At 37.2% G+C, this 281,196-nt stretch overlaps 2 protein-coding genes across 4 annotated transcripts; one reads left to right on the top strand and one right to left on the bottom strand.

The window, feature by feature from the left end:
* The first annotated feature begins 357 nt into the window (after positions 1 to 357).
* On the top strand, positions 358 to 50,351 carry LOC150085859 (potassium channel, subfamily K, member 16-like). Its single transcript, XM_090374717.1, has 4 exons — positions 358 to 805; positions 25,305 to 25,979; positions 30,501 to 30,535; positions 50,316 to 50,351. The coding sequence occupies exons 1-4, from the start codon at positions 358 to 360 to the stop codon at positions 50,349 to 50,351; spliced, it is 1,194 nt and encodes a 397-aa protein (XP_090230843.1).
* A 34,077-nt stretch (positions 50,352 to 84,428) lies between these two features.
* Positions 84,429 to 238,632, bottom strand: LOC150085858 (uncharacterized). 3 transcript variants are annotated; one of them, XM_090373540.1, is made up of 7 exons: positions 238,396 to 238,632; positions 219,484 to 220,367; positions 196,271 to 196,448; positions 157,118 to 157,250; positions 113,192 to 113,336; positions 95,468 to 95,521; positions 84,429 to 84,751 (listed from the first exon to the last, which is right to left on the bottom strand). In XM_090373540.1, the coding sequence occupies exons 2-7, from the start codon at positions 220,314 to 220,316 to the stop codon at positions 84,505 to 84,507; spliced, it is 1,590 nt and encodes a 529-aa protein (XP_090229666.1). In that variant the 5' UTR covers positions 220,317 to 220,367; positions 238,396 to 238,632; the 3' UTR covers positions 84,429 to 84,504. The 3 variants fall into 3 exon arrangements, with proteins under 3 accessions (XP_090229666.1, XP_090229668.1, XP_090229667.1); XM_090373542.1 differs by having other exon boundaries at positions 113,192 to 113,315; XM_090373541.1 differs by having other exon boundaries at positions 238,514 to 238,530.
* Between the last annotated feature and the right edge of the window lie 42,564 nt (positions 238,633 to 281,196).

The raw sequence follows: 281,196 nt of genomic DNA, 5'->3' as shown, positions 1-281,196 counted from the left end.
ACGAAACACCTATTCATTTTTCGAAGAGTTTCTTCTGTTCTCAACGTTGTTTTTACACGGCATCGCGCATGGATGTCTGGTTTAAATGGAGGGGGAAGTTGTTTGTATTTGTATCTTTGGCAATTTCTCCTTCATCCCAAGCTGTTTTAGCTTCTTATTGATGCTGCGTTAGCTGCTCCCTTTTATTGTATTGCGAATGTTTCAGATAATTTCACCGGAGCAAGATAACTGCATAAAATGTAGTTTTAACGTAAGGTGAAGTCAATAAGTGTCATTTAAATAGATACAGTATGATACAGATCCGATGATGTTCGTAACTTTTCCCATAAGCAGCTGAATAGATGTTTAGATAAAGTGATGCAAGTAGAAAGAAAACGTACATCTCGACAGTGCCGAACTGGACACAAAGGCAAAAAGCGACCATCCGGTGGTAAATGTAGAATTTGTTTTCGAAAATTTATGGCTTTTATATTTTCACACGTGGGCCTGTGTGCATTGGTTGTTGGTTACAGCGTGATGGGCGCCTTTGCGTTTAGAGCTCTCGAAGCTCCGAATGAGGTAAAAAAAGTGACTCAAGTGATCGACATGAGAAGAGAAACAGTACGGAAACTGTGGAATATAACCTATCAGTTTAATGTACTATATCGGGATAATTGGACCCATATGGTAGCAGAAGAGGTTAAAGAATTCCAGGCAAAATTGATATCTGCTGTCAAAGATGGGTATGATGGAAAGGAGGGTGCTAGTCAACAGTGGTCATTTTCAGGTTCTTTTCTGTATTCTTTGACTGTTATAACCACGATAGGTAAGCCTCTGCAATCGTTTTATGTTTTTTTGCATTTGCAATTGTAGTTTAATTCTTATGCTTTAATAATTAAAAAAAAAAACACCAGCCATATTTTATGTGGTGTGAATATTTGTTCCAGTACTGTTGTGCTTGTTAGATATTTCATTTGTAATGGTAGTGAAAAAGTTTGTTTTTCATTACAAATGAAATCAAAATCAGTCATATTTGAATCTAATTCTGATTCCTTTATTCTCCTTATATAACTACTGAAACTAAACCATTCAGGAAGTTCAGTGGCTCAGGTCCCCGTTGCAGGGCAGTAAGGAGGAGGAATACCAGTTCTCTATGAGATTTGCCACCCTTTACAGTCTAGGACTAGGTGTATTGTACCCACTGCATCCTTCTAAAGAGTGATCCTGGTTTAACTAAAGGCAGTTATTAATACTTATTTTAAGAAAAATTGAGAAACAAATAACTTGGTGATAATAATTGGAATGATCAATAATTTTCTAAAAATATTATTTAATGATTGTTATAGCTCCTCAACCTTGTGAAACATAAAATTAGTGTATTCCTATAGGGATACACCAGTTCTGTATGCAATACACTTTATCCATTCATTTCAGAGTCTAAACTCAACCTGTAATGGTATTCAAATACATATTAATATAGATAAATCAAAACATTTATTTTAAATTTAGGACATGCCTACAACCTTTATAACTTAGTTTTAACCATTTCTTTTTTTTTTTTTTTTCTGTTTGCAAAAGGAATTAATTCATATTAAGTATCTGCCTGGGAAAGTCAGAAAGCTCTTATCACATTTGGTGGTACAATGCAAAAAATCAGCCTCATTGCAACAACAGTACCAGCTTGGAGGGCAGAGGCAAAGTGAAAACTAAAAAAATTAATGATCTTTCTAGGCTTCAAGCCTGCCCTGGAATCTTGTATGCCTCACTGCAGTTATAATGATTGCAGTGGCATTATTATGTCCCTGATTACAATACTAAACTATTGAGGCATAACCAGAGGCGGATTTAACGGCGGGCGCACCGGGCGCGCCCTGGGCCCCAACTTCTGAAGGGCCCACGCACCACCCCAACAAATTAGTTGAACATATTAGTTCAAAACTTTGTGATTATTATTATGCTATTATTAATTATATTATACATATATTATATTAAAATTTTATTGAAAATAAAACATTAATAGTACATAATATTTTTTATTTATTTGAAAAAATGGTTAACATGTATTTATTTTTATTTTCCCTGTCTGTCTCTTTTTTTTAAGGGGCCCAATATTTTCTTCAGCGCCCGGGGCCTCAACCGACCTTAATCCGCCCCTGGGCATAACCCAGAAATAGGATGTACAGGTATCATTATTTTACAAGTGCTTCAAAAAGGAAAACAAACTTCATTTTAATTTTGTCTGCAAATAATGAACCAAAGGAACAGTATAAACCAAAATATTAACAAAGGCACCTTGAGATTAAAGTTTTATATATATTGGGTAATCAGTTGTTGATAAATATGCACTTAAATTTAAATTATTCATGTAGTTATCTAAATATTTAGGAAGCTACAGCTCTACTGTTGCCAATGTGAATATCAGAATATCACTGTGCTAGGAAATATAATTCTTGGATAATTTCTTTTGTTAGGTTACTGTGGTCATATAAGTAATATTGTATTTTATAAAATTTATGTACATATATTGCTATAGTAGCTGGGGATAGTATAGTGCTGTTACTATAGCACAAGTATATCACATAGTGCTACTGTAGTTAGTACTGTAAGGCTAAGCAAATCAAGGCTTTATTGAATGTACTGTGGTGTATGGTATATATATATATACCAATATATACTACAGAGAGAGAGAGAGAGAGAGAGCAAGGAATTTAAGTGGAAGTTTAGTGTTTTGTTTGACGAATTTGAGTGCTTGAAGAAAAGGGTTGTTAACCTGGAAAGAATTAAATCGGGGGAATCAATCAATCACTCAGTTGTCCACCTTAGCCTACCCTCATACATCATGCTGCACAGAGGGTCACCACATGGAGAATGTGCTGGTTCCACACACGGCTCTGTAGTCATGGAAGCTGGGAATATTTTATGTAATAAGGAGAGGTGGAATAGGACTAGGTATATGTGCAAGAGTTGGTGATATTGTAGAACAATTATCATTTTTTAAAGGCAGAAAAGGTGATAATGTTGTACATATTAAGTATTACTATTTAAATATTGGTGTAGATACACCATATATAGTTCTTAAACGAAAACTACATTCATAGCGTAAAGCAGTGGTGGGATTCAAATAATTTAACAACCGGTTCGCTACCCTAATGACCGTTCTAAGTATAAAAAAACTATATACCGAAAGGTAGTTTATTATTTCATGCAGTTAATACTTAAATAAGAACAATAAAAGAGGTCCACAAAACTAGATTATGTTATAAGAAAGAGTTTTAAAATATTAATGATAAAATATTAAATAATACCTGACAAAAAACTAAAACTGTTATTTAAGATATTTCCATATTGCTTCTTGATTGGCGTTCTCGCTTGCAATTTTCTTCGCTTTTATCCGAGCATCATCGGCTGAGTGATTTATCCTTAACCACTGTAGGAGTAGGATCCCATTCCATTAGAGTAGGCCGATTAGACTAATAGTCATTGTGTTTGATATATTAGAAACAGTTAGGCAACTTCTCTTCTCTGAACATTATGTTCATCTTTGAAAAACCCCTTTCTGCTTCTGCTGAACTTACAGCAATTGTTCTGACAATATTTTTAGCCCTTTGAACACTTTCAGGAATTGCATAATTCTGGGAATTTTTTAAAACGTTTTCCAAGAAATCTTGATAATCATTAATATCAATTTGGTAATTTAAAATGTCATTAAATACGAGCAATTGTTCTTCAGCTGCTTTCCATGGAACTAGTACTTCTTCAATATTCCAGTAATCTGGCTCCAAAAAATTGAGAAATTGTAATATATTCCTCTCTTGAAATTGGCTACAACTTGCTTTTAAATGTTCACAATCCATTAGTCTTTTTTTTTTTTTTCAAATTCGTTACAATGTTTTCTAAAAGTCTTTCTCGAGGAAGCCCGAGACAAATCAATGATTTTCTACAAATTTTATATTTTTGAAGGTTTCTGAAGTAATTAATTCATCAACTTTTTTTTCGTATGGAACCTTTTCCTTTCCAATCATTTGAAATGCTTTAATAGATCTTATCACGAGTTTTTCAGCCTTTATTATGTCTATATTTCTTGCTTGCAGTGCATTTGAAAGAAGAGAAATTTCGTTTAAAATATCAATCATCAATGCCAAATCAGTTATAAAATATATATTTTCAAGACCGGAGCCATACCTAAGTACTTTTTATTTGAATAAAAATAGTGATGTAGCGCTGGATAAGCGCGCCACACAGCTAGGGTTGACCTTAAACTACAGGCAGCCCATCTTGGTCCCAAAACTCTACCAATCTTTATAATTTCAATTCCAAGTTGTTCGGATATTTTGGAAAGTTCAGTTTGGTTCTTATTGGATTGATGAAAAATAGTATATATCTTATCAATAAATATTTTAAAATGATTTACTTGCTTTGTTTCCTTTATCGAATCATCTAAAACAAGATGGAGGCGATGATTTAAACAGTGCCATATTATTATGTTTGGAAACTCTTTTTGCAATCCTAGTGCTCACTCCAGATTTTCTCCCAAGCATAACGCTGGCACCATTGGAGCAAAATCCTATTCATTTTTTTTCTAGGTAGTTCTTAGTAAGCCCAACATTATTTAAACCTTCCATAACTGAAGAACATATACCCAGGGGCTCACATCTGGTGAGTATGGGCTTGGCACACCCAGGGTCCTGCGCTGGATATCATCATTCTTCTCTTTCTTGGTGATTCCCTTCTACTTTTCTCTCTCTCTTAGGGTAACTCAAGAATTTTTTTTGGCTGGTGCAGCATAAGCCTCAGGCTTCCTTGCACCATATAGCTGCTAATAATAATAATAATAATAATATTGTCTCTGCATCTTGTTTTTCCAATTCAACTAGTTCAACGAAAACAAAAAAAAAAAAAAAAAATTCAACTAGTTCAACGAAAATTGTTGGTGATGTAACTGAATCCAAGGCCAATTCTAATACAATAAATTCTGATTTTGGTTTCTTATTGAAAAAAATCTGTCAAACTCTGTTGCCTTTTCATCATTTTAAACGGCTACTGCAAAAAATTTTAAAAATGTTTTATTTTAATATATTATAGAGCAGGAGCGGATATGTGCCAATATATTTGAATATTTTTACTGGTTCTGTCCACGTGTGATCATATCATAAACTTTTATAAACAAAGCACTATGCTTATACCATTGATAAACATCAGTCAGAACATACATTTTCTTCATTTTATCGATACTAAACGAAAATTTCTTGCTGAATTAATAAATGGTATAGAATACCAGGCGCCCACCTTAGAGAGAACCCTGATCACAAGTGCCATTTTAACAACCGGTTTGCCGAACTCAACAAAAAATTAGGTATCGGTTCTGCCGAACCGGTGCGAACTGGCTGAATCCCACCACTGGTGTAAAGGCATCATTTTAGTTGTATCTCGTGATCATCCTTCATGAGTTACCATGTGTTTGTACTACCTTGAATAAGTAATGCTTCTCTAATAGAGAAGTCTATTGTTACCTATTCTCGGTGGGCACCACCACTCAGATGGCACCGTTTCAAGGCTTGTTTGTATATGTGTGGGTAATAAATCTATTATCCACTTGTCCCCATTAGACTTAAAAAAGGAATAAAGTAGAGGGAAAGTTATAGTAGGAGTGGAAGAAGAAAAGAAATGGTGTAGAAGAATAAAAGCGACGGTAACTCCTTCAACAAACACCACTCAAACTCAAAAATTCCTCGAATAGGCAACGCTTCCCCAGTAGAGAAGATTGTTGTTACCTATTGTCAGAAACTCCGTGAATATCAGGCTCCCCTGGTGACCATTTCAAGGCTTGTTTGTATATGTGTGGGATAATAACTCTACTATCCACTTGTCCCTATTAGACTTAGAAAAGCAAAAAATAGAGGGGAAAGTTATAGTAGGAATGGAAGAAGAAAAGAAACAGTGTAGAAGAATGGAAGGGACAGTAACTCCTTCAACTCGCACCACTCAAAAACTCATAAATTCCTTGAATAGGCATCGTTTCCCCAGTAGAGAAGACTGTTGTTACCTATTCTCAGAAACTCTGTGAATATCAGGCTCCCCCTGGTGACCATTTCAAGGCTAGTTGGCCTTCCATCATCAGTGAGTGGGCAGGTGCCCTGGGTATTGCAGTCATGACAACCCAGTTGTGAAGTTAATTCCACAATATGAGAGATGCCAAGAGGTGTACGTGATAATACTATAATAAATATAAATGCAACAAGGCATATACTATAAGAGATGAAAATTACCTATTAAATATTGGTGTAGATACATCATAGATGCTCTTAAATGAAAACTACATTTGTAGTTTAAAGGCATCGTTTTAGTTGTATCTCATATTGTGATCATCGTTCACAATATGATCACAACGAAGGATGATCACAATGTTGTTACTTGTTCTTGGTGGTGCCCACTGAGAATAATACCAATAGACTTCTCTATTAGAAAAGTGTTACTTATTTGAGGTAGTGCAAACACATAGTAACTCGTTGTGAAGAAAAAGCTGTGAGTTAAGGCTGAATTTGAAAGTGTTTAGAGTTTTGCCAAGACATGATAGGAAAGAGTTTATGATAAGAACCTTGTCAATCAGAGAGATTGAGCAAGGCTCAAAGAGTAGTGTTTTTCTTAGCATGTCCAGTGCTTGTTAACAGATGAGAATGGTTTTATAGAGGTGGGCAGTGGCACATTATACAAAAAGTACCTTCATGGAGCCCAAAGCAAAATGGAATTTGGGGGCCCATCTATACCTTCATGGGGCCCAAGGCAAAATGGAATTTGGGGGCCCTATCTAAAGGAAAATCTAATAAAGAACATTTTCATTTTATTGTGATAACAAAACAAACAAATTATATGACATAAGAATTAAATATAAAATTTATCAAAATCAGTAAAACCATTTTTGAAAAAAACGTAATTTTCAAATTTATCCTAAAGTAAAGCTCATTGACCTTGGCAGGTAGAAAGTGTTGTTTTTTCCAATAAAAATCACTTAAAAATATTAGTAAAAAACAGCAATGAGTTTTGGGGGTCCCACTTATCGGGGTCCTAGGCAGATGTCTTTTTTGCCTATAAGATAATGTGCCACTGGAGGTGGGGTACATTTGAATAGAAGTGCAAGAATATTTGATATCAAGGTGATGTTAGCAGGTTTAAAGAAACTGTTAGTTTGGGATGGGAATACACAGATTGATCAGAGGTAGAATTGATCCTTGCATTGGGGGGATAACAAAGGGGGGATAACAAATAACAGCAGGGGGGATAACAAAGCTTGATGATGGTAAATATGGGACTGACAATGACATGGGCTGTGTAAGAGTTACTAAAAACACAAACAGGAGCACATTTACTTACTTATACACTAATGCTAGAGAATAATAAATAAATTTTATGAGTTTGAGGTATTGATTAAGTCATCAAATTCTGAAATTATAGGAATAACAGAAACACGATGTCACTCTGACAATGAGTATGCAGGATTTGAATATAGTGCTTTTGAGGTGTAGAAAAAACACAGATGAGAGGAAGGGAGGAGTAATGCTTTTGGTTAAGAAGCATATAGATTCATGTGAAAGGAGGGGAGGAGTAATGCTTCTTGGTTAAGCAGCATATAGATTCATGTGCTCCTTTTGGTTATGAAGTGTATAATAAAGAGAGCATTCTTAGATTCAGGGGAAGCACCTGTAGTCGGAGATGTGCAAATGTTATACCCTGTTCACAAGGGTGAAGTAGGTGACTACAAACCTATCAGTTTAAACTCTGTGCCAGTGTAAATAATAAGATCATTGAAAGGAGTTTATTTATGCACGGGGAATGCACACACATCATTTCTACTACCAAGGTAGTTTTAATGCATTGTTTAATTATATCTCATATTGTGAATACCTTCACAATGAGTTGCCACGGTATTGCGCTACCTTGAATAAGTAATGCTTCACCTATGGAGAAGACTACTGCTACTTATTCTTGGCAGATAATACCACCCAGACGGCACTGTTTCAAGACTTTTTGACCCCCTCTTCTTAAAACTACCTTGGTAGTAGAAATGATGTGTGTGCATTATCCATGCATAAACAAACTCCTTCTTACTTTTAGGCATTTAGCCAAGAAATATCTTTTATATTAAACCATGCACACCATCAAGCATTTCTCATATTGTGGAGTTATACTTCATAACTGGGTTGTCACTATTGCAACAACAGGGTACCTACACACCCACCGAAGAGGGACGAGAAAGCCTTGAAATGGTGCCGTCTGGGTGGTGGTATCCACTGAGGATAAGTAAACAATAGTCTTTTCCATAGGTGAAGCATTACTTATTCGAGGTAGTGCAATACCATGGCAACTCGTTGTGAAGGTATTCACAATATGAGATATAATTAAATGATGCATTAAAAGTGCCTTGGTAGTAGAAATGCTGTGTGTGCATTACCCATGCATGAATAAACTCCTTCATACTCTTAGGCATTTAGCCAAGAAATATCTTTTAGATTAAAACCACTGTAAGCATTCGCTTACTAATGCCAGCAAGTTAGGGGGAAAGTTTTAACGTGGGACCGAATTCAGCGGAAGTGACAGAGTCGAGAAATTCCACAAATTAAACCAAGTAGACCCAAACCCTAAAAGAGAGATAATGGAAAACCAGGGATTAACCGAGGGGAGGAGAAGAAAAAAGGAATGGTACATATGCATATAAGGAGAAGGGCATGGAATTAGGTCTTTTGTTGTGTAAAGATGTCATTTGGTACGTAGAGAAGGAGTTGTGTAATCTGTAGGTGTTGAAATGTGTAATGCTGCTCAGAGAGACAATAATTTATATGTATGAGTTGACTGAAGACAGTTTAGGCTTATAAAGGAATATATATATAATGAATGCCTAACGGTTATTAAGAGGCCCCAGCAGAATTGAAATAAAGTAGGACTATAGACATCACACTGTAGCACTTGTGTGATTATTAAAAGTAAACCTAAAAATTGGCTTCAGCCAGTACAAAGGTGACCCTATACTACACACATCATCAAGCATCTCTCATATTGTGCAGTTATACTTCATAACTGGGTTGTCACTATTGCAACAACAGGGTACCTACCCACCCACCATGGGGCCAAAAAAAGCATTCAAACGGTGCCATCTTAGTGGTATTATCTGCCAAGAATATGGCAGATAATACCACTAATCTATCAATAGCCTTCTCCATAGGTGAAGTGTTACTTATTCGAGGTAGTGCAATACAATGGCAACTCGTTGCGAAGGTATTCACAATATGAGATATAATTAAACAATTCATTAAAACAAATTCATTGGTAGTAGAAATGATGTGTGTGTGTGTGCGTTACCCATGCATAAACAAACTCCTTCATGCTCTTAGGCATTTAGCCAAGAAATATCTTTTGTAATAAATTCATTAGTTAAAGAAATAATACAAGTAATGTGAGTAGAGTCATAAAGCAATAATAGCATGGGTTTTTTAAAGAGAGATCATGCCTCACAAATCTGATTAGTTATGATCAGGTTATATTTTACACATCCTATGTCACAAAGGAACTGGATGCAAAGAATAATTTTGACATAATCTACTTGGATTTTATGAAGCCTTTGATACAATTGTATAAATTAGAGCAGTGTGGCATTAGGAGGAAGTTACGACTATGGATAAAGGGATGGTTAAGTGGTATGAAACAAAGGATGGTTATGAATGGTTACTCCTTTTCATGGACTAATATGATAAATGGAGTTCCACCGAGGTTGGTGTTGGGCCTCTCACTGTTTTTAGGTGCATTCACACATATACACTGAGTGATCACCGAATTATGACCAAATACCTAATACTATGTTGGGCCACTGTTCACATGGATAACAGCTGCTATTTGCCTAGGCATTGACTCCATTAGATGTCTGAAGGTGGGATCTGCAGCTATGCTGCCTGAAAGGCTTTCCACATTGTTGGAATAGACAATGGTTGCTTGTCCATATGCTTCACTTCCCATTTCAAAACGTCCCACAGGTGATCAATTGGATTGAGGTCAGGCAAATATGGAGGCCAATCAAGATGGGTGATACCTTCACTGTGTTCCTTGAATGACTTGTGCACAGTGTGGGCCAGGTTCATTATCATCCTGGAAATGCTGTTTCTGTCCAGGAAAACATGCAACATGGCAGTATATGCATGGTTTCCTAACAGCTGCCAGTAGACCTCACCAGTGAAACGTTTGCCCATATGCACTAGGGGTCCTAGCAAGATATGCCCCCATATTAAGCAACCACCACCTGCCAAGATAGTGTGCACCATGCATGTGGGTCTGTGGACTCGCGTTGCTTGCATCACACACAAAGGATCCATCAGTGTGTTGCACCAGGTATTTTGGACTCATCTGACCAGCATACTCATTTCCACTCTTCCAGCATATTGCTGACACCACAGCATTCACCGTCGACAATGATTAGCAGTGAGGTATCTCTTGGTTGTCTGCTGCGAAACCCCATACACCTGAGTGTGCAGTGCATTCATTTGGGATAAATTCATTTGTTCTTGCATTCCTCATATTGTATTGTGATGTCTACTGTCACAGTGACCTGCCATTCAGCCCTTACAACTTGCTGCACCCTTCACTTATGGTGATCATTCACCTTGCATAATCTTTTACAGTTCTGTTGGCAGGAGGTGGTTTGACCCATTCAACCCTATTCTTTGTACTCCTTAACCACAGTGGACCATGAGCAATGGACAAGATGTGCCATTTCCGATACATAAGCACCTGATGCATGAGCTCCCACAGTCATGCCCTCCTGAAACTCCATGGTATTTTTACTACATCCCACAACTGCTACTTTATCACTCTGGATTGCACAACCAGGTGTAAATTACCACTGCTTTAGTGTAGGAAGCTGTTTGGCTTTTTGTATTGTGAGCTATGCAATATAATCCATTATGGATGGGGGTGGTCATAATTCAGTGATTACTGTGTGTGTGTGTGCATGCGTGCACATGCATGCATGCATATGCACTACAGGCTTGTTGTCTTCACCATATCCATCTGACTGCCCACATGTAACAACTCAACTCCCAGAGGATGGATTTTCATGAAATTTTATATTTAATTCTTTTAGAAAGATTTGTCGGGCCATATCAAATTTCATCAAAATTGGACAAATAGAAATTCCCCAATTATTATTTCTTTTTCCCATGTAAATTGTATAGGAAAAAAAATAGAAATTCATAGATTAAATATACTTTTAACGCAGTATTGTTAGCTTTAGACAGTCTTTGCATGCTTCTTGTGTATTTTTATGCAAGACTTACAAACACAGTGTTACTTGTGAACGGATACATGTATAGAGAGTGAGAAGAGACTTAAAAAAAAAAGAGTATATATGAGAGAAGAGTAATAAATATTATATAGTTGTAATTTAACCGAACAGGTAAGTTTAGAGAATGTGAAATTGTGGTGTTTCATTAAGTGTTCTATCAATCTATAATCTTAGTAATTAATTGACAAGGAAATAACTATACATAGTGGCATAGTATTTAGGTTCAGGCGCCACCGGTGGTTTCCCACATCTGCACCATATGTACTCTGTGATGAAATGCAGAACTACTGCACAGCCAGAAAAAAAGTGTAATGTCTGGTTAATGTAGTATTGTGCTTTGTTCTGTTGTTGTGTCTGGCTGCTTGGCCACGGGGCCCCTACTGGGACTCCACGTTGCCCACCACAACCACTGGGAGGTGAGCCAGGCTGCCCATTATACTCTGGCTGCCTCTGCCAGGGTTGCCTAAGCTTCCTGACAGAAGCCATAAAAAAAAAAAAAAATAATGATAAAAAAAAATAAATAAAAATAATAATAAAAATAAAATAAAATAAAAAAATGTAATAAAATAAAAGTAAAAATAAATAAAAATAAATAAAATAAAATAAAAATGAAGAATAAAAAAAAAATGAAGAGTGAGGGGAAAAAAAAAAAAAAAAAAAGTTGAGGCTGTAAAAAAAATAAAATAAAATAAATAAAATAAAATAAAAAGATAAGAGAGCATATGGGATGGGGGGGGGGGGGTAAGAGAAGAAGAAGAGGTCAAAATGTGGTGAACAGTAGTTGGAGTGGACCAAAGAGGGAAGGCAGTCCACTCTAAGGAAGAGGATGGAGAAGGGAGTTGAAAATTACAGGAGCAGGTGCTCCTGTGTGTATCCTGCTAACAGGGTGAATTTCATTATCCTATCCCAGTAGAGGATCGCGGGGGTGGCACGTTATTCTGTTCTGCCCTGAGTTCTGCAAGTCTTGCTCTTCTACAATTGAAAACAGCCTGGGCGTAGCGTGTTAAGTGGCCTCTTCTTGAAGTAAAGTTGACTCCTGATTGCGGGGGTTTCCTTGAATCTCTGTGAGGAATTGAAGTCTGGCGTTGTCGTAAGTGAGACACTCGTACATAACGTATTCCCAGGACTCCTCTTCACCACAGTGGCAATATGGGTTGTTTTCTATACCCATGGCTGTTAATTTTTGCTGGAACGGTCCATGGCCTGTAAGCAGGAAGGTTACTTGCAATCCAGGCGAGTACCAGGGAGGAGGCTTTGGGGAAGTCCTACTTATTGAGAGAATAAACCTTTTCGTGATTGCTCCTTTCGGCGTTGTGTCCCATGTTTCTTGCCAGAGGTTTTGTAGGTGGTCAGCAATTTTTCTTCTTTCCTTCTTAGGGTCATTTGCATGGTTCAATTGCAGGTTTAAGAATTGTGTAGGGATTCCCTTCTTCAGGCGCTGGAAGAGACCCCCTCTTGACAACTTCCAGATAGCGAGGTAAATATCCTGCAATGACTTGTAATGCAGGAGTGCTGACAGTACAGCACGCTCTGGTGACTGATAATAACATAAATCTTTGAATGGAATCAAGCTTGCGCTTGTTCCTTTCCAGGATTGCCTTTTCACACCAGATGGAGGCTCCATAGCACACAATCGGGACATATACTGCCTTATATATTAATGATAGAGCTTTATTCTTTACATACACTAAACCCCCGCTATTCGCGGTGTCTGTATTCGCGGTTGCTGATTTAATATAAAATGAAACCTAAAAAAATTTGAATTTTAAATCGCCGCGAACATTTTCTGCCATAAAAAAACATGGGCGTGGCTAAAATCGTCTTTCTCGGTCAAAACAGCGCTCAGTGGGTGGGGGGGGAGAGGAGTGACAAAATCGCGAGCATGGATGTTTCTCGCTAATCCTTGTTCAGTATATGCTATGCGCTTGTCATGGGTTTCGTCGTTTGCTTTTAATTTATATGCTTATAAATTGAATAAATTTATCAATTTATAAATTGATATGATTACAAAAGTGTTAAATCTACTGTTTTGCAGTGTAAAACAGTCTTTTTCGAGTGTGTTAATGGAAGAAAGTGACTTTATTGTGGACAAGTTCTTTCTAACCCGTACAAAAATATGGCTACGAATAACAAGGGAAATGTGAAAAGATCAAGGAAGGTGATGACATTAGTGAATAAAATTGAGTTATTAGACAAAATTTATAATGGTGAAAGTGTCTCCTCAGTGGCAAAACATTATAAAATCAATGAGTCAACGGTACGATCAATCAAGAAATCGGAAGAAAAAATCCGCCTAGTGTCCGTGAAAACGCGCTAATTGCTTCAAAAATTTGCTCTGTAACTCGTGATGTTAAATTAGAAAAAAATGGAAAAAGCTTTAAATCTGTGGATAGAAGACCGAACTCAAAATAAAATTTCCCTTTTCATCATTCGTGAAAGGGCAAAACACCTTTATCAACACTTTAGCAAAACTGTTGATAAAACTGGCGGGATAAGTTTTTAAGCTGTAGCAAAGGCGCTGGATTGAAAGATTTGTTTGAAATTTCTAATAAATATTACATTTAATATTAAATTGTTTCTTATTTTCATTTCGATGCCTTATGCTTGCATTTCACTATGTATTGTCTATGTACATAGTCATATTATGAAGGTACATATAATACATACATAGACAAAATTTTAGACTAGTTTTTCTTATATATTTCATACTTTGGAATGGAACCCCTTTATTACTACGGGAGCCATTACTCAGTATTCGCGTTTTTGGTATTCGTGGCATTTCTCAGGAACGTAACCCTCGTGAATAGCGGGGGTTTACTGTATTTACTTTTAACTTCTATTGAGCACATGAAAAGAAAAAAAAATTTAAATAATTTAAGAAAAAAAATTGAACATGCCTGAAATGTAATGCCTGTGTACATTAACTAACTTGTTAATAACAGTGATGACAGTATTTCAAATTTGATGTTTTAGTTTGCTGATGATCTAAAGGTGGTGCACACAGTAGTTAATGATAGTTATCAGGGTATGCTACTTCAAGAGAATCTAGATAAATTAAGCAGGTGGGCCAGGCCAGGCCAGGCCATAAACTGGCCATTTAACAGAGATAAATGCAGAGTACTGCATTTGGGTTATCAAGTATTCCCAGAGTAACAATATCAAGTATCCCAAGTAGCAATAATATCATTTGGGTGGTACTGAACTCAGAGTAGTGGAGTATGAAAAAGATCCAGCAATAATTGCACAGATAATGACATGAAATTTTCTCTGAAGTGCAAACAAGCTGCTAGAGCAGTTCATGTATTTCAATGATATACACTAACTTTGCCAACAAGGATAAAGAAGTGATTATCCCATTGTATAAAGCAATGGTTATCACATATAGAAGGCCCGAAGTGCCAAGCGATCTTTATAGTGTGATTATTTAGCGTTTTTCCTAGGGTGAGTACTAGTGCTTTCATAAACCCCTCCACTGCTTGCAATGCTGCTGCTTCCCTCGCTGAGTAACATCACTGCTTCACCATTAGCAATGTTACTGCTTCCCTTGCTGAGCAATGTCACTGCTTCATCGCTAGCAATGTTACTGCTATCACTAGCAATGTACTGCTCTCCTCTTCTGCTGATCGCTTGGTCACTGTTTGGTACCGCTCCTGCCTCCACATGGCAGGGCCGGTAACCTGGGAGAAGCAATTCCCTCTTCCAGGGCAAAAAGGAGCAATGATGGATTGCAATGCATATCCACCGCTAGAGCCCACGGGATCCAGACCTGTTAACACTGCATCTCAGAGCATGACTCCAATCGTCTGAAGAGACTTTGGACAGAAAAACAAACTACAGACATGCCAGCATTTCTCATAATGCACTCTCTATCCACAACCTGTCGGCAAGCTACTGCCTTTTCTAATACAGAAATGTTTAGAATCGGTTGTTGGATACCCTAAAATAGTAGTGAAGCGTCTCCAATCTGGAGACCTAATTGAAACTTCAAAAACATCACATTCCAAAAAATTGTTTAAAATAAACAACATTTAACAATATTTCAGTGTCAGTTACGCCCCATAACACTCTGAACACATCTAAAGGCATTATCAGCGAATGGGACTTACTGTCTTTGTACAAGAAATAGTACAAGAGTTTAGCTAACAAAAGGTGACACATGCTCAGAGAATCATGACCAAAAAAGATGGCAACCTACTACCAACCAGGTTCATTATTTTGACATTCAGTACTCCAAATCTTCCATCTTCTGTTACAGCAGGTTATTTAAACTGCAAGATTCGGCCTTACATCCCGAATCTCATTTGCTGCTTTAAGTGTCAGAAGTACGGCCATGCACAGACAGATGCCGAGGCGATGCTGTGTGTCCTATTTGTGGCTCCAAGGAGCATTCCCAAAGAGATTGTACAGCTTCCAGCCCTACTTGCCCAAACTGTAAAGGAAGCCATCCTGCATTTTCCAAAGCATGTGACCTTTGGAAAACAGAGAAAAAAATCTAGAAATATTAAGTGGAGCACAAAGTCATATACCCTGAAGCAAGAAAGCAAATACTGCTAACCGTGCCTAGTCAATCATATGCATCAGTCACCAAAAACAGCTGCTCAGCTGAAACTCAAACAGATGTCTCATAGAATCCAATATTTCCTTTGCCACCTGGGCCAAAACTGTGCTAACACACAATAAGAAACCTACAGGCAGTGAAACCATCAACACGTCGATCAGTATCCCAACTGATGTTATTTCAACCTTGCCTGAAATAACAAATTCAGCTACTGTTGAAAATCAGAAGAAAGTGAAACCATGAAATATCAACATGGAAATTGAGGTTCAATCAGAGGATGATGACTTAGTACTAGAATTACATGCTAATGATTCCATGAATACAGGCTGCCCAATCTTTCCCAAAATGAAAAATCAAAACTAAATAGACAGAAATCTTCTCAGAAAAAACACTCAGATCAGTCTTCCTCAATTAATCCCAAACAAAATTCTACAGTTCCATTGTAGGAATTTGTTCATACAAATTCCTACAATGGAACTGTAGAAGATTACAAAGTAATATGGATGACCTGAATGATTTACCCATAAAAACTAACACAGTAGGTGTATACTTACAGGAAACCTTTTTATCATCACAAGTTTCTTTCAAATTCAAAAATTATACTATGTTCAGGCATGACAGGAATTCTGGCTCTTGCTCGTGCATGGATAGCTATTCTTGTCAAAAATACCATACCATACCATACCACCAAAACATCTCCAACTACAAACCTCCTTAGAAGTTGTAGCAGTTCAGATGGCAATGGGAATATTGTTAACCCTTGCATCCATTTATATCCCACTGAATTATCCTTGCTCTCAGACTAAACTTGATAATCTTATCACACAACTGCCACCTCCTGTGTTTACTCGGTGATTTAAATGGACACCATCCATTGTGGGGATCTTTCACCAAGCAGAGGCCAATTAATTGAATCATTAATTGAATTCCTGGATAACCATAATCTGACTATTAAACTCTGGCTCTCCAACTCATGTTCAACTACCTTCAGGGACTACATCAGCCATAGACTTATCCATCTGTTCAGCATCTCTTTTTAGAAGCACGGAATGGTTAGTGATGAATGATTCATTCCACAGTGACCATTTTCCTATCATCAATTCAATTCAATTCAAATACAGATCATGTCATGTCCTAAAGGCCGTAATTCCTGGAATTTTCACAAAGCACACTGGGAAAAATATTCCACTTGTGTACTACTCAATAACCAGTATATACAGCAACAACATATTTATGACGTAACTGATCACATTACCAGCCATATATTATCAGCAGCCAAAATTCCCATTCCAAAATCTGACCAGTGCAGGCAGGTACACTAAAACCAGTCAGTGGTGGAATGAAGATTGCTCCAAAGCGAAACAAGAAAAAAACTGTACTTGGACCAGTTTGGCAAATTCCCCGCTGCTGCCAACCTAATTAGTAGTAGTAGTAGTAGTAGTAGTAGTGGCACTTGATGCAAGAAAGCAAGTGTAGGAGCTTATGCAGCATCAGCCAAAAAAAAAAAATCACACCATTCCCTCCAAATGCCTGTCCAGTTCCTCCTTAAATTTATTTAATCTATCAACTTCCGCAACGACAGATGGAAGTTTGTTCCAGCAATTAACCACCCGCTGGCTAAAGGCAAATTTCCGCACATCTATTCTACATCTATCCTTTCTTAATTTGAACTTATGTCCCCGTAGGTTCGTATTCTGAACAAGTGGGAGGATCCCATCAGAATTCAGCGTGCTCAACCCATTCAAGGCCTTATAGACCTCAATCAGATCACCGCGCAGGTGCCTAGTCTCCAGCCACTGCAATTTGCAGAACTTAAGCCTCTCTTGGTAAGAGGATCCCTTCATTCCCCTCACCAATCGTGTTGCTCTTCTCTGTACACGCTCAAGCAAATCTACATCCTTCCTAAAATGAGGCCTCCAGACCTGTACGCAGTACTCAAGGCGTGGCCTGACCATTGCCTTATACAGAGGGACAATCACCTCCTTTTCCCTGCTAGCAAAATTCCTATATATCATTGACAAAACCCCATGACCTGCCCTAGCAGCCTGTCTACATTGCTCAGAAAACTTCATATCTGACTGCACAATTACTCCCAGGTCTTTTTCATTTTCTACCACCTTAAGTGTAGTACCACACAGTTGGTACGTTTCTCTTGGGTTACTTCTACCCATATGCAGTACTTTGCATTTGTCAAGGTTAAACTTCAGTTGCCACTTCTTAGCCCATCTGCCCAAATTATCTAGATCCTGTTGCAGTAGCACACTGCCTGTGCTGTCATTAACAACCCTGCCAACCTTTGTATCATCTGCAAACTTCGACATTAAGCCTGATATACCTTCATCAATATCATTGATAAATATACAAAACAACAGTGGACCCAACACCGAACCCTGTGGGACTCCACTAATAACATTAGTCCACGAAGAGCAGCACCCATTGATTACCACCCTCTGTCTTCTCCCACTTAACCATCCTTTTATCCATTGTAGCAACTTACCCTTAATACCATTCTGCTCCAATTTGTACAGTAGTCTTCCATGCGCAACAGTGTCAAAAGCTTTCCTGAAATCCAAGTATATGATATCAAAATTATTTTTTGCATCCAGTTCCTTTGTGACCACATCATAATAACCAATCAAATTTGTCAGACAAGACTTTCCCTTAACAAACCCATGCTGTGTCTGAATTATTGCTGCAGTCTTGTCTAGATGAACCTGCAATGCATCTTTAACCAGTGACTCCATTATTTTACCCGGAACAGAAGTTAAACTAACTGGTCTGTAATTATTTGTGTCACCCTTCGAACCTCCTTTGTGAATTGGGGATACATTTGCACATCTCCAGTCCGTGGGAACCTCCCCTGAATCCAAGGATGCTCTCATAATTATGGCTAAGGGTTTGCTTAGTTGCTTTGCCGCCTCCTTTAATATAACTGGATAGATCCCATCCGCCCCAGGTGCCTTTCTTATGTTTAACTTCAACAATTTCTCCTCCACTTTGCTCTCAGTTATTACAAAATCATTAAGCACACTGCTACAATTTGATAACCTTCTTCCATTTTCAAACTGTAATGATTCCTCACGTGTGAATGTAGATGCAAAATACTCATTCAGTTTGTTTGCTATCTGAGCAGGATCATCAACAGTCGAACCATCGATGTCAAGTGGACCAATCATATTCAGCCCCTTCCTCTTAGAGTTTATATAAGTAAAGAAATCCTTGCTGTTTTTCTTAGCATCTTTTGCCAAAGATTTCTCGTAATCCGCCTTTGCCTGCCGAACCTCCTTTGTGACCTGATTACAGACTAGCTTATATCTGCTACAGGCTTCTGAGTCGCCTGATAATTTATATGCATCCCATGCATTTTTCTTCTCTGTCACGAGTCTCATTAGTTCATTTGATAACCATTTAGGCCTAAACCTTGAACAATATTTCTTCATCGGTATGAAAAGTCTAGTAGCTTCCACGATTAATTCCTTGAATGCTTCCCACTTAGAATTTACTGTTTGTAACATCGTCAGTCGATCCCACTGTACAGAATTTAAAAACTGTCTGAGACCACTGTACTCCCCTTTACGGAAGCAAAAACCCTTTCCTTTACCCCTGACGGTAGTTACCTCTTTGAGTAAATCCCACTTCAGCACACTGTGATCACTGCCACCTAGTGGTTCCTTTATCTGCAAATTCTTAATACACGAATGATCACTGCTGATAACCAGATCAAGAGTATTACTTTCTCTGGTTGCCTCTCGAACATGCTGCTGCAGAAAACAATCATCCAATAAATCCACAAAAGTCTGACTAGTGTGTGAGTGACCAACCCACAAGTTCCAGTCAATATCTGGGAAGTTAAAATCCCCCATTATAAGACATTCTGATTTACTGGCCCACTCTATTTCTCTGTACAATTGTTCATTGTACTCATTCGAGTCATTAGGCCTATAACACACTCCTACTCTTATTTTTGCTTTTGCAGTGCTTATGTCACACCAAACTGACTCGACAGTGCACTGTCCATCTATATCAACTGGATGCACTTCTTTTAATTTTATGTTTTTCTTAATTAACAGCATAACACCTCCTCCCTTTCTGTCCTGTCTATCCTTTCTGTACACATTGTACTCCCCAAATTCCAGTTCTGCATTCCTTATATCTTTGTGACACCACGTTTCTGCTATCCCAACAATATCCGCCTTTGATGTCTTGACCAACACTTCAAATTCATCAAATTTATTTACTATACTTCTAGCATTGGTATACATGCAAGCATACATGCTCCTATGCCTATTCCTTGTTACCCTAACACATCCCATATACCCAACTATTCCAGGATGACTGCCATCCGTCCCTGAAACCCCCAACACCCCTCGCTCCAGGTCGCTTCTTATTCTAATAGAAGTTGTGCAAGAATCACCTTCACCTCTGCCTGCGGTTACTGTTAAACTATTAGTCTTTGTATCCCCCCAAGCTAGCAGTTTTCCGACCCACCTAACACTGCCTCGATAGCATCAGCAAATATTCTTGCACCCTTTCTATTTAAGTGTATCCCATCCCTGTAGAAGCAATCTCTCCTGTTAACAAGTACAGTCCAGGCTGAAAAAAATTCTACCCCTTGAGCCTTGCACAATCTTTCCAGGGCCGAATTGATCGACAAGGCTCTCATCATATACTCCCTCCTATCGTGTCCGGGCAGAATTGCAGACACTTTCAAATTCAACCCTAATTCTCGGCTTTTTTTCAACAGTGACCTGTACTTGTTGAGTAATTCTGCCGGTCTCCTACTCTTAATATCATTAGTGCCAACGTGTACAACTATATCACCTTTTGTGCCCTTGAAAGATGATATCCGCTCTACAACGTCATCAACCTTTGCCCCTGGCAGACATACCCTGGTCCTGTTCCACCTATCCTTTTTACATAGCATGTTCCCCGTTTCCCTGACGATAGAGTCACCAACAACTAATAGTTCCTGTGGGACCAGCGCATTCTGCCTTGGGGGTTGCCGCTGTGTTGCGTGATGACCAAGTGCAAGCTCTGGCGTTGATGTGGGCAGCTGAGAGCTTGATGGGCCCCTCAATTTATTTCCTTCGAGGGCATCCACCCTGTCCTTCAAACTCTCATATAGGCCCATAACAACGCTGAGTTGTCGCCTGATTTCCTTACACTCCTTACATCGCGCACACACAAAGACATCCCCCATGGCAATATCATGTTCCGTTCCAGAGAGTTCGGCAAACATTTCACAAGTTGCACATTTTTTTAGGCTGTGACGCGTTGGAGAATCGCCCCCCTCAGTTCTCCCCCGAGTCACAACACTCCTGCCACTTTGTGCCCGTTGCTTTGCTGCTCTAGTTCGGGGCATGGTAGTTTAAATTAATAAAATCAATAAATTAAATGTCAGTAGTATTTGAATAGAAACTATGAAATAGAAACAGTGAAGCGTATTACTATATAATTATGCGTTAGAGCTACCTCAATTAAAAAATTTGAATTCCCTACAAAAACTTTGAATTCCCTATATACAAAAACAATGGCTACAAAAATCGAACAAAAATAACGGTTTTACCTATCGTAAGTAAAATCCACAAAAACTCTTTATCTAAATTAAAATAAAAAATAACCAGCGTAACTATAACTATATGACTACGTATTAAGTACAATATAAAACAACAATCATGTAAATAAAAGGCAAACACTTATCGTTTTTGCGGAGCCTGTAACTGTCAGCTGTAACTTTTAAATAGAGTCAGCGCCCTCTCCAATTGTTTTCAAAAACTTAGAGCCAAACCAAGACAAATTAGGAAAAAAGCAAAACATGACTCCTGGGTTAACTGCACCTCAACTATTAACAAAAATACTAATACTCGGATTATCTGGAAAAAAATACAAGCTCTCAATGGAAAATTTCTACCGTTACAGTCTCCAATAATACAGTGGAATGGGCGCAGGACCTATCCTCTCCTACTGACATTGCAAATGCTTTAGCAGAATCTTTCTATATTTCTGCCTCTTCCTCTTATGTGACTTCCTTTCAATGAATTAAAATTAGTGAAGAATGTCAAAAATTTAATTTTTCAACTAATCTCTCACTTCCATATAAACAGCCCTTTACGCTAACTGTGCTCAAGGAATCCTTGTGCAAATTTTCAAATAGTGCAGCAGGATCTGACAGCACCTACAGTATGCTTAAACATCTGTGTAAAACTGATCTATACATACTATTGCTATTTTATAACCGGATCTTCTCAGAAAACACATATCCTCTCTCATGGTGCCATTCCTATATTTGTGCTATACCAAAACTGGGCAAATATACCTCTCTAGTTCAGAATTACAGACCAGTATCATTGACAAGCTGTTTGGGCAAGATCTTCGATAGGATGGTGCATAAGAGGCTCACCTGGATTGACTTCCAAAATCTTCTTTCTGATCACCAATATGGCTTCCATAAAAACAGGTCCACCCTAGGTTTACTTGTCAAAATTGAATACAACATACATAACGCCTTCATCAGGAGACAACATCTAGTAATGGTCAACCTGGATATTCAGAAAGCATTCTACACCACATGGTGTCATGGTATTATCAAAGATATTCATTAGCTAGGGGTGAGAGGCCATCTCCCTCAAATCATTCAGAACTTTTTAAAGTTACGTACCTTTCAAGTCAGATATCAGAACTTCTACCAGCATCTCACATTCAAGAAGAGTGTCCCCCACAGCGTTCCATACTGAGTCCAGCCCTATTTGTGATTAGGGTCAACAATATATTGGAAGATCTTCCAAAACTATTGAAGTATACATGTATGCAGACGACCTCGCCATATCCTGCCAATCACAAAATATGAATACTATTGAAAGACAGTTACAAATTGCTCTAAACAAAATAGAATCCTGGACTTTATGCAATGGATACCATCTTGCTGAACAGAAATCTATAACCACTCATTTCTGCAAACTACAGTCACTTCATCCTGATCCTGAGCTAAAGATAAAAAATGTGCCAGTTCCTCTTGCTAACACTGTCCGTTTTCTTGGCCTGATACTAGATAGAAAACTGAACTTTCAAGCACATGTGGCCTATCTACAAATCATCTGCTTGAAGAAATTGAATATCTATCCTTCAGTGTGTGTCGTCCATGTTATGGGGCCCTGATTGACATACCCTTATTCATCTTTCTAGAGTTCTCATCAGGTCCCTTTTGGACTATGGCTCTCCAGTGTATGACTCTGCGAGGAAGAGTACTTTAGAGCGATTAAATACCATCCAGCACAGTGCTCTGAGAGTTTCTCTAGGGGCTTTCAGAACCTCCCCAGTTCAGAGCCTTTACATTGAAGCCCACAAACCTCCCTTACATCTTTGGAGGAAACATTACCATTGATGTATGCCATAAAAATCCGCAGTCTTCTCTTTCACCCTAGTTGGAGATGCCTGTACAATACTGAATGGGAGTCATTTTACAATAGTAAACCAAATGAAAACAGATCTGCTGCACTTAGACTTAAAGAACTGACTCAAACGTGGAACATAGAAATCGGCAATATATATATATCAGGACACGACACCACCTGATCTACCATGGACAAATATCCCTGCAATTTATGACGACTATTTCCAACAGTGGAGAAAGAACACCTTGTCTCCCTTCAATATTGCACAATTACATGAAACTCACCCTGCTTCTAATTCACAGGCCTGTAAGATCTATACAGACTAAACAAAAACTGAGACCCAAGTAGGCGCTGCGGCAATCTTCTCGTCATTCACCACTTCTGTCTCATTACCTGTAGAATGCAGGATCTTCACTGCTAAGCTTTATGCTATAAACTTGACTCTAGATAATATATGAATTTTAAGCCTTCTAAACTTGAAGAGTTAGAAGGAACAATTTTTCAGAACATATTAATTTTTTCATACAAATACATTTTATCCAAATCTGATTCTAAATGTAAATACTGTATAATTTTTCATTGTGCTTTTGAGGTTCTTCTGCAGGTACATCTTTTAATTTATTAAAATCATACAAAAACCCAAAAATGCTTTCATGTTTTACATACAATTCAAAACACTTTTTAAAAGATTGAATTGGAGTATCAATAATTTGGAGAAAATAATTTATTTTAAAATTTTCCTCATCATCTAAAAATTGAGCATCACAAGATTCAAAAAATTCTACGAGTTCTCTTAAGTGCTTAATTGCTATGTCCATATACACAGATTTTTCTTGTAGTAATTTGCTGTTTACTTTTGATAGAAGATAATACCATATGATTAGACTATGTCCAAATTCAATGGAAAACATTCCAAATTCATGTATGGAATTTATATCAGACTTAACTTTAGTATCAGAAACTGTTTCAACCATTTTCTTTAGGAATGTCATGTAGTGCTTCTATAAATTGTGGTATTTGAAAATGTATTGCTTTCACGCTGTCTATTCTACATTCCCATGTTGTATCAGACAAAGATTTTGGTGTTAAATCTCTTACATGTTTTTGTAATATATGCCAGTGTGACATCAATGCAGCAAATATAGTGTAAATATTTTGCAAAATGGCAAAGAAAGTAACTGCTATTATTGACAAGTTTGTTATATCACCAAGCAATAAACTGATGTTATGATATGCACAAGGAGTATACATTGCTTTGGGATTTTCTTTTGAAATATATGCCTGGACACCTTGATAAGTACCCTTCATGTTAGCTGTTGTTTTTGGTGTTTAGGAGCATTAGCAACTAAGGCCATATTGTTCCACGGGGATATGCAGTAGTCATTCCCTGACCTTTCCGCATCCTCCGTATTTGGTGGGCACAGGCTCGAACCCCGGTCTAATCAAGAAGTGTGTGCTATACACACTGCTGCTCCTGCCCAATTGGCTATGGAGGCGCCTCATGTTAGCACCACGAGAGTGCCACTAACATGAAGGATATTTATCAAGGCCTTGGCCTCGACAATTGGACAGTTCTATTCCTAATTCATCGAAAAGTAATTTAACCCTTTCTGACAATTATCTTCCAGCTGTGTCATGTACTACCAAAAAAGTAATATGAAGCTCCCGAATATCAATGTTGCTACTGTTTGATCAGTGACAGATTAAGGTATGGGCTAACAGGGCTCTTGCCCAGGGCACCATTCTTTAAGGGGCACTAAAAACAGGAAAACAATGAGGCAAATTTATATTTATCCTTAGTAAAGGGTGCCTAAAAATCTTTCTGCCCGGAGTGCAGAAATACTTTGGTCCAGCGCTGTGTTACTTTCATTTCATATGTTATTATGAAATGAAATTTCAAATTAACATATGAAATTCATATTTTATGTTACTTCATAAATAAAATTATAAAAGAAACATTTTCTTTCATAATGTTATTTCATTATTCATAATATTATTCTCTTTATATGAAAACAAAATAAAATTAATTAGTCTGTTTTTTCTTTAAATGCAGGTTATGGAAATATTGCTCCAAAAACAGAATGGGGTAAATTAGTAACCATACTATATGCTATCATTGGAATACCCCTTATGTTCCTTTATCTGACCAACATTGGTAATATACTTGCCAAAGCATTCAGATATGTATATGGACGATTATGCTTCAGAGAAACTAAGGAATCACATCAGTGTCATTTACATCTTGAAAACTATCAAGTCCATCACATTATGTTGCAAGATCCAGCTTCAGCAATGCCAAGCATGGATGCCACCTTAAGGAACAAATTTAACACATGTAGTGAGCTGGATACAAAATGTAGCTCCTTGCATGGTGACTCAGTAGACGAGGGTGAGCAGAGCAAACCAAGAGTGTCGGTGCCTATCACATTGTGTCTAATCATTATTGCTGGCTATATATGTGGAGGTGCTGCTTTATTTTCTATGTGGGAAGGATGGAATTATTTGGATGGTTCCTACTTTTGTTTTGTTACATTAAGCACTATAGGATTTGGTGATTTGGTGCCTGGTGATTCTGTAGTGTCTGACAGTTCTCAAGAGAAACTGGTTATTTGCTCGATTTATTTGTTAACAGGAATGGCACTGATTGCCATGTGTTTCAATCTGGTACAGGAAGAAGTTGTTTACAAAATGAGAAATTTATGTCAAATGATTGGCATGGCAAGTGACAGTTACCCTGAATAAGACTGTGCCTTATTAGAACTGTCTTTCTTAAAATCAGACTGACTTCAGAATGCAGCTTTTTTATCAGAGAAAATATGTGACTTGCTGGGTTAATATCCCCCCTCTTTGTATATTATTACACAAGCTACAGATGGGAAGAAGATCCTTTCTGATTCCTCTTGAATTCATTTGTATGTTGCTATAAAGGAATATATCAAGATTCATGAATTTACTTAAGAACATTGTACACAAAAACTGTTTTGTTTATACTGGTTTAGTAAAAATAAGAGAAAAAGAAATTAATAATATATGTTGATATTTAAACTTTTCCTATGATATTGATTGCTGTGAATGTGTGTCATATTCATTACAAAGTTTAGTATATCTTTCATAATACTAATCTTTGTTTGTAGTTATTATTCCAGGTTAGTGATGAAACGTAAATTGACTTTGTGGAGAAACTTTGATATGAAATCCTGACTTCAATCATTTTTATTATTCTTCTATTAAGTATGTCGTATATTTACATCCTGTTATATTTGCTCAATTCTCTACATGGATACTCAATTATGTGTAATGTTAAATCAGATGTTCAACAACTCTTATGCTTTCTGCCTTAAGTGAGGTTATGCCTTTTCCTGACATTTATTCTTCATGATACCCTGATTGATTAATAGCTTCTCATGCCTATTGCAGAGGAAAACTAGTTCTGTCACAGTAAATGTATTCTATCTCTCTTATAAAATCAGTTATAACACTTCATTACGCTAATATAATTTAAATAGTTTTAACAGAATTGATGCAGTGTTATAAATATGTAAATCCACTTGATGATGGGAAAAGGGAAATGACAGTGTTTAGATTATATTTAACAGGGCTGGCTTTAGGGTAAGGCCAAGTAGGCACTGGCCTAGGGGCACCAATGCCACCCCCTCCTCCTGAAAACAAAGCCTGCCAGAAAAATTGTGTATTTCATGTGTTAACATGTTAAAAACAAACAATATTAAATTCAAAATTAAAACTTTTAGGAATTAGTTTTACATATTTTTAAACAATATTTCAAAATGGAATATTGAAAAAAGACAGCAACTTGGTAAGCTTCCTCATCTGTTTGAGTAGATTCTATTAAATTTGTAAAAAGCATTAATTCTAAAATTATTTAAATATTTATAAATTTTTAATAAATGCTTTTAATATTATTTCTTGTTTCCTTTTATATTGATTTTTGTTTTTTCATTATTATTTTCATTTAATTTTTAGTTCATTTAAAAATTAACAAGATTAAAAAAAATTGGATGGGAATTGAATCTGCCGTTCAAAAAGCGAGTCTTACCATTGATTTTATTTTTTTCTAGTGTTGATTAATAAAATTGGAAGTGAAAAGTGGGAAAAAATGCATTTATGGATAAATACAAAGGCAATCTCACAGAGTTTTTTAAAAACTCAAGTGAGCCGTCAACAAATCAAGCAGAATTCAACCACGATGTTGCAGTTTCTAAAGTTAATGAAGGTCATAAAGATTCTGTAGAAACTGTAAATCTAGAAAGTGAGAAAATGAATGAAAGTAGTGAGAGCTACCAAATAAGTCCAAGTTCAAATATTGAAAGTGCAGATAAATTTAAACAAACTTCTATTCAGCAAGCTACACAGGATTATGAAGATATTGGAAAATGGCCTGAAAATACAAAATCCACAATAGACTTGCTAATAAGAATTGACCGTCAAAAATGGTAGAAACAGAAAATTCAATTCAACTTTCCATTCGTGAAATCGTGATTGGTTGGTATATTCCAAATCTAAGGATGCAGTTTATTGCTTTTGCTGCAAATTGTTTTCTGAAATAAAAGTTGCACTAACATATGAAGGTGTGAATGACGGGAAAAATATAAACTATAGGCTAAATACACATGAAACTGAAAAAGAACACTTGAGTGCTTTTAACACCTGGAAAGAATTCATAAAAATAATTGATGGCTCTGCAACAATTGATAGCACTCTACAGGAAAAGATTGATAAAAAAATCAAACACTGGAGGAACATTTTAGAACGGATTATTTCAATCATAAAATTGCATGGAACACAAAATTTATCTTTACAAAGAACATCCGATAAGTTGTATGAAGATAATTATGGAAATTTTTTAAAGATTGTCAAATTGTTAGCGGAATATGACCCAGTAATGAAAGAACACTTAAGAAAGATTATAAGTAAAGAAACTCATCAACATTATTTGGGTAAAAAATTCAAAATGAAATTATAGATCCCTTAAACATTGCTATTAAGGAAAGTAGTGTAAAGAAGTTGAAAAAAATGCATATATTATTCTATAATTGTTGGCTGCACTTCAGATCTTTTGCACACTGAGCAAATGACAATAGTAGTGTGCTTTGTACATATACTACCTGCTCCAACTCATGAGGGAAGCTATGTAGAGATCTATGAGCATTTTTTTAGGATTCATAAATATTAACGATAGCACTGGTAAAGAAATGATGGACAAAATATTTGAAGTTTTACAAAAGTCTTTCATTGAGTGACTTAAGAGGCCAAGTATACGACAACAGCTCAAACATGCATGGAAAGCATAACGGTGTACAGAGTCACATACTGTCCTCATACCCAAGAGCATTCTTTGTACCATGCTCTTTGCATTTCTTGAAATTGGTAATAAATGATGCAGCAAGTTGTAAAAAGGATAGGTGGAACAGGACCAGGGTATGTCTGCCAGGAGCAAAGGTTGATGACATTGTAGAGCGGATATCATCTTATAAGGGCACAAAAGGTGATATAGTTGTACACGTTGGCACTAATGATATTAAGAGTAGGAGACTGGCAGAATTACTTAACAAGTACAGGTCACTGTTGAAAAAAAGCCGTGAATTAGGGTTGAATTTGAAAGTGTCTGCAATTCTGCCCAGACACAATAGGAGGGAGTATATGATGAAAGCCTTGTCGATCAGTTCGGCCCTGGAAAGATTGTGCAAGGCTTAAGAGGTAGAATTTTTTTTTCAGCCTGGTCTGTACTTGTTAACAGAAGGGACTGCTTCTACAGGGATGGGATACACTTAAATAGAAAGGGTGCAAGAATATTTGCTGATGCTATCGAGGCAGTATTAGGTGGGTCGGAAAACTGCTAGCTTGGGGGGGATACAAGGACTAATAGATTAACAGTAGCTACTGGTAGAGGTGAAAGTGATTCTTGCACTGCTTCTATTAGAATGAACAGAAGCCTGGAAAACAAGATGCAGGATATTTCAGACTGCTGGGAGTCATTGAAGTACAAGTAAACATATGGGTTGTGTTAGGGTAGCTAAGAAAAAGAACAGGTGCATGTATACTTCCGTGTACACCAATGCTAGGAGTTTGGTAAATAAATTTGATGAATTTGAGGTATTGCTCAAAGCATCAAAGGCGGATATTGTTGGGATATCAGAGACGTAGTGTCACACAGATATAAGTAATGCAGAACTGGAATTTGGGGAGTACAACGTCTACAGAAAGGATAGACAGGATAGGAAGGGTTATGCTATTAGTTAAGAAACACATAAAATCCAAGGAAGTGAAGCCAGTCGACATCGCTGGACAGTGCAGTGTCGAGTCAGTTTGGTGTGACATAAGCATTAGGAGATCAAAATTGAGAGTAGGTGTGTGGTATAGGCCTAATTACTCTGATGAGTATAATAAGAAACTGTACAGGGAAATAAAGTGGCCAGTAAATCAGAGAGTCTTATAATGGGGGATTTTAATTTCCCAGATATTGACTGGAATTTGTGAGTTGGTCACTCACACACTAGCAAGGCTTTTGTGGATTTATTGGATGATTGTTTTCTATATCAGCATGTTCGGGAGGCAACTAGAGGGAGTAATACTCTTGATCTGATTATCAGTAGTGATTCTTCATGCATTAAGAATCTGCAGATAAAGGAACCACTAGGTGGCAATGATCACAGTGTGCTGAAGTGAGATTTACTCAAAGAGGTAACTACTCTCAGGGGTAAAGGGAAGGGTTTTGCTTTCATAAAGGTGACTACAATGGTCTGAGACAATATTTAAATTCTATACAGTGGGACCAAGTGAAGATGTTACCAACAGCAAATTCAAAATGGGAAGCATTCAAAGAATTTTTCTTGGAAGCTAGTAGGCTTTACATACCAACTAAGAAATATTGTTCAAAGTTTAAGCCTAAATGGATGTCATATGAACTAATGAGACATATGGTAGAGAAGAAAAATGCATGGGATACATACAAATTAACACGTGACACAGAAGCCTATGATAGATATAAGTCGATCTGTAACCAAGTTACAAAGGAGGTTAGGCAGACGAAGTCAGATTATGAGAAATCTTTGGCAAGGGATGCAAATAAAAACAGCAAAGAGTTCTTTACTTATGTAAACTCTAGAAGGAAGGGGATGAATCAGATTGGTCCACTTGATATCGATGGTTCAACTGTTGCTGATCCAGCTAACAAACTAAACGAGTATTTTCCATCTACATTCACACGTGAGGAGGAAGGGGAATGCCAGAGGTGAAGTAAACTCTGGCAGTGAGCTAGATGATTTTGTAATAACTGAGAGGAAAGTGGAGGAGAAATTGTTGAGGATAAACATAAAAAAGGCACCCGGGGTGGATGGGATCTGTCCAGTTATATTAAAGGAGGCAGCAAAGGAAGTAAGCAAACCCTTAGCCATAATTATGAGAGCTTCTTTGGACTCAGGGGAGGTACCCATAGACTGGAGATGTGCAAATGTGACCCCAATTCACAAAGGAGGATCAACGGCTGACAAAAGTAATTATAGACCTGTGAGTTTAACTTCTGTTCCAGGAAACTTAATGGAGGCACTGGTTAAAGAAGCACTGCAGGATCATCTAGACAAGACTTCAGTTATAGCTTGGACACAGCATGGTTTTGTCAAGGGGAAGTCTTGCCTGACCAATTTGATTGGATACTATGATGCAGTCACAAAATAACCGGATGCAGGGAATAACTTTGATATTATATATTTGGATCTTAGAAAGGCTTTTGATACTGTTGCACATGGAAGACTGCTGCACAAATTGGAGCAGTGTGGCATTGGAGGCAAATTGCTGCTCTGGATAAAGGGGTGTTTGAGGGGGAGAAGACAGAGAATGGTAATCAGTGGACACTGCTCATCGTGGACTAATGTTATTAGTGGAGTCCCTCAGGGTTCAGTGTTGGGTCCATTATTATTTTCTGTATTTATAAATGATATTGATGATGGTATATCAAGCTTAATGTCCAAGTTTGCAGACGATACGAAGGTTGGCAGGGTTGTTAAGGACACTACTGATGCTATGCTGCTGCAACAAGATCTGGAAAGGTTGAGCAGATGGGCTGAGAGGTGGCAAATGAAGTTTAACATTGACAAATGTAAAGTACTACATATGGGAAACAGCAACCCCAGAGCAACGTATCAACTCCTTGGTACTACACTGACAGTGGTAGAGAATGAAAAGGACCTGGGGGTAATTGTGCAGGCAGGTATGAAGTTATCTGACAGTGCAGACGGGCTGCAAGAGTAGCTCATGGTGTCTTATCAATGATATACAGTAATTTTTCTAGCAGGGATAAGGAGGTGATTATTCCCTTGTATAAGGCAATGGTCAGGCCACACCTTGAGTACTGTATACAGGTCTGGAGGCCTCATTTCAAGAATGATGTAGAGCTGCTGGAACGAGTACAGAGAAGGGCAACAAGATTAGTGAATGGAACAAAGGGTTGCTCCTACGAAGAAAGGCTTAAGTTTTCAAATTACAGTGTCTGGAGACTAGGCACCGGCGAGGTGATCTGATAGAGGTGTATAAAGCCTTGAATGGCTTGAGCATGCTCAATGCTGATGGGATTCTGCCTCTTGCTCAGAATAATCACCTGAGAGGGCATAAATTCAAATCGAGGAAAGACAGATGTAGGATAGATGTACGGAAATTTGCCTTTAGCCAGTGGGTAGTTGGTTGGTGGAACAGACTTCCATCCCTTGTGTGAAAGTTGATAGTCTAAATAAATTTAAGGCTCAGCTGGACAGGTATTTCGAACGAACGGAGGGGTGAAGTGGAAGTGTTTTTTTTTGGCTGATGCTGCATAAGCTTGCTTTCTTGCATCATATGCCTCTACTAATGCTAATGTCCTTGTGTTGAAGCCGTGTTGTTTTTTGATATTGTACAGCATCTTTACACTTTTTTCTCGTCATCTCCACAAAAGTGGAATGTTTTAAAGCAATATGTTCAATTGTTAATCTTAAAAGCACTTACTGATTCCAGATGGGCCAGTCTTCTGGAAGCACTGAAACCAACTGGAAGAAATAATTGAAGCTTTAGAAAGTTTTTTGAATGTGCAATAGCAAAAAATAAATCGGAATCAAGCATTTTATTAAAGAATTTTGCAAATTTTAAATTTATTTGTTCATTAATTATTTGGTATGACGTGTTAGGCAATGTGAATATAAAAAGTAAAGTTTTACAAGAAATAGATTTAGATTTGACAAATGCAAATTTTCATGTTACTAACTCGTTGAAGTATCTTCAAGATTTAATTTGAAGTGACAGAAGTGACAGCAAGTTTGAATGTAAAATTGTAACCAAATTAGAGATTGAAAAAACCAGAACTCAAAGGTGAAAGGCAATGCTTACATACGAAAGTAATGATGAAATTATACCTAATGAAAAATAAAATTTTAAATTAATTTTATAACATTCTAAACAATGCAATAAATGTTTTAAAGGATCATTTTGATGAAACATAATGATAATTTCAGTATATTATGTAATATAAATAAATGCAATAAGATAGATGACAATGAACTTTTAAAAAATTGCATGGACTTGGAAATGCTTTTAACAGATGAAAATGAAAAAGATATATCGGGAAGAGATTTAGTTCATGAAATAAGATACTTACAATGTTCTTATCCTTTTGAAGAAATATCACCCATGAAAATCTTTGAATTTTTTTGTGAAAAAAATTTTACATCTTCACTACCTAACTTGTTCATAGCCCTACATATTTTGTTGATGTGTGGCCAGCTTGGAAAGTTTCTGTTGCCAGCATGGAAAGGAATTTTTCTAAGTTAAAATTAATAAACCTCATTTAAGGACAACAATGACTGGATTATCAACGCTATCAATTGAACAGGTTTTGTTGAAAGAGCTTGATTTGGAAGATATAATAATAAATTTTGCAGCCATAAAAGCTCCAAGTTTTGCTTGGAATGTCTAATTGTCAAAAGTTTTAATAAATTTTGTCAAATTTTGTTATCTGTCGAAACGTTCTACTTTAACATTATTTGTTTTGTATACTGTGTGCTTGGGAGTGTGATTTTTCTTTTTTATTTGAATTAAAAGTTTTTATGAAGATTTTTATTTAAAATTTAGTGTTGCATTGCATATAATTACTTTTTGTAAGTAAATAAAATGTAAAATTAATCATTCTAAAAAATTAAAATCTTTGCATCAGCGGGAGGGAGCATCAACAGTCAATGTGGCCTAGGGGCACCATATACCCTTAAGCCAGCCAGCCCTGATATTTAAATGATGCTTATGATTTCATTTCATATTTCAGCACATTGTTAACTATTTTTTTTTTTTTTTTTTTGGATGGCATACATGTACTGTATTGGGATTTGTTTATTATCCTTTATTGTTTGCTTATACCTGAAATTGGCACTGTCTTTTGTATTGTTATTTAATATGTCCAGGAGAAAAGGTTAGTCAGGGATGATACACCATTCTTGCTGTGGTATATCATCCCTGACTAATCATATTTGTTTTTAGGGCTGGCTGATTTTGATGGAAGTTATAATATGTGCCACACTGAAAAGATATACAGTGTGCAATGATTTTGGGACATAGCTAATTACAGCTAACAGTATGTATGCCATGTCCAGAAATAACATATATTTTTCTCCATCACATTAAAGATTTTTCACAAAACATCATTATTTATTTATTTATTTATTTTTTTGAATAAAATATGCAAAACTGGTATTACCTTTCTTATTATTATATAGTTGGTACCACTAGTTACTGACTTTTATAATCTGATCACAAACAAAGAACCTTTCAGAAGTGTTAAGAATGCACTGCACAAGATGCCATTATTCTATGAGTGTTGTACAGCAGACAGCCAGAAATCATCATTCCTTATACTGTTTTAGTTGAACAGGACAATCCAAGTAAACTAGTGTTTGTTTCTGTATTTATAAGTTTCATAGTACAGTGTGTCAAAAAGAGGCTGTATAAATAAATCTGATATTTTGCTTTATTTGTGATCATTTTGTTATAAAAAAAAGTAAAGGAAAAACGTTAAAGAATATATTAAACAGGCAACTGGTGTATTTCAGGATGAAACTTGGCAACCAAGATAAACCATGGGCTCCACACAAAGTTTGTCACAGTGGTGATGAACAGGTGAGAAATGGAATTAAGGTAAGAAAAAAAGTCTAAGTCTTTGCTATTCCAATGGTCATGAACAGAGAAGCCACGGGTATGACTAATATTTTTGTTTATCTAAAGTGTAATAAACCCTTTGAAAGCACCCTCCATCTGGGAAAAAGTTGAGCATGTGCCACCCAAGAACATCAGTGCATCTGCTGTAGCTCTTTCTTACATTTGTACAGATTTTTTTTTCTTTTTCTACCCTCAATCAGATTAAAATGTTTAATTTGGATCACTCTCTTTCTCAACTACATGAAGAAGTAAAAGCAGAAAGAAAATTTTTGCTTCTTAGTGTAAACATTAAGTTACAATATTTTATTTTAAATGGTATACTCTAGTCTAGGATATGTTTCTCAACTTCTCATTTCTTTATAATTGTTAATATCAAGTATGAAAGGCTATATTGCACTCTTGCTTTTATGTCATTGCAACCCCTCTGACTTCAGTTACAGGTTTGGTTCTCAGAAAGGAACATTTTGTATCTGAATCTGACATCTGTTATAAGACTCATCCTGCATGGACCTAATCTGCTTTTCCTCCACCTACTAGAAATTCATACAATTTAATTATCAGACTCTGTATGTGGTGATAGTGATTGTTTCTGGCTGAAAATTAACATGTAACAGAAATGATCAGGCCTTCCAAATTCTTAAGCTGAAATATTGTGATCAGAACTTCAAACTAAATCTCTCTCTCTCTCTCTCTCTCTCTCTCTCTCTCTCTCTCTCTCTCTCTCTCTCTCTCTCTCTCTCTCTATATATATATATATATATATATATATATATATATATATATATCATTTTCTTAGTAGTATATATAGACACCTTGGGAAATTCAGTCCATACTTTACTCAGGACGATTCACTTGTACTCCATTGCAGTGGTATTCTCGGGTTAATGTCTGACTTAGGAGCTCCAACATATGAACCAAGTGAGTAGGAATAGTTCATTGATTTCCCCAAAACTAGCCTGAAAAGTATTCTCTTACATAAGGGAAACATTTATGCTTCCATTCCACTTTCACATTCATTTCATCTAAAGGAGACATAAAAAACTTCAACAAAGTTAAATAGGTTTGTGTATTTATTGAGTTAGCATTCAAGTTACACTAAAATGCAATTTTTCAAATATGAATAGCCCGTGACCACCAAATATGGAGGATGCGGAAAGGTCAGGGAATGACCACCGCATATCCCTGGAGTTGTTAGTTATTTGTTATTTTGGTTTTTAGGAGCATTAGCAACTAAGGCCATATTGCTCCGGGATATGCGGTGGTCATTTCGTGACCTTTCCGCATCCTCCGTATTTGGTGGTGACGGGCTCGAACCCCGGTCTAATCAAGAAGCGTGTGCTACGCACTGCTGCTCCTTCCCACCTGGCTACGGAGGCGCCTCCCTGGAGTAATATGGCCTTAGTTGCTAATGCTTCTTAAAACCAAATAACAAACAACAATATATGAAAGGACAGCAGAGCAAGAACTAGGCATTGGATAAGGAAATAGTAGTAGTCACAAAGAGACTACTGTTTCTTTCAGATGTTCTGTTAGCTCCATTTCATATCAAAGTAGGGTTAATGAAGCAGTTTGTAAAGGCTTTAGACAAGATGATGATTGCTTTAAGTGTCTTTGCAATCACTTTCCTATATTATTTAATACAAAAGTCAGAGAAGGCCACAGATAAGAAAGTTAACTTCAGTCAAGTAATTTTGAACAAATGAGGACCACAGTTGAAAAAAACAAGTGAATTGGTTCATTAACATTGTTCATAATTTCTTAGGCCACAAGAAAGATGCCAATTATGACAATATCATTCAAAATGTGCTGACTAAATTTCAAAAATTAGGGTATACAGTGAGCTTGAAGATTCATTTCTTATGATTCCACATAGTGGGTTTTTTTTTTTTTTACCCTGGAAATTTTTGGTTCTGTCAGCAAGGAATAAGTATGATGACAGATAACCACTGGTCTTTGAAAAAGCATGCATATAGCATATAGCATACTGCATTAAAGAAAAACAGAATATTTATTTGAGATAACTGTGACAGCCAAATCCTCTGCTTGCACCTTCACGATAGTGGGACTGTAGTAATCCTGGGAATAACCTCCATGCACAAGTACATGGTGCATGTATTTGTGCATGTACTTGTACATGTTCACCCAGGTGTGAACCAACGTATGCAGGGGTCGAATTGTGGCACCCACACCACATTGAGGAATGCCGCCCCTCTATGTTACCAGGCAGTACTTACTAGGTGGTAGATGACTCTCATCAACCGGTGCAATACCACCACTTTGCTTATTGGAGGCTTGAAGTGGTGGAACCCATGTTTAGTCTCTAGAGCTAAGTTCCGGTCAACCCTTTCCTATCTCTTCCATTAGGCAGTATGATTGATGACTTTTGAGGTTATGATGAACATCGTGGCGAGATCCAATATTCCTTACATTTCGAGGGTACAGGTCTAAAACAGTGTTCGCAGGCTGGCCGCTAGTTAGTACACCGGACCGAACCTATTGGTGACTCTCTAGGAGTCTTCCGGATCAGCTAGCATATAATCTTGTTACCTCTACTCTGCCAGATAGTGACTGGAGGGAGTCAGAGTAGTGTGTATGCGGGGAGCATTGTCGAGGCCACGTTATGTCAAGGATCTGGGTATATTCTTACCAAGTGTACGCCATATCCAAAAATTTCATTACTTCATACAGCATATCCCACCCACTTTTTCTTATTATTGAGTACACCATGAATTGTCAAACTAATAGAGCAAGCTTATCTGTGAAAAGATCTGAACCTCCCAAGCACTTCCTAATTCATTTCACAAATATACATGGTCTCAATTCTAATCTCAACAATGTCCATTCTCACTTGCAGTCTGCCAAACCCCATGTACTTTTTCTGGCAGAATCTCAGTTATCGGTTGATTCAACTACTGCTCATCTCAGATGTAGTTAGAAGGATTGTTTGTGAGAAAAAGATCAATGTTGGCTGTATGATTAGGATTGTCCGGTATTCTTGTAGGTAAATGAACAATCTGTGCAAGGTCATTAGTAATTGCAAAAGCCTCAGCATCTCGACCAGCTGGGTCAGTGTGACTAGAAAACGGAAGCCAGCTGGAGTTGTGAACATTAAAATCACCAAGAAAAATTACCTCACTGTTAGGAAAGTTGGACTGGAGAAAGTCAAGTTGCAAAGAGTGCCAAGTGATTAGTGGAGTTGGGAGAGATTTTAAGCCAGAGAAGATCAAAGAGAGGAGATTCCAAATTGCCAAGTCTCTGACAGGGAATATCAGAATGGACACATGCACAAGTACCACTTTGAGGCTAAAGGAATCATATAGCGAATAATTTGGGCATCTGAGATGAGCAGTAGTTGAATCAACTGATAACTGAGATTCTGTCAGAAAAAGTACACGGGGTTTGGCAGACTGCAAGTGGAAATGGACATTGTTGAGATTAGAATTGAGACCATGTATATTTGTGAAATGAATTAGGAAGTGCTTGGGAGGTTTAGATCTTTTCACAGATAAGCTTGCTCTATTAGTTTGACAATTCATGGTGTATTCAATAGTAAGAAAAAGTGGGTGGGACATGCTGTATGAAGTAGTGAAATTTTTGGATATGGCGTACACATGGTAAGAATATACCCAGATCCTTGACATAACGTGGCCTCGACAATGCTCCCCGCATACACACTACTCGGACTCCCTCCAGTCAACTACCTGGCAGAGTAGAGGTAACAAGATTATACACTAGCTGATCCGGAAGCCTCCTAGAGAGTTACCAGTAGGTTCAGTCCGGTGTACTAACTAGCGGCCAGCCTGCGAACACCGTTTTAGAGCTGTACCCTCGAAATGTAAGGAATATTGGATCTCGCCACAATGTTCATCATAACCTCAGAAGTCATCAATCATACTGCCTAATGGAAGAGATAGGGAAGGGTTGACCGGAACTTAGCTCTAGAGACTAAACATGGGTTCCACCACTTCAAGCCTCCAATAAGCAAAGTGGTGGTATTGCACCGGTTGATGAGAGTCATCTTCCACCTAATACTGCCTGGTAACATAGAGGGGCGGCATTCCTCCATGTGGTGTGGGCGCCACACTTCGACCCCTGCTTATGTTGGTTCACACCTGGGTGGTCACCCACCATGTACTTGTGCATGGAGGTTTTCCCCAGGATTACTACCAGTCCCACCATCGTGAAGGTGCAAGCAGAACAATTGGGTGCACTTGAGTTGAGTGTTACCCGAATATCAGTTCCGTCAGCGTTTTAGACTCTCAGGTAGCAAGTACAGCTTGTTTGGCATATCTGAGAGAATGTCTGTGACAACCTCAATGACCATAGTGCACCTGCTCATTTAAAATTTTTGATGCAGCCACTGGAGGGTTAAAATCAAGACCAGTTATATAAATTACAAGGGTGAGGCAAATGAAAATGACTATTTTTCTATCCATAACTGAAACTTTAAACCCTGTATATCCTTGCTCATAAGTCTTTTGGTTGCTTTCAGCATTATTGCTTGACTGGTTCCTTCATTCCATATGGAATTTACATCCTGCAAGTAATTTCTGAGTTCTTTCAAAAACATGAAAATCACAGATGATCTGTTTTCATTTTGATATACTGTGAATTATGAGAAATTTATTTTATTATTATTATTTTTTCATATTTTTCATATTCGAGTTGGTTCACCCAGGTGTGAACCAACGTATGCAGGGGTCGAATTGTGGCACCCACACCACATTGAGGAATGCCGCCCCTCTATGTTACCAGGCAGTACTTACTAGGTGGTAGATGACTCTCATCAACCGGTGCAATACCACCACTTTGCTTATTGTAGGCTTGAAGTGGTGGAACCCATGTTTAGTCTCTAGAGCTAAGTTCCGGTCTACATTAACTCTACATTCTCTTGGAATCATATTTAACAGATTCCAAGTGAGCAAAAGCATCTGTCTTTCTTCTGGGCAATTCCCATTTCCCTATGGTATCTATGAGACACCAGCAAGAGGTGTGTAAGCAACCTCTTTAATTGTAACGTCCGCTTTTCTCCCTTGTTCCGGCATGCCAATTGTATGCGACCGCTTTTCTTATTTAGACGTTAATTTTAAGTAGAATGCCTAGAAACAATAATACAAAACAGCACTTACAATAAGTTTTACTTCTCAGTGTTATTGGATCAGCTCCTTGACCTTCCCGCACTATCTGTGACGGCTTCCACATCTAATATCTGGCTTTTAATTCCGAACTTCCCTTCGACCCAACTCGACTCCTCTTGGCTGCTTTTAACCTAGTTGACTCTGAATAATCCTTTTCCTTTAGCTGGCAAATTCTCCGTTCTGAAATCCAGCAAAATCTCGCCGCTTCCCGACTAACTTCTATCTCCAATAATTCCACAACTACGCTTACTAAGACAAGACTACCTCTCCAGAACTACCCCCCTCCTTTAACACCACCTATAACACTAACTCCACCTGTATCACTCTCACTTCCCGACATACTCTATCACAACATAACTTCCACTTCCCGACATACTTAATACTACTGAAACCTGTCCTTATATATCCGCTATGTTTCCCGGCATACCCTGAAATTGACTGACCTCCCCTCTGTTAAGTTGAAATGTTCACCGTAATTTCGCGTATCATGGACTCGCCTGTAAATTTCCATAGTAACTTATAACTACTGTTACTGCATTGTGTGTTTGTTTGTTAGTTATTTGGTTTTTAGGAGCATTAGCAACTAAGGCCATATTGCTCCAGGGATATGTGGTGGTCATTCCCTGTCCTTTCTGTATCCTCCATATTTGGTGGGCATGGGCTCGAACCCCGGTCTAATCAAGAAGTGTGTGCTACGCACTACTGCTCCTGCCCACCTGGCTACGGAGTCGCCTCTTACTGTGTGTATAAGCATTCGTTCCCAGAGTGTTTTTTTTTTTTTTTTTTAAAGTAAGCCTTAAGCTTACACTCCCTCCTCCTTATCTGTAGAAAATTCCTTCTAAAGAATTTTCTAGAAAAACTACTAGTCTTTTTCTGGAATACAATTTTTAACAGTTTCAAGTGTCCTTTCCCAGATTCAGAGTAGATTAAAATATCGTCAAGAAAACAAATTACTCCCTTTCCCAGTAACTCTGACAGTATATTACTCATCATACTCTGGAATGATGTCACCGAGTTTTTCGCCCCCTGAGGCATTCTGGTCAAATTGAACTTTCCAAATGGGGTGCTAAATGCAATATTTACTTTTGCTCTGGTTTTAGGGGAATTTGGTAGTACCCTGCATTCAGATCTAATTTAGAAAATACCTTAGCCCCTCGGAGGATGTTCATTATCTCCGCTATGTGAAGTAACGGAAAGTCAATTGGCCTAGTGATCTTATTTATTTTTCGGCAGTCCAATACTATTCGTACCCCACCATCTGGTTTATTTACAACTAATACGGGACTATTCCAGTAGGAAGTTGACCTCTCTATTATCCCATTAGCCTCCATGTCTTTCAGTTCCTGCCCTAATCTTTCTAGCTGAGCCTGCGGTATGCGATATTGCCTGGTATAAATCGGGTGCAGTGAGTGAGGTGCACAGTATGCTCCATTACCTTGGTCACGCCTACTTCTGTTATTTTCTCGGCAAAAATGTGGTTATACTGCCCCAACAACCCTTGTATTCCTAGCCTAAGAGTTTTATCTTCTGGATTTCGGCTATCCATTAAATTTATCCCCCCCTTCTGCTAACCCTTCCTTTTGCCTATCTTCTGTGTTTTTCTTTTCCACACTGTGCCGTGTCTACAATCAATGCAGAAGCCTGCTTCTCGCCAAAAATCTAATCCTAATATGGCATCATACCTCTTCCTCTTTATTTGCTTGGATACCAAGAAATTGTGTACTATGGAGGTTGTTTCCATTTCCAGTGTCACTGAGGCTGTGACCTCATAATAGGAAACTATTTCAGTTCCCCCTATCCCTTGTAAAATATAGTTGCCGCAGGGCTTTATTCCCGAAGTTTCCTTATTCTTGAATTTTTCGCAATATTCCCAGGTTAAGATTGACTTTGTGGCCCCGGTATCTACTAAATATTTTCCCTGTAAATTGCCTATTTTTCCCTTCACATACATTAAGTTTATCACTACCTTATCTAAGGTTACTAACTCAATGTTGTTATTGCTAATGCAGTTCAGTCTGAAATTTTTAGGGGTTCCTCCCATTTCTGGTTTATTAATTGCATTCTTTGCTTCCCCTTTGTAGAAAGTTTTGGGAATGGTTGCGTTTCTGTCTACTAGCGTTGTGGACACCCCCTGCCTATAGTTGGGCCCCTGTCACCATTGTCTCGCTGTATCTCCTCTATCTTCAAGGTTTCCCTGTGTGTTCCTAGGACAGAATCTGGCCCAATGGTTAGGGCTATTGCATATGTAACAACCCCTGTTACTTCCCTTTTTCCATATCTCATAGTGTGTTGCACCTTCACCTTCCCCCTTACATTCCCCTTCAGCCACTTCGGTTCTTCCCTGTTTCATTTCACTAATTTGATTTATTAACCAATCCACTTTTCTCTCTAGTTTGCTTAACAAGAATTCCTCTTCGGTGCTTAGTTCCTCCCCTTTTCGTGTTTCCTTTCCCCTTTTTTCAATTCCTGTGTTCACATTTATCGAGTAAGTTTCTCATTTTGTGTCGGATTTTAATTTTATTTCTAGACTCTCCTCTTCTTCAGCATATAAAAATGCTCATTCCAAAGTTTCTGGCTTTTTTCGCATAACCTCCCTTCTAAAATTTTCATTTAACCCATTTATAAATTGCCCCGTTAGAAATTTTTCGAAAACCCCTCCTTCTGTAGCATCAGTTTGTGTGCTCATTCTAACAGCCTTTAACCTCTGTAGGAACTCGTCGACCGATTCCCCTTTTGCCTGCGTATACCCCCCCCTAATTTGCCTACTGCCGTAAGAAATGATTCTTTCTTAGCAAATAATTTTCTTAAAATTCTACAATTAGCGAATTTACTTCTTCATAGAAAGTTTCCTGTTGATACTTAATTAGTGCTGTGCCTTCTAATTTAAATTCTGCAAAGAGTACAATTTCTTTGTCCCTTAAACCGTCTGCTCTTTTTATCTGGGTTCATTTATTTAAAAATAACTCTACATTCTCTTGCTTCCCCCCCTGTAAACGCCCTTAAGTAGTCTCTGCCCATACAGAGAGCATTTCGTCCCTCCCCACGGTAAATTTCTCTAGACCTTTCTGCCATTTCACCTCCGGGACTTGTGAACGGTTGGTCTAGTAGAGCTGGCCCTTCCTGGTCCCCTTTTATGTTCCTTTTACTTCCCACAGGCATTCTGTTTTCCTTTACAATATTTCTCTACTTTTAATAATTCCAAATATACTACACTCTTTAAATTATTTTTCTGGCTTGCCAGCTGGTTTATAAGTCCAGCAACTATGGCAAAATTTAATTTACAATTACTCTTAACAATTCCTTTTCTAATTGTTTCACCTTTTGCTTCCTTATCCCGATACCTAATAACTATATTCATTCAATACTACTCAAACTTTATCGTACATAACATCAATGCCAAATATGACTTCTTTTTATCGTTGTCTCACTCAGTTTTTTTTTTTTTTTTTACTAGCAATCCTAGCTGGCTTGCCAATTGTAAGCAACCTCTTTAATTGTAACATCCGCTCTTCTCCCTTGTTCCGGCACGTTAATTTTTAATAGGTAACTCTTGTTATCCTTTTGGGCCACTGACTGCTTCAGAAAATTTCAGGATTACTATTATTCTTAGCTAGAATCTGAGTGAGGCAATGAACAATGAACAACACACAGGATAAATTTAACATGTTTAATTATAGAAACTGACTTAGATACATACAAAGATTTATCAACAAAACTTTTCATATTACGGAAGTTTCCCTCTGGAAAAACAATTACAACAAATCCATTCAGTATATCTCCTTACTAAACGGAATAAGAGCTCCTTTACAGAAGTTTCCCTCTGGGAAAAACAATTACAATAATTCTATACAGTATATATCTTTTCTGATCTAACTAAAAGTTCCTTTACAACCTTCAACTTGTTATTCCAGCTATTTCTTAGGCTAGACAAATTAATCTTACTTAGGATTTCAGAATGCCTTTCCTTTCCATTCCATTTAGGATGACTGGAAACAATAATACAAAACAGTACTTACAATAAGTTTTACTTCTCAGTGTTTTAGGATCAGCTCCTTAACCTTCCCGCCTCGCTATCTGTGACAGCTTCCATATCTAATATCCGGCTTTTAATTCCGAACTTCCCTTCGACCCAACTCGACTCCTCTTGGCTGCTTTTAACCTAGTTGACTCTGAATAACCCTTTTCCTTTAGCTGGCAAATTCTCCGTTCCGAAATCCAGCAAAATCTCGCCGCTTCCCGACTAACTTCTATCTCCAATAATTCAGCGACTACACTTACTAAGACAAGACTACCTCTCCAGAACTTCCCCCCTCCTTTAACACCACCTATAACACTAACTCCACCAGTATCACTCTCACTTTCCAACTAACTTTTACTTCCCGACACTCTATCACGACATAACTTCCACTTCCCGACATAACTTAACGCTACTGAAACCCGTCCTTATATATCCGCTATGTTTCCTGGCATACCCTGAAATTGACTGACCTCCCCTCTGTTAAGTTGAAATGTTCACCGTAATTTCACGTATCATGGACTCGCCTGTAAATTTTCATAGTAACTTTAACTACTCTTACTGCGTGTATAAGCGTTTGTTCCCAGAGTTGGTTTTTTTTTTTTTTTTTTTTTTTTTTGTTTTTTTTTTAAGTAAATCTTGCTGTAAAGCTTTGGTTTCAATAGCTAAATGCAAACTGTCAATAACTACAGACATTCACACTACATCTACCAGAATCCACATAAGCACCTGGTTCAACTGGGGGATGAGTGATCTTGAAAATTGTAAAAAATATAAAAACTTTATTATTATTGGTTTTTCTTGTTTAATTTCATTTCCTAATTTTTTTATTGAATTTAGCAAATCCTAATTAATTAAAGATCATTTTTTCAATTCAGTAAAAAAGCAAAAAATTAATCTTTTATAATTAAAACAAAAAGAGGTGTCTCACAGATGTGAGACACCTTGTTTTGTTTGAGGGTGAGTGATGGAAGGTTAAAATAGTTATCACAAAAATGTGTCCAATTAAAAATAAAATATACTACTTTAATTTTACAGTTCTATACTGTACTTTAATTGGCCAAATTTTTCAAAAATATTTGTATATAATTGTAAGATTGAGGGATCATGATGCATGAGAGATTGTTTCTTAAAGTGATTTTTTTTCTGATGGCTGTAATGCTGAAAACCCTTACTTATCCTTTAACTGCATTGTTCACATAAAAAATATTCCTGGTAATGCTTTGTTTTTATATGTTGTTTATATCCTTTACTTTTCCAATGACTAAGTGTGTTATTCATTGGAAAAAAAATTGTAAAATTTCTGAAGTTTATTTTTTAAATTTTGAATAGCTATGAATTCTCTGCTTTAGTTATCTATACCTGCTACCTAAATTTTATTCTTTGCTACACAACTTGCACAATTTTTTTTTTTCAAAATGTTTCAGGGGATATTCTCAAAATTATCTTGATACCATGTGAACTGTGATGCAGTAGTGAATTAAGATTTTGTCACTGGATAGCTCCTTAAGTAATGCTGCTTATCATTTTCTTTGAATATTTTAGCTTACTTGAATGTGACAACTTGTACATGTCACTTGATGGATGTCGATCTTCTGCTAGCTATAGGGAAAAGAAAAAAATTCTTAGGGTATTGTCTTATTTTTTTTTATTTTTTTAAATAACTGTATATACATGACTGGCAAAGATAAATTTCTTAAGATAAATGCTATCTTGAAACATATACAGCTTGAACTATTACCCTCTAAGAGTGCCAACTGAAATTTGTACAAAATAGTTTTATATCAGCCATACAATGAATGTATGCCACATTATGCACATAAATAATAAAGGCTGAGAAGTATACTTTAATGGTCCCCCCCCCCCCGTACAATGATAATGGTAACTAGTTTCTGACTTCCAAATGTATAAATTATCCAGATCATAAGAATTGCTACCAGTCCTATAGTCAGAATGGCTTTAATGCTATCTTTGCTATACTAAAATGTTTTGCATAATAGAAAGATCATTTGAGAATATATTCCTTCAGACATCCACAGGATGAACATCATGTTTTTAACAGACAGTTTTTCAAATACTGTAGTTAGGTTTGTACTTGTTAAATTATAGAAGTGCTATTGATGGTTTATACTATGATTTGAACAAATCAATTTTTTAAACTTGAAAAGCATGATAACTTTGTGTTACTGTTAGAAGATATAAATCAGTTGCTTTTATAAAATGTTAACATAGAATGACTTTGATACACATTTTGGTAATGTGGCAAAACTAGTTTCCTTTAGTAAGGTATTTATCTACACAAAGTGTTATACATCTGCACAAAGTATTACAAATCTGCACAACAGTGAAAGCAACTGTCACATTCTCATAACAGAAATAACTGTTACTGTTGTTCAACTTGTAAGCATTTCTCCTTGGTGCTTAAATTATTAACACAGGCATTTTAAATTTTAAAATATGGTGAAGAAAATTTCAATTCAAAGGAAATTATCCCTTCATCTTTTTAATATATGTTCTGTAAAAGAAATTGTGGTAAACCTCAATTTTCAGATAACTGCCACTGTGTGTTTGTGTACACACACACACACACACACACACACACACACACACACACACACACACAAAAAGTAGTGTTTTGTACTGTCAAATATTGTTATAATCTTGAGGATTGTATGTACTGTGTATTTTATTGAGATAATAAAACTAGTCTGTTGCTTTGGTGATTGCCTTCAGTTATTTTAAAGCAAAGTATATTTACACCATATTAATTTGTGTTACTGTTCTTTAAATTTTAAAGTACAGTATTTTAAGTTTTTTTTTCATTAAAACCCCAAGCATGAAAGGTATTAGAACCTATAGTACTTAGTACTTTGTGTGAGTTGAAGGTTTGTAAAGTAGACAGATACTGAATTTCTATAGCCTATGCGCCTCCGTAGCCAGGTGGGAAGGAGCAGCAGTGCGTAGCACACACTTCTTGATTAGACCGGGGTTCGAGCCCGTTACCACCAAATACGGAGGATGCGGAAAGGTCAGGGAATGACCACCGCATATTCCCGGAGAAATATGGCCTTAGTTGCTAATGCTCCTAAAAAACCAAATAACAAACATCTATAGCCTATAATTTTCAGGAAATATGAATGAAGGGAGGTTGTTCCAGAAAACAGAAATTGAAAGAACACAAAGGATGCTGACTGGTTGCGGCACATGTTTGGAAGAGAAAGCGGGAATTATAGAAGCCACTTCAGAAGAACAGAGCCTATGAAAGTATCTATAGAAGAGGCATGCAACCAATGTTGAATCCAGGGGGGGGGGTGACAGGGAATGAGTTTCACCACAGTGGAATAAAATCTCCCCCCCCTCCTGGCAAAAAATAGTAATTTTTATTTTAATATTCATTACAAGACCTCAGACTGAATTTTTTGCTACATTTTTGTTTAATTTTAATTGAAATTTTCTTCTTACTGTGCTCTTTAGTGGCCTATTATAGTTTACACAATGTTATAATTATAAAACACAAATTCAATAAATTTGTCAAATAAACACAACACAAAAAATCACATCAACTAAAGCAGTGTTTCCCAAAGTGTCGTACGACCAGTAGTACAAGGAAGGTTTTAGGTGGTATGCGATTAAAATATATCACTAAAATTCAAAAGAGATGAAATTTTTAAAATAAATGGGCAATATATCTGACTGCACAAATTGTAACTAAAAGCTAATATTCAAGTGTTGGCATTTTTGTTTTATGGTTTTCAGGTTCCCTTTTTTTCACACAAATGGTCTACTTGCGACTAATTCTTTGTTTGTATATTGCAAACAAAACGACTGGATTGCAGACCATGAATAGGTTCACCTGAATTGATTCCTCAGTGACAGATGCTACTTGTAATTAGAAAGTGTCCTGCAGCTTTCAGGGGAAGGGCTAAACAATGTCTGGGCAGAGAGAGAGGAGTCTACTGTAGCCACTATTTCGATCATCGGCAGTTTTGCTTTATGGTTTTCAGGTGCTCTTTGTTTTTTTTTTTCACAGCAAGTAGAGTCTACTTGTGGCTAATTCTTCATTTTTATACCACAAACAAAACAACGACTTGGTTGAAGCCTATAAACAATACATTTTATAACCTTTTTATTATATATATGTATCTGTACTATATGTAGTTTGTGGTGGGATCATCTGTTGCCAGGTTACCTTAATGAATGCCCTTCAAAGGACAAAGAAATAATAAAGCTATATACATGTATGGAAAACTGAAACAAGAAAAATTCAGCTGATCACAGGGATTTACAATCTTTGATTCTTTTATCCTTGCCACTTTTTACAAATAATATCAAAGTCACACAAACATTGCAATTGGGATAGAATACTCTTTCGGTGGAGTTAGGATTTGGTTGTCAGTGAAGTGGCCATTTCATGAAGTGAGAGAAATTATGAGTGCAAAAAACCATTAAAATGTACTACGCTTTTACTGTTTATCAGAAACGTTTGTTTGGTTATGGGAATCAATTTTGAACACCTTTGTGATATTTTTCTGAAACACATTTCTGGAGGTCACAACCATAACTCACATCTGGTGAGTATGGGCTTGGCACACCCAGGGTCCTGAGCTGGATATCATCATTTTTCTTTTTCTTGGTGATTCCCTTCTACTTCTGACTCTCTCTCTCGGGGTAACTTGGAAATTTTTTTTGGCTGGTGCAGCTTAAGCCTCAGGCTTCCTTGCACTATGTGGCTAGTAATAATAAAATAGTAAAATAATAAAATAATAATAGTAATAATAAAAACAATTTGCAGTTTCCAGTTTATTGGGCTTTTTTTGTTACTTATTATAAATGAGTAGTAAACTATCTTATTGCATTTGTGATAATACCAATAGTTGGAATTGTGTGGATTTTTGATAAAATAAAAACTTTTTACATTATGATGAAATGTGTTTCTGTTTCCATGAAATCTTCAATCATACAAAAAACAAATTTTCAGAATCTTCTCTTGTTCAATCCTATGTCTAAACTTTGTGAACTTTTTACTCTGTCTCACTTGTGCATATTTAACCTCAGAGGCTCACATCTGGAGATTATGCACTTGGCACACCCAGGGTCCTGAGCTGGATATCATCATTCTTTTCTTTCTTGATGATTCCCTTCTGTTTCTTGTTTTCTCTCTCTCCCTCTCTCAGGGTCACTCAGATTTTCTTTTGGCTGGTGCAGCATAAACCTTAGGCTTGCACTATATGGCTAATAATAATAATAAAAAATAATATCATGTTGGAATTTATGCATGCCATGTTCTTTGCTATCAATTGACGTTCATCTTGTTTACTGTTTTAAATTTTACAACCCAAAAAAAGTGTCAGTTTTTGGGTTTTACAACCCAAAAACCTAAGAAATATCAGATTACAAATTGATGTTTAGTTTGTATTTATATTAATTAAGCTATATAAGTATGTAAATTTATTTTTATTTTGCTAACCTGTGGATAATATAGTAGTAGAATGGCCTGTGATGCAAGAAAGCAAGTGTATGAGATGCAGCATCAGCCAAAAAAAAAAAATGACTCCAGTTCCTCGTTAAATTTATTTAACCTATCAACTTCCACAACAACAGATGGAAGTTTGTTCCAGCGATTAACCACCCGCTGGCTAAAGGCAAATTCCGCATATCTATTCTACACCTGTCTTTTCTTGATTTGAATTTTTGCCCCCTAAGGTTTGTAATCTCAACAAGTGGAAGGATCCCATCAGAATTCAGTGTGCTCAACCCATTCAAGGCCTTATACACCTCAATCAGATCACCGCGCAGGTGCCTAGTCTCCAGCCACTGCAATTTGTAGAACTTAAGCCTCTCTTGGTAAGAGGATCCCTTCATTCCCTTCACCAATCTTGTTACCCTTCTCTGTACACGCTCAAGCAAATCTACATCCTTCCTAAAATGAGGCCTCCAGACCTGTACGCAGTACTCAAGGTGTGGCCTGACCATTTGCTTTATACAGAGGGACGATCACCTCCTTTTCCCTGCTAGCAAAATTCCTATATATCATTGACAAAACCCCATGACCAGCCTTGGCAGCCTGTCTGCATTGCTCAGAAAACTTCATATCTGACTGCACAATTACTCCCAGGTCTTTTTCATTTTCTACCACCTTAAGTGTAGTACCTCACAGTTGGTACATTTCTCTGGGGTTACTTCTACCAATATGCAGTACTTTGCATTTGTCAAGGTTAAACTTCAGTTGCCACTTCTTAGCCCATCTGCCCAAACTATCTAGATCCTGTTGCAGTAGCACACTGCCATTACTGTCATTAACAACCCTGCCAACCTTTGTATCATCTGCAAACTTCGACACTAAGCCTGATATACCTTCATCAATATCATTGATAAATATACAAACCAACAGAGGACCCAACGCCGAACCCTGTGGGACTCCACTAATAACATTAGTCCACGAAGAGCAGCACCGATTAATTACCACCCTCTGTCTTCTCCCACACAACCATCCTTTTATCCATTGTAGCAACCTACCCTTAACACCATCCTGCTCCAATTTGTACAATAGTCTTCCAGGCACAACAGTGTCAAAAGCATTCCTGAAATCCAAATATATGATATCAAAATTATTTTTTGCATCCAGTTCCTTTGTAACCACATCATTTTTCCTATTTTCTCATATCATTTACTTTTGTTAATTGATAAGGTAAGTGTAAATTTGTATTTTATATCTTTATTTTTATAGCCTGTAGATAATATTAATCCTGTTGTCGCTTATTAGAATTGCCAATTAATAGAATCAAAATTTAATCTGCAAATGTGATCACAATAACCAGCGCTTACTTACTACATATCACATAGTGAACCATATTTTATTACGGAGAGTCCATTGTAAAGTGATTCGATCATGAACCAATCATAAAGTGGGTGCCCATTGTAGCTCATCAGGGCGAACGTCAACTTTGTGTAAGTTAGAGAATGCAGAAGTGGAGTTGACTTTTCGTCTTGTGCACGGTGTTCCATAGATTTTTTAGGTATGAAGTTTAAATTTTTTAATGGTGTTCGTTTTGTATCACTTAGCATTTTTTGTGGATGACTGTACTTTAACAGGTTTCATTTATAATAACAAACAGAGTTAATCCTTCGATTGTGGCTGGAAAACTAAGTTTTTTTTTTTTTTTTTTTTTGAAAACTTTGTTCTGTAGTAGAAACAGAAAATAAAGCCATAATTACTATCAAGGAAAAAGAAGAGAATGAAGAAACATGGCAACAGAAAACAAACAATAGTAACAGAGAGAATTCCCAATGCAGACGAAGTGGAAATTGTTGCAGCAAGAGGTAGGCAATTAGATAACGTGAAGAAAAATAAAGTATAACAAAAATTGGGAAACCAAGTACAACTGGCTATACTTTGATGAATATTGCAGTGGAGCATCTGGTAAGTTTTGCTAGTTTTCTAAAAAATGACTTGAACATGCTCCAAAAAAACCGGAGGCATATTTATTACCATGCCTTTCAATAATTTCTGGCAGGCAAATGGAAAAACTGGTAAGCTTGAAAAAATAATTCTGAGAAGCATGCAAAATTCATTTACAAAGATTGCATAAACCAATTCATTCTATGCTAATTAATGAAAGCAAAAAACAGAAAAGTGATAATCGAAAATCTGTGTGCTTATATTTTTTTTGGCTAAAGAGATACTTCACTCAATAAAATATGAACCGTTAATTAAAAAAATAATACTTAAATGCGATGAAACCCTAAGCACCTGGTTAGAAGAGCAAAGTAGCCATTCAACACATATCAGTAAAGCAACTTGATCCAACTTTCTTTCATGAATTGCCGAAATACTTGAAAAGCATGATGTAAAGAAAATGAAAGGTAAATACTTCTTTAATGGCCAATGAATTCAACAAGGGGATCACATCTGGTGAGTATGGGCTTAGTACACCCAGGGTCCTGAGCTGGATATCATCATTCTTCTCTTTTTTGGTGATTCCCTTGTGTCTCTCTCTCTATCTCTCTTAGGGTAACTTGGGAATTTTTTTTTTTTTGGCTGGTGCAGCATAAGCCTCAGGCTTCCTTGCACCATACAGCTAATAATAATAATAATATAACTGAAATTATCATCTTAATACGTTTTGTGGATGACAGAAATAATATCAGGGAAATGTTTCTATGTTTGGTCAAATTTGACAGTATACAGATGCAGAAATGATAACTCAAACTACTGTGAGAGAATTTAAACAGAGAGACTGACTTAAAATATTTGGTAGCCTGTGCCTTTGATGGTGCCGAAAATTTTTCTGGGAATATTGCATGACATAGCCAAGTAGTCAGGAGTGTGAGTGCCAGAGGCAGATTTAGCGGCGGGTGCACCGGGCGTGCGCCCTGGGCCCCGACTTCTGAAGGGCCCATGCAAAACCCCAACAAATTAGTTGAACTAATATGTTCAACTATTAGTTCAAAACTTTGTGATTATTATTATGCTATTATTAATTATATTATACATGTATTATATTCAAATTTTATTGGAAATAAAACATTAATAGTACATAATATTTTTTATTTATTTAAAAAAATGGTTAAAATGTATTTTTATTTTCCCTCTCTCTCTTTTTTTTAAGGGGCGCAATATTTTCTTCTGCGCCCGGGGCCTCAACCGACCTTAATCCACTACTGGTGAGTGCAGTAGCACACATTCTTTGAGTGGACTAGGGTTCAAGCCTGTGACTGCTAAATATGATTAACATTTGTACTGATTGATTTATTGTAAACTCCATTGACCTAGTGGTCATGCCGGAGTATAAACAAGGCATTTATTTTTTTTAATGGAGTTCGGAGGAAAATTTCTGAAATGACACAAAGAGAAATACTGTACATTCACTGTCGAGCACACATACTTTCATTGGCATTAACTAGTGCAAAAAATAGAAATGTCCAACCATAAAACACGTGCGACACATTATGAAAAACATCTACAACTTGTTTCACAAATCATCAAAACTTGAGAGAATATTACATGATGTACAACCTATCCTTTAAGAGCCACTGTTAAAAATTCCCCAAAATGATTGAAGTTTGTCGACTGAGCAATTTCCTATCGATTAATACAGTGAAGTTGTGTTATAATAGCATCATGATGATATGAACATATTCACAAAGACAGACATTGCATCACTGGCAGATGGAATTAGAAAAATTTGGCTTTTTAATTAATCTCTGCATCTTGCACGAAGCTTTATTCACTGTTTCAAATTTGAGTACAGTTTTACAAACGGAAGAGCTCCACTTGTCTTCACTGCCGATGCTTATCAACTCGACAATACAACATTTAAAAAATATATTGTCAGATTGTATCGAACAAAACCCAGAAAGTACAATTTGTAAAAATTATCATAAAATGCTTCAAACTATTCATCATATTTGACCAATTGTACTAAACAAAGATTATTACAAGTCACAAAATGGCAAAAAAAATTCAATACCATGTCAGTCAAATGAAGAAGGATCGTTTTATGGACAAAGCAAAGTCGATCAACATTACCACAAAGTTTGAATCATCGAAATCTTTCTGCAAACTAACACAAGATGACATAAAGATAATCTCATCTTGTCTAAACTTGAATTTTGATCCTTTGTGGATGACATTCATTCATTTATATATGTGACAATAACAGAAAACCAATTCAACAACAATCTTATACATTCAATTTTGGAGTCAAATATTAGATATGTTGAGCTAAAGACATTATGAATCAAGCTATGCTGTATTCCTCTTTCAGTTGCTAGTACTGGTTGTCTTTCAGCAGAATGAATCGATTGATGACAAAATTAAGAAACCAAATGGGACGGGAAACATTGAAAAATTGCATGAAAATAAGCGTAGAAGCCCCAAATGAGTTATCGGAAAAATTAATAAATGAAGTGATTGATACATACGCAAATAAAAAGCAAAGATTATTTTTTTGAAGAATGATTTTTTTTTGCAAATTTTAATCTGTAATTTTCATATTATTAAACTCTGATTACTCTCATTAATGTGGTTTTTTGAATGGACTATTAGTAATTAGATGATAAATAATAAATATTTCCTTTTTCTCATATTCTCTTATTATAACATTCATAAATATACAGATTTGTTTGTAACATATGCACATGTCGTAAATATTAAATAATAATAAAAAATATACACATATACTACATGTACCCTCGAAGTTTACATTCTCACTTCCCTCCCAGAAGCAAACACTCTGGATTCAACACTGCATGCAACAGAAACAGCACATCTGTAAGAAAGAAAGAGTGGAGAGATTTTGTTAGAGATGGGTCATTAATTAATCTGACTGTTGCCTCTTTTGAATGGAGTCTAGAAGCTTGAGAGAGGTTTTGGGAGCACCACCCCAGATATTCCATGGTAGGGCAGATTTAAAATTTGTACAGAGTAACTGAGTAACTGTTTCGAAGAAAAGTAACGCTGAGATTGAAAGAGAAAACCCAGTTTTTTAGATGTAGAGGAAGCAATATTTGTGATATGCTTATGCCAAGAGAGATTAGAAGTCAGGATAATCTCTCATACAGATATGTGATCTGGTCTACAAATCTGAGTGTCAAAGATAAGCACAGGAGCAGAAGTATCCTTTTTGTGAGATATAAGACAAGACTGCATTTTAGAAAGATTAAAATCAAATTTTGCTTTCCCCCACTGAAGAATTAACCAGAGATCAGCATGTAAGGAATTGGTAATGGATATTCAAGAAGTTAAAGCTGTTTGTGCAGTAAAAGGTTCCCAAACTAGAAGGTGGAATGCAATGTGTTATCATCAGCAAAACTATGGATAGGATTTCCCATCAGTTGAAGAAGGTCATTAATATAATAGAGGAAAAGAGTGGGAGAAAGAACTGAATCTTGGGGAATACCAGCATTAGTGGAGAACTTAGAAGACTCAGCCATCTACCACCTCCCACAGTGAGCAGTCAGAAAGAGAAAACTTGATACTCAATTACAAAAGTGAGCTGGACACAATCAGAAAGCCTTTGAAATGTTAAGAGAAACTGCTATAGTTTCACCAGACTTTTCCATTAAATTTGTCCATAAATGGGTAACATAAGCCAGAATATCACCAGTGGATCAACACTGACGGAATCCATACTGGCGATCGTTGATCAGATGGATGGTTTCCAGATAGTTTAAGAGTTGACGATTGAAGGATTTCTTCATTATCTTAGAAAGAGTAGAAGTAATTGCAATGGGATGATAATTTGATGGGAGGGATTTGTCACCCTTTTGATGTGAAAACATCTATGGCAGCACTAGAGTAAAATTGATTGGTAACGAATTTTCTTTTAACGGAAATGATGCAATTGATTGGTAACGAAGAAAGCTGACCGTTTAGATTTTAAATGATGGAAATGATGCCACTTCCTAAATGCCAATAACAATGCTAATTCAGTCACTAATGTCAATTCGGTAGGGTAAATAGTTGATTCAGTAGAGTAAGTTCATACTAAGATATGGAAATTATGTCGCTAATAAAATCTGCAGATTTTATTAAAGAATATTCTTCCACACAAGACCATTTTATTGCTTAAAATTTAAACAACTTTGATTCAAGAATGCAAGTGATTGTTAAATAAAACAATCACTTCTTGCAGTAATTTCTGCAAGAAATTATGGGCAGTGGGGCCTCGTACAGTGAACGCCCCATACAATGAACTTTTTGTACCCCGAACCCAGGTTTTAACCTCTTCCCTTACTATTTTTCTGTTTTCATGTCAAAAAAATACTAATTTTTTTACATAACGATTTTTATTGTTTTATGCTGTGTAATACAGTGCTTGATTATGGAACAAATTGAAGTATTCAATGAGATATTCAATGTTGTATATACCTAGAATTATTATCCCTATCAGAACTGCAATATTCTTCAGTCATTATCTATAATTAATTCTTGAAAACGAAACAGACAACCTCATGCAGCACAGTACTCAGGAAAGAAGACCACGTGACAACAATATGCAAGGTATCAGCAGGCGACATCAGATGCTTGTCTCAGATAAAAATATTCCAAGAAACACGCCCACCTGCGAATGGCCACAAGAGCCATATTGCGATGAATGCACTACTTTACCACACACCGACAGCTTCACTCGGGTGACCCTTCACTGCTTCTGACAGCTTCACTTGGGTAAGTATTGAAAGAACACAAATTTGTACGCGACCACGAGATATCTCAGGATAATAATTTATGACATTAAAATGCTAACCCGAGTTAACTCGGGATATCAGGGAAGTGGTTAATACAAACACAACACGCATTCTGTTTTATTCATCATGTCTTTCTTTTGTTTCAGGAAAGTTCCAAATTTGTTTTTTGAAAGTTTCTTTTGAAAAGAGTATAAAAAATATTTTGAAAAGATTCAAAAAATGGGTCCTAAGAAAAGTGTCAGTGTAAGTTGGCCCAAGAAAATCACCATTGAAACCAAGAAAGACATCATTGCCAAACATGAAAAAGGAGCTAGGATAGTTGATCTGGCAATTGAATATTGAATGTGGAGTCAACAAATCCACCATTGGAACCATCTTGAAGAACAAGGAGACCATCAAGAATGTTGAGGTTGCAAAGGGAATGACCAGATTATAAGTATCCTAAGAAACCCTATCATTGAAGAACTTGCTGCTACTGTGGATCCACCAAAGGCAAATGGCAGGAGATACCATCAGCAAAAAAAGTCATCTGTCTGAAAGCCAAGCACATCTATGCTGACCTGAATAAAAAACTCCAGGGCCAAGCTCTGAAGAATCTGAATTTAAGGCAAGCAGAGGGTGGTTTGAGAAGTTTAAGGGGAGGACTAGCATTCACAGTGTCATAAGGCATGTGGAGGCAGCAAGTGCTGATAAATTTGGCAAGAAATTTAGAAGCTCATGAAAGATGAAGGATATCTACCGCAACAGGTCTTCAACTGTGATGAAACTGGGCTTTTCTGGAAAAAAATGCCCAGTAAAACCTACATCACAAAGGAAGAATAAGCTCTGCCAGGCCACAAGCCTAGGAAGGACAGGCTGACCCTCCTCTTTGCTGTCAATGCTAGTGGAGATCTGAAGATCAAGCCTCTCTTGGTGTATCATTCAGAAACACCAAGAGCATTTAAGAAGCACTCAATTGTCAAAGGTAAACTTGGAGTCTACTCGAAATCTAACCCAAAAGCTTGGGTTACTAAGCTTCTTTTTAAGGACTGGGTGCTTGAAGTCTTTGCACCTACAGTGAAGAAATACCTGGAGGAAAAGAACTTGCCACTGAAGGCTGTCCTCACCATGGATAATGCACCTGGCCACCACTTGATTTAGAAGATGCCCTGGAATTGGAGTTCAGCTTCCTGAAGATTGTTTTCTTACCTCCCAACCCTACACCTCTAATTCAGCCCATGGACCAGAATGTCATAGCAAACTTCAAGCTCTACACCAAAGCACTTTTCACCAGGTGCTTTGAAGTTTACCATGCTTCCAGCTTCATGACATTGAGAAAATTTTGGAAGGAAGAATTTAACATTGTGCACGCTGTTAGACTCAGAAAAAGCTTGGCGTGAAGTGTCAGTCAGGAACGTGAATTCTTCCCTGGAGAAACCTGATAATGGAGCCCAAGTCATGAAGGGCATTGTGGTAGCAGCTAAGGACTTGGAAGTGGAAGATGCATGAAGTGCAGTTGACCGTGGAAGAACTGGAGCAGCTGCATAAACATCAAGTTGTGGAAACGGAAAAAATGTTTCCTCAGAGGAGGAAAACATCACCAACGGTCCAATGCCTTCAGCTACTATCAAGGAGATTCTTCAGGACTGGAAGAAGCTTCACAGCAGGGTGTTGGGGTGGCACTCCAACACAGCTGAAGTGAACAGTGGGGACCTCTACAATGGCATAGCGCTTCACTACTTCAGGAGCCTCCTTAAAAAAAAGAGTTATTTGGTTTTTAGGAGCATTAGCAACTAAGACCATTTTGCTCCGGGGATATGCCGGTGGTCATTCCCTGACCTTTCTGCATCCTCCATATTTGGTGGTCACAGGCTCGAACCCCGGTCTAATCAAGAAGTGTGTGCTACGTACTGCTGCTCCTGCCCACGAAGGTGCCTTAAAAAGAGAGAAAAGCAATCAACATTGGATAGATTCTTCAATGCTAAAAAGCAGAAACAGGCAGAACTTGAACCTGAAGCTTCTGAACATGAAGAACCTGTAACCGTTTTTTTTTTTTTTTTTTGTAGTTGTTGGCGCATCGGCTTCTGTGGCCATAATGCACCTCCCAAGGTTTTTTCAGTACTTTGATCCAAGCCCTCGGCGGGATTCGAACCCGCGACCTTTGGGTTGTCAGGCAGGCACTTTACCCACCCAACTAGCCCGGTCGGCCCTGTAACCGTGAAGAAGAATAAATAGTGTATGTAAATGGTGGCCTTTTTTTTTGTGGAGGGTCTGGTACCAATTAATTTATTTCCCATAGGATACTATGGGAAATCACGTTTCGTACCACGAATATTGAATTGTAAAAATACCTATAAAAGTATTTTTAAGATGGCTGAAGTATTTCTCATATACCATTCATGCAAATTAGAAGACCAACACATGATTTCGGCCAATGTAGAATTTCAGGGCAAATTATAAATGTTCCTGTACATGTTAATTCAATGGTCAATCATTTGTTGTTGTTATGTTTGTTTGTTATTTGGTTTTTAGGAGCATTAGCAACTAAGGCCATATTGCTCCGGTGATATGCGGTGGTCATTCCCTGACCTTTCCGCATCCTTCGTATTTGGTGGTCACGGGCTCGAATCCCGGTATAATCAAGAAGCGTGTGCTACGCACTGCTGCTCCTGCCCACCTGGCTACGGAGGTGCCCGTCAATCATTTGCCTTGGAGAATAGATAACAATTACTGCAATCATATCAAATGAAAAAAAAATACGCAAATCAAGTTATTTAATGGGCTTGGTTCATAAAGGAGACGTAACGGTTTGGTTAAAGTATCTACTTACAACTCCTTTGTATTGTCTGTATGATATCGACGAAGCATTCTTCAATGAAAACATGGAACACAATGCTCCTCCTACACATGATGAAATGAGTGAAGCTATATCTATTGAAGAAAGTTTAGTCACTCAACAACAAACTTTTATGGAGTGAATGAATAGCTCCTGGTGAACGAAATGTTCCACAAAGTTTGCTTTTTGATGAATAGGCCGAAGAATTGTCCTTTCTTATACTGACCTTGGTCAGTATCGAGAGTTTAAAGATAATTTAAAAGTTATACCATTTATGATTGCATTGAGTTAACTTTTTCGTTCAGATCAGCATGTAGTGATGCTTTATCTTTATATGGCCATGAAAATAATGAGACCAAGAACTCAAGGTTTATTAATAGTTGCTTTTAAATATGTTGTCAATAACTGCATTGAAAACAATTTGGCGTTTTTGAAATCGATTCCTAATTCAATTTATTACTGGACACAATGTAAAAGAGATCTGTTTGTGATGATCAGACAATTGGGTAAACCTATGTTCTTCTTAACTTTGAGTGCAAACGAAATTGGTTGGCCCAAATTGCTAAAAAAATTTATAGAAATTAAACATGACGGTTTGGATATCCTTGACAAGTAAGCAGAAGCCTCTTCATTTTATGGAAAAGGCAACATTAGTTAATGAAGATGCTGTAATGTGTGAGATTCATTTAATAAACATGTGGGCTGTATTTTAACTTTACTTCAGTCCATTTAGACAATATTACATCAACTATTTTAAACGGATCGAATTTCAACATTGTGGCAGTCCACATGCTCACATTCTTTTGTGGCTTAATAAAGTTCCAAAAGAACCTATGGGAAATGGTATGAATGTAATGATAGCTATGTTAAATCTCCTCATCTCCGTTTCGATTGCAAAAGCCTCTGGTAATATCAAACTCACAAACATACTTTTACCTGTTACAAAATGATCCAAATTACCAAAAAACAGGTTTGTCATTTTGAAGCTCCATTTATGCCATCACGATTTACAATGACAAATATGGACAGAACCAGCAAAGAAAAAGACAGTGTTACCTTGACCTTAGTGCACTTTTATAACTGATATCTCAACCTAGCAGCAGTTTTGCTCTTTCTACAAATGAAAATTTTTGTTCAAAAAGTGTTAGACAAAGGTGAACAAGTACAGCAGCTTCAATCCTTAACCATTTATACTGATACATCAAAACTAATTTTTACAGTACTCAAAATTTTAAGTTAAATAAGTACTTTGTTTTCTTTCAGATAATTCTAAATCAAAAACAAAGTGACTTGCATAAAGGTCTGATGAAGATATATTTCTCTCAAGGCTCTTGCTGACAATTTTGATAGCTTAATAGCTGACAGTTTAAATAAATTCAATGAAGAGCTAAACTTTTTGAGTGAATAGATAGATGAAATGGGGTGTTTTTTTTTTTGACTGATGCTTTCATCACATGCCATTGCTTCTGTGTTGCATGACAATCTATATGCATCCCATGCATTTTTCTTCTCTGCCATGAGTCGCATTGGTTCATCTGATATCTATATAAACCTTGAACAGTATTTCTTAGTTGGTATGAAAAGCCTAGTAGCTTCCAAGATTACTTCCTCGAATGCTTCCCATTTAGAATTTGCTGTTGGTAACATCATCAGCTGGTCCCACTGTATAGAATTTAAAAACTGCCTGAGACTACTGTAGTCACCTTTACGAAAGCATTCTGTTCACATTATACTCTCCAAATTAAAATTCTGAATTCCTTATGTGATACCAGTCTCTGATATCCTATCAATATTCACCTTTGATGTCTTGACCGGCACTTCAAATTCATTGAATTTATTTATTATACTCCTAGCATTGGTGTACATGGACCTGTTCTTACTCTTATTAGTTACTTGAACATAGCCCATGCATTTACTTGTTTCATGATGACTCCCAGCAGTCCTTGTAATCCTCAGCACCTTGCTTTCCAGGCTGCTGGTCATTCCAATAGCACTGTAAGAATCACTTTCACCTCTGCTGCAGCTATTGTTAATCTATTAATCAGTGTATCCACCTAAGCTATCAGTTTTCCAACCCACCTAACGCTGCCTCGATAGCATCAGCAAATATTCTTGCATCTTTTCTATTTAAGTGTATCCTATCCCTGTAGAAACAGTCTGTTCTGTTGACAAGCAGACCACACTGAGAAAAATTCTACCCCGTGAGTGAGCCTTGCATAATCTGACCAGGGGCAAATTGATTGACAATGCTCTCATCATATACTCCCTCATGTCTGGGAAGAATTGCAAACACTTTCAAATTTAATCCTAAATCACTTTTTTTCAACATTGACCTATACTTGTTAAGTAGTAAGCAGATCTCCTACTGTTAATATCATCAGTGCCATGTACAATATTATCACCTTTTGTGCCTTTAAAAGATATCTGCTGTACATCATCAACTTTTCCTCCTGGCAGATATACCCTGGTTCTATTCCAGTTATTGTTTTTGTGTAATGTATTTCCCTGACAATAGAGTCGCTAACAACAACTAGCTCCTGTAGGACCAGCAGCAATCCCCAGGGCACATTCTGGCTTGAGGATTGCCACTGTGTTGCCTGCCAATCAGGTGCAAGCTACTTGATGGGTCCCCCAATTTAAATTTTTCGAGGGCATCTACCCTGTTCTTGAAACTCTCATAAAGGTCCATAACAACACTGAGTTGCTGCCTAACATCGTCACAATCTTTACATTGAACATATACACAAAGACATCTCCCTTGGCAATATCATGTCCTGTTCCTGATAATCCATATACATCAAACAAGCAGTACATTTCACAAGGCTATTATTCAGAGGACAACCGCCCCCCCCCTCATTAGTTCTCCCCTGAGCCACATACTCCCACTAACTTGATACTTTTGCCTTCCTGCTCTGGGGCATGATTTTGATTCAAATACAATATAATTAAAAATATTATACTAAATTTATATCCTAATGCAGCAATAACACTATGCACTAGTTATGTTATGAAGTTTACATTACTGAATATATTTGTAAAATAATAAGAGGAGTTTACCTCAATATAGTACGTAGAACACTTCCGTATGATACTCTCCAGAAATTAATACGAAAAAATCAAAACCTTACATTAGAGTAAGAAATAAATAATTAAAAACAAATTTAACACAATTCAAATCAATTTAACACAACTAAAAATCAATTTAAAGCAATTAAAAATTAAAAAGAATCTAACGAAAATATTCAAAACGATTTTCCTTCTTGAAGCTGACAACGCTTTTTGACCGTATGACGTGATCACAGGAATGAAAATTACCAAATAGGGTTGAACCTGAAACTTAAATAGTGATTATTTGTCTTCGCGCATGCAAGTAAAGGCCAACGCATCGGAGATCAAATATGGGCGCCGAACATTAACAGAATTCTCGTGTAATTTAATTTCTACGGTTTCCGAAATTAAGTTTCGCATATAATTACGTTGAACATTAAGTATTTTGGCCTCGTTAAATAAAAAAGTATGTTTTTCGTTAATGGCATGAAACGCTAATTCTGACGCTGCTGAACGAGAAGCATGAACTGAGGCTTCATGTTGATTTACACGAATATTCAGAGAAAATTGTGTCGAACCTTGGTAAGACGAGTCGCAATCATTGCAAGAAATGTTGTATACCAGATCATTAATTTGTGTTGCAAACGCGCAAAGAACCGAGCAATTGTTCAGTATAGTGTGTAATTTCCTTATTGGCCTGGTCACAATTTTAAATTCGGTATCTTTAAAGAATCTATTAAGCTGTTTGTGCCACTGTTCAACATATGGGACAGAAATCAAGTATTTTTTGATATTGCTGGTGTAGTGTTTTGTATCCTATCCTTAGCTTGTACCCTATCTTGGTTTATTGTGGCAAGGGGATAACCCCTGTTTAAGAAACTGCTAGTTAATATTTGTATTTCTGAGCCCAAAGCAGATTCCGTCGTTGAATATTTATAGGCATTTAGAAATTGATTAAAGATAATCGATCTTTTGTAGGTGAACGGGTGATAACTATTATAATATAGAAGCATACCGGTGTTTGTACGTTTTCAATAGATGTTAAATTGAATTTTATTCGAGTCCCGAGTGTGAAATTTGGAAAGTTTAATGACTTTGTATCCGTATCCTCCCTTTCCAATGTAAATTTGAGTCTAGAATGAATATTATTAAACGAATGTAAAATGTCTTGGATAGTACTACTATCAGTAATAACTAGAACATCGTCTAAATACCTTCCATAGTATGTGATACGGGGTCGAAAAGGTGTCAAATGTATATGCTCAATCATTGAGAGATAGATCTCTGACATTAAGCCGCTCAGGCTCAAACCCATTGGTAATCCAAAAATTTGTTTGTACACTTTGTCTTGAAAGGTGATATAGTTGGCCTCAACTAACAGTTTAATTAAGTGAAAAATTTCCTCAATAGGTAGCTTCGTACAATTAATCGGTGTCGAGTTTTTATTTAACATATCCCAAATAATATCTAATATGTATTCAATGGTTACATTCGTATATAACGAGGTAACATCCAGTGAGAATAAATTGCAATTGTCGCCAAGTCTACAGTCTTTAAGATTTTTAAGTAATGTATCGTAGTTCTTAATCCCAAATTGTATTACTTGTCTAAAGGGTTTTATAATGCTATACTGTATACATGTGTGGCTAAGGATGAAAATGCCGAGTTCCTGTCGAAAACAATAATTTTACCTGACCGAAAAGTGCAGGAATATTGTATGTTCTGCCCTTCAATTCCTTTAACTGGGCCATAGTAATGTAGTCGTTTTTTCGATACGTGGTTAAAGTTTTATTGTATTGATTTACCAAATTGGTAAACAGTGCCGGGTCTACTTCAAGATAAGTGGAGGTATCTGAAATAACTGTATCTAACTTATTATTATAATCAGGTTTATCTAGTATTACCACTGTATCTCCTTTATCTGCCCTCTGTATAATAATGTCCTTATTTCCCCGAAGTTCTCGTAAAGCTGAACTGTCATGTGTATTCAATTTCGCAAGTCGCGTTTCTTTTATGTTATTCACTACTTGGTTAACTTGTTGAATAAATAAATCTTTTTGTGGAACATTACAAAGTCCAAATTCAATATCAGTTACACATTGTTTTTTAGGTAGTTTTCATACTATCTAATTACTGAATATATATATATATATTTCAATGTCGAACTTGTGGTATATGTAATTCATGTCTCCTATCCAATTTGTTATATGTATTATGCTATAATATTATGTTTGTAAATTCTACATAGTTATAATAGACAATAAATTTAACTATCTATTGGCAAACTACATGATTCAAACTATCAAGTGACCTATTTGTGTTATTATATCTATGCCAAATCACCAATTCTAAAAGCTCTACAAATATTATGGGCCTATATGAGAGCTTGAAGGACAGGGTGGATACCCTCGAAGGATTAAAAATCAGGGGCCCATCAAGCTCTCAGCTGCCCACACCAATGCCAGAGCTTGCACTTGGTCATCGCGCAACACAGCAGCAGCCCCCAAGGCAAAATACGCTGGTCCCAAAAGAACTAGTAGTTGTTGGTGACTCTATTGTCAGGGAAACGGGAAACATGCTTTGTAAAAAGGATAGGTGGAACAGGACCAGGGTATGTCTGCCAGGGGCAAAGGTTGATGACATTGTAGAGCGGATATCATCTTTTAAGGGCACAAAAGGTGATATAGTTGTACACGTTGGCACTAATGATATTAAGAGTAGGAGACTGGCGGAATTACTTAACAAGTACAGGTCACTGTTGAAAAAAAGCCGTGAATTAGGGTTGAATTTGAAAGTGTCTGCAATTCTGCCTAGACATGATAGGAGGGAGTATATGATGAGAGCCCTGTCAATCAATTCGGCCCTGGAAGGATTGTGCAAGGCTCAAGGGGTAGAATTTTTTTCAGCCTGGTCTGTACTTGTTAACAGGAGAGACTGCTTCTACAGCGATGGGATACACTTAAATAGAAAGAGTGCAAGAATGTTTACTGATGCTATCGAGGCAGTGTTAGGTGGGCCAGAAAACTGCTAGATTGGAGGGGGGGGGATACAGGGACTAATAGATTAACAGTAGCCAATGGCAGAGGCGAAAGTGATTCTTGCACTGCTTCTATTGGAATGAGCCGCAGCCTGGAAAATAAGATGCAGGATATTTCGCAGACTGCTGGGAATCATTGGGGTACAAATAAACACATAGGTTGTGTTAGGGTAGCTAAGAAAAAGAACAGGTGCATGTATACTTGAGTGTACACCAATGCTAGGAGTTTAGTAAATAAATTTGATGAATTTGAGGTATTGCTCAAAACATCAAAGGCAGATATTGTGGGGATTTCAGAGACGTGGTGTCACACAAATATAAGGAATGCAGAACTGGAATTTGGGGAGTACAATGTCAACAGAAAGGATAGGGTAGGAAGGGAGGAGGGGTTATGCTATTAGTTAAGAAATACATAAAATCCAAGGAAGTGAAGCCAGTCGACATTGCAGTGTCGAGTCAGTTTGGTGTGACATAAGCATTGGGAGATCAAAATTGAGAGTAGGAGTGTGCTATAGGCCTAATGATTCTGATGAGTATAATAAGAAACTGTACGGGGAAATAGAGTGGGCCAGTAAATCAGAGAGTCTTATAATGGGGGATTTTAATTTCCCAGATATTGACTGGAATTTGGGGGCTGGTCACTCACACACTAGCAAGGCTTTTGTGGATTTATTGGATGATTGTTTTCTACATCAGCATGTTCGGGAGGCAACTAGAGGGAGTAATACTCTTGATTTATCAGCAGTGATTCTTCATGCACTAAGAATCTGCAGGTAAATGAACCACTAGGTGGCAGTGATCACAGTGTGCTGAAGTGGGATTTACTCAAAGAGGTAACTACCATCAGGGGTAAAGGGAAGGGTTATTGCTTTCGTAAAGGCGACTACGATGGACTGAGACAGTATTTAAATTCTATACAGTGGGACCAACTGATGATGTTACCAACAGCAAATTCAAAATGGGAAGCATTCAAAGACCTTATCTTGGAAGCTACTAGGCTTTACATACCAACTAAGAAATATTGTTCAGGGTTTAGGCCTAAGTGGATGTCAGATGAACTAATGAGACATGGCAGAGAAGAAAAATGCATAGGATACATAAAAATTAACACGTGACACAGAAGCCTATGATAGATAAAAGTTGATCTGTAACCAAGTTACAAAGGAGGTTAGGCAGGCGAAGGCAGATTATGAGAAATCTTTGGCAAGGGATGCAAAGAAAAACAGCAAAGCGTTCTTTACTTATGTAAACACTAGCAGGAAGGGGATGAATCAGATTGGTAAACTTGATATCGATGCGTCAACTGTTGATGATCCTGCTCAGGTAGCTAACACACTGAATGAATATTTTGCATCGCCATTCACACGAGGAGTTATTCAGCGAGGGGAATGCCAGAGGAGTATTCAACTCTGGCAGTAAGCTAGAGAATCTTGTAATAACTGAGAGTAAACTGGAGGAGAAATTGTTGAAGATAAATACAAGAAAGGCACCTAGGGTGGATGGGATCTATCCAGTTATATTAAAGGAGGCAGCAAAGGAAGTAAGCAAACCCTTAGCCAAAATTATGAGAGCTTCCTTGGACTCAGGGGAAGTACCCATGGACTGCAGAAGTGCAAATGTGACCCCAATTCACAAAGGAGGATCAAAGGGCGACACAAGTAATTATAGACCTGTTAGTTTAACTTCTGTTCCTGGAAAATTAATGGAGGCACTGGTTAAAGAAGCACTGCAGGATCATCTTGACAAGACTTCAGTTATAGCTCAGACACAGCATGGTTTTGTTAAGGGGAAGTCTTGCCTGACCAATTTGATTGGATACTATGATGCAGTCACAAAAGAACTGGATGCAGGGAATAACTTTGATATTATATACTTGGATCTTAGAAAGGCTTTTGATACTGTTGCACATGGAAGACTGCTGCACAAATTGGAGCAGTGTAGCATTGGAGGCAAATTGCTGCTATGGATAAAGGGGGTGGTTGAGGAGGAGAAGACAGAGAGTGGTAATCAATGGACACTGCTCATCGTGGACTAATGTTATTAGTGGAGTCCCTCAGGGTTCAGTATTGGGTCCATTATTGTTTTCTGTATTTATAAATGATATTGATGATGGTATATCAAGCTTAATGTCCAAGTTTGCAGACGATACAAAGGTTGGCAGGGTTGTCAAGGACACTACACTACTGCAACAGGATCTGGAAAGGTTGAGAAGATGGGCTGAGAGGTGGCAAATGAAGTTTAACATTGACAAATGTAAAGTACTACATATGGGAAACAGCAACCCCAGAGCAACATATCAACTCTGTGGTACTACACTGACAGTGGTAGAGAATGAAAGGGACCTGGGGGTGGTTTTGCAAACGGGCTGCAAGAGTAGCTCATGGTGTATTGTCAATGATATATAGGAATTTTTCTAGCAGGGATAAGGAGGTGATTATTCCCTTGTATAAGGCAATGGTCAGACCACACCTAGGGTACTGTATACAGGTCTGGAATCCTCATTTCAAGAAGGATGTAGAGATGCTGGAACGAGTACAGAGAAGGGCAACAAGATTAGTGAATGGAACAAAGGGGTGCTCTTAGAAGAAAGGCTTAAGTTTTGCAAATTACAGTGTCTGGAGACTAGGCACCGGCGAGGTGATCTGATAGAGGTGTATAAAGCCTTGAATGGTTTGAGCATGCTCAATGCTGATGGGATTCTTCCTCTTGCTGAGAATAATCACCTGAGAGGGCATAAATTCAAATTGAGAAAAGACAGATGTAGGATAGACGCGAGGAAATTTGCCTTTAGCCAGCAGGTGGTTGGTTGGTGGAACAGACTTCCATCCCTTGTCGTGGAGGTTGATAGCCTGAATAAGTTTAAGGCTCAGCTGGACAGGTATTTCGAACAAACAGAGGGGTGAAGTGGAAGTGGTTATTTTTTTATTTATTTGGTTTTTTTTTTTTTTTTTTTTTTGGCTGATGCTGCATAAGCTTGCTTTCTTGCATCAAATGCCTCTACTAATGCCAATGTGTTATGGACTACGTGATAAAGTTAAGTTCAACACGTATGTAGTGCATGTCAGTGAAGTAGTCAAATGTAGTGCTATAAATTATAGTATATCAGCCTCTTCTGGTGCTGATTACCCTGCTACAAAGATATGTAGAAACCTCCAATATCTGATATATCAATACAAAAGAATGGCAGCAAAATTCTAATGTTCTTATCAATATAACACAATGCTGGCAGAAGTCGACTGTGGTTTTTTAGCAATTACAAGGGCCAAGTAAAGAACAAATACTACACTACTAAATTTAAATCAAAAGTTAGAGAAAACAATAATTCCCATCATCAGAACACGAATTTGTGCTCAACTGCCTCATGCTCTTTACAATGAACACACACACGAGTCATCTTCTTTGGCTGTATCATGTCTGGCTAAAGGCAGCTTTGCAAAGAGGCAACAAGCAGAGCACATTATAAAACATTATTATTAGTTATAAGGTGCAAGGAAGCCTAAGGCTTATGCTAGGCCAGCTAAAAAAAAAAAACTGAATTACCCTGAGAGAGAGACTGAATTACCCTGAGAGATGATGATATCCAGCTCAGGACCCTGGGTGTGCTAAGCCCATACTCACCAGATGTGAGCCCCTGGGGTTACTCATTTGTTCTCTCAGCACTTCTCTCCTGAGCCAAAGCATTCCCACTGTTCTAGTTCAAGTATTTTTCTAGCCTAAATTTAATTTCAGAATATGGCACAAAATTAAGAGATACTAATATAAATAACACTACATTATTGAAATTGTTCAGCAGCAGTACTACTTATGTTATTTTATCCTAGTACAAGTTACACTATTGTACTATGATACATAGTACGTAGTTTAGCCAAGTGGACAGGAGCAGCAGTGCGTAGCACACGCTTCTTGATTAGACCGGGGTTGGAGCCCGTGACCACCAAATATGGAGGATGTGGAAAGGTCAGGGAATGACCACCACATATCCCCAGAGCAATATGGCCTTAGTTGCTAATGCTCCTAAAAACCAAACAACAACGTAGTTTTACTATGTAATAAAGTTATGTTATGATCAAACAAAGCAACATCGAAATATTAAAAAAAACAATTATTTATAATTTTTATTTTCAATTACGTTTCAAAAACCAAAGTTTTCATAATCAATAAATATCGATTTATTGCGGATCATTTTGCGCACCCCACTTTGGAGACCACTGGTTTAAGATGCTGTATGGTTTCAATCAACTAGACTGATTGCAGAGGGAGGTGAGTACATTAGAAGTATGGAATACCTTTAGGGCAATAGTCACAGAAGCTATAAACATATAGCATGAGGATATCAAGATGGATGAATAGAGAACTTGTCAGTCTAATAGAGCAGAAAATGTTCTCATGCCTAGGACAGCTACAAGTTGATCTGTAATAGTACCACAGAAAATGTTAGGGCACCAAAGGCCGAGTATGAAAAAGCACTGGCAAAGAAAGCAAATAACAGGGACAAACTGTTTTTCATGTTACATGAATACAAAGAAGAAAATAAATCAGAATGGACCCATGTGTAATGGATGTGTGAAAGTTTAGATAACCCAGCTGATGTTAATGAGAAATTGAATGTGTGCTTCGCATCACTCTTTACTGAACAAAGATCCATCATGGTGAGAAAATGCTGTGCAAGTGAGGCTAAGATATATGAAATTAGCAATTTCAAAATTACAGACTATTGTTTATTGGCAAAAATTTGAAGCCTAAAGGCAAGTAAGACTCTGGGAGTTGATGGCATGTACCCAGTAATTTGGAAAGAGATGGCCATGCACTGAATCACTGAGGTTAATTATGAGGGCATTACTGAGAATCAGGAGACTTTCCTCTGGACTGGAGAAGTGCCAATGTATCACCAATACATAAAGGTAGTTCTAAGAACAAAGTGGGTAACTACAGACCAGTTAGTCAGTTCAGTGGTTGTTAAAAATTTGTGGAAGAAAGTAATTAAGATGGCAATTCAGGAACATTTAGATAGAAATGGTATTCTGAAGGACAGACAACACGGTTTTGTTAAGGGAAAATCTTGTTCAACTAACTGTTTGATAAAATCACTCATCAGCTGGATGCAGGAAATAATTTTGACATTGTTCTCTTGAATTTCAGAACAGCATTTGATGACTCAATCCTTCACAAGAGGTTACTGTTCAAGCTGGAATCGCAGGAAAAATTCTTAGTTGGATCACAGGATGGCCACATAGCAGAACAAAGAGGGATGTAATTAATGGATATTCTTCAGACTGGTGATTAGCAGAAGAAGGCTTTCCCAGAGTTGTTTCTGATGACAAAGGGATAGGAGGAGTCATATCAAAATTTGCAGATGATGTAATGATTGGTTAATTTCAAAGGCAAGCATCGCTTCAGGATGCTTACTTTACTACTTGTGACCATTCTTTTCTGGTCAGAAAAGTAGCAGCTAAGTTTTAATGCATCAAAATGCAAGGTAAAATAACTTATACATTTGCCTAGGTTGAATTAAAAGCAGCAGAGGAAGAAAGACATCTGAAAGTTGTGATATGGGTGGATATGAAATTCTCTGAGCAGCATAGATAGGCGGCCAGGAAAGCCAACGGTGGCCTATCTATGATTTACAAACAATAGACTGTAAAGATAGGGAGGCTATAATCCCATTCTATAAAGCAAATGTAATACAACACTTAGAATACTGTGTCCAGTTATGGAGACCTCATCTTCAAAAAAGACATTAGGCTTCTTGACAGGGTCCAAAGATGGGCAAACCACATGGTGAGATCTGCAAAAGGGCAACCTTATTAGGAAAGACATACAGAGCTTGTTACACAGGCACCTTAGAGGGGATCCCTGATTGAGGTCTAAGTTTCTCAGAGAGCACAGTAAAATAAATGAAGACAAAACTTCAAATGGTTAGTTACCTATGTGAGGTGGAAATGAGATGTCTATATTTCATTTTTTTTTGTCTTTCTTTATATTTTTGTTATTTTAGATTTTTATTGTGTTTATTATTATTTATTTATTCTATTTTATATAGATAATTTATTTTATTATTTATTTTTTCAGACAGTACAGCAAAAGCCTGCAGCTTCCTTGCATTATATAACTAATACTAAAGAATTCTTTGCTATGTTAATAAAATATGGAAAGGATGAACAAAAATAACTCACTGTAAATAGCATAAATATTGATGATCTTCTGGGTTGTTGACATGCTAAATAAATATTTAGCATTTACATTCAGCCACAAAGAAGTTTTTAGGGATAGTGTATACCAGTTGTAAACTGGTGTACTTCTGGTATATTTTTCTCAGTCATTGAGATTTTTCAGTTATAACCAAGAAAAAAGTGAAGAGCTAGATGATTTTGTGATAACTGAGAAAAAAAGTGAAACTGATAGGATCTATTCTGTTATATTAAAAGAATCAGCAAAAGTAAGCAAAACCTTTAGCCATAATTATGAGAGCATTCTCGGGAGTAAGGGAGACCCTTATCGATGGAAATATAAAATTTTTCACCATTATCTACAGTTTGTAAAAGCTTAATTTTGTCTGTGATTGGCAAAGCTACTAGCTTCACAGGAGCCATATCAATAAACATAATCTATACACACTGTAATGAAATGAACTTTTAGTCATAGTTAATCTTGTTACACCAACAAGAGTGAGAAATTGCCAATGAGCATGGGAAATCACTTTTCACTTGATTGGTGATTACTAACAAGTGATAACATGCACCTGCAAGCTCATCATTAGCTTCAATAAATTAGCACTCTTTCATTTTGAAATGTAAATATTTTAATAATAAAAAAAAATAATAATAAATAAAATAAAAAGTGGAAATTTTTGTCTTTATTAGAAATTGACCAGGACATACCACATAGGTCATTATGTACCAAGAAAAAGAGGATTGCTATAAAGCACTTTGACTGTATAATCAAATCAACTGCCATAATTTATTTTCCATAATCAATTATACCAATCATTAGTGTTTGACCATTTCACTTCTGTTTTGTTTTGGTTTTTTTTTATTTATTTGGGTCAAGGATTTTAGTTTTGTGATTTTAATAAGAGAATGACAATTGTATATCCTAAAGCAGTTTTAATTTTCAGTTTAAGTTTCTCTTTTTTGAGATCACTTGTCTTAACGTGTGTCTATCTTACATATTAGTTGACATGGCAAAAAGAGGTTCTCACAATAAGTGATTTTAATTTTCTTGCAGAACTTGCAGCATTATTCTGCCTATTTTGAATTACAGAGAGGTTAACTGTCTGTGTTCTATCAAGATGTTTGAAGTTCCAAGAATAAACTTACCTTTTTGAGTAGTTTTGCTATTGATGGAAAATTTTAATATCACAGTTTGTTCTGAGACTTGACTGACATTTCAACTTTAAACAAGTTGTTTAGTTTAGTGTTCCCTTTTTCTTCCAGAAATCAGATGGTCGGCCTCTTTCCAAATTATTTCAGTGAGAATGTGGAAAAAACAGATCATTTTGGATTGTTTAACATAGCTATTTTTGAATGTTTTCGTTCCAAGTTCAACAACAGCACAAACCCACAAGACCTTTTCTAAGTTTTGAATACCCAGGCATTTATTACATAGTAAAACCCATTCTTTGTGTAGTTTTATCAAGAAATAAGAAAAGTGCTATCTTTTTTTCTTAGTTCTGCCTTTAAGCTTTTCAACTTGTGGGAACTGATCCTGATTTGTGGAGAATCAAGCTAACCCAACAGATCCTGCTGAAGAAAAGAATGCTTGCATATAGTTATATAGAGGAATATAGGTAAAGAGACTTTACGGTCTTTTTTCTGAGTGAAGAGTTTAGTAACTTTTAGTGAGTTTTTTTGGAACTACGGTGTGATTCTCTGTGATTAGGATTTAGTACATGTCAAGATGAATTCAGATTTGGTTTGGTCTCATTTAAAGGCATGAATTTTTTGCCAAACTCCTCTGTGTAAATGTACCTGGGTATAGTGCAGTGTTTACTGTCTTGTGACACCAGGGGCTCCCCAACTCTGCATAATATACTTTTGTTGCAGTACTAACTGTAAAGGCCAGAGATAGTGTGAGTTACCATTTAGTCTGCATAGTGTGGGTATATGATCAAGAAAGGTTAGTTCCCTATCAAAAAACAAACCTAGATGGGCTGGGCTGTAGAGTGTAAAATTCTCTCGCTAGGTCAAACCCTGGCATTACCAAAGCTTACCAGAGAGAGCACCCTTAAAAAAAAAAAAAAAAAAAATTGTTGGAAAGGAGTGCCATGAAGACGGTTTGATTAGGGGAGTACAGATGTAGGTAAAGAAGGTGAATGGTAGGGGGGGGCCTTCCACCTCGAAACAGAAGCTAAAGGGATAGAAGGGCACCCCTGTGGTGGGAGCCCATCCTTCACAGGAGGGCTGTTAAAAACAGAGAAAGATTTGGGATACTAGGGTCCACTAGGCAAAATGTTTGGATGGGAGGTGGGGGAAGTGAGTTTCAGAAGGGAAGTAAAGTGTGCCCTATGTTGGGGGAGGGAGATCATGCTGTGGGCGCACATTGCAATGTGGTAGTAAATCTCACACTGCCAGACCAGCTTCAGCCAGTGTCAGTAGATCCCAGGCCGTGCCTCTGAAGAGGGGAGGTCTCATTTAAATGCATGATGTCAGCTAGGCACAGGGTTTCAACCAGTCACCAGATATACCACCTAAATATAAACAAACATAATAAACATATAAAATAATAAAGACAAACTTTTTTTTTTGTCTTTTTAACTGGTCACAGCCATTCATTCAGCCATTGCACAGTTTACACATATTACTTAGTATTCATACACATTTTAACAACTTAACTTGCCGGGCTAAGAATTTTTATATATGGATATAACCTCCATGCACAAGCACACTATGGGTGACTACCCAGGTATCAACCAAGGTAAGCAGGGGTCGAGGTGTGGTGCCCACACCACATGGAGGAATGCCACCCCCACTGTGTTACCAGGCAATACTAGGTGGAAGATGACCCTCATCAACCGGTGCAATACCACCACTTTGCTTATTGGAGGCATGAAGCGGTGGAACCCATGTTTAGTCTAAAGAGCTAAGTTCCAGTCAACTCTTCTCCATCCCTTCCATCATGCAGTATGACTGATAACTTTTGAGGATAGGATGAACATCATGGCAAGATCCAAACTTCTTTACATTTCAAGGGTACAGCTCTAAAACGGTGTTCGCAGGCCGGCTGCTAGTTAGTACACCAGACCGAACCTATTGGTAACTCTTTAGGAGGCTTCCGGATCACCTAGTGTATAATATTGCTACCTCTACTCTGCCAGATAGTGACTGGAGGGAGTCCGAGTAGTGTGTATGCGGGGGCATTGTCAAGGCCACGTTATGTCAAGGATCTGGGTATATTCTTACCATGTATATGCCATATTCAAAAATTTCATTACTTCATACAGCATTCCCCCCCCCCCCCACACACACTTTCAATTGAATACACCATGAATTGTCAAACTAATAGAATAAGCTTATCTGCAAAAAGATCCAAACCTCCCAAACACTTCCTAGTTAATTTCACAAATATACATGGTCTCAATTGTAATCTCAACGATGTCAATTTCCACTTGCAGTCTGCCAAACCCCATGTACTTTTTCTGACAGAATCTCAGTTATCGGTTGATTCAAATACTACTCATCTCAGTTGCCCAAATTATTCGCTGTATGATTCCTTTTGCCTCAAAGGTGGTACTTGTACACATGTCCAATCCGATATTCCCTGTCAGAGAATTGGTAATTTGGAATCTCCTCTCTTTGATCTTCTCTGGCTTAAAACCTCTCTACCTCATTGTGTCAAATTCATCTGCTGTCTCTACTGTTCTCCCAACTCCACTAATCACTTGGAGCTCTTTGACTTCCTCTCTTTGCAACTTGACTTTCTCCAGTCCAACTTTCCTAACAGTAAGGTAATTTTCCTTGGTGATTTTAATGTTCACAACTCCATCTGGCTTCCGTTTTCTAGTCACACCGATCCAGCTGGTCGAGATACTGAGGCTTTTGCAATTACTAATAACCTTGCACAGATTGTACATTTACCTACAAGAATACCGGACAATTCTAACCATACAGCCAACACACTTGATCTTTATCTTACAAACAACCCTTCTAAGTACACTTTCGAAGTGAGTGGTTCTTTAGGTATCTCAGATCACAACTTGGTGATTCTCTCTTCTTCAACGGAGCTTTTATCTAATGGCTATTCCCAACCTCGTATTGTTTGGCATTACAAGAATGCAAAATGGGATGACCTGCGAGATTTCTTTTCTTCTTTTCCTTGGTTGGACTACTGTTTCAAAACTTCTGTTGTCAACATTTGCTCTGATCATGTCAGTGAAATTATTCTTGTAGGAATGGAATCCTTTATCCCACACTCCACTTTAAAATATCGTCCTTTATCTAAACCTTAGTTTTCCAATAAATGTGTTAAGGCTGTTCAAGAGAAGAACACTGCATTTCGTAATTGGCTTGTTTACAATTCTTCAGTTTAATTTTCTACATACACCAAAGCTCGCAAAAATTGTAAAGCAGTTATTAATCAGTCCAAACTAGATTTTGAACAGACTTAGAGTAGAAAACTTGCTTCTTGCCCTAATGGTATGCGAGCATTGTGGTCTCTTGCCAAAGCTATTGGCCGGAACTTTTGCCCTCTCTGCTCCCACCTCTGTCAAAACCAGATGGATCTGTTGTCACTTCAGCCAAGGATAGAGCTGACCTGCTAGCATCCCATTTTTCTTCCAACTCATGTATTAATGATCTTGGTAAAACACCTCCCAACATGTTCCATTCAATGCCTCCTGTTGTCTTCCGTCAAAAGGATGTCAGAAGGATTTCGACGAATCTCAATGCTAAGAAAGATACAGGTCCTGATGGTATTTCTCCACTTGTTCTCAAAACCTGTGCTCCTGAACTAACTCTTGTTCTTTTCCACCTTTTTTCACTTTCTTATTCCAAAGTGGTTTTTCCTTCTGCTTGGAAATTTGCTCATATCCAGCTAGTTCCTAAAAAGGGTAAAAAGTCCCTCTCATCCAATTATCGTACCATTGCAATTACTTCCACTCTTTCTAAATTAATGGAGAAATCAATTAACTGCCAAATTTTAAACTACCTAGAAACGTTCCGTCTGATCAACGATCGCCAGTATGGATTCCATCAGTGTCGATCCACTGGTGATATTCTGGCTTATGTTACTCACTTATGGGCAAATTCAATGGAAACGTTTGGTGAACCAATACTAATACTAACCACAAGCAGTTGCTCTTGACATTTCAAAGGCTTTTGATTGTGTTTGGCATAAAGCTTCCATCTTATTGTTTGCCAACTGATTTTTGTAATTGGTTATCCAGTTTTCTCTCTGATCACTCACTGAGGGTGATGGTAGACGGTTCACTGTCTTCTAACTTCTCCACTAATCCTGGTGTCCCCCAAGGTTCAGCTTTTCCCCCCACTCTATTCCTCTTGTATATTAATGTCAAGGACTGGTGATGTATATTAATGACCTTCTTTCATTGACTGGAAATCCTTTCTAAAGTTCTGCTGATGATAGCATATTGCATTCCATTTTGAAAAACCTTGCCCTACTCAATCAGCCTCAACTTCTCAAATATCCACACCAGTTCCTTAAATTCCGATCTCCAGGTAATTCTCCAGTGGGGCAAAGACAACGTAGTTGATTTCATCCTTCGAAACCTCAGTCCTGTCTTTTATCTCGCAAAAAGGATTCTTCTGCTCCTATGCTTATTTTTGCCGACACTCTGATTTCTAGGCAAGATGATATATCTCTTTTGGGGATTACCCTGACTTCTAATTTATCCTGGCACAAGCATATTACAAATATTGCTTCTTCTGCATCTAAAAAAAGTTGGTTTACTCTTTCACTCTCGGCATTACTTTTCTTCCAAACAGCTGTTCACTCTGTACAAATCGCAAATCCATCCTATCATGGAATATTGTTCCCACATCTGGGGCGGTGCCCCCAAAACCTTTCTCAGGCTTCTAGATTCCATTCAGAAGAGGGCAGTTAGGTTAATTAATGATTCATCTCTAACAGCGACTCTCCACTCTCTGCCACATGCCTTTTCTATAGATATTTCCATGGGCACCGTTCTTCTGAATTGGCTTCTATAATTCCCACTCTCTCTTTCAAAACACTCCACATGCCGCCACCAGCCAACACCCATTTACTGTCCAACTTAAAACTCACAGAACCAACTTTTCATCTTCCTCGTTTATTCATTCAACTGCTGTTTTCTGTAACAACCGTCCTTCATACGTATTTCCTGAAAATTACAGTCTACAGATGTTCAAGTCTAATGTCAACAAATATATCTTCTTTCGTCTTCTCAACCTCCAACCCAAGCACAAGACTAAGTACTATAGATTCTAATACCTCTCGTGTTTGGGGTTTTCATAAAAAAAAAAAAAAAAAAAAAAAACACTCATTTAACACCCAGCACAAACACGCATATGAACATATATACATGAACTCATACACATATATTCACACAACCACATGCACTTTCATATACACATACATACTGATGATGTTACCGACATCAAATTCTAAGTGGGAAGCATTCAAGGAATTAATCGTGGCAGCTATTAAAAGTTTTATACCTATTAAGAAATATTGTTCAAGGTTTAAGCCTAAATGGTTATCAAATAAACTAATGAGACTCGTGACAGAGAAGAAAAAATGCATGGGATGCATATAAATTTTCATGCGACACAGAAGCCTATGGCAGATATAAGCTAGTCTGTAATCAAGTCACAAAGGAGGTTAGGTAGGCGAAGGCAGAGTATGAGAAATCTTTGGCAAAGGATGCTAAGAAAAACTGCAAGGATTTTACTTATATAAACTCTAAAAGGAAGAGGATGAATCTGATTGGTCAACTTGATATCGATGGTTCAACTGTTGATGATCCTGCTCAGATAGCAAACAAACTGAATGAGTATATTTGGCATCTACATTCACACGAGTTATTAAGGTTTAAAAATGCTAGAAGGTTATCATGTTGTAGCAGGGTGCTTAATGATTTTGTAATAACTGAGAGCAAAGTGGAGGAGAAATTGTTGAACTTAAACATAAGAAAGGCACCTGGGGTGGATGGGATCTATCCAGTTATATTTAAGGAGGCAGCAAAGGAAGTAAGCAAAACCTTAGCCATAATTATGAAAGCATCCTTGGACTCAGGGGAGGTCCCTACGGACTGGTGATGTGCAAGTGTATTCCCTATTTCACAAAGGGGGGATCGAAGAGTAATACGAGTAACTACAGACCACTTAGTTTAACTTTTTTCTAAGTAAAATAATGGAATCACTGGTTAAAGAAGCACTGCATGATCATCTAGACAAGACTTCAGCAATAATTCAGACACAGCATGGGTTAGTTAAGGGAAAGTCTTGTTGTTATTGTTTGTTATTTTGGTTTTTAGGAGCATTAGCAACTAAGGCCATATTGCTCCGTGGATATGCAGTGGTCATTCTCTGACCTTTCCGTATCCTCGGTATTTGGTGGAAAGTCTTGTCTGACAAATTTGATTGGTTATTATGATGTGGTTACAAATGAACTGGATGCAAAAAATAATTTTGATATCATATACTTGGATTTCAGGAAAGCTTTTGACACTATTGCGAATGGAAGACTATTGTAGAAATTGAAGCAGAATGGTATTAAGGGTAAATTGCTACAATGTATAAAAGGATGGTTGAGTGGGAGAAGACAGAGGGTGGTGCTCTTCGTGGACTAATGTAATTTAACCTATCAACTTCCACAACGACAGAGGGAAGTCCAACAGGGTTCGGTGTTGGGTCAACTGTTGTTTTGTATAATTATCAATGATATTGATGAAGGTATATCAGGCTTAGTGTCGAAGATTGCAGATGATACAAAGGTTGGCAGGGTTGTTAATAACAGTAATGGCAGTGTGCTACTGCAACAGGATCTAGAAAATTTGGGCAGATGGGCTGAGAAGTGGAAACTGAAGTTTAACCTTGACAAATGCAAAGTACTGCATGTGGGTAGAAGTAACCCCAGAGTATTGCACCAAATGTGTGGTATTACACTTAAGATGGTTGTTGTTGTTATTTGGTTTTTAGGAGCATTAGCAACTAAGGTCATATTGCTCTGGGGATATGCGGTGGTCATTCCCTGACCTCTCCGCATCCTCCGTATTTGGTGGTCATGGACTAGAACTCCGGTCCAATCAAGAAGCGTGTGCTACGCACTGCTGCTCTTGCCAACTTGGCTACGGAGGCGCCACTTAAGGTGGTAGAAAATAAAAAAGACCTGGGAGTAATTGTGCAGTCAGATATGAAGTTTTCTGAGTAATGCAGACAGGCTGCCATGGCAGGTCATTTTGTCAATGATATATAGGAATTTTGCTAGCAGGGAAAAGGAGGTTATTGTCCCTCTGTATAAGGCAATGGTCAGGCCACGCCTTGAGTACTGCGTCCAGGTCTTGAGGCCTCATTTTAGGAAGGATGTAGATTTGCTTAAGTGTGTACAGAGAAGGGCAACAAGATTGGTGAGGGGAATGAAGGGAACCTCTTATCTAGAGAGGCTTAAGTTCTACAAATTGCAGTGGCTGGAGACTAGGCATCTGCAAGGTGATCTGATTGAGGTGTATAAGGCCTTGAATGGGTTGAGCACGCTGAATTCTGATGGGATTCTTCCACTTGTTCAGATTACGAACATAAGGGGGCATAAATTCAAATTAAAGATAGACAGATGTAGAATAGATGTGCGGAAATTTGCCTTTAGCCAGCGGATGGTTAATTGCTGGAACAAACTTCAATCTGTTGTTGTGGAAATTGATAGGTTAAATAAATTTAAGGAGGAACTGGACAAACGTTTAGAGGGAATGGCTGTGATTTTTTTTTTTTTTTTTTTTTGGCTGATGCTGCATAAGCTCATACACTTGCTTTCTTGAATCACATGCCACTATTACTACTACATACATACCTGTACTCACACACATTCATATACACATATGAACACACACACACACACACCCCTAAGCATATACAAGAGAACACATTCATTCACATAAATATACATTTACACATTCTTGCATTCCATTAATTCAATTATTGATGTTTACATATTCTGTCACATTGAGGTATGGGAACACAATTTTTTTTTGGGGGGGGAGGGGTAGGATATACATTCTCACTGGTGAAAACACCTATATCCGAATACTGTGTAGAAACACAAGCTCTTACTCATGTCCACATTGCTGGACATGAGTGAGATCTCCAGCCTGGCATAAACATTCAATCCATGCTAATTGGCATCCATTACTTACACATACAAACTATGCCCACAGCCAAGCTCACTGGAACATTGCCAGAGCAAACACACTCATGTACCCAATAAAATGTAAACATGTACATTATATTTACTTGTATTAATTTTGGTAAAAACCTATAGTACCATTATTTCTTCAACTAAATTCAGTTCTCTTAGTTGAAGAAATAACTGATATAATGCTAATTTTTTCTTCATATAATAGACTAGGGACACTATTATACAATATTCAAGATATAAATAACATTATATCTTATTAAATGTCAGAACAACTGCAATGCATGCTATATAGGTAGCACAACTGTTAAGTTTGGATCAACCAAGATAGCAAATACTACAGCTTATTATCATAATTCAGTCAAACTATTCTGCTACAGAGCTTAGCCCAATCTCACAACCACACCCCTCAAATAGATTCAGCAACAATCTTAATTAAACTACATTCTTGTAACAAATTAATACAATATGAAGCCTTAGCCACTGAATGGTTCTGACAAAATTCATCACTTGAGATTCTGAATCAAAACTACCAACAACTCTTTCACAATATGGTATTTAACACACATTTCCAACATATGATTCAACAATGCATCCTGAGAGTTAAGTTTACTATAAGAGTTCACACTTCTTTTTAGGATATAACCAACTGATGATGTTTTCAAAAGCCCCACGTCAAGGCTCTTGGTTTAGTTCTTGTTTTAACTCGTATCGCAGTTTATTCTTGTATGGTAGCCTGAGAAAAGAGAGGTGCACTTATTCTTTCCTTAGGACTATTCTTAACTTTATTTTAACTACAATTTCTTAATTCCATTCACTTCACTTGAACCAAACGGATTTCGGAGGCAAGTATTATAGAAAACATAAGCTATAGCTAAAGAATTCATTTTTAACATCATATTTACTGATTTACATGAGCATACACATTACATTTAACATACAATACAATGGTTATTCTATCTGGACGAGAAACATTCCAACAAGCCGGTCTTATTTAGGTTCGTCTATGTTAAGAATGTCATGGTCCAGGAAGTGGTGACTGTCTAAGTGGGGTGGGGGAAGTCACACTCTGGGTGGTCATAACTTGGCTACTTATCCTTAACTTAAAGACTTATTGAGCAGAGTCACAGAAGACCATAGAGTGTTTCATCAAATATGAGTAGATGTTCATCTCCACGACATTGGTCCTATCTTTGGCATTAGTATACATCTGTGGGATGGTAGTTGGGACAATCATATAGAACAGGGGCGGAAACCTTTTTTGAGTGAAGAGCCATTTTTGATCTAATTGGGGGGGGGGGGGAAGAATCTGAAGACCTGCACCTCGGCTCAAGCTGGGAGGGGTGGGAAGTTTTTTAAGAAATGGAATATAGAGTGGGAAGGTGTTTTATTAAAAAATATATAATTTTTGAAATATTATTTATTAATACTGAAAAAGCATAACAAACATCCAATTAGGTACGAATCAATGTGACTTTTGCTGCTGAACTTCTTGAGCAAGTCTCTCATCATCAGGTAAATATGCTGTAATTTTCATCTTTAAACATGCTGAGAGATTTGCATTGTTCAGATGGTTTCTTGATTTATTTTTAATATAGTTCGTGTTTGAAAATATTTGCTCACAGAAATATGTTGAACCAAAAATAGAGAAATCCAAACGCAAATATTTTCAAATCCAGTAAGTTACTCCACGCATCGAACACAATTTTGTCTTGCTTTTTCAACTCATCTATCACTGTCCATTTGTGTAGATTTGAAAGGGCAGCCTTTTGCCTCTCTAAATCCTCAATTTCAGTTTTAAGTCATTTTAGTCTTGCACTCCCCATGTCCTATATTCACATCGCCACCTGCTGCGATTGTTGTACATGTGGGCTAAAAGTTAAAGAGCTGCAGTTACATGTTCAAAGAGCCGCAGGTTGCCGACCCCTGTATAGAACATGTGCCCAAACCTCATCTGCTCCACAGACACATTTAGGGTCGTAGGTGAGTCCTAGTTGACATAATTTTGCATTCACGGAACCATGCCCTGTAATCAAGAAGGTTGCATAGAAAGGGAGGGATGAGACTTCCCCTTTGTTGGCTTCATCCTATCTGGTTTTCCATAGTTGGTAGAAAGTATCCAGAATTCTCTCTCTTTAAGTGGCATTACAGGGTTATACCCATCTCTCTCTTTAAGTGGCATCTCTCTCTTTAAGTGGCATTACAGGGTTAGTTTTTGGTAAATAGTTTTTTTAATCGTGTAATTAAAGCCTTTTCTAAGTACCTGGGTAGCCTTATTTTCCACATATTTATTCTGGCAATAAAGTGATTATATATATAACCCTAGTAGTAGCTGTAATACCAGAGTAGTTTTATTTTTTTTGCTGTACCAGCAAAACAAAATAAATAAATAAAAAACTACTTATCTAAATCGCAATAAGCTGTCAGCCCCAATAATATAATTCTCTCATAATATGAATTTGTGGACTGAGTTTTAAACTGTAATGTAAATGGGGTTCTGATGATGACATTATATGCCTGGACTCTTGCATGCACATGGAAATACCACTGAAGATAGATCTACAACACTACGTATGCAGGCTACTGTGCGATAATCTATAACAATGCATAAGCCATGCCAGTTCATTGTACTCGTAGGAGTACTTATAAATAATACAGCTTTATAGCAGATTATGGGCACCAAGTAAAACAATTTATAATTAAATCTCAACTTTATTTATTCTGGAGGCTGTGTAAACTTGCAGCCTAGCTGGGAGTCACTGCTGATATAAATAAATATGAAATACAAATTAAGAATAAATAAAACAAGAGAAATAATCAGTGAATGTGCATGCCACAAAATGGTGATACTTGACTGATGCTTAAACATGTAGAGATGTGGACTATGTTTCAGAGAACTGTTGTTGTTGTTGTTATTTGGTTTTTAGGGGCATTAGCAACTAAGGCCATATTGTTCTGGGGATATGCGGTTATCATTTCCTGACCTTTCCTCATCCTCTGTATTTGGTGGCCACGGGCTCGAACCCCGGTCTGATCAAGAAGCGTGTGCTACGCACTGCTGCTCCTGGCTACGGAGGCGCCTCAGAGAAACTGTTTATGACATGATAATCATATAAAGCTGTCTTGTGGTTGTCAGAATTTAACATGCGGCTTTACACAAATGATAGTCTTAAAAATATTTGTGGAGTTCCAAACATTTTTATTTCAATATATAATATTGTGAACAATTTTAAAAATTCCTTAAAAAAAAGTATCAGCGGTGATCACAGGTTCCTGTAAACTCAAAGCACCATGCCAGTTATTTCTTTAGGAATGGATTTGAGAAATATCCATAAAAATAAAAATTTGTGTATATGGGAAAATACATATCTCAACACACATTAACTTAAGCCTGGCTTGTGCTTAAAATTAATCATGATTTCTGTGGATGTGACAAAGTTATGTTTAATGAAACAAGCTCATTCCTTTCATTAAAATTTTAATTACATTATAAGTAGCATAAATAAATAACTTTTGACAACATTTTAAAATTCAAAATCTAACCGTCCATTGCTCTATAGTTCTCTAGTTTATTTGCAAATAAAATTCTGTACTTCTGATTTGTTGGTACAAATGAAAAAACAGAGCCACAATGCAGTGATTCAAAATCCAAATGTTACAATTAAATAAAACTTGACTGCATTTCCATAAAGCAAAATATTGATTATCAATTACATTTAAGTGATTTTGGAGATGCATTCACTGAACTGTGTGCTGCATATGCTGATATTGGTCAGATCTCAGTAGAATTTGTGCAAATCTGTACACAACAATGCTACACACACACAATAAGGATTGCCTGTACATAAATATGATCTTTCCTTGGCATATATGTACAGGTTAACTAAAAATTTTATTAAAGTTTTAATCAATATAATAATACTACTGTGTCTAATTCCCAGAGATTTTTTTTTTTTTTTTAAACAATTGACAACTTAAATATACTAGGGCATACAATATTCCATTATTACCAATGACAAAGAGCCCTCCCTAATTAAACAAAAGTAATTCAACCACCTTAATTTACAAAAAAGATTTTCACAATGTTTAAACTTTCATTCAATATTTTTAGAGGCAATATACTGTTTAAATCCAAAAGCATATCTATTTTAAATATAAAAAAAATTGAAGAAATTAACATGGACAGATGTGGACTACACTGCAGATGAGACATTCATTAAAATTATTTTAAAAGATATAAGGAGGAAGATGCCTCTCAACTACCATAACTGTTAACACAGTATTTTTATAGTAAAAGCTTTATAATTATAGAAAGCAACTTCTACTTTTCCACTACCTGATTCCAGTTATCAAACTATTAAGTCCTTTTAGTGATTAAAAAAAAAATAATAATAAATATATATATATGTGTGTGTGTGTGTGTGTAAATTTGATTCTTTTCCATCTTGAGAGATATCACTTCACTTTCAATTATTTTTAGGAGTTTAATTACTGTAATTGTGGATATACTGAATTTTTCCAGTTGATCTGTGTCTTCAGGACCTGTCCAACACTGTCTTCTGCAATTAGATTTATTTGTTCACATTTGGCTGGCAAATGTTTATACAAATCTGAAGGAAACAAAATTACATTCTTCTGCCCACAACCTTTCAAAAATTCCAAGTGGTAAAGCGACATACCATTCACATCTCTGAATTCTATTACTCGAATACCATGTGGAGAGCTTAGCAAACGCCTGAAAATTATGTAAACAAAGCTTAAGATATGGAAAACCAAATTTAAAAATAATGCTTTCTATATTAAAAATAAATATATTATCTGTTTTAAATAAAAGGCACTTACAAAATTATCATTATCTCTGCTATGCAATTTAAATAAGCAAACATATATAACATTTTAAAGCCAAATATTAAAAGGTATGTTTACTTCATAAGTGATCTTGTTAATTAAATTCATCCATGTTATTATAAAACCTAATCACTCAATGTTTATATGTACACCAAATTGATTAATGTAATATTTTAATACATTTTATTGAAACACACAACATGAAGATGAAATATATGGAAAACACTTTCTCTAAGAAAATGACACAAGCCATTATTGTAATTATGGTATTTTTATAGTATATAAGTTTAAACATTTGGTTTACAAGCTATTATATACTTACAATGATAGCACGCACACACGCGAGAGAGAGAGAGAGAGAGAGAGAGAGAGAGAGAGAGAGAGAGAGAGAGAGAGAGAGAGAGAGAGAGAGAGAGAGAGAGAGAGAGAGAGAGAGAGAGAGAGAGAGAGATTCTTGTCCTTATGTTCCCATTGATATACAGCACTGGAAGATGCTTATTTTAAATTTCTTGTTGAAAAGTTTTCTTTGCTAATGATTCCAGATATTAAAATTGGCATTAGTTGAGGCATATGATGCAAGAAAGCAAGCTTATACAGCATTGACAAAAAAAAAAAAAAAAATCCTTCCCATTTCACACACCCAGTCGCTCCAATAGAGATGGCCAGTTCTCCTAAACATGAGAGATATTAGAACCTATAGTACTTAGTGCCATCCATACATGGGTTGGAGGTTGAGAAGAAAGAAGGTATCTGTTGACATTAGATTTCAACTTCTGTAGATTTGTAGTTTTCAGGAAATACATATGAAGGATGTTCCAAAATACAGAAGTTAAATGAATATATGAAGAAGAAGAAAATTTGGTTTTGTGGGTTTGAAGTTGGATAGTAAAAGGACGTTGATTTGAGCACATAGGCACATGTTCGGACTGCTTTGAAAGAAAGAAAGAAAGCAAGAATCATAGAAGCCAATTCAGAAGAATATTGCCCATGGAAGTATCTATAGAAAAGGCATGCAGCAGAAAGAGAATGTCTATGAGACAGAAAGGGAGAGACTCTGTTAGAGATGAGTCATTAATTAATCTAACTGTCCTCTTTTGAATGAAATCTAGAAACCTGAGAGGTTTTGGGAGCACTGCCCGAAATGTGGGAACAATATTCCTAGTAGGATAGATTTGCAATTTGTACAGAGTGAACAACTGTTTGGAAGAAAAGTAACACTGACAGTGGAAAGGGAAAACCTAGTTTTTTAGATGCAGGAGAAGCAATATCTGGAATGTGCTTATGCCAAGAGGGAGATTAGAAGTCAGGGTAATCCTCAATAGTGATATATAACCTTGCGTAGAAATTGGAATGTCATCAAAGATAAGCATAGGAGCAGAATAGTCTTTTTTGCAAAATATAAAACAGGACTGAGTTTTAGAAGGATTGAAATAAACTAAGCTATCTTTGCTCCAGTGGAGAATTACATGGAGATCAGCATTTAAGGAATTGGTGATGGATATTCAAGAAGTTGAAGCTTTTTGAGTAGGGCAAGATTTCTCAAACTGGAATATAATGTGCTATCATCAGCAAAACTATGCATAGAATTTCCGGTCTATAGGAGAAGGCCATTGGAAACACCAGCATTAGAAGAGAAGTTAGAAAACACAGCTCCATCTACCATTACCCACAGTGAGCAGTCAGAGAGAAAACTGGATACGCAATTACTAAAAACAGATGGCAAACCACAAGATGGAAGCTTATTAAGAACATCTATATGCTAAACATGATCAAAAGCCTTTGAAATGTCAAGAGTAACTGCTTGAGTTTTACCAAACTTTTCCATTGAATCTGTAACATAAGCCAGAATATCACCAGTGGATCGACACGGACAGGAGCCATACTGGCGATCATTGATCAGATGGAAGGTTTCTAGATAGTTCAAGAGTTGTCATTTAATTGATTTCTCCATTACTTTAGAAAGAGTAGAAGTAATTGCAATTGTACGATAATTGGATGGGAGGGATTTGCCACCATTTTTAGGAACTGGCTGGATGTCTCCAAATCTGCAGATTATATCCAAATTTCTAAGTAGAAGGAAAAAACACCTTTGGAATAAGAAAATGAAAAAAGGCAACAGCGAACAGTTTTTGAGAACAAGTGGAGAAATACCATCAGGACCTGGAGCTCTTTTAGCATCATGATTTGTCAAAATTCTTCTGACATCCTTTTGATGCAAGACTACGGGAGGCATTGAATGAGGCATACTGGGAATGGCGGGAGGTGGTTTACCAAGATCATTAATACAAAGTTGGAAGAAAAATATGATCTAGCAGATCAGCTTTATCCTTAGCTGAAGTGGCAAAGAACAATCTGGTTTTGAGAGAGATATGCAAAAGTTGCATCCAATAACTTTGGCAAGAGACCAGAATGCTTGGCTACCATTTCGACAAGAAGCAACCTTTCTACTCTTAGCCTGTTCGAAATCTAGTTTGGACTGATTAATAACTGCTTTACAATTGTTGCACACTTTAGTGTAGGCAGAAAATGAACTTGGAAATTTGGATATGAACCAATTACGATACGCAACATTCTTCACTTGAACAACCTTAGTTGGAAAATCAAGGTTTAGATAAAGGACAAGATTTTAAAGTGGAGTGTGGAATAAAGGATTCTATCCCTACAAGAAAAATTTCACTGACATGATCTGAGCAAACGTTGACATCAGAAATTTTGAAACAGTAATCCGACCAAAGAAAAGAAATCTTGCAGATCATCCTACTTTGCATTCTTATAATGCCAAACAACATGAGGTTGGGAATGGCCATGAGAGAAAGGCTCAATTGGAGAAGAGACCATCAAGTTGCAATCTGAGGTGCATAGAGGATCACTCACCTTGACCGTGTATTTAGAAGGGTTGCTTGTGGGAAAAAGATCAACTGTGTTGGCTGTGTAGTTAGGATTGTCTGGTATTCTGATAGGTAAATGTGTGAGGTCATTAGTAATTGCAAAATCCTCGGCATCTCGACCACCTGGGTCTGTGTGACTAGAAAATGGAAGCCAGCTGGAGTTGTGAACATTAAAATCACCAAGGAAAATTACCTTGCTGTTAGAAAAGTTGGACTGGAGAAAGTCAGGTTTCAAAGAGTTCCAAGTGATTAGAGGAATTGGGAGAACAATAGACGCAACAGATAAATTTTACAGAATGTGGTAGAGAGATTTTAAGCCAGAGAAGATTGAAAAGAGAAGATTCCAAATTGCAAAGTTTCTGACTGTGAATATCAAAACAGACATATGCACAAGTACCACCTTTGAAGTGAAAGGAATCATACAGCGAATAATTTGGACATCTGAGATGAGCAGTAGTTGAATCAACCGATAACTGAGATTCTGTCAGAAAAAGTACATGGGGTCTGGCAGACTGAAAATGGAAATGAACACCACTGAGATTAGAGCTGAGACCGGCTCTAATCTTTCCTTATTCATTTCACAATATTTGTGAAATGAATAAGGAAATATTTGGGAGGTTTAGATCATTTCGCAGATAAACTTGCTACATTAGTTTGACAATTCATGGTGTATTCGGTAGTAAGAAAAGGTGGGGGGGACATGCTGTATGAAGTAATGAAATTATTGGATATGGCATACACATGGTAATAATATACCCAGCTCCTTGACATAACATGGTCTCAACAATGCCCTCCCAGCATACACAATACTCAGACTCCCTGGCAGATTAGAGGCAGCGAGATTATATACTAACTGATCTGGAAGCCTCTTAGAGAGTTACCGATAGGCTTGGTCCAATATACTAACTAGCACACTCGACGAAGTGTCCCAACTAGCATCTATGCCTTGTCTTTCCAGTGCCCAAAACATTGCCTTATGCTGTATGGAGTCAAATGCCTTTTCATAATCCACAAATGCCAGGCATAATGGTGTTTTATATTCATTTGCTTTCTCCATTAGCTGCGATATTATGTGAAGGTGATCCATAGTTAAGAAACCTGTCCTAAAACCAGTTTGCTCTTTTGGTTAATTCTCATCAAGTATTCTTTCTAATCTGTTAGTAATGACCCTTGTGAACAACTTGTAGATGTTGGACAACAGCTAATTGGTCTATAATTTCCAATTTCTGATTTATCTCCTTTCTTATGCAGCAAAACTATGATTGCATTATTCCACTCCTTAGGCATCACACCTTTTCTAATGCATTTTGTGAAGAGTCTTGCCAGTTTTTGTGTCATGTCTCTTCCTCCCAATTTTAACAACTCTACAGTAACTTCATCTTCACCAGGGGCTTTCTCATTCTTCATTTTCTTCAATGCACATTCTACTTCATCAGGAAGGATATCGGGTATGTTGCATGTGTTGCTAATTTGTGATCCATCTTCCCCAAAGCATTAGGGAAGATCACAAATTAGCCCCTTTCTCCTTATATAATTCTTTATAGTAGTCTTCTGCTATTTGAATTATACCTTCTCTCCTATTTATAAGTACACCATCACTATTCTTCAGTTTCAGTATCATTTGTCTTTCTGTATTACTGCTCATGGCTGCTGATTTAAGTCCTTTGTTTTCCCTTAATGCTTCTCTTTTTCTTGTGTTAAATCTTCTTATGTCCTCTCTCAGTCTCTTTCTAATGGCTTTGCATAACTCTGTATACTCAATTTTGTCCTTGTCAGTGTTTATCTTGCTCTTCATTTGTTATCTTCGATTCATCATGAAGTGTTTCTTGACTAATTTTTTCTTCTTTGGATTTCTTTTTAACTATATGTTTCTTGGGCTTTATCACTTTCAGAAAGTTGTTGTATTCCTCATCAATATCTGTCAAAAGGTCTGCAGAAGTTCAAACTTGTTCTTAAGTTCCAGTAATACTGCTTTTTCTCCTTTTCTCTTATCTCAAAGACCTTCGTATTATTTACTTGAATCAGTTTTTTCCTTTCTTTTCTTACATTATATCAAGTATACATCTTACCATTCTGTGATCACTACCAACATTTACCTTGTTCAGGAAGGTAACATCATTCACAATATATCTTCTGTTAGTGAGGATGAAGTCTATTTCATTAGTTGTTAATCCATTTGGACTCTTCCATGTCCACTTTCTGTTCATCCTTTTCTTGAAAAAAAAGTGTCCATTACTGACATTCCTCAAGGTTCTGCAAATTTCACAAGTCTTTCACCAATTCCAAAATTTCCTATAGTTTCCCTTTCTGTGCTGATTTGTTCAACTTCTTCATCATCATGCTCGATGTTGGTGCATAAATCATTATAACTTTTAGTTTGTACCTGTTAGAAATCCTGAGAAGCAGTCTTGACACCCTGGTGATGTACTTTTGAATTTTCAAAATGTTGTTTTTTTATCTCTTTATGGACTAGAAAGCCAATTCCACCTTCGCTCTTTTCACTGTTTCCATTGGTGTACAGCAGATTTTCACTTGTTAACTTATAATTGAGGAGTACTGAATCCTGTGGATTCAGTACTCCTCAATAGTACAGAGCTCAGAGGCTGGAGAAGAAGGGATTAGCTGAAGTTGAGACTTACAGGTACGAGGAGTTTTAGGCATCAATGCAGAAGTGTTCCTTGTTCGGGAACATTGTGATGGGAAGCTGCTGCTTCTTTTGTTTGAATTCATTGAACATGGCTATGTCTGGTGTTAAAATATAGTCAAGGCTTTCCTTGAACTTCATTGCACGAATCATGTTGTTGTTATATTCATAGAAGAAGCCTGTTTGGCTTGTGTTCATAGGTGTTTGGCATCACTCATTGTCTGCACTAGGTTTTCCAAGTGGAACTTCTCTTGACGTGGTTTTTCCTCAACCTCATCCTCAGAGTTGGAACAAACAAGCTCCTCGAGTTCATCATCCATTAGTGTTGTTGCCTGTCCATCAATTTAATCGTTGATGTCCTCCTCCTCTAAGTCCTTGAAACCTACATCCCCTGTTGTCCTGGCCAACTCCTTTCTGCGATGGTTTTCTTGCATTGTTCATTTGGAATGGTTCGTAGTTCGTCTGGACTGAAATCATGCACAACCTCAGGCCACAAGTTCTTCCAACAGGCATTTAGATTTGTCCTTGATGTCTACCAGTGTGTTAATTGTCTGACGGCACCAGGGGTTCCCCCCATCTCTACTGATGTCTACCATGCATGTTTTATTAGGAAGAGACCATCAGAAATGGTCAAGTCCTTCCAAAACTGAATAGCGTTGAGGTTGTCATTGCTGTCCGTGGCTTCAACAATTCAGTCCATACACCTCTTCATGTAGTTGGCCTTAAAGGCCTTGATTACCCTCTTGTCGAGCAGCTGGATAAGGGAGGTAATGTTAGAGGATAGAAAGACTACTTCTACGTCTTCATTTGCATAGTCTTGGGCATCACTTGGGTAACCTTGGGCATTGTCCAGCACGAAGAAGGCTTTAAATGGAAGCTCCTTTTCCTCCAGGTATTCCTTTCTTGACTTTGGGAATGAAGCAGTGGAACCAGTTCAGGAAGAGGTTCTTTGTCCAGTACACAGATAGAATATTTTTGTTACATCTTCTAAGAGCCCTTGGGTTCTGCGCACAGAAAATTAGGCCAGACTTTGTCGTATGGCCTGCTGCATTGCTGAAAACTAGCAACATAACCTGATCTCATGCTGCTTCAATCCAGGGGCCTTTTTGATGGCTATATGAAGGGGGGCATTATTCTGGAAGAAGAAGATGCACGAGGCATCTTCTTCTTCCAGAATAATGCCCCCCACACACACACACATTAAACTGCAGTGAGGCAACCTACTATGAAACCACCCCTTGCCATGCAGATGTCGTGCCTTCCCTCCTCTGAGGCATGGCATGGGACCTGCGCTGATACCAGCAGGTCCCATGCCATGCCTCAAACCTTTTTCTGTTCTAGACAGATCTTTCACCCCTGTGGAGGGTGGGTTCCCTCCACTGGGGCACACCTCTATCTCTTAACTTCCTACATGGCCCCATGGCTAAATGTCCAGAGGAACAACAAACCAATAACCCAACACTACACTACACATACTGTACTTAAACTTCACATCTCTGGCCTTTTACCGAGTTTGTACTGCATCACAGATTAGTATAGATTGTGTTGAAGTTGGGGGGGGACCTGTGGTGCCACTTGACAAGCAACACTATACATTATGTCCACCTTATAGAGTTTTTCCTCCACATTTTGGGGCCCCTCTCTGACAAGCTCAGGTGCAGACCAGGGTTTGCCTCAACCAGAGACTATATCTATCTCCTACTATAACTACTTGCCTCCTTTGGGTGGTGAATGGACATCATGGAGTTCCACTGGGAATTCTCATAGCTAAATGCCGGAGGAACAACAGACCAACAGAACACAACACTATACTACAGTACACAGACCAACATGAAAATTTGCACAATCTCTGGCATTTAAATAGATACACTTAAATAGAAAGGGTGCAAGAATTTTTGCTGATGCTGTCGAGGCAGAGTTAGGTGGGTCGGAAAATTGCTAGTTGGGGGGGGATACAAGGACTAATAGGTTAACAGTAGCCACTGGCAGAGGTGGAAGTGATTCTTGCACTGCTTCTATTGAAATGAGCAGAAGCCTGAAAAACAAGATGCAGGATATTTCAGAGACTGCTGGGAGTCATTGCGGTACAAGTAAACACATTGGTTGTGTTAGGGTAGCCAAGAATAGAAACAGGTGCATGTATACCTGCGTGTACACCAATGCTAGGAGTTTGGTAAATAAATTTGATGAATTTGAGGTATTGCTCAAAACATCAAAGGCAGATATTGTTGGGATATCAGAGACGTGGTGTCACACAGATATAAGGGATGCGGAACTGGAATTTGGGGAATACAATGTGTATAGAAAGGATAGACAGGACAGGAGGGGTTATGCTATTAGTTAAGAAACACAAAGTCCAAGGAAGTGAAGCCAGTCGACATCGATGGACAGGGCAGTGTCGAGTCAGTTTGGTGTGACATAAGCATAGGGAAATCAAAATTGAGAGTAGGAGTGTGCTATAGGCCTAATGACTCTGATGAGTATAATAAGATATTGTACAGGGAAATAGAGTGGGCCAGTAAATCAGAGAGTCTTATAATGGAGGATTTTAATTTCCCAGATATTGACTGGAATTTGTGGGTTGGTCACTCGCACACTAGCAAGGCTTTTGTGGATTTATTGGATGATTGTTTTCTACATCAGCATGTTCGTGAGGCAACAAGAGGGAGCAATACTCTTGATCTGATTATCAGTTGTGATTCTTCATGCATTAAGAATCTGCAGATAAATGAACCACTAGGTGGCAGTGATCACAGTGTGTTGAAGTGGGATTTACTCAAGGAGGTAACTACCATCAGAGGTAAAGGGAAGTGTTTTTGTTTTCGTAAAGGCGACTATGATGGTCTGAGACAGTATTTAAATTCTATACAGTGGGACCAACTGATGATGTTACCAACAGCAAACTCAAAATGGGAAGCATTCAAGGAACTAATCTTGGAGGCTACCAGGCTTTACATACCAACTAAGAAATATTGTTCAAGGTTTAGGCCTAAATGGTTGTCAGATGAACTAATGAGACATGTGGCACAGAAGAAAAATGCATGGGATACATACAAATTAATGGGAGACATGGAAGCCTATGATAGATATAAGTTGGTCTGTAACCAAGTCACAAAGGAGGATCAAAGGCTGACACAAGTAATTATAGACCTGTTAGTTTAACTTCTGTTCCAGGTAAATTAATGGAGGCAGTGGTTAAAGAAGCACTGCAGGATCATCTAGACAAGAATTCAGTTATAGCTTAGACGCAGCATGGTTTTGTTAAGGGCAGGTCTTGCCTGACCAATTTGATTGGATACTATGATGTAGTCACAAAAGAACTGGATGCAGGGAATAACTTTGATATTATATATTTGGATCTTAGAAAGGCTTTTGATACTGTTGCACATGGAAGACTGCTGCACAAATTGGAGCAGTGTGGCATTGGAGGCAAACTGCTGCTATGGATAAGGGGATGGTTGAGTGGCAGAAGACAGAGAGTGGTAATCAATGGACACTGCTCAACGTGGACTAATGTTATTAGTGGAATTCCTCAGGGTTCAGTGTTGGGTCTGTTGTTGTTTTCGGTGTTTATGAATGATATTGATGATGGGATATCAAGTTTAATGTCCAAGTTTGCAGATGTTACAAAGGTTGGCAGGGTTGTTAAGGACACCACTGACGCTATGCTGCTGCAACAGGATCTGGAAAGGTTGAACAGATGGGCTGAGAGGTGGCAAATGAAGTTTAACATTGACAAATGTAAAGTACTACATATGGGAAACAGTAACCCCAGAGCAACGTATCAACTCTGCGGTACTACACTGACAGTGGTGGAGAATGAAAAGGACCTGGGGGTAATTGTGCAGGCAGATATGAAGTTCTCTGAGCAGTGCAGACGAGCTGCAAGAGTAACTCATGGTGTCTTGTCAATGATATACCGGAATTTTTCTAGCAGGGATAAGGAGGTGATTATTCCCTTGTATAAGGCTATGGTTAGGCCACATCTTGAGTACTGTATACAGGTCTAGTGGCCTCATTTCAAGAAGGATGTAGAGCTGCTGGAACGGGTACAGAGAAGGGCAACAAGATTAGTGAATGGAACAAAGGGTTGCTCTTACGAAGAAAGGCTTAAGTTTTGCAAATTACAGAGTCTGGAGACTAGGCACCAGCGAGGTGATCTGATAGAGGTGTATAAGGCTTTGAATGGTTTGAGCATGCTCAATGCCAATGGGATTCTTCATCTTGCTCAGAATAATCAGCTCAGAGGGCATAAATTCAAATTGAGGAAGGACGGATGTCGGATAGATGTGCGGAAATTTGCCTTTGGCCAGCGGGTGGTTGGTTGGTGGAACCGACTTCCATCACTTGTTGTTGAAGTTGATAGCCTAAACAAATTTAAGGCTCAACTGGACAGGTATTTCGAGCGAACGGAGGGATGAAATGGGAGTGGTTTTTTTTTTTTTTTTTTTTTGGCTGATGCTGAATAAGCTTGCTTTCTTGCATCATATGCCTCTACTAATGCTAATGCTAATTTACAGAAATGCAGTTTTAGGAGGGAACCTCAGTACCACATGACAATAAACACTATATCCTTTCTGTACACATTGTACTCCCCACATTCAAATTCCACATCTCTTATGTTTGCATGACACCATCTCTGTACAATTGTATCCCTACAATGCCCATTTGATGATGTAACAAGTACTTGAAATTCATCAAATTTATTTAGTATGCTCCTAGCATTAGTGTACGGCAAGCATATATGCACCTGTTCTTACTCCTAGTTACCCTAACACAGCCCATGCGTTTGCTTATTTTATGAGCACCCCCAGCAAGCTTTGAAATCCCCGGCTCCACTATAAAGATAAAGTAAATCACATTAATATAGCCAACACCAATATAAGCTGCCTTTATAATAACTTTTAATCTCCTTTTATGCATCTATATTTTGGAATATAATGCTGGATGGAAGGGGAAACAAAATTCTGGAATTTAAGCAATTTATTTAAATAACATGTAATTTATATTATATAAGTATAAACAAAAAAAGTGTACAATTTTGCATAATTATCAAAAGAAATATACATACCCATTTAAAGCAAGTGTATTTTTTTGGCAATGAGCAGCTTTAGGATTAATCCATCTATAATGATTAAATTACTGTTAGCGACAGCATGAAGTTCAATTATTATAAAAAATGGTTCAAAATGGTATCATATGATGATTCTAATATTCAAGTATTATTCTAACTCTCTGCATTGGGGTACCAATTGCCACAATTTTATAGCCACCCAAAGATTAATGTGTGCATCTTTTGGAAGCCATAAGTGATATACACTAGGGCATGGGTGGCCAACAAGTTGACCATGGCTTTAATTTAGGTCGATCACAATGAATTTTAAATATATATAAAAAATAGATTAGTCAAAATCTAAATGTTAGTATTATTATGCACCCCACTGCATATGCATATTACAAATCCGTTGAACCATGTGACTACTCTTATCACTGCACAGTTGCTAGGCTTGTCTAGTAAAAATTCATGCAGTTACATGGTATATGTGTTCAATCCTTATTTAGCTTACTTAATATTAATAACTGGACAGTACTTGTACGTTAATTTAATACCCTTTAATTTAAAATGAATACTACGAAAAAGAGTAAAACGAATAATTTTCGTCAAGAGTGGGAACTAAAATAATTTTTGTTTTGTAATGATAAAAGAAAAATGTTATTGTTTGATTTGAATCCTTCTGTGGCTATACCCAAAAAAAGAAAATTAGAAAGGCACTTAAATGCACTCCATGGCAAATACCAATCTTATTTTCCACCTAATAGTGACCTTGAAAAAATAAATTAAAAGAATTTAAATCCAGATTATTTGCACACTAAAATTTCTTCATGACACCTAATTCACAATCTAAAGCAGTAACTGTAGCATAATTTAAAGTGAGTCATCTTCTTGCAAAAGAAATGCAAACCATTTTCGGATGGTCAATTTATCAACGACTCATTTTTAGAAATAACAGATTCTCTTTTTGAAAATTTTAAGAACAAAAATTAAATTAAAAGTGCTCTTCAAGATCTGCAATTATCTCGAATAGTGATGTGACACATCGAAACAATTAGTAAAAATCTGAGCGAACAATTGCGTACTCATATTACTAATTGTATGTGTCCTTTTCTTTATAATTGAATGAATCTACAGACATGAAACAGGTGGGTATATGGGATGTGTTAGAGTAACTAAAAATAAGAATAGGTGCATGTATACCAATGCTAGAAGTATAGTAAATAAATTTGATGAATTTGAAGTGTTGGTCAAGACATCAAAGGCGGATATTGTTGGGATAGCAGAGACGAGTACAATGTGTACAGAAAGGATAGACAGGATAGGAAGGGAGGAGGTGTTATGCTGTTAATTAAGAAAAACATAAAATCAAAAGAAGTGCATCCAGTTGATATAGATGAACAGTGCACTGTTGAGTCAGTTTGGTGTGACATAAGCACTGCAAAGGCAAAAATAAGAGTAGGAGTGTGTTATAGGCCTAATGACGCGAATGAGTACAATGAACAATTGTACAGAGAAATAGAGTGGGCTAGTAAATCGGAATGTCTTATAATGGGGGATTTTAACTTCCCAGATATTGACTGGAACTTGTGGGTTGGTCACTCACACACTAGTCAGACTTTTGTGGATATATTGGATGATTGTTTTCTGCAGCAGCATGTTCGAGAGGCAACCAGAGAAAGTAATACTCTTGATCTGGTTATCAGCAGTGATCATTCATGTATTAGGAATTTGCAGATAAAAGAACCACTAGGTGGCAGTGATCACAGTGTACTGACGTGGGATTTACTTAAAGATTTAATTACCATCAGGGGTAAAGGAAAGGGTTTTTGCTTCCGTAAAGGCAAGTACAGTGGTCTCTGACAGTTTTTAAATTCTGTACAGTGGGATCAACTGACGATGTTACCAACAGTAAATTCTAAATGGGAAGCATTCAAGAAATTAATCGTGGAAGCTACTAAAAGGTTCATACCTATTAAGAAATATTGTTCAAGGTTTAGGCCTAAATGGTTGTCAAATGAACTAAATGAGACTCGTAACAGAGAAGAAAAATGCATGGGATGCATATAAATTATCAAGCGACTCAGAAGCCTATGGCAGATATAAGCTAGTCTGTAATCAGGTCACAAAGGAGGTTCAGCAGGCGAAGGCAGATTATGAGAAATCCTTGGCAAAAGATGTTAAGAAAAACAGCAAGGATTTCTTTACTTATATAAACTCTAAAAGGAAGGGGATGAATCTGATTGGTCCACTTGACATCGATGGTTCGACTGTTGATGATCCTGCTCAGATAAACAAACTGAATGAGTATTTTGCATCTACATGAAGAATTATTAAGGTTTGAAAATGACAGAAGGTTATCAAATTGTAGCAGGATACTTAATGATTTTGTAATAGCTGAAAGCAAAGTGGAGGAGAAATTGTTGAAGTTAAACATAAGAAAAGCACCTGGGGTGGATGGGATCTATCCAGTTATATTAGAGGAGGCGGCAAAGCAACTAAGCAAACCCTTAGCCATAATTATGAGAGCGTCCTTGGACTCAGGGGAGGTTCCCACGGACTGGAGATGTGCAAATGTATCCCCAATTCACAAAGGGGGATCCAAGGGTGACACGAGTAATTACAGACCAGTTAGTTTAACTTCTGTTTCTGGTAAAATAATGGAGTCACTGGTTAAAGATGCATTGCAGGATCATCTAGATAAGACTGCAGCAATAATTCAGACACAGCATGGGTTTGTTAAGGGAAAGTCTTGTCTGACAAATTTGATAGGATATTATGATGTGGTTACAAAGGAACTGGCTGCAAAAACTAATTTTGATATCATATATTTGGATTTCAGGAAAGCTTTTGATACTGTTGCACATGGAAGACTATTGTACAAATTGGAGCAGAATGGTATTAAGGGTAAGTTGCTACAATGGATAAAAGGATGGTTAAGTGGGAGAAGACAGAGGGTGGTAATCAATGGGTGCTGCTCTTCTTGGACTAATGTTATTAGTGGGGTCCCACAGGGTTCGGTGTTAGGTCCACTGTTGTTTTGTATATTTATCAGTGATATTAATGAAGGTATATCAGGCTTAATGTCGAAGTTTGCAGATGATAAAAAGGTTGGCAGGGTTGTTAATGACAGTAATGGCAGTGTGCTACTGCAACAGGATCTGGATAATTTGGGAAGATGGGCTAAGAAGTGGCAACTGAAGTTTAACCTTGACAAATGCAAAGTACTGCATATGGGTAGAAGTAACCCCAGAGAAATGTACCAACTGTGTGGTACTATACTTAAGGTGGTAGAAAATGAAAAAGACCTGGGAGTAATTGTGCAGGCAGATATGAAGTTTTTTGAGCAATGCAGACAGGCTGCCATGGCAGGTCATGGGGTTTTGTCAATGATATATAGGAATTTTGCTAGCAGGGAAAAGGAGGTGATTACCCCTCTGTATAAGGCAATGGTCAGGCCACGCCTTGAGTACTGCGTACAGGTCTGGAGGCCTCATTTTAGGAAGGATGTAGATTTACTTGAGTGTGTACAGAGAAGGGCAACAAGATTGGTGAGAGGAATGAAGGGATCCTCTTATCTAGAGAGGCTTAAGTTCTGCAAATTGCAGTGGCTGGAGACTAGGCACCTGCGCGGTGATCTGATTGAGGTGTATAAGGCTTTGAATGGGTTGAGCACGCTGAATTCTGATAGGATCCTTCCACTTGTTCAGATTACGAACCCAAGGGGGCATAAATTCAAATTAAGAAAAGACAGATGTAGAATAGATGTGCAGAAATTTGCCTTTAGCCAGGTGGTTAATTGCTGGAACAAACTTCCATCTGTCGTTGTGGAAGTTGATAGGTTGAATAAATTTAAGGAGGAACTGGACAGGCATTTGGAGGGAATGGTGTGTTTTTTTTTTTTTTTTTTTTTGGCTGATGCTGCATAAGTTCATACACTTGCTTTCTTGCATCACATGCCACTACTACTACTACTACTACTACATCAGTGATACAGCTCAATTGCTTGTTTTTATTTTTATGGTTTTCAATGATTCTGCCACTAGAGAAGAACTGCTGGGTATGGTTTCTTTAAACGAAAGAATTAGAGGTCTTGATATATTTAACACATTCAAAATTTGAATTGAAAAAATTAAATTACCACTACTCAAGCTCGTATCAATAACAACAAATGGAGCCAAAGCAATAAAGGGGTATCTTAATGGATTCATCGCATTGTGTCAAAAGGATGATGAATTCCCAGATTTTTTGAGTTGCCAGTGTATCATCCACCAACAAGTGTTAGCCAGCAAAAGATTAAATACTAAAAGTGTTATGGACATAGCTTTTGAAATCGTGAATTCCATCAGAGGACAATCTCTTCAAAGGAGACTTTTCAAAATGCAACTCGATGAAAATGAACCAGATCTGATATTACACACAGATGTGAGGTGGCTGAGTTGGAGTAAGTTTTTACAGAGATTTCGAAATTTGCTGAATGAAATTAAAAAAATTTGTTTATCAAAGGGGAGATGATTATCAGCAACTACAAGATACAGAGTGATTGTGCGATCTGGCATTTTTGGCAGATTTTACCAGTAAATTAAGTGATCTGAATTTAGAATTATAAGGAATAAATAAAAATATGGGTGACATTGATTAGTAGTATTACTGCATATAAATATCAATTTTTGGCAATGGCTAAGGAGCTCAAAAGAAAAAAAAAAAAAAAAAGATTATTTTGCAAATATGCAAGAGCATTTGCAAAAATATCCTGTTTTTGAATTTAATAGTGAGAAATATTGTTTCTGAAATTGAGAAAGTTGTGGATGATTTTGAAACCAGATTCAGTGATTTTAAAACAATTGAAGGCATTGTTCAATATATTTCTTATCCATTTAATGTCAACTTAGATACGAAACAAATTGCAGGGGAAAAAAATTGCTGAGATTTCTCACATGGAGAAAATGTTACTTGAAAATGAAATTATTACTACCACCTTAAGTGTAGTATACACAGTTTAGTATACAAATGTGAGGTGAAACGAAAATATTCTTCCTTCAACTGAACTTTCAGGAGAAAGAAATGAGTATGTAGAAAATTCATTGTGAAAAATAATTTGTAAAGGCTTCCTTTGGCATGCAAAACAAATTTTAATGAAATATATCAAATTATTTTAGAAACAGTCTCTTAAACTGAAAACTTTCAACACTACTTCTGGATATTTAAAAAAAAAAAAAAAAACATGTTTGGATGAGAGTAATATAATTTGAATTTTAAGAGGAGGAACTGACAGAGTTAAAAATTATTGAATGTCAAGAATATCATTTAACAAGGTTGAAACTGTCCAGTTTTGGCGGAGAATGGAGAACAAATATCCAAATTTGAACAGAAAGGTAGGTTTTACTTCTGTTTGAAATTTCAGCATTAAACAAAATTAATGCAGAAAAACTGGGAGTATTAAATGCAGAAATGAATTAACAAAGTATGAATTAAAATTCTTTATTCATGGTTCAGTTTTCGAGTGTCTCTCCCTCCAAAAGTTAACCATAAATAAAAAATTGCATGTAGTGTGGATAATTATTTGAGCATTACAGTGATCAATATTATGATCAAATAATTAATTCACTGACTTCATTGCATATCCCTAATAACTTAACTACATTCAAAAAATGTAGCTTAAGTGGTTAATGGTAGCCAGTTAGTTATAGTTTTTTTTTTTTTTTTTAATCCATAATTACAAATGTCTCATTTTCTATTATTCAGAATAGGATGGTCTATTGCATTTCATGATGATAATGATAAGATTATGAGATATGTTATACAGAAGAATCCCACAAAAAGTGAGAACACTGTATGGAACACTAACTTTGTCCATTCCACCTTTTACTATTACTACTACCTTGACTGCATTGGGATTCACTGCTCATGATTACACATGAACATAGCTGAATGGGCAAAAGAAATGTGGAGACCCTTGATAATGTATAATTCTCAGACAAGACTAGTTGGAGTGTCTCCAAATCTGGCTGTTTCAGTGATAATATCAACCATAACACAGGAGTAAGAATGCATCTATTTATGAAGATGGTGACTCTACAACAGGAGTGGCCAACTTAATTTGTGATGCGATCTACTTTTTTCCTTCAAAATGTACCGCGATCTACCATCTCAAAAATTTCATTGCACAAGGTGCACAAATCAAGGGATGACTGTACATTTAAAATTCATTGTGATCGACCGAAATTAAATCCGCGATTGACTGGTAGATCATGATAGACTCGTTGGCCACCCCTGCTTTACAACATGACCTTTGGCAGTCAAGAATGTAGGCAACTGCCTCCAGTAGGCCACAATAATTGCCATTCTCTCGTGGTGGTGTCCAAGTCCTTTAACATGTTCATTGAAACCTATATCTGAGAGGGTGCATTCAACGTACCGTAATTTTCAGAATGTTGAGCAGCAACTCCTTTTATACCTACTTAAAAATAAATAATGGTTGAAAAATAAGTCTGGAATTCACAGCTAAAAATTATCACTTACTTTTGGAACAAGCTGTAAATCAGAAGAAACTTCAAAATTTTATCAAAAGTTTATTTCATGTACATAAATAAAACTGTGCGCCAAGCCTTTACAGCAAATGATTGACGATAAACTAAAACCAAGAGTTTCTGCAAATAGCGCAGAGTTCAATCAGTGTACCAATATCAAGCAGTTGTTAATTTCATGTGACATTACTTTTACAGTAATTGTTTGTTGACCACCTAAGAATGGCCACCCATATGCATCATGGCACATTACTTTGGTGCTGTTTGATGCATACGTGCAGAGACTTCCTTTATTAATACCACTTTATTTTAGTGCTAATCTATATTTTTCCTGGTTTGCTTTTGAGCCCCCCCTCTCTTCTACTATTATGGTCCTCTTCCACTTTGTGGAATGGTTTGATGATAGAATAAGAAACAGTGGCAACAGAACACTGGGGGGGGTCCCAATTTTTTAGCAAAAAAAATTAGCGCTAATCAAATATTGGAAATAAATTGTTGAACCATGAGCAGTATAAAAGGGAAGCTCCTATTTTAAATTCTTGTTTACTGTTTCTTTTCCAATACTCTTATAAATTCTTATTTGATGTTAGACAGTACAGAGGTCGAAGACCAGTTGGTCAGTTTGTTCATCAGTTTGCACTTATTTCTTGTAGTTAGTGTCCATTTCATGTAGTTAGTCAATCTGTGAGAACTGCTTGGTGAGCAATTTGACCTGGTATTCTGTCAAGTAGTGTTCTACTTATTTTGAAGCAGAATTGATAGTTTATTCAAAGGCAGCTTTAATGAATGGGTTTTGTCTACCTAATTTACTTGATGTGAAAACAGTTCTACTGTTAAAAAGGTGTAAATTCTATGGAGGTGTAGAACAGTAAAAGAGGTGCTGGTAAAGGTTGCCATTTACAGCTTTGTAAAAGAGATAGAAAGGTTATTCCTATTCCATGCTGTACAAGAGATAGCAATAATCTTTGTTTTAACAGAACATTCACAGTATAAAAAATAAGCTTCTTTGGTTAATTTGTGTCATTAATTGGTTAATTTTGATGTTGCTGTATGTTCATGGACACGGCTCAATGAAGACTGCAATTTGTCATCGATAAGTCGGATGTTTGGTTATACTGGTAGTTCTCGACTTTATGAGTCAATTCTTTCCTAGCATAAAGTGGGAATTTATTTCCCATAGACATAATATTAAAAATAGGGGTAACGTTATCAACAAATGAAAACGTAGCCTGTAAAATCAGGCAAATTATAATGATATAGAAATTATTTATGACTTACAGATGTTAAAGAATGTTTATTCTTCATCATTACCATCGACTAATCACACTCATTGATCAGTCGTTACTGGCTCGGCATTCGTTGGTTTGTTGCACAAGGAGTCGTCTTCTTCAGAAATGCTTCAAGAGGCGTTTATTTCCAAGATAATCTTCTCTTTTCTTTATAAATTTCAGTAGCATGCATAAGCATTTTTTAACAGAATGCACAAATTGCAACTAACATGATTTGCACGGAGTAACAAGTTTAGGAAGCTTAAAAAAAAAGGAATTAAGAGAAGAGAAAATTTATTTATTAAGAGAAGATTCTGAAAATGTATTTATTTTTTATACGATTGAAGATTTCAGTAAAGGGGGAAACATATTTCACCATAATAACATAAAAACCCACACAATTCCGGCTATCGGTATTTTCACAATTGCAATAACATCGAGTTTACTACCCATTTATAATTGCTTGCAGCAACAGAAAAGCCCAATAAACTGGAAAGTGCAAATTGTTTTTATTGTTTTATGGTTGTGACTTCCAGAAATGTGCTTTAGAAAAATATCACAAAACTGTTCATAATTGGTTCTTATAACATATGATAATGATGAAAGTGTAGTGCGTTTAATGATTTGAATTGGTAACTAATACAATTTACACTATAAAAATGACCTTTTAGGGAGTTATATAGCGAAAATTTGAACTTCCAAGGTTGTGGAATGAATTACCAAAAAACAATGTGTTATTCACATTACAATATTTTCACGATATGATGGCAACAGATTAATATCGTAAAGCGGGGTACACTGTATTGTATAGCTACGCGAGTGGTTTGAAATGCGGTATTTATGAATGTTTAACATTCATTTTTTGCAATTAATGTTCATATTTTCGATTTTGTTGATACTTGATACTTCAAAAAAAAAAAAAAAAAAACTCGTAAACCCAGGAACTCGTAAAGTGAGAACTGCCTGTATGTTTCTTGCTTTCTCCCATAATTACAAGTTGTGTAGAGAAGTTTATTTTTAGTTATTCAATTGTCTCTGCTGAATTAAATAGGGTTGTATTTAAAAATATGAAGGTTAGCAGTTTCTGTCCAAATATTTTTTAAGATTTATTTAATCTGCAGTATGTTGTCTCTCACCCATGTTACAGATGTTTTTAGGGCAGCTGAGGACCGTGCAATAAGATTCAATGTCTCAATGTGTAAGCTGTTGGGGATTTCAAATTAAAAAGCATGCTTCTTCTGAAGCAGTGTTGTCATTAATGAATTGGGTGTGTTTGATCAAGTTGATGATACTCCAACACACAAATAAGTTTCACATTCAAACAGTAATATCATCTAAATATGTGTGTGTAATGTTCCTATGTCAATTTTTTCCACAGAATTATCTCATCAACCCCCCCCCCATCGAGAAAGCAACTGATTGGTTAACACACTGGCTTTCTTTCAGTGCTACACATTCACTGTTTAAATCATGGAAGTTGTCATTGCACGCATTGCTGAGATGAAAAACATTGCAATTGAAACCTTTGTAAAGATACAGGAGAAAGTTAGAAAGATGATTTTTTCAGAAAGTTCCTTAGATTCATGTGCTTTTTTTAAGATTCTTAATGGGTAAGGCATATTTTGCAATTACAGAATGCTTCTACTCCTACATCTAACCTTTGACAATATTTAGTTGAAATTTCCATGGATCCATTCACCAGTTGTTGCTTGTTAAAAGAAAATTTTAAGAGAATTATTACAAAAAAAACCTGCCAGATGTCCCTTCAGTAGTTTGACTGTTCCTCCCACTCCCTTTTCTAAATTTTGCGGATGTTGTATAAAAAGATTCTTGTCTCCCCTCATATTGTTCCTAAATTTGGAAAACCTATGAACATAATCCTAGTCCTGAACAGGGAGCTCTTGTAGTGTTAGACTTCCACCTGATTTCTATCTGCTACCACAGTAAAAAGCATTGGAAAGATTTCTGTTGAAGCCTCTTTCAAATCAATTTTTTGCTAGCCGGGTGAATAGCATTCATTATGTAATTGAAAGGTGATCTATCCTAACCTGTCTTCAGCAACTCATCAGGAAGATTCAGGAGGATTGCATTCAAATCCACATAAGTGTGAATTTGAATGCAATCTTTTTTTCATGTTGCATTCACTTTCAATTCTGTTTATATCCCCCCCCCCAACTTTGCAGCTTTTTTTTTTTTTTTTAATGAAAACTCCAAACACGAGAGGTATTAGAACCTACAGTACTTAGTACTGTGCTTGGGTTGGAGGTTAAGAAGATATTTGTTGACATTACACTTGAACTTCTGTAGACTAATTTTCAGGAATACATATGAAGGAAGGTTGTTCCAGAAAACGGCAGTAGAATGAATAAATAAGGAAGATGAAAAGTTGGTTCTGTGGGTTTGAAGTTTGACAGTAAATGGATGTTGGCTGGTGGTGGCACGTGTTCGGACTGTTTTGAAAGACAAAGCAGGAATTATTTGTTATTTGTTATTTTGGTTTTTTTTTAGGAGCATTAGCAACTAAGGCCATGTTGCTCCGGGATATGCGGTGGTCATTCCCTGACCTTTCCGCATCTTTCGTATTTGGTGGTGACGGGCTCGAACCCCGGTCTAATCAAGAAGCGTGTACTACGCACTGCTGCTCCTTCCCACCTGGCTATGGAGACAGCAGGAATTATAGAAGCCAATTCAGAAGAACAGTGCCCATGGAAGTATCTATAGAAAAGGCATGCGGCAGAAACAGTACATCTATGAGACAGCAAGTGGAGAGACTCTGTTAGAGATGAGTCTTTAATTAACTTAACTGTCCTCTTTTGAATGGAATCTAGAAACCTGAGAGGGGTTTTGGGGGCACCGCCCAAGATGTGGGAACAATATTCCATGATAGGATGGATTTGCGATTTGTACAGAGTGAACAGCTGTTTGGAAGAAAAGTAACACCGAGAGCGAAAGAAAAAAAAACCAAGTTTTTTATATGCAAAGGAAGCAATATTTGTAATGTGCTTGTGCCAAGAGAGATTAGAAGTCGGGGTAATCCCCAAAAGAGATATATCAACTTTCCTAGAAATCGGAGTATCACCAAAGATAAGCATAGGAGCAGAAGAATCCTTTTTGTGAGATATAAGACAAGACTGAGTTTTAGAAGGATTGAAATCAACTACGTTGTCTTTGCCCCACTGGAGAATTACCTGGAGATTGGCATTTAAGGAATTGGTAGCTGATATTCAAGAAGTTGAAGCTGATTGAGCAGGGCAAGCTTTCTCAAAATGAAAAGTGGAATGCAATGTGCTATCATTAGCAAAAACTAAGGATAGGATTTCCAAATGGGGGGGAAAGAATTGAACATTGGGGGACACCAGCATTAGCGGAGAAGTTAGAAGACAGAGAACCATCTACCATCACCTTCAGTGAGCGATCAGAGAGAAAACTGGATAACCAATTACAAAAAACAGTTGGCAAACCATAGGATGGAAGCTTGTTTAGAAGACATTTATGCCAAACATGACCGAAAGTCTTTGAGATGTCAAGAGTAACTGCTTGTGTTTCACCGAACTTTTCCATTGAATTTGTCCATAAATGGGTAACATAAGCCAGAATATCACCAGTGGAATGACACTGACGGAATCCATACTGGCAATCATTGATCAGATGGAAGGTTTCTAGGTAGTTTAAGGGTTGGCAGTTAATTGATTTCTCCATTACTTTAGAAAGAGTAGAAGTAACTGCAATGGGATGATAATTGGATGGGAGGGATTTTTCATCCTTTTTAGGAACTGGCTGGATATGAGCAAATTTCCAAACAGCTTTGGAGTCATTAAACTAGTCATTTTCGAGTGATCTATCTGGTGCATGATATTTGACTTTAGCAAGCACTACACAAGGCAGTACTCTTTTGGCTCTTCCTTTCTCTTTTGGCACCTCATGTTACTAAACCTAGATTTTATTTCATGTGCCAACAATTTGGGTATGACAGCCCGATCATGCAAGTCTCACTAAGCAAAGCAATCTAAGCTTAATGCAGAAGTTAAGGGTTCACATATGGGCTTTTGAACTAGTCAGGTTGCTTTGGCTTACAGATAAATCTGAATAAATATTAATTTATCTAATTCACCTAACTTCTTTAAGCTTTGTGTAAGGTATGTTTAGTTGTCGTAGTCTTATACCCAATTTCTGTAACCCTTACCAAGATGAAAGAGGCTGACATTGTTTCCTCAGGTTCAAATACTGAGGACGAAGACATCACAGAAGAAAATGTAACACTACTACCACAGTACCAGATGAACTACCAAGGCGAGGCCCCTTAGATGAAATATATGCTCTGAGAATTGAACTAGAGGAATTTATAGGGAAGCATAAAAATTGGATTACCTCTGTATCCAGTCCAAGATGGAGAAAATTCTAATGGCAATGGTAATCGAAAATGAAAAGTTAGACTCAATTAGAGGAAAATAAAAAGAGCATACCTTTCCAAAGTAATAAGAGAGTCAGCACATCACTTGTGCATCAACAACACCACGACAAGTGACCTATGCTGAAAAAGTAAAGGGCTCAGTTACAAGCATTACATGTTTTATCATGTTTATTTTTGTTCACTCTACTATTTATCAAAATATAATCTTGTATTTTTTAAAATGTATTTTGGTTAATTCATAGTATCAATAGTGAAAATAATAATAAAAAAAATAAAAATAAACTTTAAACATTCAGAGATCAGGCTGTTTCAATCACTTCTGGCTGTTCAGAGATCGGGGCATTGGTCTAAATTTGGGAAGTAGTGGTTGGGAATTCAAATATTTCTACTACAGTTAAACTTCCTTTAACAGATGTCTGTTGTTGTGGACACTCAGGCTTGGGCCCTAGCCATAATTATGTGAAATTACATGTTAAGCATCCTCTCCAAAGCAGACACTAGTACACGGATGAGGAGACTGATTTTTTCAAGCGTAACATTTCAAATGAACATGTTCATTGCTAGTGACACACACATACACGTTTCCATACGGCCTTTAGCCACAAAGTCAAGTGAACATCAAGGTCACTACAGTAACAGTGACACTAATTAGACTTCTGATAGCCACTGATTACTTATGGAGTAGATTGCAGAATATGTTGTTAATAAGCTTGACACTTTTGATATAGAATTTACGAACTTCACTTTGACTAGCTGAAGCAGTTCCACTAGCGTGCACATTAGCATTAGCAAGGGCACATGATGCAAGAAAGCAAGCTTATACAGCATTAACAAAAAAAAAAAAAAAAAAAAAACACTCCCCCCTTCTCATTTCACTCATCCACCCGCTCCACATGTTTGTCTAGTTCTGCCTTGAATCTGTTTAAGTTATCAACTTCTACAATGACAGATGGAAGTTTATTCCAGCAATCAAACACCTGCTGATTAAAGACAAACTTCTGCACATCTATCCTACAACTGTCTTTCCTCAATTTGAATTTATGTCCTCTCAGTCGATTATTCTGAGCAAGAGGAAGAATCTCATCAGCATTCAGCATGCTCAAACCATTCAAGACTTTATACACCTCAATCAGATCATCTTGCAGGTGCCTAGCCTCCAGACACTGTAATTTGCAAAACTTAAGCCTTTCTTCATAAGAGCAACCGCTTTGTTCTATTCACTAATCTTGTTGCCCTTCTCTGTACTGGTTCCAACAGCTCTACATCCTTCTTAAAATGAGGCCTCCAGACCTGTATTGAGTACTCAAGATGTGGCCGGACCATTGCCTTATACAAGGGGATAATCACCTCCTGAACCCTGCTAGAAAAATTCCCATAAAACATTGACAAGACACCATGAGCTACTCTTGCAGACCATCTGCACTGCTCAGAAAACTTCATATCTGCATGCACAATTATCCCCAGGTCCTTTTCACTCGCTACCTCTGTCAGTGCTGTACCCCACAGTTGATACGTTACTCTGGGATTACTGCTTCCCATATGCAGTACTTTACATTTGTCAATGTTAAACTTCAGTTGCCACCTCTCAGCCCATCTACTCAAATTTTCTAGATCCTGTTGCAGCAGCGTACTGTCATTAATGTCATTAACAACCCTGCCGACCTTTGTATCGTCTGCACACTTGGACATTAAGCCTGATATACCATCATCAATATCATTAATGAATACAGAAAACAACAATGGACCCAACACTGAATCCTGGACTAATGTTATTAGTGGGGACTCCACTAATAACATTAGTCCAGGAAGAGCAGTGTCCATCGATTACCACTCTCTGTCTTCTCCCACTCAACTATCCCTTTATCTATAGCAGCAATTTGCCTAAACTGCCACACTGCTCCCATATGTGCAGCAGTCTTCCATGTGCAACAGTATCAAAAGCCTTTCTAATATCCAAATATATGATATCAAAATTATTCTTTGCATCCAGTTCCTTTGTGACTACATCATAGTATCCAATCAAATTGGTCAGACAAGACTTCCCCTTAACAAACCCATGGTGTGTCCAAACTATAACTGAAGTCTTGTCTAGATGGTCTTGCAATGCTTCTTTAACCAGTGCCTCCATTAATTTCCCTGGAACAGAAGTTAAAGTAACAGGTCTGTAATTACCTGCGTCTCCCTTTGATCCTCCTTTGTGGATTGGGGTCACATTTCCAGTCCATGGGTACCTTCCCTGAGTCCAAGGAAGCTGTCATAATTATGGCTAAGGGTTTGCTTACTTCCTTTGCTGCCTCCTTTAATATAACTGAATAGATTCCATCCATCCCAGGTGCCTTTCTTATGTTTATCTTCAACAATTTCTCCTCCACTTTACTCTCAGTTATTAAAAAATTATCTAGCTTACTGCCAGAGTTTAATACACCTCTGGCATTCCCCTCCCTGAATAACTCCTCATGTGTGAATGTAGATGCAAAATATTCATTTAGTTTGTTAGCCACCTGAGCAGAATCATCAACAGTTGAACCATCAATATCCAGTGGACCAATCTGATTCATCACTTTCCTTCTAGAGTTTACATAAGTAGAGAACTCTTAGCTGTTTTTCTTTGCATCCTCTGCCAAAGATTTCTTGTAATCTGCCTTTGCCTGCATAACCTCCGTTGTGACATGGTTACAGACCAGCTTATATCTATCATAGGCTTCTGTGTCACCTGTTAAATTATATGTATCCCATGCATTTTTCTTCTCTGCCACATGTCTAATTAGTTCGCCTGACATCCATTTAGGCCTAAATCTTGAACAATATTTCTTAGTTGGTACGAAAAGTCTAGTAGCTTCCAAGATTATCCCACTATACAGGGTGTCTCAAAAATATTGGTACAAACGTTTATTGGAGGTAGGTAACATCTAAAGGAATGTGAATCGCATAGGAACCCATAATTGGAAACTTCACGGGAAAGTAGTAGCAGAGTCACAAGAAGCAGAAATGACACAAGACAGTAATTAGTGGCAAACATTTATTGACATAATATTAACAATGGAGTATGAGATGGATGCATTTCGTGATGTTACAACAGATGCTTGAAGGTTCCACCATGAGACGTGATGCATGCGTCCTGTTCCACTTATCCTTTTTTGCACATTATGTTTCCTGCTTCCCTGACAATAGAGTCACCGACAACAACTAGTTCCTTTGGGACCAGCGCATTTGAGGGCATCCACTCTGTCCTTCAAGCCTCATATAGGCCCATAACACGCTGAGTTGGTGCCTGATTTCCTCACACTCCTTACATCACGCACACTCAAAGACATTCCCCTTGGCAATGTCATGTCCCATTCCTGATTGCTGCACAAAAATCAAACAAGCAGTGTATTTCAAAAGGCCGCCCCCTCAGTTCTCCCCTGAGCCACAGCACTCCCATTAGTTTGAGCCTTTTGCTTTGAGTCATGATTTCTACTCAATTTCAAATAAAATTCCAATATAAAATATAATCCTAAACTTATATCCCAATGCAGTTATAACACTATATATATGTATTTCAGTATCGAATATTATCTCCAAGTTACGTTATATGAATTTTTTATCTCCTGTCAAGTTATATGTATTAATTTATAACGTACCGTTTGTAAAAACTAGGTCGTTATATGAATTTTTATCTAATTCGAGGTACACATTGTATCGCATAACAATTGCGGCAAGTTACAAACGATAAATCTACGGACACAAGGTATTAATTACTTTCAAAATCGTGCTATCTAAATTCAAAATAAACCACGGAGCCTGACTATAAGCTCCTTATAGAAAATAATTTAATCTAACAATTAAGTCAATAAACCAGCTAAATATAATTAAAAAATTAGCGTTCGCGGGAGCTGCAAAACTTGTCCAACACGTGGATTAGATACCCTTACTGATACTAAGTAATAACCTACAAAATCTCTATCTAAGTTCAAATTAAACTAAAGTATTTTTACTAGGAATATAAAGCAACTCTAGAAAATAAATTAATATGTCAATTTAAGTCAATAAAAAAGCAAAAATCAAGAAAATTTGTTAAAACAGTGGTGGGAAAATGGAAAGCAGTACCATGCATTTTATCATGGCAGAGGTGCTTTGGTGAATAAACTACCATCTGAATGGTTTAGTTGGGTATGCAGTCAAAACATTCCCATTTAGAAATTGGCACTACTGACTACTGATGTTAATTTGGAAACAATTGCTGAGTGGAAAAAAAGGATGCCATCAGCATTGTTGCATACAAAGCAGAAAACATACTAAATGCTAATGAAGCGGGTCTTTTTTTTCACACAGTTCTGAATAAAACAATATGCCTTAGAGAGGAAACATGCTGGAGATAAAATGGCAATGGGCATTTAACTGTACTTTTCTGTACAAGCATGATGGACACTCGTGAAATATCTCTTGTTATAGGCAAATCTATGAAACCATGGCATTTTAAAAGATTTGGATTTAAGCAAACTCAATCTACATTGGAAATCAAACAATATGGGAGATAATGACAGAACAGCTGATCCTATTGGATAAAAGGATGATTTGCTGGAATAGAAAAGTTATTTTATTCCTTGATAATGCCACATCTCACCCACACATTAACCTGAAAATGTTGAAATGTTGTTTTTTTTCCTCCCAACTCTACATACGCTTCTCATAGATGTACTAATAATCTGGATTAAGGCAATATGGAATGCAGTGAGCTTCTCTACAATTAGAAACTGTTTCCACAAAGCAGGATATAATTTGAGTATTAGTCAGTGTGATGGTGACTTTGCAGATGCAGCTGATGCATCTTTGCTTAATGGCTTGCTATGGACACAAGGAAATTCTTCACTGAATGCTGATGAATATGTCTGTAGACTCTAATGTAGTGGTGGAATGCATAAACACTGAAGTAAAGGAGACTGTCAGTGAATTTATGAACAATGAAGAACTTACGGAAGAAGAGGAAGATGAAAAGGATGAACAGTAGTGTGATCCCAAATTAAAAAAAAAAAAAAAAAAGTTGATGCATTAGGTTACCTAAACACATTAAAAGAATTCTATATGAGCAAAAACGATGAATATGGACTAAAACTAATGAACAATCTAGTTATCCACAAGGGAAATGAAATTATCAAAATGAAACACTATACTAACAATTAATTATGCATTATTTATTAAAGTTAATTGAAACACAAATGTATAATGATAGACAATAAAAAGTCTGTTAAGTAAACAGAGTGAATTTCATTTTTCTGAATTAATGAAACTGACTACATGTGCATTGACCTCAGCAAAGCGGACACTTTCTTCTGCCCCAGTGGTGTCTACTATAGAGAGAGAGAGAGATTAGAAGTTTCACTGTACTAATTTCAGATGGCCATAGAGTAATGAGATGCTGAAGTTTATAAATATCTGTTAGGATGCATAAATATCTTTCAAACAACTCAAAATTATTTAAAACATGGTATGCAGTTATGCAGGAAAAATATGTTAAGAAAGATTTTTTTAATAATAAAAGATTAAATGAGCTTACTTGTGATAATAAAGAATTAACGCACATGGTCGAGACCAATATGCTCCACCTTCCTGGTGCCTTTTACTTTTTAAAGTTGAGCAAATATACTGACTGGGATGTGGGAGTGACCATATGCATTCATCTGAAAGCAAATCAGACAACTCTAAAAAGAAAAACAATACCAGCAAAAAAAAATTGAACCCTATTTATAGCTGTAAAATAGAAAACTTATTTAAAGCTATTTGTTGTTTTTAGGTTTAACAGTGCATCAGCTACAATAGCTATAGTGCACCATTTTATTTAAAACAAATTTACTAAAAGACAATTTAAATGTAGGAATACTAATTTGAAAAATGTTTACACAAAACTGCATTAGAATGGAATACAGGTGTGGGATCATTTATCCAGCTACCCAGTAACCTGAGGATTGCTGGATAGGGGGTTTTTCTGGAATTTGGGTAGCCAGGCCTAAAATGCACAAAAAAACACAAGAAATGAAAAATTATAATTTTTCATTTCTTGTGTTTGAAAATAAAATATGAATATTTATTGAAGTTGAAGGCTGGGATTCAGACGTAGATGCTGTACATGTGCCTGTACAGTTTACCTTGTAAGCCAGTTTCTGAAATATATTCTTTAAACTAAGTTGTTTTAGATATTTTGGTCTTTCTTTTATAAGCAATTCTTGAATTTTATAAAGAGAAATTATGTGATGCTCTGTAGCAAAGCTCTTCCATTCCATTCCATGAATTAGTTCTTCTGTAAGGCTTATCATTCTTTCAATACCGATTTTTCTTCAACAGTATCATCATCCTCACTCTTGTTATCTTCATTTTCATGTCAAAGATTCCAATGTCTGTTACTTTGAGGGTAACTGGAGCATCATCTTCAATATGGAGGCACTCTTCTACTGCATCATAATCCAACAGCTGGGCTTCAGGACATGACAAACCTTTAGCAAAATTCATCAAGTCATTGGCAATTTTCTTCTCTCTTAACACCCTAAGTCCAGTGAAATCATGTTCTTGTTAATGATCATCATCAAAGACTGATTCTTTCCATAAATTATGTCAACCATGTTTTAAAGTGTCTTCATCAACCCTGTCCCAGGCTTTTGCAGCAAACCAGATTGCATCCTTGTTATTAAAATCTTTTTGAAATCGTCTTATTCCAACACTCTTGTTGCATTCTGTGAGCATTCTATGCTTATGTTATTGTTTGTTTGTTATTTGGTTTTTAGGAGCATTAGCAACTAAGGCCATATTGCTCCGGGGATATGCTGTGGTCATTCTCTGACCTCTCCGCATCTTCCATATTTGGTGGTCACGGGCTGGAACCCTGGTCTAATCAAGAAGCGTGTGCTACGCACTGCTGCTCCTGCCCACCTGACTATGGAGACACCAGCATTCTATGCATAAATTCATTCTTATAGATTGCCTTGAATGACCTCAGTATCTCTTGATCCATTGGCTAGATCAAGGACATACAGTTAAGTAGCAGAAATACAGCAAACACATTATCTTTGATAAGAAACTGTGTCAGGATATGCCGCACAATTATCAAGAATTAACATTATCTTGCTGTCACCGGGAAGCCCTGCAAACGTACAATGTGCTTTAGTCTCTGGTACAAAATGGTTTTCAAACCAATCAAGGAAGAGTGGTTTGGTAATCCATGCTCATTTGTTTGCCTTGTAAATAATTGGAAAGACACTTACTCCTTTGAAAGCTCTTGGATTTTTGCTTTTACCAATAACAAGCAGTTTCATTTTATGTGACCTCGCAGCATTTGCACAACCTAAAACTGTTATCCTTCCTTTTGAGTCTTTAAACCCACTGGGTGCTGATTCCTCAGGTGCAACAACAGTTTTTCTAGGAAGTATACTTCCAATATATAATGTCAGCATTATATACCTGCTCTGCAGCAAACTGGTTATCATCAATTAATTTTGCAAACTCATCCAAATATGCTTCTGCAGCATCATAATCAGCTGATGCTTTTTCACCACATGCTGCCAAGATACAAGGACCATTACATTTCTTAAATTTTGCACACCAGCCTGAAGTATATTCACAGGGTGTTGTTATGCCTAACTGCTCATGGAAAAGTTTTGCCTGGGCCATGATAATAGAATGTTTGAGAGGATATTTTTCGCTTCAGCACTGTTGGATCTGTTCCATTAACACTGTCTATTTCTACATTCTTTGTCTGGTGTAATGTCTTCCTGAGTTCCATTAACTCGGGTAAATCACTTAGATGATTTATAGAGCTTCTTAATGTACCGTTATGTAATCAACTTAATAATGAAAATAGCAATATGAGCTTAATTGACTACTCACCTCAATTGATCTGCTTAGTTACATGGTATTGAAGTGGAAATGAAGTTTAAAATAAGTTAAAATAAATAAATACAAAATTGTTAAAACCTGTAATTAAAATTTACTCAAAGAAGAAGAAGTGCACTACCTCATCCCTGGTTGCCATTTATAAAATATTAATATGAGAACAAGGTGAAGCCAATAGTCACAACGAGCGACTTCCGTGTAAAATGTCTTCGGTTGGCAATGATAGGAGAAAAGGAATTATGTACAGTATTTAAAGAATTCCTATGTTCCCATAATGCATTTCGAGATGTGGGAACCTTACGTGCGTAAGGTTCCAGACCAGTGAAAGGTTGGTTGGCAGTTCCGTGTTTAGAACATTAAAAATTTAATGTTATGGCGACACCATTCTATGACAAGTGCCTCGTGTCAGAAGATTTTGTAACTAGATCTTAATTTAATAATTGCAATGGCTGAATCAATTAGGGGATTGTGGTTGTGAGAGTGTACATGTTGTGTAAGTTCGGTGCTGGCTTGATTAGTTCTGACGCTATTATGATGGTAATAAGCATGTGTATTGGAAGTTTTTGTGGTGCTGTATTTTGCGTTAGTGCTCCCGATGTAGCATACATTACAACCGGATTGACATTTAATTATATACAGGGTGTTTCAGTTAAACGTTTCAGAACTTCTAAGAGGGGTAGGGTACATCCTGACAACTCGAAATCATATAGCAATGTGGGGTCGGAAATGCTTTCCTGAAGCGGTGTTGTACACAGAAGCACCATAAAAAGAAAAGAGACCGTAAGTGAGAAATCGTTTTAATAATACATGAAAAGAAGCAAAAGGTACATGGATTAAAGTAAGTGTTCGAAGTTTCTTCCAGGGGCTACAATGCATGCCTCACATCTCCGACGCATGGACATCCGAACATTCTGGAATACTCCAGGCGAATTTCGAATTTCTTCGGCAGCTACTGCAATTCTTGCAACCAGCTCCTCAGCATTGTCAACAGGGGTGTCATAAACTAGCGATTTCATATGACCCCAGAAATAAAAATCAAGACATGATAGGTCGTGTGACCGAGCAGGCCAACGCACGGGACCACCACGTCCAATCCACTGTTGACCAAATGTGACATCCAGGTAGTTACGAACATCTCCGCTATAATGGGCAGGGGCTCCATCGTGTTGGAACCACATTGTCTGTTGCATCGATGCAGAAATCTGTTCATCTCTCAAAAGTTGTGGCAATATTTGCTGCAGAAAGATCAAGTGGATAGGTCCGGTTAGACGACACGGTAACAGGTAAGGTCCGATGAGGTGATCTCCCATAATACCGGCCCATACATTGACCGAAAATCGAATCTGTACTGCACGACGTCGTATTGCATGCGGGTTCTCGACCGTCCAGATATGGTCGTTATGCGTGTTGAAAATTCCTTCCCTTGTGAAGGATGCCTCATCGGAAAACAACACTTCAGCAGGAAAAAGGGGATTTGTAGCACATTTTCCAAGGTACCACTGTGCGAAAGCAATACGAGGTTGAAGAAACTTCGAACACTTACTTTAATCCATGTACCTTTTGCTTCTTTTCATGTATTATTAAAATGATTTCTCACTTACGGTCTCTTTTCTTTATGGTGCTTCTGTGTACAACACCGCTTCAGGAAAGCAATTCCGACCCCACATTGCTATATGATTTCGAGTTGTCAGGATGTACCCTATCCCTCTTAGAAGTTCTGAAACGTTTAACTGAAACACCCTGTATATAACGTTGTCAATGTCACTTATTGGATATTCATGTGTCTCTTTATATGTATTAAAGATGCTCCCTAATTTATTGTAATAAGAAAATATTAACGTTACGTCTGTATTGGCAAACACTTGACGAAGCTGTCTGGCGAGTCCGCTGTGTTAGGGAAGAACAATGCACGTGTTCTGTTTGTTGTTCTGTTTGGTACTATGATTATGTGGGTTATTGACATTATTTCTTGCAACAGAAATTGTGTGTTGGATTAGATGTGAAGGGTATTTCTTGGCTATGAATTTCTTTGTAAGATATTGTAGTTCAGTGGATAAACGTCCTGCGAAGAACTAAACTTAATGGCATTGTAGATTTCATTGTAGAGAACAGACTTTTTTGTACTGAGTGGGTGATGCGATTGAAAATCGCAAATATTTTCCTGTGTGTGTCTCTTTCCTATAGATTTTGGTTCCTAGCCTGGTGCCCATTTTATATATTGCGAGGTTAAGGAAGTTGATTTTATTGCCAGTTTCTATTTCAAGGGTATATTTTAATCTTTCGTGTATTGTATTGAATTTAATAAAAAGATTATCAATGGTAGCTCTGTTTCCTATTAACAATATGTCATCCACATACCACATGTAGAGCTTAATACTGGAAGGAAAAGGTTGGAGTACTTGGTTTTTGATCATGGCTAAGTAGATTTCTGATAAGGGAGCTGAAATTCCTAATTCCATGGGGAGACCAAATATTTGGTCTTGAAAATGGAAGTGCCTAGCTTCAAGTAATATTGAGGTGATTTCTAAAATGCTGTTGATGTTAAGGGAAGTGCGATTAGCTAAAGTATTGTCTGTCGTTAGGAGTTACAACATAATGACTGTAATGTAAAGGGTAAATGTACGTTGGTGTATAAAGAAATGACATCGAAGGAGGCTAGGATATCTTCCCCAGAAATTATGGTGGTGTTTATATATTCAAAAGCTTGATTGGTGTTGCTGACTCTAAATTTTGAAAATCTCATAAGAGGTGATATAATTTTAACCAAAAAGGTGGATAGGTTTGCAAAAGCGGATTTGCTAAAAGAAACTATTGGCCGTTAAAGACTGCATCATTGAGTTGCAAACCAAAATGTAAAATCACCCAGACAAATGGCGGATTATGCATGAAACCAACATCATTATTAATTCACGATTTGTACCACACTCCAATATGACCAAACAACAGCTATCAAACATATATAAATTACGAAAAAACCCAAACATTATCATACAAAAAGCCGACACAGGAGATACTATCACAATTTTAGATAAAAGTGCTTATATCAATAAAATTCAACAAATCCTCTCTGACCAAGATATCTACAAAGTCGACAATACATATAACAACTCTAGATTAAAGAACAAACTTGGTATTTTGAGAAGATTAAGATCTGGTAAAGAAATCAACCTGCACACACTACAACAAATTGGCATATGCAGTAACGTCCTTCCACACATGTTCAGCATTACTAAATTACACAAACATGGCCACCCCCTACAGCTAAGTTTCTTTCAGCAAATCTGCTTTTGCCAGCCTATCCACCTTTTTGGTTAAAATTATATAACAAAAGTATACAAATGGAAAAGTAACTACTTAGCAATGCTAGCTGTGCCATAACTAAGAGGATAGTAGCCAGATGACCTTAGAAGACCTATTTAAAAAAGGTTCAGATTCTAATTCTATTGTTTTGTATTAGTCAGAGTTTCAATCTCTTCAGGTTTGACCCACCCACAGTCTTTGTGTTTAAGCATGCCATATCTGGGCTCTGGGTTTTGTTGTCATTTCTCCAAGTTGTAAAATGGTAGAGAAAAATTAAAAATATACTCCATTTTGAGAAATATACAAGACTTGCAAAGACTTTGTTGGGTAATGCGCCGGAATACCATTCTGGTTCATTATATGCAGCAGTAATGTTGTGTACATGCACCACCTGACAAGCATTCCATTCTGTAAAATTCTCCATTTCAAGCACTGGGCAAATGAGATATTACTGTATTGAGAGTGATATGCAAGCAGCATCTTATCTGTGACTGCCTAATTATAATGACATCATTGTGAAAGGAAAGAGGAAAGTTGTGAGCTTGCAAGATATATATTTTATGAATTTTGGTGATTTTTTTTATTTTTTTTCCAAATTAAACTGCAATATTTCACAACATTCAACACCACTCCAGAAGAAATACATGCAAATTTCTTCAAATAAAATGCCACATTATGTAGTTTTCACTTGTAAAAATCAATCATATGATAGTCAGGAGTAATAACTGCTATCATGCACTTACAAAAGACATAATATTATGCAAATTACAGATAACAAAATGCTTAATACCCAACCTATGACTTTTGGAAAGACGAATATTAACAGAAAAAGCAGGATTTTTTTTTTTTTTTTTTTTTAATACATACTTTTAACTTGTAATTAAATATTCACTGGCAACATAATTTTTTTTACTTAATGCAAATATGTATTTTCAAAGTAAAATATTGTGATCTCTCCTTTGTGACTTGGCTACAGACTATCCTATATCTACCTACCATAGGCATCTGTGTCTCCTGATAATTTATATGCATCACTCTGCCACAAGTCTCATTAGTTCATCTGACATCCATTTAGGCCTAAAAATTGAACAGTATTTCTTAGTTGCTATGAAAAGCCTAGCAGCTTCCAAGATTAATTCCTTGAATGCTTCTCATTTAGAATTTGCTGTTGGTAACATAATCAGCTGGTCCAACTGTATAGAATTTAAAAAAATCTCCGAGATCATTGTAGTCGCCTTTACGAAAGAAAAAACCCTTCCCTTTACCCCTGATGGTAGTTACAGCTTTGAGTACATCCAACATCAGTACACTGTCATCACTGCCACCTAGTGGTTCCTCTATCTGCAGATTTTTAATGCATGAAGAATCACTGCTGATAATCAGTTTAAGAGTTTTTTTCTACATGCTGCTGTAGAAAACAATCACCCAATAAATCTACAAGGCTTGCTAGTGTGTGAGTGACCAACCCACAAGTTCCAGTCTATATCTGGGAAATTAAAATCCTCCATTATAAGACAATCTGATTTACTGGCCCACTATTTCTCTGTACAGCTGTTCATTGTAATCATCAGAGTCATTAGGCTTATAACACACTCTTACTCTCCACTTGGTTTTCCCAGTGCTTATATCACACCAAACTGACTCAGCACTGTACTGTCCACTCATGTCAACTGGATGCACTTCCTTTGATTTTGTTTCTTAACTACTGCATCACCCCTCCTCCCCTGTCTATCCTTTCTGTATACATTGTACTCTCCAAATTCCAATTCTGCATTCCTTATCTCTGTGTGACACCATGTCTCTGATATCCCAACAACACCAGCCTTTGATGTCTTCACCAGCACCTCAAATTCATAAAATTTATTTACTAAACTCCTAGCATTGATGTACATGCAAGTATACGTGCATCTGTTCTTACTCTTAGTTTCCCCCTAACACAGCCCATGTATTTACTTGTTTCATTATGGCTCTCAGCAGTCCTTGAAAACCCCAGTACCTTGTTTTCCAGGATGCTGCTCATTCCAATAGAAGCAGTGCCAAAATCACTTTCACCTCTGCCTGTGGCTACTGTTAATCTATTATTCTGTGAATCCCCCCAAGTAGCAGTTTTCCAACCAACCTAACACTGCCTTCATAGCACAAACCCTTCCCTTTACCCCTGATAGTCCTATTCTTGCATCCTCTCTATTTAAGTATATCCCATCCCTGCAGAAACAATCTCTCCTGTTAACAAGCACAGACCATGCTGAGAAAAATTCTACCCCATGTGCCTTGCACAATCTCTCCACGGCTGAACTGATTGACAAGGCTCTCATCATATACTCCCTCCTATCATGTCTATGCAGAATTGCAGACACTTTAAAATTTAACCCTAACTCGCAACTTTTTTTTTTTTTTCCAACATTGACCTGTACTTGTTAAGTAAGTCGCAGATCTCCTACTCTTAATGTCATTAGTGCCAATGTGTACAACAATATCACCCTTTGAGCCCTTAAAAGAAAATATCTGCTCTACAACGGCATCAACTTTTGCTCCTGGCAGACATACCCTGGTCCTATTCCACCTATTCTTTTTTGCACAATATATTTCCTGTCTCACTGACAATAATTAGCTCCTGTGGGAACTGCGCATCCTGCCCTGAAGGTTGCCACTGTGTTGCCTGATGATCAAGTGCAAGCTCCAGCATTGATGTGGGCAGTTCAGAACTTGATGGATCCCCCACCAATTGCAAGAAAAGGAATGTTGAGGCTGCCCATGTTGTCGTCGATAACAAATGTCCAGAATACACTAAGGCTCTAGAGGCATATAAAAAGAAAGTAAATTATGGATAGGAGAATTAAAGTCTTGCAGTTAAATGCCCATAAAGCAAAAGCTATGGCATCAAAAATAAATTATGTAATGGAGCAGGATGATATCACTGTTACTATCCTACAAGAGCCTTATGTGGTACAAGGACAGGTATGTGGTTATCTGCAGAGGTATAAAATTATATCGGCAGGAGCAATAGTAATGACCACCATTATAATTAGAGAAGAGTTAATTGCCACTAACGTTTTATCTTTATGTATAGAAAACATGATTTGTTGTGAGATAATGGGGGGCTTTGGTAGAGCATACTTTGTAACAATTTGTCAGCCGTTGGGAAGTATAGAACCTTATGTGGATTACTTGGAAGAAGAATATAGAATATTGGGCTCCTGTGGAGTAGTGGTGGCAATGGATTCTAATGTTAATTCCCCATTGTGGGGCAGCAAGACCTCTGATGATAGAGGTATGATGCTTGAAGAGTTGCTCACTGCGACTGGAATGGAGGCAATGAATACTGCAGATCATGCTCCTACTTATTCAGCAGTACATGGTCAGTCCTATTCAGGCAATCAATAATAAGATTAAGAATTTGAGTGTGATTGAGAATTACATAACAAATGACCACAACGGTATCTCCTTTAATATAGTGTCCGAAGATGGAATTAGAGTAATATATGATACTAATAGATATTTAACTAAAAGTGCAGATTGAAAAAAGTTTGGAAATGTGTATTTGGATGCTGTTAATAGTGTAAACTGGGAAGGTCTGACAGCAGAACAATATGCTAGTGAAATGACTACAATAATTATAAAATCTTGTGATAAAAGTATGAAGAAAAACTGTTTAGTGAACAAGCCAGTTTTCTGGTGGACTGCACAACTTAACAGAGTTAAGAAAAGAAACTTTTAAACTAAGGAAAAAGTTTCAACATCCGGAAAAGTATGGAAATTTAGATCTGCTTATTTATGTATAAAGAGTTGTATAAAGAAAAGAGGAGTTTGTATGTTAGAGCAGTCAGTAGAACTAAGATTAACATGTGGAAGAAGTTTGTCGTAATTTAATCTAAAAATATTTCTTGACTAAATGCCTAAGAGAATGAAAGAGTTTGTTTAGGCATGGGTACTCTTAGGCACTTAGCCAAGAAATATTTTTAGATTAAACCATGCACACCATCAAGCATCTCTCATATTGTGGAGTTATACTTCATAACTGGGTTATCACTGTTGTAACAACAGGGTACCTGCCCACCCACCGATGAGTAAGCCAACAAGCTTCGAAACGGTGCTTGTCTGGGTGCTGGTGGTATCTGCTGAGAATAAGTAACATTAGTCTTCTCCACTGGGGAAGTGTTACTTATTCAAAGCAGCACAATACCTCGGCAACTTGTTGTGAAGATATTCACAATATGAGATATAATTAAATGATGCATTCATATTACCTGAGTAGTAGAAATGATGTAAATACAGTAACTCCTTGCTAATGATGGGAGATTTTAATTTCCCAATATAATGGGAGATTTTAATTTCCCAGATATTGACTGGAATTTGGGGGCTGGTTACTCACACACTAGCAGGGCTTTTGTGGATTTATTGGATGATTGTTTTCTACATCAGCATGTTCGGGAGGCTACTAGAGGGAGTAATACTCTTGATTTGATTATCAGCAGTGATTCTTCATGCATTAAGAATCTGCAGATAAATGAACCACTAGGTGGCAGTGATCACAGTGTGCTGAAGTGGGAGTTACTGAAAGAGGTAACTACCATTAGGGGTAAAGGGAAGGGTTATTGCTTCCGTAAAGGCGACTACGATGGACTGAGAGACAGTATTTAAATTCTATACAATGGGACCAACTGATGATGTTACCAACAGCAAATTCAAAATGGGAAGCATTCAAAGAACTTATCTTGGAAGCTACTAGGCTTTACATACCAACTAAGAAATATTGTTCAAGGTTTAGGCCAAAATGGATGTCAGATGAACTAATGAGGCATATGGCAGAGAAGAAAAATGCATGGGATACTTACAAATTAACACATGACACAGAAGCCTATGATAGATACAAGTTGATATGCAACCAAGTTACAAAGGAGGTTAGGCAGGCGAAGGCAGATTACGAGAAATCCTTGGAAAGGGATGCAAAGAAAAACAGCAAAGAGTTCTTTACTTATGTAAACTCTAGAAGGAAGGGGATGAATCAGATTGGTCCACTTGATATTGATGGGTCAACTGTTGATGATCCTGCTCAGGTAGCTAACAAACTAAATGAATATTTTGCATCGACATTCACACATGAGGAGTTATTCAGCAAGGGGAATGCCAGAGGTGTATTGAACTCTAGCAGTCAGCTACAGAATCTTGAAATAACTGGGAGTAAAGTGGAGGAGAAACTATTGAAGATAAACACAAGAAAGGCACCCGGGGTGGATGGGATCTATCCAGTTATATTAAAGGAGGCAGCAAAGGAAGTAAGCAAACCCTTAGCCATAATTATGAGAGCTTCCTTGGACTCAGGGGAGGTACCCATAGACTGGAAATGTGCAAATGTGACCCCAATTCACAAAGGAGGATCAAAGGCCGACACAAGTAATTATAGACCTGTGAGCTTAACTTCTGTTCCAGGAAAATTAATGGAGGCACTGGTTAAAGAAGCACTGCAGGATCATTTAGACAAGACTTCAGTTATAGCTCAGACACAGCATGGTTTTGTTAAGGGGAAGTCTTGCCTGACCAACTTGATTGGATACTATGATGCAGTCACAAAAGAACTGGATGCAGGGAATAACTTTGATATTATATACTTGGATCTTAGAAAGGCTTTTGATACTGTTGCACATGGAAGACTGCTACACAAATTGGAGCAGTGTGACATTGGAGGCAAATTGCTGCTATGGATAAAGGGGTGGTTGAGGGGGAGAAGACAGAGAGTGGTAATCAATGGACACTGCTCATCGTGGACTAATGTTATTAGTGGAGTCCCTCAGGGCTCAGTGTTGGGTCCATTATTGTTTTCTGTATTTATAAATGATATTGATGATGGTATATCAAGCTTAATGTCCAAGTTTGCAGATGATACAAAGGTTGGCAGGGTTGTCAAGGACACTACTGACACTATGCTGCTGCAACAGGATCTGGAAAGGTTGAGCAGATGGGCTGAGAGGTGGCAAATGAAGTTTAACATTGACAAATGTAAAGTACTACACATGGGAAACAGCAACCCCAGAGCAACGTATCAACTCTGTGGTACTACACTGACAGTGGTAGAGAATGAAAGGGACTTGGGGGTGATTGTGCAGGCAGATATGAAGTTCTCTGAGCAGTGCAGACGGGCTGCAAGAGTAGCTCATTGAGTATTGTCAATGATATACAGGAATTTTTCCAGCAGGGATAAGGAGGTGATTATTCCATTGTAGAAGGCAATGGTCAGGCCACACCTAGAGTACTGTATACAGGTCTGGAGGCCTCATTTCAAGAAGGATGTAGAGCTGCTGGAACGAGTACAGAGAAGGGCAACAAGATTAGTGAATGGAACAAAGGGGTGCTCTTACGAAGAAAGGCTTAAGTTTTGCAAATTACAGTGTCTGGAGAGACTAGGCACCAGCGAGGTGATTTGATAGAGGTGTATAAAGCCTTGAATGGTTTAAGCATGCTCAATGCTGATGGGATTCTTCCTCTACCTCAGAAAAATCACCTGAGAGGGCATAAATTCAAATTGAGGAAAGACAGATGTAGGATAGACGTGCGGAAATTTGCCTTTAGCCAGCGGGTGGTTGGTTGGTGGAACAGACTGCTATCCCTTGTGGTGGAGGTTGATAGCCTAAATAAGTTTAAGGCTCAGCTGGACAGGTATTTTGAACGAACAGAGGGGTGAAGTGGAAGTGGGTTTTTTTTTTTTTTTTGGCTGATGCTGCATAAGCTTGCTTTCTTGCATCAAATGCCTCTACTAATGCTAATGCTAATGATAATATGCACTGAACCAATACTAACTTTCCACACTGTGGCAATTTCTTCAATAGTAATATGACACTTTCCTCAAATGAGTTCTTCCACTGCTGCTATGATTTCCGATGTCACAACACAATATTCTTGCCTGGTCAAAGAGAATCCTCAACACTTTTAATACCATTCTTAAACTTATTCACCAAGTTGTAGACTTGGCACTGGCACTCATGCATGCTTTACCACACTGAGCCAACATTCTGAGATAAATTTCATCAGGTTTTATACCTACTGCATTCAACAATTAATTAGATTTTTTTTTTTTTTTTTTTGATTTGGTAGTTGTTGGCGCATCGGCTTCTGTGGCCATATTGCACCTCCCAAGGTTTTTGCAGTACTTTGATCCAAGCCTGAGGCGGGAATCGAACCCGCGACCTTTGGGTTTCCGGGCAGGTACTTTACCCATCAGCTAGCCCGGTCGGCTACAATTAATTAGAGATCACATCTCTACCTTGGTGCATGACTGCAAGAGTGTCACCATCTTTAAAACTGAAAACTTCAAGAATCTTGAAATTGAATAATTGATCTTGAAAACTGTTTCCAAATAATGCAGCGAGTGCCATATGGGCACTCAGTGTTTCTAAATGATGACTTTGATCAATAATCTGACAAAATTATCATTGATTTTTGCATAATATGCATTTTATGTTAATTTTTTGGTTTTATTTGAATGACCTTTATATAATGGAAAATAGCAAACAAAAACATTCCATTTTTATGATTTTTTCTCTGCTCTTATTTTAATTTAGCAAAAATGAATGAATAATTTAAGTTATTGAACATTACAGAAGCTATTTTGCTTCCTTCTTCAAAAGGAAGCAAAAATAGCTTTTGTAATGAAGACTGTAATCCATTAATCAAGTATATTCTAACTGACAACATATCTTTAGCCAAGAATGCCGAGCAGCATCTTCTTTCAAGAATGGTCTTTCTTTAACAGGTTAATGTTTCCACAGTAGTGTTATGCCATTTAACACTTTCACTTCTGGCTTTTCCAAGGACCTTTTTGACCAGAGAGAGAGGGCAGAAACTTTTTTCGACTTTCTCATTATGACTGAATTAGAAAGCCTCCAGCAAAGGCTGCTTAAAAAATATCCGGTTTTTCTCTATCAAATTGGAAGAAAAAGCTCTACAGTAGGGTGGTTTTCCCTACAAGTGGATTAAAAACCCGATGCCATATACAGTGGACCTCCGCTTTCAATTGGTTCACTATAGCAGCAAATCACTTTACGATGGACTCTCTGTTCACTATATGATATGTGGTAAACACTGGTCATTGTGATCATGTTTGAGAATTAAATTTTAATTCTATTAAGCAAAAATAGGAGGAATATCATTCACATGCTATAAAGTAAAGATATAAAGCACAAATTTATGCTTTATTATCTTGGCAATTAACAAAATTAAATGATACGTGAAAATCGGAAAAATATTTTCCACAGGTTAGCAAAATAAAAATTTACGCTTACGTACATAGCTTAATTAATATGTACTGTAATATGTACACACTAACTAGTTGATATTTCTGTTCGCTGATATTTTTTTGTTGTAAAATTTAAAACAATAAAAAAGATAATCAATCAATAACAAAGAACACAGCATGCACAAATTGCAACTAACACGATACACGCAAATGAGATACGGAGTAACAAGTTAATGAAGCCTAAAAAGTAGGATGAAGAGGAAGGGGAAACACATTTCATCCTAATAACGTAAAAACCCACAGAATTCCAGCTATAGGTATTACTGCAAATGCAACACAGCCGAGTTTGCCACCCGTTTATAACAGATTGCACTAACAGAAAAGCCCAATAAACCGGAAACTGCAAATTGTTTTTATTGTTTTATGGTAGTGGCCTCCAGAAGTGCATTTTGGAAAAATATCATAAAAGCGCTCAAAACTGATTGTTATATTTGAACATATGATAACAGTGAAAGTGTAGTGCATTTTAATGATCTGAATTGGTTTTCTGAATTCTACTAAAGGGGCTGATTCTACTAACCAGTGACCACTTAAGAGGCGCCTAACTTATTACACTTTACGATGGGCTTTGCTTATGATTGTCTCTGACCACGTGATCCTTCCTCTCAGCCAACAGCAGAGCCCTTGTAAACGTGTTGGCTGTGTTTTTGCATCCTTTAGTTGAAGTGATTTTTTGTGTTGTGCTTTAATCAATATATTAGCTTAATCAATTTTTTTTTATCAATGTGTATAATTTCCATTATAAAAGTCCCCTTTTAGAGAGATAAACAGCTTAGTTATATGGTGAAAATTTCAACTTCCAAGGTCTTGGAACGAATTACCAAAAAACAATGTGTTATTGGTTTCACATTATGATATTTTCACGATATGATGGTTTCCCTGGAACGAATTAATATCGAAAGGAAGAGGTCCACTGTTTTTGCATTAGGAAGCAGTGAATGTGTAAAACACTGATTTAAAGAGAAACAGATTAGATGAGTCACTTCTTTAATATCTGTATGTTCCAAATCTAAAACTATAGTATACTTCCAGCTATATCTACAGCAGGCCCCCGTTATAACACGGTTCGATTTACGCTGATTCGTTATAACGCTGTTCTTATATTATAACCCGTATCTGACTATAACGCTGTCACAGATCACTATAACGCTCTTTTACAGATTGAATTTTTGGCATATTTAATGAAATCGTTTCATCTGATGGAGTCGATAGCTTGAAAATGAATAGCAAAACAGCATTAAAACGTTTCCCACGCCGACTTCAGAAATTTTCTCGCACGCTAATTTAATGCAGTATAGTGACAGTTCCGAGATCAAGTATATTGCTTGTAATATTTGCGTTATTTGCATTTATCCGAAATCTAGTCATCATTCAGTACAGTATTAGACATCGTGCGTAACGGACAGTTTACTTGAACATTGTATCATAATTAATGCAACCAACGCAGTTACATTTTCGAAGAGTTAATAATGGCCAATAAGAATGAAAAAGCGACAACATCGGGGCACAGTACGAAGACTACAAATGTAAGAAAAATACTACTGAATTTGAAAATTAAATTAGACATTTTGAAGCGAATCGATTCCGGTCAACAACAAGCGGATGTGCACCATAATTTAGGACTTGCAACTTTAACTGTAAGGACAATTATAAAAAAAAAATAAAGAATTAATTTTAGCAGCGGGAAAGATAGCTGTTCCACTGCAAGCAACTAGGGCTAGGTCGGCTATTAGCATTGAAATGGAAAGACTAACTAATTTTTATTGAAGATAATATCCAATGCAGAATTCAGTTAAGTTAAATATTATAAAAAAAAAAAGAGAGAGAAAGAAAGAGATTAGCCAATATGATTATTTGAAGAAAACTCACCTAAAAAAAAAAAAATGTGGAACCATTTAAAACTGGTAAAGGCTGGTTGAACAGATTTAAAATCCAGGTAGAAACCACATGTGCAGATCAAGGAGCCGAACCTTTCAAAAAAGAACTTGTTAAAATTATTGAAGAGGGGTATTATGTGTTATACTTCTCAACAAGTTTTTAACATAGATGAAGCAGGACTTTTGTGGAAACGAATGCATAAAGAAGTTTCATATTGAAAGAAGAAAAAAACATGCCAGGTTTCAAAGCGGCGAAGGATCGGTTGACTTTTTTGTTGGGTGATAATTAAACTGCGGGGGATTTAAAATTAATACCCCTTTTAGTTTATCTGGAAGAGGGCCCAAAGTTCAACCCAAAATCGACACATTTTTCATGATTCAATTCATCAATTAAATTAAATCAATTTAGATCAATTAAATTCATGATTTTAATTGGAATTTTAAGTTTAATTTTGATACGTAAGTAGTTACCACATAATTATATACGTATGTAATGCAGAATATTTTATATGTACAAATATTTGAATATTAAATATTTTGACGAACATTTGTGCATCTTTTCACTACCGTTTATTATTGATTAGGAAATATCCCATGTTACCTTATGGGAATGTGGGGCTCGCTTAGCGTGGATTCACTTAGCGCTCTGTTTTTCCGGAATGAATTATCAGCGTTAAGCAGGGGTCACCTGTATCTGGAGATTATCTGGTTTCTGGTTTATTGTTGTTGTTTATTTGGTTTTTAGGAGCATTAGCAACTAAGGCCATATTTCTACAGGATATGTGGTGGTCATTCCCTGACCTTTCTGCATCCTCTGTATTTGGTGGTCACAAGCTTGAAAAATATCATATCATGCGGTGGTCTAATCAAGAAGCATGTGCTACGCACTGCTGCTCCTGTCCACCTGGCAACGGAGGCACCATGGTTTATTGTGCATGATTTTTCAAACTTTTTTTTCTTTTAATTTTCATTACTTGAAGAATTTATTGAATGCTTATGAAATGGCACATTACATAAAAACTGAACTAAGCTTTAATTTCTCTTTCTCACACTCCTTCAGTTTTGTGTTTCAACAGCTTATTTTTAAGTTTTATGGTTCCTTCCAAGTAAAGAAGGTAAAAGAATTCAGTGCACAACTGCTATTTTTCCTTTTTTTTTTGATATATCGAAGGTTTCTGAAACTATGCATTATCATAAGTACTTGTGTTTCACCCATTTACAAACTGTTTAGTTTTATGGTTTCTTCCAAGTTCATTGTAGTGAAGCAGTAGGATACAAGTATAGAGTTAATCATAGTGCATTTGAAATATCATGACCACAAGAAATACAGGGTGTTCACCTTAAAATTAACTCGTGTTACTTATATTAAGTGTAATGCTATCGAGTAATGATCGCTACTTAATAGCATTACACTTAATACAATAACATAGTTATAGTGTTCCTTGATAGTAACAGAGAAAGTGAAAATTACACTGAGCCTTTAGTTTGTCACAATCCATGTTTAAGGTTTTTTTATTTTTATGTAAACCCCAAACACTAGAGGTATTAGAACCTATAGTACTTAGTACCGTGCTTGGATTGGAGGTTGAGAAGACGAAAGAAGATATTTGTTGACATTGGACTTGAACTTCTGTAGACTGTAATTTTCAGGAAATACGTATGAAGGAAGGTTGTTCCAGAAATCGGCAGCTGAATGAATAAACGAGGAAGATGAAAAGTTGGTTCTGTGAGTTTGAAGTTGGACAGTAAATGGATGTTGGCTGGTGGCGGCACGTGTTTGGACTGTTTTGAAAGAGAGAGCAGGAATTATAGAAGCCAATTCAGAAGAACAGTGCCCATGGAAATATCTGTAGAAGAGGCATGCAGCAGAAACAGTACATCTATGAGACAGCGAGTGGAGAGACTCTGTTAGAGATGAATCATTAATTAACCTAACTGCCTTCTGAACGGAATCAAGAAGCCTGAGAGAAGTTTTGGGGGCACCACCTCAGATGTAGGAACAATATTCCATGGTAGGGCAGATTTGCGATTTGTACAGAGTGAGCAGCTGTTTGGAAAAAAAGTAACGCCGAGAGTGAAAGAGGAAACCAAGTCTTTTGGATGCAGAGAAAGCAATATTTGTAATGTGCTTGTGCCAAGAGAGATTAGAAGTCAGGGTAATCCCCAAAAGAGATATATCATTTTGCCTAGAAATCAGAGTGTCACCAAAAATAAGCATAGGGGCAGAAGAATGTTTGTTTGTTATTTGGTTTTTAGGAGCATTAGCAACTAAGGCCATATCACTCCGGGATATGCGGTGGTCATTCCCTGACCTTTCCGCATCCTCCGTATTTGGTGGTGACGAGCTCGAACCCGGGCAGAAGAATCCTTTTTGCGAGATATAAGACAAGACTGAGTTTTAGAAGGATTGAAATCAGCTAAGTTGTCTTTGCCCCACTGGAGAATTACCTGGAGATTGGCATTTAAAGAATTTGTAGCAGATTTTTGAAAAGCTGAAGCTGATTGAGCAGGGCAAGGTTTCTCAAAATGGAAAGTGGAATGCAATGTACTATCATCAGAAAAACTATGGATAGGATTTCCAGTCAATGGAAGAAGGTCATTAATACAAAAGAGGAAAAGAGTGGGGGAAAGAACTGAACCTTGGAGGACAACGGCATTAGTGCAAAAGTTAGAATACAGAGAGCCATCTACCATCACCCTCAGTGAGCGATCAGAGAGAAAACTGGTTAACCAATTACAAAAAACAGTTGACAAACCATAAGATGGAAGCTTGTTTAGAAGACCTTTATGCCAAACACAATCAAAAGCCTTTGAGATATCAAGAGCAACTGCTTATGTTTCACCGAACTTTTCCACAGAATTATAGTCCATAAGTGGGTTGCACTTGTCAATACTGGTGAATAAACATCATGCCATATACCATTAAGCAACGTGTTTGTTCAGTGGAATCTTACTTGGAAACGAAGTCTAATAGTGAATATCAACAAAAATTTTTTGAAAAATACCCTAACACTAACTGTCAAACTACAGCTGCAATTTTCAAGATAATAAAGCAGTTTCATGAGTGTAGCTCAGTTGGGAATAAGGAACAAGAAAGAAGAAAGAGTGCTCTTACACATTGTACTTTAGATGACATTAAACAAACAATTTTGCAAATCTCCAAACAAATCTTTACAGAAACTCGGCATTCAAAAGACAATATCACTTGGTTAAGCTCATTTCTCTGCATGAAAACACCTTAAATGTCTTCCATATCAAAGTCACAGTATCAAGAACTTCAATTTCAGGATAATATTAAAAGGTTACGATACTGTCACTGGTTTAAAAATTTACTTTGCCATGAAGTATTAAAATTTTGAATAAAATTTATTTCACTGATGGAGCAAGGTTTTACCTTTTTGGCTATGTTAACAGTTAAAATTAGAGAACAAGGAGCACTGAAAATCACAAATTTTTTGTGAAACCACTTCACATGGCCCAAAAAATCAGTGTTTGGTATGGGATATCTCAGAGAATAGCCAGGCTCATATTCCAGGCTCATAATGGAATTTTTAAGATTCATAACTGATCTTAAAAATTCCATTATGATCTTGTTTCATTCATGAATAACATTAACAATAAACAATAGATAAAAATGCAACAAAGTCCAAGAAATTATGGCATTAGAAAACCAATGTAATTTGTTTCATTTTATTAATTTACCATTTTATCTATTGTAAATTTAATGCTTAACAGTTATTCATATAGAGGTTAGTATGTTGTAATCTTTATAAGCAGAAATTGCTCTTATGCATATTTTATCACAACTAAATAGAAAGAGAAAAAAATGATGCATGCAAGCCAAACATAAAATAAATCTTTATTATCTATGTCATTTGAGTATCCATACTTCTTCCCATCATTAGTCAGAATAATTAGGGTTTTACTGCATTAGTATTAGTCCTTTGGTATGCTATATTCTTTCTCTATAAATCACTCTACTAATGGCACAATTACATTCAGACACAGCATGGGTTTGTTAAGGGAAAGTCTTGTTTGACAAATTTGATTGGATACTATGATATGGTTACAAAGGAACTGGATGCCAAATATAATTTTGATATCATATACTTGGATTTCAGGAATGCTTTTGACACTGTTGCATGGAAGACTACTGTACAAATTGGAGCAGTGTGGTATTAGGGGTAAGTTGCTACAATGATAAAAGGGTGGTTGAGTGAGAGAAGAAAGAGAGTGGTAATCATTGGATGCTGCTCTTCGTGGACTAATGTTATTAGTAGCATCCCCTGGGGTTCGGTGTTGGGACCACTGTTGTTTTGTATATTTATCAATGATATTGATGAAGGTATATCAGGATTAATGTCAAAGTTTGCAGATGATACAAAGGTTGACAGGGTTGTTAATGACAGTAATGGCAGTGTGCTACTGCAACAGGATCTAGAAAAGTTGTGCAGATGGGCTGAGATGTGGCAACTGAAGTTTAACATGGACAAATGCAAAGTACTGTATACGGGTAGAGGTAATCTCAGAGAAATGTACCAACTGTGTGGTACTACACTCAGGGAAGTGGAAAGTGAAAAAGATCTGGGGGTAATTGTGCAGTCAAATATGAAGTTTTCTGAGCAGTGCAGACAGCTGCCAGGGCAGGTCATGGAGTCTTGTCAATGATATATAGGAATTTTGCTTGTAGGGACAGGGAGATCATTATCCTGTTGTACAAGGCAATGGTCAGGCCATGTCTTGAGTACTGCGTACAGGTCTGAAGGCCTAATTTTAAGAAGGATGTAGAGTTGCTTGAGTGTGTACAGGGAAGTGCAACAAGATTAGTGAGAGGAACGAAGGAGTCCTCTTACCAAGAAAGGCTTAAGTTCTGCAAATTGCAGCAGGTGGAGACTAGGCACTTACAAGGTGATCTGATTGAGGTGTAAGGCCTTGAATGGGTTGAGCATGCTGAATTCTGATGGGATTGTTCCGCTTGCTCAGATTATGAACCTGAGGGGGCATAAATTCAAATTGAGGAAAGACAGTTGTAGAACAGATGTGCGGAAATTTGCCTTTAGCCAGCGGGTGGTTAATTGCTGGAACAAACTTCCATCTGTCATTGTGGAAGTTGATTGCTTAAACAAATTCAAGGAAGAACTGGACAAACTTTTAGAGGGAATGGATGTATGAATTTTTTTTTTTTTTTTCTTTCTTGCATCACATTACAACATCATTGGTCAATTAACGTTGCTTATCTGAATAGATCCATTCTTCAACATTATCTATTCCTAGCAAATTATAATCTTTGATGCTGCTGCACCAGTGAAACGAACCAGTATTATTCATTTCAGAACTAATGATATTAATCACACAGAAACTATAAAACCTGGATAAATACAAGGGCCTTTGTAAAAAAATGCAATGCTCAATGTATGCTGAAAGCCTTATGGATTAACTCAAGACTTGAGGAATTGTGCAAGGCTTTTGGGGGGAAAAATTTATCACTGATGAAATAGATCTGACAGAAGTTGCACAAGGGTATTTAACTAATATTGCCAAAGAAGATATGAGTTCAAGGCTTCTATTAGTATTAGTTGTATAGTGCAAGGAAGCCACAGGCTGTATCAGCCAAAAAACAAAGTAGATAAGAAAATATTATGTCACAAATAACTAAAGTATCATCTGATACTGAAAAGATGTACAAAGGGTTGCAATATTTTAAATGAATGGTAAGCTTGGGGAGCAAACTTAAACAGCATATTCTGTTACCAGTAACTGGAAGGAATCAGGATATGCAAGGGAATATTGCCAGAGCCATGTAAAAAGCAGAGTATAAATAAATGTAAATATTCTTATCATTCTTTGCTCTCTTAGCCAATGACTTCTTATACTCACTCTTTGCCAACCTAATCTTTTCTGAAGTACTTTTAGAGATTGACCTACAGCTATTATAGGCTTCAGTAATTTTCAATGCTTTGCAACTTTCCTCATGCCATCATTTTTCTGCTCTATTAGACTGGCCAGCTCTGTATCCACCCATCTCAGCGTCCTCCTCATGATATATATTTTAAGTGTATATGTGTGCATTCATGGCTTCTGTGATTATTGTTTTATCCTTAGTATTTTCTCTAACATGCTGATACAAATAATAATCATCTAGTTTAAGAGTTTGTCTCCCATGGTGGGTTCTCCTCCCACTTGCTCCAATCAGTAAGGATAAAATGAAATGACCTATAATAAGACATTTTCACACTTGCCTGCCCATTCTATCTGCACATAGAAGCTCTTGTCATGCTCTTCACAATCTTCTTGTCTGCAGCATACCATACTCTCATTTTGCCTTTTCATTTAACTACGTCACACAGATCCTATGCTGGCATACATAAGCTCTGAATCTGGGAAAGCTTTTGCTGCATTCAGTCTGCTTTTGACAATTTTGATAACCTTGCCTATCCTTCCTAAATACACTACACCACCACATGTGTATAGTATCATCCCCTATTCTGGGTGACACCACATTTCCATTAGCCCTATGTCGGCTTTAGTTATCCTAACCAGTTCAAATTCTCTCTTTTTATTGATGATGCTCCTGACATTACTACAGCCAGGCATCACATAACGCGATTTTCAGTTAACGCTATTTGAAAAATTATACCCACTTTTCACTTTACACGATGCAAATTTCCAGTTAATGCAATCTTTTTTTTTTTTTTTTTTTTTTATGCGATAGTTGAAAAAGATTTTAATCACGCATTAAGCTTACCACGAGTCGTATGGTCAATAAACAAACGTTTGCCTGCTGCCCGAGTCGGTGTGTTCCATCAACCATCGGAAGAAAATGTGTTACTTGTTTGTCTCCTGCTAATAAAGTCAATGCACACTTGCATAAAAATTCAAATTTTTAAATGAGCCAGATGAAAATGTTACCACGAAGGAGGTAATGGAAAAAGAATTAGATGAAATCTTTCATATCGCATAGAACCTCAAACAAAAGGTTTGAGGTTCTCTGCGATATTTATTTCGCCAGGGCCCAGAGAAGATTGTTGTTGGCTATCGGAAATTGATTGATGAAAAGAGGACGTCAACACTGTTCAAATGTTGACGTCCTAAAATACACAATGAAGAAATGACTGTTGTGTTTCCACAACAGTCATTTCTTCATTGTGTATTTTACGTCAGAGGTTCCCAAACTTTCTCAGTTCACGGCGCCCTTAGTGTCTCAGTAATATTTTCACGGCACACCCACACCAAAAGAAATACCTAACAGTTCCGTTTAGTAGTTAGGTCCAAACAACTTAATAAGAAATGTTGAAACTGTGAACTACCTCAAGCTAGTAGTTCGCGCGGTGTCCGGCAGATGTTGAGTATCACTGTGTTTCCCTCGAAAATTTAAAATATTCCGTGGCACACAGTTTGGGAACCGCTGTTTCATGCAATAAACATTTAATTCCATAATTATTTTCGTTATCTTTTACATTATATACAGTTAAAAAGTTATTTAAAAGGTATTTTTAAAATTCTTTATGGACATTCCAGAAGGTCAAGGACCAATTATAATTTTTCCTATTGATTATTATATTCGATTAACGCATTTCCGTTTTGCGTGATGCGCTCGCGGGACGAATTAATCGCGTTAATCGAGGCCAGCCTGTATACACATTAAGACTAAGTGTTCATGTATAGTTTACTACTCTTATACACCTCTTGATGTTATTTTGATAACTTCAAGTTATCAAAATAACTTCAAGACGGGACACTTTTGAAAAAAGGTGATGCAAGGATTTTTGCCAGGAAATTGCTACATAAAGGGGTGACAGGAAGCTAATGCCAGGAAAACAAGTTTTCCATAAGATAAATACAGGGGATCCTCATTATCTGAGGATAATTGGTTCCAGAATATTCAACTTAAAACGGGGACCAATTTTCGCAATGTTTATTATTTAAATAAAAATAATTGGAACTAGGCATAATATTTTAAGAGTTTAAGGTTCTATATCTATATAATATCGGTGTAGATACACCATAGACAACTCTTAAAAAAAACTATGATAAGTAGTGTGAAAAGGATCATTTCATCTGTATCTCATATTGTGTTCATCCTTCACAACAAGTTGCCCGTGTATTGCACTATCTCGAATAAGTAATGCTTCACTAATAGAGAAGACTATTGTTGCTTATTCTCGGTGGGTGGGCAGGTAACCTGGTATTGCAAGAGATGCGTTACTTATTCGAGGTAGTGCAATACACAGGCAGCTTGTTGTGAAGGATGAGTAGATATGATATATCTACACTGATATTATACAGTAGTGGTTATTATATACTTTTACATAGTGAAAAATGGGAAAATTATTTTATTAGGTTATAAAAGAAGATCGTTCTCATGAAAAAAAAATATTCAAGTGCTTGGTCAATTTTCTCAAGGGCTGTAATTCTTTAATTTTCTAATTCTCATAACTGTGGGGACTTGGATAATGAATACGCGGATACCGGGGGACCCCCTGTAGTATCTATATATATTACCCCTTCAACTAGCAATTTCCTGGCAAAACCCTTGCACCACCTTTGTTCAAATGTATCTCATCTCTACAAAACAGATTCCTTCTACCTACTAAATGATAAAATTCCCCCATCCCCCCCAAAAAAAACCTTTCAAATTCCCACAAACAGTCCCTTCTATCATGACAGAGCAGAATTGCAGACATATATGCCATATATATATTTTTGACTTCACTCACAGTATTTCTTCAGCACGGTCCTATTCAACAGATCGTCAGTTCATGCATGTTTAATAGCATCAGTCCCCACAGAATAATACTCTCATTACACGGCTTAAAATCTAACAATCTGTTGGTAACATAATCGATTGTTCCACTCAGCAGACACATCTTGGTTTTAGTTCACCTAATATTTTTACGAAAAAGTATCTATTTTTCTGTCAATGCCTTGATAAAACTAAATCCTCTTGAATCCAAGCAGTATGCACTTGGCTACTCTGTTCTGGGAGCCAAATCACAGGTGCATCACCTGGTAGGTACTTGAGACAGAATTGTCAGTTGAACTATGATTATCTATTAGACTGATCTTGGAATAAATGCCACAGGAATTCACATGGGAACCACCTACCGTCACCCTTTCCTTTACCCCTAACTACCGTCAGGGGTAAAGGAAAGGGTTTTTGCTTCCGAAAAGGGGAGTACAGTGGTCTCAGACAGTTTTTAAATTCTGTACAGTGGGATAAACTGACGATGTTACAAACAGTAAATTCTAAGTGGGAAGCATTCAAAGAATTAATCATGGAAGCTACTAGACTTTATATACCGATTAAGAAATATCGTTCAAGGTTTAGGCCTAAATGGTTATCAAATGAACTAATGAGACTCGTGACAGAGAAGAAAAATGCATGGGATGCATATAAATTATCAGGTGACGCAGAAGCCTGTGGCAGATATAAGCTAGTCTGTAATCAGGTCACAAAGGAGGTTCGGCAGGCGAAGGCGGATTACGAGAAATCTTTGGCAAAAGATGCTAAGAAAAACAGCAAGGATTTCTTTACTTATATAAACTCTAAAAGGAAGGGGATGAATATGATTGGTCCACTTGACATTGATGGTTCGACTGTTGATGATCCTGCTCAGATAGCAAACAAACTGAATGAGTATTCTGCATCTACATTCACACGTGAGGAATTATTACAATTTGAAAATGGAAGAAGGTTATCAAATTGTAGCAGTGTGCTTAATGATTTTGTAATAACTGAGAGCAAAGTGGAGGAGAAATTGTTGAAGTTAAACATAAGAAAGGCACCTGGGGTGGATGGGATCTATCCAGTTATTTTAAAGGAGGCGGCAAAGCAACTAAGCAAACCCTTAGCCATAATTATGAGAGCATCCTTGGACTCAGGGGAGGTTCCCAAGGACTGGAGATGTGCAAATGTGTCCCCAATTCACAAAGGTGGATCGAAGGGTGACACGAGTAATTACAGACCAGTTAGTTTAACTTCTGTTCCGGGTAAAATAATGGAGTCGCTGGTTAAAGATGCATTGCAGGATCATCTAGACAAGACTGCAGCAATAATTCAAACACAGCATGGGTTTGTTAAGGGAAAGTCTTGTCTGACAAATTTGATCGGTTATTATGATGTGGTCACAAAGGAACTGGATGCAAAAAATAATTTTGATATCATATACTTGGATTTCAGGAAAGCTTTTGACACTGTTGCGCATGGACGACTACTGTACAAATTGGAGCAGAATGGTATTAAGGGTAAGTTGCTACAGTGGATAAAAGGATGGTTAAGTGGGAGAAGACAGAGGGTGGTAATCAATGGGTGCTGCTCTTCGTGGACTAATGTTATTAGTGGAGTCCCACAGGGTTCGGTGTTGGGTCCACTGTTGTTTTGTGTATTTATCAATGATATTGATGAAGGTATATCAGGCTTAATGTCGAAGTTTGCAGATGACACAAAGGTTGGCAGGGTTGTTAATGACAGTAATGGCAGTGTGCTACTGCAACAGGATCTAGATAATTTGGGCAGATGGGCTAAGAAGTGGCAACTGAAGTTCAACCTTGACAAATGCAAAGTACTGCATATGGGTAGAAGTAACCCCAGAGAAACGTACCAACTGTGTGGTACTACACTTAAGGTGGTAGAAAATGAAAAAGACCTGGGAGTAATTGTGCAGTCAGATATGAAGTTTTCTGAGCAGTGCAGACAGGCTGCTAGGGCGGATCATGGGGTTTTGTCAATGATATATAGGAATTTTGCTAGCAGGGAAAAGGAGGTGATTGTCCCTCTGTATAAGGCAATGGTCAGGCCACACCTTGAGTACTGCGTACAGGTCTGGAGGCCTCATTTTAGGAAGGATGTAGATTTGCTTGAGCGTGTACAGAGAAGAGCAACACGATTGGTGAGGGGAATGAAGGGATTCTTTTACCAAGAGAGGCTTAAGTTCTGCAAATTGCAGTGGCTGGAGACTAGGCACCTGCGCGGTGATCTGATTGAGGTCTATAAGGCCTTGAATGGGTTGAGCACGCTGAATTCTGATGGGATCCTTCCACTTGTTCAGATTACCAACCTACGGGGACATAAGTTCAAATTAAGAAAGGACAGATGTAGAATAGATGTGCGGAAATTTGCCTTTAGCCAGCGGGTGGTTAATTGCTGGAACAAACTTCCATCTGTCGTTGTAGAAGTTGATAGGTTAAATAAATTTAAGGAGGAACTGGACAGGCATTTGGAGGGAATGGTGTGATTTTTTTTTTTTTTTTTTTTTTTTTTTTGGCTGATGCTGCATAAGCTCCTACACTTGCTTTCTTGCATCATGTGCCACTACTACTACTACTATGACCATTTCAGTCTGAGTTAGGATATTCTCAGAGAAGTATTCAACATGGATCTTGTAGCAACCATTATTAAGGTAAAAATTAAACTTTCACTTTAATTTACAGTAGCAACCCTGTTAACCAACCTCTGCTTAACTGACCCATCTGACTAACTAATGCTCTCCCTACTCTTTGATGCCCACAGCACCCTGCAGTGTCCCATAGACATTGGTCCAGTATGTTTGCAGATGGTAGGATAGTGTAGTACCTACCACACCCACCTGATCATTGTATGCTTTCCAAGAGGAAAGTTTTGTGTTTGCACCAATTATTTGTAATTATTTGTTATTGTAATTACAGTATGTAATGTAATTACATACTGTAATTAAATTAATGAAGTATGGGTGACAACAGAGTTGTTTCTATGAATGCAAAGTCAGAAAGATTCAAAGCTGAATCACTAACAAAACTGCTGTTGAATTAGGTGTGGGCAGGAAAACTATAAAAAATTGAAAAAAAAAAAAATCACAAAAAATCTAGAAGGATTTTGTACTACAGGTCGACCATCACTAATCTGGCAGCATTGGGACCTGTGGGGTGCCGGATTACCAGTAGTTATTTTAGCACATACAGTTTACCCAACAGCTAACCACCTCCTACCTTTAACATGTTGACTGCCAACTAGTTTAAGAAAAAATTCCCCATGGGCCAAAAAATATTTAGCAAATAATTTGATTAGTAATTCTAAAATAAATATTGTAATGTCAATGTTGTCGTTTTTTCGCTTAAAATATATAAAAAAAGACTTTTTTATGTCGCATGTATGTGGCTGACGTGGTCCATTAGGTTACTTTATTTCTTGAGAAGCCGTGTCGGCCACAAGCATGTGATGCTATTACGGCATACATATGAAGGTCGTTTGTGATTAGTTTATTGCATGCGCGGTGAGCGTTGCAATAAAACTAATTGTGATAAAATAAACTCTCAAATGTTGCAATAAGTTTGTCAGTATTGTTAGAGATTTTGTGAAAACAAGTTCGTTAGTGCGCTGTATTATCCATCATATTGTGTTGTGTTTTTCTGCAAGTTTGTACAAGTGTGTTGTAGAAAAAAAAAAATCTAAAAAGGAATGGCTAAAAGAAAATTACTAAAAATAAGAGGAACTGAGAGAAATTTCTGGAATTTACAATTAAGCAGAGTTAAACTTCTCACAGGACACACCGCTGTCGAGTTTTTTCAGAAGTTCAACTTTATCTATTATGGACAATGTACGGTGTTGGCGCTTTACACCACGAGAGGCACTTCCTTTATGCATTGGAACCATGGCTGGGGCTAAATGTGAGCAGGTTATAATAATAATAAATGCAGAAAAACAAGTGGGAATGGTTTGCCAGTGTTTACGAGTTCGTGCCGACAACTGATGCTGCAACCAATGCCACCAAAACAATAGCAGCAGGTCGGTGCTCCGACCCAGGAAATTTGAAATTACATTTGCGGAAATTATGTCCGAATTAGCGGTGGAACCGGATTAGTGATGGTCGACCTGTATTTGTTTTACAAGGGTGGTTAAGTTCTCACTCCACTTTGAACAAACCAAAATTAGAGTAACAGAATGCATTTTGGCTATCATTTATGCAAGAAGGACAACATGAAACTCTAATCAATAGATCCATAAATGCAGCATCAAAGAAAATGCTTTGGTCTTAACATCAAGTGATGCATGGCTTGAATGTTAGAAAAAATGTTCATGGTATTCCTGTATTGAGTATTAACAGAGAGAGATTGTCTGCTGATCAGCCTACTGCTCAAACATTTACAGAAGAGTTAAGATCATTTATTAACAGAGAACAACTCTACAATATATATGAAACAGATTTAAATTATAAGTATTACCTACAAAGCAATGAAAAAAAAAAAAAAAAAGAGCAGATTGCCATCTGCAGAAATGTAACTGGAACTCACAAATGTTTTTTGTTGTTGGAAAATAAATGAATCCTAAAGCTTTTAAAAATGCAAATTGTTCATATTTACCAGTTAACTGCAAATTAGCACGAACGGACTCTACATCATTCAAAGAATGTGTTTTTTTTTTTTTTCCCCCCATCAATTTGTGCCTTCTGTAAGGAAACATTAGAAGAAAATAAATTTTACCTGGAAAAACTATTCTCTTTCTGAATAACACTACTTCACATTTTAATTATGAAGAACTAAGAGAAAGAGGGACATAAAAATATAAATTTGCCATGCAGCATTGTTGATCTAGCTTTTACCTATTGTAAGAAATGAACTGTACATTATTTACTCCCAATTATAGTTTTTATGTATGTTTGTAAAGCTACTCACTGTTATATTTCACAATACGCCATTTTTAATGAAACGCAATGTAGTACGTGTGGGACAGTAAATTATTTTTCACCTGAGTTTCACCTTTTCACCTTTCTTTAGAAAGCAAGTGAATGAGCTGAACAGAAAAATGCAAGGCAAGAATGAAAATCTTTTTACAGGTATGGATAAAATTCAAGGATTTCAGAATAAGCTGGATTTGTGGATACAACACATTGCAAATAGGTTGTTTGAGATGTTCCCAACTGTATGGCCGCTTGCTGCTGGCAATAACTTCATCAAAGAACATTCAGATAACTTGCAGCAGAAGTTCAAGGATTATTTTGGAGAGAGCATTGAAGATTTTTACTGAGTTCATGATCCATTTGTTGTAGATGCAAAATCTCTTCTGATGAATGTACAAGAGGAACTAACAGATCTGAAGGACAGAACACTGCAATTAAAACATCATCAAGTGTAATTGGACACATTTTAGTTGTCAATAAGAACACCCAGCTAGCTTTGAGATAGCAATTAATGTGTTATTACCATTTTCAACTATATATTTGTGTGATCTGGGCTTTTCGACCTTGACTGAAATTAAAACATCAAAGAGGGAGGGACTCAGATCCACTGAAAGAAATGAGGTTTGCATTGTCAATAATTCCGACAAAGCATCAGCCGTCTGTGTTCAGCAAAGTAGGGACAAGTATCACATTGAGGGTATGCATAGTTATTTGGTTAAATACTAATAGATTTTTTTTTGATTTTTTTATTTTGGCTTTTCTTTGCTTTTATACAGTGATTTAGGGTTCATAAAATGTTAATATATGCATGAGCCAATTTCTGTTGGATTGTTGGAACAATAATAATTGATTCGATTGTGACTTATGATTGTGACTTAACATTCTGATGTGTCATGTTGGCTCATGAAAAACTTTATCCATGTTGTCTCGTAAAAGGTTGTGTAACGCTGATCTAGCCTATGGATCAAAGGTTTTCCAAATGTCTAATAAGATGACATACACAAAGTTCAATATTGAAAAGCATAGAAGAGATGAATATCTCTTCTATGTTTTATAAGAAGAGATATTCAAGACATAGAAGAGATTAATATCTCTTCTATGTCTTATAGAATCATTAAAAGTCATCAATATTAAAGATGTGTTAACAATATAGCACTGGCATAGAATGAAATTCCAAGTTCAATAGTTACTAAATCTTGGAGAAAATTTAGTTACTGTTATCAACTGTACTTTCATTACTGTTGATAAGATTTAGATGAATTACTGGAGAGGGTAGACAAGCAATAAGTAAGTGATGTGTGGGAAGGATTTTTTTTTTTTTTGGCTAATGCTTTCTAAGCTTGCTTCCTTGCATCCTATCCATTAATAATAATAATAGTCCCTCCATTTATTGTTGTGAAAGTAATGAAAGTCCTGACCTACAAGAGTTAGTAAAGAATATACAGTAAACCCCTGTTATTTGCGGGGGTTACGTTCCTGAGAAATGCCACAAATACTGAGTTATGGCTCCCATAGTAATAAAGGGGTTCCGTTCCAAAGTATGAAATATATAAGAAAAACTAGTCTAAAATTTTGTCTATGTATGTATTATATGTACTTTCATAATATGACTATGTACATAGACAGTACATAGTGAAATGCAAGCATATGGCATCGAAATGAAAATAAGAAACAATTTAATATTAAATGTAATATTTATTAGAAATTTCAAACAAATCTTTCAAACAAGCGCCTTCGCTAGCTAAAAAACTTATCCCACCAGTGCTATTACCAGTTTCGCTAGTGTTGATAAAGGAGTTTTGTCTTTTCATGAATGATGAGTGAACTTAACAGAATTTTATTTTGAGTTCAGTCTTCTAGCCACAGATTTAAAGCCTTTTCCATTTTTTCTAATTTAACATCACGAGTTACAGAGCAAATTTTTGAAGCAATTAGCACGTTTTCACAGACACTACGGCAGATTTTTTTCTTCTGATTTTTGGATTGATCGTACCATTGACTCAGTGATTTTATAATGTTTTGCCACTGAGGAGACACTTTCACCATTAGAAATTTTGTCTAATAACTCAATTTTATTCGCTAATGTCATCACCTTCTTTGATCTTTTCACATTTCCCTTGTTATTCGTAGCCATATTTTTGTATGGGTTAGAAAGAACTTGTCCACAATAAAGTCTCTTTCTTCCATTAACACACTCGAAAAAGTCTGTTTTACACTGCAAAACGGTAGATTTATCACTTTTGTAAGCATATAAATTTATAAATTGATAAATTTATTCAATTTATCAATTTTGACATACTGAACAAGGATTAGCGAGAAACATCCACACTCGCGATTTTGTCACCCCTCTCCCCCCACCCACTGGACGCTGTTTTGACCGGGAAAGATAATTTTAGCCACGCCCATGTTTTTTATGGCGGAAAATGTTCACAGCGCTTTAAAATTCACATTTTTTTAGGTTTCATTTTATATTAAATCAGCAACCGCGAATACGCAAAACTGCGAATACAGATACCGCGAATAGCGGGGATTTACTGTAGTTTATTTACTAATTTCAGGCAATTGAAGATTCCAAATATTACCAGCAAGAAGATATGTCTTGGATTTCATGTTTTCCAATAAATCATTGCTAATTTGTTGGAAAATAAAACTGTGGAAAAAATCATACACAGCAAGACAAAAACAAACAGATCTAAAAAAAAGAAATTTACTCAAATCCAGGGCCTAAAATTTCTCAAGCGGCATCCAAAAACACCCTAGATACAGCTTGACATTAAACTAAACAACAGCCAGATCTTACAGTCAACAATGTGATATTTATAACAAAAATAGTAATAATAACAATAAATTGAGGGACTATTATTATTATTAATGGATAGGATGCAAGGAAGCAAGCTTAGAAAGCATTAGACAAAAAAAAAAAAAAATCCTTCCCACACATCACTTACTTATCGCTTGTCTACCCTCTCCAGTAATTCGTCCAAATCTTTGAATTTATTCTAACTGCCCATCTCCACAACACCAGATGGAAGTGTATTCCCACAGTCAACCACTTGCTGGCTGAAAGCAAACCTCCTCACATCTATCCTGTGACCCCATCCATCTTCAATTTGAACTTATACTCCCTAATGTGTTTCGTCTCAGCAAGAGAAAGAATGCCACTGGTATTGAGCTTGTTCAATTCATTCAAAGCTTTAAAAACCTCCATCAGATCACCTTACAGGTGTCTAGTTTTCAAGGTGTTGCAATTTGCAGAACTGAAGCCTGTCTTGGTAAGACCACCTTTCATTCCCTTCGCCAATCTTATTATCCTTCTCTGCACTCAATCCAGCATATCTACATCCTCCTTAAAATGAAGCCTCAAAACCTGCATGCACTATTCAAGATGAAGCTTAACCACTGCCTTATACAACTGGATAATCACTTCGTTGATCCTGATGGCAACGATCCTGTATAACATAACTCTATGAGCTGTCCTGGCAGCCTGTCTACATTGCTCAGAGAACTTCATATCTGACTGAGCAATTACCAGCAAGTCTTTTTTCATTTTCCACTGCCCTGAGTGATACTACACAATTAGCACGTTAATCTGGGACTACTGCTACCCATATGCAGTACCTGACATTTATCGATATCAATTTTTAACTGCCATTGGCCCAATTTGTTTAGATCTTGTTACAGCAGCTTACCTTAAATTACTGTCATTAACCACCCTGCCAAACTTTATATCATCGACAAAATCAGACACTAACCCTGATATATCTTCATCAATATCATTAATAAATATAGAAAACAACAATGGGCCCAGCAATGAACCCTGAGGAATGCCACTAATAACATAAGTCCATGAAGAGCAGTGTCAATTAATAACCACCTGTTTTCTACCACTCAACCATCCCTTTATCCACAACATTAACTTGCCCTTAATTCCAATTTGTACAGCAGTCTTTTATGTGCAAAGTATAAAAAGTTTTCCTGAAATCCAATATATGATATCAAAATTATTTTTTTCATACAGTTCCTTTTTGGCTGCATCACAGCACACAATCAAATGGATCAAACAACATCTCCTCTTAACACACCCATGCTGTGACTGAAGTATAACTGCACTCCTGTCTTGATGGTCCTGCATTACTTCTTTAACCAATGATCCATTATTTTCCCTGGAACAGAAGTTAAGCTAACATGTCTGTAATTACTCGTGTCACCCTTTGATCCCCTTTGTGAATTGGTAATACATTTGCACATCTCCAGTCCATAGGGATCTCTCCTGAATCCAAAAATGCTCTCATAATTATGGCTAAGGGTTTGCTTATCTCATTTGCTGCCTCCCTTAATAAATTGGATAGTTTACATCCACCTCAGGTGCCTTTTTTTTTTTTTATGTTGAGCTTCCACAATTCTTCTTTCCTCTCAGTTATAAAAAATAATTTGGCTTCCTTTTGGATTCTGATGAACTTCTGGAATTCCCCTCAATAAAGACCTCCCCACACATTGAATGTAGATGCAAAATATCTATTTAGTTTGTTAGCAACCTGGGCAGGATCATCAACAGTTAAACCACTGTAGTCAAATGGACCAATTTTATTCAACTCCTTCCTTCTACTGTTAATATAAGTAAAAAAGTCTTTGCTACATTTCTTGGCCGTCTTTGCCAGAGACTTCACACAATCTGCCTTAACTTGCCTAACCACCTTTGTGACTTGATTATAGATTAGTTTATATCTACCATAGGCTTCTGTATCACCAGTGAGTGAGTGAGTGAGTGAAAATCTTTATTGCAACCTAAGAAAAGAAAAAATGGTTACAGGGAACTTACGTTGCAACCAACCCATCACAGCATGCAGGCCAGGAGGTAACAATGCCAAGACGGGGAATGAAGGGAACTAAAAAAACCAAAAAAAAACTCAGTCCAACTGATGTCATTGCATGGAAAGCACCTTCTTTCTATATCTTTTATCACATGTGAATTTGTTAAGATCAGCATCAAGTTTGTAGACCTGAGAGAGCATCCAAAGAGGGAGGAATCAATCTGTCAGGAAAAGCAGTCTTGAATTCCAGGCGGTCAGTCTAGGAATAGTCCGCAAGGCAGAGATAGGGATTCTACAGCAGCATGTATCCCATATGGATGGCTTGGAGATAAGTCCCCGCAACCAATTTCACTGTGGCAACCAACCTCCAGGAATCAATAAGCTCAGAGAGAGAGAGATGGGGAACCCCCATTGCATTTGCTAATACTGTTGTGTTGTTCAAGCTTGTGGCAGCAGATTGGATTTCCAATTGGCCCATTTCAGTAACCAATATTCAGATGCAATGAGAGGCTTTTTAGTTGTTTGGGTGGCTGAGGCACAGTCTTCCAAAGCATACAGAATACATAATGGTGGGTAGATAATCGTTCTGATGTATTTCCTGATTATTTTAGGATCTTTAATATGCAACAGATTTTGTTTTATTGTCTAACGAAGACTTCGAAGCCAGTGAGGAGAGTTTATCCAGCTGTGTATTAAAATGGAATTTAGGGTCAAACATTACAAGTAAGTCAGAATGTGAAGTAACAACAAGGATTTGGGTATTACCAAAAGTGGGAGCAATCACAGAAGGATTGGTCTTCCCGGGATTGATCGTCAGGCCAAAGTGCTGTAGAAAGGATGCAATTTCCAAAAGACTATTATTAATGTGATTAGTGGCCGTGATGAGGTTGGGACTGGGGCTGATTGGGGTAAGAATCTTAAGGTCATCTGCATAGATGATTTTTTGGTTATTTTGCACCAGTGGGGCAATAATTGCTGTGAACAACAAACCAGAAAGGATACCCCCTGTGGTACTCCAGCAGTAACAGTCCTCCAATAGCCTCTTCCTCCAGTGTCAAGTTGCAACAACCTGTTGCTAAGGAAAGCACAGAATGTCTCCCTTGATGTTATAGTATGATTGTAAAAGTCACAAAAGAAAAGGGGCATTCACAGCATCGACATCTATATAAATTATGGCAAGTTTGTAATTGCTCTCGAACACTACTAGTATGGCATTTGTGGTTGCGAGGAGGTTTGTAGTCGTCTATCGCTGTGAGATAGCGTAGTGAATTTGGGGAGGCTTATCTGCGAGTATTTGTTAGGCGAGGACTGGTAGTAGCATTTTTTACAATAACTTCAGAAGCGTTAAGGCTTTAAAGATTGGGCGGTAATGTTTAGTTAGCAACGGGTTATGGATCTTGGGTATAGGCCTGGAAGTATAGCTGTTCCACTCAACTGGAAAGGAATGGGTTTTCAGGATGTCATTGTAGATGAAGTGTGTTAGTTGTGAGATGGCACCAGGGGTTTCCCTCATCTCCATGTTGCTTTCATTGTTGTGTGAAACAGAACACTGTTGAGGCCAGAGATTTAAAAGTATGCAGGTAATGTATATGTGTAGTGTTGTGTACCATTGTTCATCTGGCCTTTTAGCCGTTGGGCCCACCGTTGCCCACACTAAGCCCCGTGGAGGCAGACCAGGTACACCAGTACACAGAGAGCAGTGGTTGAATAATAAAAGGGCTGAGGCGCTTAACAATCAATTTGGGAATATTATCAGCTCCTGCAACAGAAGTGGGAGCCAATGAGTTGATAGCTTTTATAAGCTGAGGTGAACTACTGTCTTATAGGGGCTTAGAGGGGAACAGGCATACTGTGTGTTATCAGACACTCAGTCTAAAACACTGATAGATCCAATATCTTTCTATTTCAGAAGATTTAGGAGAAGTCCGGTTGACCTGCCTCCCTAAAATCCAATCATGCACACCTTCTCGATGGTAAGCGCTGTTACGTCACTTAGGTGGCAATGAACGTGTAGAGTTCCTCTTCATGCTGAAGAGAACCAAAGACCAAACCCTCCAGCATATGACAGCACAACGAAAAAAATGGCCCTCAGTCCCCAGCGGCTTTCACTCCCCCTCTTACGGCAGTGAGAGGATCAGAGTGGAAGCAGAGGGTGCTAAGAATCTCTGGGTACGATCAGGCTGCCATGCACAGAAACTGAACTTGGCCTGTTACAACGTAAGATCGGTGAAGACAGGATACTAGAGCTGGAAAAGGAATTAGAAAATGTAAATTAGAAAAGGTTTGGCTGAAACAAGAAGAAGAAATGAATTGCTTATAAGTTTATCAAGTGGAAATCTGCTGTACACCAATGGAAACAGTGAAAGCAGTGAAGGTGGAGTTGGCTTTCTGGTCCATAAAGATATAAAAAACAACATTTTGGAATTCAAAAGTACATCACCAAGGGTGTCAAAACTATTACTCAGGATTTCTAAGAGGTATAAGCTAAAGGTTATAATGATTTATGCACCAACATCGAACCATGATTATGAAGAGGTTGAAGAAATGTACACCGAAATTGAGTGTTTTAGATGAACAGAAAACTCACTACACTATCATTATGGGGGATTTCAATGCTAAGGTTGGAAAGAGACAAAACAGTGCAGATAGGGGAACTATAGAAAATTTTGAAATTGGTGAAAGAAATGAAAGAGGTGAAAGACTTGTAGAATTTGCAGAATCTAGAGGAATGTCAGTAATGAACACTTTTTTCAAGAAAAGGGTGAACAGAAGGTGGATATGGAAGAGCCCAAATGGATTAACAAATAATGAAATTGACTCCATCCTCACTAACAGAAGATATATCATGAATCATGTTACTGTCCTGAACAAGGAAAATGTTTGAAGTGGTCACAGAATGGTAAGATGCACACTTGATATAGATGTAAGAAAAGAAAGGAAAAAACTGACTCAATTAAATAATACAAAGGTCTTTGAGATGACAGAAGAGGAGAAAAAGCAGTATGTACTGGAACTTAAGAACAGGTTTGAGCTTCTGCAGACTGTTCAGGACCAAGATATCGACGAGGAATATTACAACTTTCTGAAAGTGATAAAGCCCAAGAAACAACTAATAAAGCCTATAGGTAAAAAGAAATCCAAAGAAGAAAAAAATCAGTCAAGAAACACTTGTCATGATGAACTTGTCATTTTTCAGCCTGGACTGTACTTGTTAACAGGAGAGATTGCTTCTACAGGGATGGGATACACTTAAATAGAAAGGGTGCAAGAATATTTGCTGATGCTATCGAGGCAGTGTTAGGTGGGTCGGAAAACTGCTAGCTTGGGGGGAGACAAAGACCAATAGATTGACAGTAGCCACTGGCAGAGGTGAAAGAGATTCTTGCACTGCTTCTATTAGAATGAGCAGAAGCCTGAAAAACAAGATGCATGGTATTTCAGAGACTGCAGGCAGCCATTGCGGTACAAGTAAACACATGGGTTGTGTTAGGGTAGCTAAGAATAGAAACAGGTGCAGGTATACTTGCGTGTACACCAATGCTAGGAGTTTAGTAAATAAATTTGATGAATTTGAGGTATTGCTCAAAACATCAAAGGCAGATATTGTTGGGATATCAGAGACGTGGTGTCACACAGATATAAGGGATGCAGAACTGCAATTTGGGGAGTACAACGTCTACAGAAAGGATAGACAGGATAGGAAGGGGGGAGGGGTTATGCTATTAGTGAAGAAACACATTAAAACCAAGGAAGTGAAGCCAGTCGACATCGCTGGACAGTGCAGTGTGGAGTCAGTTTGGTGTGACATAAGCATTGGGAGATCAAAATTGAGAGTAGGAGTGTGCTATAGGCCTAATGACTCTGATGAGTATAATAAGGAACTGTACAGGGAAATAGAGTGGGCCAGTAAATCAGAGTGTCTTATAATGGGAGATTTTAATTTCCCAGATATTGACTGGAATTTGGGGGCTGGTTACTCACACACTAGCAGGGCTTTTGTGGATTTATTGGATGATTGTTTTCTACATCAGCATGTTAGGGAGGCAACTAGAGGGAGTAATACTCTTGATTTGATTATCAGCAGGGATTCTTCATGCATTAAGAATCTGCAGATAAATGAACCACTAGGTGGCAGTGATCACAGTGTGCTGAAGTGGGATTTACTCAAAGAGGTAACTACCATTAGGGGTAAAGGGAAGGGTTATTGCTTCCGTAAAGGCGACTACGATGGACTGAGACAGTATTTAAATTCTATACAGTGGGACCAACTGATGATGTTACCAACAGCAAATTCAAAATGGGAAGCATTCAAAGAACTTATCTTGGAAGCTACTAGGCTTTACATACCAACTAAGAAATATTGTTCAAGGTTTAGGCCAAAATGGATGTCCGATGAACTAATGAGGCATATGGCAGAGAAGAAAAATGCATGGGATACATACAAATTAACACATGACACAGAAGCCTATGATAGATACAAGTTGATATGCAACCAAGTTACAAAGGAGGTTAGGCAGGCGAAGGCAGATTACGAGAAATCCTTGGCAAGGGATGCAAAGAAAAACAGCAAAGAGTTCTTTACTTATGTAAACTCTAGAAGGAAGGGGATGAATCAGATTGGTCCACTTGATATTGATGGGTCAAGTGTTGATGATCCTGCTCAGGTAGCTAACAAACTAAATGAATATTTTGCATCGACATTCACACATGAGGAGTTATTCAGCGAGGGGAATGCCAGAGGTGTATTCAACTCTAGCAGTAAGCTACAGAATCTTGAAATAACTGGGAGAAAAGTGGAGGAGAAACTGTTGAAGATAAACACAAGAAAGGCACCCGGGGTGGATGGGATCTATCCAGTTATATTAAAGGAGGCAGCAAAGGAAGTAAGCAAACCCTTAGCCATAATTATGAGAGCTTCCTTGGACTCAGGGGAGGTACCCATAGACTGGAAATGTGCAAATGTGACCCCAATTCACAAAGGAGGATCAAAGGCTGACACAAGTAATTATAGACCTGTGAGCTTAACTTCTGTTCCAGGAAAATTAATGGACGCACTGGTTAAAGAAGCACTGCAGGATCATTTAGACAAGACTTCAGTTATAGCTCAGACACAGCATGGTTTTGTTAAGGGGAAGTCTTGCCTGACCAACTTGATTGGATACTATGATGCAGTCACAAAAGAACTGGATGCAGGGAATAACTTTGATATTATATACTTGGATCTTAGAAAGGCATTTGATACTGTTGCACATGGAAGACTGCTACACAAATTGGAGCAGTGTGACATTGGAGGCAAATTGCTGCTATGGATAAAGGGGTGGTTGAAGGGGAGAAGACAGAGAGTGGTAATCAATGGACACTGCTCATCGTGGACTGATGTTATTAGTGGAGTCCCTCAGGGCTCAGTGTTGGGTCCATTATTGTTTTCTGTATTTATAAATGATATTGATGATGGTATATCGGGCTTAATGTCCAAGTTTGCAGACGATACAAAGGTTGGCAGGGTTGTCAAGGACACTACTGACACTATGCTGCTGCAACAGGATCTGGAAAGGTTGAGCAGATGGGCTGAGAGGTGGGAAATGAAGTTTAACATTGACAAATGTAAAGTACTACACATGGGAAACAGCAACCCCAGAGCAACGTATCAACTCTGTGGTACTACACTGACAGTGGTAGAGAATGAAAGGGACTTGGGGGTGGTTGTGCAGGCAGATATGAAAATTCTCTGAGCAGTGCAGACGGGTTGCAAGAGTAGCTCATGGAGTATTGTCAATGATATACAGGAATTTTTCCAGCAGGGATAAGGAGGTGATTATTCCATTGTATAAGGCGATGGTCAGGCCACACCTAGAGTACTGTATACAGTACTCTAGGTGTGGCCTGACAAACCTTGAAATGACAAACCTTGAAATGAGGTCTGGAGGCCTCATTTCAAGAAGGATGTAGAGCTGCTGGAACGAGTACAGAGAAGGGCAACAAGATTAGTGAATGGAACAAAGGGGTGCTCTTACGAAGAAAGGCTTAAGTTTTGCAAATTACAGTGTCTGGAGACTAGGCACCAGCGAGGTGATCTGATAGAGGTGTATAAAGTCTTGAATGGTTTAAGCATGCTCAATGCTGATGGGATTCTTCCTCTAGCTCAGAAAAATCACCTGAGAGGGCATAAATACAAATTGAGGAAAGACAGATGTAGGATAGACGTGCGGAAATTTGCCTTTAGCCAGCGGGTGGTTGGTTGGTGGAACAGACTTCCGTCCCTTGTGGTGGAGGTTGATAGCCTAAATAAGTTTAAGGCTCAGCTGGACAGGTATTTTGAACGAACAGAGGGGTGAAGTGGAAGTGGGTTTTTTTTTTTTTTTTTTTTTGGCTGATGCTGCATAAGCTTGCTTTCTTGCATCAAATGCCTCTACTAATGCTAATGCTAATACTAAGTGATAAAGCCCAAGAAACAACTGATAAAGCCTATAGGTAAAAAGAAATCCAAAGAAGAAAAAAATCAGTCAAGAAACACTTGTCATGATGAACCGAAGACGACAAATGAAGAGCAAGAAAAACACTGACAGGGAGAAAACTGAGTATACTGAGTTATGCAAAGCCATTAGAAAGAGACTCAGAGAGAACATAAGAAAATTTAACACAAGAAAAGTAGAACAAGCATTAAGGGAAAACAAAGGATTTAAATCAGCAGTCACAAGCAGTAAATATAGAAATACAAATGATACTGAAACTGAAGAACAGCAATGGTGTACTTATGAATACCAGAAAAGGCATAATTCAAATAGCAGAAGATTACTATAAAGAGTTATACAAGGAGCAAGGGAATGATGCCAGCAGTGGGGAAGATGGTTAGCAAATTAGTAACACATACAACATACCTGATATCCATCCTGATGAGGTAGAACATGTGTTGAAGAAAATGAAGAATCAGAAAGCTCTGGGGGGGAAGATGAAGTTACTGTACAGTTGTTGAAATTGGGAGGAAAAGACATGACACAAAAACTGGCAAGACTCTTCACAAAATACATTAGAAAAGGTGTGGCACCTAAGGAGTGGAATAATGGAATCATAGTTTTGCTGCATAAGAAAGGAGATAAATCAGAAATTGGAAATTATAGACCAATTAGCTTGTTATTCCACATCTACAAGTTGTTCACAAGGGTCATTACTAACAGATTAGAAAGAATACTTGATGAGAATCAACCAAAAGAGCAAGCTGGCTTTAGGACAGGATTCTCAACTGTGGATCACTTTCACGTAATGTCACAGCTAATGGAGAAAGCAAATTAATATAAAACACCATTATGCCTGGCATTTGTGGATTATGAAAAGGCATTTGACTCCATACAGCATAAGGCAATGTTTCGGGCACTGGAAAGACAAGGCATAGATACCCCATATATTATGATTTTGAAGAAAATATATGAGAATGCTACCTCCTTTATTAGACTAGACAAAGACAGTAATAAATTTAATTGAGAAAGGAGTTCGACAAGGAGACACAATATGTCCGAAGTTGTTTACTGCTGCCCTGGAGGAAGCTTTCAGAAGATTAGACTGGTCGCAGGAAGGAGTCAATGTAAATGGAGAGTACCTAAACCATTTACGATTTGCAGATGACATTGTGGTCATAAGCCACAATCCCAAAGAATTATGGGAAAATCTTAATCAGTTATGCACAGTTAGTAAGGATTTTGGACTAAAGATGAATATGGCTAAAACAGAAGTAATGATGAACAAGTATGCCACAGAAAGATATAATGATTGAAGGAGCAGTAATTGAAAAGGTGGAGTCATATACTAATCTGGGACAAATCATTAGCTGGAATAATGATAAATGGCTGGAAGTCAAGAGAAGAATAAATTTTGGATGGATAGCATTCAGGAAATATAGTCACATTCTGAGGAGCAATATCTCAGAGCAGACCCAATTTGTCTGAAACATAAAATAATGAACCAATATATACTCCCCACCATGACTTATGGAAGTGAAACTTGGGCACTCACCAAAAGAATGGAAGAGAAGCTGAGAACTACACAACGAAGAATGGAACGAATTATAATGGGAATCAGACTGTTAGATAAGAAGAGAAACACATGGATTAGGCAGCAAACTCAAGTAAAAGACATTCTTATCAAAACTAAAGAGCTAAAACGGTTTTAGACAGGACACATAGCTAGCTTGAAGACAGGATGACAGATGGACTAAGAAAATAACAGACTGGTACTCAAGAGGAGCTAAGAGAAAACCTGGAAGACAACAACGGAGATGGACCGATGAAATTCATGAGTTTGTGGGTAGTAAATGGATGGCCATTGCACAAAACAGAAGGAACTGGAAAGTTGCTGGAGCTGGAAAGTTAGTGGATTGAAAATGGCTGATGATGATGATGACTGTCTTATCTGCATATTCATGAAGGATATCCTGATAAGACAGATGGTCTGGCATGTGACGTTTTGGGGGCAGCACACTTGATGGTTGAAATCTCATAATGTGGTCCATCCATTGGGCAGGATCAACAAGGATTTGATTGCTAAGGCACCTATGATGATAGGAAATTTTTCAAATTTATGAAACTGAGCATTGAAGAAATTAGCAATTGCTGATGATTTTTGTCTGTTAAAATGGGCTCATGCTTTTCAGTGTGAAATTCAATCACCAATGTCATTTGTCTGTGTATCCAAATTTTGTGCAGTCATCGTTTCAGTTGAAAAGCTGCATCCTTGTTCCACTACACCTTCGGGGGGGGATAATTTATATGCATCCCATACATTTTTCTTCTTAGCCACAAGTCTCATCAGTTCATTTGACATATTTAGATCAAAGCCTGGAATGGTATTTCTTAGATGGTTGGGATGAAAAGCCTAGCAGCTTTTACAATTACTTCCCAGAATGCTTCCAGCATTTGGGGAAGTAATCGTAAATGCTTCCAGTATTTAGCATTTACTGCTGGCGACATAATCAGACAGTCCTAATATGCTCCAAATCATCACATTTCAGCAACAAAACAGATAAAAGTTACTGATTTTTTATAAATGAATATACAGGTAAATTTTTTAAAGTGAAAATAAAGTATGAGGCTTTTTTATGATTCCAGGCTTTTTTGATTAACTGATCAACCACCATTCATGATCACGTCAGATAAGAAGGCTTTTTTACTATATTTTAAAACTCACGTTTTATTTATTTCACTTACTCATTCATTCATTTACAAATATGTTTATTCACGTGTACAAAACAGCAAAAAAAAAAATATATATATAATCAAAAACTAGATTCCCATTATAATTCCTTCCCTAAAAGAGGACAAATTACATAATTTAAAAAACTCAACCGCTGATCACTTTTGGAAAGGGATTTTAATCTTAGTAATCTAATAATTGCACAAGATAATCTTCAAAGTTTTGAAAATCTTATTTTTTACTATTAAATAAAATTACTTATGTAATAAATTTTACATAGAAAATTCTAAAATTTCTACTGAACATCATAGATCAGAATTCATAAAGTCTCCACAAACAATTTACCTAGTCTATACCAATGCAAAAATAAAATTTAAAATCATGTCATCACTGAAGCCATGTTATGGAATGAAAAAAAAAATTTTTTTTTTTTTAAATTCAACATTACTGGCAAATTCCAATAAAATATATCTCAATATGCATTACCTCTTGTCATAACAGAATTATTGCTTTTATATTCACTGATCTGGAGGACATCTAATGGTGCTATGACATCAACAGTCCAGTTTAGGCTAGCTCTTTTGAACTCGTGATGTGAAGAACTTTTTGCCAATCGAGACTGAAAGAAAAACCATAGTCAAACAGGATGAAGCTGGTTTAAACTTTCTTATTATAGTCTGTTTCAATAGTGAATATATTAGTAAATACATTAGATCAGTTATCTAGGGATCTGTTATCGGTGGGGTTAGATTAACCATGATCCCAGCTGTTTTTTTAGCAATTATTAAAAAAAAAAAAAATGAAAATTAATGGAGTGTATTACACTTTATCAGAATGACTTTTTGAAATATGTTTATTATTTTTTATATATTTTGGAATGTGACTGTGTACATTTGTTTAGATAATACAAAGTGCTACCCAAATGTTCCTGAAATTTGAATGTTGCACAGGAACTACGTCTAGTATGGATTTGTAGTGCTAGGTAACACTGCATGCATCCTTTGTGAATCAGTGTGCCACGTGATGTCGTGCTGGATAGAGTAAGATGGAAAGTAAGGATGAGGCAGAAGAAATACTAGCAAACCGAAGGATACATGCCCTGGAACTCATGGCAGAGACCCCAAAAAGAAAAGAGCCATCGATTACTGTATTTAACATAGACCAAGACCTACAATCCCAACAACTGACAGAGGAGATTTACAAAAGAAACCTCAAACACCACCTACCCAACCAGAAAGGGGAAACACTAGTGATCCCAAAATATAAGACACCATCGAAAAAGAGGGGAGGGTGCAACTGGACAGTGGAACTGGCCCTGTCTGCCTGGCAGGCCCTAAGAATGCAGAGAAGGATTTTCGTTGAATGGAGTAGCTTAAGGTTCCGGGAGCAAGTGGTCATTCCCTAGTGCTTCAGATGCTGCAAGTATGGCCACACCTCCCATATTTGCAGCAAAAGGAACCGACCTGCAGCAAGAGAGGACACGACTACAAAAATTGTCCCAATAAAGCCCATCTTTGTAAATTGCAAGAGCCTAGGACTTGACCATACGCATTCAATATGGGATGCAAAATGCCCCACTTATCTAAAGATTAAGAGTACCTTCCAAATGAGAATAGATTATGGGGACACACCATAAAAGATACAACAATGGTGTACTAAAGATCCACCAACTGAATGCGCAGCGGGCTCAAGCGGTGATTGACCAAGTTCAACTCAAAGCAGACAAGGAAAATGCCGATATGATAATTGTCCTTGAACCAGAAACAAGTTAGAGACTACCCACTTAACTACAAAATAGTGAAAAATGATGAAGACACCCCCTGGGCAGCTATACTGATAGGGAACCCAGATATAACAGTTACAAAAATCCCCCAGCTATGCACACCCTGGGCCGTTTGTGCCCACATCATTAGCTCCATAGGAAGATTCTATGCGATTGCCCTCTATTGCAGAAAGGGAATTGAAATTGACTTTGATATAGCCTATTTGCAGGCCATACAAACAACCCTAGGTGGGCAGAAAATCCTTATAGGGGTGGATGTCAACTGCTGTTCCCCACTTTGCCATAGTGCAACACCAGACCACCCACCTTGGTACGATGAATGGCCAAAGATTAGAAGAATTTCTCGCTAACTCAATCTTCACAGCCAAGAATCAGCCTTTCTGCCTCCCAATGTACTGCAATAACCCTAACCTCCAGGAACTTGGAGAGCCATATCACCAACTGGACTGTGCAAAATGCATGGACCACATCCAATCATTGAACAATCACCTACTGCTTGACAGTAGGTCAAGAGAAAGGAACTTAACAAGAGCACCAGTAACCAGATACATGCAGCACAGGTTTGCAACAGGAAAGACAAACTGGGATATATTCCGAAATCAACTACTCATCAGAGAACAACAATACTTAGAGAAACTGGCAACAGGAGCGAAAATCCTGGCCAGCTACAGCAAGAAATAACTCATTATCACCAGTGCTGCTGAAGCAGCCATGAAGAGGAGAACCCACATCAGGGGCAATGGCCTTGGTGGATCACGGAGCTCCAGAGACTAAGAAAACAAGTGCAAAATAAACGAAAGCAGTACCAGAGGGCCCGATCAACATGCTCACCCTCCCGACGAAGTAATGGAACTATGATAATAATATAGGCAACTCGGGAACCTATACACCGAAACCATAAAAAAGAATAAGAAGTTAATATATTCATCCATTATTCAAAGAACCTATACAACAGCATCTTGGGAAAGGCTTGTCCAAACAACAGGAAATAAAAACCCCTCAGGAGTGGTATATAAAAATTACTACGAACAAACTACCCAGGGGAGAAGTGATAACTGCAACAAAAACGCCACAGGGAAACAACCGCAACCTGGGAGGAATCAGGGACAAACATATTAAATGCCATAATACAAGACCAGCCTGAACTAGTAACAGAGGACCAACAGACAATTTGCCAGGCAAACAAGGATTATACGGCACACCAAATAGATTCCCCCCCCCTTTACAATGGAAGAGCTGCGCAAAGCAGCAGCAGCAAGAAAAAGAAACAAAAAATGTCCAGGCCCAGATCTAATAGAACCAGAGATGATCAAAAAAGCAATAGAAAACATCCCGGAAATGATGCTCCGACTATACAACTGCTGCCTAAGGAAAATAGCTAATCTAAAACTAATACCTAAAACCCTAACTAAACTCCGACAACTACCAAATTCTTATGGACCAATAGCACTACTCTCAACACTCAGCAAGCTTTATGAGAGACTACTCTACAAGACACAGCATTACCACACAGAAAATCTAAATACACCCAGGCAGTATGGATTCACACCAGGATCATCAACAGTCGAGGCCATTCAGGGCCTGGTTGCAAAAGCTACTCAACAACCAAGAAGTACCATCTCGTGATTATCGTGGATTTTTTCGGGGTGTTCAACACCCTATGGGGGGCCGAGCGTCCTGGCCAGGCTCAAGGCATTGAGAGCACCAATGAACCTATACATTTTTTTTTTTTTTTTTTTTTTTTTCATTTATTGAGTAAAGTGGCCCCTAGCCAAAAAAAAAAATCTGGCAAATCCGCCATACATACAGAAATACGTATAGTACAGTATACAATTATTTACAATACAAATTTCACATTCACATTACAAATCAAATGTTCGATGAACAGACACTGTCCATAGATGAGCACAAGCATCACATCCTAGAGATTGACCATCACCGGTATTCTCCAAAAGATGAAGAATTCAATGAACAGCCATCTACCAGAAGCCAGAGAGCTCAACAGAAGTTACTCATATTAACCGGCAAAACCAAGCTGGAAGAAGGTGTTATTGAAGGATCAAATCCAAGAACAGTAACTAAGGCTTCTTGCCAACTGCATTGGCAGGAGCAGAAGTGGACACCCATCCATTAAGGAAACAGAGTATCAAACATCCTGTCCACTGCTGCAAAAAATTTTCTCTGTTCCATGTAAAGAAGAGGGTACGGTCCACCAATTCATCCATTATTCAATGAACCTATACAACAGCATCAAAGCCTACCTCAGTGACAGAGAGGTAAAATTAGTGACACCCTACCAAAGCTTAACTAGACTGGTTAGCAGGGGCTGCCCTCAAGGTTCTGTCCTGGGGCCACTGCTGTGGAACATGGTCTTTGACGAATTACTCACCATAGATATGGGCGAAGTCGAAGCCCAAGCTTTTGTGGATGACTTGGGCCTGATGATTGCGGTGGGCACAAGATCCGGACTCGAGGCACAGGCAAACCAAGCCCTCCGAACTCTGCAGTACTGGAACCAGGCTCCACACCCTCAGGATTTCACCGGAGAAGACAGATTCGGTATTACTCAAGGGCAACTTAAACCTGAAAAGACCTCCACAAATCAAGATTGCGGGGAAAACAATAAAACTGTCAACCCAGATAAAATACCTAGGAATCATCCTTGATCGCAATCTATCCTACAAACCACACCTGCTGTATCTAAAAGACAAACTTTGAAGATATGTGGCATTGGTGGCCAGAGTCACATGCGGAGATTGAGGACTAAACAGGAGGACCCTATCCCTCTACTATAAAACAATCTTCATCCCGGCTATCAATTATGGGTCACCCATTTGGTATGTAAAAGCAGGTACTACAGTAAACAGATGAATACTGGAGAAAACTCCTCCCCCTCACCGCCCTCTTTCTTTCTGGTGGGGCATGGACATGCCCCATTGAAACCTGGGGTTGCCTTCCCTATCGCCTCCATACTTCTATCTTTCTCCACCCAGCCTTCAGTCTCCCTGCCCTCACTCTAACTGTATACAAGCGAAAGTCCCACACGTTGAAACTTAAATACTTCTAAAATATGTTACGCACAATTTTCGGCTTTTCAAACACTAGCACAAACCCCGTGCAATCTAATGAAGAATATACGTGTGTATATGTATGTACATGTATATTTTATATATGTATGTATATGGACACTATATATATATATTTTTTTTTTTTTTTTTTTCTTTTTTCAGGTCCTAGCCACTGAAATCTCAGGAAATTAGGTGGCAGAACCTGCCAGAGTATATATAAGCTACTGGGTTCCTGGTCTGCCTCCACGGGGCGTAAGTGGGGCAACATTGGGCCCAACAGGGGTCCAGAGGTTAAACGACCAGAAGAACAATGGTACATGACACTAAACGATCCAAGACCCCCACACTTTTAAATCTCTGGCATTTACAGTGTACTGTAAAACACCACAATGTAAACTACGCAGAGATGGGGGAAACCCTTGGTGCCGCTTGACCCTAAACACACTTACACATCTCTCAATGTGGCACAGTTTTTGGCATCCAACAACATGACAATCATCCCCACCCCCTTATTCCCAGACTTAGCCCTCTGCGACTTCTTCCTCTTCCCAAGAATGAAAATCAAGCTGAAGGGTCGAAGATTTGACAGCGTAGAGGATATCCAAACTGAATTGCAGGCAGTGCTGAACACTATGACGAAGAAGGACTTTCAGGACGCATTCAAATCATGGAAGAAGCGCTGGGATCGGTATTTATACTCTCAAGGGGACTACTTCGAAGGTGACAGTGGCGAATAAGATACAGAGTGAGTCTATTTTATATATACATTTTGGAAACTTTTGGGTAGCACCTCGTATAGCATTATCTTTATTTTTCACATGAAATACATCATCTACAAGAATCCTAATCAAGTAAAATTTGGATGAACTGTATTTTTAAATTATCTGGATTACAGCTTCTCCCAATTACCACAGGTAATTGGTACTCTATTTATATCATATTATCATATTTGTATTTTGTACCGTTGGCCATACTTGAAATAACCTGCATGGGGGGGGGTTGTTTTTTTTGTTAGATATGATGTCTCTTAGTTTGTACAATCGAGTCTCCATATTCACGGGGGTTATGTCTCAACACTTCCCACAAAAATGTGAAATTCTGCAAAAATCTGTACTCTTGCCCCAAATAGCCCCAGATGTTTTCTACGTATGCCTAAACACTTATTTACAATTAACAGAAAAATGTTTAAATAAGGTTTTAATTGTGTTTTACAATAATGAGTAACATTTTAGACCAATGTTTTGAAAATACTGTATCAAAATTTTATTACATAGTTAAGAACAAGGCATGCACCAGGGTATTCACCACAGGATTCAGTACTTCTCAGTAGTAGGAGTCTCAGAGACTGGAGGAGAAGCAGGGTTGGCTGACATTGCGACTTCTGCCTTGAATTCTGGGCCGCTTTCTCTTCGACAGCTATATAGGTGCACTGAGGCATCTTCTTCCAGAATAATTCCGTCTGATTGGCATTGAAAACCTGTTCAGGTTTATATCCCTTCTCCTCAATGAGCATTTTGAGTTGTGCAGGGTAGGCCTTAGCAGCCTAGTGATCAGCTGAAGCAGACTTGCCCACAATCTTTACATTACGGAGTGAGTAATGCCTCTTGAATTTCTGGAATCAGCCTTTGCTGACAATGAATGTGGTTTCTGTGGTGGTGGTGGTGGTGGTGCTGCTGCTGCTACAGGGGATTAAATCTGTTGTAAAGAATGAGGACCTTAGCGGAAATCATACCAATGTTCACAGGCAAGTTGTTTTTCTTGTGCTGGTCTTCAATCCAAATGAACAGGGCATACTCCATTTTTAGCATTGCTTTATCATGTACATAAGCTGCGTATTTAGCTTTAAGAATTCCAGCAGTTTGCACTGCCTCTCTGATCTCAGTTTCTTGCTTCCTTATGTATCATATGGTACTTTCATTGATACCAAACATGTGGCCTTATCGTTCAAAATCATCATTTTCTTGGCCCTTTTAGGCTTTTGTCAATCACTAGATGCACTTTGACTGGAACTCATGGGTAATCACCGTAATATTTTAAGCACAAGTAGCCTAACGCAGACCCACACAATGGTCACAAGCCAACCTACTTGGATGTCGCTCACTGGGTGAATGCAGCGAGCAGCAGCAGCCAAATTTTTAGTATGATAAATTTTGCAACCGCCAACACGAAAATACAAATCCGCGAATACAGAGACTCAACTGTAATAGGTTTTCATTAGTATTTAAAACTCTTTAACATCACAGAAGTCTTTGATGGATCCCTTAATTTTATAAAGTGGCTTTGATTCAACAAGGATTCTTTTTCTAAATGCATCAGGTGAAAAGTTGAATTCCCAGTTTGACTCTACTTGGCATCTTAAGGATTGCAAATGCTTTGATGAGGCAGGTTTCACGTAGTATTTAATCAAGTTTAATACTGTTTGGCTTTATAATGCTGTGTGAGATATGAAGCAAAATTCATATGATGTTACTGGCATGGCTTCCTCACATACATTGCACTCTCTAAACTTTCATTCACACCTCAGTTTTAACATGCTTCTTGCATGTTTTTTTATGATAATATCATGATAAATAGAATTATCATTGAATCTAGATTTTTATAATGACCATTCTTATTCCATGTGAATATTAGCATTAGTAGAGGCATTTGATGCAAGAAAGCAAGCTCATGCAGCATCAGCCAAAAAAAAAAAAAAAAAAACCACTTCCACTTCACCCCTCTGTTCGTTCAAAATACCTGTCCATATGAAGATAGTTTATTTAGCTATTAACTAAATCACTACACATTAAGGTAACGTTTTTCAGGAACCTTGCCGGAACCCATCCTCAGACCATACATAGGCTGCTTTTTTTTTTTTTTTTTTTTAAGGACAGAAACAAAAAAGACTAAACCAAATTATTATTACATATACAAAACTTCTAGTGGATAATTACTATATACAATTTACGCATAGTATGTTATATTATTAGTTTTTATCTATTCTATTCCACTTGAGTAGTATAATTACCAGGATATATAAAGTAAATTGAATAAATTGAAATTAAAGTTAGTCAGAATTTCTTACCTGTTGCCAACCTTGCCTGCTTGTCAAATGTCTTAATTCAAACCGCACATTCTGGCAAGAAGTGCCATCAACAGTTTATTTATACTTGCGATTTTTCTAATTAATTGTCCAATAGCAGGATGCCATGTAGGATATTCTGGATCCAGTTATTTGTTGCCTCCAGGTGGATGGATTCAAACCTCGTCCTCAGATCCTCTGTGGGTTGTTGTGCTACCTATTTCCAGAGGTGGTGGGTGTTGGGGGGATATTGAGATTTGGCTGTTCTTCCAGTATTTGTAGTTTTCTTTCTTGTTTCTTTAGGTCTTCCTCTATTGCTTTTTTAAATATGTTAAAGTGTATTGTTGGTTAAATTCAATCTCTTGTTTTCTGTTTACAGAAATGGCCTCGAATATTTTTATAAAGAATGCTTCCTTAAATTGTCTTTTGTTGCACTGGTGGTTTGCAGAAAGGATTCTAATATTACTGAACTGTCATATGGCCTGCACTGGAAAGCATGCAGGGCTGTGTTGAAATTTTGTATCACCCCCCATACTGAATATCTTTTTTGTGTTCTTTAATTCTGGAACTAAGCCTTCTGTATGACTCTCCTATATATATATATATATATATATATATATATATACACACACACCTTGTTTACAGTCTACTTTGTACATAGGACTTCTATCATTGTTCATGTATAGTGATTTAGTTAACAGCTAAATAAACTATCTTAATATTCACGTGGTATAAGAGTAGTCATTATACATATCTAGATTCCATGGAAAACCACCACATACCGTCCTTCTCCAGCTATATTAAAACTGCTATTTATTCTCAGTTAAGTGCCCACCACCCAGACAGTACTGTTTCAGGAACTTTTGTTCTCTCTCTCTCTTCAGTGGGTAGGTAGGCACTGTGAGTGTAAAGAGCAGACAAACTGGAAGTGAACTATTTCCACAATATAGGAGGTGCCAAAAGGTACAAATTTAATGTGAGAATAAATAGCAATAGTCTTCTCTATTTTGGAAGCATATAAAAAAGTGCATGGATAGGCAACTCACTATGAAAGATTTTACAATATGATATGATATAGTAATGATGCCATACTGCAAACTTTGTTTGCTCTCTTCATGTTTTTTTTTGTCCTCCCCTTTTTCCCATGAGGTTAAAGTTTTTACTGTTTTGGTATGAAATTTTTATGGCCAGATGCCCTTCTTGGTTACCAACCCTCATCCTTTATCCGGGCTGGGGATATGCGGTGGTCATTTCCTGACCTTCCGCATCCTCCGTATTTGGTGGTCACGGGCTCAAACCCCGGTCTAATGAGGAAGCGTGTGCTAAGCACTGCCGCTCCTGCCCACCTGGCTACGGAAGCACCACTCTCTTCATGTGTTTAATGCATATTAAAATACATGTTATACTAAATATGATAAAATTTATCATATTTAGTATAAGCATACTAAACATAATAATATTTATAAATTAAAGCTAATTGCCTCCTTTACACGCTGCCATGCACTTCATCTGAGGTCAGCTATCAATGTATAAATAAAAAACCATGCATGGGCTGACGGTTGAGAAGATCAAAGAAGATACTAGCCAATTGTGACATGCAACATTATCTTGAACAGCCTTAGCACGTTTATTGGAAAACCAAGGTTTAAATAAAGGACATTATTTTAAGGTGCAGTGTGAAATAAAGGATTTCATCCCTACAAGAATAATTTCACTGACATGATCTGAGTAAGTGTTGACATCAGAAGGTTTGAAACAGTAAACTAACCATGGAAAATAAATCTTGCAGATCATCCCATTTTCCATTCTTGTGATGCCAAACAACACGAGGTTGAGAATGGCAACGAGAAAAAGGCTCCATTGGAGAAGAGACCATCACAGATGATGCACAAATAAAATTTGTGCATCATCTCAAAAGCAAAACACAATGCAAAATGACAAGACGTGCTGCAGGCAATGTATTTGTGTGTGGATAGTTCTGCATAGGATGAGACTGACAATCACCAATTTGGATTGATCATGGATTTGTTGTCTTGAATGAAACTTTGCATTCTTCTTTCTCTATTAATTGTAAAGAACAGTCTGATAATAGTGAATAAATTTTTGAGGAGTTGCATTATCACCTAAACTTAGAGGGAACCATGTTTTGAAGGCTACACTGAAGTGGATGCTGATATTGTTTTCAGGATATGCACAAATAAAGAGGAATTCACTAGACTTTGCATTCCACATAATGGAAGCAGAAATTTGTGAAGAAGAGAAATCAACTGTGGTTGAAGTACCGTTCAACAACACTAGTCAAGGATTAGAACTATGTCAGTTTTGCCAAGCACAGACCATGAAAGTAAATTAACTGCTATCAGGTGCTCTCATAATTCTCTTTTAAAATATGCCCTGACAATGAAATAGAGTATTTTAACAGATCAGTTTAAAGTCTGAAACCAATTTCCCTGTCTATGGCTAGGCTTTGATATTCACCAAGTGATCAATGAATATGACCACCTAGCTAATACCACGCTGGGTCAACATTTGCACAGATAACAGCTGATATTCACCTAAGCACTTTTTTTTTTTTTTTTTTTTTTAGGAGCATTAGCAACTAAGGCCATATTGCTCCGGGATATGCGGTGGTCATTCCCTGACCTTTCCGCATCCTCCGTATTTGGTGGTGCACCTAAGCACTGACTCCACTAGATGTCTGAAGACGTCCATAGGGATCTGCAGCCATGCTGTCTGCAAGGTTTTCTTCAGTGTCAGAATAAATGACGGATGAGTGTCCATACGCCTCACATCCCATTCCAAAACATCTCACAGGTGTTCGATTGGATTGAGGTCAGGAGAATTTGATGGCCAATCAAGATGGATGATATCTTCGCTATGTTCTTGAACTACTCTTGCACAGTGCTGGCCTGATGACACAGTGCATCATTGGCTTAGAAGATCCCATTTCTGTCCAGGGTGCACACAGTCTCCTAAGAGCTGCCGGCAGACCTCACCAGTGAAACAGTGGTCTATACGCACAAGGGGGTCCTAGTTCTTGCCAGCAAAACATGCCCCATAATAGGCAACCACTGCCATCAGCCTGGATAGTGCACACTATGCACATAGTGTTAATTGTCTTGCAGCACTGGGGAGGGTTCCCCCAACTTCGTAGTAGTATCTCTGTGATGCACAGAGTTCACTGCAAAGGCTAGAAGATTGTGTATGTGTAAGTGTTGGGTTTGTGGCACTATAGTTTTGGGTTGTGTTGTTACATCCATCAGGCCTCCTAGCTGCGGGGCACTTGGAAATCAAGGCACCCCCCCCCCGTTGCCTGTCACTACCATGCAGAGTTGGGAGAAACCCCCAGAGCTGCATTACAATTAACACTATACACTTAGCTCATCACTACCTTGAAGAGATGGGCCAGAGCAATAGGTAAGTAGATGTATGAGTACTCTGGAGAGGCAAACCCTGGACGTTGCCTGAGCTTGCTAGGAAGGGGCCCCAATAGAAAAAAGAAAAACAAAGGATAGAGGAAACAAGAGGAAATGGAAGGGAGGACAGGGTAAAAGTGGGAAAGGGAAAAAAAATCTGAAAGAATGCATGGGGGGGTGACAGTTTGAGTTTGGAACAAAAGGGAAAGGCGCAGGAGGTGGATGATAGGAAGACTTCAACCCAGAAATAGGAAGAATGAGGATAGAGGGGGCATCCCCCTTCTGCTGGGGGAGGAGACATAAGAGGCAGATGCAGAATTAGGGTTGTAGGCCCCACCAGGCAAAAATTATGGGAGGGAAGGTGGAGTGGTGAATGTCATAGAGCTAGAGTGCCCTATGTGGTCTCAAACTACTTGTGCACAGTGCGGGCCTGATGACATAGTGCATTATTGTCTTAGAAGATCCCATTTCTGTCTGGGAAAAAATGCATCATGGACACTACACACCGTAGCATAGTATTTGGGGGTCAGGTGCCACTGGTGGCTTCCCCACATTTGTGCAGTAAGTACATCTATGATGAAATGCAGAACTACTGCAAAAGCCAGGAAACGTGTCTGGTTTATGTAGTACAGGTACTGGACCATTTATCCGGCAAGCTTGAGACCGGAGGTGACCCGGATTTCTGGAACACGGCTTAATATATACTTAAAATATACAATAAACAATGAAAAGTAAAGAAAGAAATTGTATTTAACAGATACAAATCAATACACTTCTAAAGCAGGATCTGTTTAATGAATATTAATCCACTAATCTTCATCTGAAGACAATTCAACATCTGGGGTGACAGGTACAGGAAGAGAAGCACAGGTATTGGAGGTTAAAGTTAAGGCTCAGACTGAACTTCACTTGAAAGTTTCTGGTTAATCTTTGGAAATATGTCCTGCAGATTCTGTTGTTTCATATACTTTGGTTTTTATTTAATGAAAACCTCTTGTATATTATACATCCACATTATATGCTGCTCACTGATGAAGCTCTTTTGCTCCATTTCCCGATTCAGTCAAGCTGATGCACCTATCTATAGGCACTTTCTCTTCTTCTTTCAGTGCACTGTCATCGCCATAGTCATTCTCACCTGATTTGTTCTTATCAGCATTCATTACCATATCTACAATGTTACTATCAGTGAGTTGGAGCATCACCATCAATGTTTATACACTCTTGTATAGCCCCTTCATCAAGTAACTTGGCTACTTCACATGACAAACCTTTTGCATATTCCAATAAATTCTTCACTATTTCTTCCTCACCAAAAACCACAAAAATCAGGTTCTTCATCATCACCGCCATCATTTATGCCAGCCATTTTTCAAAGTATCCTTGGATACATTGTCCCAGGATTCTGCTGCACTCCAAAGTACATCTTTAACATTAAATGCTTTCTGAAATTATTTTATCCCTGTTCCTTTGTTGCAAGTGTCTAGCATTTTCGGCAGAAATACATTCCTGTACCTGCACTTGAATGCCTTGGTCTAGCTGAATTAGCAAAGTACAATTGGGATGCAAATAAACAGCACATACATTGTCCTTGACTAGAACTTCAGGAGGGTGTGCAGAACAATTATCAAGCACTAAAATAATTTTGCAGTCATCAGGTAGTCCCACAGATTTACAATGAGCTTTAGAAACCAATCGTTATTTGGAAACCAATCATTCTTAGAAACCAATCGGTGAAAATCTGTGTTGTAATCCAAGCTCACTTATTTGCCTTATAAATCACAGGATACACCTTGAGTCCCTTAAATGGCCTAGGATTCTGACTTTTCCCAACAGTGAGTAATTTGCACTTGTGGGTGTCGGCTGCGTTGGAACATGCAAGAATCTTAAGTCTTTCCCTGGAATCCTTATACTCTGCTGGTGCTGACTCATCTGGTGTTACATACGATTTCCTTGGTATGTAAAGCCAGAATAAAGAAGTTTCATCTGCATTTCACACCTGTTCAGCTGACAGTCTCTCATCAGAAACCAACTTGGCAAATTCATCTAAATACACCTCTGCAGCATCGTGGTCTGCAGAAGCCTTTTCTCCACAATCCTTCAGCTTGAAAATGCTGTGCCTTTGTTTAAATCTGTTGAACTACCCAGATGAATATTCACATGGAGTTGTCAAATTTAATTCCTCGTGAAAAAGTTTAGCTCCGGCCATTATAATGGAACGATCAAGTGGAAACTTTTCATTCCGACGCTGCCTAATCCATTCAAGCAACACTCTGTCCACGTCTACACTCTTCAACTAGTGTAAAGTTTTTCACTTGTCCATTAATTTAGGCACATCACTATCACCGTAGAATTTAAGTATCTGTTCCTTCTGTTTCTTGATAAAATATTTCCTTTTAGATATGGTATTAAATGAAAATTATAATAAATTGGGACAAATAATCACATAAATATAGAGGGGCAAGTGGACACAGCAGCTGTCACACTAAAACTGACATGTGATTGATTACTATGATTCACGCTTGCTATATTCCGCACCTGCACATTGTCAAAAAAAAGCCTGCCAGATTTGAAACTAGCTAGTTTCAAAAACAGCCGGTTTTCTGGTAATTCCAATTTTCTGGAAGCCGGATAAATGGTCCAGTACCTGTATTGTGTTTTGTTCTGTTGTGTCTAGCTGCTTGGCCACAGGGCCTCTAGTGGGACCCTACGTTGCCTGCCACCACCACTGGGAGGTGAGACAGGAGGCTGCCCATTATACTCTGGCTGGTCTCCGTCAGGGTCACCTAGGCTTTCTGGACTGAGACCAAGTAAAAAAAAAAAAAAAAAGGGAGGATCAGTGGGGGTAGATAGCATGAGAGTAAGATTCATAGTCAGGAGGAAGATAGGACAAAGAGTGAAAGCATCCTTCAGTTCAGGTAGGTAGATGATGAAGAGTGGGTTACTCCCTGTTGTGGGAACCCTCCCAGTAGACAGGGAAAAGCTGATAGAGTTGCAAGGCTAGAGTGCCTGCATTGAGAGGGTCGCTATTTGGCAACTGTTTTCAATGATTCATCCAAGTGAGTTTCCTTTAATTGTTAGTTTACTGGTCTTGCCACTGGCTGAGCTATAATAGAATTGTCCTCCTGATCTCAAAAACAGTTTGTGCAAAGGCTGAGAGCTATTTGTAGGTGCTTTAGTAGGGCTTACAGACCAGCACATGCCATTACGGATATGGAAGCACCCAATGCATGAGCTCCTGCAATGTTCTCTTGAAGCACTGTGATATCTTTACTACGTCCCATAATTGCAATTTTATCACTCTGACTTACACAACCAGATGTAAATTACACTGCTCTAGCATAGGGAAGATATTTGGCTTTTTATACTGCGAGCTACACAACTTAGTCTATTACAGATGGGGTGGTCATAATTCAGTGATCAAGCAATCACTGAGTGTATATATACCCCCACACAACGATTACTGTAAATAAATAATTTACAAATTAATCTTACTACAGCATACAATCAGTGAAAAATGTAAAATCTTCATTTTCTTGTTTAATACTGTAGTACGTATTCTTACGCTCTTTGAGTAGACCGGGGTTCAAGCCCCTGACTGCTGAATACGGTTGATCTGCCAACCCGCAATGGACCAGCATGGCAGATTATGGTCCATTTTCCTCAGCATGAATTGTTGAGGAGGCTTCCATCCTGCAGTGGGTTGATAATGGCTGCACTTTTTTTTTTTTTTTTTTTACGTATTCTGAATTTGATCATACCATGTTGTATTTGTTGAATTACATTAAATGTTTTAACTTTTCTTTGTTCTTTTTCTGATGATTTTATAAAGTATCAATATAATGATCTTTCAATATAACAACTGTTTCTCCTCACTCCCTGGGGGAGTAGTCATTATTAAAACCTATTACTATAGGTTTTATTAATAACCTATTACTATAGGTTTTATTTATGACTATTACTATAGTCATTATTAAAACCTATTTCTTTGTTCTTTTTCTGATGATTTTATAAAGTATCAATATAATGATCTTTCAATATAACAACTGTTTCTCCTCACTCCCTGGGGGAGTAGTCATTATTAAAACCTATATCATTAGGGTTACAATTTTGATGTAGACTGGTAAAAGAGACCACTAACCCAATAGATAATAAAATAATTTAAACTAAGATCATAATCATATGTGCTTACAAATTAGTCTTCCAAGCAAATGGCATATGAAAATACAATCAAATTACACCATGTTGGTATGTCCACACCCTCTATATATTTTTGATAACAATAATCAGCCAAAATTTAACTTTAATATTTTTGGATCTTAATAAATTAATAATATTTCCATAAAATTAATATTAATGCCAAATGTATCAAATTCATTTGGCATTAATAATAATGATAATTTCTACAAATAAGCAGTAGTGCACATGAGAGTTAAAGGATAACATACAAAATTAATGAGAAAAATAAGTAAAAGATAAAAAATTTAATATTTTCGGAATGGTCTCGACAATGACAATATGGGTACAGCATTTCTATAATTTTAAGACATACAATAGCTAGTGGTATTAGCATTAAAAGAGGCATATGATGCAACAAAACAAGCTTACCCAGCATCAGTCAGGAAGGAGTTACTCTTCCCATTTCACCCATCCATACCCTCCAAAAGCACATCCAGTTCCCTGAATTTATTTAAGCTATCAATTTCCACGACAGATGGAAGTTTGTTCCAGCAATCAACCATACGCTAAAAGGCACATATATTCTACAATTGTCTATCTTAATTTGAATTTATGCCCCCTCAGGTGCATAATCTGAGAAAGAGGAAGAATCCCATCAGCACTGAGCTTCCTCAAACCGTTACAGGCCTTATACACCTCAATCACATCACCTCGGAGCTGCCTAGTCTCTAGACACTGCAATTTGCAGAACTTAACCCTTTCTTGGTAAGAGCAACCATTTGTTCCCCTTACCAATCTCGTTGGCCTTTAGTATTAGTATTAGTAACGGCCACATGGTGCAAGAAAGCCTATGGCTTATGCTGCACCAGCCAAAAAAAAAAAATCCGAACAAAACAATGATAAAAACAAAAAATAAATAAATAAAATATATAACTAAATAATAATAATTAATAAATAAATAAAAAATAAAATAAAAAGGAAATTAAACCTATCATCCTATGCGCTTCCCTTACCCGAAAGTACTATCCAGATGACCTTTGAATTTCCCCAAACTGTCGGCTTCTACCACCCATGAAGGCAACTTATTCCAGTAATTTATAACTCGCTGGCTAAAATAAAACTTCCTGCAGTCGAATCTAAACATTTCCCCCCCGTAACTTGAATTTATGTCCCCTAGTTCTAGCATCATTTATAATCTTGAAAATTTTGTCCTCATTCATTTTACTGATGCCTCTCAGAGCCTTAAACACCTCAATCAAATCTCCTCTAAGGTATCTAGTTTCCAAACTCTGCAACCCACATATTCGAAGTCTTTCTTCATAAGGACGCCCTTTTGCCGATCTCACCAGGCGAGTTACCCTTCTTTGCACCCTTTCAAGAAGCTCGATGTCTTTCTTTAGGTGCGGTCTCCATACTTGAACACAGTATTCCAAGTGTGGTCTAACATAAGCCTTATATAATGGGATTATCACGTCCCTATCTCTACTTGCAAAAGTTCGATAGATCATCGATAGGACACCATGGGCCTTCCTTGCAACCTGTTTACAATGCTCAGAGAATTTCATGTCTGACCGTATCGTAACACCCAAGTCCCTTTCCTCCAGTACTGGGTTTAGTTGAACTCCACCAAGTGAATAATTTTTTTTTGGGATTACTGTTTCCCAGGTGTAATACCTTACACTTTGTTGGATTAAAGCACAGCTGCCATTTTTCTGACCATTCTTGAAGTCTATCTAGGTCTCTCTGAAGAAGCTCAGCTTGACAGTGATCATTAACAACTCTACCAATTTTAACATCATCTGCAAATTTAGACATCACGCCCTCTATCCCTTCATCAATGTCATTTATGAAAATTAAAAACAACAGTGGTCCTAATACTGAACCTTGGGGAACCCCACTTCTTACATCAACCCAATCTGAGGAATAGCCATTTATCACAACCCTCTGCTTCCTGCCCTGAAGCCATCCTTCTATCCATCTAAGGATTTTCCCAGTTCCCTTTATCTGTACTTGTTCCGGCAGCTCTATATCCTTCCTAAAATGAGGCCTCCAGACCTGTACACAGTACTCAAGGTGTGGCCTGGCCCAACCATTGCCTTATACAAAGGAATAATCACCTCCTTATTTTGCTAGCAGGGATGCTAGCAAAATTCTTGCATATCACTGGCAAGTCCCCATGAGCTGCTCTGGAAGCCTGTCTGCACTGCTCAGAAAACTTCATGACTGCACAATTACCTCCAAGTATTTTTCATTCTCCACTTCCTTGAGTGTTGTACCTTATAGTTTTTACATCACTCTGAGGTTACTGTTACCCATATGCAGTACTTTGCATTTGTCAAGGTTAAACTTCAGTTGTCACTCTCAGCCCATCTGCCTAACTTTTCTAGATCCTGTTGCAGTAGCATACTGTCATTAACAAACCTGTCAACATTCGTATCATCTGAAAACATGGACATTAAGCCTGATATACCTTCATCAGAATCACTGATAAATATAGAAAATAACAATGGACCCAACAGTGAACCCTGTGGACTCCACTAATAACATTAGCCCAGAAAAAGTAGTGTCCATCAATTATAACTGTGTCTTCTCCCACTTAACCATAGCTTTATCCATAGCAGCAACTTGTCTTCAATGGCATACCGCTCCATTTTGTACCGTAGCCTCTCGTGTGCAATAGCATCAAAAGCTTTCCTGAAATCTACGCATATGACATCAAAATTATTTTGCCCAGAAAAAGTAGTGTCCATCAATTATAACTGTCTCTTCTCCCACTTAACCATAGCTTTATCCATAGCAGCAACTTGTCTTCAATGGCATACCGCTCCATTTTGTACCGTAGCCTCTCGTGTGCAATAGCATCAAAAGCTTTCCTGAAATCTACGCATATGACATCAAAATTATTTTTTGTATACAGTTCCATTGTTACCACAGCATAGTATCCAATCAAATTGGTCAGACAAGATCTCCTCTTAACAAACCCATGCTGTGTTGTCTTAACTATAACTATAATCTTGTCAAGATGACCTTACAATGTTTTTTAACCAGTGGTTCCATTATTTTCTCTGTAACAGAAGAAGTTAAACTAAAAGGTCCGTAATTACTCCTACCATCCTTTGATCACCTTTGTAAATCGGAGATTCATTTGCACATCTCCATTCCATCAGGAATTCTATCCTTTCTGTATACATTGTACTCTCCCAAATTCCAATTATGCATTCCTTATATTTGTGTGATACCACATCTCATCCCAACAATATTTGGCTTTGATGTCATGACCAGCATTTCAAATTCATCAAATTTATTTACTATACTCCTAACTAGTGTACATGCAAGTATACAAGCACCTGTTCTTACTCTTAGTTACTCTAAAAAAGCACATACATAACTTGTTCCATGATGACTCCCAGCAGTTTTTGAAATCCCATGCCACCTGCTGCTCATTCCAGTAGAAGCAGTACAAGAATCACTTTCACCTCTGCCTGCAGCTACTGTTAATCTATTAGTCTGTGAATCCCTCCAAGCTAGCAGTTTTTCAACCCTCCTAACACTGCCTCAATATCATCAGCAAATAATCTTGTATCCTTTCTATTTAAGTGTATATCATCCCTGTAGAAGCAGTCTCTCCTGTCAACAAGCACAGACCACAACGAAAAAAATTCTGCCCCACAAGCCTTGCGCAATCTCTCCACAGCCAAATTGATTCACAAGGCTCTCATTATATACTCCCTCCTATCGTAGCTGAGCAGAATTGCAGTCACTTTCAAATTTAACCTTATACATCACCTTCTCTGAATTTGCTCAAAAAACTTTAGAGACTAGAAGAAGCAACCATGTTATAATTCAGACAACCTATTTAGACAAACACCTCTACCTAATTGTGACACTTACTGATAGTGACAAATGCGAATGTAAATAACCCGCTAGAATGTGTTTCTCACCAGCAAAAATATTCATGTTAGAAATTCTATTATTTTATGTATTTGATCTCTATACACAATAATTTTATGTGGATATTTTCATAAATATATATGTTATATGTTTATATAATTTATTCAGTGTTATATTAACTATATATATATATATATATATATGCACTTAGTTTTAGTGCTATTAGTGTGCTTATTTTTGAGATTGACGATTGCATGTATTTTGTGAATGTTAATTGCTTGTATAATTATGTGCACATAATAATTTTGCTTGATTGGGGCTCTCTGTCACATCCACATTGCCGGATGTGATGCAGACTTCCAGTCAAATGTTTTTGTGTCTCGATGTATGTACGAGTAGTGAGTGAAAATGTGAATAGCACATTATGCGCTTGCTAGTAGTTCTCAGTCGCACCTGAATTGTTGGATGTGATGGAGAGCTCTATTCTGTATTTCTGTACATTGGAGTATGTATGAGTAGGGAACGAAAATGTGAATAGCAGTGTGTGCTTGCTGGTAGCTTTGTCGCATCCACATTGCCAGATGTGATAGAGAGTGCTAGTCTGTGTTTTTATATCTGGAGTATGTGTGAGTAGTGTGTGAAAATGTGTATGGCAGTGTGTGCTTGCATCAATATGGACTTGCCAAAATATATACTCTTCCCCCAATGTGTAGGGAAAAAATGCCTTTTTTTTTTTGTTTTTTTTTTTGCATACATGTATTGTATGCAAAAAAAATGTATATGTAGTCCTATTCGGCATACTGTAGTGAGTGGGACAAGTTTGTTTGTTATTTGCTTTTTAGGAGCATTAGCAACTAAGGCCATATTGCTCTGGGGATATGTGGTGGTTATGTGGTGGTCATTCCCTGACCTTTCCGTATCCTCGGTATTTGGTGGTCTAATCAAGAAGCATGTGCTACGCACTGCTGCTCCTGCCCACTGCTGCTCTTGGCTACGGAGGTGCCAAGTGAGTAGGACAAGTGTGGGAAAAGAATGACTGAATACAAATGTCCTATATATGTAGATTACTGTACCCTGAATATGCACATAAAAAAAAGTTATACTTGCAGGTTAAGTTGTATATATGTTAGTGAATACCAGGTCACCTGCATACACTATGGGCGCCTCCGTAGCCAGGTGGGCAGAAGCAGCAGTGCATAGCACATGCTTCTTGATTAGACCTGGGTTCAAGCCCGTGACCACCAAATACGGAAGATGCGGAAAGGTCAGGGAATAACCACTGCATATCTCCAGAGCAATATGGCCTTAGTTGCTAATGCTCCTAAAAACCAAATAACAATAACAACAGCGTACACTATGCAGTGACTGAGAGAATGTTTGTGAATAGTATATATAAAAAAAGTGATTGTCTGACAATTGCCATGTTTAGGTGGCACCTACATCATGCCTGGCTGAATGATGAGGAATGCAAGATGATAAATATGTGAGAGAGTTATCCTAAGTCCTACTAGTCTGCCCCTAAGTAAGTCAATATTAAAAAATGGAGTGTGTGTGTGTGTGTGTGTGTTCTGACAGGACCCCCTCAAATAAGTAGACTGCAGCGGGGGGGGGGGGGCAACCTATTAGAACTGTCCCGCCACACTAACATCATGCCTCTTCCAAACTGCTGACTCTGGCACCAGTTGGTCTGGCCAGTATGGGATCTCAAAGTCTGTTTCTACAGTGTGATCTCCTCCCCACATAGGGTGCCCTAGCCCTATGACTTTCATCCCAACCAATCATATAAAACAAAAAAAAAAATTTTCTGTTTATACTCCGGGACGACCAAACGCCTCCCCTACCAAAACATTTCACCTGGTGGACTCTACCACCACAAAACTTTTACAGTTCTCGACAAACCACCCTGTGGGGAGGATGGGCTCCTTCCACAGGAGTGCTCCTCTGTCCCTTCCTATTTCCAGGTGGACAGGCTTCCTATCATTCACCTTCTTTATATTCATCTGTTCCCTCCTATCTTCACTATCTCCCTGTTATGTTTACACCTTCCAGAATTGCTTTTTTTTGCCTCTCCCTGGAAAGCTCAGGTGCAGACCAGGGTTCATCCCCCCCCCACTAGAGACCATATCTATTGTCTACTATACCCGGCTAACTCCTCGGAGTGATGGATGGGCAACATTGGGTCCCACTAGGGGCCCCGCAGCTAAATGCCAGACAAGCAACAGACCAGCACAACCCAACACTACACTATGCAGACAACACCAAAACCTACACCATCTCTGACACATACAGAGTTTGTACTGCGACGCAGAGTATATGGCATAGTTTTAGAGGAGCCAAATTTGTTGCTTGACAATAAACTCAATACACTACATCCTTTCTTTACACACTGTACCCCCCATATTCAAATTCTGCATCCCTTATATCTGAGTGACACCATTTCTCTGATAGCCTCATTAAATAGTAGATAACTATTCAATGGGGATATCAGAGACAAATAACAAAACAACGTTGAATAGTAGATAACTTAGTTTGTACAGTTTTAAGTGCAGTACGTCTAAATCAAAGGCTGGCAGCATAAGTTGTAATTGGGATTATGGCAGCATTATAAAATAGATGTAGGGTTTTAGTGTTCATTCTCCAGTCTTGTCTGGTAATTGAAGCAGCATTGTGGTAAAACTTTTAACTTTGACAGACAGTGTTGAATATGTACAGTAAAGGAAAAGCAGTCATTGATGATGACTCCTAAAAATTTGGTGCTTCGGATAAGTGGAAGTGATTTCTGGTCAAGTTTTACAACTGGTGGTCTGCCATAGTCTAATTTGTGTTTAAAAATCATGATTTTCAATTTGGTTGGGGAAAATTTCAATTTGTTCTTAGAGGAACAAGTTCAAAGAGTACTTTACTGGCATAGACTTCTAAATCAGATCTTGAGTTTTCATTCACCAAAATCATAAGGCCATCTGCATACGCAAGTTGTTGCACATTTTGAAATTCAGTCGTCCTAAGCAGCCAATCAACAAGAATAGGTTCCAAATCAAGGGACCCAAAATTGATCCTTGGGAACAACCATGGAAGACAGATCCGTGAATCTTCGTGCTTTTAGTGATGACGGTGACAGTGCAATCAGCAAAGTAGTTTCTAACAAATTTATAAAGCTGAAGAGAGCAATGATTGGAACGGAGTCTAATGAGGGCGCTCTCCCACCAAAAAGTATCAAAATCAATAAAGATCACCATAACATACTTGGAAGTGGAGCTATCAATAAGGTAGTGAAGTTCTAATAAGGCATCTTTGCATCCAAGCCCTTGCCTAAAACCGTATTGAAGAGAGGATGTGGAGCTTGTAGCTCCCTAAAGTGTGGTAATTTTATTAGCGATTAGTCTCTCTAACACTTTTCCCAGGTGAGAGAGCAAGGCTATGGGGCGGTAGGATCTGGCATCGTCTAGTGGCTTACCAGGTTTATGTAAAATCTTAAGAATGGCGTGTCTCCATGGTTTGGAAAACGTTCCAGTATTTAAGCAGTTGTTGAATAATTTAAGTAGAATTTTGGGCCTTAGGTCATAAAAATGTTTGATAAATATATCATCAATCAGGTCATCACCAGGACATTTGTTTGACTGAATTTTATTCAGGATTGAAGTTCCTCTGAAGTGAATGGACTTTTCTTCTAAAGGAAGGTATTTTTGGTTTAAATCTCGAATATATAGATGGTATGAAGTGTCAATAGTGAGATCATCATTAGGCAGCAGTTGGTCCAAGATGACATTTATGGAGTCTGTTAATGTAAGAGTTTCCATACTGTTGGAGGTAATGGAGTTAAAAATGTCATCCAGGATCATTTTATTTTTAGCAATTTTATAAATGACACCCTAAGGATTATTATTCCCAAATGTATGGACAGAATTGTGCCAGGATTGCAATTTGCTTTCATAAATCAATTTTACGTATTTTCTTTTGAGAGTTTTGTATCCTTCATGTAATCTGTTAACTTCTTCTTGAGGCCAAGTACACCATTTGCGCTGAAAATTTCTTCTGGCTTTGTGTACAAGTTTCCGAGTAGAAGTAAGTTCGTTATTCCACCAAGGTGTGCAGTTAGTTTTTAGCTTCTTTTTATGTGTAGATTTCTGAATTGCAGTAATGATAATGTTTTGAATCTGCAGTGCTAGCTGTTCCGCGGTAAGAGAATTAAAATTTTCTAGGTTGTCTTCAGGCAAATCAGAGAGAGAGAGCAAAACAAAGAGAGTAATATATGAGATTACGAAGAGGTTGTTGAAGAGGAAGAGTTGATCACAGCAGGAAGACGATAGAGCGATGGTCACTTATTGTTAGGTCAGTTTCTACATGCCAGTCAGTAATATAAGGAGCAATACGGGCTGTAGCCAGAGAAATGTCTATATTTGATTTACCCAGGGAATTAGAAAAGGTGTATGGCTGGTTTGATTGATTCAAGACAGTCAGCTGATGGGAGAAGATGGTATCCTCAAGCAGTAATCCCCAAGCATCCGTGAAAGAACAATGTCACAATGCAGACTTGGAGTTTGAGTCGAGTAAAATTAACAGAGGAATGGTGCCTAATAAACTGAATGTGGAATCGATATAGTGTAAGTGAGGAATTATGTCAGATGACAGAGGCAATACAGTGAGATAACATAAGTCGGGTGATTAGGGCCCAAGACTTGAATGCAAATGGCATGCTGTGATGTTAAACAGGACAAAAGTAAAATGTCAACATTTTTATTAAATATTATGATGGCTACCTTAGTATCTGGATGAGTTGGTTGTAACATCCAAGAAGAGCAAGGATATCTGACAATTCATCCTTTACTATGATATGGTTCTTGAAAAATAAGAATGTCAATTCTTATTCTTGAAGAATAAGACATAGCTTGTCTGCCACGGTGCGTGACTGGTGAGCACTGGCTTGCAGAAATTTTAAGTTGATGGTCGAGATATTTGGCTGCGAAGCACTTGAACTCGATAAGACTGTAATATTAGAAGGGAATTGTGCATTGCCTTACTGTGTCTTGTGCCTTTATGTATTCAGGACAGTTGACATCTCTGACCGAGTGATTGGCATCATGTTTGTGCCTCTTGCAATTAATGCAGACAAGTGGTTGATTCTTGCTGGTGCACTCAGAAAAGATATGGCTTTGTTTGCCACAATGTTCACAAGAAGGTCTTTCTTGTTTACATGTACTTGAAGTGTGTCCGAAAGCAAGACAACAATAGCACTTCGTCACAACAATGAAAGGCTTAAATCGGTGAGCGGTCCACCCAATAAATAACTTGTCTAAAGTAGAAAAAGCTGAAAAAATAGGTGGGGTAAAATCAAACACCCAATTAGAAGTGTTTTTTGATTTGGAGCTAATTTTTAAATCGGAAAGTGATCTCTTGTAAGATTTCTTCACGTGTGAAATTAAATTCTTTCAGGTTTTTGAAGTAGAAATCATCAAGCATTTCCTCTTTGGTTAAATCATTATCAATGTTGTATACCAATAGGGTTGGATTCAATTTCCTAGGTATCTCAGGGGTGATTTCAACATCAGAAAAAGGATTTTTAAGGACAAGATGGTATCGAAATCTTTACAGGAATTAGTTTCTAAAATTACACCTTTGTTTTTAATGAGACAGAGAGCTTTAACTTTGACTTCTTTCAAGTCTTGCTTTAAGGTTTTGACTACACGTTCTTTAACGTCTGTGCTAGTAGTAAGAGTAGAACTCTCAGATGCCTTTAGGAGTAATAAATGTGGTTTTCTGGTTTAAGTAGTTTTAACATTAGCGGATTGCAAACTCTGTTTGGTTAACAGAAATGTTTGCAAGGAATTGTGCAGTAGCCTCAGATAAGTTTTCAGGAGAAACTACACTCAAAGTATCAACTAATTCTGTAGACATTGAAGATTTTGCCACAGAAGCATATGAAAGAGGTGTGGGCATAGTTTTTGAGTCATCACTTCTTAACTGCTACATCTGAATTGTCATCATAAGAGCTTCGTTTTCTGCAATCAAGCCATTCACAACTAGTTCAAGACTGCTCCAAAAATGAAGAATAGTTTTGATGGCAGTTTTTGTGACCTTACTATTGTCGTTGAATAGGTAAGTTTCAATTTCTTCTCACAGGAAAGTAAGAGCATCGACAGAGGAAAGATCTGAAAGTAAGACAGTCCCGACATTTGGTATTTTAATTTTCCTGGCAGTTGAAGTAGCAGCCCTAGTTAAAGTGTCAGGACTAAAAGGTTTTACTTGAGAAGAATCAGTAACGACATTTGTCGTCGTAGAAATTGGTACTTACTTGATAATTCAAGATGTTCTAATTTAGCCTTAGGAGCGGTTACACTTTTAGTTTCCCTTATCTTACTTTGTTCCTGTGAAGAAACTAGAGGTGTAAACTCATCGGCGTTTACCGACAAATTAGTGGCGCCTGTATTTTCTTCCACGTTGGAGGTTTGTTCTTGGGAGGAATCCAGTATGGAGAAGTCTCCTTTATCACGGGGCAAGTTAATAGCTTCACTAATAGCCTCTGTCATCCTGAAACTTTGCAGTCTTTAGCGACAAAAGGCAATTCTGTGGGATCTGGGGTTTTTACCCTTGAGGTTATTTACCACAGATGGTTAAATAGGCATAAGGCAAGAGTAGCAGGGAGGAAGCAATAAAATTATCGCTCCAATATGTGCGCTAACTTGACCTTGGGGTAGCTTAATTGGCCCTTCCTGTACTAGCTAAACTACTTGTGTTGGAAAATCTTTTGTCAGTAAGATTGCTTATGCAGATCTAAAACTAATAAAATAACTTTACCTGAAAACTTCTTTCAGAAGCTGATACACTCAATTTGGAGACTAAATTTTCCTCTTCCCAATGATACCAAATACAGTCAGTCCTCGTATATCACACGTGTTTACACTACACCAATTCGATAATACATCATTTATAAATAGGGGTATGATATAGTGTAAAACACGAACCGGATTCGCTTATGCACGATTTGCCTTTGTGTTTAAAAGAAATGGCAGTCAAACATGGAATCACCCCAACTGAACACAACACGATAGGAATGAAGAGAAGATTCTGAAAATGTATTTATGTTTTTTTTTTATATCAGTGAAGGGGAAACACATTTCAACACAATAAACTAAAAACTCACACAATTCCAGCTATCGGTATTATCGCAAATGCAATTAGATCGAGTTTACTACCCATTTATAACAGATTCCACTAGCAGGAATGCAACTGGAAATTGTTTTTATTGTTTTAGCATTAATAGAGGCATATGATGCAAGAAAGCAAACTTATGCAGCATCAGCCAAAAAAAAACCACTTCCATTTCACCCCTCCATTCGTTCGAAATACCTGTCCAGCTGAGCCTTAAATTTGTTTAGGCTATCAACTTCCACAACAAGGGATGGAAGTCTGTTCCACCAACCAACTACCCGCTGGCTAAAGGCAAATTTCCGCACATCTATCCTACATCTGTCTTTCCTCAATCTGATGCCTTCTCAGGTGATTATTCTGAGCAAGAGGAAGAATCCCATCGGCATTGAGCACGCTCAAACCATTCAAGGCTTTATACACCTCTATCAGATCACCTTGCTGGTGCCTAGTCTCTAGACACTGTAATTTGCAAAACTTAAGCCTTTCTTCGTAAGAGCAACCCTTTGTTCCATTCACTAATCTTGTTGCCCTTCTCTGTACTCGTTCCAGCAGCTCTACATCCTTCTTGAAATGAGGCCGTAACCCCCAGAATTGTGCTTTAGTGAAATGTGAGCTTTACGGTCATGTTTATTCAGTTGCTACACGTGCGCATCTTTGTTTATGTGTATCAAGCGTGCCTCCACATTTTGTAATTGTGCTTTATTCCCTAAAAATTAGTAAAATACTTAAAAGGTGTGAAAAGGAAGCATCCTAGTGAAGACACTACAGATTCAGAGGAAAAAGAAAAGCAATATCGATAGACAGGCGGACTAGGTCAAAAATTCTTACCTAGGAAAATTTGTAGCAGCTTCATACTAGTGTTTATGGCAAAAATCGCACTGGCCTCCATCGTCTTCTCGCTTCCGGTAAGAAGACGATAGTAAGGCTTATGGCCAGTCAGCCTCTGTTGATAGAGAAAAAATATGAAATTGTGAAAAGCTTTGAGCGAAATGAAAGACTATGTGATATTGCTTGTGCTATAGGCCTAAACGAGGCAACGCCGAGAATTAGAAAGAATGCAGAAAAAATAAAAACTTTCATAGAACAACTCAATGCGTAACAAAATCCATCAGATCAAGACACAAAGAATTGGAAGAAATGGAACATCTGTTTGGATAGAAGATCAAACAAAGAACTTTCTTGGGTGCCTTTCTTGTGTTTGTTTATGATAGAAGCAAAAGCATTAGCAATATTTTATTATGTAATAGTCGAAATAAAATACATAAGTATTTTATTACAATTATTTATTGTTTGGTAATGTTTTGGTTTCAAATGTATGTTCAATCTTGGGTGGTCGGCACGTAACCCCATTTTTCCCATAGGGCCTGTTGTTTATGCTTGTTTGTTTCGGGATTTATTGGGCGCATTGGCAACTATGGCCACAGTGCGCCATACATATATGATAATTATGTATGCCATTTCTTCTCAAATAGAGAAAATGGAAAAAAGGAACCAGAAAGTAATTTTTTTTTTTTTTTAGCTAACTAAAGGAGGTGATATACTTTAATCATCTTGAGAAAGTTATATATGCTTGAGACATTTGTTTCATTGTTTAAAAGTGAGGTAAGTGTAGGATCTTTTGTTGTGGCTGAAGTGCAAAGATTCTGGCGTTCTCTTGTATATTTTGTGCATTCAACCAGAATGTGTTTCACTGAGAGCATTTTATTACAGTGATGACATTGAGGGGGTATTTCTCATCTTAAAAGATAACCATGAGTGATATTTGTGTGACCTATTCGCAGACGAGCCAATATTACCTCCTGATGTCGGATTGAACTAAAGCTGGAAGGCCATTGCTCAAGGTTTGGCTTGATACTTCGAAGTTTATTATTAGGTTGATTTGCCCATGATAACTGCCATTGGCATATGCATTTTTCCTGGATTATTGGTCAATAGTCTTGATGAGGCACTTTCCACTTGTTCTCGGGTGGTAGGTGAGCTAATTTGGCAGCATTGTCCGCTAGTTCATTTCCAGAAATTGCCATATGTCCTGGGACCCAGCAGAAGTGTATGTTTTTTCCAAGTTCTGATAAGGTATGTAAAAAGCTGACTATTCTTTTCACGACTGGGTGGGTGACGTTCATGGTGTTTTTTAGTGCTTGAAGTGCACTTAAAGAATCTGTCAAAATTATGCTGTTGTTAATATCAGAGGACTCAACATGATTCAGTGCAACCTGAATTGCTATTAGTTCGGCAGAAAATATACTGAACTCACATGATAACTGATAAGCTAATGTGATGTTTGGAAAAACTGTGGCGATTCCAACGTGGACATCGTTCTTTGATCCATCAGTATGTACTATGGAAAAGCTGGGAAACTGGTCCGCTACTGCATGGTATAGTTGCAAGAAGTTTTCTCTATGCAATGTAGATTTATTCCATTCATGCAGATGTAAATCACATGAGGGTGGAATGATATTCCAAGGAGCAAGAGAGGATGGGAGGCTATGTGCCACATTGTCTAAGGTTAAATTTAGTTCTTCTAAGAGGTGTTTTATTCTCATACCCAAAGGACGATTCGCATTAGGGCGGTTTTGGTATAACCTGCTGTGCACTGTGATGTGAAAAGTATGGGCCAGTTTGGATGTTCTGGCATAGATCTAATTTTATAGGCATAACGTAGTATCAGTTGTTGTTGCCTGATTGTGAGAGGGGATTCGTGTGCTTCAGCATATAAGCTATGTGTTGGAGACGTGCGATATGCCCCTAAAGCAACGCGTATTCCACTATGATAGATAGGGTCAAGCCAGCGAAGAGCACTAGGTCTTGCTGAACTATAGACTGGTGCTCTGTAGTCAAGTTTCGATCTTATTAATGCTCTATATAACCGTAATAAAGTAAGGCGATCAGCTCCCCAATTAGTTGCAGAGAGAACCCGGATGATTTTTAGTTTTTGTTGACATGATGTTCTTAGTCTTTTGATACGCTCAACAAAAGTGAGTTTATGGCCTAAAGTGATTCCTAAGAACCGTATGCTGGGATGAACTGCTATTGGCTGGCGATTCAGTTGTAGCTCCGGATTGGGATGGAGTTTGCACCGGTGGCAAAAATGGATGCAAAATGTTTTTTCCGGACAAAGTTGAAATCCATTAGTCTGAGCCCATGAACAGATCGTAGTTATTGCCCCTTGCAACTGTCTCTCAATAGTATTCATGTTTTTAGCATGACACCAAATACTAAGGTCGTCTACAAACAGTGCTTTATCAACAGTGTTTGGAATTTGTCCGGCAATGGTGTTTATTGCAATTATAAAAAGTGAAGCACTGAGTACAGAGCCTTGAGGAACTCCTCCTTCTTGTGAAAATACTTGGGACAGTGAGGTTTTAAATCGAACCTGGAATGTACGTTTGCATAGGAAATTCTGTATGAAAATCGGGAGGTGACCCCGAAGTCCATGGCGATGTAATTCACGGAGTATTCCATACTTCCACGTGGAATCATAGGCCTTACTGATATCAAAGCAGACTAACACAAGATGTTGCGATCTGAGGAATGCATTCCGAATGGAATTCTCTAGTCTGACTAGTATATCTAGTGTAGATCTGTTTTGTCGAACACCAAATTGTGCAGAATGTAGTAGATTGAAATTTTCAAGGTACCAGAACAGTCGGCGGTTCACCATCTTTTCGAGAATTTTGCAAATGCAACTGGTCAAGGCGATTGGTCTATAATGAGTGGGATTTGTAGGGTCTTTACCTGGTTTAGGGAAGGCAAGGACCATAGCATGATGCCATTGATTAGGGAATTTGTCTTCCAGGAAGAGTCTATTGAATAGATGAAGTGACTGTAATGATTCGGTACTTAGTTTCTGTATCATGGAATAATGAATATTATCTGGTCCTACAGCACTGCGTCTAGATGTTGACAAGGCTCTATGTAATTCGTGGATGGTAAAAGGTATGTTGTATTGTTCATCTCCTTTTGAAGAGAAGTTTAACTTTTGTTTTTCTAAACTTGTTTTTAATCTTCTGAAGGTCGGTGTATAACTTTCTATTACTGATGTTTTTGCAAAGGTTTCACCTAGTATATTGGCAATTCCAGCAGGATCATTTACATTCTGCCCTCTCCATTCCATGATAGGTAGAGCTATCGTTTTATATTTACCACTCATTTTTCTGATTGCTTTCCAAATTTTATGCGTAGGAGTTGTCTGATTGATAGTCGAAGTGAAGCGGATCCAAGCAGCCTTTTTATTGCAGCGTCTAACATACCTCGCTCTTGCTCTAGCACGCTTATATTGAATGAGATTGGTTGTAGTTGGACTCTGGTGAAAAGAATTCCAAGCTTTGCTTTGCTCTTTTTTAGCCACAAGGCATTCATCACTCCACCAGGTTTTTGGATGAATCGGTAATTTTGAAGAGGATTTTGGCACAGTTTTTTCTGCTGTATGTAATATCGTTTTTGTGACATAGTCAACTGCTTCATCAGTTGTGGAATTTTGGATTATTTCGGGATCAAGCTTAGTTAATTTTTTTATAGGACTGCCAATCTGCTTTATCAGTGAGCCAATGTGGAATTTTAGTAGGATGATGAGAGGGCTTATTAAGTAATTCAATTATTATGGGGAAATGATCGCTATGTGGTGGATTGTTGTTTATCGTCCATTTTAGAGTAGGATATAAGGTTGCTGAACAGATAGACAAGTATATCGCAGTACTTGTTTCTGAAGGAAGGTGAACGTATGTAGGTGAACCGTCATTTAGAAGAAGGAGGTTGTTATTATCTAGACACTGTTTAATTAGTTTTCCTCTTTGATCGATGTTGTTGTTACCCCATAGAGTGTGATGCCCATTTACGTCTCCCAGAATGAGGAAAGGTGTTGGGAGTTGAGCTATAAGATTGTTGAGATCATTTTGTTGGAAGGTATAGCTTGGTGGGGATGTATAAGGAGCAGATTGTCATATGGATGTCAGCAGCTACACGGACTGCTACTGCCTCGAGGGAGGGGGTTCAGTAAGACCTGTTTAGTAAGAATATGTGGGTTTGTTAAAATAGCTACGCCACCATGTGCAATATTCTGATTGGTTCTGTCTTTTCTAATAATGTTATAATGAGACAGTTTTGGTGTATTTTGGGGTTTTAAATACGTCTCTTGAAGGCAGAGACATATTGGTGAATATTTACAGAAAAGATCGTATAGGTCATCAATATTGGCACGGAATCCACGACAATTCCACTGTATTATTCTGTTCATTATTTATCTCTTTTTAGACTGTGAGCGTTTTTGGGTTGCTGAGGTTTTCTGTTTTTCACTTTTGTTTTTATCTTTTTTTGGGAAGGAAGATCTTTCGGTGTCCGTGTCTTCTTCAACAAAAATTTGAAGGACAGGGTCATCTGCTGATTTTTCTTTAGTGTCCATTTGTTGTTGGTGACTAGAAGTTAGGATATGTTTTTCTTTGAGTCCTGGATCCGGAGTGTGGAGATTTTCTTGTAGTATGGAAATTGGTGTATTGACTGCTTGGGTTTGAGTTGCACTGTACAAAGATTTTACATAATTCGAGAAAGACTCTTTTGGGAGTACTGTTAGTTCAGTTTGCGATGCGGCTGATTGAAATTTTTTGGTGGCTTGGGCATACGTAGGTCTGTTTGTATGAGTTGGTGGTGAGATGATTCTTTTTGCTTCTTGGTAAGAAACATTATGCTCGGTTTTATATTTCTGGATAAGTTTCTCACTTTTCCAGTGCTCACATGTTCTAGCATAAGCAGCATGATCTTTTTTGCAGTTTGGACATACTGATTGAGGAGCATTACAGTTTTTGCAATCGTGTTCAATTGAACCACACTTTGCGCAAGTAGGGGTTCCCTGGCAAGCTGTCTGGGAATGTCCATACTTCTGACATCGGAAACACCGTAGCAGGTTTGGGACATATGGTCTTACATTACATACCAGATATCCAGCTTTAATGGATGATGGACGATTCGGTGTATTAAAGGTCACGATCAGATTGCAGGTAGGGATCAGATTGCCATCTTTTCTGGTGGAGATTCTCTTGACATGAATAACTCCTTGTTCTTTCAGTTCTTCTAGCATTTCTTCTTCAGATACATCTAGTATGTCCCAGTCTGAGATCACTCCTTTAGAGGTGTTCAGTGATCTGTGGGGCGTTACAGTTACTGGGAGTCCTGCAAAGAAATTAGTTTTCAGAAGTCGCTCAGAATGTTTGGCATTAGATGTCTCAATTAGAATATCTCCTGATCTGAGTCTTTTTACAGATTTCGGAAATCCTGCTCTACTTTTCAATTCCTTTTGAACTCTAAATGGAGAAAGTTTGCCAACTGCATTCTCACCAGTTGAATGAATGATCAGATAGATTGGAATTGGATAGGTCTCTGGCTCAGTTTTTTGGTGCTTTGCAGTTCCTTCTGTGGAACTATCTTTCTTTTTTGATATATGGGTTGCGTCAGGCAGACCAGATAAGTCTGAGTTTGACTTACTCATGATATGCTCTTTTTGGCCCCAGGAGATTGTCTTTTTCTCCCGGGTTACCAGCCCTGCCACGTGGAGGCAAGAGCGGTGCCACCTAGTGACCCAAGTGAAGAAAAGGGTTAGTATTAACTAAAAGTAAAAGAGGGATTAAAGAAAGGTGGCTTTCCTTTCTAGGTTATAATATTTGAAAATATCTATTTAATTATAATATTCAGGAGTTATCGGACTCTCGAAACTCAGGAGAAACGTATTTACAGTTAAGCATACTAGATAATCACTCTGGAAAGGCGCTGTGGTCACTAATATCGCTTGGCACTCGAGGCCCTGTTGTTTATATTGCACGATTTTGCATTGCACGAGGGTTTCTAGGAACACAACTATCGTGCTATACGAGGACTGACTGTACCACTATTATTAACTGTTCAGACAATTAATATAAGACCAAACAGTACAGCACTTTTTCACTCAACTGACATGCTGCATGAGCAATAATATGCACTAGCCTATTAAGTTTACCTTACATGTATTATGCAATACTGTTAATTTTGTAAAGTTATAATAGATAATAAAATTACCTATGCCAATCTACGTGTGCAATGTTTGCAAACCTTTCTGGAACAGGACATGACACAGAAGAGGGAGATGTCTTTGTGCATGTTCGGTGCAGAAAGTGTGAAGAAATTAGGTACCAACTCAGCATTCTGATGGGTTTATGACAGCTCTAAGAGTAAGGTGGATGCCCTTGAAGGAATTAAAATGGGCAGCCCGTCAAGCAACACAGGTGCAATGTGATGTTTGAAGGGCAGAATGTGATGGATCCAGATGGTAGTTATTATTGGTAACTCTATTGTCAGGGAAATGGGAAATATATTGTGCAAGAAGGATAGGTATAATAACACTAGGATATGTCTACAACGGGCAAAAGTAGATGACTTTTTAGAGCATATATCTTCTTTTAAGAGTGCAAAAGATGATATTGTTGTACACATGCTATAATGAAGTATTATAATGGGAGATTTTAACTTCCCACATATTGACTGGAACTTGTGGGTTGCACACTAGCAACACTTTTCTGGATTTATTGGATGATTGTTCTCTGCAGTAGCATGTTCTAGAGGCAACCAAAGAGAGTAATATGGTTGATCTGGTTATCAGCAGTGATTACACATGCATTATGAATTTGCAGATAAAGAAACCACTAGTTGGCAATGATCACAGTGTACTGATGTAGGATTTACTTAAAGATATAATTACTATCAGGGGTAAAGGGAAGGGTTTTTGTTTCATAAAGGTGACTACAGTAGTCTCAGACAGTTTTTAAATTCTGTACAGTGGAAACAACTGATGTCACCAACAGCAAATTCTAAATGGGAAGCATTCAAGGAATTAATTATGTGAGCTACTAGGCTTTTCATACTGAATAAGAAATACTCTTCAAGGTTTAGGACTAAATGGATGTCAGATGAACTAATAAGACTCATGGCAGAGAAGAAAAATGCACTGGATGCATATAAATTATCAGATGGCATAGAAGCCTATGGTAGATATAAGCTAGACTGTAATCAAGTCATAGGGAGGTTAGGCAAGCACAGGCAGATTACAAGAAATCATTGGCAAAGGATGCTAATAGAAACAGCAAGGACTTCTTTACTTATGTAAGCTCTAGAAGGAAGGGAATGAATCAGATTGGTCCACTTGATATCAATGGTTTAAACTCTTGATGATCCTGCTCAGATTGCTGACAAACTGAATGAGTATTTTGCATTTACATTCACACATGAAGAATTCTTTAGGGAAGTGAAGGACAGAAGCTTATAAACTCTAATAGGAAGCTTAATGATTTTGTAATAACTGAGACCAAAGTGGAGGAGAAATTGTTGAAGTTAAACATAAGAAAGGCACCTGGGGTGGATGGGATATATCCAGTTATATTAAAGGAGGTGTTAAAGGAAGTATGCAAACCTTTAACCATAATTATGAGAGCATCCTTGGACTCGGGAAGCTCCCCACAGCTGGAGATGTGCAAATGTATCCCCAATTCACAAAGGGGGTCAAAAGGTGACATGAATAATTAGATCTGTTAGTTTAACTTTTGTTCCGGGGAAAATAATGGAGTCGCTGGTTAAAGGAGCATTGCAGGATCACCTAGACAAGACTGCAGTAATAGTTAAGACACAACATGGGTTTGTTAAAGGGAGGTCTTGTCTGACCAATTTGATTGGATACTATGATGTGGTTACAAAGGAACTGGATGCAAAAAATAATTTTGATATCAATATACTTGGATTTCAGGAAAGATTTCGATAGTGTTGCACATGGAAGACTACTGTACAAATTGGAACAGTATGGTATTAAAGGCAAGTTGTTAGAATAGATAAAAGGGTGGTTGAGTGGGAATCAATGGACGCTACTCTTTGTGGACTAATGTTATTGGTGGAGTCCTCCGGGATTCGGTTTTGGGCCCGCTGTTGTTTTGTATATTTATCGATGATATTGATGAAGGTATATTAGACTTAATGTCCACGTATGCAGCTGATACGAACGTTGGCAGGTTTGTTAATGACAAACAGTAATGGCAGTGTGCTACTGCAACAGGATCTAGAAAAGTTCGGCAGATGGGCTGAGAAGTGGCACTGGAGTTGAACACTGACAAATGCAAAGTACTGCATATGAGTAGAAGTAACCCCAGAGAAATGTACCAACTGTGTGGTACTACATTTAAGGTGATAGAAAATTAAAAAGACCTGGTAGTAATTATGCAGACAGATATGAAGTTTTCTGAGCAATGCAGACAGGTTACCAGAGCAGGTCATGGGGCACTGTCAATGATATATAGGAATTTTGCTAGTAGGGAAAAGAAGGTGATTATCCCTTTGTATAAGGCAGGAGTCAGTAACCTGTGGCTCTTTAACTTTTGGTCCACGTGCAAGACAATGCGGTGTGCAGTGACGTGAATACAGCATTGGTCTACGACAGTTTTTAAATTCTGTACAGAGGGATAAACTGACGATGTTACCAACAGTAAATTCTAAGTGGGAAGCATTCGAGGAATTAATCGTGGAAGCTACTAAAAGTTTCATACCTATTAAGAAATATTGTTCAAGGTTTAGGCCTAAATGATTATCTAATGAACAAATGAGACTCGTAATAGAGAAGAAAAATGCATGGGATGCATATAAATTATCAAGCGACTCAGAAGCCTATGGCAGATATAAGCTAGTCTGTAATCAGGTCACAAAGGAGGTTAGGCAGGCGAAGGCAGATTACGAGAAATCCTTGACAAAATATGCTAAGAAAAACAGCAAGGATTTCTTTACTTATATAAACTCTAAAAGGAAGGGGATGAATCTGATTGGTCCACTTGACATTGATGGTTCAACTGTTGATGATCCTGCTCAGATAGCAAACAAACTGAATGAGTATTTTGCATCTACATTCACACATGAGGAATTATTAAGGTTTGAAAATTGCAGAAGGTTATCAAATTGTAGCAGGATACTTAATGATTTTGGTATAACTGAAAGCACCTGGGGTGGCTGAGGCTGTATAAGTTTGCTTTCTTGCATCTTATGCCATTAATAATGCTAATGTAATCTGCCTTAACTTGCCTAACTTCCTTTGTGACTTGTTACAGACTAATTTATATATATATACAATAGACTTCTCTATCACCTGATAATTTATATGCAACTTTATATCGCCTGATAATTTATAGCATCGAATAACTTCAATAAAAAAATTACAAATGTCAAATAGATATATTTAAGTAAATGTTTTCTGTTTTTTTGAATAAAAAATTATTTAATTATAAAACATGTCAGTTATTCCTAGATGGATAGTCAGTCAAAAGTCTAACACCTATAACAAATAATAAAATTTAAATTATTAATTATTATTAGCCATATGGTGCAAGGAAGCCTAAGGCTTATGCTGCACCAGCCAAAAAAAAATTGCCGAGTTACCCTGAGAGAGAGAGAGAATCAGAAGTAGAAAGGAATCACCAAGGAAGAGAAGAATGATGTATATATATATATATATATATAGATAGTAGTAGTAGTAAGCCTCATTTTAATATATAGCAAATTCACAAAGAATGCAATGATACGAAGTTGCTGCATATTAAAATGGAAAAAACAACAGTTTCAAAAAGAGCATCATTATTATAATATCAAGATTCTGAAATCTTTCACAACAAATTGCCTAGTCATGTAAATTCAAATAAATAATGTTATCCCAGTAAAGAAGGCTAACTATTGTTATTTATTCTCAGTTATGAGGGATACCACCAAAAGTTGTTACAAACTTTGATTTGTAAAAATTTGTAAATTAATGTTCGTAAATTCTTACAGCACAAGACCTTAAAGACCATAAACTGCGGTAGTCATTCCCTGACCTTTCCGCATCCTCCGTATTTGGTGGTCACGGGCTCAAACCCTAGTCTAATCAAGAAGCATGTGCTATGCACTGCTGGTCCTGACCCCCTGGCTAGGGAGGGCTGTAATAATAATAATGTTATAATAATAATGATGTTTATGCAAACTTTTTTTTGTGTTCCTTGTGAATTTACTGTGCTAAAATGCTTTCGCACTACCCAATACATATTAATAAATTCTTTTAGTACAATGAAGGCAATTTAGTACAATGATGCCTTGAAGGCAATAAACCATTTTAGTTAAATTATAATAATAAAAATAAAAACATAAAACCCATAATAGCTAAAAATAATAAAATTGAAAACTTATAAATAAAGCTTATATGACAATTTTCCTTTTATCAAGCATAGCAACAAATGAAATTAACTTCAAGCGTTGAAACCATCTAACAAATTTCTTTTCTACATCACCACCACAGCCTCAACAAACCACAAATTAATTTCATTGTAACTGTTTTATAGTAGCGGAAAAGATTAGTGCAGTAATTAATGAAAGGCCACATTTTTTGTAGCAATATACGAGTTCAATCTCACAATGAATACAGTAAACTCCCTGATAATCGATTTCCTGGATAATCCAAAAATACAAAAGTCCCCGACATGCATAAGAGATACGTTCCAGGACTTCCTCGAGTTTTACGTAACTCGGGAATGACTAATAACGTATTGCTACTATATTATTATTGACAAATCTGAATTCTGCACAATACTTGTTCATGTCCATCCATTTTAAAACATCCTTATTTTAATTTTCTGATCCAAATCGATTGCTTTCCTTTTTTTCTTTGATAGATTTACTAGTACCGCTGTCACTTATTCTCTTAGTTGGCACCATGATAACAGTCAAAATTAAATTTTCTGAAAAGAACTTCACAGGGTTAAGGGGGAAACACTATTATCACCTCACGCGAACTCACATTTTACTAAAGCACATTTCTGGAGATCACTGCCATTAAACAATTTGCACCATCCAGGTTACTGGGCTTTTCTGTTCGTGCATCTAATTATAAACAGGTAATAAACTCGATCTTATTGCATTTGTGACAATACCGATAACTGGAATTGTGTGGGTTTTTACATTATTATGGTGAAATGTGTCCCTTTCACTGAAATCTTCAGTCATATAAAAAAAAAAAAAACCATAAATAAATTATAAGAATCTTCTCTTCTTTCCTATTTTTTTGCTTGTTACTCCGTATCTCACTTGTGCGTGCTGTGATCGTCATTATTGATTGCTTATTTTATTTATTTATTATTTTTGTTTTAAATTTTACAATGCCAAAAAAAAAAAAAAAATGAGCAAAAAAAAAATTTATGTAAATCCGTAGTTGAGTAAGTTGGGGACTTACTGTATCGAAAAATGTTCAGCAACCCTACGTAAAAAGTATGGTGATAGATAAAAAACGAAAAAACTTAACATGCACTACTCGCGTGTCCAATACGATGGGTCCCTTTATTTTTTACGATGTCCATTTTATACCTAATAGCTTCCCTTTATTTTTTAAGATGTTGCGTGTGGTTTGGTCACCAACATTATAATGGTTCTTTAGAGATTTAATGGATGCACCATTTTCAAACTTTTGAATAATTTCAAGTTTTTGTTGAACTGAAAACACAACTCTTTTGCATTTACCCATCATTTTTGCAATTTCTAAACAAAAAAAATTTACTATAAAAAAAAATTCTGACATCCCTGACCTAAATAACAAAACAAAATTTGTCCTTTTGCTCTACAACGGAACACAACAATCGATGCGATGCTACACACTAAAACAAACTAAACATTTGGTCTCTCTCTTTTTTTCTTTTTTTTTTTTTTTGAGCGGTAGGCGTGAAGCCAGCACGGGTTGCAAGATAATAGGTACATTAATCTCCCAGTGACGACTTATAATGCCGCTTGTCGCTTATTTACAACTTGCAAATATCTGTTGATACATATTCTAGTTATTACTTGAATTTTTTGATTTCTGGTTGATTTTTTTTTTTTTTTTTTTAAATTTGGAGCCTTGAAGTGTCCCGGTTAATCCGATCCCGGTTAATCGAGAGTCTGCTGTATATATGCCCATATCTACATATGTTATCCCAATACTTCAGCCAACAGTGAAAGGTACACTCAATTTCCACAATGGCCAGGGATAAAAATAATGTTTAATATCATAAAGGTAAAGATTATTGCTCAGAAAATAAATAATATTACCTGAATACTGCAAGCTTTGCCAGAGAATTCATCTGAGTCTTCTACAATAAAAACCTTGTACATATCATCAAAGCCACGTCCCATTATGCCACACTCTGTGTGTCCTAAGTCAAATGTGTGACCAAGTTCATGCAGAGCAGCACCTAAACCTGTTGAATAGCAAGCCCAATAATAGCTCCTGCAATGTAAACATTTTCCACAGTAAATTTCAACTAACCCACATTATATACTGGAAATAGGGACTACCCTTCCAGATTAAAATTATGAAAAAACAACATACATCAGATAAAAAAAAAAATAAAGTGTTACACTTTTAAGTGTAACAAACAGAATTAAAGGAGAATAAAGAATTTAAGTAATCTTCAAGCAGAAAATCTAACCAAATAACAAAACTTGAATTCCTTTTTTGATAATGGCTTATCTATAACGACAATAAATCAATCTAACAAGGCAGAAATCTGTTCAACATGATGAAGATGGTTGTTCTCGGGCATATTGAAGAGGTTTACCTAAAGGCTGCTTGTGGAATTCACCGGCAGAGCGTAACAGAGAATTATGGTAAAGAAATTTTTACAGCCATTAATTTTATTGTTAGTAATAAACAGTGAACATCTGGTTGAGTTTGAATAGATCCTCTATAATGTTAATAGTCTTGGCCATTATTGTAGTTCTAAGCTATGAGGGTTGGTTGGTTGGTTAGTTGGTTATTAGGATTTTTATGGCGCATCAGCATCTAAGGCTATTATGTGCCAAGTCTAAAGGTATAAAATATAAATATATAAGAAATATGTAAAAATATACAATAAAATAACACATACCATAAACACAGTTATAATGTATTAAATAGTTGTAAAAACTTGAGTACATCTGACACATTGTCGTCGTCCAATAAAATCTGCCTGAGTGTATAAGGCTCAGACAAATGGGTAAAGCATAAACGCCGTTCATTATTAAGAGATGTACATTCTTTCTAAAATATGAAAAATAGTTAAAAATATGCTACAATGTCTACACACAGGATTATCATCAGCCCTCAGCAAATACGAATGCGTCAGGTAAGGATGTCCTATGTGTAGACGAGCAAGAACTATTTCCTCGCAGAGAACCCTGCGCTGACAGCTATGAGGGAAACTTGTACTTACTGTTAGCTCTTTGAGGAGCAAATACTTGGTGACAAACAGTGATCTTGTTGTGGCTGAGGCACCTTAGTGGGTATAGCACTGGAGATTAGAAAAGTATATAAACTAGAGGTTTCCAAAGTGTAGGGTGCACCCCTGGGGTGTTGTGCACTTATTTTTTAGAGGGAAGTGTTGTTTTCATGAAACATTTTATTTAACAAAATATGGCGAACATCCTAGTAATCCGAGTACATTACATATTTTGTTTAAATCTTCAATGTATTGAAGTACAACCATCCCTTGATTTGCACGGGGGTTATGTTCTGGGAAAACACAGCGCAGTCAAAATCTGCACAATGCGAAACATAGTTTATATGACATAATGAGGGTACCGTATCTGTACACAAAAAAAAATGTGCAAAACAAAATTAAATTGAAAAAAATTGTCTTCATTCCACCTCCTTCCACAGAGGTGCTCTTCTGTCCCTATTTCTAGATGGGCAGGCTTCCTATCATCCACCTTATTTTTCTTCCCTTTTCTGGTAATGACAAAAAAAAAAAAAACTTGCAAACATATCCATAAAATTAATCTTGCTAATACATGCCTCTAGATTTTTAATCTAAATTCATTTCTTCTTCATCACTTTTCCTGTGATAAACTTTCAACAGTATCTGGCACTTTTTGAAAAAAAATTTGTTAAAATTATTTGCTTAGAAGCATGCTGTTTTTGTCTATAAATTTCTTCATAGGGAACTAAAGCTAATGATAAAGTTCTGTGAAAATTTAAACTCCTTTCCAAATTAGGATCCATATCTAGAGCTTCTTGGCTAAGCCGATTTGCAAGTCTTAAAAACTCAGCTAGTATCTTCGTGGTCAAATTTTTGTGTTCATCTTCGTTTTTATCATTTTTGTTATCTTCACATCGTGAAAAAATATCATCCACCAATAATTATTCTCTATGAGATTCAAGGACTTCTGTGATATCTGCTAGTTCCAGTTCTTCAAATCCCTCTTAGCTAATCATTTTGCCAATTCTCACAATCTCAACTAACTCCGGCATTTCAACAGTGGCTTCTTTAGTGCAGTTTTGTGACTACAGCTTTTTTCCACACTGCAACCTGAGGGGGCATAAACTGAAATTGAGGAAAGACAGTTGTCAAATAGATGTGTGGAAATCAGCTGGTGGTTGATTGCTGGAACAAACTTCCATCTATCATGGAAGTTGATAGCTTAAATAAATTCAAGGAAGAAGTAGACAAACGTTTGGAGCAAATGGATGGGTGAAATGGGAAGTTTTTTTTTTTTTTTTTTGGCTGATGCTGTATAAGTTTGCTTTCCTGCATCATATGCCTCTACTAATGCTAATATATTAAGAAGTGTGTGTGGGGGAATATAAAAGACAATGTGAGTAGATGCAGCAATTAGAGATAAACGTTTAATTGAAATAGAGAAAAGCTAGGATTGCAATAATCTGCTGCAATGCATTTACCTGTTGAGAGTTATTACACAATATGAAAGTTGGCATGCATGGGATGGCCCTAGTGAGACACTTTTCAGCAGGATATGTTCTATAATATCTGGACACCCCAGAAAGAATTACCAGGATACTGTCTGAATTCATTATATGCATCAGTTTTTATCAAAACTGATGAGAGACCATAAAGTTCTGAAACAGACTGTCATAGCAGTCACCTTTTAAGCAATGATCAATTAAACTTCTGGTAAGGCCATCTGTTCAAAAGCAGTGCAATGGCAGGGCAACTTGTTACAAATGCAGTGGTCTTAATTCTGCTGTGAAAATTAAGATTATGGCACTATCAATAGAGTTTAAATTTTGCTGACCATAAAATCAGATGAAAGGACAAGGGCACCTGCTGACAAGTGTCACCCTTACAATTGCTACTGGTGCAGTTAAAAATAAGATTAGAAATTGGGAAGTTTAATGATAAGTACTAAGGATTAATATCTGGTGTTGACTGGCCAGGTTTGACTTCTCAAGAATACGTAAGGACACTTACTGATGTGTTTTTAAAATATCAATGAAGAAAAAGTGTTTTGTTAGCAAGTCTGTTTTCTGGTGGAATCAAGAACTGATACAGATGCAGAAAGAGACTATGCACTTGAGAAGAAAGTGTCAAAGATATAGGAGGTTGTATGCTGGTGTTGTCAGCAGGGATCTCGAGGTCCATGGAGTTCAGTATTTAAAATATTGACTAACAAAAGGTACTTGGCTGATGTCTTTTGGCAACAAGAATAATCAAACTTTAAATTGGGAAATATTAATGTGATCCTTAAGTAACTGTTTTTGTTTCTCAGTTATCTTTTGTACCGCTACATGTTTACACCTTAAATCTTCTCCTGCAGACTTCCCCCTCCTTACTTTTTCTAAAGCTCTTGTCGCCCTTCCATTAGATACAACAAGTGTCGAGAAAGAATTTTTTACAAACATTGTGTGGTATTTTCTTTTTGAATGTAAGACAGATTTGTACATTGCTTTCCTTCCTAACTGCCATTCCAAGACTGCCTTTGCTTTATAGGTTCATGATGTATAAGACTGCATAAATATGCATTCTGTCGAGAAAAATCGGCCTGATAAAATAAAGGAGAAAGCAATTTGATAAAATTATCAAATTGCTTTCTCCTTTCCCATTCTGTTAAGGACTCTATGCATTTTTTACAACCACAATCTAAGTTTTCAGGCTGCTTACAGAAGAGAAATGGAGCATGTCAAGAGTCAAAAGAGCTGTAGCCAGAAGACTTGTTGTTCCTTTTGAGTTCACATATGCCTGACCTGAACTGCAGAGTCTTCTGGATACAGCTCTTTTTGACCCTTTCTTTTTATGTTTTCTAGGTCTGAAGGAAGTTTCCTGGTATGCTTCTTTTACTTGGTTGGCCTCTTGATGTGCTCCATTTCTCGAGATTTCAACTTAAAAGACATCTTGCTACATGAAAATGTGAAATACGAAATATGAAAAGACATCTTTCTACAACAATAGAAACTTGAAACATAACCTCCATCATACAAGCTGTTTAGGAATAGAATGGGGTAAGTCAGACTTGCTTCACTATGATTCTAAACCTTTTGCTCATATTGTTAACTATTCAAAATAAGTGCTGACATCTCTTGGTTAGAACTGCAACTTTCACTTACTTTGCTATGAAACTAAACAGTGGACACCTAGAGAAGGCAGGAAATATGAACAGCTCATATTTATAAAATTACTCACTTACACCACTATGATTCTCAACAGATTCTTACCAGATTCTTAGAATTGCAATGCAGACATCGATTTTACATTTGTTTTTTCACATATATTTCTTTATTTCATAGAAATACCTATATTATTATATAGGTATTTCTGTGAAATAATAATAATAAAAATACATACTTTTAAAATTAAAAAGAAAAGAAATTAAATATATTTTTCCACAGAGTAAAATTTTCTTAATAATTCAAACAACTTAAATCCGGGACTATCCGCATAATCTAGAACATCTGGTCACTTTATATATATATATATATAAACTGAATAAAAAAAGTACAACCCACAGTACTCCAGTATGTGAAGTCTGAGAAGATAATACTTATTGACACTAGGCTTGAATTTCTGAAGGTTGCAATTTTCAAGGAATACATATGAACAGTTGTTCCTAAGCATAGATGTAGAAGGGGTAAATTAGGAAGCAAAAAAATCAGCTTTGTGAGTTTGCCATTGGACAGTTGAGGCATGTTTGGAATGATTTAGCAGAGGGTAGTGGAATTACAGATGCCAATTTGGAAGAACAGCACCTACTGAAATATCTATAAAAAAGGCATGCAGCAGAAACCGAACACTTGTATAATAGAGGGTGGAGAGGAAGATTTTAAGAGAAGGGTCATTAATTAACTTGACTGCCTTCTTTTTGATGGAGTCTAAAAGCTCAAAAGAAGTTTTGGGGTACCACCATAGATATGAGAATAATATTCAAAGGTAGGGTGGATTTAAGATTTGTATTAAGTCAGTAAATTTGTAAAATAATAAGAGGAGTTTACCTCAATATGGTATGTAGAACACGTCCGTATGATACCCTCCAGAAATTAAAACGGAAAAAACGAAAAAAAACCGACAACCTACCGGTACATTACAGTAAAATATAAATAATTAAAAAACCAATTTAACACAATTCAAATCAATTTAAAACAATTAAAAATCAAATTAACGCAATTAAAAGAATCTAACGAAAATATTCAAAACGATTTTCCTTCCTGATGCTGACAATGCTTTTCAACCATATGCCGTGATCACAGGAATGAAAATAGGTTAAATTGGTTTTTTAATTATTTATATTTTACTCTAATGTACCGGTAAGTTGTCGATTTTTTCGTTTTTTTCCGTTTTAATTTCTGGAGGGTATCATACGGAAGTGTTCTACGTACCATATTGAGGTAAACTCCTCTTATTATTTTACAAATATTATTATGAACATAGAACGTATTGAGTATTACAGCTCTGATTCATACTATCTAAGTCAGTAAATGAACAGAGAAAAAGTAACATAGAAAGCAAATATGAAAATAGTTTTTTTTTTTTTTTTTTTTATGTAGAGAAAGCAATATTAGTGCTATGCTTACACGGAGAGATTAGAATTCTGGGTGATCACAATAAGGATACTGTCTAGAAATCTGAGTGTTAGCATAGAGGCATATAATGCAAGAAAGCAAGCTTATACGGCAACAGCAAAAAAAAAAAAAAAAATCTCCTATTTCACCCATTTATTCAGTCCAAAAGTTTGTTTACTTCTGCCTTGAATCTTTTTAAGCTGTTAACTTCCACAATGACAGATGGAAGTTTGTTCCAGCAATCAACCACCCGCTGGCTGAAGGCAAATTTCCACACATCCATTCTACAACTGTCTTTCCTCAATTTCAATTTATGTCCGCTCAGGGGTGTAAACTGAGCAAGAGGAAGAATTCTATAAGCACTGAGCTTGCTTAAACTATTCAAGGCCTCATGCACCTTAATCAGATCACCTCGCAGGTGCCTAATCTCTAGTTGCTGTAATTTGCAGAATTTAACCCTTTCTTGGTAAGAGCAACTCTCTGTTCCCTCATCAATCTGGTTGCCCTTATCTGTACTTGTTCTAGCAGCTCTACATCCTTCCTAAAATGAGCTCTTCAGACCTGTATACAGTACAAATATACTCTTCAGGCCTGTATACAGTACAAATATACTCTTCAGACCTGTATACAGTATGCCTTATACAAAGGGATAATCACCTCCTTATTCCTGCTAGCAAAATTCCTGTACATCACTGAAAAGACCCCCACCACTGGTGCAGATAGGCTGCAAGAGCAGCCTGTCTGCACCAGTCTGAAAACTTCTCATATCTGACTGCACAATACCTCCCCCCCCCCAGTCTTTTTCATTCTCCATTACCCTGAGTATAGTACCGCACAGTTGGTACGGTACCCTGGAGTTACGGCTACTCATATGCAGTACTTTGCATTTGTCAATATTAAACTTCAGTTCCCACCTCTCAGCCCATGTAACCAACTTTTCTAGTTGCAGTAGGGTAATGTTATTACTATCATTAACAACCCTGCAAACCTTCATATCGTCTTGGACATTAAGCCTGATATACCTTCACCAATATCAAATAATAAATATAGAAAACAACAATGGGCCCAACACAAAGCCCTGAGGGACTCAACTAACATTAGTCCACATTTACCACTCTGTCATCTCTCTGTCTTCTCCCACTCAACCATCCCTTTATCCATAGCAGCAACTTGCCCTTAATGCCACACTATTCCAATTTGTACATCAGTCTTCCATGTGCAACGGTATCAAAAGCTTTCCTGAAATCCAGTGTATCGATATCAAGTGATATCAAATTTTTTGCATCCAGTTCCTTTATGACCACATTGTAGTATCCAATCAAATTGGCCAGACAGGACTTCTTCCCCTTAACAAACCCATGCTATGTTTCAACTATAAATGCAGCCTTGTTTAGATGACCCTGCAATGCTTCTTTAACCAGTATTTAATTATTTTGCTTGAACAGAAGTTAAACTAACCAGTATGTAGTAACTCGTGTCACCCTTTGATCCCCTTTTGTGAACTGGTGATACATTCACACATCTCCAGTCTGTGGGGACGTCCTCTGAATCCAAGGATCCTCTCATAATTATGGCTAAGGGTTTGCTTACTTCCTTTGCTGCCTCCTTTAACATAACTTGGTAGATCCCCCACCCCCACAAGGTGCTTTTGTTTAACTTCAATAATTTCTCCACCACTTTGCTCTCAGTTATTACAAAATCGTTTAGCTCCCTGTCAGAGTTCAATAAGCTTCTGGCCTACACTTCCCTACAGAATTCTCATGTGTGAATGTAGATGCAAAATGTTCATTCAGTTTGTCAGCCACCTGAGCAGGATCACTGACAGTCAAACCATTGATATCAAGTGGACCAATCTGATTCATCCCCTTACTTCTAGAGTTTATACAAGTAAAGTTGTCTTTGCTGTTCCTCTTTGCATGCTTTGCCAAAGATTTCTCGTAATCTGCCTTCACTTGCCTGACCTCTTTTGTGACTTGATTACAGACTAGCTTATATCTACCATAGGCTTCCGTGTCTCCTGATAATTTATATGCATTTTCCTTCTCTGCCACAAGTCTCATTAGTTCATTTGATATCCATTTAGGCCTAAACCTTGAACAATACTAAACCAACTGATGATGTTACCAACAGCAGATTGGTAACATCATCAGTTGGTCACACTGTATACAATTTAAACACTGAGACAACTGTAGTCACCCTTGCAAAAGCAAAAGCCTTCCCCCCAACTCCTGATAGTAGTCACATCTTTAAGTAAATTCCACATCAGTACACTGTGATCGCTGTCCCCAAGTGCTTCCTTCATCTGCAGATTCTTAATGCATGAATAATCATTGCCGATAATCAGATCAAGAGTATTACTCCCTCTGGTTGACTCTTGAACATGCAGCATCTTCAAGAGTCAACGAGAGGGAGTAATACAAAACAATCATGCAATAAATTCACAAAAGTCTTGCAACTGTGGGAGCAACCAACCCACAAGTTCCAGTCAATATCTGGGTAGTTAAAATCTCTTATTATAAGACATTCTAATTTACTGGTCCACTATTTCTCTGTACAGTTGTTTGTTGTACTCATCAGAGTCATTAGGCCTATAACACATTGCTTACTCTCAATTTTTGCTTTTCCAGTGCTTATATCACAAAAAACTGACTCAACATTGCACTGCCCCCCCCCCCCCATATCAACTGGATGAACTTTCTTAGATTTTATTCGTTTCTTAACTAACTGCATAATCTCTCCTCCCTTCCTATCCTTTCTGTACACAATGCACTCACTAAATTCCAAGTCTACATTCCTTATATCTGTGTGACACCATGTCTCTGATATCCCAACAATATCTGCTTTTGATATCTTGACCAGCACCTCAAATTCATCAAATTTATTTACTATACTACTAGCATTGGTGTACATGCAAGTATACATGCACTTATTCTTACTCTTAGTTATCCTAACACAGCACATATATTTACTTGTTCCATGATGGCTATCAGCAGTTCTTGAAATTCCCTGCAACCTGTTTTCTTGGCTGCTGCTCATTCCAATAGAAGCAGTGCAAGAATCAGTTTCACCTTTGCCTGCAGCTACTGTTAATCTATTAGTCTGTGAATCCTCCCAGCCCAAGCCAGCAGTTTTCCAACCCACCTAACACTGCCTCAACAGGATCAGCAAATATTCTTATTATTAGTTTCTTATAGTTTCTCATTAGTTTCTTATATTAGTTTTATCAAAGATGAGCACAGGAGCAACACTCTTTTTAAAATAAATAAAAAAAAGACTATAAATTTTAGAAACATTGAAGTTAAACTTTTCTTTGTCCCATTTTCTTCCAATCAACTGAAGAATTATCTGATTATCAGCATTTAAGAAGTAAGCAGTGGATATTTGAGAAGTTGAAGCAGTTTGTGCAGAGAAAAGACTTGATAATTCCCCCACCACCTGATGCTTTCCAGGTTAATGCAAGTAAAAATATAATAATTAATTAATTAATTATTAATAAATTAATAATTAAATATAATAATTAATTCCACCTCTTCTTACGGCTGTAATTAAAGCAATTGTCACTGCTTACTAACACTGACACATTTCCAAATTAAGGAGCAGGATGAACTATAATTTCCCATTTTCAGCTTGCAAATTTGGTTATGTGGGAAAAGCCTAAAAGAAGGTTGAAAGATTATTTGGGAGAGCACAGAACCCAGAGGTCGACTGGCCATAAGGATTAACGGGGAAACACCGGTGGGCCAGACTGATGGAGGCTAGTGTGATTTTGGCCATAAACACTAGTATGAGGCCACTACAAGTTTTCCCAAGTACGAATTTTTGACCCAGTGCCACCTCTGCACAGAACCAGCCATACTGTAAATCTGGGAGAGGCAGCTGTGGCCTAACATTAATGACAGAGATATCTCTGCATTGAATTTGACATATATAGGAATTCAACTCATTTTCTGGATGTATAAAAGTAAAAATCAGTAATTCACACAAATTACTGATCTTTGTCACTTTATAATCTCAGAAAATGAATGAAATCTCTATTACAATACTAGAATCCTGTTACAAATGTCTGTTGCCACAGGAAAATTTAATGATAATCCCATTTACAAAAGCTATTATCACAGAAAAATTTATTTAGAGTTTAATACTTAAAATGCTTACATCAGACAGTTGACCTGAATTCTATGCTAAGATTTACTCTCTAATATATTTCCTTGATAATATTTCTGCATTCTGTGAGTGTTATCTCATCAATAGCTGAATATCCAAGGTAATTTTGGTAAACAACAGACTGGAATTTCTGCACAGAAAGAAATTAAGGAGTAACAAGGGTATAACTCATGCACCATAATATCCTATCCATCTGCCCTGAGGTTCCTAGCCAAGCACTCCCTGACTACACAGATGATACAAGAAAAAGAAGAGTCTTATTAGAACAAAAAAAAAAGTTGTCTAGCTCAATAATGGGCAGATTTTTATGCAACAAGATCTACCTCCATTTTTTCCAGAACTCTGCAACCCATTAATTAGTTTCACTTAATTTATGTGTAGATAACACTACCACTTCTCAGAATTGCTGGGGGGGGTTTTTTTTCCAATTTTTGTCAATTTTTTTTTTTTTTTCCAATTTTTGTCAATTTTTTTTTTTTTTTCCAATTTTTGTCAATTTTTTTTTTTTTTTTAAACTTGGTACTAAACTTGCAGATTGGTGCCAAATGTGCTGCCATGGACTACCCACAAGAATGCAAAATAAAGGCTTCTATACAGTGATGATGATGTATAACTAATATATATTTACTGTTCACTCTTTCTGAACTTAATGCTGCCTCAGCTATCCACAACTGACATCTTGTCCACCTCTGGTCTAGCTGCTAAAGGCATTTCATCAAAGTAATTTTCCAACATGCCTTGTAAAATATATATTAGATATAAGTAACCATTAAGAGATTCATCAACAAAATTACAGACTACTTGTTACTCTTGAATAATGTCTTATCTATCCAGCGTGGTTCACCCATGTAATCTGGGAATCTACAAATCATTGTTCCAGTAACTGTCTGTCAATAGTTCCCTTCAAATGGAAGTATGCTTCATTAGTGAACAGAACTGAAATAAGTATGTTCCTGGAACTGCAGAGAAAATATCCTCTTGCAGAGTTCAATTGTACTATTGTTATCTCAGTATTCTTGAACTATACATAATTTATAAGGATGAAATGTATTCCTTTTAAGCATTCTGTAAACAGATCTGTAATAACTAACTTCTGCCTCTTGAGCAACTTTTCAAATTAATCAATGTGAACAGATCACACATTTAGCTAAAATGTCTGATACATTTGTATCAGCTTTTTTAGCATTATAGCTTAGTATCCATGAACATCTTGATACAATGAACATCCTGTGATGTTCATGTGCACGAAGAGGCACACCACACATTTTTAAGGATAATTTCTGTATCCTTAAAAATGTGTGGCGTGGCTTGGCTTTGTTTTTGGAACTAGAACCAATGAAATACATCGCCAGTCTTCTGGTAACTTCTAGTAAAGCAATATACAATAATACTAGCTTTGATTTTCTTACCTTGTGTAAACCGATTCTTGTTACAAAATAATAATCCATACTGGAAGAACAGCACAAAATATTGAATAATAGAACTGTGGTGGCTAACACAACAGAACTAGACGGGATCACAGAAGAAACTAACTGCAATTAACATCAGGGTCCATTGCTGCACTGCATCCTTCTCCCAGAAGTTCTAATAATAAAATTACTACTCAATTTTCCTATAGCAATGACTTTTGTAACATCCTTATATTATGTTTACATATCAGCATAAAAGGGACTGCAGTAAGAATGGTGAAACCTGCAGACTGGTGCCAAAGTGCTACCAGGGACTATACTGAAATCACACCACGAGGCAATTTTTGGATTACTGTAACAGGCTAGTACTGTGAGAGTAGTAGTAGTAGTAGTAGTAGTGGCATGTGATGCAAGAAAGCAAGTGTATGAGCTTATGAAGCATCAGCCAAAAAAAAAAAAAAAAAAAAAATCACACAATTCCCTCCAAATGCCTGTCCAGTTCCTCCTTAAATTTATTCAACCTATCAACTTCCACAACGACAGATGGAAGTTTGTTCCAGCAATTAACCACCCGCTGGCTAAAGGCAAATTTCTGCACATCTATTCTACATCTGTCTTTTCTTAATTTGAATTTATGCCCCCTATTCGTAATCTGAACAAGTGGAAGGATCCCATCAGAATTCAGTGTGCTCAACCCATTCAAGGCCTTATACACCTCAATCAGATCACCGCGCAGGTGCCTACAGCCACTGCAATTTGTAGAACTTAAGCCTCTCTTGGTAAGAGGATCCCTTCATTCCCCTCACCAATCTTGTTGCCCTTCTCTGTACACGCTCAAGTAAATCAACATCCTTCTTAAAATGAGGCCTCCAGACCTGTATGCAGTACTCAAGGCGTAGCCTGACCATTGCCTTATACAGAGGGACAATCACCTCCTCCCTGCTAGCAAAATTCCTATATATCATTGACAAAACCCCATGACCTGCCCTGGCAGCCTGTCTGCATTGCTCAGAAAACTTCATATCTGACTGCACAATTACTCCCACGTCTTTTTCATTTTCTACCACCTTAAGTGTAGTACCACACAGTTGGTACTTTTCTCTGTGGTTACTTCTACCCATATGCAGTACTTTGCATTTGTCAAGGTTAAACTTCAGTTGCCACTTCTTAGCCCATCTCCCAAATTATCTAGATCCTGTTGAGTAGCACACTGCCATTACTGTCATTAACAACCCTGCCAACCTTTGTATCATCTGCATAAACTTCGACACTAAGCCTGATATACCTTCATCAATATCATTGATAAATATACAAAACAACAGTGGACCTAACACCGAACCCTGTGGGACACCACTAATAACATTAGTCCACGAAGAGCAGCACCCATTGATTACCACCCTCTGTCTTCTCCCACTTAACCATCCTTTTATCCATTGTAGCAACTTACCTTTAATACCATACTGCTCCAATTTGCCAATTTGTACAATAGTCTTCCATGCGCAACAGTGTCAAAAACTTTCCTGAAATCCAAATATATGATATCAAAATTAGTTTTTGCATCCAGTTCCTTTGTAACCACATCATAATATCCTATCAAATTTGTCAGACAAGACTTTCCCTTAACAAACCCATGCTGTGTCTGAATTATTGCTGGAGTCTTGTCTAGATGATCCTGCAATGCATCTCTAATGGACGAGGCTACTAGAGACGGTCGTGTTCCAAGCCGCTAAGTGGATTTTTCTTATTTATTGATTCGAAATTATTGTTTTTCTAAAACTTTTGATTTAAATTTAGTAGTATAACATTAGTTTGTGATTTTTTGATTAATTTGGTGTATTTATTCTTTACTCGGCCTTGTAATTGCATAAAAGTATCGGTAAAGGTTTCCACGTGTTTCAACTCCGGTACCGTTCGTAATTTTCCCACCTTTGTGATACGATAGTTATACCGTACTAGATAGCGTTAGTTGAACTTCGTTAGCAGTTAAATTGTACGTTTAAATAAATACATATAACGACTTAGATTACGAACGTAATATAATTAATTATATTTAACATAATTATAATTAATTAATAAATTAATAGAATCATGACTCAGACCAGAGCAGCAAAGCAAAAGGCTCAAGCTAATGGAAGTGCTGTGGCTCAGAGCAGAACTGAGTGGGGCAGTTGTCCTCTGACTCACAGCCTTATAAAATGCACTGTTTGCGTGATGTTTGCAGAGCAATCGGGTACGGGACATGATACTGCCAAGGGGGATGTCTTTGTGTGTGCGCGATGCAAGGAGTGTATCGATATCAGGCAACAACTCGGCGTTCTTGTGGGCCTATATGAGAGCTTGAAGGACAGGGTGGATGCCCTCGAAGGAACTAAATTGAGGGGCCCATCAAGCTCTCAGCTGCCCACATCAACGCCAGAGCTTGCACTTGGGCATCGCGTGACACAGAGACAACCCCCAAGGCAGAATGCGCTGGTCCCGAAGGAACTAGTAGTTGTTGGTGACTCTATTGTCAGGGAAACGGGGAACATGCTTTGTAAAAAAGATAGGTGGAACAGGACCAGGGTATGTCTGCCAGGGGCAAAGGTTGATGACGTTGTAGAGCGAATATCATCTTTTAAGGGCACAAAAGGTGATATAGTTGTACACGTTGGCACTAATAATATTAAGAGTAGGAGACCGGCAGAATTACTTAACAAGTACAGGTCACTGTTGAACAAAAGCCGAGAATTAGGGTTGAATTTGAAAGTGTCTGCAATTCTGCCCAGACACGATAGGAGGGAGTATATGATGAGAGCCTTGTCGATCAATTCGGCCCTGGAAAGATTGTGCAAGGCTCAAGGGGTAGAATTTTTTTCAGCCTGGACTGTACTTGTTAACAGGAGAGATTGCTTCTACAGGGATGGGATACACTTAAATAGAAAGGGTGCAAGAATATTTGCTGATGCTATTGAGGCAGTGTTAGGTGGGTCGGAAAACTGCTAGCTTGGGGGGAGACAAAGACCAATAGATTGACAGTAGCCACTGGCAGAGGTGAAAGAGATTCTTGCGCTGCTTCTATTAGAATGAGCAGAAGCCTGAAAAACAAGATGCATGGTATTTCAGAGACTGCTGGGAGCCATTGCGGTACAAGTAAACACATGGGTTGTGTTAGGGTAGCTAAGAATAGAAACAGGTGCAGGTATACTTGCGTGTACACCAATGCTAGGAGTTGAGTAAATAAATTTGATGAATTTGAGATATTGCTCAAAACATCAAAGGCAGATATTGTTGGGATATCAGAGACGTGGTGTCACACAGATATAAGGGATGCAGAACTGCAATTCGGGGAGTACAACGTCTACAGAAAGGATAGACAGAACAGGAAGGGGGGAGGGGTTATGCTATTAGTTAAGAAACACATAAAAACCAAGGAAGTGAAGCCAGTCGACATCGCCGGACAGTGCAGTGTTGAGTCAGTTTGGTGTGACGTAAGCATTGGGAGATCAAAATTGAGAGTAGGAGTGTGCTATAGGCCTAATGACTCTGATGAGTATAATAAGGAACTGTACAGGGAAATAGAGTGGGCCAGTAAATCAGACAGTCTTATAATGGGAGATTTTAATTTTCCAGATATTGACTGGAATTTGGGGGCTGGTTACTCACGCACTAGCAGGGCTTTTGTGGATTTATTGGATGATTGTTTTCTACATCAGCATGTTCGGGAGGCAACCAGAGGGAGTAATACTCTTGATTTGATTATCAGCAGTGATTCTTCATGCATTAAGAATCTGCAGATAAATGAACCACTAGGTGGCAGTGATCACAGTGTGCTGAAGTGGGAGTTACTGAAAGAGGTAACTACCATTAGGGGTAAAGGGAAGGGTTATTGCTTCCGTAAAGGCGACTACGATGGACTGAGACAGTATTTAAATTCTATACAGTGGGACCAACTGATGATGTTCCAAGAGCAAATTCAAAATGGGAAGCATTCAAAGAACTTATCTTGGAAGCTACTAGGCTTTACATACCAACTAAGAAATACTGTTCAAGGTTTAGGCCAAAATGGATGTCAGATGAACTAATGAGGCATATGGCAGAGAAGAAAAATGCATGGGATACTTACAAATTAACACTTGACACAGAAGCCTATGATAGATACAAGTTGATATGCAACCAAGTTACAAAGGAGGTTAGGCAGGCAAAGGCAGATTACGAGAAATCCTTGGCAAGGGATGCAAAGAAAAACAGCAAAGAGTTCTTTACTTATGTAAACTCTAGAAGGAAGGGGATGAATCAGATTGGTCCACTTGATATCGATGGGTCAACTGTTGATGATCCTGCTCAGGTAGCTAACAAACTAAATGAATATTTTGCATCGACATTCACACATGAGGAGTTATTCAGCGAGGGGAATGCCAGAGGTGTATTCAACTCTAGCAGTAAGCTACAGAATCTTGAAATAACTGAGAGTAAAGTGGAGGAGAAATTGTTGAAGATAAACACAAGAAAGGCACCTGGGGTTGATGGGATCTATCCAGTATATTAAAGGAGGCAGCAAAGGAAGTAAGCAAACCCTTAGCCATAATTATGACAGCTTCCATGGACTCTGGGGAGGTACCCATAGACTGGAAACGTGCAAATGTGACCCCAATTCACAAAGGAGGATCAAAGGCTGACACAAGTAATTATAGACCTGTGAGCTTAACTTCTGTTCCAGGAAAATTAATGGAGGCACTGGTTAAAGAAGCACTGCAGCCTCATTTAGACAAGACTTCAGTTATAGCTCAGACACAGCATGGTTTTGTTAAGGGGAAGTCTTGCCTGACCAACTTGATTGGATACTATGATGCAGTCACAAAAGAACTGGATGCAGGGAATAACTTTGATATTATATACTTGGATCTTAGAAAGGCTTTTGATACTGTTGCCCATGGAAGACTGCTACACAAATTGGAGCAGTGTGACATTGGAGGCAAATTGCTGCTATGGATAAAGGGGTGGTTGAGGGGGAGAAGACAGAGAGTGGTAATCAATGGACACTGCTCATCGTGGACTAATGTTATTAGTGGAGTCCCTCAGGGCTCAGTGTTGGGTCCATTATTGTTTTCTGTATTTATAAATGATATTGATGATGGTATATCAAGCTTAATGTCCAAGTTTGCAGATGATACAAAGGTTGGCAGGGTTGTCAAGGACACTACTGACACTATGCTGCTGCAACAGGATCTGGAAAGGTTGAGCAGATGGGCTGAGAGGTGGCAAATGAAGTTTAACATTGACAAATGTAAAGTACTACACATGGGAAACAGCAACCCCAGAGCAACGTATCAACTCTGTGGTACTACACTGACAGTAGTAGAGAATGAAAGGGACTTGGGAGTGATTGTGCAGGCAGATATGAAGTTCTCTGAGCAGTGCAGACGGGCTGCAAGAGTAGCTCATGGAGTATTGTCAATGATATACAGGAATTTTTCCAGCAGGGATAGGGAGGTGATTGTTCCATTGTATAAGGCAATGGTCAGGCCACACCTAGAGTACTGTATACGGGTCTGGAGGCCTCATTTCAAGAAGGATGTAGAGCTGCTGGAACGAGTACAGAGAAGGGCAACAAGATTAGTGAATGGAACAAAGGGGTGCTCTTACGAAGAAAGGCTTAAGTTTTGCAAATTACAGTGTCTGGAGACTAGGCACCAGCGAGGTGATCTGATAGAGGTGTATAAAGCCTTGAATGGCTTAAGCATGCTCAATGCTGATGGGATTCTTCCTCTAGCTCAGAAAAATCACCTGCGAGGGCATAAATTCAAATTGAGGAAAGACAGATGTAGGATAGACGTGTGGAAATTTGCCTTTAGCCAGCGGGTGGTTGGTTGGTGGAACAGACTTCCATCCCTTGTGGTGGAGGTTGATAGCCTAAATAAGTTTAAGGCTCAGCTGGGCAGGTATTTTGAACGAACTGAGGGGTGAAGTGGAAGTGGGTTTTTTTTTTTTTTTTTTTTGGCTGATGCTGCATAAGCTTGCTTTCTTGCATCAAATGCCTCTACTAATGCTAATGCTAATAAGTGACTCCATTATTTTACCCAGAACAGAAGTTTGACTAACTGGTCTGTAATTACTCGTGTCACCCTTCGATACCCCTTTGTGAATATTGGGGATACATTTGCACATCTCCAGTCCATGGGAACTTCCCCTGAGTCCAAGGATGCTCTCATAATTATGGCTAATGGTTTGCTTAGTTGCTTTGCTGCCTCCTTTAATATAACTAGATAGATACCATCCACCCCAGGTGCTTTTCTTATGTTTAACTTCAACAATTTCTCCTCCACTTTGCTTTTAGTTATTACAAAATCATTAAGTATCCTGCTACAATTTGATAACCTTCTGCCATTTTCGAACCTTAATAATTCCTCATGTGTGAATGTAGATGCAAAATACTCATTCAGTTTGTTTGCTATCTGAGCAGGATCATCAACAGTCGAACCAGAACCATCGATGTCAAGTGGACCAATCAGATTCATCCCCTTCCTTTTAGAGTTTATATAAGTAAAGAAATCCTTGCTGTTTTTCTTAGCATCTTTTGCCAAGGATTTCTCGTAATCTGCCTTTGCCTGCCTAACCTCCTTTGTGACCTGATTACAGACTAGCTTATATCTGCCATAGGCTTCTGAGTCGCTTGATAATTTATATGCATCCCATGCATTTTATTTCTCTGTTACGAGTCTCCTTAGTTCATTAGATAACCATTTAGGCCTAAACTTTGAACAATATTTCTTAATAGGTATGAAACTTTTAGTAGCATCCACGATTAATTCCTTGAATGCTTCCCACTTAGAATTTACTGTTGGTAACATCGTCAGTTTATCCCACTGTACAGAATTTAAAAACTGTCGGAGACCACTGTACTCACCTTTACGGAAGCAAAAACTCTTTCCTTTACCCCTGATGGTAATTAAATATTTAAGTAAATTCCACATCAGTACACTGTGATCACTGCGACCTAGTCGTTCCTTTATCTGCAAATTCTTAATACACAAATGATCACTGCTGATAACCAGATCAAGAGTATTACTTTCTCTGGTTGCCCCTCGAACATGCTGCTGCAGAAAACAATCATCCAATAAATCCACAAAAGTCTGACTAGTGTGCGAGTGACCAACCAACAAGTTCCAGTCAATATCTGGGAAGTTAAAATTCCCCATTATAAGACATTCCGATTTACTACCCCACTCTATTTCTCTGTACAACTGTTCATTGTGCTCATTCAAGTCATTAGGCCTATAACACACTCCTACTCTTATTTTTGCTTTTGCAGTGCTTATGTCACACCAAACTGACTCAACAGTGCACTGTTCATCTATATCAACTGGATGCACTTCTTTTGATTTTATGTTTTTCTTAAGTAACAGCATAACACCTCCTCCCTTCCTATCCTGTCTATCCTTTCTGTACACATTGTACTCCCCAAATTCCAGTTTGGCATTCCTTATATCTGTGTGACACCACGTCTCTGATATCCCAACAATATCCGCCTTTGATGTCTTGACCAACACTTCAAATTTATTTACTATACTTCTAGCATTGGTATACATGCAAGCATACATGCTCCTTCTCCTATTCCTAGTTACCGTAACACATCCTATATACCCACCTATTTCAGGATGACTGCCATCCGTCCCTGAAACCTCCAACACTCCTCGCTCCAGGTCGCTACTTATTCTAATAGAAGTTGTGCAAGAATCACCTTCACCTCTGCCTGCGGCTACTGTTAAACTATTAGTCCTTGTATCCCCCCAAGCTATCAGTTTTCCGACCCACCTAACACTGCCTCGATAGCATCAGCAAATATTCTTGCACCCTTTCTATTTAAGTGTATCCCATCCCTGTAGAAGCAGTCTCTCTTAACAAGTACAGTCCAGGCTGAAAAAAATTCTATCCCTTGAGCCTTGCACAATCTTTCCAGGGCCGAATTGATCGACAAGGCTCTCATCATATACTCCCTCCTATCATGTCTGGGCAGAATTGCAGACACTTTCAAATTCAACCCTAATTCACGGCTTTTTTTCATCAGTGACCTGTACTTGTTAAGTAATTCTGCCGGTCTCCTACTCTTAATATCACCTATATATGCCAACTATATCATCTTTTGTGCCCCTAAAAGATGATATCTGCTCTACAACGTCATCAACCTTTGCCCCTGGCAGACACACCCTGGTCCTGTTCCACCTATCCTTTTTACAAAGGATGTTTCCCGTTTCCCTGACAATAGAGTCACCAACAACTACTAGTTCCTGTGGGACCAGCGCATTCTGCCTTGGGGGTTGCAGCTGTGTTGCGTGATGACCAAGTGCAAGCTCTGGCATTGATGTGGGCAGCTGAGAGCCTGATGGGCCCCTCAATTTAGATCTTTCACCTTTCCATAAAAGGCAACAGACCCATAGTTCCACATGCATTTGCTATTACAGCACAAATGTGATAATTTAGTTGTATGTTCCATTCAAATTTTATCTTTGATTATATAATATTACCACACTAATGTATACTTTGCCAAAGCTTTATAATTGTTATAAACAATTATAAACAAAGTGTTATCTTGTTGTTGTTGCTGTTATTTGGTTTTTAGGAACATTAGCACCTAAGGCCATATTGCTCCAGGGATATGCGGTGGTCATTTCCTGACCTTTACGCATCCTCCATATTTGGTGGTCACAGGCTCGAACCCTGGTCTGATCAAGAGGTGTGTGCTATGCACTGCTGCTCCTGCCCACCTGGCTATGGAGGCGCCAATTGTTATCTTGCATTATTTGTGATAAATGCAATAAATATGATTAAATCCAATTCCAAGAATGATCAAAATTTTCAACAGTTTTATCTATTGTTGATACATACTGAAGTTAGTTGATTAATGAAAGAGAATAGTCTGACACATATTGTGGAAATGAACAATAACATCATATTATTTTATCATAACAAAAATAAAATTTGATAATGAAAAAACAAAAAGGGCAAAAAACAAAATGTAAATGATTAAAAGTTGGGAAAATGAATGCTTTTAACTTGGATGGAAAGTTAAAACATTCATAAAAAATTCAATGAATTTTTAACTTATAACTGTAAGGCAAACAAATGATACTCACTACTGCAAAAATGCTATTCAGTATTCAATGAAAAATCAGATTTTTTCAAGCAAAACATGCTGCAAAAAGAATTTTTACAATTTCCAAACTATGCACCATCAAAAACCATCTTATATTTGAAGACACAAGCAAATTTGCAGATCTTTATACCCTTAGAATCGATGTCCAATTGATGTGTATTTTAAGTGTCTGTTAACATCAAGAAAATGACTCATTTTCCTAATGTAACAGACTTGAAAGAGGACAAAGATGGCAGCTCCATCACAAATGTGTGTGATGTGGATACTGAATGCTGTACCAAGAGGAAATAAAAGAATGACTTCATGATGATGAATGTAATAATTTACATTTGTGATTATGGATATGTGTAATTTTGGCAGAACAAGAAAATGCCCTCTGTACCTACACATTAAGAAAATATCACTGCTCTCATTAGCTTTTCTGACATCCTATCTTAATAAAATTACAAAAAACAAATATTATTCACTACAGTCAAAAATCTCCGGTTCAAGAAAATAAATCACTTAAAAGTAAAAGAAAGAGAAAATCATCAAATAACCCTTACAAACTTGAACTTTACAGTGATTCCCTGGTTGGTAGGCGCCAGATACAGAGTTTGGCTGTTATTGTTGTTTGATATTAAAGTGTATCAGATTGGCTGTTGTTATAGAGTTTACGTGCATCAGCAACTTAGGCCATATTGCGCCATAAATATTATAAATCGATTTGCAAGTGTATCAGAAAAGTATCGCTTCTTGGCAAAGTGAGTCATATTGCTACTGCTCCCACTTAACCCAATCCTTCAATAGTAGTGATAGCTAGACTGCAACTTTTATTGGTAAACGTGGAATCCCGGACTTTCATTTTCATTATTTTTTCTGCTAACATTAAAGTGTATCATTTTGGTAAGAGTTTCAAAAATGTTTTAAAAGTCACCCAAACTTATTTTCTTCCCTTAAAATTCATGGAAAGAGCATCAATTTTTTAGCAAGTGTATCATGTTCTTTTTTGAACATGCAAATAGAACAGGAACATAAAGCTGTTAATTATGATCAGTAAAAGCCAATGAGAACTAACATTAACTACTTAACATGGCAAAACACGTGAGATATACAGCAAAAGTAGTAATGCAGCAAATAAAAAATTTTAAAAATGCTACTCTTATAATATCTGAGTATAGTCCACAAAAAAGAAAAGCTCACTGAACTATTTTGTTGTTGTTATTTGGTTTTTAGGAGCATTAGCAACTAAGGCCATATTGCTCCGGGGATATGCGGTGGTCATTCCCTGACCTTTCCACATTTTCCGTATTTGGTGGTCATGGGCTCGAACCCCAGCCTAATCAAGAAGCGTGTGCTACACACTGCTGCTCCTGCCCACCTGGCTATGGAGGCGCCTCACTCACTAAACTAAGCACAACTATTATGAGTATGCAGCAGAATGCAAGAGAGACTTTAAATGCTAATATATTAAACCTGGGCTTTTTTTTTTTTTTTTTTTTTTATGTAAACCCCAAACACAAGAGGTATTGGAATCTATAGTACTTGGTACCATGCTTGGGTTGGAGGTTGAGAAGACAAAAGAAGATATTTGTTGACATTGGACTTGAACTTCTGTAGACTTTAATTTTCAGGAAATACGTATGAAGGAAGGTTGTTCCAGAAAACGACAGTTGAATGAATAAACAAGGAAGATGAAAAGTTGGTTCTGTGAGTTTGAAGTTGGACAGTAAATGGATGTTGGCTGGTGGCGGCACATATTCGGACTATTTTGAAAGAGAGAGAGAGCGAGAATTATAGAAGCCAATTCAGAAGAACAGTGCCCATGGAAGTAACTATAGAAGAGGCATGCAGCAGAAACAGTACATCTATGAGAAAGCGAGTGGAGAGACTCTGTTAGAGATGAATCATTAATTAACCTAACTGCCCTCTTCTGAATGGAATCAAGAAGCCTGAGAGAAGTTTTGGGGGCACCACCCCAGATGTGGGAACAATATTCCATGGCAGGGCAGATTTGCGATTTATACAGAGTGAGCAGCTGTTTGGAAGAAAAGTAATGCCGAGAGCGAAAGAGAAAACCAAGTTTTTTAGATGCAGAGGAAGCAATATTTGTAATGTGCTTGTGCCAAGAGAGAGATTAGAAGTGAGGGTAATCCCCAAAAGAGATATATCATTTTGCCTAGAAATCGGAGTGTCACTAAAGATAAGCATAGGAGCAGAAGAATCCTTTTTGCGAGATATAAGACAAGACTGAGTTTTAGAAGGATTGAAATCAACTAAGTTGTCTTTGTCCCACTGGAGAATTACCTGAAGATCGGCATTTAAGGAATTGGTAGCAGTTCATTGTCTATAGTTATGCTTAGCATTATATGGTAGTTTCTATTGCAGTTAAAAATATTACATATAGTTCAAAATGTTTTTACTGTTGAAAAAGGAAACATTTGATTTATAAAAGCTATAGTTTTTTTTTTTCTTAAGTAAAATTTGCAGTGATGTGAAGTTTTACTGTATTAGCACATAGGTACTATATAAAAAAAATGCCATTTAATATTTTCTCAATATACCATTAATATACACACCCTCTTTAAACAAGCACTGATAATCAGCTAACATTAGATGAGCAGAAGTAAAAAAGAAACGTTTTAACAATACAGATTTTAAAGATACAGCAAATCAATAGAAATTTAAAATCAATAATAATTTGTACAAGGTATCCTATAATCTGGAAAAGAGATACCAAATTTCTTTCTTTCTTTTTTTTTGGAAACTACTGAAAGCACTCAATAATGAAAGAATGAAATTAAAACCTTACCTGTTTCCACTGTCATCCATCAGGTTGGTCTTGTCAATTATATTTTTATTTCTAAATCTCCAGGAGACTTCTCCTATATTTTGTGCCCAAGTATGAAGACTGGCAGTTCCAAATAAAGCTAATCCTCCACCTCCAAGGGCAACATGACCTTTTGTCATGTTTAAAATTTCAGCATAATTTTTTGGCATATACTTCTTTGGATTATAATAACGAGTAAATGAAAGAAATGCTAAATATTTGCACTTATCACTTCGAAGAGATGATGCCATTAACTCTTTAGCAAAATGTGCCCATAATTTATCAGACTCCAACTGATAGGCTTCTTCCAAAAGTAAACAACTAGTGAAAACGTGGCATACTGGGTAACCTGTTTCGTCTTCTTCCAAACAAAATGTCCTCCTTTCTAAACCATGATCTAGAAGTTTCTCTGCTGTGAAGGTCTGTATCATCTGCAATGCTAAAGATATTCTAGATACGGCACTTGATAATGAATTATCTTCACCTTGTGGAGCTTGGAAATGCCCATCATCATCCTTACATTTTATATATACTAAACGAACAAAATGTGACTGCTGAATTGGCCTATAAAAAAGTACAAAGTTATAATCAAAATTTCCACAATGGAAATTTAAAACATTCTTTCCAGGAACTAAATGAATTAACACTTTAAATTCTTGTTTTGTAATAGGCCAAGAGGCTGGTAATGTTCTTTCAGTTTTGTTCTGTACTGTAATTGTTGTGTCTCTGGTGCCATTCACTTCTCCACTAATTAGTGACAATGAATAACACAGAATTTCTCCATTTTCAATGTTCTTGATCAGAATTCCCATCATCAATGAGATATATTTTCATTCATAATTATCTTCATATGGTACTGATGAAATCTTAAAATAAAAAGAGGAAACAGAATTATTAGCATATATATTTCATTACAATATACAGTAGTGTCTCAATTATCTAAGGTAATGTGGACCAAGGGAACCTCATATAATCAAAAACTCAGATAACATGGAAGATTTGGTAAATTATTATTAAATAAACTGAATTTGAATAGGTGATGTACATTATTTTCAGGTTAGACCTACTTATTGAACATAATGACTTAAATTATACAATAAAACACTTAATTTTATTTACAGCTGTTTTATTATAAAAATTTAAAAAAATAGTACATGTATAAAAATTATAAGTCACAGACAAGAACAATGTACATTTACAGTCGTTAGCACTATACCTTAATACCTTTACCAGGGTATGTCTGCCAGGGGCAAAGGTTGATGACGTTGTAGAGCGAATATCATCTTTTAAGAGGACAAAAGGTGATATAGTTGTACATGTTGGCACTAATAATATTAAGAGTAGGAGACCGGCAGAATTACTTAACAAGTACAGGTCACTGTTGAACAAAAGCCGAGAATTAGGGTTGAATTTGAAAGTGTCTGCAATTCTGCCCAGACACGATAGGAGGGAGTATATGATGAGAGCCTTGTCGATCAATTCGGCCCTGGAAAGATCGTGCAAGGATCAAGGGGTAGAAATTTTTTCAGCCTGGACTGTACTTGTTAACAGGAGAGATTGCTTCTACAGGGATGGGATACACTTAAATAGAAAGGGTGCAAGAATATTTGCTGATGCTATCGAGGCAGTGTTAGGTGGGTCGGAAAACGGCTAGCTTGGGGGGAGACAAAGACTAATAGATTGACAGTAGCAACTGGCAGAGGTGAAAGAGATTCTTGCACTGTCTCTATTAGAATGAGCAGAAGCCTGAAAAACAAGATGCATGGTATTTCAGAGACTGCTGGGAGCCATTGCGTTACAAGTAAACACATGGGTTGTGTTAGGGTAGCTAAGAATAGAAACAGGTGCAGGTATACTTGCGTGTACACCAATGCTAGGAGTTTAGTAAATAAATTTGATGAATTTGAGGTATTGCTCAAAACATCAAAGGCAGATATTGTTGGGATATCAGAGACGTGGTGTCACACAGATATAAGTAATGCGGAACTGGAATTTGGGGAATACAATGTGTATAGAAAGGATAGACAGGATAGGAAGGGGGGGGGGGGGGTTATGCTATTAGTTAAGAAACACATAAAAACCAAGGAAGTGAAGCCAGTCGACATCGCTGGACAGTGCAGTGTTGAGTCAGTTTGGTGTGACATAAGCATTGGGAGATCAAAATTGAGAGTAAGAGTGTGCTATAGGCCTAATGACTCTGATGAGTATAATAAGGAACTGTACAGGGAAAGAGTGGGCCAGTAAATCAGAGAGTCTTATAATGGGAGATTTTAATTTCCCAGATATTGACTGGAATTTGGGGGCTGGTTACTCACGCACTAGCAGGGCTTTTGTGGATTTATTGGATGATTGTTTTCTACATCAGCATGTTCGGGAGGCAACTAGAGGGAGTAATACTCTTGATTTGATTATCAACAGTGATTCTTCATGCATTAAGAATCTGTAGATAAATGAACCACTAGGTGGCAGTGATCACAGTGTGCTGAAGTGGGATTTACTCAAAGAGGTAACTACCATTAGGGGTAAAGGGAAGGGTTATTGCTTCCGTAAAGGCGACTACGATGGACTGAGACAGTATTTAAATTCTATACAGTGGGACCAACTGATGATGTTACCAACAGCAAATTCAAAATGGGAAGCATTCAAAGAACTTATCTTGGAAGCTACTAGGCTTTACATACCAACTAAGAAATATTGTTCAAGGTTTAGGCCAAAATGGATGTCAGATGAACTAATGAGGCATATGGCAGAGAAGAAAAATGTATGGGATACTTACAAATTAACACATGACACAGAAGCCTATGATAGATGCAAGTTGATATGCAACCAAGTTACAAAGGAGGTTAGGCAGGCAAAGGCAGATTACGAGAAATCCTTGGCAAGGGATGCAAAGAAAAACAGCAAAGAGTTCTTTACTTATGTAAACTCTAGAAGGAAGGGGATGAATCAGATTGGTCCACTTGATATTGATGGGTCAACTGTTGATGATCCTGCTCAGGTAGCTAACAAACTAAATGAATATTTTGCATCGACATTCACACATGAGGAGTTATTCAGCAAGGGGAATGCCAGAGGTGTATTCAACTCTAGCAGTAAGCTACAGAATCTTGAAATAACTGGGAGTAAAGTGGAGGAGAAACTGTTGAAGATAAACACAAGAAAGGTACCCAGGGTGGATGGGATCTATCCAGTTATATTAAAGGAGGCAGCAAAGGAAGTAAGCAAACCCTTAGCCATAATTATGAGAGCTTCCTTGGACTCAGGGGAGGTACCCATAGACTGGAAATGTGCAAATGTGACCCCAATTCACAAAGGAGGATCAAAGGCTGACACAAGTAATTATAGACCTGTGAGCTTAACTTCTGTTCCAGGAAAATTAATGGAGGCACTGGTTAAAGAAGCACTGCAGGATCATTTAGACAAGACTTCAGTTACAGCTCAGACACAGCATTGTTTTGTTAAGGGGAAGTCTTGCCTGACCAACTTGATTGGATACTATGATGCAGTCACAAAAGAACTGGATGCAGGGAATAACTTTGATATTATATACTTGGATCTTAGAAAGGCTTTTGATACTGTTGCACATGGAAGACTGCTACGCAAATTGGAGCAGTGTGACATTGGAGGCAAATTGCTGCTATGGATAAAGGGGTGGTTGAGGGGGAGAAGACAGAGAGTGGTAATCAATGGACACTGCTCATCGTGGACTAATGTTATTAGTGGAGTCCCTCAGGGCTCAGTGTTGGGTCCATTATTGTTTTCTGTATTTATAAATGATATTGATGATGGTATATCAAGCTTAATGTCCAAGTTTGCAGGTTGACAACCCTGTCAAAGGTTGGCAGGGTTGTCAAGGACACTACTGACACTATGCTGCTGCAACAGGATCTGGAAAGGTTGAGCAGATGGGCTGAGAGGTGGCAAATGAAGTTTAACATTGACAAATGTAAAGTACTACACATGGGAAACAGCAACCCCAGAGCAACGTATCAACTCTGTGGTACTACACTGACAGTGGTAGAGAATGAAAGGGACTTGGGGGTGGTTGTGCAGGCAGATATGAAGTTCTCTGAGCAGTGCAGACGGGCTGCAAGAGTAGCTCATGGAGTATTGTCAATGATATACAGGAAGTTTTCCAGCAGGGATAAGGAGGTGATTATTCCATTGTAGAAGGCAATGGTCAGGCCACACCTAGAGTACTGTATACAGGTCTGGAGGCCTCATTTCAAGAAGGATGTAGAGCTGCTGGAACAAGTACAGAGAAGGGCAACAAGATTAGTGAATGGAACAAAGGGGTGCTCTTACGAAGAAAGGCTTAAGTTTTGCAAATTACAGTATCTGGAGACTAGGCACCAGCGAGGTGATATGATAGAGGTGTATAAAGCTTGAATGGTTTAAGCATGCTCAATGCTGATGGGATTCTTCCTCTAGCTCAGAAAAATCACCTGAGAGGGCATAAATTCAAATCGAGGAAAGACAGATGTAGGATAGACGTGCGGAAATTTGCCTTTAGCCAGCGGGTGGTTGGTTGGTGGAACAGACTTCCATCCCTTGTGGTGGAGGTTGATAGCCTAAATAAGTTTAAGGCTCAGCTGGACAGGTATTTTGAACGAACAGAGGGGTGAAGTGGAAGTGGGGTTTTTTTTTTTTTTTTTTTTTGGCTGATGCTGCATAAGCTTGCTTTCTTGCATCAAATGCCTCTACTATTGCTAATGCTAATATCATATAAAAAATTCCTTAAGGGTTTTTGTTTCATAGAAGCTCCTTGCTTTTTAGCTGTTATATTTTGTAGGCCTAAGTAACAAAACAGTGGTGGGCGTGGTATCCACCTACTGTACAATGTATAACATAAAGCTGACTCAGTTGCATTTAGACGATCCGTGTGTCGTTTTTTTTTTTTTTTTTTTTTGTAGTTTCTGTGCACTCTTCATCGTCACTTTCATCTTTTTGTTCGTCAACAACCTTCATGTCATCAGTCATTTCCAGCTGTTCATCAGAATTCTTCCACTCTTTAATATCCTCTGTAGTAAGAGCGTTCAAAACAGGAAGGCTATTGGCTGGTTCTAAAAGGGTTTCCTCACCTCTTTCATCTTCATTTGCCATCACGTTCTCATTGGCTTCATTTTGGGAGCATAAATTATTTTTCCAGGATTCAATAAGAGTAGATGCTTTAACATCGCTCCATGCTTCTGCCAACTGGTAAATAACATCCTTGATGTTTATTTTTTTTAAGATTCTCAACAACGCCTGTTTCAAGATTTTTAAGCAGATGTTTCAAGAGACATTGCCTATAGCTGCATTTCAAAGTCTCCAAAACACCATGATCTAGAGGTTGAAGTAGGGACGTCACATTAGGTGGCAAACACAGAGCTCTGATGTCACCAAAAACTAGTTCACTTTCGTCTAGATGAGATGGAGCATTGTCTAAAATTAAAAGTGCTTTATGGGTAAGTTTCTTTTCATTCAAATATTTTTTTGTGCTAGGGGAAAATTCTTCATGAAACCATGTTTTAAACAAACTTAAATCTATCCATGCATTTTTTTGATTTGTGTAATTAATAGGTAAACATTTTACATTTTTTAAAGCTTGGGGGTTCTTTGACTTTCCAATGAGAGTTAAAGTTATGCCCCCCCCCCAATGAATTTGAACATGCCAGTACCGTTATTCTCTCTTTTCTTCGTTTATAACCAGGAGCTGATTTTTCTTTTCTAGCTGCAAGTGTTTTGCGTACGAGCATTTTATAATTCAGGCCCGTTTCGTCACAATTGTAAATCTGATCCGAATTTAAATTTTCTTCTTGAATAATTTTTGATAATTTAGCAATAAATGTTGCTATTTCTTCCGTACTAGTAGATAATTTTTCCCCAGTGATGTTCAGATTTCTAACTCCAAACCTTTTTTCCCAACAATCCAACCAACCAATACTTGAGGTAAATTGTTTTCCCCCTTCATTAAAATGCTTATGAAATTCTAAGGCCTGTAAAATCAGTCCAGAAATTGGGTTTCCTTTGTCCCTCATCTGTGTGAACTACAAAAAAGGGGCTTCAGAAGTTTGTTCAAATTCTCTTTTCTTCTTTGTTTTTCTATTAAAATTTTCACTATCACATACAAATGCTCTTTGTGAATACCATTTTTCAATTTCTGCTCTCTTTCTCCTCCAGTTCCCTACAGTCACTTCAACACCTAAGTTACCGCCACTTTTTTTTATTGTTTCTCCTTGATCCAAGAATTTGATTGCATTCAACTTCATATCTAAAGATACAACAGCATACTTCCGTTTTCCAATCATAGTGCTTACACTAACCCTAATAACACAGATGAAACATGACAAATAAAAAAATTAGAGTAAAATTTTTAAATCTTTTTTATTTATTTTTTATTAAATCTTTAAAATTACAGAGTAAGAAGTCACAAAATCAACAAACGTAAAAGATCACATGGCTCAACACTCAACTGGTGTGGGTTCCCGCTCCGTATTGAATTACGTACTCTTGTCTTTGATGATAAAGTATATACAACTTTTCGACAATTCACCTCAGATAATGTGGAACCTTGGTTAAATGAGCCTCAGTTAATCGGGACTCTACTGTACATATATTTCATTTCGTTCCTTAATTATTATTATTATTATTATAATCTCACTTACTCAAGTAGAAATTAATATATATTACAACTCCATATCATCCTAGGTGAAGTGGCTAATTTGGAAGCTAATACAGAATACTTTACTATAATAGCTCAGTTATAAGCAGGGCTCAACAAATCTGGTTTCCCATGGCACGTAGATATTACCAGCTGGTGAGTAGCTACAGACTAGATAAAATAGAATGTTTTTATTAACATTAATAATAAAATATTATTGCAACATTCACATACTTTAAGTTGATATCTATAAGGCAGTCCTTCCAACTTCGACAGCATCACATGAAAGAGGGGTTTTAGCATCATGAATTTAATTAAATTCAAGAACAGATCCATGTTATACAGTTCTAGTTTCGAGAACCTCTTGACAGTATCAATTAATGGACCAACAATTGATTTGTTCCAACCAGGACGTACTATTGATAAGTGGCATTTTTCAAATAAAATGCATCATGTAAAGTGCCATTCAAGTAGCAAAAATTAAAAATGCATGACGAGTATTGGAGAAATTAAATATAATAAACTATATTATCAAAAACTAATGTTGTTATTACTGTTCCGCTTATTCTTATTAGGACTTTATGCTATTAAATAAACACTTTTTTTTGGTGGGCGCATCCCTTTTGTGTGTTGCCAGTAGGGTTTGCATTTGTCAAGCCCTGGTTATAAGGAAATGTTTTAGGCAACAAATGCTTTTTTTAAAAACTACATTATATTAAAGTCTTTTATCTAGCACAAATATAACCACCACTGCTATACCACTCTGTTGGAAGGCATATCTTTCCACAGAATTTGATCTCTGCACTTTACTACTAACTGAGACATACAGTATTAGGTTTCAAAAATAAAGCAAGAGGTAAGTCTCAATGTTAAATTTACGAGGTTCTACTATAAAAACATTTTTGCTTTATAGAAAATGATCCTCTTCGTATTTTGAGCAGCTAATTATTAAAATCAATTGAAGCAAAAGAGTCAAAAAACAGTTAACTACATTTTTCGCAGATAATGCATACTGCCAATAAACACATGAGCAATACAAAAACGGAACAGAAGCAATGATATGGGAAGACAGTACAACGCTGAGTCATTTTGGTGAGACATACACATTGTGAAAACAAAAATAAGTGGGAGTATGTTATAGGCTAAATGACTGATGAGTATGATGAACAACCAAACAAACAAGCAGAGCAGAGCCAGCAAATTAGAATGCCTTATAATGGGGGATTTTAACTTTCCAGATATTGACTAGCACTTATGGGTTGGTTACTTGAATAGTAGCAGAAAATTTCAAGATTTATTGGATGACTGCATTTTATGGCAGTATGTTAGAAAAGCAACAAGAAAAAGCAATGATTATCAGCAATGACCCTTCATACATTAAGAATATCCAGATAAAGGCACCACTAGGTAGAAGTGATTGTAATATACTTATATAAGATTGACTTAAAGATATGATTACTGTCAAGTGTAAAGGGAAGCGATTTGGGTTTCGTAAAGGCAACTATAAATGTCTTAGACAGCTTAATTAATTTCAGTGAGAACAACTGATATTGTTACCAACAGAAATTCTAAATGGGAAGCATTCACAAAAATAATCATAGAAGCTGCTAAGCTTTTATAACAAAAAAGAGATACTGTTCATGTTTAGACCTAAATGAATGTGAGATAAATTGATGAGACTAGTGGCAGAAAAGAAAGAAAAATGCACAGGATGATTATAAATTATCAGGGAACACAGACAACTACAAAAAAGTACAAACTAGCTTGAAACCAAGTCACTAACGGGGTTAAGCAAACTCACACAGATTAGAGAAGTCTTTGGCTAAGACTGCAAAAAAAAAAAAAAAAACAGAAAAATCTTTGCTTATATTAACTCTAGAAGGAAAGGGATGAATCGCATTTCATTCATCCACTAGATACAAATGACATAACTACTGATGATCCTGTTCAGATTTTTCCTAGGTAAGAATTTTTGACCTAGTCTGCCTGTCTATCGATATTGCTTTTCTTTTTCCTCTGAATCTGTAGTGTCTTCACCAGAACGCTTCCTTTTCACACCTTTTAAGTATTTTACTCATTTTTAGGGAATAAAGCACAATTACAAAATGTGGAGGCACGCTTGATACACATAAACAAAGCTGCGCACGTGTAGCAACTGAATGAACATCACCGTAAAGCTCACATTTCACTAAAGCACAATTCTGGGGGTTACGGCCTCATTTCAAGAAGGATGTAGAGCTGCTGGAACGAGTACAGAGAAGGACAACAAGATTAGTGAATGGAACAAAGGGTTGCTCTTACGAAGAAAGGCTTAAGTTTTGCAAATTACAGTGTCTGGAGACTAGGCACCGGCGAGGTGATCTGATAAAGGTGTATAAAGCCTTGAATGGTTTCTTCCTCTCGCTCAGAATAATCACCTGAGAGGGCATAAATTCAAATTGAGGAAAGACAGATGTAGGATAGACGTGCAGAAATTTGCCTTTAGCCAGTGGGTGGTTGGTTGGTGGAACAGACTTCCATCCCTTGTCGTGGAAGTTGATAGCCTAAATAAGTTTAAGACTCAGCTGGACAGGTATTTTGAACGAACAGAGGGGTGAAGTGGAAGTGGTTTTTTTTTTTTTTTTTTTTTTTGGCTGATGCTGCATAAGCTTGCTTTCTTGCATCAAATGCCAATGCTAATGCTAATTAAGGATACCATTACCAACAGACTTGAATGAGTTTTGCAACTGAATTACAATAATGACTGCAAGACATACTACAGAATATGACAAGAAATAAACTGACTTCTGTTGGACCATCAATAAGATGACTGGCAGCAGCCACACTGAGATACAGTGAAAAAAACTTCAAAGACAGAAACTTCAAAGTACAAAATAAAAAGAATTACAGACAGATGAAGTTATAAACCTACTTTTGACAATTACTCAATTATAATTTAACATAATTATAATGGTGGTGATTGCATGGTGGTGATTGCAAGTGTCCTACCTGAAAGCCAGCACGAACTCTTTTCACTATGTTGATGAGATGATACATTTGAACTGTAACCTTTAAAATTTGGTTCAATACTAGCATTTAACTTCCAATATATGAAGGTTCTTAGTGAATACTACTCCTTTTAGTCCAATACCATAAAACATTGTAAAGGGATGATATATAAAATTCATATGCTTTGCAGCACACATGAGAATCCTTCTTCTGGCACTGAAAACCAAGTACTCAGCATTTTACAGAGACCATCTGCCAGCTGATAAAAAGTAAATAAGCTTTGATAGAGTTATCCTAGTAGCATCTCAGATGCTTAAATGCACAGTGATTAATCTTTTCAGGTCATGCTGTATAATTTAACCCAGAGTCAGATGCATGGGGGTCTTTAAACCCCGTCCAATTTCAGTGATGTACTCTCCATCTACTCAGTCCATACAACTGAAACTCCAAGTACCTTTCAACAAAAGTGCATTCTTTGATTTCTCCACTGAAAATTCCAGAAATCTCTCTTAGTCACACAAACAGGAAAAATGCAGGATCAAGTTAAGCCTATTCATGATAATTATATGCATGCATCAAAAAGGCAAAAATTTAAATTTAGCAGCATCTCTTGCAACCAAGTATTGAAGCACACTGTATTTTATGTTTCATGACAGTACCTCCACTTGTTGTAATCTCTGGCTTTGTGTTACTGAAGAGTCTGGTTGGTATCCAATTGTTGATGCACACAAGTTTATCAATTTACATTTCACTTGTCAACAGTGAAGATAACTCCCAAATAAAGATGGTAAAAAATATGTCTCAAGCACTATGGGGGAGGGGTGTCAAAAATAATTAAAAATATGTTTCTAATATTAAAAATGGATTTTCACAGTTCTGTTTATAAGTGAGTGCATTAAAAATAAAAAGTGGTATCAAAAAGTAAAGTTCTGAATTTTTTTTGTCAATTTTTAAGATGATGGGATTACTTTTTCTGAGTGGGCATATAATCCTCAAAGAACACTGCCACGACTGCTTAAGGGTAAGCTGAACACTCAAGCTTTAAGGTCGAATAGTAGTAATAGTATTCACCATATAGTGCAAGGAAGCCACAAGCTTTTGCTGCAATGGGAAAAAAAAAAAATAAGAAAATACATATTATGATTTGTTTGTTTGTTTGGGGATTTATTGGGCACATCGGCATCTGTGGCCACAGCACACCAACATATTATAAACTTCCCTTCTCACATAGGTAACTATCCAGTCGCCCTTTTAACTTCTTTAAACTATCAGCTTCAACTACCTGCACTGGCAACTTGTTCCAGCAATCAATGACTCACTGGCTAAAAGAAAACTTCCTACAATCTAGTCTAAACCTTTTCCCCTGTAATTTGAATTTATGGCCCCTAGTTCTGGAATCCTTTATAACAGTGAAAATTCAGCCTTCCTTTTACCAATCCCTCTTTGAGCCACTCTCATAAACCTCAATCAAGTCCCCCCCCCCCTTCCGGAGGTCCCTGGTTGCCAAGCTCTGTAAGCCCACATAATCAGGAGCCTTTCCTCATACGGTCCCCCCCTTCTGCCAATCTCACCATGTGGGTTACCCATCTTTGGGCCCTTTCAAGAAGCTGAATGTCTTTTTTTCAGATGAGGTGGCGCCTCCGTAGCCAGGTGGGCAGGGGCAGCAGTGCGTAGCACATGCTTCTTGATTAGACCAGGGTTCGAGCCCGTGACCACCAAATACGGAGGATGCGGAAAGGTCAGGGAATGACCACCGCATATCCCCGGAGGAATATGGCCTTAGTTGCTAATGCTCCTAAAAAAAAAAAAAACCAATCAGATGAGGTACCCATACTATTGCACATGTAACTCTTGCACATGCCTTAAGAGTTCTTATCTGTTACCCCAACTGGACGTATTATCTAGATGTTCTGGGGACAAAGACGTTTCACGTGCGCGGGTAGCTAATATCAGGGAAGAGAGCCTAAAAAACTTCAAGGGTTGTGTTAGGGTTGTTAAATATACAAGAACAGTAAATCTTAATTGTTTATACCGTAACGTTAGAAGTGTCGTCAATAAAATGAGCGAATTCGAACTGCTGGTTAAAACAAGTAACGCGGACATAATAGGGCTTACAGAGACGTGGTGCCACCCGGAAATTGGGGATGATGAGTTTCAGTACGGCTTGTATAATGTATTTAGGAAGGATAGGTTAGATAGAAGGGGTGGTGGGGTAATGCTTCTTATCAGAAGCAGCCTGAGTGCGACGATAGCTTTCCCGGATTCAGACATTTCACATGCTAGTATAGAGTCTGTATGGTGTGAGATAGTTGGAAACAAAGGTATAATGCGAGTAGGAGTAATCTACAGACCAGGTGATTGTGAAGATTATGACAAAAGCCTCTACATGCAAATGGAATGGGCAAGTAAGCGTCAATGCCTTATTATGGGTGATTTCAATTTGCCTCTAATTGATTGGAGTAAATGGGAAGGAAACTCGACATGGGGAACAAAATTTTTAAATCAACTAGACTGTTATTTGTATCAACATGTCAGGGAAAGTACTAGAGAAAAGAATATCCTAGACCTCATCATCACACATGAATCAGATGACATAACAGGGCTGACAGTAGAGGAACCAGTAGCAGGAAGTGATCACGGAGTTCTACGGTAGATGATGACGAGAGAGGTAGCAGAAGTAAAAGGCAAAGGAATGGGTTTTAATTTCAGAAAAGGAAATTACGATGCCTTCAGGTACTACATGGCCTCTATTAACTGGGTAGATATCGCGCAGAGAATGAATACAATTGAACTGTGGTACGCTTTTAAAACATTAATCACAGATGCCTTGAATGCGTATATACCATTAAAAAAATACTCCACGAGGAGGGTTCCAAGTTGGATGACTAGTGAAGTTGCCGCATTACTTGAGCAGAAAAAGGTGGCATGGAAAGGTTACAGAACAATAAAAAGTACTGATGCCTATAACAGCTACAAGGTGATGTGTAATAGAGCCACAGAAAAGGTTCGACAGGCAAAGGCAGTTTATGAGAAATCACTAGCAAACAGAGCAAAGAGGGGGGATAAAGAATTCTTCACATATATAAATGCCAAGAAGAGCAGGACAAACCAGATCGGACCTTTACGTAAGGGAAAGGGGATAGTAATAAATACACCAGCTGCCGTTGCAGATGAACTCAACAGTTATTTTGCATCGATATTTACAAATGAAAAGCCTTTTGTGGCAAAGGGAAATTGTGGGAGCGAAGTTAAAAAATATGTAATTAATGATATTGAAATTTCGCAAGATTATTTAATGAAAAAACTTTCGAGCCTACAGACCAGTAAAGCTCCTGGAGTTGATGGAATATACCCTATAATCTTAAGAGAGGCGGCAAGCGAGTGCATTGAACCATTGAGGCTAATTATGCGAGCATCATTAGACTCTGGGGAGATTCCCTTGGATTGGAAAAGTGCAAATGTATCTCCCATACATAAGGGTGGCTCTAAAAGTGAAGTTGGAAATTATCGATCTGTCAGTCTGACTTCAGTAGTAGGGAAAATCATGGAGGCAATGATCAAGGGTGGAATTCAGGATCATTTGGATCGAATTGAAATTCTCAAGGATACTCAGCATGGTTTCGTAAAGGGAAAATCATGTGTAACAAATCTGGTTCGCTATTTCGAAAGGGTCACTCACGAGCTGGATTTAGGGAATAATTTCGACATTGTTTATTTAGATTTCAGCAAAGCTTTTGACTCAGTCCCACATGAGCGGTTGCTTTATAAGCTGGAACAGGTTGGAATCACTGGGAAAATCCTTAGATGGATAGAAGGATGGCTTCAGGGCAGGAGGCAGAGGGTTGTGATAAATGGCTATTCCTCAGATTGGGTTGAGGTAAGAAGTGGGGTTCCCCAAGGATCAGTATTAGGACCACTGTTGTTTTTAATTTTCATAAACAACATTGATGAAGGGATAGAGGGCGTGATGTCTAAATTTGCAGATGATGTTAAAATTGGAAGAGTAGTTAATGATCACTGTCAAGCTGAGCTTCTTCAGAGAGACCTAGATAGACTTCAGGAATGGTCAGAAAAATGGCAGCTGTGCTTTAATCCAACAAAGTGTAAGGTATTACACCTGGGAAACAGTAATCCCAAAAAAACTTATTCACTTGGTGGAGTTCAACTAAACCCAGTACTGGAGGAAAGGGACTTGGGTGTTACGATACGGTCAGACATGAAATTCTCCGAGCATTGTAAACAGGTTGCAAGGAAGGCCCATGGTGTCCTATCGATGATCTATCGAACTTTTGTAAGTAGAGATAGGGACGTGATAATCCCATTATATAAGGCTTATGTTAGACCACACTTGGAATACTGTGTTCAAGTATGGAGACCGCACCTGAAGAAAGACATCGAGCTTCTTGAAAGGGTGCAAAGAAGGGTAACTCGCCTGGTGAGATCGGCAAAAGGGCGTCCTTATGAAGAAAGACTTCGAATATGTGGGTTGCAGAGTTTGGAAACTAGACACCTTAGAGGAGATTTGATTGAGGTGTTTAAGGCTCTGAGAGGCATCAGTAAAATGAATGAGGACGAAATTTTCAAGATTATAAATGATGCTAGAACTAGGGGACATAAATTCAAGTTACGGGGGGAAATGTTTAGATTCGACTGCAGGAAGTTCTATTTTAGCCAGCGAGTTATAAATTACTGGAATAAGTTGCCTTCATGGGTGGTAGAGGCCGACAGTTTGGGGAAATTCAAAGGTCATCTGGATAGTACTTTCGGGTAAGGGAAGCGCATAGGATGATAGGTTTAATTTCCTTTTTATTTATTTTTTATTTTATTATTATTTTTTTTATTTATTAATTATTATTATTTAGTTATTTATTTATTTATTTATTTTTTGTTTTTATCATTGTTTTGTTCAGATTTTTTTTTTTTTTTTGGCTGGTGCAGCATAAGCCATAGGCTTTCTTGCACCATGCAGCCGTTACTAATACTAATACTAATACTATTCTGCTGTATAGCTTGTATAGCACTAATGGAGTCTGTATATATAACACTGTGCATTTGTTGTTTATTGTTTGTTGAGAGTTTGAAATTTAAGGTCAGGTGTATAGCAGAGAGTTCTGCAGTATAGCTACTACATTCAATAGGGAGTTTCTTGGCTGGTAGTAATGCTGCTACACCAGCATGACTCTCAGTTTTAGATCCATCCATGTAGACTGAGTACTCAATGCAGCATGAATTTGCAGTATGTTCTGTTGGTATAAGGTGTGCTTTCCCCATGCTATGCATGAGAGGTAGCACAGCTTGTTTTTTTTTTTTTTTTTTTTGTTTCAGGATTTATTAGGCACATCGACAACTATGGCCATAGGGTGCCAGGTTGCACAGCAGTATATGATACTTCCAAAGTGGGACTGTATGAGAGGTAGTAAGCTGTATCTTACCAAAGTCAAGTTGCCAATCAGTGAGTAATGAAAAAAGGTGTATCCCTGTTTACGGGTAAACTCTGTAATGATTTTCCGATTTGGGAGAGACAAGTCCATTCCAAGTTGGGTGGTTTGGTTGCCATTTTAGTTTTGCTGCATAGTTTAGCAAAAACATTTGTCTGCATAGAAGCAAGGTGGTTTCGTTTGCTTCAGCACATAAGCACCATGGTGTACAGAATCAAGCTAATGTAAAGCACTTGGTCTAGCAGAGCTATAGACTGTAGTGCCATAATAAAATTTCTATGTCAAAGAAAACCATGGCTGTATTAATGAATGGTACAAATAACGTGAATGTATTAATGAATGGTACAAATGCAGGAGTGTGTAACAGTTGCCTCTCCATGTTGTGCTAGATAGCACTCTTAAAATGTTTAGCTTCTTAAGACAGGTAATCCAGAGTCAGGTAATCAAGGAAAGTATATTTTTTATCAAATACTACACCAAAAAACTGGACACTACAAACCACTGGGATGATTTGATTTTCTTGTCAAAGTTCTGGGTCTGGATGTCATGCTTCCTACAGAAATGTATCCCAATAGTCTTCTAGGGTGAAAGGCAAAACCGTGTTTTGGGACCATTTAACAACTTTGTCGATGGCATCTTGCAGCTCTCTTTCCAACATTTACATATTGGGTGAATGACAGGAGATATTGAAATGAAATTAACAGTGATATAAGAAGTTCCTGATAAACTGTGGCAGATATCAGCATAGTCCCAAATCATACAGTTCTCGCACTAAGCCATATTTCAAAGGCTTTTTCTATGTCAAAGAAAACCATGGCAAGGTAATCTTTTCATAGATAGGCATCACAGATGTTCTACTCAATAGGTCAAGAGCGGATCTGTCTTCATAAAAGCTGCATTGCACTAGGTTTAGGAGGTTATTTTGAACTAGAAACTAGGTTAGCCAAGTACTGATAATTTTTTCGAAGACTTTATTCATGCAGTTGATGAGTATAATAGGTCAGTAATTTTGCAGATTTGTAGGATATTTTCCTGTTTTGGAAATGCCAAAATAATAAGTATGACACCATTTCTCTGTGAAGGTATTTTCTTTGAATATTCTATTCTGGAGAAGTAACAGTGTCTCTCAACATAAGAATACCCTTCATGTTCCTGACTAATCTTGTTACTCTCCTCTGCGCCCGTTTCAACAGATCAACATCTTTTCTAAAATGAGGCTTCTGGACTTGTATGCCAAACTCAAGATGCAACCTGTCACCTCATACAATGGGACAATCAGCTCCTTATCCCTGCTGACAAAATTCCTGTATATCACTGACCCCATGAACTGTCCTAGCAGCCTGTCTTACATTACTCAGAAAACTTCATATGGGACTTACCCCACTACATTCAGTGTAGTACCATCTAATTGGTATGTTAATCTGGAATTACAGCTGGCCATATGCAGTAACCTTGCACTTGTCAATCTTAAACCACAAATGTCAGTCCGTCTGGTTATTTTCTAAATCTTGTTGAAGCAGCATATCCTGATTTCTATCATGAAACACCCTGCCAACCTTCATATCACTACAAAACTTGATATGTCTTCATGAATATCATTAATAAATATTTAAAACAATGAAGGTTACAACTATTAACCCTGAGGGACTACACTAGTAACATTAACCCAAGAGCAAACCCCATCAATAACCATTCTATGCATTCTGCCACTCAACCATCCCTTTATCCATAGCAGTAACTTAACTCTAATGCCACACTGCTACAATTTGTATAGCAGTCTTTCATGTGTAACAGCGTTAAAAGCTTTTCTGAAATCATCCAAGTAAATATTGTCAAAATTATTTTTTGCATGCAGCTCCTTTATTATTATGTCATGGTAACCAATCAGAATTCCAGACAAGATTTTTCCTTAATGAATCCATGCTGCATAAATATATTTCTGTCAGTATGCTCCTGCATTACTACTTTGATCACCAACTCTTATTTTCCTGGAACAGAAATCAAGCTTACAGTTTTATAATTACTCACTTTTCCCTGTGATCCCCTTTATGAATAGGGGAGATATTTGCACATCAATCCATGGGAACCTTCACCTGAATCCAAGGATGCTTTCATAATTACAGCTAAAGGTTTACTTATCTCTTTTGTTGCTTTTTTTGATACAACTGAATAGCCTCCAACAGCCCCAGGTATCTGTTTACTTTCAGCCTCAACAATTTCTGTTACACTTTCCTCAGTAATCTCAAAATCCTTGAGCTCCCATTTATAAGTTGGTATTTCTGGTATACCCGTTTGTCAACATTCTTCATGCATGATTGTAGATACAAAATATTTATTCAGTTTTTTGGCAACCAGAAAAGGTTTATCAATTAGTTATGCCATTCATATCTAATGGACCAGTGAGGGTCAATCCTTTCTTTCTAGTGCTAACATAAAGAGCTCTTTGCTACCTTTATTTGCATTCCTAGCCAAAGACTAGGAATCTGTCTTAGCCTGACTAATTACCTTGGTGACATGATTAGACTAGTTTCTAATTACTGTATGCTTCTGCGTCATCTGATAATTTTTAATCACTCCATGCATTTTTCTGCTCTATCACTAATCTCATCAGTTGATCTGTCATCCATTTAGGTCCAAACCTTGAATAGTGCCAGCATTACATTGTTCACCTATGTCAACCAAGTGCATTGCCATATTATTGCCAGTCATATGTTCTTTTTAAACAAGAGCATAGCACTCCCACCTCCTGTCCTGTCTGTCCTTTCTGTAAATGTTGTACTTTCCTATTCAAACTCTGCATTCCCTAGATAATGAGAGAAAACTGAAAAGGCATCCTTAATTAGCTGACTCTAAAGAAAGCTGACAGAACTGAGTTAAATGTAGGGCCAAGAAGTATAAGAAAACACTTCATGGAATGAGTTGCCATGGTAGCCCAGCTACTCCCAAGCCAAAGCTATCTACAAGAAACACAGATCACAGTTTTACCCTATTTCAGGGTAAAACTGTGGATATGAAACACTAGGCATTATAGCATTAAGGCCGAACACTATGTGACAGTCTAGACCAGGGGTTTCCAAACTTTTTAGACATGCAGAGTCCACCATCAGAAAGAAAAAACATTCCAAAGCCTTAATAATAAAAAAAAATACACTAAATACAGAAACAGTCTGTCACTAGCACCAGATCTTTATATATATAACACATACATTGACAGTCCAAGGCACTCAGAAAATCCTTGCGGAGCCTCATAACTATGGCAGAGCCCAAGGGCTCCGCAGAGCATAATTTGAAAAACCCTGCTCTCGACATCAGATAGACACCTATGGGTGTGGTGTATGCCAAAAGAGCAGTTTCACTAAAATTGTACTGCAACAATGAAATTCAATAGTACTAGTGATGTGATTTTGTTTTACATAGCCATCTATTATGAGTGAATTTTTGAATAATTCCTACCTAACCTACATGGTTTCAATTCTTTGTGGATGGGTGGAGGATCAGCTGTATCTATATCAGTCTAAAACACTCCTTAATAGACCAGGATCAATACAACAGTAGTTTGAAGCAAATAATGCAGTGGGACTACACTTCCAACTAAGATCTGAATCCAAACAAACACCTTTGGTATGTGTCGATACAACTTAACTAGAAAGATGCCAGGTTTATGCAGAGAGCCAGCAATAGCATTATGGGAAGAGTAGTCAAGTGCAACCCGTGGGAGGTCATACACCATGTTACACTTTTATTTGTTAAAACCAGATATTTTAAACCCAATGCAGGAAACGTATACTTGATGACATCAATAAAGACTGATTAATCTTTACTTACACTGACAAAGATTTTTTGAAACTTCAAGTTCAACAAAACTAGCAATTTTATACGAACTAAAGAAACAGTTAATTACGGAGTAGCAGTGTCAAGTGAGTTTATCAAAAAATACTGATACCGGCACACATTCCTTAGTAGAACTCAAAATTATCAATGCACTAAAAATACGCTTCTACACTAACGATCACATAGCGACGTAATAGACAGGTAATCCTGAACATTAGTGTCGTGAGTCACCGGAACTCGGAACTGTCGTGAATCGTATTCTGACGGAGAGTTCCGACTTGACTGAGCATGCGCAACATTTACTATCTGCCCGTCTGTGCCGGGAATTGTCACGGAGCATGCGCGGCACTCTCCGTATCTGCTGGTACATATATTCTGACGGAGAAGTTCCGACTTCACTGAGCATGCGCGACACTCACTATACACTGGCAATTATTATTATTATTATTATTATTATTATTATTATTATTAATTGCTACAAGGTGCAAGGAAGCCTGAGGCTTATGCTGCACCAGCCAAAAAAAAAAAAAAAAAATTCCCGAGTTACCCTGAGAGAGAGAGAGAGAGAGAGAGAGAGAGAGAGTCAAAGGGAGTCACCAAGAAAGAGAAGAATGGTGATATCCAGCTCAGGACCCTGGGTGTGCCAAGCCTATACTCACCAGCTGTGAGCCCCTGGGGAATAACATCTGGTGAGTATGGGCTTTTTCCGTTTTCAGAAAGAATAAAAAACAATTTTCTGACTGCATAAAAGAATTTGATTAGAAATATAAAAGTAGAGAGTGATAAAAACAATAATGGACAAACCTATACTGTATACTTTTTTTTCGTTCTCGGAAAGAATAAAAAAACAAATTTCTGACTACATATGAAATTGATTTTAAAAATGAAAGTAGACAGTTATAAAACAATAAAGGAAATAAGTAATTATTGTTAATTTTTAATTATTTTCAGAGCCCCTAGCAGAACTCCATGTTGTCCGCCACCACCGCTGGGAGATGAGCCAGGCTGTCCACGGTACTCTGGCTGCTCTCCGTCAGGGATCGCCTGAGCTTCCTGACGGAGAACAGAAAAAAAAAAAAAAAAAGAAGAAGAAGAGAGCATTAGTGAGGGAGATAGCTGAAAGATGGGGGTAAAAAGGAAGAGGAAAAAGGCGTCAACTGCGAACACTGTATTTTCTTCGCTTTAAACGTTTGAATTAACGAAATGCTGTTTTTCCCTAGGCTAGTGGAGAAAAGAAAAGCAAAAAATAGAGATACCTTTTTGCCTTCATCGATTTAGAAAAAGGTTCCGTTTAGAAAAGACTCCGTTCCAAGAAAGGAATTATGCAAAGCCCTTCAAAATATGTCAGTTGATCCAGAGCTTGTGGAACTGATTAGGGCAGGGTTTCCCAAACTTTTTTAGTCACGGAACACTTTTCATCTCACAGTATATTAACAGAACACAGAAACACAAGTTTAGTGGAAGCGAAAGAACTGTTTGCTAATATTTTTTTACTTACGACGCACTGGTCGTCAGGAGAATTTTTTTTTACATTTGGGCACTTTTCTCGGCAAACATATTTCCAAAAGACTTTTTCTGATGTCGTGCCGGAGTATAAACAAGAACATTTTTATTTGAATTTCGGCTTTACATGTGTTGGAAATAAAGATGCTCTTTCTGGACGACCAGTGCGTCGTATGACAAATAAATTTTAGCCAACAGTTTATTATTATTATTATTAGTAGTAGTAGTATTATTATTAGCCACATGGAAGCCTGAGGCTTATGCTGCACCAGCCTGAAAAAAAAAAAAAAATCCCCCCTTTTTCCTTGAGAGAGAGAGAGAGAGAGAGAGAGAGAGAGAGAGAGAGAGAGAGAGAGAGAGAGAGAGAGAGAGAGAGAGAGAAATCACCACGAAAGCAATAAAGAAAGAATGATGATATCCAGCTCAGGACCCTGGGTCTGCCAAGCATTCACCAGATGTGAGCCCCTGGGGTTTTCTTTGGTGTCCACTAAAAGAAAACATGTGTTCCGTAAATAGAAAAAAGAAATGAAAATGAGATGAAAAGAGTTCCGTGACTAAAAAAGTTTGGGAAACCCTGCCCTAATCAGTTCCACAAGCTTTGGGTCAACTGACATATTTTGAAAGGCTTTGCATAATTCCTTTCTTGGAACGGAGTCTTTTCTAAACGGAGCCTTTTCTAAATCAATGAAGGCAAATAAGGTATCTTTATTCTTTGCTTTTCTTTTCTCCACTAGCCTAGGGAAAAACAGCATTTCGTTAATTCAAACGTTTAAAGCGAAGAAAATACAGTGTTCGCAGTTGACTCCTTTTTCCTCTTCCTTTTTACCCCCATCTTTCAGCTATCTCCCTCACTAATGCTCTCTTCTTCTTCTTTTTTTTTTTTTTTTTTTTTTTTTCTGTTCTCCGTCAGGAAGCTCAGGCGATCCCTGACGGAGAGCAGCCAGAGTACCGTGGACGACCTGGCTCACCTCCAACGGTGGTGGCGGACAACGTGGAGTTCCACTAGGGGCTCTGCGGCCAAGAAACCAGATCAGAACCCGACACAAAACTACACATACAACACACAACGCTTTTCTGGCTTTTACAGAAGTTCTGTATTCATCACAAGAGTACTGATGGCGCAGACGTGGGAGACCACAGGTGGCGCCTGACCCAAACACTATGCCATAACACACAGAACTGACTATGCTAAATTGCCTCAGCATATTCCTTTGAACTTAAATTTAATGGGCCTGTATAGCCATTATTACAAATAATCACAAAATATACTCATATTATTATTTTCAGGCAAAACAAAACATATTCCCTGAAAATAATAATTAAAAATTAACAATAATTACTTATTTCCTTTATTGTTTTATAACCGTCTACTTTCATTTTTAAAATCAATTTCTTATGTAGTCAGAAAATTGATTTTTTTATTTTTTCTGAAAACGAAAAACAATGTATATAGGTTTGTCCATTATTGTTTTTATCACTCTCTACTTTTATTTTTCTAATCAAATTCTTTTATGTAGTCAGAAAATTATTTTTTATTCTTTCAGAAAACAAAAAAAAAATTACTGCGCGTACGTAGTACATTGCTAGTGTATAGTGAGTATTGCGCATGCTCCGTGACAATTCATAGCACATATACCAAAACATATACAGTATTGTACTCATAGACCAACAGATATAGTTAGTGTCGCGCATGCTCAGTGAAGTCGGAACTTTTCCGTCCGAATATATTGACCAGCAGATACGTCAGAATATATTGACCAGCAGATACAGCGGCAGATAGAGTGAGTGTTGCGCATGCTCAGTAAAGTCGGAACTGCCCGTCAGAATACGATTCACGACATTTCCGAGCTGCGGTGACTGGCGGGCTGACGGTGACTCACGACGCTGAAGTGCAGGATTACCATAGACACACAACACACATACAATACGTTAAAAGGTAAAGGTAAACTGCAACCATTACCAATCCACTGTAGGATGGAAGCCTCCGCAACGATTCACGTTGAGGAAAATGCACCATAATCTGCCACGTTGGTCCAGTGCGGATTGGCAGATCGCCCGCATCACAGAGTAGTAACTTATCATACTTAGTAGCACATCTTACTTCTCTGTGACCCGCATTTTGCAGTCAGGAGCTTAAACTCCAGTCTACTCAAAGAGCGTGTGCTACTGAACTCCAGCATTGACCACAGAGCAGTAGAGGACGTTTTGGTTTGATACTCCTTTCAAAAATAAACCATACTTTTTTTTTAATAATTTCGTTGTTTATTTCATTCAATTGACTTTATTAAAATATAAAAAAAAATAAAAATATTATATCTATTAAATATTATATTACTGCATTATTAAATATATATATTTTTAAAAAAATAAAAATATAATTTATTAATTTAAATTTAATAAACAGATAGCATTAATTATTACTTATTTATTTATTTAATAAACAGATAGCATTAATTATTACATACCCGTTAAATTTGTCTTCCCCCAATGGTATTCTCCACCTTGTCGCGATGGAGAGCTTGCGTGTCCCGATGACTCGGAGAGTTAAGTCGGCGATAGCTTAGCTACTGACAGGGCCTCCCAAGCCAGATAGGTCAAAGGGTAGGGGCCAGACTAAGAGAGATACGCTGGTCCTCCAGGTTGGGGGTTCTGCAACGGGCTAGCTCCTCGTTCAGTGTAAAAAATACACAAATGCTAAACGACCTACAAGTGATAATGAAAACGGATTGCACTTTCGGGGACGACTCGTCAAACGGAAAAGGAGAGTGATTTTGGGATGCAGGAATATTCAAGGTCTTTCAACTAAGAAAAACTTTCATCCGGATGAACTGCAAAAATTGATAGAAGTTGATAGCTTAAACAGATTCAAGGCAGAACTGGACAAACATTTGGAGTGAGTGAATGGGTGATATGAAAAGGGGGTGTTTTTTTTTTTTTTTTTTTGCTGATGCTATATAAGCTTGCTTTCTTGCATCATGTGGCCTTGTTAATGCTAATTCAATTTAAAAATCGTCGTGTTATCGGAGACAAAGAAAAAGGGATGTGGAGAGGAAGTAATGGAAGAATACTACCATTTTTGGAGTGGAGTCGATAAGAGTGAAAGAGCAAGAGCAGGAGTTTCTATTTCTGTTAAAAAGAAATTGAGACATAACTTCAAAAACTGGCAATTTATTAATGAAAGAATGATCTCATTGGAATTGATAATGTATGGGAGAGAAATATGTATTTTGGGAATATATGTCCCGACTAATGACACGGCCGATTCCTTGAAGGATGAATTTTTGGAGGATCTGAGAGAACTAATAGAAAAAATCCTTAGAACAAAAAGAGATATTTTTAATAGGAGATTTCAATCAAGAAATAGGAACTATAGTAGGCCGCCGTAGCCTAGTTGTCAGGCGCGCGGGTGCATAAGTACATATGCCTTGAGTGACCGGGGTTCAAGCCCGTGACTACTGAATACGGTGCTGTTTCTAGTATTCTGTCTATCTTGTGAACTCCTCTGACCGTTTGGTCGTCCCGGAGTATAAACAGAAAATTTATTTATTTATTAAACAAAATAGCAAAGTTATTGGAAAATTTGGAGAGAAAGAGAGGAACGACAACGGAGATAGACTGTTCAATCTTTGTGAACAGTTCGACTTGAGAATAAACAAGACATTTATCCAACACAAGAATATCCATAATTATATTTGGTCACAGGAGACAAGACAAATCAGATCAGTTACAGATTTCATTATTTCAAAACATTCAGGTAAATATGTATTGAAAGATGTCAGAGTTTATAGCGGAGCCGGATGTGGATCTGACCGTTTTCTTAATCCAGTTCCAACACTGAGGTGGAACTGGATTAAGAAAATAAGTGAAGACAACCAACAATGCAGGGAAGGAGAAATGCTACAATTGGATCAATTTAACGTTGAATTATTTCAAGACGACAGCATTAAAAACAACTTCACCCAGAGATTGGATGCTGCAATTAAAATAGAGATAAAGGTAATGTTGAAGAAATCTACGAATATTTAAAAAACAGCTCATGAAATCCTGTGCAAAAAGAAGACCCAAGGACCAAAAAAGACCTGGATTACAGAGAAAGTAAGAGCTGCTGTAGAGGAAAAGAAACTTGCATATCAGAAATGGCTGGGTGATAGGAACATTTATTAGCATTAGCATTAGCAAGGGTTTATGATGCAAGAAAGCAAGCTTATATAGCATCAGCCAAAAAACACACACACACACACACACACACACACACACATACACACCCTTCTCATTTCGCCCATCCACTCGTTCCAAATGTTTGTCTAGTTCTATCTTGAATCTGTTTAAGCTATCAATTTCTACAACGACAGATGGAAGTTTCTTCCAACAGTCAGCCACCCCCTGGATAAAGGCAAACTTCCGACATCTTTCCTATAACTGTCTTTCCTCAATTTGAATTTATGTCCTCTCAGGCGATTATTCTAAGCAAGGGGACAAATATCATCAAATATCTTGAGTGGTTTGATCATGCTCAATGAGCATGATCAAACCACTCAAGGCTTTATACGCCTCAATTAGATCATCTCGCAGGTGCGTAGTCTCCAGACACTAATTTGCAAAAGTTAAGCCTTTCTTCGTAAGAGCAACCCTTTTTTCCATTCCTTAATTCCTTAAAATGAGGCCTCCAGACCTGTATATCGCACTCAAGGTGTGCCTTGACCATGCTTTATACAAGGGGATAATCACCTCCTTATCCCTGCTAGAAATATTCCTGTATATCATTGACAAGACACCATGAGCTACACTTGCAGACCGTCTGCACTGCACAGAAAACTTCATATCTGCCTGCACAATTACCCCCAGGTCCTTTTCACTCTCTACCGCTGTCAGTGTAGTACCACACCGTTGATACATTACTCTAGAGTTACTGTTTCCTGTATGCAGTATTTTATATTTGTCAAAGTTAAACTTCAGTTGCCACCTCTCAGCCCATCTGCTTAAATTTTCTAGACCCTGTGCAGCAGCGTATTGTCAACAGTGTCATTAACAACCCTGCCGATCTTCGTATCGTCTGAAAACTTGGACCTTAAGCCTGATATACAATCATCAATATCATTCATAAATACAGAAAACAAAAATGGACCCAAAACCGAACCCTGGGGGACTCCACTAATAATATAAGCCCAAGAAGAGAAGTGTCCACTGATTACCACTCTCTCTATTCTCCCACTCAACCGTCCCTTTATCCACAGCAGCAATTTTCCTCCAATGCTACACTGCTCCCATTTGTGCTGCAGTCTTCCACGTGCAACAGTATCAAAAGCCTTTCTAGATCCAAATATATGATATCAAAGTTATTCTTTGCATCCAGTTCCTTTGTGACTACATCATAATATCCAATCAAATTTGTCAGACAAGACTTCCCCTTAACAAACCCATGCTATGTCCGAGCTATAACTGAAGTCTTGTCTAGATGATCCTGCAATGCTTCTTTAACCAGTACCTCCATTAATTTCCCTGGAACAGAAATTAAACTAACAGGTCTGTAATTACCTGTGTCTTGATCATCCTTTGTGGATTGGGGCGACATTTGCACATCTCCAATCCATGGGTACCTCTCCTGAGTCCAAGGAAGCTCTCATGATTATGGCTAAGGATTTGGTTACTTCCTTTACTGCTTCCGTTGATATAACTGGATAGATTCCATCCACCCTCAGGTGCCTTTCTCATGTTTATCTTCAACAATTTCTCCTCCACTTTACTCTCAGTTATTATAAGATTATCTAGCTTATGACTAGAGTTTAATACACCTCTGGAATTCCCCTCCCTGAATAACTCCTCATGTGTGAATGTAGATGCAAATTATTCATTTAGTTTGTTAGCTACCTGAGCAGGATAATCAAGAGTTGAATCAATGTCAAGTAGATCATCAATATCAAATGGACCAATCTGATTCATCCCCTTCCTACTAGACTTTACATAAGTAAAGAACTCTTTGCTGTTTTTCTTTGCATCCTTGCCAAAGATTTCTCGTATTCTGCCTTTGCCTGCCTAACCGCCTTTGTGACTTGGTTACAGACCAGTTTATATCTATCATAGGCTTCTGTGTCACCTGTTAATTTACATGTATCCCATGCATTTTTCTTCTCTCCCATATGTCTGATTAATTCATCTGACATCCATTTAGGCCAAAATCTTGAAAATATTTCTTAGTTGGTATGAAAAGCCTAGTAGCTTCCAAGATTAATTCTTTGAATGCTTCTCATTTTGAATTTGCTCTTGGTAACATCACCAGTTGGTCCCACCGTATAGAATTTAAATACTGCACTCAGACTACCATAGTCACCTTTACGAAAGCAAAACCTACTCCCTTTACCCCTGATTGTAATTACCTCTTTGAGTAAATCCCACTTCATCACATTGTGATCACTGCTCCCTAGTGGTTCCTTTATCTGCAGATTCTTAATGCATGAAGAATCACTACTGATAATCAGATCAAGAGTATTACTCCCTTTAATTGTCTCCCGAACATGCTGCTGTAGAAAACAACCATCCAATAAATCCACAAAAGCCTTGCTAGTGTGTGCGAGTAACCAAACCACAAATTCCAGTCAATAGCAGTGAAATTAAGATCACCTATTATAAGACACTGTGATTTTCTGGCTCACTCTGTTTCTCTGCACAATTGCTCATTATACTCATCAATTTCATCAGGCCTATAACACACACCTACTCTCATTTTTTTCTTTCCCAGTGCTTATGTCACACCAAACAGACTCAACATTGCATTGTCCACCAACATCAATTTAATGCACTTCCTTAGATTTTATGTGTTTGTTAACTAACAGCATAACCCCCTTCTACCTTCCTGTCCTGTCTATTCTTTCTGGATACATTGTGCTCCCCAAATTCCAATTCTGCACTGCTTATGTCTGTGTGTCCCATGTCTCTGATATCTGAACAATATCTGCCTTTGATGTCTTGACTGGCGCTTCAAGCTCATCAAATTTATTAACTATACTCCTGGCATTGGTGTACATGCAAGTATACATGCACCTGTTTCTACTCTTAGTTTCCCTAACACAGCCTACGTATTTACTTGTTCCCCACTATGACTTCCAGCAGTCCTGGAAATCCCCATTGCCTTGCTTTCCAGGCTGCTGCTCTATTGCATTATATTTCAATTATGTTAAAAGAAGAAAATAGCCAATCGGTTGGTAGTAGAAGCTAAAGTGAAGAATGGAAAAGAAAATGCGTGACTATCAATATCAAATTGGGCTTAAAGCGATCAGCAGAATCGTGGAAGATCCTTAAAGACTTGAAAAAACAGAATAAACACAACTCTGGTTTGCAATAAATACCTTTGAAAGCACTGGATGAAATACTATGCCCGGGAAGATTTCAAGACGGTGGATGATTTTGGTGTAGAAGACTCGGGCTTAAAAGTTTCTGTTAGCGAAATGGAACTCTTGCTAAAGGAAGGAAGGAATGGCAAATCACGGGAAATCACCTGAACCTGGAGGGGGTTATATGGAACTTCTTAAATATGGAGGAAGAGGTGTGGCTGTTCTGATACAAAAACTGTTAAATGGTATACTGAGAGGAGAAGAAATACCGAAAGAAAATGACAACAGGATATATTACATCAATTTATAAGAAGGGCGATCGGAAAAGCTGTTCAATTACAGAGGAATATGCATCCTGAACTGGCTGTTTTTCTTGGAAAATGGATCAGGAACCATTTAGAAGCCCGAAGCTGTTGCATGTCACCAATGCTTTTCAAATTTTATATCGACATCAGCCTAACATCCTGGTCAAAGAAATGCAATAAAAATAGGATTGCCGATTAATAAGAACGCCTATATTCACAATTTACTTGACTTAGAAGATGGAGACTGTGCATGTCGTCAATTGTTTGAGGAATATAAACAATGGGGTCTAAAAATCAATTTTAGCAAGACTGAAACGTTGTCTTCAGGATCAGGACACATTCTAAATATTGCATGTTTTAAAATCAAACAAGTCGATACATTCAAATATTTGGGGTCAATCTTACAAAGTGATGTATCATCCCAAGCAGAGATCTATAAGAGAATTGCAGACGGCAGAAAAGCTATTGGAATGATAAATTCTGTTCTTTGGAGCAAAAATATTCTAAATAAAACAAACATATTTCAAGCGATTGTACAAAGTCTTCTATTGTATGGAGCGGAAACCTGGACGTTGAATAGGCGAGTGGAAAACGAATTGCTCTCCACAGAAATGGATTTTTGGAGATGCTCAGCAAGAACTTCTAGAAGAGACAGAAAAACGGAATGAAGACATAAGAGAGAGAAAATGGAAGTCAAAAATAATATTATTAACACTATCAAAGAAAAACGTTTAACATGGTATGGACATGTAAAACAGATGCTAGAAACCAAATATCCACAGGCTATCCTGGAATGGATACTTCCTGGAAGAAGAGAAGAGGAAGACCTAGGAAGACATAGATGGATGGAGTACGGGAGTGTATGACTGCCAGAGGCTTAACCGACCAAGACACCTTGAACCGCACTTTATGGCGGGAAAAAAATTCCTACCAAAAAATAACTTGAAGGCTGAGGAAACCCATTGTAAAATGGAAACACTCACCTTGAATAAGAAGTTAAATTTTCTGCTTCAAAGGTCAACTTTTTGTAAGATTTGAAAATCTTACAAAAATAAAATATTTTTTTAGACTTTGGAAGTCAGTTTTCCTTTTGATTCTTGCCGTTAATAGGATAAAAGGGTAATATCTGCAGTTTCAGAAATAAGAATTATTCTGGAAGGAGGTATAAAAATTAAAGGTAGTAGGAACGAAAACAGAGCCATTAGCTTTACTTCCGTTAAAACAGGGAACTGACGGAGAATACTATGGCAAACCCAGCAGGGGGTTCGGTGCAACAAACAACTTAAGGTTTATGAGGGGTCACACACCAGAAACGTATTCTGAACAACACACACTAGTTTCTAAAAATAGACGCTATGGTAGCCAGTGTCATGTTTTGTGGGTTTTTTTGAGTGCAATAGAGACAAGCTGTTATGAGACAGGAAGAGTTGTTTTGGAGTATTCGGCCGACATCAAAGAAACAACAGATGTCAACAGGTTGTAAAGAAAGGGTATAGAGAATCACGTGCTACGGGGCAGGATGAACTAGGCCTTCCAACAAATGAAAAGAGAAAAAATGAAAAAGAAAGAGTGATTGGAAGAAAACACTGTGGGGAGGCGTGGAAAACTCCGGGAGAAAATTGTGGGAGTGAAAGGACTGTAGTGCGATAATTGGGGAATTTAATGATAAAGATAAGATTAGATGGGTGAACCAAATAGGAGTAAAATCTACTCTAAGGCAATTATGGTTGGTTTAGGCAGTAATTTGGAATAAGGAGGATAGTAATCTAGATGAGAAAGGGAACGGAAGGAATTGTAGTAAAAAATAGAAATATTAAATGTGTGGAGATAAAATTTATGTATATTGCCAACCCTTAAAGGTGTGTTTGAATGTAATATTGTATTTTGGTGATCAAGTTCTGTAACTGACAATGGTTAAAGAAATATATAAGAAAGAGGAATAGGGAATTAAAGAATAAATTGGTAGTTATGATGATACATAAAAGTAATATGATCAATGATATATTTAACTTTAATGATAAAAAAAAATGTTATTGACACCTATGAGGTATGATTTGATTGTGTTGTAATAGGAGCAGAAATAAGGTGAGCATATAAAGAGTGTAACTATTTAACCTGTGTATGCGTAATGAGAAAGGTGATATAAAAAAAAAAGAAAAAAAGTCTGTAAAGGAGCCTGTTAGATAGGAAGAGACTGGATATGTTGTAAGTACCTTGGTGTTGAAACAGTGAAATTCTATTCTTAATGAGATTTGTTATGATTTAACTGTAAATATGCATAATAAACTTGTTTTTTTTTTTGTATAACATTTGTGTAATTATTTGTTGTACTGGACATAAGCCCATCCGAAGGGAATAATATACATCTAGAAGTTCCCCCCCCCCCAAACCTTGAAGTCTTCTGTGAAGTTGAATAGTCAGATGCGCAAGTGGGGAGATATTATAAAGGGGAGTTGTTTAAATAGGGGAATAAATTAAAATAATATAAATAATATATAAATATATACAACATAAACCCCTCCCCCCCACACATTTCTGGGTGTTCAGTCAGTAAGGATTTGTTGATAGGGGCACCATTCCCTTACTTAGGTTCCTTGCTGCTCTTTTCTTGCTCGTTTGGTGCGGGTTTATGGTCTGTTAGGTTTAATCTCCTGCGTTGTTATGCAGCGCAACCAATGTCCTCCTCCTCCTTGCGAAAAGATCCTGCGCGACTTACTGAATGCTTTGTATTCTTCTTCCGTATCCAGTAAAAGGTGTTCCCAGCGACGAGGGGGAAGGCAGGGGGTGGAGACTGCATGTAGTCTTGGTTATCAGGATGCTTCGGAGATCCTCATAGTGTACATGCATTGAATTAAGAGACTATACATGGTCTTTTGACCTGGAGAATTAGTTCATATGGGCCTCGGCTCTGGAGGCACTTATCGGATGAAGTTTTTAATATATATATGTGGTAGCCATACGGGAAACACGCCACTTGCTCCACTGTCTTCCTTGGGAGACTGTATGCAACTTTTCGAACCTACGCCTCTGCCTAAGGCCTGAACGCGAGTGACTTTATCCTGCGCCGCACTCGATGCAGTAAGAACATTATTCCTCTTCGACATCAGTCATCTATGGAGGTTTGGCTTCGGCTTACATCCAGTGGTAGCGTTAGTTCTTGGGAGTGACACCAGATTGCTCCACTATCTGCCTTAACCATCACTCTGACCTTGGGGATGGTAGGTCCGCTGGAGCAACTTTAGCGATTTTTTTTAAATTTTATTACTATTAATTATTTTTATTTTATTTATTCTAATTTATTACTTTTATACCGGTCTCCCAGCGTGATGGAGCCGCCTTCGCTTCCGCCAAAGGCGGGGATCGAACCTGGGTCCATCAGGTTGGTAATCCAGTGTCTTAACCATCGCACCTGGGCGATCGCGCCGTTGTTGTTATTAATAATAATAATACAATACAATACAATTTTATAATAATAATAATAATAATAATAATACAATTTTATTTATCAAGAGAATTCGTTTACAATAAATAATAATAATAATAATAATAATAATAAAATGAAGAATCTTAACACTATTTATGAAGAGTCGAATCTTCAAAGGAATGTATCACATAACTTTAGGAATCCAAAAGCAATTGTTTTGCCTCACCCTAGGGTATTAAATAGATTTGGAGACAGGCACACAATGAACATAATAAATAACTTGTTGACTAGTGTTGATTTCAAACTCAGGAGAAGTTATTCTATCTCCAAATTAAAATTCCTAATAAGAAGATTTTTGATACTCAATGATACGCCTCAACTGGGTGAAAGAACATCGGCACTGGACCTTGGATGATTGGAGACGGATCTCCTGGTCCGATGAGGCCCGTTTCCAGTTATTTCGAGAGGACGAAAGGGTGTGTATCTGGCGAAAACCGCACGAAGCTATGCACCCGTAATGTCAACAAGGAACTGTTCAGGCAGGTAGACGGTCGGTAATGATCTGTTCAAATGGCACACCGTTGGAACCTCCAGTACGTCTAGACGCATCTCTGAACGGTCCAGGTTACGTTCCATCCTTGCAGACCATCTGCATCCCTTCATGGTCATCCTGCATCCACAGGGCAATGTACTCTTCCAGCAGGACAATGCGCCTCCGCACAGTCATGGAGACTAGAACATGATTCGAAGAGCATTCCGCAGATTTTACCACCATGGAATGGCCTTCCCGTTCGGCGGACATGAACCCTGTGGAGCATCTTTGGGATGCTGTGGAAAGGTCCGTTCAAGCTTTGGATCCTCCATCCAGGGAATTATGGACAGCGGTGCAGCAAGCATGGATGGAAATACCTGTGGAACGCTTTCGTGAACAAGTGCACTCAATGTCGACGTGTGACTGCCCTTATCCAGGCGAAAGGTGGGCCTACCCGATACTACGTACGTATCGCGTGATTTCTGTTCACTCAGTGTAAAGTATTGAATTTTAGCTGATTATGTTACTGATACCTGCCTCATTCCGTGGCTGAGTTAGTCAGTCTCAGGTGTAGATAGCAAGGTTTCGTCCCCCCCCCAGCAACTGGGGTTTTTTCTTCCAGCAAAACAAACAAATCGACCAGAGAACACACGAAATTTACAGACACAAATACGGGTTAATGTATTAAATTACGGGTAACCCTAATATAATAATAAAATAATAAAAAATAAATACTAATACCTGCCACATGATATGATAACATATACAGGGTGTTTAAGTTAAACGTTTCAGAACTTCTAAGAGGGGTAGGGTACATCCTGACAACTCGAAATCATATAGCAATGTGGGGTCGGAAATGCTTTCCTGAAGCGGTGTTGTACACAGAAGCACCATAAAAGAAAAGAGACCGTAAGTGAGAAATCGTTTTAATAATACATGAAAAGAAGCAAAAGGTACATGGATTAAAGTAAGTGTTCGAAGTTTCTTCCACGGGCTACAATGCACGCCTCACATCTCCGACGCAAGGACATCCGAACATTCTGGAATACTCCAGGCAGCGTGTCCACACACAGCAACCGAAGGATTATGCACCTCGTATTGCTTTCGCACAGTGGTACCTTGGAAAATGTGCTACAAATCCCCTTTTTCCTGCTGAAGTGTTGTTTTCCGATGAGGCATCCTTCACAAGGGAAGGAATTTTCAACACGCATAACGACCATATCTGGGCGGTCGAGAACCAGCATGCAATACGACGTTGTGCAGCACAGATTCGATTTTCGGTCAATGTATGGGCCGGTATTATGGGAGATCACCTCATCGGACCTTACCTGTTACCCTGTCGTCTAACCGGACCTATCTACTTGATCTTTCTGCAGCAAGTATTGCCACAACTTTTGAGAGATGAACAGATTTCTGCATCGACGCAACAGACAATGTGGTTCCAACACGATGGAGCCCCTGCCCATTATAGCGGAGATGTTCGTAACTACCTGGATGTCACATTTGGTCAACAGTGGATCGGACGTGGTGGTCCCGTGCGTTGGCCTGCTCGGTCACCCGACCTATCATGTCTTGATTTTTATTTCTGGGGTCATATGAAATCGCTAGTTTATGACACCCCTGTTGACAATGCTGAGGAGCTGGTTGCAAGAATCGCAGTAGCTGCCGAAGAAATTCGAAATTCGCCTGGAGTATTCCAGAATGTTCGGATGTCCATGCGTCGGAGATGTGAGGCGTGCATTGTAGCCCGTGGAAGAAACTTCGAACACTTACTTTAATCCATGTACCTTTTGCTTCTTTTCATGTATTATTAAAACGATTTCTCACTTACGGTCTCTTTTCTTTTTATGGTGCTTCTGTGTACAACACCGCTTCAGGAAAGCATTTCCGACCCCACATTGCTATATGATTTCGAGTTGTCAGGATGTACCCTACCCCTCTTAGAAGTTCTGAAACGTTTAACTGAAACACCCTGTATATGCTAACGCGCCTAAAATCGAACTTTTGTGTGTACACAGTAGTAATTTTCTGCTTACAGTGTGTGAAGAGTAAATGTCTGCGAGGCAAGTTGATCCAAAATCGTTTAGAATGATGAGTAAAAGTGATAATATCGAGACAATTTATGACGAAAAACAATAATAAACAAAAACCTAGGACCGCCATTTGGGAATGAACTAATTTCAACTTTTTGACATTTTAATCAATTTGCGTGTTTAAAACTATTTTGTAATATCAGATTATACAAACAAAAGAAGTTACTTCGATGCACGTTATTTGTCGTATGACATAATCTTCAACATACTTGGAAAGTCTGTTTCAAAAAGAGAAAAAAAGAACGGATCTTGATGAAATATGATGACTTAAAATGGAATAAGTAACAAAGTTTGAGGAATAAGTTTCAATTCGGAGTATTCTAAAGCCATTCCGATTAAAACTGCATTAGAACAGGGGCGGCTCGTCCATAGGCACTGCAGCACCCCGAGCTATTTAAATCTAGATATACAGTGAACGGAGTTATATGGAATTTTGTGAAGAACAATGCAACGCTATGAATATTTTTATTAACAGGACCCGCATATAGTGTGCGCATCCTCTATTTCCAGTAATCATTTCAATAATAAACGAATAAAAACACGAAATTGTTTCCAACTTTGAAGTTTAATTAACCGTAGGCCTCACTGTGCTCCAGGCAGTGACACATTTTGCATTACAGTGAATACAATATACAATCTTTATAGGTGAAACGAATAAAAATGCACAGTGCAGATTTAATCGTTGATCATGGTGGGTGTGTAGCCACAATGTCGGTGTCTTTTTGTTATTCGCCCGAATTTCCATTAAGTAACTAAATAATATGTGTTAAGTCAATACTCAACATCCAACAGTGTAATTTTCTGATTACAGCTTAATTGCGAATTGAACATGGACTTGGTAAGTTGAAGTTATATTACGAGGTGATGTGTAAGTAAAACATTATTTCTACGACATACGATTTTGTGAAATTTGATTCGATCATTGCCTCCATCTTCCCCATGAAGTAAATCGCGTGACAGTGACTTCAGTAACTTAGTTTTTCACAATTATCTCTCCAAGAAAAAAAAAAAATGCGATTAAAAAAGAAGGTCGCCCCACACCAAATCAGCGGGGAATAAGTAATAATAATAAGAAATATATTCGCAGTTTTAAAATTGAATGGTACCAAAGGAAAAGTTGGCTTTGTGGTTGTGAAGTTAAAAATGCATTGTTTTGTTTTCCATGTTTACTGTTTGGAGGTGACTTAATGTGGACAAAAAGTGGCTTTACAAACATAAACAGAATAAAAGAAAAAACTCTAAAACATGAGAGTTCGAAGAAACATATTGATAATGTGATTTCACTATCGTGTTTAGGAAGCTTAAATATTAAAGAACAGCTTAGTGAAGCCTACAGACTTTCGATCTGCAAACATAACAGAAAAGTTACCAAGAGGTATTATCTTGAATAATACACTGCATTAAATTTTGTGGATAGTTTGAAATTCCTTTAAGTGGACATGACGAAAAAGACTGATTCTAAAAATCCAGGAGTATTCAGAGGATTAATAAATTTTGCCTGTAAATTAGATTCCAATTTAAAGAACCATTTAGAAAGTAATGCAGCATTTAAAGGCATTTCAAAAAATATTCAGAATGATATCCTTGACTGCTTGCTGCAAAATATGCCAAAACGAAATAAAAAGAGAAATTAAAGAAGCTTCATTCGTAGCTGTCAAGGCAGATGACACAACAGACGATTCAGAACATTTACAAATGGTAATTGTTCTGAGATATGAACTGAATGGAGACATTTTTGAGCGTTTTTTGGGGTTTTTTCACTACGGAACACCAAACGGCAGAGGGAATATCGAAGTGCATTCTAGATGAGTTAGACATAATCCTCGAAGGAAATACTCAAAACTGGTTGCTCAGACATTTGATGGCGCAAGTGTGATGAAAGCAAGAAAGGGAGAGTTCAGGCTAAAATAAAAGAAGTGTACAAAAATGCACACCAACTGAATCTGATGATGAGAAATGTAGCAAGTAGTACCCGAGATTCAAGAATATTCTTTTCGAACCTCATGTCGATACATTTTTCACCACAGCGTCTCTCTGTTCTCAGAAAGCATATGGACAGCCGTGTTGCCCGACCGTCCGCTACAAGATGGAACTTCAATATATGCACTGTGAATAGCGTTTATGAAAATTTTGAATCCTTAAAAAAGTGCATGGAGGAACTACAAGCGACATCAAACGCAGATAAGACGATTTCAGTAGCAACTGGAAGTTTGCATATCTTGAGTAATGAAAAATTCGAGTTCTGGTTAGAACTTTTCCATCAGATAATGCCTCATGTGGAAGTTATTTATAATCAAATGCAATCTCGAGAAATTGAGGCAGTTAAAATACAGTACATGAATATATAGGAAACTTTAAGAATGCCATTCTAAAAATCAGGAATTCAATGTACTGTGAAAGTCTTTCAAAAACACTCATGATTGAAGCGAAGGAAGTATGCGACTATATAAGTGTTTACATACGTGAGAGATATCATTTTACAAAGCAATTAATTGCTTAACAAGGTGAACTTTGTTATTTTTCGTAGGAAAATGGCCATGGAAGAGGTATGGGAGACTTCTGAGGCATATCCCATGATTGAAAGAAGAAAACTTCTTACGGAATTACAAGTTTTCTATAGCAGACTAGATACAATTATTGCAAATTAACTCTTGCTGAAATTTAACTCAGAAAATAATCTAGCTGAAGTTCTTGGTGAACTTACAAAACTCATAAAAGTTCTTTTGACCATTTCGATGACTACTTCAGAGCCCGAACGCTGCCATTCGGCATTAAAAAGAATAAAAACATTTTTAAGGAGCACTGTGAATCAGGAAAGGGTAAATGCTCAAGCAATGCTTTCAATAGAGAAAAGCTTGGTCAACAGTGCACCAAACTTGAATGAAAAAGTTATTAATCTATTTTAAACAAATAAAAACAGAAGAATGGATTTTGTTTTTAAATAAAAGTTCAAGTCTGTTAAAGGTAAATGTCTAGTTAATGTTTTGTAATATTTTTAACTTGCTTATTATTATTACTGTGTATGTCCACATGTCTTATAACCAAGGCAATTTAATGTAACTTTAAGAAGCAGCACCCCCACACACATCAGAGTCACGAGCCGCCACTGCTTTCGAACAGTTGAAAATGGGGACTAGAAGATTTAAAATATCCCAAACAAGGAAAGGAAGAGCATCTTTCTTAATTTTGATTTAATTTTCGTAATTATTTTAAATTACACTTCATTATTATTATTTTTTTTTTTATCTAAACCATTCTGTTATTCTTTGGTGTTTAAATTGCATTGGTTCGGTTTATGTATCTACATTTTTCTGTTTATTTTACTTTGGTGAACTCGTTGAACCGTGAAGTAATAATTTGGGTAGCTTCCAGGACACAATTTCAACCAGAAAAGCAAGCGATCCCAATACTAGTCCAGCAGCCCAAGTTAAAAGAACACCAGAAAGAGATTGTAATGTGAGGGCTTTCAATCCAACGTCTGGAGTGGTACACCGACTATAGTTGGAATATAAGGTTTTGAGATACTTTCCAGGAACATCGGCCTCTACCATCTGCAATATCCTGCAAGAAAATTCAGAACATGTTTTACTACGAGCTTCACAATGACTGCTGTATATATATAAAAGTTTAAAATAAGACTTAAACTATTAATTATGGTAAGGAGCAAGCCTTACGACCTTAAACTTTTCTTATTTCGTAAATATGCTAAATTCAAATTCTAATTACTATTTGAGTATTAATAATTTACTGCTAATTACTTGAATAACGTTTACATCAGAAACAGTGGCCTTTATGTTGCCGTCTTTTCTGGCAATTTCGGTGTTTGATTCTTGATAGCGACACCGAAGTTGAGCGTTACACGACAATGTTATTATTTGCATATGACACTTGAATATTTTATGCAAGAAGCCTGAAAAACGGTTTTCTTTCATGTTTTTATAGACATACGTCTTCAATAACAAAACAATTAACGATACAGATCGAAACGAAAACCTATAATGAAGGGAAAGTACAATTCTCATTGACATCATTATAATAAATATTTTAATATTTACTAGGGGGCTCCGCCCCTGCTCGTCAACCCCGCGCGCACTTTTCCACGTAAAATGTAGAGGTATGACGAAGTAAGTCAAATCTTTTCTAGGTAAAAGACACGCCTGTCGAAACGCACTAATCGATGAGTAGGGCCTGCCAGAGTACTTAAAAATCTATTGGGTGCCTGACCTGCCTCCTCGTGGCAAAGTGTGCCCAAAATTAAAAAATATAACAGGTACGAGCACTCCAGTGCAAAGCCACACTACTGAAAAAGTAATCTTAACCAGATTATATAGACGAATAATGAACTATGGATGGTTAAGATTACTTTGTCAGTAGTATGGCTTTGCACTGGAGTGCTCGTATCTGTTCTATTTTTTAATTTTCGCTGCATCAGGACCGCCGCTGTTCAAGTCCCCTGCATTGGCGGTTCGATCTGGGGATCGGGTGGCGGACTGATCTTTCGATCGATTCTCCTTTGCGGCGATTTATTTAGCGATCGAAATACAGCGATTCCATGACCATTATTGGCCTTGTGGTTCTCTGTCGAGATGGGGCGTAATGATCAGTCTATTTTTGGTTTATTTTTGTTTTGTTTTATTGTAGTGGTTTACATCTCTGCTGGTGATATTTCACATAAATTTGGACTTGGTGTCCGTCAGAGGGGGCGCCGTTAAATTTCTATTTAATTGGCTTTCAAAATTCAATGAATTATTATTCTTACATTTAGATTTTCTAAATTATTTTAGAGAGTTTCTGCTGCAATATTTTTACTCTTGTTACCCCTCTCTTCCCTCCCTGTTTCGTTTCATTTAATCTAGGTTTAATTTCGACTATTTTCGCTCTTGTCTTGCCATACTGCTGGCATTATTTTATTTTTTATTTTAACCGTCATTCTAATTTATTTATTTGTATGGTTATATATATATATATATATATATAGTATGTATAAAATGAAAGTAAAGAGAAACAATAAGTGCACCTGAATGCGCAAGGCAGCAAAAACAGGATACAAATATATATATAAAAATATATACAGTATTCTGTATATACAGTATACATATACGATATATGATATATCGTATATCGTACGAGATATGAGATATACGATATATGATATATCGTATATCTCATATCTCGTAACAAGCAAAAATTATAAAATTACGTAGCAAATTATAATTTAGAATCCAATTGAAGATAATTTAATATATATATATATATATATATATATATATATATATATATATATATATATATATATATAGAATATCATTAGAAAAAGTAAATCAATCCAATAATAAGAATACCATCAAGGACTTATGAAAACGCAAAAAAAAAAAAAAAAAAATTATTATTATTATTATCGCTTTTTACCGACAATCTAGATGACTTCAACTGGGGCCAACCACCCAGAATGAAGGCAAAAAACGATAAGAAGTTCTCTGTTTCTGTGATGATCAATATATGCTAAGTAATTTAAATCTAAACCAAATATAAACCAGTATAGGCCGAACATAAATCGAATATAAATAAATCGAATGAAGATAATTAATTAAGAAAAGTTTTTGAAATATTAGAATCAAAGGTAAGAAATATAAGTAAAATATAAAAATGTAAGCATATATTAATCATCGTTGACCCGACAGAGAACGTAATTTAAGGATTAAAACAAGATTAAATATATAATACATACTACATTTGACCGTATCTAGGACATAATGTAATAGTCGTCAAAATAATATGTGGTGCCCCCTATGTGATGGATACGGTAAAAATAAATAATTAAATTAAATTAACGCAAAGAGAAACATGCAGATAGTAAGAAGAAAAACTAAAGGAGTAGGAAAAATAGAACCTGAACTCCACAAAGGCGAAAAATAGTGGTATAGATAAGAAATAGTTTCTCCTACGTCCTCGGATTGCCCTAATAATTTCGGAGAAATAAAAAAAATAAAGAGTGTAGGACAGCTTAAAGGCATTACAAGATATAAGTTGTGGCTCGGGTATGCCCGGGATCGCAAACCCGTTCCTATAGTAGGACCCTGAGCTGAATTTGCATGTTATCTCAGCGTGAATTTAAGTAAATTAAATGAATTTAACTATATGTATTAAAAAAAAAAAAAAAAAAAAAAAAAATGATACACTGTAATTTGCAAGCCGGTGGGTACAAGTTTTCTACGCCGTAAGACACCAAGAATGCAAAGTGTATCCTATTTACATATATACATGGCACTAAATATAACGATTTTATTGAAAATTATATTGAAACGATAGGTTCAGAAAACAAATTTTTGAAATTAATTATGCTAATTGCTTTCCTGAAGTGATATTTCAGGTAAGCGATAGGGAAATTATTATTGATCAACCTGCCGTACAACGCTGTTAAGCCCGCTGAACAATTTTTATTACTATTGCAGATATAAGCAATCCTTAAACATTGCGATAAAATTATATTAGCATGCACTGATTTTGATACATTTGATTTCCAGTTTGTAAGGCTGACTACGTTAAAATTAAATGCATCTCTTTTATTATATACGTTTACGTCTATTTTATTATTATGTAATATTTCTATATGAAGATCCAAGTAATTTGCTATAGTATCGGAACTATTAGTTTTTTCCAACACAAGCTCCCCTGGATATAATCCACTGTAATCCTGGACAAAATGTGGACAATTAAAAACACATATATCATCTACGTATCTGTATATAAGTAGGTTATCTTGAAATTCTCTTTCTGTATAATACAGATAAAGGTTTGCGATTATGCTTGATGCTGGACTTCCCATAGGGGTGCCAGTGACTTGCAAATATAACGATGTTCCGTCATATACATAGTTATTAAAGATGCATAATTTTATTAGAGAATTCCAATAGGTTAAATCAACCTTTATAGCATTTTTATTTTCTAAATATAGTTTCTGGAGGACGACTTCTAAGTTATTAAGGTTAATGCTCGTAAATAGACTGTTAAAGTCAAAAGTTTGTATTTGATGAATATTATTATTTTTTAGAGCATTTATAATAGGTAAGTTATTATTTATTATAATAGTTTTATTTAAGTTATTTAATATACTTTTAAGTAACTTTTCTAACGTTTTTCCGGGAAATTTCGCATAACTATCTCTACATGATGTTATGAATCTAAAAGCAATTGGTGTTTTGTGAAATTTGGGTATGCAATATATAAATGGATATTTTAGGTTATTATACTTTAACTTTAATTTTTTATGCAATGCAATTAATTTTTTGATTATTATATTAGAAGAAGATGTTATCTGTTTATATGTACGGCTAGACTGTAGTTCATTTTTTATAATATCTATATAATATGATTTACATATGATTGCATAATTGCAAGCAGCTTTGTCAACGGGAGTTATTATAAAATGTTCATGTATATCTTTGAGCTGCTTATTTATTAATTTGGTATTATATAGATTATCCTGTACGAATTTCAATTGATTATATTTATTAGATATGATATTAAGCATTGTAAATAACCACATGTGATAAGCTTCAACCGGTATATTATGTTTGTATGCTGATCTTATGCAGTATTTTAGTAAATCTAGATATAACAATTTTTTAAAATTAGATTTATTAATAGGTGGATTAGGTCGAAATTTAAAACCCAGTGATAAAATATCTCTAAGTTCGGGATATGGGATTATATCTAAATTGCCGGTTATGATGTGATTATGGTTAGGATCCACGTATCTATGAAATGAAGGTTTGTGACAAACACATGTATCCTGTCCGATGTTAATATTGTGAAGGTTTGTAGCTATTGTTTTATAGTTACACGCTTTAAGACCAAATGGTTTAGAATATCTAAATCTGATATTAATATGTAAGTTATTAATAGGCAGCAAGTCATTACGTAAATTAATAGTTTTATGTATATCTAAATCATCCATCATTTTATTTTGAAAGTATAAGATGAGGACAGAGTTTTCAGGCTGCTTGCTAACATTCAAAATATTAATTCTGAATTTAAAAATATCCAATATAATGTGCATAAGGTGGGAGGATGCAAAGACGTAATCATTGGTTTTTCTATATAGTGCTTTGAGTACACTAAGTTTAATGTACAGTGCTTTGAGTACACTAAGATTATTGCAAGAAGAAATTAGCATGTTACAATATAAAACACTATATCCATACGGTCTAAATAATAAATTTAATCAAAAATATATGACGAATAATTTAAAAGATATTTGTGTTTATAATATGTTTCAAATTGCCAAACTTCGTAAAGATAATCGCAATAGGAAATATAGTAAATCCAACACGTATAAAAGCAACCGAGAACATCTAGGAGACTTTATAGATTTATTTAAAATGTGGGATACTGATCCTATAAATATTAGCAAAATTCACAACACACTTTTCAGTATTAAACTTAGTGTACTCAAAGCACTATATAGAAAAACCAATGATTACGTCTTTGCATCCTCCCACCTTATGCACATTATATTGGATATTTTTAAATTCAGAATTAATATTTTGAATGTTAGCAAGCAGCCTGAAAACTCTGTCCTCATCTTATACTTTCAAAATAAAATGATGGATGATTTAGATATACATAAAACTATTAATTTACGTAATGACTTGCTGCCTATTAATAACTTACATATTAATATCAGATTTAGATATTCTAAACCATTTGGTCTTAAAGCGTGTAACTATAAAACAATAGCTACAAACCTTCACAATATTAACATCGGACAGGATACATGTGTTTGTCACAAACCTTCATTTCATAGATACGTGGATCCTAACCATAATCACATCATAACCGGCAATTTAGATATAATCCCATATCCCGAACTTAGAGATATTTTATCACTGGGTTTTAAATTTCGACCTAATCCACCTATTAATAAATCTAATTTTAAAAAATTGTTATATCTAGATTTACTAAAATACTGCATAAGATCAGCATACAAACATAATATACCGGTTGAAGCTTATCACATGTGGTTATTTACAATGCTTAATATCATATCTAATAAATATAATCAATTGAAATTCGTACAGGATAATCTATATAATACCAAATTAATAAATAAGCAGCTCAAAGATATACATGAACATTTTATAATAACTCCCGTTGACAAAGCTGCTTGCAATTATGCAATCATATGTAAATCATATTATATAGATATTATAAAAAATGAACTACAGTCTAGCCGTACATATAAACAGATAACATCTTCTTCTAATATAATAATCAAAAAATTAATTGCATTGCATAAAAAATTAAAGTTAAAGTATAATAACCTAAAATATCCATTTATATATTGCATACCCAAATTTCACAAAACACCAATTGCTTTTAGATTCATAACATCATGTAGAGATAGTTATGCGAAATTTCCCGGAAAAACGTTAGAAAAGTTACTTAAAAGTATATTAAATAACTTAAATAAAACTATTATAATAAATAATAACTTACCTATTATAAATGCTCTAAAAAATAATAATATTCATCAAATACAAACTTTTGACTTTAACAGTCTATTTACGAGCATTAACCTTAATAACTTAGAAGTCGTCCTCCAGAAACTATATTTAGAAAATAAAAATGCTATAAAGGTTGATTTAACCTATTGGAATTCTCTAATAAAATTATGCATCTTTAATAACTATGTATATGACGGAACATCGTTATATTTGCAAGTCACTGGCACCCCTATGGGAATTCCAGCATCAAGCATAATCGCAAACCTTTATCTGTATTATACAGAAAGAGAATTTCAAGATAACCTACTTATATACAGATACGTAGATGATATATGTGTTTTTAATTGTCCACATTTTGTCCAGGATTACAGTGGATTATATCCAGGGGAGCTTGTGTTGGAAAAAACTAATAGTTCCGATACTATAGCAAATTACTTGGATCTTCATATAGAAATATTACATAATAATAAAATAGACGTAAACGTATATAATAAAAGAGATGCATTTAATTTTAACGTAGTCAGCCTTACAAACTGGAAATCAAATGTATCAAAATCAGTGCATGCTAATATAATTTTATCGCAATGTTTAAGGATTGCTTATATCTGCAATAGTAATAAAAATTGTTCAGCGGGCTTAACAGCGTTGTACGGCAGGTTGATCAATAATAATTTCCCTATCGCTTACCTGAAATATCACTTCAGGAAAGCAATTAGCATAATTAATTTCAAAAATTTGTTTTCTGAACCTATCGTTTCAATATAATTTTCAATAAAATCGTTATATTTAGTGCCATGTATATATGTAAATAGGATACACTTTGCATTCTTGGTGTCTTACGGCGTAGAAAACTTGTACCCACCGGCTTGCAAATTACAGTGTATCATTTTTTTTTTTTTTTTTAATACATATAGTTAAATTCATTTAATTTACTTAAATTCACGCTGAGATAACATGCAAATTCAGCTCAGGGTCCTACTATAGGAACGGGTTTGCGATCCCGGGCATACCCGAGCCACAACTTATATCTTGTAATGCCTTTAAGCTGTCCTACACTCTTTATTTTTTTTTTTATTTCTCCGAAATTATTAGGGCAATCCGAGGACGTAGGAGAAACTATTTCTTATCTATACCACTATTTTTCGCCTTTGTGGAGTTCAGGTTCTATTTTTCCTACTCCTTTAGTTTTTCTTCTTACTATCTGCATGTTTCTCTTTGCGTTAATTTAATTTAATTATTTATTTTTACCGTATCCATCACATAGGGGGCACCACATATTATTTTGACGACTATTACATTATGTCCTAGATACGGTCAAATGTAGTATGTATTATATATTTAATCTTGTTTTAATCCTTAAATTACGTTCTCTGTCGGGTCAACGATGATTAATATATGCTTACATTTTTATATTTTACTTATATTTCTTACCTTTGATTCTAATATTTCAAAAACTTTTCTTAATTAATTATCTTCATTCGATTTATTTATATTCGATTTATGTTCGGCCTATACTGGTTTATATTTGGTTTAGATTTAAATTACTTAGCATATATTGATCATCACAGAAACAGAGAACTTCTTATCGTTTTTTGCCTTCATTCTGGGTGGTTGGCCCCAGTTGAAGTCATCTAGATTGTCGGTAAAAAGCGATAATAATAATAATAATTTTTTTTTTTTTTTTTTTGCGTTTTCATAATCCTTGATGGTATTCTTATTATTGGATTGATTTACTTTTTCTAATGATATTCTGTAGACATTGTGGGTGTATTGCATGATTGCTTGCAACTGCATTAACCCATAAATATTAGTTATTGTCTTTTAACTTTCTTGCTTTGCTTTATTTCTTGCTTTCCTTTTATCACTAATATAACTATTAATATATATATATATATATATATATATATATGGAGAAGTGGGAGAGATTTTTTCAATCCTTTACTAAATTTGTAATTTTTTAAAATATTTTTATTTCGAAATAAGGGTTATGTTTAAAAAATTGTGATTAATGTGTAATAATATCTAAACCAAGTGTAATGATAAATGTAATTTATTTATATTCGTCAAAATTTTATTTCGACAATTCATAATGTTAATTAATTATATTATAATTAATTAACATTATGATTTGTAATTTGTAATTTATTATAATAAATTAATATTTCGACAATTATTTATGTGATATCGCAAACTAGCGCTACATAATCGTATAATGAAAACTGCTTCCCTTTATCGTATAATGAGAACGGCTGATTTGGTCATGCGCAGAAAGAAATAAAAGTTTCAGTAACGTGCAGTTTACCTATTGTGAATATCCATAGCTTGTGATAATTTATAACATCGTCTGCTACAGTTAATTGGAGAATATTGAGAACGTAAGCAGTCATGACGTTGTTTCAGATTTAAAAAAATAAACTAACAAGCTTGATATATATATACTGTATATATATTGATAGTGAACTGTAAGTAGGTGAAAAAGTAGTTTAAGTTCATCGGAACTGCAATAAGACAATATTCATAATTAACTAATTTGTGCATAATTGCCCAGTGGAAGGCTGTCATCGGAATTGGAATATGTGAAGTTTTTTCTTTATTGGCCATACTGGCCATACCGTGCCTATGTATGAGTTCTTTTCTTCAGCCGGTTAAAGGTGAACAGAACATCGAAACTGAGAGCGCGAACAATAAATTCAGGTAGGCCCATCTTTATTTGTATTTTTATTTGCTAATTCAGAAATAAAACAGAATATAATTCTTGACTAACCACATGAAGAAAATTAATATTCTTCATGTAGTCATTTAACACTTTTGACTGGTTAGCAATGTCATAAGATCCAAGGAAAATATTATTTCTTAAACAAGGATTTTTTAGATGAAAGAATAAGATTATTTCTGAAACAAAGATTTTTAAAATGAAATAGAGGACAGATTACGGTGCTAGGTAAGGTACCTTTAAACCAATTTCCGTATAAACAGTGATGCAGTGTCAAATTCAGTAGGGGAAATCGTAAGTGATTCCACCCCTGGGCTTGAGTAAATACTATGTATTTTATGTATGTGTATTATAACTATTCGTGTTGTATGCATATATAATTATTGTTAAAAATTAGAGGTAAATTCAAGCTTATGTTTCAATTACTGGCAGTCATATGTCATCATTATATCCGTAACCTTTCAGAATTGCACACGTTTATAATCTTGTAGAAACATATTACTATATCGCCATCCCCACCCCAGAAACGCTATCCGGATCTGCCAGTGCATTGATATCAGGGGGTTATATTCTTTATCACGGCCCGATATGCAGTTTCATAGATATACCGTAACTGCTCTAGAATTTTTAAACAACTACAAAACATAAGAGTATGTAAAAGTACAACTACCATCCATTCTCACTGTGTGTGTAAACTAAGGTCAGTATACTAGGTGTTTCAAATGTATGTTTGGGTAAAAAAATTCTAGGAGGTATTTTAGGTTCCAAAATTAGAAACAATCATATAAACGTGACCGATTCTGGACGGTACGAAACTGGCTGTTTGAGTTTTATAAAATTCTTATGGAATTTTGAAATGTCAAAGAATTAATAAAAATACTAAAAAAATAAATAAATAGGAATAAGCAAACACGTATCTAGTAAAATGTTTATTCATACAGTTACGTGCCTGTTTATTATTAGTTATTTTTATATTATTATTTTTTGCCATTCCATAACATTTCTTTAAAAATTCGAACACTTATAACTTTCAGAATTGAACACGAATAAGGGTTAAAACCTATCTTATTTTGAAGCTAAGCTTTTTACACATACTTTTTGAAAACAACATTACACTGTAGTAATCGTGTGTGTGTTCTTTGTAACACTAAATTAACACTCGTTTAGTGTTAAATTGCCGCTGTGTATTTTTATTAAAAAAAAAAAAAATCTGTTTATACCTCATGACCGGCGGTTGTGGCCCATTAAAGTCCCCAAATGAAAGCGGTTTATGATGTCACGTCTAATACTTAATTCAATTTAATTAATTCTATTCATTTTAATATATTATTTTAATTCATTTTAGTTGCGATTAGCAACTCGCGGCATAATACAATTGCGAAATACAGTGTAATGTTCTACAACCAGACATAGGTAAGTTACTTTTTAAAGCCATCAAAATGAAGTTAAGTTAGTTAGTTTAATTATTATTTAAAATTTAATTTTATTTAAAAGTTTCTCCGAGAAAAAAAGTAACGTAAGTTATTTCAAGAAAAGTAGCCAGCTTTAATTTTTTTTTTTATTTTGCGCTACCAAAAGAACGCTTGACGGCAAAGCCTCATGCTATGGTAGTTATTATTATTAGCCATATGGTGCACCAGCCAAAAAAAAAATTTTCTGAATTACCGAGAGAGAGAGAAGTAGAAGGGAATCGCCAAGAAAAAGAAGAATGATGATATCCATCTCAGGACCCTGGGTGTACCAAGCCCATACTCACCATATGTGGGCCCCTGGGGTTATAGAACATAGTACATCGTATATAATTTATTTAAAATGGGGAATTCTTTTTAAATAAATAACAGTAACTGCCTGAAACAATTCCTTGTATGTGGCTACTGATCATTCATTTTCAGGTAAAAATAAGTAAATAAAGGAGAATATAGATAGAAAATATAGAATCCAATGATTTCAAAGAGAAGTACAGTACTACCAAAAAGTACTACTCTACTGCAAAATTAAAACTGAAAATCTACTGACTCTATTTCGAAAGTGATAATAATTTTTTAAAACTATTTTTTTCGTTTAGATTTATTTTCTTGAAGTTAAAAAATATTTTTAAAAGCAACATTGGGGTTAGTTACTAACTTTACGTGAATCCGTTATTCTTACAAAATTTTTCGAACTTATGCATTACTTGGAAAAATTATATAATTTGTTCAGTTTAAATTAAGTGTGTAACTTGTTTACTTCTCATGTCTTGTTAAAACTTAGTAGATTATATAGATACCAGTATCGTACTTTGGACAAAATGCAGTAAAAATTTTGCAATAGATTTTTTTGCAATGTTAAAATAATTTATCCTTTGAAGTCACTTTGAATACAGAAATAGAATTGTACTCTACGTTATTATGACCCATATTGACATCAAAGTGACGTCACATAATTTTGTTATTGGCAACTGTAATGGGCTGTACCCGGGTTAGCCACATATAGGGTCAGAGAAGTTTACAAGATAGAGTGAATACAATAACATCGTATTTAATAGCCACACGAACTAGGACCACGATAAACTTAAACGCATGTATTGCTGCAGTATCCACGCTTTTAACAACTTGGCTACAGCGGCTGGATATTCTGTTTATATTTCTGGATCGCCACATATGATCAGAGGAGTTTAGTTTATGCGACTGAAGTTTATGCGGCTAGAGCCACATAAACTTCAGTCTTACTTTGTTTTTCCCTTGCCATTAAAATTGCTTGGATCAACGAATACCGAGATATTCAGCTTCCATGCGCTGAATTCTTCTTTACCCTTTCTTTTTACATTAGTGTAAATAGCAGCATTTTTGAGTGAATTTTCCCCACCGTGTGGGAAAGGCGTGGGTTCATTTCCGTTTTGATGGAAAGAACTGCTGTTTTTTTTCGCACTGTGGACACTGTGAGTTAAGCTTGGCATCGATGTTTTTAGATTACTCGCTAAGCAACTAAAACCATGGGACATCAATGTGCAGACCTCTAGATCAGTGTTGCTCTCAAAGCCTGAGCATGGTGCATCATAGTCATAGCTGCTGATGCACCTATAAACCCATCAACAGACATGTCTATAGTGAATTGCTTTGCCTTCGCTGACTGGAATAGAATTATCTACTTCAGTCTTGATGGGAATCGAATTGGACATATTTTTAGCAACAATGGTCATAATAACTGTAGTTATGGAAAAATTTAAATTGGAAAGTTAGAATAATTTAAGAAGTATATATATTTAGTAACTTATAAAACAGCTATAAAATCCTATATGTTTATGTTTTGCATTTAGATGCATAACGTGGAAACTACTACAAACACAAATAAAAGCTACTGGTAGTAAGAATAGTCATTGAGAAGTATTGAGCTTTATTCTTGAATAGCAGCTTCACATGCCGTACTTGTATTTTTTTTGAGTTCTTGCTTAATTTTTAGGGTCCGTGATCTAACGAAGGACCCTTATAATGTCACTCGGTTGTCTGTCAGTCCGTCCGCCTGTCATAGCATTGTATCTCTGGAACCACTAAACCTACTGACTTGAAATTTTGCATGGGTTTGTACATCATGTGGGCCAACATAATGCCATATTGATTGTCGTTAACAAAAATTTGTCTAAAATTGGGGGGGGAGGGGAACAAAATGTTGTCGACAACCTATAGCTTATTATACACCGTTCGAAAGAGCTCAACAAGTAGGTTTAAAATATAACTTTAAAAAATATTTTTAAAACTAAAAATGGCAGCGCCAGACAGAAAAACGTGAGTAATTTTTGTTGCCCCCCTCTATTTCCGTTGCTAATGCAGCTAAATATTTAAAAATCACATTAGCTATGCGTTATTCGATGCTTATCAAGGGAAAACTACTCCGATTGAAATATATCATTTACTTTTTGTATTAAAATTAAAAAAAAAAAAAAAACAATTTTTATTGCACTTCGATAGAGCGCTTCTTTGTACTAAATAACTCTCCTTTTGGTGACAAAAAGGTTGCCAAATAGTTAGTTAACAATTCTATAAAGTTCATTTATAAATTTTGCGACGAGAAGTATTTTTTAACAATTTTCAAAGCTGGAGTTGTCCCGGCAAGGAGGTATGTACTCAGAGAGCCAGTGTTGAGGCGGTGGTGGTGGGGAGACGCCTGCGCGGAGTCTTGCACGGGCTTCACCTGCCAGTCGCTTCTTCCCCAAAACTTGAATCGCTTCTCCAGGAAGAAGTCGGAGTCACTTCTCACAACAACTGGAAAGACTCAAATAGACAACGTTTTCGTTAGTTCCTCCGTTTTAGGCCAAGCCAGTACTAGGAACTTTCTTCAGTTACCATAAATCTCTCTATTTGAGATACTACACTACGGACCCTTCATCCTGGGTACCCGGCACTCAGTAGTTGACCGATTTTTAACTACTAAACCAGACTTTGTCATCCGAAGCAACCTTGGAATTAAAAATGCATGGAGTAAAAAAATACATCCTTGGAGTTAAAAATGTATTGTATTCGCGACACGAATGCAGATTTATTGTTACTGATCAGAATAACGTTTTCCCAGTCGGACTGCATAGGTGCAAGCAGTTTGCTAAGAGATCCTGCTTGAAAATTATTTATACCAAACTGTAGTCAGTGTTCAGTGTAATTCCGAAACATGTATATTTTGTTTATTTTAAACGTGTTATTTTGTTTATTTTGCTTTTTTTAATTTTTATTATGAATTGCTTTATTTTGAATTGCACTAAACAAATTATGCTATTTTAATTAAAACAATAATAATAAATAAATAAGAAAGGTAGCCACTTGCCTTTTGTTTATCAGATGTATGATCTGCTGAGGAATACTTTTCCGTGTAGCTATGGATAAGGGAAAAGGACAAAACGTGTCTTCGGAAATATGAAAATTGCATCGCATTGTTTTAGCGATGTAATGTACTACAGACTGCTGCATTGGGATTCGAGGGTGAATGATGATTTGTTCTCCTCGTTCCACAAGTTGTAAACTCTCTTCAGAGAATAGTTTATCGATTGAAATCATGCTAGGCTTCATTCTGTTCCATATCTCTTCATAAAGTAGAATACCAGAATTCTAATGGGGGAAAAAATCAGTTTATTTTCAGTAACAACTGCTTTTAGTAATTATAATTTATAAGGTGGCATATGGAAAACGCACAGTGATTCATTATGATGGATTCTTTTATTACATTTAAAGGACATAGAAATAAAACTGATTTGGGCCCATGGTTTTGAAGAACGGCCTGTTTGCTTCGTATGGATGTTACCATGTGATTTAACCCATCTGGAGATATGATATCTTTGTAACGCCCTATCATTATTCCACAATGGAGGCTGGTACCCACAGATATTGGATGGGTTCAAGTTAGAGTCCGTTGGAGAACGAGGTGTTCAGTAAGCCATTCCTGCAGACATGTGGTGTAGTGTTGTGTGTATTATCCTGTCGGAAAATGCTTTCACCATCAGGGAACAACGAGAACATCGACATGTGCCGACTGTACGATGTCTTCGTCATTAAACACAGAAATACGGGTCACAGGACCTAAGACATTCCAAATGTATGTACTAGAACGTCACTACCACCGGCCTTCAGTGACCACACCATTCATGTGGAATACTACAGTATCATTCCATATAAGTACACTTCGAAATGATACAGAAGGAATCGCAACACTTTCTTCTGCTCATCCGTTCTCCAACTGTGATGTTCATGGTACCAATGGAGATAGACGTCAGTAATGTGCAGTCAGAGGGGCGATGTCGAAGCTTCTACCTACTGCAGGGGTCGGCAATCTGCGGCTTTAACTTTTAGCCCACATGAAGCACAATTTGAAATGGAGTTAGAGGACTTAAAAATCAAGGACATGTGGAGTGCAAGGCTAAAATGCCTTAAAACTGAAATTGAGGATTTAGAAAGGCAAAAGGCTGCCCTTGCAATTCTACACAATGGACGACGATAGACGAGTTTGTTTTTTTTATCGTATGATGTGACAATACACGAAGGAACCAGTTTTTTCCTGCTTCCTTCGTGTATCGTGGCCGTGAGATCCAACCGGATAGCGCGGCACCATCATGATATCCAAGCCCGAGGCGGGATTCGAACCCGCGACCTTTGGGTTGCCAGGCAGGCACTTTACCCACCCGGCTAGCTCGGTCGGCAAGATAGACAAGTGAGGGAGAAAAAAAAAAAAAACGAGTGAAAAAGGTTCGATGTACCAAAAAAAAAAAAAAACGAGTGAAAAAGGTTCGATGTACCAAAAAAAAAAAAAAACGAGTGAAAAAGCAAGACCAAATTGTGTTCGATGCGTAGAGTAACTTACCGGATTTGAAAATATTGGCGATTGGATTTCTCTCAGTTTTTGGTTCGACATATTTCTGTGAGCAAATATTTTCGAACATGAACTAGATTAAAAATAAATCAAGAAACCGTCTAAACAGTGCAAGTCCCTCAGCATGTTTAAAGATGAAAATTACTGCATACTTGCCTGGTGTTGAGAGACTCGCTAAAGAAGTTCAGCAGCAAAAGTCACATTAATTCGTACCTAATTGGATGTTTGTTACGTTTTTTTTGAGTATTAATAAATAATATTTAAAATAAATATGTTTTTTTTAATAAAACACCTTCTCACTCTATTCCATTTCTTTAAAAACTCCCCTTCCTTTCCCTCTAACTTGAGCTGAGGTGCAGGTCTTCGGATTCTCTTTTATTTTTTTTTCATTAGATTAAAAATGACTCTTCCTTCAAAAAAGGTTGCTGACCTTGGCCCTGTGATCACCCGTAACTAGGGCGAAGCAAGCGGGACACTTTCTGGAAAAATGTAGGATTTAAAAATAATATACTCTACGTATACACCGATGAGCCAAAACATTATGACCTAATATGATGCTGATCCCACACGTGCAGACAAAACAGCTCAAACCCGGCGAGGCATGGACGCTACAAGATTTCTAAATGTGTCTTGTGGTATATGTACCAACACGTAACCAGCAGATCCTTTTAACTCCTGCATGCTCTGTGGTTGAGGTCTGCGCGGGTAGCACAGTGGTATCGTCACCGTCCTCCCCACACCGGGTGGAAAAGGTCCGGGTTCGAATCCCGACGATGACGCGAGGAATTTTAATGGGCTTTTTTTTCACTCCGTGGCTGAGTTAGTCGGTCTCAGGCGTAGATAGCAAGGTTTTTCTCCAGAAACTGGGGTTTTTCGTCCAGCAAACAGACAAATCGACCATATAACACACGGCAGATGAATTTACGGTTGGCCTAAATATAATAGTTTGTTCAGTGGTTGAGACACTGCAGATCGGAGTTGCTGTTCCAACACAAACCACAGATGCTCAATGGGATTGATGTCTGGGAATTTGGAGGCCAGGGCAATAGCTGGAAGTATTCCTCGTGTTCTGTGAACCAGTCTCGAACAATCTGGGTGGTGTGGTATAGCACATTATCCTGCTGAAAGATGGCACCACCTGAGGGGAAGACCGTTGCCATGAAAGGGTGTACCTGGTCAGCAATGATGTTTAGGTAGGTGGTAGACATCTGAGTGTCCGGCACATGGATGACTGGACCCAGGGTATCCCAGCAGAACATCGCCCAAAGTATGACGCCATCACCACTGTCTTGTTTTCGTCCTACTGTGCATCCAGGCGCCATCACTTCCCCATGTAAACGACGCACACGTATCCGGCCGTCCACATGGCGCAACAGGAAACGTGATTCATAGGACCAGACGACCATCTTCCAATCATTCAAGGTCCAGTTTCGATGCTTGTGTGCCCATTGTAGGCGCTGTCGCCGGTGAACCGTGGTTAGCATGGGCACTCGGAGCGGCTTTCGGCTACGCAGCCCCATTTTCAGCAGGGTTCGGTGTACTGTATGTTGTGACACATTACTCCCGTCAGCAGCGTTCCAATTTCCGACAAGTTGCGCCACAGTCGCCCTTCTGTTGCCACGTACCATCCGGGAGAGCCTTCGCTCACCTCGAGCATCGATGAGCCGTGGTCCTCCAACACCTCGCCGGCGGTTCGTGGGTTTTCCCTCCTCGGACCACTTTCGGTAGGTACTAACCACGGCTGACCGTGAGTATTCCACCAGCCGTGCCATTTTGGATATGCTCTGACCCAGTCGTCTGGTCATTACAATTTGGCCTTTGTCAAACTCGCTTAAGTTTTCCGCTGCCTTTCCCATATGAAAAAAAAAAAAAAAAAAAGAGTAACACTGATTAATGGAGCTCAGTATCAGGTGTTTTTTGTACCGTGTCCCAACCCGAGCACAACGCCGTAGTTCACCTGCAGTTGCTTTGATTTGCATAACGACTCTCTGGTCATAATGTTTTGGCCCATTTGTGTATATACAATGTGACAATAATGTTCCTGGAATGGTGCAATAAAAAGAACACAAATTACAGGAGCTGAAAAATGGTTTTATTTTTATTCAAAGTAATCAGCATCTGATTGAATTTACCCATTACACTGTTCCAAAAGTTTTTGAAAGAGCCAGCGAAGGCGTCGAGAGAGAAGTACGCTTCGGCAGTTACGTTGTTCATTATGTCTTAAATATTATGTACAAACATAGAAAACTCTAGAGTGAATGTATTAAAGCTGATAAAAATATAAAGACTACAAGAGTTCAAAACAAAGTAATGAAGTTTTAATTTAACGTTTCGTCCCTTATAGCAATGTTTATTTCCGGTATGATTATTCCCCACGCTCAAGGCCTTTTTGCTAATAACAGCACTGCCTCGTTTTCGATGTTTGTAAACTGATACAGAAATACAGTAGCTGTTGACAAGTGCTGCCATCTACCCAGAAAATACAAATTTGATTAAAAAATTATTTTTTTTTAATGAGTCTAATTAAAAACTTCGAATTTCTAATCAATTTAAATAATAAGAGGACAACCTGACTTGCGACACCTAGCGATCACAGCTATCTGTTGGGGAAAATGGGAATTTAGAAAAAAATACAAAATATGATTAAAAAAAATTAACGAGTCTATAAAGTCCACCCTTGTAATCAAAATGAACACTGAGAGCGCCACCTGGCGAGCGACATTTAGCGATCGCAGTGCCATTTGTTTGGAAATGTGGAAATGAAATTTGATAAAAAATGAAAAATTAGCCTTCTAATAAAATTAAATTCTAATGAAGAGGCCTGTTAGGAGGCACTATAGCCTGAGGAAAAATCGGTTAGAAACCCTGCATCATCATCAGCCATTTTCAAACCACTGCAGGATGAAGGCCTCTCCAGCAACTTTCCAGTTCCTTCTGTTTTGTGCAATGGCCATCCATTTACTGTCCATGAACTCTTGAATTTAATCTATCTCCCTTGTTGTCTTCCAGGATTTCTTTTAGTTCCTCTTGGGCCTTCTTCTTCTTCCAGCCACATAGTTCCCAGAGGAGCTGTTGTGGCCACCAACAAATTCCTCCAACTGCATCGATCATGTGCCATGATCGATGCAGTTGGAGGAAACAGGAGGTAACAGAATGGTACCTCTTGGGTACCATTCTGTTATTTTCTTAGTCCATCTGTCATTATGTCATCGAGCTATGTGACCTGCCAAAATACCCTTCAGTTCTTTAGTTTTGATAAGAATATTATTTACTTTTCTTGTGCCTAATCCATGTGTTTTCCTTCTTATCCAATAGTCTTGATTCCTAATAGAGTATAATTCTTTCCATTCTACACTGTGTAGTTTTCAGCTTCTCTTCTATGCTTTTGGTGAGTACCGAAGTTTCACTTCCAGAAGTCATGGTGGGGAGTATACATTGGTTCTTATTTTACGTTTCAGAATTAAATACAAAAAATATACATTAATATAATTTTATATATATATATATATAGGGTTACCATCTTCTGCACTCATAAAAAGAGGACATTCACATGTTTTGGGGCCAATAAAAGAGGACAAAAAGTTCATCTTGGATTAGAAAAGAGGACAAATATATTATGCAAATAATAAAATAAAGACAATGTAAACCACATTTACTGATGTTTAATATTAATACATTCATATTTGTCTTGAGAAATTATTTTTTTCAATAGCTCTGGATTGCCTCTCAAATATGTGTAAAAATCAACACATGACATATGTTTGAAATTGTACTACAAAAACAAAATACCTTTTACAGAATTGACATTTAAACTATTCCTTTCTTTCGTCCACTGACTTTGCATTAGAGAGAATACTCTCTCTCTACATTTGCATTGTGAGGAGGAATTGCAAAGAAAAACTGGTCAATTTTCAACATTTCTGAATGGAATTCAATATTTTTTGAATTACTAAAATATTTGGCCCACTTTTCGTGTATAAGCATGTTTTTAAAGTATTTATTATTCATTTGACCCTCAAAAAATTTCGTCAAATTGTTAAATTGGTCAAAACACTTAACATCATAAATTGTTACCCCTTTGTCAATCAAGTAGGAAATAGAACATTCTACATACTGCATCCATTTTCATCCACATAAAACAGGAAATGGATTCTATATGGTGAAGCCACTTATCTAAATATTCCACGCAATTTCTATACAGATTTTTTGTATCCTGTAATTGGGCGCTATTGTTCGCCACTCCCGCTAGGTGTCGCGAACAACGAAGCGTAGCGGTGGTGGACTAGAAAATTTTTCACATTCAAATACAAGTCCTTCATCATGTTTTTTGTATAGCATTTCCTTTACTCTTAATGGCATGAAGTTGTGACCCATCCGTTTCGAGATAATTTCTTTCACTTAGACTAAGACATCTAGCACTTCTGCAGCTGAGTTACTTTCCCTTTCAATTCGTTGTATGTGTGTATGGAATACACTCATAAGTGATTTAGTGATAAGTGATCTCACTAAATCCATTTTCAAAGAACCTTTTAATCACAATGGGAGGTTTTTCTTGGGACAGAAAATAAGCCAGTAAAGCTGGAAACCTATCTATGAGCCTTGTGATGCTTAGAAATAATGAAAGCCATCTCTCGTCTTGCTGTGAGAAAGGAGCTGTCTATATCCAATCTCAACAAACTCACAGTATTCTTAAGCTCTTCAGTCCGGACTGTATAATTATGAAAATACTGGTAAATTTTAAAAACAATGTTCTCTACATAAACTTCCCAAAGTTCTGCGGCATTCTGAAGACAATTGTTCAAAATATGTGCAGGGCAGCCCACTCCAATCAAAGTCTTGTTGTGCAACAATTTCTTTAATTTTGCAAAGACATTATTCCCTTCTTCATTTCGTCTCAGCCCTCAAAACATTGTATTACAATTGTCCCCAGTGAATGTCCCCATACATTTTTCACACAAACCATTTTTTTCAAGAGTTTCTTTAACATACGTAGAAATGGTATCTGCAGTCTCGTTAGGCATCTTCTGTAATTCAATTAATTTTGTTTGTAACCCTCCTTCATTTACATCAAACTACTTAACAATTAATGGGAAGATTTTTTCAGAACCATGATTACTTCCATCAATTGAGACCCCAAAGTATGCAATTTTATTTTCTTTTCAAGTTTTTACAGTAACATTCAGAGAATGATTTTCAAGTAAAAAGTTTACAGTGGCTTCTGTCTTGGTTCTAGCGCCGGAAAATCTTTTTGCTATCTCAGAATCAAAAAATACATTTTTTAACATGACAGTTGTGCAATCCATTGATTTGTAATTACTATGATATTTAACAGTATGAAAAGCAAAGGTACCCTCTGCAGCAGCCAGATCATATTCTATTTTACCGACAGCTTTGACAAAAAAATCTGCAACCTTTCCCGAAGAGGCCTCACCTTGAACTGCTTTATTGTGCTTCTCAGTTTCAATGTGATGCTTCAAATCACCAACCCCTTTATTGGCTACTGAAACAGATGTCCCCATCCTGCAAACTTTACATTCAGATTCCCATTCCTCTCGGCCAGATACAAAACGTGGAAATTTGTTTTTCATCTCATCTCTGTCTGCGTGGGTAGCACAGTGGTATCGTCACCGTCCTCCCCACACCGCATGGAAAAGGCACGGGTTCGAATCCCGTCGATGACGCGAGGAACTTTAGTGGGCTTTTTCACTCCGTGGCTGAGTTAGTCGGTCTTAGGCGTAGATAGCAAGGTTTTTTCCCTCAGAAACTGAGGTTTTTTTGTCCAGCAAAACACGCAAATCGACCAGAGAACACACGCAATTTACAGACACGAATACGGGTTAATGTAATCATTTACGGGTAACCCTAATATAGTAAATTTTTTTTTTCATCTCATCTGTACGCATGCACTTCCTTTTAGGCATTTTAGGGGAAGTATAGTCTTTATAATATTAATTTTTATAATTGAAATAATAAATATTTTTTATTGTAAGTAGTGAAGCATAAATTTTATTAAGGTTAGGTTATGTTTTACATTCACAAATAAACTAACCTAATTGCAGAAAAGTACCTACAGGTATAAAGATGGATAATAAATATTTTTGTAATTAAAGTGAAAAACAGTATTTTAAAAAAAGGTAAACTTCATATGCTGCAATCAATTTCTAGAGAAAACAGTCCCTCTAACTGTCAATATTTATTTGACATGCTGGAATTCCTGTAATTTATATATCTTTTTCTAGCACACCATGTGATCTTCACGCGTTATCTACTCTCTAAACCAAAATATTGTATTGCTAGACTATATAAAATTTATATGTGCGTAAATTCTGAAGCAGGCATGGGTTGGTAACAATGTCAATGCACTAAACTGAGAGTCGTCGGGGTCTTCCGCCTAATTGTCAACACGGAAATTCGAATTGAAGAATCGTCTCCTATTCCGAAAAAGATTCTGTATAACGTAACTCGGTAGTTTTCGTCGAGCTTGCATAAAAAAATGGCGTATAATATAAAAATCCGTACATTTAGACAAATTTATAAAAATCTACCCGGACAAAAAATCCGGACAAATCCGGTTAAAAGAGTATGGATGGTAAACATATATATATATATAATATCAAATAATTCAAATAGCAGAAGACTTACTAGTCTTCTGCTATTTGAATTATGCTTTCTCTGAGATTTATAAGTATACCATCACTATTCTTCAGATTCGGTATCATTTGTCTTTCTGTATTACTGCTCATAGCTGCTGCTTTAAGTCCTTTATTTTCCCTTAATGCTTGTTCTACTTTTCTTGTGTTAAATTCTCTCATATCATCTGTGAGCCTCTGTATAATTTTGTCCTTGTGGGTTTATCTTGCTCTTCATTTGTCGTCTTCGGTTCATCATGACAAGTGTTTCGTAACTAATTTTTTTTCTTTGGATTTCTTTTTACCTATAGGTAAAAATAATTCCAAAGAAGAAACAATTAGTCATGCATCCCTGATATCTACACAATAATATTTCGTTGGCCCACCCCTTGCTTTGCTTTGCTTTGATGACTGATGCATATCGTCCTGGCATCGACTGGATAAGGTTCTGAATGTATTCATGGGAAATCTCATGGTACCAAACACGGATTAATGTCTCCTGAAGCACTCTTGGTGTTTTTGGTTTCTTTTGTATCATTGAAAGACCCATTTTGTTCTAACAATTTTCAATCGGATTGAGGCCTGGACTGTTCCCAGGCCATGTTATTGTGCAAATCGGTTTATCCTTCAACTATTTTTGCAACTGTGCGCAGTAAAGACAAAGTATGAGGTATAAGGTATAAGGTATACCTCATACCTTGTCAGTAAAGACAGTGAAATTCCACAGAAATCGATGTATACGACGGCATATTAGCGATAGTATTGTATATGCCAGCCGTCATAATGAAAACCTGATTGATGGTGGTCCTAACAATGAAAAGAATATTGTAAACTTAAATGAATTTCAATATTCAATATGCGAGTCACAAATAAACAACAGCGCGAGTCTAGATGTCCCAACTGAAACCCCAACTCGGTTGTGGAAACTTGCCTAGGAACCAACAAAAAATCTGAACATCGACAAGCAGATGACGAAAAACTAGATCCAATTGTAAATGAAATAAGGCATCTATAACCACGAAATCAAGCCGGAACTGAGCATAGTTCAGAACGTGACACTTTATGTTTAGCCCTTCCAAACTTTGAAGGTCGCCCGCTGGAGGAAATACAGTATGTCCCTTCCCTGAAAGTATTGGGCATTTAACCTTCCTGATAAAACGTCTAGGGGCGCAAACTGAAGATCTCAGGGATGATGTTTTCTCTATGGGAGAACAAAATAAAACCGTCAAGCATATGATAACAGACCTCTTTGACTTATATAAGTCATATAACACATCAAAGGCAGATGTTTCACACAGATATAAGGAATGCAGAACTGGAATTTGGGGAGTACAATGTCTACAGAAAGGATAGACAGGATAGGAAGGCAGGAGGGGTTATGCTATTAGTTAAGAAACACATAAAATCCAAGGAAGTCAAGCCAGTCGACATCGCTGGACAGTGCAGTGTCGAGTCAGTTTGGTGTGACATAAGCATTGGTAGATCAAAATTGAGAGTAGGAGTGTGCTATAGGCCTAATGACTCTGATGAGTATAATAAGAAACTGTACGGGGAAATAGAGTGGGCCAGTAAATCAGAGAGTCTTATAATGGGGGATTTTAATTTCCCAGATATTGACTGGAATTTGGGGGCTGGTCACTCACACACTAGCAAGGCTTTTGTGGATTTATTGGATGATTGTTTTCAACATCAGCATGTTCGGGAGGCAACTAGAGGGAGTAATACTCTTGATTTGATTATCAGTAGTGATTCTTCATGCATTAAGAATCTGCAGGTAAATGAACCACTAGGTGGCGGTGATCACAGTGTGCTGAAGTGGGATTTACTCAAAGACGTAACTACCATAAGGGGTAAAGGGAAGGGTTATTGCTTTCGTAAAGGCGACTACGATGGACTGAGACAGTATTTAAATTCTATACAGTGGGACCAACTGATGATGTTACCAACAGCAAATTCAAAATGGGAAGCATTCAAAGAACTTATCTTGGAAGCTACTAGGCTTTACATACCAACCAAGAAATATTGTTCAAGGTTTAGGCCTAAGTGGATGTCAGACGAACTAATGAGACATATGGCAGAGAAGAAAAATGCATGGGATACATACAAATTAACACGTGACACAGAAGCCTATGATAGATACAAGTTGATCTGTAACCAAATTACAAAGGAGGTTAGGCAGGCGAAGGCAGATTACGAGAAATCTTTGGCAAGGGATGCAAAGAAAAACAGCAAAGAGATCTTTACTTATGTAAACTCTAGAAGGAAGGGGATGAATCAGATTGGTCCACTTGATATCGATGGGTCAACTGTTGATGATCCTGCTCAGGTAGCTAACAAACTGAATGAATATTTTGCATCGACATTCACACATGAGGAGTTATTCAGCGAGGGGAATGCCAGAGGTGTATTCAACTCTGGCAGTAAGCCAGAGAATC

This window comes from Mastigoproctus giganteus, chromosome 5 (genome assembly GCF_048544385.1).
Source record: "Mastigoproctus giganteus isolate SK-2022 chromosome 5, ASM4854438v1, whole genome shotgun sequence".
Taxonomy (NCBI): domain Eukaryota; kingdom Metazoa; phylum Arthropoda; class Arachnida; order Uropygi; family Thelyphonidae; genus Mastigoproctus; species Mastigoproctus giganteus.
This window is presented reverse-complemented; position numbering and strand designations above follow the sequence as displayed.

What these genes read in the sequence shown, in the direction of transcription:
- LOC150085859 (XM_090374717.1), top strand. Translation starts at nt 358, where the DNA reads ATGCAAGTAGAAAGAAAACGTACATCTCGACAGTGCCGAACTGGACAC. An exon ending in GACTGTTATAACCACGATAG is followed by an intron (nt 806 to 25,304) that starts GTAAGCCTCTGC and finishes CTTTAAATGCAG; the next exon opens with GTTATGGAAATATTGCTCCA. An exon ending in GCAGTGAGCTAGATGATTTT is followed by an intron (nt 30,536 to 50,315) that starts GTAATAACTGAG and finishes TTATTTTTATAG; the next exon opens with CCTGTAGATAATATTAATCC.
- LOC150085858 (XM_090373540.1), bottom strand. Translation starts at nt 220,316, where the DNA reads ATGATGGGAATTCTGATCAAGAACATTGAAAATGGAGAAATTCTGTGT. An exon ending in GCAAAGCTTGCAGTATTCAG is followed by an intron (nt 157,251 to 196,270) that starts GTAATATTATTT and finishes TTTTTCTTTCAG; the next exon opens with TCTCGATTGGCAAAAAGTTC. An exon ending in AATACACTTGCTTTAAATGG is followed by an intron (nt 84,752 to 95,467) that starts GTATGTATATTT and finishes CATAATTTTCAG; the next exon opens with GCGTTTGCTAAGCTCTCCAC.